Source organism: Choristoneura fumiferana, chromosome Z (genome assembly GCF_025370935.1).
Source record: "Choristoneura fumiferana chromosome Z, NRCan_CFum_1, whole genome shotgun sequence".
Lineage (NCBI taxonomy): Eukaryota > Metazoa > Arthropoda > Insecta > Lepidoptera > Tortricidae > Choristoneura > Choristoneura fumiferana.
Window position 1 is genome coordinate 37,998,083 of NC_133472.1, and position 244,494 is coordinate 38,242,576.

At 36.8% G+C, this 244,494-nt stretch overlaps 5 protein-coding genes across 11 annotated transcripts in view; 3 read left to right on the forward strand and 2 right to left on the reverse strand.

The window, feature by feature from the left end:
* The window catches only part of LOC141439912 (peptidoglycan recognition protein 1-like), a 5,244-nt gene extending 2,957 nt beyond the window's left edge, over positions 1-2,287 (reverse strand). Inside the window, exons 1-2 of the mRNA XM_074104372.1 lie at positions 2,005-2,287; positions 1-2 (exon numbers count right to left, since the gene is read on the reverse strand). The exon at positions 1-2 is cut by the window's left edge and continues 157 nt beyond it. Of these exons, the coding sequence (XP_073960473.1) occupies positions 1-2; positions 2,005-2,218 (216 nt within the window). The 5' untranslated portion in view covers positions 2,219-2,287. The remainder of the gene's footprint in view (positions 3-2,004) is intronic.
* A 2,569-nt stretch (positions 2,288-4,856) lies between these two features.
* On the forward strand, positions 4,857-28,896 carry Sugb (Sugar baby transporter). Of its 2 annotated transcripts, none has more exons than XM_074099278.1 (14): positions 4,857-5,026; positions 5,263-5,340; positions 7,625-7,763; positions 10,311-10,530; positions 12,276-12,447; positions 14,677-14,891; positions 16,023-16,236; positions 17,800-17,876; positions 18,834-18,987; positions 19,622-19,806; positions 20,546-20,801; positions 22,485-22,696; positions 23,141-23,333; positions 27,937-28,896. In XM_074099278.1, exons 2-14 carry the CDS (start codon positions 5,283-5,285, stop codon positions 28,029-28,031), a joined length of 2,190 nt encoding a protein of 729 aa, XP_073955379.1. In that variant the 5' UTR covers positions 4,857-5,026; positions 5,263-5,282; the 3' UTR covers positions 28,032-28,896. The 2 variants fall into 2 exon arrangements, with proteins under 2 accessions (XP_073955379.1, XP_073955387.1); XM_074099286.1 differs by lacking the exon at positions 4,857-5,026 and adding an exon at positions 5,033-5,134.
* Positions 28,897-38,811: 9,915 nt separating this feature from the next.
* LOC141436353 (DENN domain-containing protein 1A) lies at positions 38,812-67,795 on the forward strand. 5 transcript variants are annotated; one of them, XR_012452300.1, is made up of 15 exons: positions 38,813-39,122; positions 40,486-40,641; positions 41,355-41,492; positions 45,866-46,052; positions 47,268-47,525; positions 48,508-48,609; positions 49,137-49,249; positions 50,482-50,590; positions 50,994-51,182; positions 53,713-53,745; positions 56,246-56,352; positions 56,850-57,057; positions 59,814-60,233; positions 61,948-62,537; positions 62,666-67,795. XR_012452300.1 is itself a non-coding variant. In XM_074099297.1 (14 exons), the coding sequence occupies exons 1-14, from the start codon at positions 39,106-39,108 to the stop codon at positions 62,206-62,208; spliced, it is 2,298 nt and encodes a 765-aa protein (XP_073955398.1). In that variant the 5' UTR covers positions 38,813-39,105; the 3' UTR covers positions 62,209-67,795. The 5 variants fall into 5 exon arrangements, 3 of the variants coding, with proteins under 3 accessions (XP_073955417.1, XP_073955398.1, XP_073955405.1); XR_012452303.1 differs by lacking the exon at positions 62,666-67,795 and having other exon boundaries at positions 38,812-39,122; positions 59,814-60,731; positions 61,948-62,027; XM_074099297.1 differs by having other exon boundaries at positions 61,948-67,795.
* A 4,522-nt stretch (positions 67,796-72,317) lies between these two features.
* On the reverse strand, positions 72,318-77,674 carry LOC141439920 (uncharacterized). Its single transcript, XM_074104383.1, has 2 exons — positions 77,567-77,674; positions 72,318-72,709 (listed from the first exon to the last, which is right to left on the reverse strand). Exons 1-2 carry the CDS (start codon positions 77,621-77,623, stop codon positions 72,470-72,472), a joined length of 297 nt encoding a protein of 98 aa, XP_073960484.1. The 5' UTR covers positions 77,624-77,674; the 3' UTR covers positions 72,318-72,469.
* A 12,985-nt stretch (positions 77,675-90,659) lies between these two features.
* On the forward strand, positions 90,660-218,753 carry LOC141439928 (uncharacterized). 2 transcript variants are annotated; one of them, XM_074104394.1, is made up of 12 exons: positions 90,660-90,897; positions 139,255-139,338; positions 140,293-140,416; positions 149,709-149,794; positions 159,493-159,588; positions 162,338-162,406; positions 164,817-164,879; positions 189,201-189,284; positions 203,703-203,841; positions 204,517-204,591; positions 209,246-209,371; positions 216,528-218,753. In XM_074104394.1, exons 2-12 carry the CDS (start codon positions 139,264-139,266, stop codon positions 216,590-216,592), a joined length of 1,002 nt encoding a protein of 333 aa, XP_073960495.1. In that variant the 5' UTR covers positions 90,660-90,897; positions 139,255-139,263; the 3' UTR covers positions 216,593-218,753. The 2 variants fall into 2 exon arrangements, with proteins under 2 accessions (XP_073960495.1, XP_073960504.1); XM_074104403.1 differs by lacking the exon at positions 162,338-162,406.
* Positions 218,754-244,494: the final 25,741 nt, after the last annotated feature.

Consider the following 244,494-nt stretch of genomic DNA (forward strand, 5'->3'; position numbering starts at 1 on the left):
AGCTGAAATGAAATAAGTGAACAACATGCTAGCTTAATCCCGTGACGTATAAATGTGATGCCGTCTCTGTTTGTCTTGTTCGAATAGAAGGAGACGGCATCACATTTATCCGTCAATTAAAATTAAACAATGGGTGGTGAAACAGCCCCTAAAGGTGCTGTTAAACTTGAACATTCACTTGTAACAGAACATCGAGTATTCGTCTTTTTTAGGGTTCCGGAGCCAAAATGGCAAAAACGGAACCCTTATAGTTTCACCATGTCTGTCTGTCTGTCTGTCTGTCTGTCTGTCCGTCCGTCCGCGGCTTTGCTCAGGGACTATCAATGCTAGAAAGCAGTAATTTTGCACGGATATGTAAACTATGCCGACAAAATCGACAAAAACGTCACTAGCACTCGATGATTCCATTTTTGTAAGTTTACATTCGCACTCTCAAAAAATGTCCACGGAAAATTCGCAAGGTTCCCAGTCTGTTTGCCAATTTGTTTTTCTTTTTTTTCTTAGTTAGTAGCCAGTAGCAGATATTTTTACCCGCGATCTGTCAAATTTCGGATGGGCACCAGGTTGGCCAACCAAACACACAAAGTTTTTTTTTAATATACGGCTACTTATTGTTTTTGGTAGGATTGGTAGCAACAATTTTTTGTACGCACTCTGACAAATTTCATAAGACCGTCAGGTTGACCAACTTAACACTAGATTTTTTTATACTATGCATGCAGGCTAATTTTAAAGCAAAAATACTTGTGTTACTTCTTTGGAGGTGCAATTTAAAAAAAATCTAAAACAATGCAATAAAGCATTTTCATACATTTTTAAGTCTCGCTTTGTGCTGGGTATTAGTGCGGTTATGATGAAATTAAAGCATAGTTGGAAGAAAACTCATTTACCGACCTTGGGCTTCATGACAAGAAAATTTGAACGGACAATGACTCATTTACCGACCACGGGTTTCATGACAAGCACATTATGGTCGAGGGTTTTATTTGGGGGGTTGCAAGCAAGGTAGCCTGCATGTTAGGACACTGTTTACGAGCAAGTGTGATGAAAAGTATTTTTTGATTCATTGATTTTTTTGAAAAATATAGGGGTTTAATTTTTTCCCAGAGACCGACTCCCGCTTGGCAGGTATTTATTTGTTGATTATGCTTACAGTTTATTTATCGCTATTATCAGTCCGAGTTTGATGTATATGTACCTATGTTTAAAAACATTGTAGCGGCAATAAAAATGCAATATTATATTTAAATTTCAGCTGCCTATCTATTAGATACGGTTTATGAGATAAAACCCTGTGGCTGACAGCAGGAGAGAGTTTCGTTTGTCACTTGATGAGTAAGTACATTACGGTACCCTGAAAATAAACTAGGGTGTTAATTTTCTCATTCCACTCGAATTTGAAGTTCAACACAGTTTTTCTCCACCCTGGCTCTTTAAAACTTTTAGCAGCTTAAGGCCACGCATACACCAAAGTTGCGTGAGGAGATGGAACAATGTACCATCAGCCAAATAAGTGGTCTACCAATTTTTAAACAAGTTCCTGTCAAATAAATATGTCGCTAAAGTCGAACATACAAGTTGACAAACACGTCTATTGGCATTATTGTTTTATGATATGCAAACGATTATCAACTTTAGGGTGGTAGACCACATATTTGGCTGATGGTACATACGAGGAAAAAGTCGACCTATCAGGAGATAAATCCATGATGGATGACGCTGAAAATAGCTACCTAATCCATCTTGTGGCTAGATGGTCCATCTGCTGGGTCCCAATCTGGGGTTCCCACTCTTAGGTAACTCTAAACTTTCTTTGGTAACTCTCTTTGGTGGTTGTGGTATCTCCAGGAAGAGCGGGCAGGTATTAATATTAGTTCTAGGACTAATATCTCTAATCTCTATGTATATACCTGTGTTTTCTGTACTGCTTACTGTGTTGGTGCGCAATAAAGAGTTATTGTATTGTATTGTAATATTAGTAATAGTATAGTCAGGTAAAAATACCTCTATTTGGCTCACTACATTCGACAATCTGCGTGACAGTCACGATCTCGAACTTGGGTCCGATATGCACACCAGTGGATTGATTTATGTTCACTTGTTCTATCGTCGGCACCGTACGGGCCAACAACTCTGGTGATATTACGTCGTTCAGCACGGAAAGTTGAGGGCCTGTACTCGGACCCGCCTCAACCCTCAACTCCAAGTTTGAGCACATCACATCCCAACTCTTTATTAAGCAGACAGTGTTTTTCTGTCTCGAAATCGCAATTTCACGATAAGTACCTACTCGTATCCTTCACACTGAGTCGATGGCGATAAACGATTAGTTATTTATCTAATTATTATCATTGCGATTATTTATCGCCTAGCTGCTTTGTAGACTGCTTCTAAGGTAATTGGATACTTTATGGCTTTTTAGACATAATTCTACTTAAATATTCTGTGTTTTGATTGCTGGGTGCTGGTTATAAATCGACCGTTGATTCGAGTACCTATAAGGGCTAGCGAACACTTACAACTTTTGCATCAACTACAGTTTGCTTAATTGATTCAAAGTTGTACCTATGTAAGCGCTAGCCCTGCTTAGCAAAAATGTAACTCAATTTACTTAAGCGTTTCTTAATAATTAGATTATTCCTACCTAGATAAGTGGAAAAGACCCACAAAACTGTTTTTTTTTTTTAATATAGACAAATCCTATTAATCCTACTAATATTATAATTTATAAGTAAATGCGAAAGTTTGTGAGTGAGTGAGCGAGTATGTTTGTTACTCCTTCACGCTGAAACGGCTGGGTTAAGAGTTTTGAAATTTTGGACACTTGTTCCTAACACAGCTTCAATGAAGACCATGATTATACATTTTGGGAAATCCCAGGGGAGTTTTGTAAAATCTTGGAAATAGTAAAAGTACGAGTAACTACCAACTAACAGACCGAATAGTTTAGGTATGCCTGCGAAGCCGCGGGTAACCTCTACAATAAGTCTTGGTTAAACATTAGGTAACTTTTTAATTCAATATTATTTGGCAGTAAGTATGTATATTTTGTTAACTGTAGTTAAATTAAAATCTACACTACAATTTATTTTAAATTATTATATGGATTACTCTTAATAATGTCGAGAGCACAAAATATGAGATTGTAACTTATTCCGAAATTTTAAATTTGAGCCACATTCTGTCTGTGGCTCAGATCATTCTGAATGAGATGGAGTCATTGTAGGTTTTTTTTTATGTACAGTGTACGAATATTTGCGCGCTTGTGTGTGCCCTCTGTTACGTATTTTTATGACCGATATTTTTTTTCTGAAGTATGTTGCCAGTCCCGATTTCTTTAGTCACCATTTCATAGTGCTGCGTTTCGTTGGTCCTACTTAGTCCTACTCTACATCGTTCCTCTAATCATACATTTAAGTGGCTGTTTGGACATCCATTGATCAGTGTTAACTGACGGTTAAATGTGATGCCGTCTCCGTCTATACGAACAAAACAAATAGAGACGGCATCGCATCACATTTAACCATCAGTAAACACTATTTAATAGATGGTGGTTAAATAAATGGCTAAATCAGTAAAATTTTGTTTTTTGAAGGGCCTGATTATCACTACCAATTATTATTATCGACTAACTTTAAGTGACAAATATATGTACGTGATGCCGTAAGTATCTGTTTATTTTGTCCGAATAAACAAAGGCGGCATTACTTTTATCTGACTTTTATAGTTAGTAGACAAGTAGTGAAACCGGCCATAAGTCTATAATATTTTTCACCCTATGATGAGTATTGTGACGTTACGAGTTTGACAGTTTTAGGGATGTAGGTACCATTTATCGAGTGAACAATCGATTTTTCTAAGAGTTATTAGTGCCTATTTTTGTTTTGCAGAAGTTGCATTATATTTAAAAAATATATATTATTTATTCCAGTTTTCCGCCCACTGGCCACCGTTTTCTCGTTCTCGCTGGAAATAATCCCTCAAACGAATTACAAACTCCCGACTCTGGGAGTTCAAAACAGTCTTTTAGACCGTTTCGGCATTTTGCTAAAAAATAACAACAAACTTAACGAGAAACAGTAACAAAAGTCAACAACAATAATAACAGAAATGAACAATAACAAAATACAATGAAAAGAAAAAGCAACGGAAACGCACTTGTACTGACAGTGATACTGAGAAGCACTGCAGGGCTACTACGAAACTCGAAACTCGAAGTTCATGTCGTGCGGTCCCTCTGACACTTATACTGTTTAATACGAGAGCAAGAGGGACCGCACGACACGAACTTCGAGTTTCAAGTTTCGTAGTAGCCCTGCTGGCCACAAGAGGCACAAGATGGCTGCAATCGTGTTCCAAAATGGTTCCAAATAGCCGGGTTTACAAAATCTTGCAAATTTTGTTTAAAAATTTTAAATGTCTTAGTGTTCATTGTCATTGAATAATGAAACGCGGCAATTGCCGGTAATGTTGTGTCACGTCACTACTCTGTTCCGTTTCACACATTGCGTCATTATAAAAAATATATATTTTTCTATCGTATTCGATGGAGTCTATTTAGTGGACACTGATATTGCTATATATTTTTAAAAAGTTCAGTTTTACATTTTTTCCATTATTTTGCCACATAGAAATTATTTTTAAAAAATATAAGTATATGGAAAATTTACAAGTGTCACAGAACTAATCGTAGGTGAAAAATACATTAAAGGCATTATACTGTACTTACTAGTATGAAAACAATGTTTTAAAATGCACCTCTAGGCAGTATAGCTCTAGCTGCCTTAGCTTTTCTGTCACGGGATCAAAACAAAAAAGGTCACCTGACAATGACAGATGACAGACGTCAGTGTCAGTCAACCTGAGCCTACACGCGAGGCGAAGGCGAGGTGTAAGCACGCGTTTGTATTAATTGCATTTCACCGACGACAAGCGAGTGCAACTCGCAAATAAAACTAATTACAAAACTTTTATGTTTCTCCATACTTAGTCTCATTTGTACTTAACGCCTGCACACCTTAGTAAGGTCAGTAACGGCTAATCGTGATAGTGTTTATCTCTAAATCCCCGAGAATTATTTCGAACACGCTGTTTTTTCACTATTTCTCAGAAGCAAACCGACCTCACCGGATGAGTATGTCCTTTTACTTTGTCCTTGGTTGTTTTATACACCTCATAAAACAACTGGTGCCTTCGCGAAGTCGCTACAACTTTTTCTTCTTGTTGCAAACTTTTGTGTAATAAAATTGTGTTTGTTTTCAGTGTAAATACTGCCAGTAAACATGAAAGTTAACAAAAAGTTACTGCCTATAAAAGGGCACTTTTTCCTCTTCAATGCTGGTAAGTACATACATACTTAAATATTCGAAATAATTAAAAAACACTGGATTATTATTTACAGCCTTTAAAGTTTATATTCACTTTTAAACATAAAATAAATAGTTATGTACAAGTTGTGTTTTTATGAGTGTACTTGCATTAGATAAAATAATCACACTTATGATACAAATACACTTTTTTTTAAAGATAGCATAATTCTATTAGCATTCAAAAAAATAATGCTCAAAATTACTAAGTACTTTTAGTATTCCGAGACCAAATTAACGAAAAGGATTACCAGACTTATTAAATGGCCATCTTTTGTTAGTGAGCAAATAAAATATACCTTGCATTGCATTCATTTTATTTGATGCTTTTGGCCAGTGGTTTCTAATATTTTTTTGATCATTGACTACTTTTATTTCTTTATTGTTAGCAAAAACCAAACTAAACATAATTAATGTTTAAATTTAAATTTTGCATTTATTAACTGCTTAGGCTTTTCAGAGCAAGTTTATAATTTTAAATTTTATTTTGCTGACCTTATTTAAGCTTATGTGGACCACTGGCTGTTTTTTGTACATAAATTGTCCCATGTATTTGTTAAATTTCTACTTATGTGAAATTAGGCAGAGATAGGTGGCGCAGGCGATGTTACGGGCATGATGTTAGAGATCACATCACAAATTATTTACACAACATTGTCACTACTTTGAAAAAATCTCCTATCTAAAATCATTATATCAACAAAATTGAACCTTGACATAATATAAATGATTATAAAGTTTACTCAGAAAAATTATCGATTATGAGGTACGAGTTTTTATAAAGTAGTGGCGATATACTTAGTCGAGGTATTAACACAAACTTAATTTTTTATTTACCCATTGATGACTTAAATGCGAGTCTTTTTTGAACATTATACATCCATAAGTTTGAAACAAACTATCTAAGCCAAGCGTAGTGTGGATACTTCAAAAGTTCTTATCTTTATTGCATAATTTATTCCTAACTACATTACTTATCAGTTTGATTTGATATATGGTACAGAACTAGATTGTCCTACTTCATTATCAGAGGTTGGTATGATTAAGCTTAAAATAATAATGAAACTAAATTTTGCTTTTTTAATCATTGCGAGATTCTGTTAGCAACAGCATTGATAGAGAATAAACTTGTAGGGACACAGGAATGCATAGCTTGAGTAACGTGATACCTACGACGGTTATGCACGCCGCAGTAGCTTTCCTCCGGCTCCACTGTCAATACGTGTACTTTGAAATAAATCTAATTGTTGTGTAAAATCGTTTATTCATTTGGATACCATCAACCTCGGGCTCGAGGCGTACACTCAAGCTGCTCAGTAACTATTAGTAACTTGGACGTGATCACAGCAGCATTTCACCTATAGTTACTGGCATAGATACAAACTCCTATCCATTTTTCAGGTTAAATAAAAAAAAAACAGTCTTCAAAGTAGACATTTCTAGTAAATCAAACCTATTTCGCACCTTGAGAATGGGACTGTCATCTTTAAAAATGACACGGAAAGAATTTTAACGCATGAGTAGTTTAATTTTGCAAGCTGACATTATTTTTTTTAGTGACAGTCTTATTCTCAAGGTGCGATTTTTCTGTAAGTACTTACGTAAAATAGATCCTAAGGTGCAAATAACATTGCCAACTCTAGGGTTGTTGAGTAACGTTTTAGTTGAATGCACAAGACATGTTATCATCGAAAGCTGCGCCCCTATCAACATCGACATATCGATATATCGACAGTACAGTCGCCTGCATTAATATTTGTCACAGTGGAGCGTGCAAAAATATCTGACACATCCTACCTTAGATTTATTTTTATTTTTTATTTTTTTTATTCGACTCGATGGCAAACGAGCAAGTGGGTCTCCTGATGGTAAGAGATCACCACCGCCCATAGACACCTGCAACACTAGGGGGATTGCAGATACGTTGCCAACCTAGAGGCCCAAGATGGGATACCTCAAGTGCCAGTAATTTCACCGGCTGTCTTACTCGGTTGTCTTATAGAGTTGTATCAGATATTTATGCATACTTTATTGTATCAAATAATAGTGTTAGTGACTGTACAGTCAGCAGCAGAAGTAGATGATTGTCTGTGTTAATCAAAATGATCTGAACACTCACACTCCCTTATTGCCTTAGCAGTAGAGTAGATCATTTTGAGCACCATAACTGGTCATCCGCTTCTGCTGCAGACTGTACTAGCTACTACGCGGACTTAGGCGAGCTTCTATTACATTATACTAATGCAACTTTATTTCAGGTACTGCACCTTTGGTCCCATATCTGTCAACATATGCTCGACAGTTGGGATTCAGTTCTGCAACAGTGGGGTTAATCTACACAGTGCTTCCTATATTTGGGCTCGTAGCGAAACCTCTGTTTGGTGTGATTGCTGATAGGTTTGTTATATTGTGCTATTTTTTTCTGAACTCTCTGTTGTTTTATAAGAAATTGATATCATAAGCATCATAAGTATTGTACTAGGAATATAAATACTAGCACTAGTAATATATGTATAACTGGGTAGTTGTACTAGCGTTTCAATTCAAACAAGTGAAAACTATAACACATCTACCATGTCAACAGAAATGTGCCCACGAAAATTGATCGGAATAAATGCTCGAATAATGTAATATGTATCCTGTCGCATATATTGAAGAGCTGAGTCAGGCAGATGGAAGGATTTTAAAAAACGATACAGTGTGCGTGCAATACAATTTCAGTTTACTAATATTTCATGCCAACTGTAGCTCATTTCCTTAATATATGTGACAGGAAACTGATAGCGATTGAAACGTTGGTAGAACTACCCAATGATTTTTCCAGACCACTCTAGTGCAATAGCTATAAATACGTATAAAAAAACTTTACAAAGCCTTTAAAATAAAGCCCAGTTTAGACCTGCAAGAAAAATAATGAAAGTAGCGTTACATTGCTGCGTTCGAAGCGTACAGCGCACTGCGTTCCTGATTCGTCGTATTTCTGTTTTGTCGGATTCCTGTTTCGTCGCATTCCTGATTCGTCGTATACTTGTTTCGTCGGAATTATCTATATATAATTAAGTCTATCATGCAGTAAACCAGTATTTATCAGAAAGGAAGATTCGTTTTAAATATTAAATACAAAAGTAGTTACGGTAATTGCATAGTTTCATTTGATATTGAAAATCCGACGAATCAGGAATCGGACGAAACAGGAATCCGACGAAACAGAGGGGCTACTACGAAACTCGTCACGCGCAACTTAAACTGGCTATACCTTCGTACTTTTTTGTTTAGTTGCCAAAAGAAAGAGAACGTGTGTCCAATTTCTGATAATCTACCTGACTAATTAGATTTTTATGAAACTAGCCCAGTTACGGTTCATAGTACTTCATAGTCATATCGCCAGGGACGTAACTATACGAGTATCACGGTTTCAACTATCTTACTGCGACGCCAACATCTGCAATGCATGACGAACGCATTCAGTGTGACATATCCTTTAATCCAGGTGCCAAACTATATCGTATATTTTATCGTTATCTCTCGAATTCTGTCTGTGTCAAGAGTAGTTGCGAAACATATAGGTATGTAGGTACGTATAGAATATGGGCCATAGGTTATTTAGGTAATCTTTACTAATAGTTTTAGCTCAGAATGTAGGTATAACTTATATTATTATACCGTACTGAATAATAGAATAGCTTTTTTCCTAGCGCATCGCATTTTACAATGTATTAAAAGCTATTGAACGGTTGTTGCAGTATACAGTGGTTATATTTAAATTTCGTAGGGAATTAGTGACAAATAGCACTGCACAGTTAACGCTTAATAAGGTAGAGGCGATTTAGCTAACACTTGCATTGAGTTGGAAACTGAACCTTATTAATATCGCAATACGTCACAATTTGCATTGTCATTATTGGAAATACAACTAGCTTTAGAAATATTCTTTGTCAGGTATGTATTCGACAGCTGCTTTTGATTCTGTGGTAGTATGCTCCAATAACTAACTAACTAACTAATTTGGCTCAGGGAACCAAAGAGGGTCTTGGCCTCCGAAACGAGAGCACGCCATCTGTCCCGATCGTGCGCAGCCTCTTGCCAGTCGTCGACTTAAGGGTTAAGTTACAACTCGGAATGGGTGCCGCAAGTTTACCGAGAAAAGTAAAATAACGTTATAAAGCATTCTTATTAAAGAGAGAATTCACGCGGCGGCAGTCTATCCGTTATTGGAGTAGCTAAAATAAAAATATAAAATTGACCTAACTAACTGTATTGGGGCATTTTCACAAAAAAGTGTACCCCTTCTTTTTTTTGGAAAAAATATGGTTTTTCCTACTCAGAATCAAGAGCACAATCGATTCCGATATTTCAAAAAATGTCCCAAACAAAAATGACAGTTTTGTGACGTTTTTTTTATACACTCAGTCACAATACTGACTCATGAAATTTTGTATGAAAAAAATAAATTAATTTTGATAGAAAAAGTACCTAAACTTTTTTTTTAAAACGCCCATTGTCATAATCATTTTGTCAAGGACTCCATTCGACTCCATTTTTACTAAGAAATGGAGTCAAATAACAACGTCTATTAACATTCCAAAATATCTTGCATGAAATCATGTCAATTTTCCTTACTAAGCGATCATAAATGGCGGTTTCACCTCTGATTGGCTGATACGAAAAATCACCACGACTGTTGCTTAACGTTCTCGACGTTTCTATCTACCTACCTACTCAAGGCCATATTTTTATTGAAAAGTATGTATTTGTATTTATTTTTAATGATGTTAGACTTACAATGACCTACTTATCTGATACAGACGACGGCGACGAACTAAGCCTTTTGTTAATGTAACTAGATAGACATCTGGGATTGTGGAGAATAATAGATGAGCATACTTATCTGTGAACACAGTCATTTTAATGCCAGTCATAATTCACACGATGCTTTCTTTTCAGGTTTAAAATACAGAAATCCCTTTTCATACTTTTCCAAATAGTAACTATAGTTAGTTTCTCTGCGATATATTTAATACCGGAGTCCACTACTAGTGTCGCTGTCGAATTGGACTGTGACAACGGCTTAGCTGTCGTCAAAAGCTGCTACCAAGAAGAATACCTCATAGACCCGTGTAAAATACAGACCGTCGCTTCTACCCATGAGGTTTCAGCATGCCACGTACGTATTCGTCCTACCCTCCTGAAGCCCACCATATAAATATTTTGAAAAAAATTGACAAAGCAATTAGAACCTAATTGTTTCGAGAATAAAGTCTAACTGCCGTCAAACTGCCATGGTGCAAAACAATAGAAAAACAAAAGAATTTTTACTTTGTTACATTGTCATAGATTCCTAATTCCCTTGAACTTATTGTGTAACATTCTATTGCACATTGGGCCGCACGAGGCTACAACAATACACTGCATTACAATAAAACACAATAACAAATGAACGTCAACATCACGTATCTAATGAACTATTCATGAAATAAATAACATGAATGAATAAATGGTTTATTTGTATAACATAGGTAAGTTATAGTGATTTTTAAGATTTAAGAGATTGTCTATGTTTTGCCGTTAGGCGTACAAATATTTGTTTTTTTTAAACAATAATATAAATATACCTACTTGAATTAAATTGTTATCTCCAGTTGTTATTGTTGTTTGTAAAAAAGTAATTTAAAAAATCAAAAAACCCGACTGCCTTTAAAAACTAAAAGCAAAAAATAAGTCTAGTGGTCTATACCTAGTGCCATCCACGAAGACGCGTGATTTTGTCAAAATTAGACATTAATGACATTGCAATAAGAACCACGGCACGCGTCATCGTGAATTACTCTACCTATAGAAGAACTCTGTCAAGTAGCTAATTTAAAGTTCAACAGTCGGGACCCCTTACCAAGAATTTTTGATCTGGTTACGATTACCGTAGATTTTTTTTTATTTTACCACTTTCGGCGTGACTGATATGTATATTCATGCTAAATTACAGCTTTCTAGTACTAACGGTCCCTGAGCTTAGCCGCGGACGGACAGACATGGCTAAACTACGTTATGGTTGACTACGGAACCCTAAAAACGTAACCCTCTTTCGGGCAGTCGGGTAAATAGTGCCTTAGTTCGAAACACCTTAGTATTATAATAAATTAGTTTTTTGTTATTAGCAATACGCTTGCTCTACGAAATCTAGATTCTAAATCTAAGTTTTTTTTTTTCAAAGAAAGGTTTTCGATTCGCAAGAGGCCCAGAGGTATCATAAAATATTATAGGTATTTTAGAGAAATATTATGTATAATGGTGGCAAATTATAAAAAACAGTTTTCAATGAGGGTTTTTCGACAGCCGAAATATCGCTAGATGGCGTTAGTGTCGTGAGGTCCGTTTGACATTTCTGTCACGCTTGTGACTGGATAAATATCTAAACGAACCAATCGCAAAAATATGAGCATTTTTCGATTTTCGGATTGTGATTCGCAAGCAAGACTGAAACGTCAAACGGACCTCACGCTCACGACACTAACGCCATCTAGCGATATTTCGCTTGTCGAAAACCCTTAATTATCTTTCCACTATTTCACACTAATTGACAGCACGTATGCAATTTCCAATTATACTGTACAAATAGAGTTTCAACGATATATAACATTGTAGTAAAAATTTAATTATGCTACCAGTTCAAAAGTCAAATCTAACTTTTTTGAATAGAAGCTATGTACAGTCAAGGGCAAAGATATCGATAATGTTAAGTGCATAAAGTCGTGTACACATATTTTTGTAACTTTGGCCGTGTCGATATCTTTGCCCTTGACTGTACGACCAATAATCGCTAATATTTCGAAGTGTGCATGAATGCCTACAGGCATTTCCGTCATGTTTATTTTTTAAATATTGTATCTAATTCGATGTTCACTCAATTTGTAGATGAACTGCGACATGAACTCGCCGAAAATGTGGCAAACAGTTTGCGAGCACTGGCACATGCCCCAGTACTGTTACAGTGCGACCGACAGCATAGAGTACACAGCGTACGTCACCAACGTCACTATACGAGATGAATGCGCATACATAGCCGCCAATAATGTCACGCTGGATGGTAAGTTATTTTGTGAAATTGATTCGTCCTCGAAAAATTTCTGCGGCCAAATATGTGCTTAAAGCCAGTTGTGTTAGAATTCCAACTTGTGTTTTCTATGGTTATGTTTGAGTCATTGTACCGATCATTTGACTCCGCTTGATTAAGTGATTCTCCAATTTCTTCTGAAGCAGCACGTTACGGCCAGCTTAGCTACCTATCTGAAACCAAACAATTTTTGATCTGCTAAAATATTATTGATTATTTAATCGTTCAAAATGCGATAGGTATTTACAGTAGTATATAACATTTCACAACTAAAAAAAAGTATTTTAATCATTCAGTTTTATTGATTTTTTTTAAGGTTTACCAAAACCTTTCTCGCAAAAATATAGCAAAACTATAAATAATGACGTAGACAGGGTGTAAGATAATTAGTGGATATTTATCCTGTGAACTGCGGTTATAGGGGATTAAAAGGACGATCCAAAAAGTGTACTTAGGTTTAGTAAAAGTGCCACAATTTGGACTTGTGGACTTGTTCAAGTTTTTGACCACGGCTACCTTGTTATTACTTATTTTCCGTCTAAATATTGTTGTATGCATATACTATCTGACAAGCATCATCACGTTATTAAAAAAAAAATTGCAAACTTTAATTTTGAGTTTTTGATCGTACATTACAACTTTCGAGCTTTTGCAGTCACTCTTAAAATCCAGTTTAATAATTAATGTTTAAATCAATTTATTTCGGAATTCATGTCTTATAATTTTAACTATAATACACTTAAATCCCACTTATATTATAAATGCGAAAGTATGTGTCTGTCTGTTTGTTTTTTACTTCATCACGTCTAAACAGCTGAACCGATTTAGATGAAATTCGGTATACAGATAGTTTAAGTCCCGGAAAAGGACAAAGGATGTTTTTATCCCGGAAAAATGCATAGTTCCCGCGGGATAGCGATAACCTAAAAGCGACGGAGTCGCGAGTAAAGGCTAGTAACTAATAACTTAAATGACTTAATCATCATACAGAGTTAGTTTGTACTTGTCTTACATCTAAAGTGTTAATATGCATTACTAGAGTTTACCCGCGGCTTCGCACGCGTAAACTATTCGATCTGCGACAATTGAAATTTCGGGATTTTATAAAATTCCCCTGGGAATTCCCAAAATTTATATCGTGGTCTTTATTGTGGTTGTGTTAAGAACAACAGTCCAAAATTTCAAGGCTCTAAGCCCAGCGGTTGAAAATTCAAGATTTTATCCCTATCCCGTGGGAATATCAGAATATAAAGTAGCCTATGTGTTATGCCAGATGTCCAGCTATCTACATACCAAATTTCATCCAAATCCGTCCTGCCATTTTAGCGTGAAGGAGTAACAAACACACACACACACACACACACACACACACACACACACACACACACACACACACACACACACACAATCTTTCGCATCTGTAATATTAGTACGATTGCCTAAATAATATAAAGTGCGCTAAAATAGTCAAATGGTCATTTCAAGAACATAAACAATACTACACTTGGTAGTGTATCTTACAAGATACATAATTTTAGATTATCTTTTTGTATTTTTTTTAAGTTAATTTTGTTAGCTCTACAAAAACCCAACGAGGCTTGAATTCAGTACACTTGACTCACCTTGCCAAGTTTAGGGTTTAAAGGTATAAAATATTGTTAACAACGTGACAAAGGAGACTGTTTTGCTGACACGTTTTCATAGTGCACAATCGCATTTTGTATGGGTAAAATTATAAATTTTATAATAATGTATCAGACTGCTACATGTCGTACATGAAATCAAAAACTGACGTAACTCAAAAAGCCCCAAATTTTGAGTTACGTCAGTTTTTGATTTCATTTGTCTACCGCGTACCGTGATGCACATTTTACTAACATTGCAAGTCTTTTTTGTAACTAACATTATTATGGTGCAACCTATACTTCGTTTTTTTAGCATTAGAATAAGGGTAAACAATCTTGACGAGTCTTTTTATTGAAAAACGTTTAGAAAAATCAGTAACTATTACTAATGATGCCAAAAGGATGTAAATGATCGTATGCCCTTGCTAATTGTTACATTATTTGCTGTGACTTGGTTTTCAAAAGTATTTTTTTTAAAGACACGTCAAGATCGCTTACCTTCTTTCTAATGCTACAAAAACGAAGTATAGTCTGATATAATTTATTTATTTATACTCAGTAATAATCTTTTCTCCAGGGAATATTTACACCCCACATTGTCGCATTGGTGGCGACTATGTCGACATAAACGAGCCTTGCAGTCTAAAATGCGACAACCAAAAGCTGGCCGGTGCGATAGGCGAACGAACGGCCAACATGACGTGTTTGAACAAAACGCTTAACTATCGTCTATGCGTTAGCGATAACTCCACATTAGAGCAGATACCCAAGGACTCCAATAGTGAATGCAAGGTATGTTTAAAGAACTTGATGTTCAATGAGGGCTATCGTTTTTTTGTCTTTCTAGATGGCGCCACTGTTGCGTGAGTTTTTTAAGTGTGGCTTTCAAAGTCTGTTATCACAGGAGTGAAAACAAAGTTTATATTAAAATCATATTTAATACACCTTAAAACCGTACCATAAAATATCGAGCAACCACAGTATTGCGTAGTCCCGTTTTGTTCGGAAAAAAGGGAGGACAAAAGTTTCCGAAAGACAAAACTGTCTCAAAACACAGACATTCATTGCGCGTAACGCATAATTGCCATAATTAATTTCAGGTAATGCAAAATATTCACAAAATTATTCTAATTATAAATAAACCCGCGTAGCTCACCCTAAAACTATGAGATTTGACATTTCTGAGACCTCACGCTACACTAGCGCCTCTAGCGGCGAATTCATACGCTATAGCCCTCATTGGCTATCGGTGTCACGGCAGGACCAGGCAGCGCTGGCTCCAGTTCTTGATCAAGGCAGAGAAAACGCCCACAACGAGGCATGATTCGTTTTTTTTTTTGTCTTTCTGGAGTTTATCATGTTTTTTTGTGTATAATTTGAATTTAACACTGCATTGGTTTTTTAACCAACTTGAAAAAATGAGGTTCTCAGTTTGAAAGGATATTTTTAATAAAAAAGTAAAACCGACGCCAAAAAATTTTTTTTAACTAAAATACATAGTACCTACCGACAAAAAACTTGAAAATGATTTTCTAATTTATTGAATCAGGCGTTACTTTGCGGAGGTCCATATCAATAAGTAGTAGGTAGTAGAGGTCGCGGGTGAGCAAAGAAATTCTTTTAGTTCAATAATTTTCTACTAGCTTGAAGTCGGTGCTTCGATCAGCACGGGCCAGCAGGAGTGGAACTATAGTAGTATACCTCACCATCGTACTTCTGCTGGCTCGTTCTGAGCCACCGACTTCAAGCTAGTAGTAAATTATTTTCAACATTTTTTTTTGGAATCCGTTTTACTTTTTTACCAAAAAATCCTTTATTAATTGTAATGCTGTATTTTTTACTGCAAAATAAATAAATGATATCTCACGTTGAGAACCTGTTTTTTATTTTGATGTAACTGCAGACCTGTATCTGCTGTTTCAGGCGTCGTGTGAGCTTGACCCGAAAACGCCCTGGCGTCTTATGGAGATATGCGAGGGTTGGAACGCCGATGAAGCCGATTCCTGCCACCCTAAGACCAGAGATGGCGATGTGATACCGAGCAACCTTTCCTTTACCGGATACTTGTCGTTGGCAACCACGCAGGCGCTGAAGGAGTGCGTTTACGTTGAAATTAAAAACATCACTTTGCCGGACGGTAAGTAAAGTAGTGAGGTTTCTTACTGTTTGGTCTATTTACTGTGTAATCTTCCGAGGTAAAGGAAGGAAAGAAGAGGATTAATAAGATGCATTAACTTTTTTCTTCAAGACCGGGATCTATTTCCTTGCTGAGATTAAGGTCCCGGTTCGCTACAATCAAATCCATGCTAATAATTTAAATCTGAAAGTGTGTGTGTTTGTATTCCTTCTTTCACGCCGCAACGGAGCAACGGATCGACATGATTTTTGGCATTGAGATATTTTATGGGCCAGAGAGTGACATAGGCTACTTTTTATCCCGCAAAATACACAATTCCCGAGGGAACAGCGCGCGATAACCGAATTCCATGCGGACGAAGTCGCGGGCAAAAGATAGTATCATAATACCATGTTACTTGTATGGCGCATGTCAAAACAGATTAGTTCCGAAGTGTCTAAAATCTTAAATAGATTTATTTTCCGTATAACAAAATGTCATAATTACCTTTACCAATTCCATCGGATATCTAAAATATAAAAAATATATTATTGGTAAAAAGAAGGAGTTGTCCTTCAAATATCGAATTATTATTATGACTGAAGGTGAAAGTTTCCTAATTAACAAAATTCAAAGATACTTTTAAATGGTCTAAAGATCAAAATGACTCTGTCTCATAATACCTAAAATTTGGACTGGGTAGGTACTAAATTTTCGATCGTATTTATAATAAAAATAAGCTACAAAAATAGGGTATATGTATGATGATATATTATTGGATGAAATCCAAGATGATAATGAATTAAGTTATTCATCGCTATATTTATGAAAAACAGTGATTTCGAAATTAAGACATTTTTCCATAGCAGCCTAAGTGCAAGTTTTAGTTATTTTGAGAGTTGTACGAGTGTAGAGAGTTGTCGAGAATACGGTGTTTTAAGAAGAACGTAGGTGTAAGTAATTTCAAATTTTAGACATTTTGAAACTAATCTGTTTTGACATTGCGGCTTACTAGGAACTTGGTATTATGACATTTGGTTGTAGCGAACCAGTAACAGATAAAGTTTTTATGTTTAATCTTCGTAGATTATGCAGTTTTTCTTTTCACTAAAATCGATGACATAGTTCCTTAGAATTAGATAGAACAGATCTTTTTCTTATAGCTTTAGTTAGAGTCCCCCATACTAATACTTACCCATCTAAATGATGGGCCAGGGTGAATATTCTGCCAGTCATTAGTCTCAACATCTTTCCAAGGCCTTGTCCGCACTGCGATTTTTTTCCGCGCTATATTTTTTCACGCGAATTATATTTAGTTAGATCGCTTTACACACAATTTCTTTGCGATTTTTTTTCCGCCTTTGCGGATACCCGTATAAGATTGAATGTGTTACAGAATTGCGAGAAAAAAATCGCAGTGCAGACAGGGCCTAGCGAAATTTAGAAGGTATATGTCGCACGGGGCGGTACTAGAATTACGAACATCGACTCATTAAAGCCCTGTCTTCGACTTCGGGCTTCTAATAGACTCTCGTTCGTAATTCCTTATTTACCGGCCTTAAGACACAATGTACTATATTTCAGGTGCCGTACATTATCCTAATTGTGCGTTCAAAGAGCTGTTCCAGACTTCGTGCGAGATTAGATGTGACAATGCTGTAGTAAGTATTTTTATTTAACTTCACCAGCTATTGTCTTTTATTCCTAATGGTATGCTAAGATGTAGCACACGGGTTTTAAAGCCTAAATAATTGAATAGTCCTAATTTGTACTTACCAGGAAAAAGAGAGAGTTAGTACTCAGCTTATTTAGCCCTTGAACGTCACAAACGCATACTAAAGTGGCAACGAACGAAATTAACTTTCAGTTGGTCTAGTACTTTTAGTCAGTTCAGTAACTTTTAACAAGGTTAGTAATTTTTAACGAGGTTAATAACTTTAACTAAAGTTGACGAACTATTGGAACCTTTAATAGTTTAAAAACACTAGAAAAACACGCTTTTATAAATGCACGTAAAAAAAAAATATGGATCATCATATACATTAACACATAGAACATAGTTTACACTTCAGCCCAGAAATAGAGACAACTTGAACGATCCATAATTTATTTGTTGTTTTTACGTGCATTTATTAAAGCGTGTTTTTCTAGTGTTTTTTAAACTATTAATTTATTTTATACTTTTTGGTCTTTGATAACGCAATATTTACACTATTCAATATACAATAGGTTTGTTACAACCTTGAAACTTGACCGTGTTCAAAGTTCATTACGTGGCCTTTCTCACAAGTGCAAACACGACTATGATACGATTTTCCATCATGAAGTTCCAGTCCATATCTTCCGGCTCCATCATCAGATCAGTTCGACAGTACCATATTATTGTATTGTCATCAGAACTACATACAGCTGCCAATTTTCATTACGCTACGACCCTTGGAAGATGGTTAAATTAGTTACCTTAGATTACATTACTTAGTTAGTTACATATAGGTCAACCTAACAAAAAACCTTGTTAATAAAAAGGTTAGTATCTTGTAAGTAAGTTTACGAACTATTGTAGCTTTTAGCAGGTTCAGTCAGTAGAACTAAGTCGAGCCTCCTTTCTACCTCATCAGTTGAACGAGGTCTTCGTAGCAGCATCAGACAGCAAGGCAAACGAGACACAATACACCAGGCAGTTCTGGCTGTTCTTCCTTCTGATGATCATCAGTTGGGTCGGCATGGCGGTGGTGGTCACGTTCGCGGACGCTATATGCTTTAATATTTTGGGTAACTTTATTTTTTAAATAATATGTGCTCAGTAATTTTGCTAATTGCATCGACATCTATGATATAGACTGCATGCGCACAAAATTTGTTCACAGCGCGGATTTGTGAACCTTTCACTATAGTTTGTTGACGTCTGTGACAGGGGTTGTGTCAAAGTAATATGGATGATTGATGCGCCGCGCGTTTTATTCCAAACAGCCAGTCTAGTGCCGTTAAGTACATTGATGTCGTACTTTGAACTTAAAAAGAAAGGGATAAGTTGGATTAACGAGCGCCTGTTTTTTCTGATTTTATCATCACTCTCATAAAATATATGGCTCTAAAATCAATCAATATTCAATCAATTCATTCGTACCAGTTCTTGTGAATCGGATTCGCACATAGAGGTTGTCCTTCACTCAATCAATTTATTCGTGCCAGTTCTTGTGATCGGATTTGCACATGGACATTGTCATTCACTCAATCAATTCATTCGTGCTAGCTCCTGTGAATCGGATTTGCGCATGGACATTTTCATTAACTCAATCGATTCATTCGAATTGTACATTTCTCACGAATCAATCATCGTGTACGTACATGTACACATGTACGTATCATGTATGTATAGCCTTTATTAAACTCTTGTTATTTTCAGGTGCTAAAGTGTCTCAATACGGCAAGCAGAGGTTATGGGGCTCAGTCGGCTGGGGCATATTCTCGCTCCTCACCGGAGCTCTTATCGACGCGTTCAGTGACGGCGAATACAAGAACTATGCCGTCGCGTTCGTCCTCATGTTCGTATTTATGATGGGTGACGTCATCGTTTCGTGTTTCGTTAAGGTATTTTAATTAATGAATTTATCCAAGCTTTTTTATCCATAGGATCAAGCTGAAATTGATATCGAATACTCAAATCTGCGGTCCCTTGAAGCCCAGAAAAAATCAAACTTCTAAGTCAACGCAATCAAAAGTTACAGTCATTAAACAACGTGTTTCCATACCAATAGCAGTGAAAACCTATAGGGCACTTCCAGTTGTCCTAGAAACTTGAAATTTGGTATGAAGGTAGCTATTATAACACAACCAACTAGAAAATTCTGAAAATCTTTTTTTTATTTCTGTCTGTAAATATTATGACTAATTTAATCTGAACCCTGTCAGAGTAGGGCTCTGCATACAATGGATGTATTAAATCACTTGGAAAAATCGAGAAATATCTTCAAGACACTATTCCCGTTTACATACCTATAAATGTGCACGGAACCCTCGGTCTAAATACATCCCACTCTCAATAACTCGTCTCACGTCTCTCAGAATGAGAGGGCTTGGCCCGTAGTTCCAAGGCGAACCTTGTGTAGATTGTTAACTTCACACACGCCATTGAATTTCGTCGCAGGTATGCTGCCACACCATGTTTTCCTTCACTGTAAAGTTCATGGTGAATTCCCAATTCGCATATAAATTCCTTAAAACTGAAGTGCGAGCCTGGATTCGAATCTCATCTTTAGAGACCGTAGGTCAAACCAATAGGCCACGACGATTTCTGTTTTTTTTTTTTTATCAAAATCTTATTTTGCAGATTGAGTCTACAAAAATGTCAGTCAGTATCTTAGCTGACGTTGGGACGCTGCTTACCTCGCTGCCGACCGTGATATTTTTCCTGTGGACCATAGCCGTAGGCTTGTGCACCGGTTTGCTTTGGCAATTCCTCTTCTGGCATCTGGAAGACATAATGAAGCTCAACTGCAATGGATCGGACTACATTAAAACGTTGCAAGGGCTTGTCAGTGCAATACAGACATTTTGTGGGGAGATACCGTTCATGTTTGTGTCTGGTGAGTAATATACATAAATATACCCTTGTTTGTTCCCGTACAGTGGGGGTAGGAAAACCTTTGTCAATTATTAAATTGATTCCTTTACAAAGTCATAGACTCTTAGTACGTTTTGAAACCAAAGTACTAAGTAGACAAGTGCATATCAAATTATACTTACTTGACATGATAACAAGGGTCAAAATAGTATACACCTCTAACATATATCTAGTTTCATATCAATACAAAACCTTTTTAATAAACAACTTCGTAAAAGTTTCAATCAAATAATGGTCAGTGTTTGTCAGTGCCAAGGTGTAGTGGTAGGGTTGCTATGGTCATCTGATTATGTTTAGCAGGTTGACAGGTTGACGCAGTATGTCCTACTCAATCGGTAAAGCAGATTGGCGGTCATACTGAGCAGAGGAAAATAGATCTCAGGGTGACGAACCTTTTTTACTCCGACTGTACACTACTATCTTATACAACCAGCACTGGTAGGGGCCAAGTTATTTCCTGTAGGTTAACCGCCGTAAGCAAGACCTGCAGTACAACCTTGTCTCAGCAAGCTATCGTTATTTTCATCAAGGAAGCCACCGGGATACTATGTTTATTGTGGAAAGATTCTACTGCCGGTCGGGCTTACAGGGGTTTACCTGTAGTTCAATTATGTACTCGCGCTTTGCCGGCCGCTGCTGGGGCGCACTCACTTCGCTCGCTCGGCTCGCGCGTTGTAGTCTCAATTGTAGTACCCAACACTGTTTGCTTCGCTGGCCATCGTACCTAATTTTCCGGAACCTGCTGAAGTACGTAACATTAAAAGTCAACCAGTTTCATTACCGAAATCACTTTGCAGTAGGATGTTGTAGCCGATCATTATTATTTTCTTCGCATCAGTGTTGCTGCTATCGATAATATCGTTTAAAAAAAGGCCAATACTATTGATTGATGAAAAATAAGTAATACTATTGCTAAAGATCAATCAATAGTATTTATAGTATCGATACTATCGATAGTTTTGCTCTATCCATAGTCGAATATTAGAAAAACCATCGGTTCTATCGATACTATTGATCTTTAGCAATAGTATCGACTTTTTTGACGCGATACTATCGATAGTTTTGCTCTATCCATAGTCGAATATTAGAAAAACTATCGGTACTATCGATACTATTGATCTTTAGCAATAGTATCGACTTTTTTGACGCGATACTATCGATAGTTTTTTTTTATTCGACTGGATGGCAAACGAGCAATGATGGTAAGAGATCACCACCGCCCATAGACACTAGTATTGACCAAGTTCAATAGTATCGCCTTATTATCACTATCGATACTATGATAGTATGAATGATTTTCAAGGCCACGGTAGTATTCTCCTGAGGCCCAACATACTGTCGTATTTATATATTATATAAAAGACGAATCTATCGATTGTTTCGATATAAAGTCAAATTGACGTGGTGTCAAACAATAGAGAAACAAAAGAAATTTACTTTCTTACATTGTAATAGGTCTGTAATTCCCTTGAACTTATTGTGTACATTCTATTGCACATTGGGCCGCGCGAGGCTATCACGATACCATCGATAGACTGTCGCTATCGCAACAATACTACTTCGCATGCGTTGGTCGTCAGATTAATATCAAATTTAATTTATGCCATTTTTATTCTCATTATTTGCATTTTTTTTTTATTTCCAGGATATATACTAAAGCGTCTAGGCCACGTCAACATGATGAGTCTAGTTCTCTTCGCTTTCGGCGTGCGTTTCATCCTCTACTCGCTTCTGACCAATCCCTGGTGGGTGCTGCCCATCGAAATGTTCCAAGGAATAACCTTCGGCATGTTCTACCCAACTATGGCGTCGTACGCAAAAGTAGTATCACCACCAGGCACTGAAACTACTGTTCAGGTAATAAATAGTTTGTACCACGTAAAATACACACATGAGCTGTTTAGTATTTGCATTTCGTCTATTAAAAGATAGCGTATGTAGTCGCATAATTTTCTATAGTCATAATTTTTGTTAGTCATTTTTTTTTGTGAACAACAACCGCTCTTCTCATTAACATTTTATTGAGATAAATATTTCTCAAGGAATTTCATTTCATAATGTAGTTTGAAAATCAAAATTGAGCATTAAAAAAAACATGTGTAAAATTTAAGAACGAAAGAAAGATACATTTATTGACGTGGGACAAAATAAAAAAAAACAAGAATTTAAAAAAAATCACGAAATGTCACGGAATGGTCCCAAATCAGCAAGCTGCCGGTCTTGCGAACGTCGCTGACCCTCCTTTGCGACCAGTATGGGTATTAGCGGGATGGACTTTTCACTTGTAGTTTTGTTTGACAGGGTTTAACCGGTGCCATCTTTGAAGGCATCGGCACTTCCCTGGGAAGCTTCATCGGTGGCCGTCTATACGAGACTTACGGTGGCTGGAACACCTTCCAATGGTTCGGTATCAGCTCTCTGATCTTCTGCGTGATCCATGTTGTCGTCCAGTACTTCCTGAGGGACCGGGCCGGCCATGTCGGACTCACGCAAGGTAAAGACAACGAGGAATCGTAAGGGGTTAATCCTAGTAAGGCAAATTGAAAACGATGGACGGAATAGTTTATTATTTATCACTATATATACAATGTGCCTTCAAAATCTACGGGAATACTTCAGCAGGTTTTCGATTGACTGAACATAATTGTAAGGAACTAAAAGAATTTCCTTGCTCACCCGCGACCTTACGATAGCTAAGCTTATGCAAAATATGCGTGTTCATGCAGTTGCTCCATCTCCACACTGTAAGAACACACACAAATCACACAAACCCATCTATCACCACCACCACACTACACTGACGCGTTTCGAACTCAACCAGAGCTCATCAGAGTGACACAACCGTACACCATGCTACCAGTTGTTAGGCTACGTGTTGGTAGTTGTGTGGTGTCTATTATTATTTATAATTGTAAGGCTCCGTTTTCACCAGAGTGCGCGAGGAACTGTTGCGAGAAATATGTTTTTCATCAACCAATAGAAACGTTTCATCTACCTCGCCTCGCTCCGCTCAGCTGTTTTCCGAGAGATGCGCTGTGCGAGAATACCTATATGAAGCGCTTCTATCGGTTCAAGAAAAACACATTCCTCGCATCACATCCACGCACATTTTTATGCTATATGTTTTTTCATCACACTTGCTCGTAAGGAGTGTCGTAACTGGCAACCCTGCCTACCCAACTTGGTCGCGACCCCCTAAAGGTAAACCAAAAGTATATGGCTATTGTCAAGAGGGCGTTATTGTTCTTATTTATATGGCAATAGTTCAGTATAGTCGGAACAATGATATCTTGACTTGTCTACAACGTTTACCTGTTAGCTCTGATGTTAATTTGGAAAGGTTTTGTAGTGAAAAGTTTCATTCCCCAAGCGTTTTTTTTTTCGGTAGTTTATTATAAACATTATTTATTTTACAATGATCCTTTGAAATGTTGTTGACTAATCGTTTTGGGATTTTTTTGTTATTGTTCAAAGAAGCCGCCACGGTGACACTGACAATCATTAAAATTATTGCCAGTGTAAGAAATTAGTGCCAATGAAATTCCGCAACATGGCGAATAGTCATATATTTCTGGTCAGTCTTTAAATTAAATCCAAGAATATTTTTTGCATATACCGCTTAAGGAAGTTGTTATTTTTAGTTCGTTACATTGGCCAGGTTCAGGTTATACGTCTGAGTCTAAATAAGTACTTTGGCTTAAAAAATATTTGTACCTACGTAGAAAATTTACTGTAATCTAACTACAATTTGCATAATACGTAATTATTATTTTTAGAAATACATTTTAATACTTTTTATATGTATGTATACATTTATTGCAACTTATTTTTCAACCAATTTACCTGTATGCGCCTTTGTATTGTGCGTTTTTAATTTTTTTATTTAGTATTCTATGGAACAGTAGCCCGCCATCCGTTAAAAAACAAACACCATCGTCAATTTTTATAATAGCAATTTAAATGGGACTAATAAGTATGGTAAATAGCGCATGCTAATTGCTAATAATTCTGTTACATACTACATACATAGGTATTTCAAAGACTTAACAGAGGGACAAGAACTTACGCTTAGATTTGTCACAACTTAATACGTATGTTATTAATTACTCGTCACGTTACATGAGGTGCGGTTTATGTAAAATACGATATTCACTAAGCCTATTTCAATAGTATATAATGAGCAGCAACCACAAGTTTTTATTACTAAGCCGATTTATGCTCTGCATATATGAATTTAATTATATCAGACTGAAACACCGCCTATCGTTTTCAATTTCTACACGTTTAAATATGTCAATTGAATTTAAACTAAATATATATGGACCAACATGCAAACTGCAAAGGGTTTGCTTTTTATCCATTCAGTTTGTATTTTCGAGAATTTATATATAATATACTTACTTATTTTAATTCTGTCACTGAAAGTAATGTAGGTTAGGTTTAGTTAAGAGAAAATTGTTTAAAAAATGTTTTTTTTTTATTTCAAATATTTAGATTTCCGATGCTCTCTGATAAACAAAATTTGTGTATGGAAACTATTGTAATCAATCAATCAATCAATCAATCATTAGTTATTTCTGAGAATATGGTACAATACTAATAATGTACATGTAAATATGGTAATGTACTTTGAAATTGAATTTACATGATTTATAATTACCTATACTGATAAAATGTACTCGGAAATATTGGTATTCTGCAAGTAGGTCTGATGGTTTTTTTTATTATTATAAATATTTTGTTAATTGATCATTTTCGTAATGGCTGTAAAAATGTTATAAAAATATTAAAAAATAACTAGGTAGTTTATTCAAAATATTCCAAGATTATTGTTTACGTAGTTTCGTCTGAGAAATCATCTAATGAGTTTTCCCCTAGGTGTAATTTTTTATCATAATTTGACAATTATAATGCAATATTTTGCAAATTTTACCCTTATATTCCAATTAATTAGTAAAATATTTCTTTGGCCAGTTTCTGTATTTTTATTAGGATACTTTTTAGTTATGTATGTAGGTTATATTCAACTTGTAAACATGGTTAGTGTGTTGGATAAAGACTGATGCTAGCTATACTTCGTTTTTTTTTTGCTTTAGATAAATGGTAAACAATCTTGACGAGTCTTTTTATTGAAAAACTTAAAAAAAAACAGTAACTATTACTTATGATACCAAAACCATGTAAATGATCATAATAATATGTCCTTGCTAATTGTTACGTATTGCCGTGGCTTATTTTTCAAAAGTGTTTATCAATAAAATGACACGTCAATATAGCTTACCTTCTTTCTAATGCTAAAAAAACGAAGTATAGGTTACTACGGAACAGATCAGTCTATTCAGTCTCGAGGACCAAATCTAATAGGTGAAAAATTCTTACCTTTTCTACGCAAGATTGGTGAATTATTTATTGCTATGGAAAGTTTTTTTGGTTTCTATTCACATTTGTGCAAAGTAGGTATGAATGTTTAGTTTAAAGCTTGCCCATTTTCACTTACTTGCAGTGGTTGTATTAAGCAAGTTCTTACAAGTGAAATATCGGTAGATGGCGTCAGTATTGTGAGGTTCGTTTGACGTTACGATCTTGCTTACGATTGGCTCATTTAGGTATTTGAGCAATCACAAATGTGACGCAAATGTCAAAGTTGTCAAACGTGCCTCAAGATACTAGGCGGCAACTGGGCTATCACAGAAACCTGGTGTACAAAAATATTGTATAGCATTTAAACAATTTAAGATGCACCTTCTTGCTTCTTGCGTTCCTGGCTTGGCTGTAATGGGAAGTTTTAAAAATCAAAGGACTTTGTAAAACTGCATGTTCCGCTCATAGTTTGTCTCTATCCATGATGCGCCATAATAACTTGGTCAAACCATATTAATTTTTAATTCTAACCATGTTTTTATAAAATGATTCGCCGAATTTGTAGATAGATAGTGAAAAAAACTGTACCTTATACTCGGCATAAGTGAAAAATAAAGTGATTCGTAATATTTACTTAAATAATATTGGCTGTGGTTATTCAAATAATGATGTTACGATTTTTGTACCTATTTGTGCGTTATTTGGAATTTACTTACTTTCTGTTTTTTCCCGCAATTGGTTCGGTGATTTTTGTTTACGTTTATTCTTATCGTTTACACTTTTTTTACTTTTTCGCGCTGTGATTGTTTTAATTTGTTTAGGTTTGTTTTTGCCTTTCAAAGGCCTTCTTGTTAATTTTGCCTTTCTTGCCCCTCTTTTGTGTTGTTATATTGTTTTTTTTTATATAGGTATTTCATCAATGTATGTGCATTTGTGCATTTTCACCACAAATTTACCTCAAAGTTGTGATTTTTTTTCGATATTGTAACAATCGAATTTATTATGGTTTAATTTTTAAGGGACTATGGTAGGTACTTAAAATTGTATTATTTGCCATCAAAAACAATTCAAACCACATGCAGCTTATGTTTCAAAATTACGCTAATGCGTCTTAATAATATTGCAATAAAGTCGTACTTAGTTTACAATTTTTAAGACATAAGCAATTTAAGTATAAGTTTTGATTTTACCTTTAGGTAGGTACATTTTATTATTTTGATATTAATACGTTAGTTCGGAGTTGTGCCCGCGAGTTCCTCTTAAATCCAGTATTATATTAGTAGCTTTATTATATTTTAATAAACATTATCCATAAACAGTAGTGTTTGATTTACAACCTCCGCACAGCCGTACCACCAAATTCTCATATTGTTCACAATATTGTGTCGCTGTCCTTTCGGTTACATCGTCGACGATCACCAGTGTAAATGATGCTTAGATAATCTCCGGTAAATAACAAAAAGCAAGTACATTCCAACATATTTATTGTATTTTAATATTGTGCAAACCAACATTGTTATATTACCAATCATTTTTTTTTTCAGAATTGAACAAGAACGGTTTTCATATATTTTCGAGTAATTCTAACCTTTAAAACAAACAAGTAACTTCTTTTACTCGTATATGTGTGAAAGTTAGTCTGTTATTGTTCGAATGTGAATAAATTAATTAAACAATAGGTTTACTTTATCCTCAATATGGACGGTTTGGGTTTCATATATTTTTTTATTTTTCAGGGGGCTACACTTCAATAATTCGGTACGAGCAGCCGAGCGATATGGTATATATAATGGAAGACGGAACCGATGGCAGAGAGTTACAACTGCGATAGTTACATTAAAAACCAAAAGCTCCATACGTAACTATATGCTCTTAAACTAGTTTGCTAATGTCATTTTAAAGATCGTTTTTTTTTCTTTCTCATTTGAATCGTCAGGAAAACGAAGAAAACCGACGACTCCCGAGCGACATTAACATTCTAGTTGTACTGTAACATTTGGCAAGCTCATAATCTATGGAAGCAGCAAACACTAAAGATAAAAGATAAGTTGGATTAATGAGTTTTTAAGTAGGTAGGTATAGTCGACCAAGAAAGTGCTTTACCAATTTTAATGACAGTTCCTACTTCAGAAATAGAACAATAAGGCTGATAGACTGATTGTCACATTGACTTGTGAGTGCAAATAGGCTTTGACGTTTTAAACGCTGCAAATGACATTAAACGATAAGGTGGTAAAGAAACTTCTTGGTTGACTAAACAACAAATTAAGGGAAATAATAAGTGCAGCGACAAAAGTTTTATTTAGCATCCGCAACGGAACATCTGTTTTTATATGTAAGCAACGGGTTAATAGAACAGCTTCTATTAAACTAATATGCCATCTTTACAAATTATTATGCAAAATCGAGCGATAATTTACAAACAACAAATAATATACCGATAAATATATTATCTTCAAAACTGATTATTTGGAAAGAAAGAAAGAAAGAAAGAAAGAAAGAAAATACATTTATTTAACGCCATAAAAACAAACATAGGAACAAACAGAACAAATAAAGACATACATGACGCTAAACAGGTCCCCACTCAGCATAATGCCACGGCAAGCCGTGGCGCTGATTTTCAGTGAGGACCTTATCTAAAAACTAACTTAAAATAAAAATTTAAAATAAAATAAAACAAATTTTAAATTGTATGGCAACACCGGCTTAAACAGTTCAATCGTGTGCAGTTGAAATGTTTTAAGTCACCGCCAAAAGTATACTTTGCAAATATGAATAATGCATATTACTGTTAAAATGGTTATTTAAAAACAACATGCTACATACTTGACTCCTTAAAACAAAAACACAGGTATTTCTATTAAAAGTATCTTACTTGACTAAATAATACGCCAACCAACAGTGGATACATTTTGAGATCGTAACGTAACGTAATAAACCGAACTCATTCAGTCTACCGCCAATTGGTAAAGCGAAATCGACGTTTCTAGCTTATTAATAAGGACAACAAACATTATGAGCGCCTAAAGTGAAAAAGAAAAATAAATAAAAAAATCCAAGGTAAGATTGAGAGGTGCCTACTTATTCATTTTCTCAATTGTAAGTTTAAAAAATGGTTTTTACATTTAAATTTAAAACCAGTTGTTGATTTTAGCGCACGAATGGGTGGAGGAATGTTGTTCCAACATTTGGTGGCGGCGTAACGAAAACTACCACGAAATGCAGCTGATTTGTGTCGAGGATAAGTTAGCTGCAGGAACCTGCAGGACCTAACTTGGGGCGATCTGGCGTTACGTGCCCAGGCTAGCTTACTGTAAAGGTACGAGGGCGACTGTTGCTTCATAATGCCAAACATAAGGCAAGCTAAATGTAATTTTTGGTGGGAGTACATATTCAGAATCCTATTTTTGATTTAAATATGGTGATACATGCGCACGTGGCGGTATATGGAAGCAAAAACGCGCGCAGGCGTTTTGAACCCTCTGAACCAGCCTATGGGTCCGTGCCAGAAGGCGAGGCCCGTACACAGTGTCACAATAATTTAGTTTAGAGAGCACAAGTGCCTCACATAACCGCACTCTAAGCTCAATATCAATAAAATCACCAATTCTGTAAAGTACCTATTTTAAGCCTATAGAAGCAGTTACGAACTGTGCTAAGTATATAATCTTCAAACCGTAACTGCTCGTCCATTAAAATTCCCAGTTTCGAGCTTTTTCTACGCGTTCAAGGCAATTATGATTTATGTGTACTGTGAAATTGCTTTTTGATAATTCATCTATTTGTTTTTTTGTGCCTAGTAATAAGTATTTAGATTTAGTAGGATTTAATGCAAGAGAATTTAAAAATGACCACCTAGAAATGTTTTCAAGATCCTCATTAAGTTTTTCAACCTCTGATTTTATGCTGTTTACATCACACGAAATATATAATTGCAAGTCATCTGCATAAATATGATATTGACAATGTTTAATGACTTGCGTGATATCACAACTGTACAGAATAAAAAGAATAGGACCCAAAATTGAGCCCTGTGGAACACCTCTGGGTACGGGATGGATATCCGACTTGCAACTCCCACCATTAGGTCCCTGGATTCCCTGGATATTTGGCGACTAATATTGTAAGTCAGCTACTTTATTTATTTTTGAGTTTCAATATCTGTCTACTAATTTAATCAATATCAACCACCAATAAAGAGCATCGTAAGTAATGACTTAGCAACTAAATTAATAATTCGTCTTTTTTTTTAATGAAAATTAGCAACACATGAACACACCTCGTCGCCAATGAGCGTGCTGCATTCAGAATACCGCAACGAATCGCATGTATGTTTACAATTAGACAAGATTTACAAGTGCTCGTATTCTTTAGCAAAATACACTAATTTCGTAATAGGTTCATTCGTTACTTTTTGAACCTCAGAGTAGAAAATAGAAGCCCCGCCATAGCGGCGCTTCGTCGACTTTCTGACGGGCCGCTTTTGCCTTGATACACAATACAGAAGAAATGATAGGTTCGTTCGATGCCTTTTGTACCTCAAATCAGAAAATAGAAGCCCCGCCGTAGCGGGGCAGAGCGGAGGCAGCGGAGCGGAGGCAGTGCAGCGGAGGCAGCGGAGTAAAGCGGAGACAGCGGAGTACCAAGGAGTAGAGCATCGGAATGGAGGCAGCGGAGCAGAGGCAGTAGAGCGGAGCGGAGGTAGTGGAGCGGAGCGGAGGCAGCGGACATAAGTGGAGACAACGGAGCGGAGCGGGGTACCACGGAGCGGAGGCAGCGGCGCGGAGGCAGTGGTGCGGAGCGGTGGCTGCGGAGCGGAGGCTGCGGAGAGGAGGCAGCGGAGCGGAGGCAGTGAAGTGGAGTGGAGCGGACGCTGCGGAGTGGAGCGGAGGCAGCGGAACTCCGCTCCGTTCCGTGGCCTCCGCTTTACTCCACTGCCTCCGCTCCGTTGTCTCCTCTTTACTCCACTGCCACCGCTCCGCTGCGCAGTCTCCGCTTCGCTCCGCTGCCTCGGCTCCATGGTACTCCGCTCCGCTCTGCTGTCTCCGCTTTACTCCACTGTATCCACTCTTCTACCTCCGCTCCGCTGCCTCCACTCCATTGCCTCCGCTTTACTCCACTGCCTCCGCTCCGCTTCGCTGCCTTCGCTCCGTTGCCTCCGTCCCGCTCCGTGTTCCGCTCCACTTCGTTGCCTTTTTTTTTCGATTGGATGGCAAACGAGCCAGTGGGTCACCTGATGGTAAGAGATTACCACCGCCCATAGACACCTGCAACACCAGGGGGATTTCCTCCGCTCCGTTTCTACGCACCGCGCCGTTTTACGTTGACGACGCCGCAACGTGGACATGTGGCGGGGTCCTTAGTCGCTAATTATTTAAATTCTAACGTATAAAATAGTGAACATTATATAAAAATAAGCCCACAACTGTTAATTTCTTGATGACAATATTGTTCAATTTGATGTTCGTTTATGGTTGCTTCAGTCATAATTTCTATATACTAATGTATAAAAATAGAGGTGACAATATTAAATTAGAGTCTGTTAAAATTGTTTTCTAGATGCAATAGATACACTTATTAGAAGCTTAACATTTGTAGGCACGTTACGCTTAATGCTGATTTATTAAAACGTAGCTTGGATTACAATCGCTTGAAAAGTATTTATTAGGCGCTTAAAATTAGTCGCTGATTTATTAATTCGGAAGACCAATAATTAAATTTGAAGGCAAAAATTACAGTTTAAAGAAGCTGCGTTAATTATAACCCAATTAATAGTACCTACTTGTTCCGTTTTTCCTTTTGGGGCATGACACTGAAATGTTGTTTTTCTTTCTGATCGACTACATCGAACTGTTCTATTTCTCACTGTACAGTCGAGTTCATAAAATATCTGAACACGCTTCTACGCCCCGTTAACAATAGAGTCGTGTTCAGATATTTTCGATCAAATTTTTGCTCACAAGTTTATGAACTCGACTGTACCGTCTCATTTAAAGTAGGAAGCTAAGTTTTTACACTTTAGTATAGTCAACAACAAAAATATCGATACAGCCAAAGTTACAAAAATATGTACCTACCTATACACGATATTAGGCAATAAAATCGTGTATACATATTTTTGTAACTTTGGCCATGTCGATATATTTGAAGTTGACTGTACCTTGTCACTGTATAGCCTCTGACAATTTTGTACATACATACATTCAAATATAAAGTGACAGAAAGAGCAGTAAGACAAAATAAAAAAGATTTCATCTCGTGTTTAAGAGGTACAATAATCAAATAAATAAGTCCGAATTATTATTGTAGCTCTTAAACACAGCTTTTAAATAAGTATTTATAAAATGAATTAGCACAAGTTTTTTTTCTGATTGTACGTTTTGTAGTATTCGTTAGGTACTAGGTATAGCTATACCAAATTTAAAGACAACCCGATCAATAGAAGTGTATGAAATTAAACTTTCAATATATACCCAGCCGAATAAACTTCACAAGTTAAATAAAATTTTGCAATTTAAAGAGTTGCAGAACAGTTCCTGAGTAAAAAAAAGCAAGGCCGGTACCAAAAGGAATGGTTATATACCCGTATTAACCGGTATTAAGCTGGTAGGTATAACCATACCGGTTTCAACTCTACAAGAGTTAAATGTGTTTGAAAATTAACTATTGTTAGTTGTGAATTTTTTAGCAAATGTGGTTGCGAAATTCGGGTTTGGGTCACATAAGGCCGTTTATCCACCATAGCTGTCAACGAGTCGTCATCCCTCAAGCCCAGTTTAGCCTGCAAGACAAATCGCGATAGTTGCAGTAAAGCTAGGCCGTAAAGCGAATAAGTTTGAAATGATCAATCGAGTGCTGCAATGTAATGTACCTTAACACTTTTTTTCTTGCAACTCTAAACTAGGCCTAGGAATAACATGACCAGCGCCGAAGTACACACAAGAATACATAATACTGACTACTATTCTTGGCACTTGAGGTATCCCATCTTAGGCCTCTAGGTTGGCAACGCATCTGCAATACCCTTGGTGTTGCAGATGTTTATGGGCCGTGGTGATCTCTTACCATCAGGAGACCCACTTGCTCGTTTTCCATCCAGTCGAATAAAAATAATATTGCAACTATATAATATTGTAGTCCATAACTTGCCTAATGTATTGAGAAACTGTAAATTAGGTAAGGAAGAATATTCTAGATAAATATATAAATAAATAACACGTTTGCCATGGCCGGCGGTCTATTAACGCCTATCAACGCCCCCATCCTTGCGAAGTTTCAAGTAGTTCTGGGGGCTACTACGAAATTCGAAAATCGAAGTTCTCTCAGTCTCGTACTAATTAATATTAGCGTCAGCGGGACGGTAAGATACGAAGTTCGAATTTTGCACTTCGTAACTAGTGCCAAACTTCCGAAAAGGTCGAAACTAGTTGGACCATCCCCGACTCGAAATCGCAAGTTGTGCCGTTTAAATATTTAATTCTTTTGGTGCGAAATATTCTCGTTGTCGTTTCTATAAAAGCAGTGGTGGTCAAACGGCTTTAGAATTACATAGGTATTTATGACATTTAGTTCATAGTTTCTGTAATTTATTGTTTCTAGTTGTGAAATTTATTGGTGTACGTTTTGTTAGTTTCCATAGTCTTAAGTTCAATGTTAATGCATTAAGTAAGTATATATAAATAAGGTAATAAATAAGGTGAGTGAGAATCTAATGGCTCTTCTATAAATATATCAAAATAACCAAGACATCAGACAATGGACTATAAAGCAAAATCTCGATTCATGTAAATTGACCATTTATATTGATGAAGGTTTTGCCGCGGACTACGCAATTAGTAGCCATATTCGCGCCTGTTTAGTTGTTTCATTTGGACACAGTCCAAATCTTGTGGTCACATATATTGTAATAATAAATAACGTCTAGGTACCCTTTTACGGGTTTCGGCTCGATATAATTTTGTAGTACGATACTTAACGTAATATTTGACATTAGCGTAGACGTGTTCGGTATCTGTATACCGGGTGTGGCCTGTAATACGAGCAAAAAATTAAAACATAGTACCTTCTCGTCAAAATGAACAACATTAGTTCAGCGACTTACGAATAATGGAGTCTTTGAATTTTCCTTTTTTCATACAAATTAAATACTGCTATCAATGTACGCCATCCTAGAACCCAACTGACGTCGCCTGTCACGCTAGAAACATCAAGCATTTCGCTTTATATTGCTTCTTCGAATAAACTTAAAAGTGTAATATAAATTAAATAACTAACTATTTTTAAAATTCGCTGAACTAATATTGTTCAATTTGACGAGTATGATCTTTGTTTTAATTATTTGCTCATATCACAGGCCACACCCGGTATAACGCCCCTCGCGAAATGGCAGTAAAAATGTAGCGAGAAGACAAGAGACGGCACCTTGGGAAGCGAAAAGGGCTCGATTATAATAAAGTGGTTTATGTTGTATGAATAAATATCCCGATAAGAGACCAGTGATCTTTTTTATAATTATGTATATTAATAACATTTTTTTTTCGTTTCGCTCAAATAATTGTACTTAAACTGTCTAAAGTAGCTGATATGCATGTTTAGTGTAATAATTTTAATGAATATTGACTTGGACTCCAGGTCCAAGTTAAAAACAGGCATTAAAAAACAAAATTTGTTGTTTTATTAAGAAAATTATAAATACAAGGTGTTAATTAAATATCTCAAAAATTTGAAAGTAGTTCACGATCGTGTGTAGGTAGAATCAAATACACTATGATACTCGTAAGTACTTAAAACAGGTTAAGTGTGTTTTTTACATCCATTTTTAATGTGCCCTGTCTAAGTTACGAAAGCAGCATACCAATGAGGGCTATCGCGTATGAATTCGCCACTAGAGGCGCTAGTGTAGCGTGAGGTCTCCGAAATGTCAAATCTCATAGTTTTTGGGTGAGCTACGCGGGTTTATTTATAATTAGAATAGTTTTGTGAATATTTTGCAATATCTGAAATTAATTATGGCAAATATGCGTTCCGGGGCAATGAATGTCGGTGTTTCGAGACAGTTTTGTCTTTCGGAAACCTTTGTCCTCCCTTTTTTCCGAACAAAACGGGGACATGCAACACTGTGGCATGCTCGATATTTTTATGGTACGGTTTTAAGGTGTATTAAATATGATTTTAATCTAAACTTTGTTTTCACACCCGTAATAACAGACTTTGAAAGCCATACTTAAAAACCTCACGCAACAGTGCGCCATCTAGTGAGACAAAAAACGATAGCCCTCATTAAATGTTTTAGCGAGGTTGCTATTGCTACTCTTTAGTTCGATAATTGAATACTGTTCGTTTTTATAAATTATCGATTTTCTTCTAAAAGCGACGAAGCGCAACAGACAAGTATAAATTACGGCTATAAATAAGTTATCAAATATAATTACTGACTTAACAAAACAAATTAATATTTTTTAAATATTTAACATTTTTAAAAATAAATGCAATACACCTAACTTAAAATAAAATAAAAAGATCTTGGGATGTCTGAGGCTTTTGATATATTAATTAACACCTTGTATATTATTCTTATATATAGATAGAGTGTATAATATAGATTCATTATGAATCATTATTCCTGTAGGCATATTCGGTTGCGCCGATTATTGGTTGTTAAATTGTGACGTAATCGTAATCATTATCGTAATCAGAGGTAAGGTAAGGCGTCTTTACCTATAGTGCAGGGTGTGATTCCATTTTGACCACGCGCTTCCTAGATGGCGCTAAAGTAATAATTGCACACGGGCGCTACATGGGCTAAAGACGCCGCTGGACATAATAATATATACAGATGTAGTGAATAGTGTTTTTGCCGTCGTATTTTGTCGCAAAAGTTCGTATTTATCTTGCTTTCTCAACTAGCTTACTGAAGTTTACTGGAGCTAACTGAGAAAGCAAGGTCAAGACGATCTTATCCGGCAAAATACTATAGAAAACATTATTCAATAGATCTCTACAGTCGCCAACAGATATTACGAAGCGAAAGTACTATCAAAAATATCGAAACATTGCACTCTATTTTCAAAGGATTAAATAAAGTCCATGTTTGATATTTTTGATCACCTTGGCCGCTCCGAAATATCTGACTGTACGCCATGTTTTTAGACAGTGGCGCCCTGCTCTGCTTTACCTCGCGCTGTTGGCTATGGTTATGTACTTAATTTTGAAAATTATATATATTGTTTACTTTAGTAGGTAGTAAGCTATACCAAATTTTGAAATAAAGGCTAATTGTACCATTGTTGACAGCGGTTTTTTTTTTCAAATTCAATATGAACTATATGGAGTTAATAGGGAATGAGAAAGTTTCAAAAGTGTATACAGAATGTTGGAATTTTCGTACCGTAAACTCAGGTTTCTATAGTCCCAACGTTCATCAATAGTCCAAACGGACTTTTTAACATTTCGAACAATTACGGAACTGCTAACGTCATCTTGGAGGTTCATCGCAGCCCCTAATCCAATAGAAAATGCTCGATGAACCTCAAACGTTAGCAGTTCTGTAATTGTTCGAAATGTTAAAAAGTCCGTTTGGTTGGACTATTGATGAACGCTTGGGACTATAGAAACCTGAGTTTACGGTATTTGTTATCTAGATGGCGCTAGAAGTCGCTACACACATGGGAACACTCGATGCCGCAGGGAACGGTTGCTTAGCCTGGCTGCAGCTGCAACATAATGCCGCAAATGCCGCAATGCTAGACTGCCACAATAAAGAGTAGAAATTAAATGATAGATGGTGGTAGTATCGTTACGTCCGTTTGACGTTAGTCTTGCTTGCAATACGGTATTTGCATTTGACTATTTTGTATATGTTTTTCAGAGGGAACGCACGACACGAATTTCGAGTTTCGTGTTTCGTAGTAGCCCTGCTGCAGCTGCGTTCCACTTGGACAAATGCAAAGAGCAGGGCTTGTTAACATTACCAAATTCACACTATAAGTAACGTTAAATAACGGTATAAATCATAAAAATACCTAGTACATTATTTAACGTTACCTAATTACCGTTATTTTTACCGGTAAATTTACTTTACATTGTAGGGCTTGTTAACGTTACCCAATTCACATTATTATAACGATACCGAAGTAACATTATCGGTAATTTTTGCTATGCTACCGAGTGTTGCCAATTTAGCGCGTGCATACTCGCTCGATAAATGAGGATAATCTGCCATTTAACGTTACCCAAGCTTACCGGTAAATAGTAATATAAATACCGTTAAAATGATTTAACGATACTTTTGAACTAACGTTAATTTAATGAATAGCTGATAACGTTACCATTTTTAATACCGGTAAAAAGTTGTATAAGTAACGGTAAATCGTTTAACGTTAATTATCATTTAACGTTAAATCGGTTTGACAGTTGGTAACGTTACCACTTTTTAAAGGCTCCAGTACACAATGGCGTATACTGGCCCACTTCAGGCCATCGCCATTGTGTACAGGGGGTAAATGGTATATAGTGGCGGACAATGAGGGCTATCGTTTTTTGTCTCACTAGATGGCGCACTGTTGCGTGAGGTTTTTAAGTATGGCTTTCAAAGTCTGTTATTACGGGTGTGAAAACAAAGTTTAGATAAAATCATATTTAATACACCTTAAACCGTACAAAAAAATATCGAGCATGCCACAGTGTTACATAGTCCCCGTTTGTTCGAAAAAAAGGGAAGACAAAGGTTTTCCGAAAGACAAACCTGTCTCAAAACACAGACATTCATTGCTCCGGAACGCATATTTGCCATAATTCATTTCAGATATTGCAAAAAATTCACAAAAATATTCTAATTATAAATAAACCCGCGTAGCTCACCCAAAAACTATGAGATTTGACATTTCGCAGACCTCACGCTACACTAGCGCCTCTAGCGGCGAATTCATACGCGATAGCCCTCATTGTCAATCGTGGCGCGCAATCGGGATGTTGTCGGTTTTTTGGGCACACTTCAAAGGAATCGTGGCGTAGCGTGGCCTGTGGTGTTCACAGAATCGCCCATTGTTTAGTTCGTCACCGACCGCTGACCGGGATAGTTCATTATTTTATTAAATTTGATCGTCTCCATCGTCTTTTGCGCCATTTTTTTTTAATAAGTTTGTGGCGGTACACACTTCTGTAATACTTGTAAGCAGTATATAAATAAATAGCCGCGGCCGTAATTACTTCCACGTCCATCGCAAGTGTTTCCCAGGCAGCAATGAGCCATGCGCCATTGTGTGAACACCAAGTGATCGTGGCCTACAGTTGTGCATTGCAAAGCATGGCCCATCACAGGCTATTGTGTACTGGAGCCTTAACGGTATTTAAAGCCCTGGCAAAGAGAATGACAAATGGTACCACTTGGGCACCACAGGCCACAGGACAACCGAGGGACAACCTGTGTGACCATGTGTGTCAAGATCTTAAAACTATGTTTTGCCTGTCTGTGCTCTTCATACATTTTTTAACATGGCAATATTTTTTGCGCTATTTTTTGTCATGTAATCAGTTTTTTTTGACAGCATATCGACCAATAAACGAAAACAACGTCTGTCAAAACACGAATCTTATTGGTAGATAACACATCAATGGTTCTATATCAATAAAAACCAAAAAGTGTCAATTTCTCTTTGGCATTGGCAATCTTTTTGGTATTCAATCTGTGTGTTCCAGTGTCTATCTGCTTGAATCATGGTGACTCAATTATAATCTTTCGTAATAGAGTAGGTAAATCGTTTTAAAATGTTAGTATTCAGCAGTAAGTAGTGTTCTATGGCTTGCGATGTATCATAATCTTTGTATTCCAAAACTCGCAACCGTTTACAATGAGCGGCGCAAGGTGTAATCTGATCAAAATTTGAATACCACCACGTCGAGACATGGGTTCCAGGCTAAGGTAATCATTTAATTTCCTCTCCGCGTATCCTGTGTGTAACCGATGACATTTTGATGCTAGTGTGAACTGAAACATATTGCTAAATCACCTAACCTTGCTTAGATATTGGTTCATATTAGGCATATTTTTAATCAGTCCGTCGATGTTTCCGTTGGTATCAAGTCCGCTTATTGATATCAGATCCATAAACATAAACATGCAATACGCCTACTTCCTATATTGTATATTCAAATAGCTATGGATTAATGCAAAGTAAGACTGTATAAAACATTAGAACAGTTTTATGTCGTATTTTTGTGGTTATTTGAGTTATAATTAGTTCAAAAATCCTTTAACTGAATTTTGTGGACTCTATGAACTTGGTAGAATAATTTTATTTACAAAAGTCATGTTACAAATACTAACATTATATGAATATGTAAGAGTCACAACATTTTATTTTTACTGGCACTAATAAGAAGATATATTGTATGCGCGCGTACGCTTTTGGTCGCATTCACCGTCTCTTTCTACCCTCATCCTGTACCGTTTAATAGAATCAGAAGCAAATCGTCACTACTTTAAAAAAATCTCGTAATTTCAACTCAATATGCCAACAAAATTGCCCTTAAAAGAATCACTCAGAAGAATTATCGATTATGAGGTATGAGCTTATTTAAAAGTAGTTACGAAATGGTAAATTGTCGGTGATACTGCATTACCATGTAACCAGCATTTTCCATAAGGTCTAACTTTCACTGGCAGAACAGTACTAATATTGTACTTTATCAAAATATCAGGACATAGTAAATGTTACGTAATTATTTGTGTTTTTATTTTATAATCTGAGCAGTAGGGCAGATTTTGTTACACCAATGGGGAATGTCTGAAAAATTTAGAAACACTTGAAACTTTTTATATTAATAGGAATAACCTTTCTAATTAACAGAAAAAATATCTGATTTTTAAGTAGCATCAATTAATTTTAAAAAATGAAAGAGTTTTCTTTACGGCCAAATTACGACAGTCCAGTCGGTTACAGGTTGTTCCATATTCCAAAAAACATTAAAAAAGAATTTATGTGTCTTTGACTCCATCGTTTTGACGGGTCACACTATTTACCGGGCCGAATAATACTGACATGGAAATACCAACCCTGTTTTTCATGTACACGCCCATAGAAATTGACATGAGCTTCTATGGTTGTGTAGATGAAAAACAGGGTTGGTATTTCCATATCGGTATTATTGGACAAAGATTCCGACTAAGTATCCAATTAAGTTTTGACATACAAGCTTTTTTAAAGTGGTGATGATATCTTCCACTGTAATATTCCTGATTGAACTGGCTGATTATACTTTTAATGTCCTGTTTTTGTTTTCAGGGACACTGTTCGTGTTCTGTATGAGTTATTTTGCGAGGTGTCACCAGGCGACCACATGAGAGAACCATATATTGTTAGAAAATATCCTGAGTCATACAAAAATGAGGAGGAGTTGAGAAATGTACCAAAATTTACATTTCCATGTCAATTAGACAAGTAAGTCAACTGTAATTTTATTAGACGTAATTCAAGTTAGAAACTTAATACTTTCAAACACTGAAATCCTGAATGAGGATATTATTGGAGCTCCATAACTGAAGGCAAGACTATCAGATATCAAGAATAAATTTTTTGATCAAATCCATAGCAGAGCCAGGATGTAAGACTTAAGAATAATTCAGTCAAGGGTTTTTTTTTTAATGAAACATGTTAGGACAGAATCAAGTGGCTGTATTATGTAATATTTGGTAATATCTAACACCTGCAGCTATCCATAATACATCCGATAATCGGAAATAACTTACTAAAACATATGTAATATTATGCAAGTGGCCCTCTGTGGTGTTTCAACAACACATTATAGGCTCACATAATTATTGGGAGCCGTAATGTGTTGTTTGTAAAATAGGTAACTTTTTTTTCTAAATCCATTAATTATTCAGAATAGTTATAAAACAAACTTAACCTAACTTCTAGTTTTCTATAGGATGACCATTTAATTTCAGGAAAAATTATGACTATCAAAAATTGCTGGCTTGCGAAAATTTTGCAAACTATAGATGCGCCAGCATAACCTGATATATATAAATTTCTATCAATGACATCCCTGGTTTGGACGATACAGCAGTCTTCTGTCTAGTTGTTTAATGACCATTGTTTTATCTTGGATTTTGAAAAAAATGTGTCTAGTTAATTGTTTTTGTTTTCAGCACATTTGTTCAACACTACTCATTTGTGTTGACATCAGTTGATTCGAAGTACACATTCTGTTTCTGCCGTTATGATCCAAAGGCCAACACAACCTTAGTTCTCCTATCATACTTACCATGGCACGATACATTTTATAAGTAAGTAAACATTGTATTATGTAGATTGTTCACTCAAATGACATTGTACTGTACAACTGATTATTTTTTTAATTCTGCAAGATGGAGTTCTGCCAGTGTTTCTTTTTTGTTATGCATTGGCCTGCTGTTTTTTTTAAATTGTAAAGGTTTTAAAATATATTTGGCCATTTTATCTTAGGTATTAAAGGTTATCTTAGGTTTTTAGATTGTTAGTCCTGTCATGGAAGCTAAGTAGTTTGACCAGTTTTGCTTTAGAGCTTGAAGGGCCATAGCCCCTCATTCTCTCAAGCCGTGTCAACCCGGAACCCGGAACCCGGGTGTTTTTCGGAATTTGTGCGCAAAATTACAACAAAAATTTACGACATCCATCATCCATACTAATATTATAAATGCGAAAGTATGTGCATTTGTAGGTTTGTCCGTCTTTCACGTCGAAACGGACCGACAGATCGACGTGATTTTTAGCGTAGAGATAGTTTATGGGCCCAAGAGCGACATAGGCTACTTTTAATCCGGGTATTTCTTCACTAATTGGAAAATTTTAACAGTCCCCTGCCAACTTTCTCTTCAAATTATGATTAACAGTAAAATAAAATAAAAATGGTTTTGCATCATAAATACAGTGTTGTGTATACCTATATAAATATAAATGTATGCACACATGTCAATCTTATCAATTATTTTTATATTAATAATCTGGCAACAGGGTACTGTTTTTGTACTCTTGGGACAATGTTTGATTAAAAATAGTAGTTAAATGGCATGCATGTTAATTGAAATACTACTTTATTATGATCTATGGTGTAATCATCTTTTTAAGTTCAATAGAGAAATCATGCTAAATTGCAACACTTGGCTAATATTATCTGATACTTATTAAATTCTGGGTTGGCGACATGTCAGGGTACTGTTTTTTGGGGTGTTTGAAAAATTGTAATTTAACAGGTAGTTAAATTTTTGGTATAATATTAGACAGGATTAAAAATATGGTTGTTTTTAAACACAGAAACATTTTTCTTTGACATTTATCTCATCGCTATCGCCGTGGTGGCCTAGTGGTTTGACCTATCACCTCTCAAGCAGAGGGTCGGGTTCAAACCCCGGCTCGCACCTCTGAGTTTTTCGAAATTCATGTGCGGAATTAGATTTGAAATTTACCACGAGCTATGCGATGAAGGAAAACATCGTGAGGAAACCTGCACAAACCTGCGAAGCAATTCAATGGTGCGTGTGAAGTTCCCAATCCGCACTGGGCCCGCGTGGGAACTATGGCCCAAGCCCTCTTGTTCTGAGAGGGCTGGGATGATGATTTATCTCAACATGTTTTTCCAAAAAAAGCTAGGACAATGATTTTCCAATTAGTGGTGAAATGCCCATCACGGAAAAATGCACAGTTCCCGAGGGAACAGCGCGCGATAGCCGAATTCCACGCAGGTGAAGCCGCGGGTAAAAGCTAGTGGTGAAAAAAAAACATTGCGAGCAAACATGTACACAGTTGCAAAGAAATTCAATGGTTTAAGTAGGGTTTAAGTGAAGTTCCCGATCTGCACTGACCCATGTGGGAGAGAGAAAGAGGATAAAAATATTTACACACTATTCTCTAATAGTTTTATTTCACATTCATAGTTTGCATAATAAAAGTAACGGTTAATGTGGGAACTTTAATGAATCAGCTATCACTTTTTCATATTAAAAATCTGCTTCAGGAATTTGTTTTGATTTGCATGCCAAGCGATTTATTCTTATGTATTTTGTTAACTCTTTGCCTTGCAGATGTGATTTCATCAATATTTTATGAATGTTAAGGATCTGTAAGTGTTTTATAACTTAAATACGAGGGTGGAGCTGGTTTTTACACCAAGTATACCTAATTCATTCAGTTATACTATGCATGTTTAGCAAACATTATGTTTGCGGTAGGAAATTATAAATTACCAATACTAAGGGCCTGTTTCACCACTTGTCGACTAACTTTAAGTGTCAGATAAAAGTAATGCCGTCTTTGTTTATGCGGGCAAAACAGGCCCTAAATCTAGAAGCAAAGATGATAATATCTGTGTAGATACACTAGCTAAAGTCTCGAAAACTTAAGCACCTTTTTATGATTGTGATTGAGATGAGAGAGTCATAGTATATTGTTACACAAGCTGTTGCCGGCGACTCTTGTCTGCTAATAAAAATCGTTTATCCTATCGCGCGGATACTACGAAACTATTCCTTTTTTCGGGATAAAACTATCCTATGTCCTTACCAGGATCTCAAACAATCTTTACCTTCACCAAACTTCATTTAAGTTCAGCAGCTCAAGTGTGAAGAGTTAAGAGACTGACAGAATACTTTCGCATTTATAATATTAGTGAGGGTAAGGATTATTGGGACATTAGTTTTTGTTCATGACTGTACAGTTCAATCTAAAAATATGTGTTTATCAACAAAGTTTAGCAAATAGAGACTTATTGATGAATAATGTTTAGATGTGACTGTACAGTTGACAACATTTAACTAACCATTCACAAACCTTGTCATGAATTAGTTGGTTGAACTGGTTGACTGTCTAATCTAAAACTGAACTTGCTGATGGTACCTTTGCGGCGGAATCGATACACACTTAATTCCTTTCTCGTGTCTAGTATAATATTGCAACTGTTATATGTTTTTTTTTATACGACTGGAAGGCAAACGAGCAAGTGGGTCTCCTGATGGTAAGAGATCACCACAGCGGTATTGCAGATATGGTGCCAACCTAGAGGCCTAAGATGGAATACCTCAAGTGCCTGTAATTTCATCGGCTGTCTTACTCTCCACGCCGAAACACAACAGTGCAAGCACTGCTGATGTTTTGTTGTATTTATTATAAACTAGCCTTTTAGTCGAATTGGAATTCAGGGCTTTTGCTACATTGCCATGGGAATGATCAAAAATTAATTTACGTGGTATGGACCACGTGCAAAGTTTCATGTCTCTAAATTTAGCTGTTATGATTTTGGCATTTTACATGGAACCCATGGGAATATCGGGATAAAAAATAACCTGCATGTTATTCCAGACGTGCAGCTACCAACAAACCCAATTTCATCCAAATCGTTTAAGCGTGAAGAAATAAAAAAACTCATGCACGCATGCTCGCACATATACACAATTTTTCGCATTTACCAATAATAATACAATTTATCATTTAGCTAAGCGAATTGCACCTGGTTATGATGAGATCCATGATCCATTATTGCTGCTCCTAATGTTATGCTAAAAAAAAAAACAAATTAGTTCGCCAGTTAGGTTATTAGAAAATATTGGACAAGTATATTTTCTTTTCTCAATTAAACAAAAAATTAAGAAGATGTAGCCAGTTAAAGTTCCACGTGACATCCTCCCGAACTTTGACAAATCTTTGTAATTTTTTGTTTGATTGACAGAAGAAAAAATACGCGTACAGTTTATTTTGATAACCTCACTGACGGAGAATAGAATTTTTTTTTTTATGCAGGACACTTTCAATGTGAAAATCGGCTGTAGCGATTTTTTATTAAAAATTACCACTTTCTCTGTTGACGGTACCTCATTGAAATGATTGTCTATGTATGACTATATTTTGTTGAATCGATTATATAAGTGCGATGACGAATTTTATTATTGCTATTTCAACACCTAGCTGACGATATCACATTGTCATTTCGCTGCCGTTCATTACAGTCAGTACGTCAGTACATTTCGGCAATATAAGAACGCAGTTGCTGTAGTTTTTGCTCGACGAATTATTCTACAGTCTTTATTTTCGCGCGTGGGACTGTATTCTAACCTCGTGAGTCTTTGTGTACTTTATAAAGAACAAATTTATCGTAAAAATAACAGCTGTTGCACTTTATAAAGCACAAATACCTCGTTCAATAAAGAATTTTAAGAATGTTGAAATTATATCCAAAATAAACAAATGGCCCACGTCTAGGCCTTAAGAGCAGTTATACCTGCTGAGCTGCTTGAAAAGTAGCACTCATTACAAAGAGACACCAGATCAGGCATGCCCGAATTTTATCGGGTACACACTTTACCTATAAGACGCCTAAGTCGTTTGACAAGTTCGGCAACCGCGTTAGGTGAATGCGTTAGGAGAACGACTCAGTGTAATCGCCGCTTTAAGTACTACATCTGGTAAAAAAAGTTTGGACTGGTTAAATTTATTCATTAAACTCATGAGTTATGTTCAAAAAAAGTATTTTTTGTTTAGCAGTTTGACCAGGAAGTTTTTACCAATTTGATTCAAAATTATTATCATGGGTGCAAATCCTCTCTAATTTGGAACTTAGACATGTCAAATTACGAAACAAGCATTGCTACTTATATAACTTCTCGTGTAAGCTTAATTCTTTTGCTTTCAGGTTATTGAATAGCATATCGAACCTGTTAAACAGTCCTCAGAAAGGCGAACTGAACTCGTTCCTAGAGGCTTGCCGCATTCGGCCCCCTATGGATGGGCATACGATCAAGTTCACCAGCGATGCGGGGACCACTGTGCTCACGTGCCAAAGCCCGGACCCGAGGCGGTTGCCTAGTATCCCTGAAAATGTAAGTACTTAATTAATTTAATTAATACTTTTAAATGGGCAATTTTTGTGTATCGGAGTTCTCGGAAACGGTTATAAAGACTTTGATGTAATTTGGTAGTTTTCTAGGTAAAAAAATAGGTTATACCTGGTTTTGCCTAACAACTTTTTGCCTAATTTCGGTTTGCCTAATTTTAGATAAACTAACTTTACTTAGTATTAATGGCTCATTTTACCTAGTTTTCATTTTAGTGAAAGTAATTTTGTATACAACTTACTTTACAGAATTTTGTAGCGCCTAGTTTTAAATTACCTAATTTTTATTTTGTATAAACTTTTTTCGTATACTGTTTGACTGACATAATTATTTTTCGTCTAACATTATAAGTTCGGTTCTGGCGCTTCGCCAGTCGCTACCGCGGCACGCTCGCTACGCTCGCTCGGCTCGCGCGCTGTTGTGTTCGCAGTTCTAACCTAACCTACTTTACTGGTCGCAGTTCTTATCTTGGTAAAAACATTATTCGGCTAAGTAATGATTAGTTAAAGTAAGAATCGACAAAGTGAATTTTAAATAAAGAGTAAGTAATGAAAATGATCATTTAGGAAAAATGAAAATTCGACAAAATAATAATTATGAATAGTGAAATTACACAAATTGACTTTAAACAAACAATTCATTATATGTAGCTACCTATACAAGCTAGGCCTTATAGCAAGGGAATACGACAACTGTTTAAAGCCGAGTGCGCATCATGTGATTAAATTTCTATCTTTGTCACTCTTTGCTATTAAGCAGGACAGCAACATTTCAAACTGTCAATTTGCTTTAGAGTGTAGACCTGCTTTATAATTGCCTTTTTGACGGGATACTGCAGGGGTCAAAAGAGAGTCATTACTTAAATTTTATTTATTTAATTCAGTTTATCACATTTTTGGAATTTGATTTCTGAAAACTCTTCACAAAGCCAATTTCTCCAAATGGTTTTCGATTATTATATGTTGTAAAAAATTGGGACATCCCAATTATAATGAATGACAGCAGGTGGTCGAGACTTATTTATTTGTAGCTAGGTACCTATGAAAGTAGTTGCCGGGCGCTGCCTCAAATTTAAAAAAAATTGCCCACCAGAAAATCTATTGGCCAGCCTTGGTTTCAGTGATTGTCAAAAATATATTCTGTGTTAACGTTACGCTGCGTACATGTTAGCATGTCAACTTTTTTTTGATTTCCCTCTAGTGCAATCTAACAGAATACTTCAGCGCCGTCGACACAAAATGCATGGCGGGGCTGTGGGCGGCGTTGCTACACGAGAGACGCGTGGCCATAGTAGCGTCGAAACCCTCCCGCCTATCAGCTTGCGTGCAGGCGGCGAACGCAACCCTGTTCCCTATGTCTTGGCAGCACATTTTCATACCGATACTGCCGAAACATCTGGTGGATTACCTACTCGCGCCTATGCCGTTCCTGATAGGAGTTCCTGCTAGCGTTATGGAGGTTGGTATACTGCTAATATACTATTGTACCGAAGAAAACTGTGCGTCGATGCGATTTGTCGATCCCATTTGTGTTCCGTACCAAAAAAAGTACCAACGAATGCCTCGCTGTCTATCCACCACTCTGTTACAGTCTATCTGTCTATTAAGCTGTGAAACACACAGAGAGCGGTGTCGGGGCGGTGCGGCGCGGCGCGGAGGCGGTACCGGTTGTAATATTCAAGCTAACACGCGGGAAATAAGCGTGGCGCGGTATTCTGTGTGGGCACTTTAACGTTAGCTCAAATATTACACCGCTCTCTGTATGTTTCAAGCTTTAGGGAGTTGCATCTTTTTAACCGTAAGAAACGTGTAAGGCGTTTTTTGCTTAATAAATCGAATGATTTTTCTAGATATGCAGGAATTTATTTAGTAATCTGAGCTTTGTCGAATTGAGTTAGGCAGCTATAGAGGGACTGCTTTTCGACCGCAATATGACCGCAACTGCTAACCACCCGCATTTCAATTGCAGTTAAAGTGTTAGCTACATATTCCATTGTATTTCTTTGTTTGTATACCCAGAGTGTGATACAAACATGTCCGGTAGAAAAATAAACAATGCGCCATTGTCAGATAGAAACTTCAATTCAATTAATAGCGTTTATATCTGCTGAGCTGGCAACGTTGCATTTTTGTTAGTTTTTCTCGATTATTCCATAAAAAAGAAAATTAAAAATGTTGTCTGATAGAACACTTTTTAATCGTTATACTTTTTTTTAAACCGTTTATAAACATTAATTCATTTTTAAAGAATATAAAAGTCTATCACGAATAATTATTGGAGTAGACACATTAACTTTTATATTAACAAGTGTTCTATCAAACAACATTTTTAATTTTCATTCAATTTTTATGGAATAATCGAGAAAAACTAACAAACATGCAACGTTGCCAGCTCAGCAGGTATAAACTCTCTTAAAACTTTGATTTGTTTTTGTTTTCAGACAGTAAGAATGTCGGAGATAGGTGATGTTGTAATATTAGATGTGGATGCGAATGAACTAAGATCTCCCTTTCAAGACTTGGAAAGTCTTCCGCCTGATTTGGTAAGCATTTGTAATTAATGCGAACGTTTCAGAACAAATACGATGAGATATAATTTTTCGTTATCTGTACGTTTGATACTGCGGTAAAAATTAAATTTACAATCCCGCCTATACAGGATGTGTCTCTGACTATGCGGCTTTAAATTTAAGGTTCGATTCTACTCGCATACAACAAGCTACTTTTGTTTTTTAATATTTTCAAATATCGTGTATTCAGGTAATTTATTTATCCTCAAAGTTTAATCGCTAAATCAGTGTATTGGGCATGGCAATGTTATCGCTGTCTCTTGGTACGGTGGCCTTTGAATATTTTTTGACATATATTTGTCATCTCTTCGATAAACATTTATCAATGTGCTGTCAAATTTATATTGTATCGCATACATTGAAAATTACATTTTAATTTGTATGAAAAAAAACAATGATATTTTTAAAAAGTAGCTCAGTTATAAAATGTAGAATCGACCCTTGGATTTAAAGCCCCAATGGAAGCTCTCATTTTATTACATAAAATTGTTACATTTTAGATAACGAGTTTGAAGAAGGCTTTAAGTGATAAGAATGCCCTAGGAGATGCAGTGTCGCGAGCCTTTCTCCGCGCGCTTGTGTGTTTGATAGGCGGCTATCGGGATGCTATACGGTAAGACATTTTCAGCTTACTTCTCCCATACATTTATAAATTAAAGCTTGACAATGCATGTTTACCAACATAAAATCTATTTTTAAACTACTTTTACGTATTTATAAAGGTTTGACAGAGACTTTAGATTAGACGGAGAAATACACATACTTATATGTGACGTCACATGCAAGTAGCGCCATGCTTGCTGCATACTTTATGTATTGTAATTGTTACCATTTAATCTTTGGAACTACTAAATCGATTCTTAAAACTCTCGCAATTTTTTTGATTCCCGTTGACTTTAAGAAAACATTCGTGCATTCAGCAGATCAAATGAAGTTAATTTCTCCAAGACACTAGTGGCTTAAGAGGAAGAATTAAGATAATTAATTTATGCGCATTAGAACAATGTAAAACGTTTTTAAATTATGACGCTTTTTAAAGTCCTTAATTGATATATATTTAGCAAAACGAAGTTTAAAAAAAGTGTTTTTTTTTATCATGTCTCTTATGTTACTCGTCAAGTTTGACATTTTACAGTGACTGCGAGCTTATATTATGATTGCAATATCGCGTGAAGGCTATCGTAGATTGATGTCAATGAATGTCGTTTGCCGTCCAGTGGAGTTAAATAAATATTATTTTTTTTGTACAGAAAAGGCAATTAGAAACACACTACTTTTTTTATTATTACTAATTTGTTATTGAATTGAAACTATTCTTTTGAGCACCAGCATTATTTTATTTTTTATCTGTGGTGAATGGTTAAACTGTCCAGAATGACACTCAATTTAAGGATTATACTTTGGATTACACGTACTACCATTGTCACTGTCATATGTCAGATTGTGGGTCCAAATCAAGTTCCGTAGTGTACCATGCTTAAATTGTCAAGAAATTTAATCTTACAACATAACTACAATCGTACAACTTGGACCGTCTACGTCATAGTTATCAAAGTCAAATGATGGTCGCTGCTTATTTTTGTCTAAATTCAATGCACAATGATAATTATTTCCATTACAAAAAGTAGATGTTATAATGCTTCAATGGCTCCACTGTGTCCGTTACGGAGTCCTTCCGTTACGGAGCTGTATCTTTTGAACTATAAATTTCACAGTTACTATGGCAGCTTAAACAAAGTTAAAAATAAATTGTACCCTACTGTGGTGCCCACCAATTCGTGTGCGAGTCCGACTTGCTCTTGGCCGGTTTTTAACGTTACACAACTTTATTTTTTCTTTTAACAGAATTGAAAAAGGTCAACAGATCACATTCAATCCGGAGGCGTTTGTGAGAACTAGAAAAAATATGCAACCATTCCTTAGAAAAATACTACAATCACAAATATTTCAACAGGTACGTAAAGGGTTTAACAGGGTAAGGAAGGACATGTGGCCCCCGTGAGGAATACTTGAATTAGTAAATGTAAATTTTTTGTCGGCTCATAACTGGTAATCCAATCTTCAGCCCTCTATCTTGATTAGGTGAAACAAGAGTTTGCAAAAAAAATGTTATGAAAATAAAATTTTGACATTTATCACTGTGATGGTTCCAAATAGAGGGCTGAAGTTGGAGTGATTACCAGGCGACAAAAAATGTACATTTACTAATTCAACTATTATTATACACGAAGTCCGTACGAATTTACTACTTATGTTTTTACCCGTCAGTATATAAAGAAATACTATGCATAAAGACGATGTGTTCAATTATTACCTCTTTATCTTTGGACATAAAATAACCTCTATTTTTTGCCCAGTTTATAGACGAAAGACTGGACTTGCTCAATTCTGGTAGAGGCTTTATCGACGAGTTCGAGGTGGAATGCAACCATTACGCGGAAAAACTAGGCACGGGAAGTGGACAGCGACTCAAACAGCAATACAGGGACTGGGCCAAGACTGTGAAGAAAGAAGGCGGTGCTTTCTTTAAAAATTTCAAAGATAAGGTAATTTATATCAAACGGAAACGCTTTTAATAACCTTTGTTATTTATTGTTACTATTGATGAAGGGTTACCGCGCCTTTCAATCTAGCTTACCGTCCCAGACACAATTGTGAATTTTAAAACCTGCTGTAAACATTAGTACGCGAGGGTGACAGGACTTTACAGCTTTGTTTTAACATGCCTCTTAATTTATGTTGAAGCTTTTTTGGGGAATACTTGTAAACCCTTGCTGTCTTTGCGCTTGTTATTCACCTCTTTTTCACAATGATGATGTTAAAAAGTTCACGTAATAACTAATTTGTATGTCATTTTGGCGTGAAGCTTTGGTCTATCATTTGGAATTACGTTCAAGTGCAGATTCTGCACTCAAATATTTCTTATATGCGGCTGCTACAAGGGCACAGTCGGATCTTTCCACAGAGTAGAAAACCAAGAAGAAACCGCGTGGCACTGAAACAAGTTGACCATAAATAAGTTCAACTGATCATAGGTAGTTATGTTAAATTATAATTTGACTATTCGAGCACCATCCGATAATTCTGTAGTTATTTATTCACCGTCATGAATTCAAAAGCTTTTGTATAGAGGTCATTTTACAATGCAATATTTTGGAGAGTTCAATCAGGAAATGGCTGCATTCTTTTTATAAACAGCTGTCAATTTTATTATCTTTCCACTATTCCACGATAGGTGGCAGCACATACATGTACAATAGACTGAAAGATATACCGTCGTTGTAGTTTTAATTATGTTACCGTTTCAGAAGTTATTAAGTACTTTCAAATCTCTGCATGAGAGCTTTTCCGGCAATGGTTTCGTTCAAAACGGGACTTTTTGACATTTCTTATTGTTCTTTCTATTCCGTGGCTCTTTTCACACTTTGGTGTGAGACTGCTGTATTTCTGTGCTGGTCGCCCATTCCTTGTTCAGAATCTTCTTGTGCCAATTTAAAAGCAAATGTGGTATTGCGTAGTAAGCGAATTATCACTAAAACCCTGCGCGAGTGTGTCTTTTTACAGAACTGCCCAAAGGAGGGTTATGTTTTTTTTTGTATAAATGCACTAATGCTTATCGTTATGGCTACTACTGTTTATGTAATGTCAAATTTTGGAAGCTCTCCAATGATATCTGATTGTTTTTTATTCAGAATAAATAATTATTTAGTAAATACTCTACAAAAAATCAGAGCCGAAAAGCTCCTGATCAATTGTGTTATGAATTTATGATGGCTAAATTGTTTTTTATCATCGACACGTTAGAGAGTTCTGCAATCAACCTAATACGCAAAAACCTATATTTCAAAACACATCTGAGAGAATAAATCTGCTTTCACTCCTTTCCGTTCGAAGCATCATTTATTACTTTTAGTAATTTTGTATTTTTAAGACTTCATTTGGTACTCGTGATACAGACCCAGAGTCTAGTGCGAAGGCCGTTGAAAAGTCAGATGATGTTATTTGTATTTTATTCAAAATGTGTATTTCTGTAAATTTTTGTGCACTGTTGTGTAAATTTATTGCTAAATAAAATTATTCTTATTATAACAATTATTACACCATAATTCCACATTCTTTATTTTACATTTCTTAACAATCTGATTAGTTTTAAATATCTAATTTACCCGTACATCTGTGTATGTAACCTGGGATATTATATTACTTTTCATACGGAACAGATAAGTATTTGGATATTACCAGAACCGGTTCTCTTAAGACAAGACATTATTAACTGTTTCCCTGCCCTCATTTAAATATCTTTTAATTATTTGTATTGCGTCCCGCTGCTTTAAGAGTTAAATATCGTTCAAGAATCATAAGTGATCATGGGACTGGCAACGTGTTCGATCGTCTTAAATTTGAATGTTCTGGAAAATTATTCAAAAACGAAACTATAAATTATCGCTCTTTATTCTTGTTATATATAGCTCTGATACTGGCTGTAGTTTACTTCGCTAATTATTTAGCAACGCATTTAAAGCTTCAGTCAGAACTAGAAACAATAACTGTACTATTCCAAGCTAGAGCAGTGCAAAATTATGAGGCTGGAAAATAGACTAATTACTGTTTGATGTCATTCAGCGTCATGTCATGAGGTCGGTTTGACGTATGTCACGTTTGGGTCGGCCCTGCAATGCGGCTGTGTATCCACCCGACTTTTGCATAAAGTACGCTATGCGCGAGGAAAAAATCATTAGGATTACTTGATTTTCTAACCTAGCGTAGTGCAGCTGGTGGACACTGGCGAGCGAGATTTTTTATAAAAGAAGCGAGAGATCCGTAGTTTCTGTACCAATGGTGTGTCATAGCAGCCGGATACGTTAGAACGTAAAATCGGTCACTTATTTTCGGCATAGGTGTTTAGACGCTTAAGCCAATCATATATTGTCTGTGTTTCACCCTTATTGTTTCTAGTTCAATTGATACGAACTTCCGCAGTAACACCTGATTAGGATGTCCATTGTCCATTTAGTGTTACCCTATGCATGCATGCTTTAACTACGAGAGTTTTCCGTTATGTTTTAATATTTACAGGCCAATCCAGCGGTACAGTCTGCTGTCAAAACGGTGAGTCCCAGATGAATATTGCTGTCAGTCGAATAACTATCGTTTTGTTACATTTTCTATTTTTATTCACCACTCTGTGGAGCGTACTTTGAAATTTTTGTTTTGGTTTTACGTTTTTTATTTGCTGTAGAGGTGGCGGTAGTTGTGTAAAATGCTGAAGCCTTAAAACTCACGAATTATTTATATTTATTTTAGTAAAAAAATATATATATTTAACTATTTGTTTCTTCTGTATCAATTAACCGTGTTTATAATACACTTTTTAATGACTAGCTCAATTCATTAAATTAAAATTATGTTTTGAAAATGTGACCCTGTAAACACATTTTTCCAGTAAAATCGTTCCTGTAGCATGACACTGCGGTGGTGCACGATTTTACTGGATTAGGCTCCGTTTCCATCAGAGATGTGCGAGGATGTGTTGCGAGAAATATGTTTTATATGAACCAGGAGAAACGCTTCATCTACCTCGCCTCGCTCCGCTCAGCTGTTTCCACTAAAGATGTTCTGTGAGCGGATAGGTTAATGAAGTGTTTCTATTGGTTCATGGAAAAACACATTCCTCGCAATACATCCTCGCACATTGGTGTAAACTCAGCCTTAGTGTACAGTTTTACTGTTTACAGGGTCTGAAAGCAGTTTCGTAGTCCCTGAGTATATTACTAATACAACTTATTTATTTATTCACCACAGTATCTAGGCGATATACATATATGTATATTACTCTAAAACCTATTTGATAAAGTACCAAATGCGTATAGTATTAGTTAATTATTATTTTTATTTTGTTTAATTTTTTGTCGTTTAATCTTGCAAGCACAGTGTATTCGTATTTAATTATCAATTTAGATGTATTTATGGAGATTTAGATGTAGCATGTTAAATACCTAATTAAATATTAAAGATAAACTATTTATTGAGATATAACTTTTTAGTAGATATTACTGTAGTTATTTACGTAAATTATTTATTAACTTAAGTATGTAAGTGATTGCATAGTTCACAATTACCTAAATGCAAAGTAGTTATAGCAAAGTGTATGTCTCCACAAAGTAGCGAATACGAAATAAAATTATTAAATTTTTATTATCTGCACTGGGTCTCTTCAGACAAGCTGTATTTACTGCATGTCATAGCATATAGTCACGTGGTTGCAATACGTAGTAGAATGATAAAACTTTAGAGAGAAAAATGTCTAATGCCTCTGTTTCACCGATAACCATCGCGCATTCGTAATCTTCACGTAAAGATTCATCGTGTATCGTCTAAAACACTTTGACGGACAAAACCATAAAGCACGACTGGAGTTGCCCTTAGCTTAAAAGTGCACTCTGTAGTTTATTTCTAGAGAGAAGCGAGCGACGCATGTTCAAGGATATTAATAGGGTATTTGACTCAAGATTTTAATTCTCAGTACTCAGATTTTGTATGGCAATAGTGACCTGTGATTTCTGATGTATAATATGCACTATCAAAAAATATACAGTCAGCAAAAAGGCTTGTAATATAAATAAAAATAAAAATAAAACTTATTAATGGAGCGTCAACTTTCTTCTATTATTATTGAGCCACTGCGGAACGGTGTCGTTATAACATTGTCAATTCCTAGCAACGGTAACAAGAAAATATGACAACAACTATATACTATGACAACGTTCCAAGTATGATTAACCATTATATCCTTGGTGGTACGCAACCTAATGCCAAAATATCTTACTTTCTTGGAAATACATACTGAAAAAGAAGGTATCCTATGACCTAGAATTACCTAGATGGTCATGCACTTTGGCAACGGAGAAAGCTCATTTTGCCTGCTCCAATCGTAAGTGTTTTGCGCAAATACGAGAATTCTGATGGTTATCGATAAAATACACATTTGTAATATAAAACTACTAAATGCCTTTTTATATTTTTTTGACTCATAAGCAAGGATCATTTATATAATCTATTTCATCCTTGCTCATAAGTTACCTATTTTTTACTGGTTTGATAAGTCAAACTGATTGAAAGAGACAGACAACTAAGTAAGGGTGACTTTCTCCATTTTGAGATAAGAAACCCTAAAATGCTCGTGTCTCAAATCATTAGACAAACTAAACAACCTTGACGTACAGTCAGCAAAGTTCGGTTAGCCATTTTTGTCAAAATAGTGACGTTATTCTTGAACAGTCAGCAGCAAATGAGGATGAGCAGTTACGGTGATCAAAATGATCTACACCAGGGGTGGCCAACCGGTCGATCAGGATCTGCTAGGAGATAGCACATTTTATAACAGTTTTTTTTGTTGTCTCTTGGACAACGGGACAGAATAACACACCACGAAAAGTTGATTACCCACACACACGCCCAAAGCCTCACTTTGTTGTTGTTAGCAGACGTCTTTACTTTTTATTTAGTCTGAGTTTGAAACTGATTTAAAAAGGACATTCACATAGCTTTAAAATTTTAATTATAATAGAGTCTAAAGAATAGAATAACAAACATGATTAATTCACCGTAGGTCCGGCAAGGAGGGAAGAATATGAAGTCGGCTGTGAGAGGTTTGAAGAGCAAAATGCCGAAGACTGGATCGCGTCCGTCGTCGATAAATACCACCGATGACAGCAGGTTCGTCACCCTAAGATCTATTTTCCTTTGCTCAGTATGAGCGCTAATCTGCTTTACCGATTGAGTAGGACATACTGCGTCAACCTGTCAACCTGCTAAACATAATCAGGTGACCATAGCAACCCTACCACTACACATTGGCACTGACAAACACTGACAATCAAAAAGAACATTCTTTGATTGAAACTTTTACGAAGTTGTTTATCAAAAAGGTTTTGTATTGATATGAAACTAGATATATGTTAGAGGTGTATACTATTTCGATCCTTGTTATCATGTCAAGTAAGTATAATTTGATATGCACTTGTCTTCTTAGTACTTTGGTTTCAAAACGTACTAAGAGTCTATGACTTTGTAAAGGAATCAATTTAATAACTGACGAAGGTTTTCCTAGGCCAAGAAGTTATGTAGGGAGCCATAAATGAGAAACTTCATGTCCCCATTTGAGCATGTTTGAGAAAACACGTTTATTTACCTTTCGGCTTTAATCCTTATAGGTTTTCCTGTGGCTCAGCGACCCCAGTATCATCAGACTCGTCAGACTCCTCGCCGTCGCGGGACACCCCCCGCGACCCCCGCGACCCTCCGCAAGACCTTCGCATCGACCTGGTGTCGGAGATGGAGCAGCTGTTCAAGAACAAGTCCAGGAGAGACAGTCTCCCCAACAGTTCACATAACTCGGAGCTCAGCCTCGCTGATAAAGCGGTAAGTGTGTGGAGTGAAGATACTATAATTTACTCACCGGGGCGCGTGTGGTGTCGATTACCTTAACATGGCGTTATAATGAATAAAGGACGTGTTTTCATATAGCTGCTTTATTGAAGGTTTGATGCCACTTGGAGTTGTAAGCTTACCGTGTTGTTGCTTTGCCGGGGGTCGCAAGATCGTAGCGTCGGATTAAATTTTTAAAATTTCCTAATTACCGTCGTATGTAGGCAAATTGGATTAAATACCACTTTTTATTTCGTATTTAAATATTTTATAAGAATGTTACCCCGGAGCCTTGAGACCACGCGTTTGAACATGAAAAAGAAACAAGCTATGTATTTCATGAGTACCTATTGTCTATATCGAAAATACAAACTGAAACGTGGATGCACCGAAAAACCAGAAAAAGAGACCAGCGCTGGGAATCGAACCCAGGTTCTCAGCATTCCGTGCTGCGTGCCATACCCCTACACTACCACTGGACAGGAGTACAGACACGAATTTTTCCTTTGCACCACATATCTCAGCTTGTTTGTTTGATTGCTTAATAGCGACATCTCTTGTCCGGGTGAGCGGTTAGTTCCGATGGAGTGTTTGAAAGTTTCTTGATGAGGGCTAAAAACATAGACGTCGCTGTGGTGCATAGGAGAAATTCGTTTCTGTACTCCTGTCCAGTGGTAGTGTAGGGGTATGACCTGGGTTAGATTCCCAGCGATGGTCTCTTTTTCTGGTTTTTCTGTACATCTATGTTTCTTTTTGTATTTTCGATATGGATTTTACGGGATGACCGTAAAAATAACAAAATTTGGAGTTGAATTAAAAAATACAAAAAGACTCCAAAACCAATCTTAAATTAACCTATTGTCTACCCGGCTTTTTTTTTGCTAACTCACTGTACTTGTTTGTGGTGTACAAGAATATTTATATTGTATTCGGCACCAACAACACGCGCCCTGTCGAAGGAATAGCTATTTTTAAAACTTTACTCGTACTCGTTAAACGACACTTAGACATAGATTTTAAAGTGAAATAGGGTGATCCGACAACGTAAACATTGTAGTATTTACATTTACTCTTAAAACACTGTGCACCGCGTACATTTTGACTGAACGGTTCCAATAAAGCAAACATTGCGAAACGAACGGAAAAACGGGTCATTTAGTTAATGAAAGATTCCGAAAAATGTTATGTTAATAGAGTAGGGATTGTTTTAGTCTACATTTTTGACGCTCCTGTTGCTTTAGGTCAGCAAGGTCAAAGGTACAGTGTTTATGAATTAAAGCTTTTTTTTTAAGTCCTAGTGTATAATAACTGCAGTATTCAAGTGACGGTTCCCTCGCACGCCGCCCGACGTATCGTGGCCTTTTACCTACTTCTATGTGCCACTGTGTTCACAATGTGTATGACAGTTGTTTAGCCCACCGTACCGTTCTATACCGGTGACTTGGTTGTTGAATCTTTCGTATGTTAATCAGAACCGGTATGGAACTGTAGAATTAAATTCGGTAAGCAAACTATTGGTGCAGTTACAATTTTTTTTGTATATCGTGGGGTTTCCGACCATAGGATTGCAACCCGGGGGGTCGACGTGTGTCAACAATAGTCCTTGTGTTCTGCTAGTAAGATCTAGTTTTTGTGTGAATAATATAATTTAATATGAAAACTTAATTTCACAGAGTGAACTTAAACTTTTGACGGGTATTGTTGTTGTGTAGGAATCTATTTTAATGCCTACACACAATAACTTAGCTAATCTTTATTACCAATAGGAAAACAAACTTTCCAGTGGCAATACTATTTGATTATAGTCGGCTTTATGGTGGAGGATCATATTACATTACAGAACACGATTCTTTAGGCTGACAATTATATTGAGATGATCGAATTTATTAGAAGTATGTCGCGTGAGCTCGGAATCGAATATCACAATCTCGATTTTTTCACAGACAGTGACCCCGGGGGTTGCACACTGCAGTTGCGAAAAAACTCAAATACATTGCAATAATCACTCTGTATAAAAAATTACATCATTTTTATGTCATCCGCACCAAAAGTTCACTAACTGATTTTATTATAGCATTAGACGCTTGTGTTCTGCTTGTTTAGTCATCTTAGCTTTAGTTATATTTGTTATTCGCACTTGGCCGTTAACCAGATTAGTAGTCGAAAGATTTATTGAAAAAAGAAAAAACTAGAGACCTAACTGCCAGTAAATTCAATTGATTTCTTTTTATTAGATGGTCTGGTTAAGAATAGATTTGTATGTTATTGAAATGACGTAAAACAGTGCTGGTTTTGTATGTAGTGCGAATATACCTAACAAAAGCTACGATAGAACAAATTTTCGTTGTTACTTTTTTACTTCTATTTGGTACCTTATCGAAATGAAAGTCATGTGAAACTATATTTGAATATGGTGGCTGTATTGTCTAACACTGGCGCTCGCGATTCATGCTATACCGTTCGACAGAAAGAAGTGGTCAAAATGACCGTGATGCCAAGTGCATTAGACAATATAATACCTATTGGTCTTTCTCTTCGCGGGCACATAGATGGCTTTGATTTCGATAAGCATTTTTTGTGGTCTATGTATAGACTGTAGCTGTCTCCGCTTGTTTTCATCCATGTCGTGTTTCCATCCGGCCGTGCGCGCTTAAGTCATGCCTCATAGTGATTGTGGTACGTGAGATGCGAATGCGCCAGCATGCCGTTCCCAGGGGCACCGTGGCACATTATTCAATTTTATTTTGCAGAAAACCCTGGCTCCAAGCCTCCCACCCCGGTTACCGGATCGCCCCCCACCCATTCTCCGTTACCCAATAATTTCCACGAGGAAGTTGATAGACGTTTCGGACGCGCCCGCGCCGCCGCCTCGCGCGCAGCCGAGCGTCCAGCATTCGCATTTCGTCACTAACATCACCAAAAACAGCGACCACATGAGCGATTTCCACACGAGCACCATTCAGTTTATGGAGGGGAAAGATAAAGCCAAGCTCAAACTGACCATGTCGACGAGCCAGCGGAAACTGTCTGACGCGCCCGCGCCGCTCCAGCCCAACGGCTCCGCCAAACACCAGCCGCTCTCCTCGCCCAGTAGGCCCTCGGAACCCAATAGCTTACCCCGGCCCCTAGCCCGAACCGTCCACATACCGAATAGAGGACAAATTCAAGAGGTAATTGTGATATGCGCATTTGTAATTATATCGGTTTTGTATCTTACTGTAAGACAGAAAGTGATCGAATACCTACACTGAACAGCAAGAGTGAAATTTGTTTGCACTAACACGGTTTTAACTTGAAACAGTATAGATACAGATAATTTATTTATTTAAACATTAGCTAGAAACTTATTGTTAATTAATCTGAATTAATACATATATTCCTAACATATGCAAGATGGCTCTTTTTTACCAACTGTTGAGATGCGCGCTGTTTACGGAAGAGCGAGTCGCGGTTATGTCGAGAGCAAACAGTTCTCCGTCCCTTTTCTGGCTACAGCCTTACATGATATGACCCATATAACCTGTATAACGCGGCGTGGTTGGCCGACACAAAATAGCATTTCAGGGTATTCATTCATGCTGCAATGTTCTAATCTGGGACAGCAAAAAGTGCCCAGATGAGAAACATACTGCAAAGACAAAGGAGATCGTTCTCTTACTTTAAAGAAGGTAAATATCTGATCATTTGTAAACAAAATAATTTTTAATCTAAAGCGGTAATAGACAATCGTTGATGATAATTATGTATGCTGCAAAGTGTAGACGAACATGTAACAATGTTTTAAGGTTGCGTTGTGATATTGGTGATCGCGGCCCAATAAATACGAAGGCAAAATGTTGACCATCGCGCGACCACTTGCCATTGCTAGCCAGCAGTTGGTGTTTGCATGCGCGCCTCGCACCACGCTCAAGGAGCGCCATTTTGGAACTAGTTATAGTATACATGGTGGAAAAAATTATGGGCTCAGGAAGGAAACTGGCTTAAATCCTTTATTTAGCTCATTTTACTTATAGAAAAAATTCTTTAATTTTTAAAAAGAAACAAAACTGCATGCAAAGATTTTCTAAAATTCGCTTGTCCCAGGAATCGAACTAGTTTAAAAATCAAAATATATAAAACTGGCTGTTTTAAGATAGGATATTTACGATAGGATTGTTGTTCAGGATAAGATTTGTCTAATGATTTTTAATTTTAGAAATTAGCTAAGTATGTATTAGAAAACAGTACTGTTTCTTTTTTTAAATAAGCGAATGTTTCCCTTTATTAAATTGAAGTAAGTAAAGATTTTAAGGCAGTTTTTTTCCGGGGCCCATTTTTTTTTTCACCTTACCAGGCCGCGGTCGCCATGTTCTTAATGCTCCTGAAATGCTCAACTAATGCTAGATTATTGACTGGATAGTGATTATAAAATAAGGATTTGGTCTACTCGTGACGCGCTTTTGTTTCATTTATTGTAACAGTTTTTAAAACAGTGTTCCAATTTTACCGCATTTGGTAAAATACAGCAACGGGGGTATGATTTGAAAATGTACTTCACAAGTAAAACGTATTGTCTTCATTGCTCCTTGTTCAGGATTTGCTCATTATATATATCATAGATGACGTCATTCTTAGTTTGTGTATCTAACGTATGACCATGTAAATAACTTATTTATGTTATGTTATACACTTCTATTGTCATGCTTCCTTAGAGCACGCACTTGCATGTCACTAATTAATGGACTAGTAGTTAATTCATTATTATTTTAGTTGTTGTTTGTAGAAGTAGTACAGAACACTTACGATATGAACAGTATGCCGACATATCAAGGAATGGATTACTAAAGCGTGAGACATGTAAGCGCGACGGGCAGGCGTATGTTAAACAGGAATTTTCTTTTGCAGTCGTGTGGATCAACAGATCTCATAAAACTGGACGATTCGCCGACGAATCTAGAAGATTTCGATCCTCTCAAGTGCCGTGATAAAAATGAGAAAGTAGAGACGATCAAAGCAACGGATAGTGCTCTCTTACACGAGTATGGTCTGGACTTTAGTCAGTTTGGTTTCGGGCTGCTGGATTATTCACCCGGGCAGAGCGCGCGGCCCGACCCCGCTTCCGCGTCCGCTTCCAGTGTGCCCCGAGGTTGGACTACCTTCAACTAAGTGATCCAGTTACACTTCTCTACTGTCAATATGTATATTTTGTTTTTCGTAGGTACAGCTAACGACATGTTTAACTGAGCGATTGATCATGATAAGCTTCTAGAAGACCTGTGACCACTATCATGCTGAGTTTTGTAAAAGTTTGAACGCTCTTAAAGACAGACCACACAGCTAAAGAAATAAATAAAACGCCCCTCTTTTTGATGATTTTCGAACAATTCAGTATGGAATTGTTTCTCGCTAGTATGTATGTGATATAAAGCACCTATCACTGCTTTGAAAAAAACCACGTATCTCAAATCAATACATCCATAAAATTTACCCTTGAAGTAATGTTCATAACGTTCAATTTTGGTTTGAGCAATTTTTAAAGTAGTGATGTTTTGGCGATTCGAAGGACATTTATGTTTGTCAGATGATGAACTCAGAGCGCGAGGTGTTTAAATTATTTCTCGAGCCTTAGTGGTTTTTCTTTGTTTTTAATACTCGCTGTACTTATACTTAGTAGAGTCGTGTTATGCTAACCCTGTATAAATATTTATTTTACAACTACTACGCCAGTAGTAATGATTAAGATGTTACATACTCAGTTTTAATTGATATTATTGTACATATTGTGACATATCAATGAAATTGTAATATAATTGTGTTGTTATAAATATAATCAGTATAAATAATGTCTGTATATGTGGTTTTACTTAGGTATGTCATATTTATAATTAGTGGAGATAGATCAATTTCATTATTTTGTGCAAGATAGTCAATATTTTTCCTAGATCTTCCGCATTGTTATTTGTGTTAAACTTTATTACCAGTTTGTTTAGTATCGTGATATTTTACTAATTATTGTAAAAGGTTCGACTGAGTGTAAATATTGGATATAAGCATCGAATTAGATTGTGAAAGTATCTTTTTGTAGTAATAAAAAAAACATGAAATTCTATCAATCTGTGATGATCTGATGGATGTTAATTCGCTCGCAGCCACAGTTTTCCAATTTTAAATAATATTATAATAGCTAGCGTAATAAATTAATGTTCAAAGAATACGTTACACAAGACCTGAACATAATACTAAGCTTCAAATTATCTTGTTTCGTTTTTATAATTTATACAAATTAGTGCGAAGGGCACACATTTTACCAGATTTGTTTTATGCTTTGAAGTCGAAGTTTTATTTCCTGTCATTAATAAATTAATATGTTGTCAAAAAGTACAATTAGACTTTTATAATAAGATAATGTAATTAATAACGTAGTGACGGCTGGATCTAATACTATTGTTATGTAAGTATTATTTTCTTCATAAGGTGCTTTAACAATACCGATTTATTAAAGCTTAGGTACGCCTAATTTGTCCTTATAAAAAAGTATTCCAACTTGGGCCTAAACCGACGATTTTAAAGTAGGTAATGATCAAATTGTATTCAATAAGCGAACGTTTCTTGTGCAATATATATATTTTTGTTTACTTACTTACCTTCGTATTTTGTTTCAAATTTTATAAACTTACTTTCGAAGCCAAAATTATTCATTTTACGACATTTAATAGATATACCTCAATAGAATGTACATATATATTAATTTGGACATTATCGGATCGTCTGAATTTAGTTATAGCAAATTATACTTGATCGACAGAAGTTTTTAATCAATCCCTGACATCGATATTATTTTGTGTGGCAACAAAAACAAATGATTAACAACTTATGTCACAAACAGTAGCACAAATATTAATGTTTTGATGAAATAACAAATAATCAGTTCCGCTGCCTGCAACCAGGGCTGAACCTAAGGTCTAAACTAAACCTTTGATTTTAAACCTTTTTCGAAATTACGATTGCATTCAATATCGTTTTAAAACGTGGGAAGCAGATTAAGGCACATTTTTTTTTTGTTAAAAGTAATTAAAATCCTTAACTTTTTTATGTCTACTAGAAATATGAAAACAGCATTCTGTGTAAGACTCAGTTATGTACCTATGACCAAGAGGTTTGCTCCGTATTGTCTGAAAAATTACTATGTGCGTTCCTGGTTTCGCCCCACTATAAAGCTCCGGCCTTACCACTCTCTATTGTATAACGCACTCGGAATCACGTTCTGTCACATGGTATGGTATGAGAGCAGAAAGGGATGGTGAATGCGATTGCAAGCTCCCAGGTACTAGGCAATTGGTTTAAAAAAAAATTAGTTCATCAAAAATTGCATTGCATTTCAGTGGCGTGGCGTCAGATTTTGACCGCGCCCTTCCTAGATGGCGCTAAAGTAATAATTGCACTCGGGCGCTACATGGGCTAAAGACGCCGCTGGTGCTAAAGCCGAACAAAGATCGCTAACATCTTTCAGGAATCCTGTACCTATGTCCCTTTTGTCCTATTTTGTAAACATTGGGCAAGCCCATGTGAAAAGGCGTTATATTAACGCTTGTTTCTCGCCACTGCCGCGTGTAGGTCTATGTTCACAATTGTCAAAAAATAAATATGTACTCTTTAGTTCAATTTATCGACGCATATTAAAGTAATCTAAATTTGTACCAAATTGGTATCGTGTGATCGTGTGTTACGTAAACACAGAAATCTCAAAGTAGAGCACTAATTTTCTAAGACTTAGGCTAGTTTAATATGCATCGACACAATGAACACTAAGCTGCATTGTATTTTTTGCTGAAACGCTCAAAAATGTTACTCTTTTCTATCTTACGGTCAGCCTTTAGCTGTGAGCTTGATTAAGATTAGATTAGGAATTCATAATTTTATGACAGAGCGTCAATTAAGAATATATTTATTTCCTTTATTTGTATTCGAAAGCAATAGGGAATGTTACTGAATTTTTCTCCCGTCAGAGTGCAGCACTATCACAAAACCGTAAACAGGTTTTTGAGTATCTAAATGCCATAATGTCTTATTAATTCAATTAATTTTATGTAAATATAGGTCTATCGTTACTATCGATGTAAAATATCATGTTATTTTGTTACTACATGATCTGTCATGGCGACAAAATATAATGAAAACTGACGTTGTCATGGAGGTTTGCGCTAGTGCCGCCCCCTGCGCAGAGCTTTGCCAAATATGCCCTATTAGGTCGTCCGCTTTAAAATCAATAGCAATAAGGATATCATATCAAGTATTTAAATGGCAACGGATGTGTCAAATTAATCATGACTGGTAATTCTGGTAAAGTTATTATCTGGAATGTAAAGAGAATATAATAAGTGAACACAACTCTTGTTATTAAGGTCTTAAGTGTTACGGCGGCACTACACTTCATCATTCGTATTTGCGTACGAGTTCGGCAGCATGACGCATTGATCGAAGCGTGAAGGGGAGTGCAGTTAAAGCTGCTGATAAGCTAGCTGCTAGAGTATTCACTTGTAACAGAACATTGATCATTTGCTGTTTTTAAATATGTCGAACTGAAGTGAACAGAGGAATACATGGTGCCAAACACTGCTACGAACATTTTATACAACCATTCTAGGGAACGCTCTAGTATATGCTCGTCAACAATTTTATTAAGGTCGCTGCTCATTAGAGCCACCCGGCACCCGACCAGCACCGCCTCGACTTTCGGCGTCCACTCATTGTCGACAGGTGGTCCACGGGTGGACGCCGCGTTGTCAACGAGTGGAACTCGCGTGGCCACGAATTTCCTTGTAGTCACTATGGCGGCGAGCAGCGGGCTGTCACCGATTGCTCCACTTGCCGTCCGCGCGTGGCAACCTCGCAAGTGAGGCGATCCGGTGACGCTACGGAGTTGATGTAGTAAGCGCATGCCTATACAAATCCATATGAAGAATAATAACCGCTCGAAGCGAGGCGGTGCTGGTCGGGTGCCGGGTGGCTGTAATGAGCTGTGACCTTTATTCGCGTCAAATTTACCGTCGTTTCGCTTGAATGCTCGTTAGTACGCTCCTGTTTAGTTTGTGAGCGTTTTTTACCTCTAATGCAACATTCGCTAGAATGCTCATTACTAGTGAATGCTCAAGTTTATCAGCACTTTTAGGATGTGTCAATCAGCGTCGGCCTTAGCCTTTCATCAGGGTAGAGTGAGGATGTCTTTTGTCCCACGGTTTGTACAGTCAAGTGTAAAAATATGTATTTAGTCAAAGTTTCAAAAATATGTACTATAGACTCTTATTCCGAGGCAATAAGGCCGTAGTAACATTTTTGAGTGGTTCGAATAGATACTTATTTTGCACTTGACTGTACCTGCAACGCCTCTCGAGAACCAGCATCAAAGTTGCTATTCACGCCCCTTGCCACAAGAATTGTGTAGTTGGCTCGGTAAAAATAATGTTATTCTATTGTCCATGAGTTAGATTATCAGAAAATAATGGACAATTTGGGACACATATTTTTTCTTTTGTCAATCAAAAAGATGAAGAGTGTCAACGTTAGGAAGTAGAGGCCCGTGACGTTACGCGGAACTTTAACTGGCTATATCTTCATAATGTTTTGTGTAACCGACGAAAAAAAATAGATATAAGAGCATAAAACGAGCCATTTTACCCGAGACGTTCATATCGCCACCCGAACCGTTCATATCGCCACCCGAGCCGATACGGCGAGGATGGATAGACACGTCGAGGGGAAAATGGGTTAAATGCTCGAGTTTTATAATCTGCTTTTCACTTCGATATAAATACGAACTTTACGAGCGTGACAAGTGAAAAAATGTGTCCAATATTTTGTGATAATCTAACTGATGGAATAATTCGATTTTTTGGGACACTATACTCCGTTTACTTTAAGGTTTGAACTAACGGTCGAATTGTAACACACGTTTCTCGCTATTTCGAACACAAATGGACTAAAAATACCTACATGTACATACATTTGCTAGCGGTATTTATTATGTTTTATTATAGAGATTAACACAATTTGAAATACTTTCGTTGTTTCATTTAAAAACGTGTGCAATGTTAAAATAAATGGAGTATAGCCTAATTTGGCGTCTCGCAAGTTGGGGCCCGGAGCGGCCATTACTCGCCCTACCCCCGAGTCGCCTCTGGCCCTACGAAGTGCAAAATTCGAACTTCGTCTCTTGCCGTCCTGCTGACGCTAATTTTATTTAACACGAGAGTGAGAGGTATGGCACGATACGAACGTCGATTCGAATTTCGTAGTTAGCCCCCCTGGTGTTCTGAGGAACGAAATGCAAAGGCAAAAATAGATGGCGCCACAAATGCTTAGCCCAGACAGACAAGATAAAAAGCGGGACTACGGAGTCCGTGGTTGCAAGTGATCGAGCAACGTACATAATCCAATTTGTAATTTTTATCTTGTTCGTGAAAGCTGGGCTTTGAATAAAATATTTTGCTACTATTTAATTGTGAAATACTTCGATGTTTTTAATTAGTAAATTAACTGTCATACTTGGACATTTTTACAAAACCAACAATATGAGTATGATAAAAGAAGACAACGTATAGAGGACAAAATGAATGAAAGAAGAACTAAAATTTAACTTACCATGAATGTTGTAACCAGACTATGAGTCCTACAATACGTCACTACTTTGAAAAAATCTCGTATGTCAAATCAATACGTCAACAAAATCGACCCTTCAAATAAGGCGCATAAAGTTCACTTAGAAAAATTAAAAAAATTAAGTTACGAGCTTTTTTTACAGTAGTGACGATTTCTGCTATTTATTGTGTTTTAAATGTAGAAATCATAATTTTATTCCTCTGTTTTCTTCTTTTATTTATTTTAAGGTCGACTCGCTATTGCCCAATAGATGTCACCGTGCTGCCACCTCTATTGCTAATAACCTAATATTACAGGTGACAAAAATTGAGACAGTGACGAGTTGACACGTTAGGTGCCTTAGAGCTTGTTCGAGATGGCCAGTTAGTTTCTGATGCTTTAAAAAAAAAGAAGTTAGTCATTATCAAAATTATAAATTTATATTGTCCAACTATTCTATTATATATTCTTAAACTTGTTGTGGTTGCTGCCTTATGAAATTGAATTGCAATGGTTCCTTTCGCAAACAGCTACCAGTAAATGCTCAGCGATTCAAAACGCTAGTCTATGTATCCGTAAAATTAAAAATATTTTGTGATCTACATAATATATTATTTTACTACAAACTTGTTGAAATCAATAATTTGTTTTATTTTCCTTCGAACTAAAGACCTATCTATTGTCTAACCCGCGAATACCTCACAATAGGCATTATAGGTATAGTCTAGTTCATAAACTTGTGAGCAAAAATTTGATCAAAAATATCTTAACACGCTTCTAAGCCGTTGACAATTAGTCGTATTCAGATATTTTTAATCAAATTTTTGCTCAGAAACTCGACTGTATTCATTACAAGCGGCCAAAGTAGCGGGAGAGCATTTTGTAGGTATGCACCGTTCGGATCGTTACCACCATCTTATTTTAGCTGGTAATCTTTAGATACACTACTTATTCAGTAGTGCCGTGCTAAAGCTATAAAGCCGAGTTTAGACTAGCAAGAAAAACCGTGCAAGTTGCATTACATTGTGAGGCCGTGAAGCCAACAAGTTTGTAATGGTCAATCGAGCGCCGCTATGTAATGCAACTTGCACGATTTTTCTTGCAAATCTAAACTCTGCTTTAGGTTCTGGCGTGGAGTCAGGGTTTCCCCACACCTAACGACGCAGAATCGGCTTAAGCCGATCAAAAATGCTTTATGTACCTGTAATAAGAGCGAAAAAGACGAGCGACACGGCCACGCAATGGACAAAGAAAATTCACGTTGCACCACCGTTCGCGCGTAGGTACCTAGTTAGTCGTGGCTGAACCATGACAGTTTGTTAAGCTCGAACATAATATCTAATCACGAACGGTTAGCAGATAATAAACAGATAGGACCCTATCATAAGCTTCACCGACCAAATCAATTTGTTGCTCAAACAATATCATGGGCGATACAATTCTCCATTTTATTACGAATCAAGAGATCCCTATAAAACTGTAACAAAATATCTTAAATTGATTTTAACTAAATTTGATGATTATAATATGTAATATGTAATATATATAACTCATATAACATGGGACACACTTGACACCAACATCCAAGACCCAAGAACAAACATTCGTTTTTTTCATACAAATATCTGCCCCGGCCGGGAATCGAACCCGGGACCTCAAGCTTCGTAGTCAGGCTCTCTAACCACTTGGCCATCCGGTCGTCGAACTTACTACTCACTTGTTACTTAGGTACCTACTTTGTTTCTTCCAGAGATATTTAATACCGAGGCAACAAATTAAAAATATACCTATGACTAAAATAGATTCAGCACGAGTTTATCAATAATAGGCTTTAGAGTCGTTTCACTCTAATTTCGCTTCTTAGGCGCTACTAGGGTAACCATATCTCAGGATTTGTCCTGAAATCTCAGGATTTTTGGATTTTTTAACAAAATTGAGGTTTTTTTACGTATTTTTATAAAAAATAACAAAATCATGAAGAACATGACCATGACCCCCCGGGTTTCCAATAATATCAATACTTCAAATAATAATTGTATTCTTTAATTGTAAATTACGTTTCAGAAAAAATCTGAAATTGTGACTAATTCTTAGGATTTTTTGACGGAAATCACGCTTTTTTGTGGTTTTTTGTATTTTTCATCTGGTAACCCTATGCGCGTCTGAAGGAATGCTTTTAAATACATATTAGAGTACTACAGTACCTAAATCAGATTTTTGACGTAATTTAAAGCTTTGAATATACTGCCTCAATTTTGTAGGTACCTACGGAATATTATTTTTTATCCCAATTATTCCGTAAAATTAGATAGTTCCCGTGGGCTAGCCCTAAACGAATTATGCGCTGACGGAGTCGCTGGCAACATCTAGTAGGTAAGTAATAATCAATAAAATAGCAGCGAGAAAAACTTGGAAAAACCCCTTAATTTCACAAAAACGCGAAGTACTTGCAAACAAATTTGAAACAACTGCAGAGTTCTGGGACTATCACCCTGTTAGAGCCTGTTACCACTTGCCGGGTGTCGGATCCGTTTCGTGTCGGATGTCGGTCATTTCTATAGAAAATCGTGTCGGGCAAGTATGAATAAGCTTCATATAAAATGTTCTGCCACTAGAAAATCCGGGCCCGAGATCCGACATATAGCTTACCCCACTTCTTTACATTTAATTGATGGAAGCCACTGCAATGACTAATCGTATTTGAAATTGGGAATCTTTTTCTGGTTTTAATCTCGTCGGCACCTCGCCTAAGCCAAAGGCCTGAAACTGGCGCTGACAAGTGATTAATAGTAGGCTTTATTAAATATCGTTAAAAATAAACTTTAGTGGAACGGTTTCGTGGTAAATAACAGCCAAGTTGTCGTCATATTTTATTCACTACTCAAAACTAGAGATCAAACGCGTTGCGGCCAGGGACCATTAGGCTGGAAACAGTGCTCGACCGTCGGTCAGCGTAGCTATATCTATGCAAGTCTATGAATGTGCACAGCTACGCTGACGGTACGCACGTCATTTGGTGCGCGCGTACGGTCGGTCGAGCCGTCGGTCCGGCTCGTCGGTCGCGCGGCATCGGTCGACCGACGAGCTATAAGATTGTATGGATGCGTTCAGTGCTTCGCTGACGAAGCGACCGACCTGTGAACTGTACACACGCGTCGCAGTTCGCCGTCAGCGTAGCACTGAATGAATTTTCGCAACCGACGGTCAGCGCTGACGGTCAGGACGTACGGTCGGGACGTACCGTCGGTCGAGCGCTGTTTCCAGCCTTAATAAAAAAAAAAAACTGAAAATACCGCACAACTTTTTTCATGAACTGGCATTATTCTAAGCACTTGTTCAACGGTGGTGTGCTGTTAAGACCCCTCATTTGCACAAGAGGCTCCTCTGAACCTTGCGGGAGGATCCCCTGAAAAACAAGGGCTTCGGCAAAGACATCCTTTCCTGACCCCAGACATTCTGACTGTTTTTGACCGTACTTACACACATTTCACACCTACTGTTCTTGCGATCCATACATATTAGTACATTGTGTCTTAAGGGCGGTAAATAAGGAATTACGAACGAGAGTCTATTACAGTAGAAGCCCGAAGTAGAAGACTGAGGGCTTTAATGAGTCGATGTTCGTAATTCTAGTAAAATTGTATAAGTATTTGTAAAAGAAAAACTAATATTTTTTTCATAAATTCCCGATACCGCTGACTGCGCTCTTGGCTTTCAAGTTAGGTTAGGTTAGGTCGAAATTTAAAAATGTTTTTTAGGGTTCCGTATCTCAAAAGAAAAAAATGGAACCCTTATAGGATCACTTTGCTGTCCGTCCGTCCGTCTGTCTGTCAAGACCCTTTATCTCGAAAACGCGCGGAGTATCGCGGTATCGATTTGAAATTAAAACCCTTAACTCAGGTCAATACCTAGTCCCGAAAGCTGTGAAAAAAAAAACTTCTAAGTCAAGGCAATCAAAAGGTACAGTCATTAAAAATGTGTTTCCTTACAAATCGCCTTAACAGAAAAAGTTATAGGGTACTTCCGGCTGTCCTAGAAACTTGGAATTTTGCATGAAGGTAGCTCTTATAGCACAATAAATAAGAAAAATCTGAATATCTATTTATTTCTTATAAGTACCCAAATGCCAAGTTTCATAAAGAACCATCGATTTATCTTCGCCAATGATGATCTTCCATATAAACTTTCATCCCCTATTTCACCCCCTCACAGGAGGAATTTTAAAAAACCCGCGAACAAAATATATCTATTTATCTCTTATCACGTGCCCACATGCCAAGTTTCCTAAAGAACCATCGATTTATCTTCGACAATGACGACCTTTCATATAAACTTACATCCCTTAAGCTGTTTCATTTCCTCACAGGTTTAATTTTCAAAAACCTCAAATAAATATGGGCTTATTTCTTATTAAGTGCCGCAATGTCAGGTTTCATGGTTTTATTTTCGACAGCGACGAACTTCCACCATATAAACTTTCATCCCCTATTTCAATCCTTTAAAGCCTCTTTTTCGCGATAAAAGATAACCTATGTTCTTTCCCAATGTCTATTCTATCTCTGTACCAAATTTCATCAAAATCGGTTCAGAGTTACTTTCGCATTTATAATAGTATGGATAATACAAAAGAAAACTCGTCATCATATTAGGAATAATTATAATTTAACTCTTATACTAAAATACTTAATTGCTAAGTACATTTTGAGATTTATATACACAATACTATCTAATAGCAAACTTAATTTGTATTTACGGCTATCGTAAACGTCTTACATTTAGAATTTGAACTCCGCTACTTGAAATTGGGAACTCGTCGGTTGTAGATGCTGTTAAAGGAGTAGGAGGGGGGGCTGTTGTAGTTTTTGTCTTCCGCCTGATATTTGGCCAGGAGAGAGGGCCAATCCTTGTCGCTCTCTTGAATATTAGGGTTGGCTTCCATCCGCTGACGGATCCTGGCAGCCTTTGCCACCACCTCGGAGTTCAACATGTTCTCTAGATACCTCAGCTTGTGCGGCAAAACTATTTTGCATTCCTGAAAATATACAAACGTTAGTAAATATATGCCACAAATTCTGACTATGCCCGTCTCGCGGCAGCACTGCCAGTCCCAAGCCCGGATAAACGAGGAGGGTTCATCGAAGTTCTAACCACTGATTGACTATGGTAAAAAAGAGAATTGGTTGAATAGCCCACAAAGAATAAAACCAGATTGCCTATCTCACGACGACCTCTGCCATGGATTAAAAGGATAAACAATTGAGAATATGATATCGAACTTGGAATGTACACACAATGCTGCAAACAGAAAGCCCAGGGGGAGACCCAGGGAAAGACCCAGGAAGCGGTAGAAATAATGGTAGAGTAAGATCTCAGGCGTATAGGCAAGACAACATGGCCTGGTGAAGAACAGAGACCAGGGATAGAACAAAATGGAGAAAAATGGAGGTCAATACCCACAAAGGGCTGTAGGCAGGAGAGAGAAAGAGTAGATTATGCCATAAGGTTAGAAAATGAGGCTACAGGTACTTAGTGATCTTTATGATATATTTGGGCAATAAAAATTTGCTAGGAACTTGGCGTGCGTTATTAAATGTTTAGTTAAAGCGGGAATTGGCCCGGAATAACCCCAGGAACAGGCCACGCGTATAGCTTTTTACTTGACGAGAAAAGTTTGCACCGAGATTCTTATATATATCACTCGCTCTAAATATATCCACTTAGCTCAAGCCAAGGTAATGCATGTATGTATTTAGTTTTCTCTGGGAAGTTGACCGTGAATATTGTTGACACGTCCTTTACTAGGCATCGGACCGTTGCTTATCTGAAGCTCGAAATAGCTTACCTATTCTATTTCGAAAACTCATTGAACCGTACAAACAGGCGTGACGTTTTAGTGACATAATACTATATTATATGCCTGGTTAGCACTAGTCTATGATACAGGAACGAAATATCGATCAAAAGCTCAGAGTGCAACATTGTGCATTTATTAGGCAAGCGTGCTCCATCTTATTCCATCTTCGCTTGCCATCAGCTGTTTGTTTGTGATTGAACATGAAACTACCGTGAGACTCACTCTTATTAAATGATATTGTAACGGATAACTCACGTCTTAAACCGAGTTTAGCTCGACATGTTTCGGGCTATTTCGTAGCCCTTCTTCTCAGCCAGCCCCCGCTCAGAGAGGGAGAGAGCGGTGGCGCGGAGTGTGCCTGTTGCGGCAGTCGCCGATTTGCGTGCTCCTGAGAAGAAGGGCTACGAAATAGCCCGAAACATGTCGAGCTGAACTCGGCTTAAGACGTGAGTTATCCGTTACAATATCATTTAATATGTTTGTTTGTGGCCAAGCGCAAGCCTACTTCAGTATTAAAATTAAATTTTAAACCTTCCTATTTACGACGTATCCTACTAAAGCGAAAGTTCGTCAACGTCCTCTTGGTGCTCTTCATACAAACTAGATAAATGAAGACCACGATGTACTTATCAACTTATTAATCTGCATTGCAATTCACTGCCGTATAAAGATCACGCGAGCGAAGCCGCGGGTAAAAGCTAGCAAGTAGGTATAGATACACATAAAAAAGTGAGCCTTGAAAATTGTAAGTAGGTAAGAATGAAGCCTCATCTAGTAAGACACAAAATTTTAACGGCCTTATCAAAAAAACGTAACAAGCCTAAAAATGACAGATAGATGTCTAAGTTTTTCTAGCAACCCGACAAAGGTTTGGGCCAACAGTGGTGCCTATGTACCTACCTACCTACGGCGTTTATACCTAATGTTTACTCGTTGGATCATACACTTGGCTATAAATCTACAAACTCAACAGATGGTTTAATAAGAAGTTCAATTTGGTAACCGAGGACGTTTTTATTGCCTATATTATGTTTTGAGAATTTGTTTGGGACGACGTCTGAATTTAAAGGATGACGTTCGTACACATTGCGTGTTAAAACATAAACTAAAGTACATTGTGCATTAAGGGGCGTAAGAAGGGGATTACATAATTAAAATATAAATAAAACGTTGGCTGACTGGAAACCTCTTTAGTCAGAAATAACATACCTACCTAACATGTTTGCAAATTTTAAAACGCCCTTTCCCTTGAGAGGAAACTATACGTAAATCCATTATTGCAAGCAGGTGTGATAAGATGAAAATGTATTTTGTGTACCTACCTACTATTAGGTATAAACACAGCATAATATGTGGTGTAGGTACCTAACTTCGTTTTGTAGCAGAAAGCTGTCTTAATGTTAGTAAATACCTAATAATGATGCTACTTTTTATGACGAAGCATGTTGCGGATGATGGTTTATAATACGAGTTTAATTTATTGACGAGGCCTGATGCTGATATTAATATCCTGTATTATAATCGTGTAGGTACCTACCGGTGTGTTGACGAAGCTTGTTCTGGATTATGATTTGTACTAGCCGTTGCTCGCGGCTTCGCCCGCGTGGAACTGGATATCGCACGCTATTCCCTCGAGAATGGTGCATTTTTCCGAGATAAAAACTAGCCTATGTCACTCTCTGACCCATAAACTATCTCTATGCTAAAAATCACGTCGATCCGTCGCTCCGTTTCGACGTGAAAGACGGACAAACACACACTTTCGCATTTTATATTAGTATGGATTTTACATTGACGGTTTAGCTAACCTATCTAGTTAAGAGAAGACACTGCATAAAGTTGGGCAAACAGTTAAAATTAACTAATAAAAGGTAGGTACATAATACGGTATTTGACAACTCCTGATTTTGCCATATCTTAATATTGTTATGAAAATATAGATAAACAGATACCCCCTTATTCATAAACGACAATCAAACCTATTTTAGTTAAAATGCCGCTAAAATTCGTTTGTCCTTATCTGTCACTTCGACATTTGTATTTGTTAGAAAGGGACAAAGCATTTGTTAGTTAACATAGGCTTGTTAAGTTTTATGAATAAGGGGGATAGTGTTTAGCGAAGAGAAAATTTAAATCGGTTGAAAATTGGATTTATAGTGATTTTTTGAAAAATCTATATACCTGTCTCTTTCTCAAACGCTTTTCTCTATGCAGCAAGTATGGCGGTACTGGCGTGTGACGTCACATGCCAGTATGTCTTTCTCTGTCTAATCTTGAATTTCAAACTTTTATAACTTTGTTATTTGTAAAGGTAGCTTAAAATGTTTTTCTATTCGATAACAGGCATTGTGTAGTTTTAATTTATAAAATGCAGTATACAAAATAGCAAATACCGTATTATACAACTGGCAATGTTTAACAAATTACAACCTCATTTTACTTTGAGAAACACTACACCTCTAATTATGTTTTCGTCATTATTACTTTTATTTTATCTTGTCGGATCCCTTGAAGAGGGTTTTATGAACCCTTAGGGTACGCGTACTCCTTTCTTTGGGTAACAGGGTGCCCAACGATGCAAGCTAATTGATTTTTCACTTCTCATGCTCGTAAAGTTCGTGTTTATGTTGGATCTAGGCGACATAAAATTACTTTTTAATGCTCTAGTGCATAAAGTAAAATCTTCGTCTAAGACCAAGGTAATCAGGTGTCAAATTAAATACTGCTATCAATGTACGCCATCCTAGAACATTACAGACATCACCTGTCACGCTGTGAACATCAAGCATTCTTCTTCGAATAAACTTAAAAGTGTAACTAAAATTTAAAAACTAACTATTTTTAAAAATCGCTGAAATAATGTTGTTCAGTTTTTGCGACTATGATCTATGTTTTAATTGTTTGCTCATATACAGGCCACAGCCGGTATATAAAAATAAAAATCAATTAAAATAAATCAATAAAACTAAAAAAATATAATCATATAGCTACTAATGCGTGCAAAATAAAAAGTAAAGTAAGTGAAAAATTGTTTCCACTGTTGCTATTTAATTTCCTCGCAATCGAAGTGAAAAGCAGAGTGTAAAACTCGAGCATTAAACCCAATTTCCCCTCGACGTGTCTAACCACCCTCGCCGTGCTGGCTCGGGTGGCTATATGAACGTCTTGGGTAAAATGGCTCGTTTTATGCTATCGTTGTACAATCTACTACGTATTGATCACTTTTTCTTCTGATTGGGGGGTAAATATTCAGCGTTTTTGCGGCGTTTTTATTCGGCATTACAGTTTTGGCAAGTATTAAAAAAGATGACGCACACGGTTATCTCTAATTATATAAAATTCTCGTGTCACAATGTTTGTGACCAAACTCCTCCGAAACGACTTGACCGACATTAATGAAATTTTTTGTGTATTTTCGGGAGATCTGAGAATGGAACGTAACCTATTTTTCATACTTCTACGCGGACGAAGTCTCGGGCAATAGCTAGTTTTTTTTAATGAAAACTAAACACAATACCGATGCTAAATTATACCCAAATGGGTGGACTTCAAATTTTCACAGTAAAAGTATCTTACTAACCCAAAGCCAAATAAAATTGCCAATTTTTTTAAATGTTTATAAGGGGGCTGCAAACAGTAATAGGTAAGAGAAAACTATTTAGTCACTCCATTAAGAAGAAGACGATTTATCACGTATATCGATATGTATTACCAACTAATACCAATATACATACCTACTGACAAATCAGAAATTTTCTTTGAAGCTATCCTTTTTCAATCAACTTAATATATCGGTCAAAATGCGTAGCTCAGAACAGCCATTCGGATGACTTAAGTATACTACATTTTGATACCTACAGAACCCTAAATTCAATGTAAAAACTCCGACACGCACTTGGTCGGTTATATTTTATTATCTATGTTAATTAGAGTAAAGCTGTTCTCAAGTTGTTAAACGGCTATTAGATTTACACGTAGTTCGAGGCTTTTTCATCCTAAGACAAACGTTAGAAATTATATAATTAATTCACTTACTAAAACTGCAGCACAGCACACAACGACGAGGGTAACGAGGATTTTTTTATTTGCCATTACGTCGGTTGAGCGATCGATGTTGGGTCGAACTATGCTCTAACTATTCCCACTATCGTAAGGAAAGAAACACAACTGTTTACAAAACTAACACTTGTTTAACAAATGGTGCAATAACTAACGCGTGTGCCATAACTCCTGAATATTTATGCTACCTATTCTTAATTCTAGGGTTCCCATAACGCAGATTTTTAAAGGGATTTAAATAATTGGTTCAATCTTGTTCCACACACTTAAATAACTAAACGGTTTCATAATCTACATATTAGTAGTTCTTATTTCGTAAGTACCGCTACACATTTTCGAGCAGCGTAGATCCAAATTTATCTCGATTTTGCTTAGACAAATACTTATATAATATTAATATTTCAATACTTAACTGTAACTGTGTGTTTTATTTGAAACTGGCGGGCCGACCCGGCTTTGCCCGGGTGCAATTTTGAAAAAAAGGAAAAAATAAAGGTCTATATAGCACACTATCCCACTTTTATGGTATACCTTTACTTACCCGAATTTCATGTGCTATAATATTCAACCGCCATAATATTGTTTCTTATAAATTCATTTGCACTACTCATTGCTTGCCTAACATATTAATCAAATGACAGAATCTTTGTTTCCCATAATATGAATTTCTATAATTAATTTCATTTTTCATAATAATCATTGTAATCCATAAGTATCACATGCCATAATGTAATTTGCCATCCATGTTAATGCAAACAAGCCTTTGAATTAGGTAAATTTTACCCACATAAGCTACGCTCTGCTTCGTATTCGCTTAGGTATTTCTTTTATAGCAGCCCAGATAATAAAAAGATTAGTAATAGAAAAAAACAATTTTAATCAATAATCGTAATGTAAGTTGTTAATAACACTATTTAGTATGGCGTTTGAATATTCTATTAAATAATATTATTGCACTTAATAATAGGAAAACAATACGTATTGCATTCGGATAATTATGGCATCTAATTTTCGGGAAAATAAGAATATATCAAATAATTTTTCTAGTAAACGACACATTCGGGCAAATCAAGTTTCGGGCGTATGAACTTCGGGCAAATGAAATTATAGCATATAACTTTCGGACAAATAATAGATAACCCACTTTTATATTTCTCACCTCCCTTTCCCCAAAACCCACGAAACCGGAACATATTGCTAGTTATACTCTATGTATTACTTGTTGTCTGATATCTACCTACTTACCTTCCGTGAAGCGTTATCTTATGGTGATAAACTGCATTAAATCCGTTGTGCAGGTAACTAGTTTAAGGACGTCTTGTAGGCTGTTTTAAATCTCGATTTAAGGGTTAAACTGACAGTTCTTGTATTGATCTGACAGGATTTAAGACCACTTAAACTTAGATTAAAAAAAAAATAAGCAGGTCTGTAGGTAGCTGGTCCCTACTCATGTCGTGCGAACTTGACAACTTACCAATGTGGAATTGCAGTTTTTTTGGATTTGGCTTGAACACGTATTGAACCTAGCACCGATTACACCTAGCCTCAGATATTATGGTACTATGAGTATTAGAGCTCAGACAAAAATACTTACTATCCTATCCTACTACTACTAGAAATAAAAGCGAAAGTTTGTGAGTGAGTGAGTGAGTGTGTATGTTTGTTACTCCTTTACGCTGAAACGGCTGGACGGATTTGGATGATATTTGGTATGTAGATAGCTGGACATCTGGAATAAAATATAGGCTACTTTTTATTCCGATATTCTCACGGGATAGGGATAAAAGCTCGAAATAACAACCTCTGGGCTTAGGGTCATGAAATTTGACATAAGTAATTGTTTTTAATGTAGGTAACGTCAATGAAAAGTACGATTCAATTTTCGGGGATTTCCCACTGGATTTTTTTAAAACCCGAAATTTAATTTCAGCTGCTGGATCTAATGATTTACGTGTGCCGCGGGTAAACACTGGATATAAATAAACATACACGATTATTTATGCATACAATAAACATGGCTCAAATACAAATATACCTACAAGTTCACACATAAACGATTGCCCCTACCGAGATATGAACTCGGGACCTTTAGCCTCATTCTCAGGGTCTTAAGCACAAGCTAAATCATGATTGTTTTTTTTTGGAGTCTTTTTGTATTTTTTTATTTCAACTCCAAATTTGTTACTTTTACGGATCATAATTTGATTGCTTAGTAGCGACATCTCTTGTCTGGGTGAGCGGTTGGTTCCGAAAGAGTGTGACGTCTCTCGATGAGAGCGGAACATAGATGTCGCTAGTGCTGCTGCATAAGTAGCGTAGTAGAAATAAGCAACCTGAGATATGTATGCATAGGAATAATTCGTGTCTAGATTCCTGTCCAGCGGTGGTGTAGGGGTTAAAGCACGCAGCACGGATTGCTGAGGACCTGGGTTCGATTCCCAGCGCTGGTCCCTTTTTCTGGTTTTACTGTGCAGCCATGTCTCAGTTTGTATTTTCGATACTAGCTAAATCATCCGCTGGTCTAGATAGTTAATAGGTTATTACAGGTTAGCCCTTTCCTACTTCACAAAGTATCGACAGATGTTAGTTATGGTTACCTACAATTACATAAACATCTACCTCTACCTGGAATGTCTTCTACTTGATATTTATGTTTTTGTATGATGTATTATCTGTTGGTGATCCTTAATAAATAAATAAATAAATAAAAAAAATACTTAGACTAGTTCATTTAGTGCACCTAAATACATTTTTTAACCCGCACAAATGACATCGAACCTTAGAATTGTTAAATAAAAAGTTCTAGGTAGTTTGCAATTTTCTATATACTAATATAATACATGACCTTATAATCTGTAAAGGTATACCTTCAACTTTAACAAAGTAAAACATTATTTAAGACGAGAACTCTAAACTAATCTAAGTAAACTAAAACTTTGTAATTGCGAGCAGTTGCCCGCAGCGAAGTACGTGGGTACCTACCTATCTACCTACCTCTTACTTGCAGAAAGCGGAACTCGAAACCGAGACCTGTGTAGATATATGTTTATAAATACAATCAAGACACTTCAGAGGTAGGGGAAGATGGGGGAATGGCGGTTACTTAAGCAGTAATCCACTTTTTGTTATATCAGGGACTTAAGGTATAGGTTGTATATATAGCTTATACAGTGGATTAAAGATATATATGACATGAGACACATTATCAAGCTACCGAGGGTTTCTTATTTTGACATGATCGCTATTCCCCCACCCATCTTAACCTACCATTTATGTATTACGCACCGCAATGATGGGCAAAGTGGCGTAAGTTATTGAAACGTCTTCATTTATACTCATAACTAAGTACTTATTGTTAAGAAAGAAGAAAGAAAGTAAATACAACAACAACATAATATTATTACAAATACATAGGTAGTCAGCACGAAGGTCATTAAGTTACGGTGTGTCATTGTGGTTTTGAATCGGATACTGGCTCAGCATAATGCTGAAGTGATTATTAACCGACTTCAAAAAAGGAGGAGTTTATCAATTCGGTAGTATTTTTTATGTTTGTTACCTCAGAACTCCGTCATTTATGAACCGATTTTTTAAAAACACCGTAGCGCTAATATTCAGCCAGCAACATGGTGATACTTGGGTCGCTATTCACATATACTACTAGCATGTTGCCCGCGACTCCGTCCGCGTAGTATTCGTTTATCACTATCCCGCGGGAACTATGATATTTTCCGGGATAAAAACTATCTTATGTCCTTCCCCGGGACTCAAACTCTATATACCAAATTTCATCTAAATCGCTTCAGCGGTTCACTTTCACAATTAAGTATAATAGTAGGATACTACAAACTAATATCTACATAATCTACGCGCGTGACTTTAAACTCATTAAATAAATAACGTTGTTCTTCAATTATTTATATTTTATTTTAGAACTTGGTAGCACTTATAAATAGATTTACATAAATGGTTCCAGCCGCTTAGGCTGTCGGGAGCAATCTGCGCTCCCCGGCATGTATACCGCTGTCAATCGTTTTTAAAGTCAAATTCTAGAAACATACAATATAAAAAATCCTATCCTTATACAAAACAACGTCAATCTAACCTGCCAGGTGGTCAGTTTTACCACCTGCCAGCGGTATACAGCCTAGTTCCTACAGTACACAAGAAGCATATTACTTAAGTTAGGTACGAGTAAGTACTAGCAGGAGACAATGACTTACTTTTGACACACATCGAATCGACCCTGAAGGTTGCAGCTTGCAACCCTATGATTGGGAAACCTCAAAAAAAAAAACATCCGGTATACAAAATTACGCCATTTTATATTGCCAACCTCACCAAAAGTTCGCCCCCGATTACGCAATCTAACGGTTCTGCTAAGACTAGACTATGTCTGACAGGCGGCGATGCGAAGCGATTCGAATTGAAAAAGTTAGCATATTACATACAAAAAGTAGATCGTGAAAAGACTGTCTAAACGCTGAATTTACTTGACAAAACTTAAGAAACGATTTCTTTGTTGTACTCGTACATTGATTATTTAAGTACCTAACCTACTAACCTGAGGAAGAGAGACCATTGACTTACGAACGTGAAAATAATTATTAAAGTAAAATGAATTTTGGAATATTTCCACGATGCAAACTAATTATAACAAAATAGCTTTAAGAAATCCATTGTAATCTTAATACGAGCTCAAATGTCCTGTATTTTTGATAAAATCGTTTTACTAATCTCAGTGCGTGGGAGGTTAAGCGTAAATCGATGAATCATTCTTTTTTGTTCCCGGCAGTCTCATCCCAGCCTATATACGTCCCACTGCTGGGCACAGGCCTCCTCTCAGAACAAGAGGGCTTGGGCCGTAGTTCCCACGCGGGCCCAGTGCGGAGTGCGGCAAACCTGCGAAGCAATTCAATGGTGCGTGTGAAGTTCCCAATCCCGGCAGTCTGTAATCAACTAATTATTATTGAAGTCGGGCAATGTTGTGAATTTTCTACAGAAACCCACTTGAAATGAGATTTTTTAAGTGTGGCAGCTTGATAGCGTTTCTAATGTAGCTTTAAAAACTTAATAAAAATGTTTGTTGACTTTAATGGATGGACTAGGATGTATCTGGGCGACCGAGCTTCGCTCGTAGTTTATTTTCACGTGCTTAAATCTATCCCTTACTTCTGTCTATTGTTGTAAACGTTGGCTCAAAGAAATCACTCTGAAGGGATAAGGCCGCCTATTGCTTGCCTTGGAAAATCTTTATGTACCTGTGCTTTCTGTACCTTACTATGCGTTGGTGTTCAAAAAAGAGTTATCGTAATGTGTGTTATGTAGGTATATGACGGTAATGCAAGTACAATAAGCTAGTTTTAAAAATGAAATTTCAACTAACAACTTTTTTAGTGCCGGGCCCTCTATTCATCACACTCCAGAATCTCGGGAAAGAAGTGTTGGCATTCCAAATCGTATTTATCGCTACAAAGCTAACATCACGATTTATGAGGCATTAGCTGTTTTCCTAAACAACTCCTAAACACGATCACACTTTGATGGCAATCTTGTGATCTTCAGCAGGAACTCTAAGATTGCCAAAACACTGTCTGAATTAACATCTTTTAATTTCTAACTAGGTAGGTACAGTCACCAGCATCAATACAGCACCAAGACACAGCAAAGCGTGCATAAATATCTACACGACTCTATTTCTCGGGCCGGTAGGACGTGTCAGATATTTTTGCACGCTGCTGTGGCAGATATTATTTTGCACATTTTTTAACCCCAAAAAGAGAGGTGTTATAAGTTTGACTCTAATGTCTGCCTGTCTGTGGCAACGTAGCTCTCAAATGCATTGCGGAAAACAAACATGATGGTAGTAAGTAGATACCTATACCAAATTTACAAGGAAAACTATAATGATTAAGTTTGCTTGAGAATTATTAGTATAGTTTAAGAGTAAATAGCAGCTTAAGGTATAAACTACACCTAAAATTGGAAAATTCTATGTATACAAAATGCAAAAATATTTTTTCGTAACGGCTACGGAACCTTATCTTGGGCGTGACCGACACGTTCTTGGCCGGTTTTTGTAACAACTATCCGAAGAATTTTAAAACGCTCTTTCCGCACTATAACAAATTCTATTGTAAGTATAACACAGAGCGTACTAAAACCTTTACTTAGTCATAACGCTAAATACATTCAGCATTCCTTTAACAATATCTCGATTTTTTCGCTCGCATAATTCAGCATTTATGCAAAATATCATTTCCACATAGCTGGTAGCGGGAACGCTGCGGATTACGAGTATTAAAACGAATTCGCGAAATATTCCTCCATTCTGATTGAGGTTTGCGCAAATGCGGATTTATCTGTAAATCAAAGATGCCGCAAAAAATTGGTTTTATAAGTAGATTCATCTACTAGATTCCGCAACGTGTTGATTAAATCATTCCGGGAACGGGTAGGGGAGACCGAGGAGAGTTAAATTGTGACAGAGGAGAGTAGTGACAACGTCGATTTTTGGAAACTTATTAACTGCTAGCGAGCTCGCTACAGCACGCGTTTGATAGTTCGAGACTTGAGTGCTAGTGCGAGCTCGCTAGCAGTTCATAAGCTCCAATAAATCGACGTTGTCACTACCCACCTCTGTCACAACTTTCCTCGGTCTCCCCTGTCAACATTAAAAAATGTTCAACGGTTGAAGTGTGCAGGGGTCAAAATCCTACTTTTATTATAAATGTCAAAGATTGTGAAGATGTTTGGAGGTTTGGTTGTTTGTTACTTAATCACGTCTAAGCCGCTGATTCGTTTTAGGTGAAATTCGGTTTACAGATAGTTTGAGTATAGGATAGTTTTTATCCCAGAAAATTGCATAGTTCCCGCGGGATAGCGATAAACGAATACTACCCGGCCGAAGTCGCGGGCAACAGCTAGTATTAAAAATGCGAAAGTTTGCACGTCTGTCTATTTGTTTTGTTCGTTACCTCTTCACGTCTAGACCGCTGAACCAATTGAGATCAAATTCGGTATACATATATTTTTAGTCCCGGGGAAGAACATAGAATAGTTTTTATCCCGGAAAATTGCAGTTCCCACGGAATAGCGATAAATGAATTCTACGCAGACGGAGTAGCGGGGTCGTGTTTTTTTTGCCCTACTACCCGAAGGATGGTATGTTCTAAGAGCGGATGTATGTGGGTATGTAAGTATATAGGTACGCTCATTAAATAAGTCCTTAGGAATATTTTTATCCTTAGACGGTTTTGAACATTTCAATAAAGGTATATTCATTGTCAAAACTTCAAATTTGTCTAGGGGTAACGAGAAAGTATCCCAAGACATTTGATTTGTGTATGCTGTCGGTAGGCCTCCAACAAGATGGAGCGGTGACCTGGTTAAGATTGCGGGATCGCGGTGGATGCGGAGAGCACAAGACCGGTTTGAGTGGAAGGCCTTGGGGGAGGGCTATGTCCAGCAGTGGAAGTCTTTCGGCTGACATGATGATGATGATGAGGAGGATGATGATGCAGACATAGGAATCCATGGGGCAACATTTTATGACAGGTAGTGAGTTCCTTTATCGATAATCTCAATTATCGATGCTTGTTCCATATACTAGTAATCGGCCCGCATATTGTGTGTATTTTTTCAAGTATTGTTCTGATGACGAGTATGAAGTTCACACATAGTATATTTTAAATTATTTATTTATTTATTTGCCATTCAGCCACCTGAAATGGATTCATCAGTCAAGACGGAGACGTTTAACGCCCGAAAATTTGGAACAAATTCTAATCGTTTATTTTAACAACAGTAGATGGGGCAGTAATTAAGAAAAACAATTATGATGAGTATCAAAAATCGATACAAAAAAAAGAACAAAAACATATTTTTACAAACAAAACTTGGAGTGATCACTAGTATATGGAACAAGCATCGATAATTGAGATTATCGATATAGGAACTCACTACCTGTCACAAAACTTTTCCCCGTGGATTCCTATATATGTCTGATTGATGCATGTCCATTTCTTTGGTCCTTTCCGCAGCCTATAAGGCTGAGCGGATTTTAACATATAAGGTACCATTTGTCATAACTGTCGGAGTGGCAAAGGGCATATAATATCTGAATGTAGCATCCTTGTTGCTTAGTTGCTTAGCTGTTTGTGCTAGAGCTGCGCCGAACGAGGATAGTTAAATGGAGCGTTTCTATTGGTTCATGGCACATTCCTCGCAGCGCAACCTCGCACATCTCAGCCTCACGACAGCATGATCACATGAATCTCAAACTGATGGAATCACGGATGGGCCGACAATACGGAATATTACTGCAATTTTCTGCCGTCAGTACTAGCACAAAACTGTAAACAGTTTTTTAAGTATCTTAAATGCCATAATACCATCTTATTTCAATTTTTTTCTGGAAATAGCTCTATCGTTACAGTCGATGTAAATATCACGTTATTTTGTTACTAATAAATATATCATGATTTGTATAGGTAGTAATACTGGTCATGATCTGTTATGGCGACCAAATACCGGGTGTGGCCTGTAATACGAGCAAATAATTAAAACATAGATCATACTCCTCAAACTGAATAACATTAGTTCAGCGACTTTTAAAAATAATTAGTTTTTTAATTTTTATTACACTTTTCAGTTTATTCGAAGAAGCAATGTAAAGCAAAATGCTTGATGTTTGTAGCGTGACAGGCGCTGTCAGTTGTGTTCTAGGATGGCGTACATTGATAGCAGTATTTAATTTGAATGAAAAAAGGAAAATTCAAAAACTATTTTTAAAATTCTCTGAACTGTTGTTGTTTAGATTGACGAGGACGATCTATGTTTTAATTTTTTGCTCGTATTACAGGGCACACCCGGTATAAAGAGAACTGACGTTGTCATGGAGGTTTGACACGCTGTGGGGACTCGTTAAAGAAGCGCGGAAAGAGTAGGTTCACACATGAATAGCTTTTCCCATCACATTAGGGATACCAAATAAATTTTTGGGCGTAAATATTTGCTTCGCTACACGGCGCGTATTAATCAACACATTTGGTGCTTCGTCCAGGATATAAATAGATGTACGAAAACTTACAGTCACACGAAGTACCTAACTACATGTAGTATGTATTTATGGTACAGTAACTACAGTTAGTCAAACATTTTTGCCAGACACAGTTAAATCATATAATCAAAATATTTTTTGGAAACTTGGATATTTTTAAGACTATGTAAATTTATCTATTTTTTTACAAGTTTTTATTCAACTTGCTACAAGTATGTATGCATGTATGTACGTGCGGGTCAAATCTTGCAATTTCCAGTAGTAAATTTTACTTAAAATTTGGCATAGGTACTTATAATAAGTAGTCTGGTAGTGACATCGGTAGGCAGAGTAAAGACAAGGTTAATGCGGCATCGACTTGAAATTTGGTAGGTACGGAAATTTAGTTTGGATGACAATGCAAGTACCTACAGTCTACGAAAAGTACAAGTCAGCAAATAGTTTGTATTGAAAATGTTATTAGGGTTCCGGAGCCAAAATGGCAAAAACGGAACGGAACCCCTATAGTTTCGCCATGTCTGTCGGTCTGTCCGTCCGTCCGCGCCTTTGCTCAGGGACTATCAATGCTAGAAAGCTGTAATTTTGTACGGATATATATGAAAACTATGCCGACAAAATGGTACAATAAAAAACAAAAAAATATATTTTTTAAGGTACCTCCCATAGGCGTAAGGTGGGGGTGTTTTTTTTTCTCATCCAAGCCATACACCCTACTACCTACTACTACTACCCAACATCCATAGTGTGGGGTATCGTTGGATAGGTCTTTTAAAACCATTAGGGGTTAGCTAACATGATTTTTTGATTCATTGATTTTTTTGCGAAATATTTAACTTTAAAGTGCAAATTTGCATTAAAATCGAGTGTCCCCCCTCTAAAATCTAAACCGGTGGGTGGAAAAATTAAAAAAAAATCAGGATAGTAGTAAGTATATCAAAATTTTCAAGGAAAACTATAACGGCTAAGTTTGCTTGAGAATTACGAGTATTAGTAGGTTTCCATATAAAACACGAAATCCTTAGAAAAATATTACTTAATTTTTTCGTAATGGCTACGGAACCCTATTTTGGGCGTGTTCAACACGCTCTTCGCCGGTTTTTTTAACAAAACTTATTGATGCACTATTATGAAGTATATACGTATGAACATTGTTTGTATGCAGGGGGTTATGTTTGAAATTCTAATAGGTAATTCTTATAAGTACCTACTACTAATTATAGACAGTTAATTATACTGTCTTAGATAAACACAGGTTTTTTTATCCAGGAAAGTGTAAAATTCTTGTGGGACATAGATGAAGTCACGGGCAACAGCGCATCAAATCGCGTGCAAATCCATCCAGCCATTGCAGTGATAAACATACATTATAATAGCACTTACGAACTTTCGCATTTATTTATTTAATTCTTTTATTTAATCGCAGCTTCGTACAGTCGAGTTTATAAACTTGTGAGCAAAAATTTGATTTAAATATCTGAACACGACTCTATTGTTAACGGCGTAGAAGCGTGTTCATTTATAAGATCAAATATTTGCTCAGAAAATTATATATGCACTCGACTGTACGCGTAGACCATTAGAACCGGAAATTAGATTGAAATTCCTGAATTTTACTGAATTCTCACGGGAATTCCCAAAAACCAATTGCCTATAATTACATCGTGATCATAATTTTTTTTTATTCTTATCTTTTTTAATTTACATGTACTGTAGCCATGATAATATGGGCTATACAGCCAACTAATATTTTAGTCTCGTAGCTGTTTTGTGTTAGTTTTGTGTGACTTTCCGTAATTTCACTCTCCTGTGGCCCGGCGGAAGACCAGTGCTGGTTTTCAACCAGCGATATCCTGAGCCGGGACCTTTTTAGAGCGGCAACACTGCTTCTTACTGTTATTTTTTCTAACCTGTGTAATGTGTCACTGCTGTTATAAATGATTTTCTTTCTTTCTTTGTCATTGACGTTACATTAAAACAACCGTGCCGAAATTTATGACTCTGAACCCAGCGGATCAGATTTTAAGATTTGGTCCCGATCCCAAGAGAATATCGGGATAAAACGGAGCCTAGGTATGTCATACTCGAGACGTCCAGCTTACATATACGAATTTTCACCAAATCCGTCCAGCCACTTTAGCGTGACGTAACAGAAATGCACATATTACTCGTAGGTACTCACAAATATACACATCTTTATAATATTAGTAGGAGGGTCAAAATACGGTATTTGACAACTCCTGAATTTGCCATGTCTTAATATTATTATGAAAATATAGATAATAATATACAGACAGTTTTTAGCGAGGATAAAACTCAAATTGGTTGAAAATTAGATTTATAGTGATTTTCTGAAAAATCTATAAACGAGTACCTGTCTCTTTCTCAAACGCTTTTTTCTATGCAGCAAGTATGGCGCTATATACTTGCGTGTGATGTCATATGCAAACGTATGTCTTTCTATGTCTAATCTTGAATTTCAAACTTTTATAACTTTGTTATTTGTGCACACATTGTGTCTCAACTCGATAACAGGCATTGTGTAGTTTTAGTTTATAAAACATATACTTTCAAAATAGTCTAATACCGTATTCTTTTCCGTATACATACCGTTTTATTTGTCTTATTCGGTGTAACTAATATTTAACTAGAGAACAATTAAAAATGTCTCTGTCACTATATGTCCCATACAAAAAATTCTACTCCATCACTATTTTTCGAGAACAAAAACAACACAACGAATAAAATTTTGACCCAGGATTTGTGGATAATTTGTTAATTGTCACATGATCGTTGTAAGAAAGATCTAGAGGTAGCTATAGCTTAGGCAGATATGTGCAGGGGGTGGCGCCGGGCGGCTTTGGATGAGAGAGATGGGCTAAGGCTCATCGGCATGCCGGCCACGATATCCAAAATAAAGAAGCAAGACAAAAGTTTCACTCATAATAAGTACCAATTGTGCGCCCTGAATATAAATATTAAATCAATAAACCTATTATTCATAAAAGCTTTAGTCTAAATATTAAATCAATTTATTAAATCACTTTATTTTTTATCTTTAACTGTAACCTGGAAATTTGCCTTTTGTAAAACAGACAAAACATAATTTAACTTAAACAGGTCGGGAACTATACAATGAACAATGTTTTTTTATTACAATATCTTTATACCTACTTATCATTTATCATTGAGTCAGTGGTAGTAGCTTAGGTTTGAGTAAGGGCTCGCAGTTTTTCTGAACTTATGTGCGAACTTTGAGGTGAAGGAAAATATTTCGAGGACTGCACATAGCGTTAAAGAAATTAAATTATATGTGTGAAGCTCCAAATCCACACTGAGCCTGTTTGGGAACTATGGCCCAAGCCTTCTCATTCTGAGAGGAAGTCCAACCCTGCAGCAAAGATGACATGTATATTTATCCGAATAGCAAAAAATAAAGTCGGTAATTCGGATTTTGGAAGTAGAATGAGCAAAATTCCAAACTCGAAAAACATTTTAACAACAACTGCTGGGGAACAATATGAAATAAAAATAAATAACCCAGCCCCAAACTAAGCAAAGCTTGTGCTATTAGGATACTAGGCAACGGATAAACATACTTATATAACATATTAAACATCCAAGACCCGAGAGCAAACATTCGTATTATTCATACAAATATCTGCCCCGGCCGGGAATCGAACCCGGAACATCAAGCTTCGTAGTCAGGCTCTCTAACCACCTAGCCATCCGGTCGTCAAGAAAACATTCCGTTGTGCCAAAAACAATAGATCTCTGCCATAATATTGTACTGGTGATCTCTGTCACACTGTTTTTTTTTTCACTCAGTTATTATCATTTCATGTGTTCTAAATTTGTAACCCTTGCTTAAATATTGTGATGGTATACTGGAACGTCTGCAAAAGCCTAATAATTAACGTGTTATGGGCACATCACTAGCGAGGGCTGCCAGTGGAGTATTTGGCGGTCTTGCCCGCCCAGAGCTGTCGGCTACGTCGGCGAGGGCGGACGCGCCCAAACCCGAACAAAACGCGATCGCGACTCGTAACTCGTCAAACTCAAAGTGCGTTAAACTCGATAAACTTAAAAAAAAAACAACGTCGCGCGCGGTTGTGCTTGTAAATTAGTCCACGCATGAAACTATAACTTTACACAGCTTGCTACATAAATTTCGCAACTACCAAAGATTTCGAGCGGTAATGGTCTATAAAAGCTGAGTCAGTGCGTTAATAGGATTCGGTAAAATAAGGTAAGACAATTTAATACTTTCTTTTTTTAATGCGAATTGTTAACGTGTTCAGACACTACTGACATCGTGTGAAATTTTGTGAGTGAAAATCATGCGTTGTCTTTGCATCCAATTTGATAATGTACCGCGCGTTTGATTGTCATATATAGCTTAGCCTGGGGTGACAGTCAATTTATTAAAGTATCCATAAAAGAGGGCTAAAAAGCACAACAATGATAAGTCCTATTTATCATGTTGAAATATATAATAGAACTGTTGCTCCTCGGTTTGCCAGCCCGCTTTCGTCTTTACGTTACAAGCTTTCTCGTAACTAATTTGTAATAAAACGAACTTGTTAACTGTAAGTTAATTATAATATGTATACAACTGCCAAGCGAAGGAAAGAGTCGTTTAGAAACTTTTTACATTTCCCATGGGTGTAACAGGTGGTGGGATCAGGCTGGGTTTGGAGAAGGAGACACGCATTCGAGGTTATTACATTATCATACGTAATGCGAGCTGTGATGCGAGTAAACTGTGACTATCATAAAACCACTTACCTACTTAGTCATGCGTTGTATGTTGTGATTTATCATTGACTATCTTTCCGCCCGCGACTTTATTCACGTTGAATTATATTCGCGTGAAACACAATACTTTCACTTGCATGCCAATTTGAAGTCTCTAAATTATTGTAGTTATGGAAATAGGGGTACTTTGGAGCGCGCAAATATAAATCTCATTTATACTCTATCCCTTGACAATTTTGGAAAGTCCCTCCTTAGTGAACCTCTGTGCCACTCAAGGTGCCAATTATCAAGTCTTTATAGCTTCAGTGGTTTGGGTTGTGCATTGACATATCAGTCAGCCGTAAGGATCGGGACTTTCAATTTTAATATAGATTGAATCGGTGTTACAAAGTTTGTTATTTTTAGTACCGTCAAAAGACTACCTATAAATTCAAATTATATTTTAATTTTGAATGTGATTAATGCCGGCTGGCGTTAGAGGTTTGTTTAACGAGAACATGAAACAGAAAAAACGAACGTGAACGATGATATCTTTATTCTAAAAATACTTGTTTCCAGAAAGGCCTGACGCGAAATCTTTAGATGTGTGCTCTAAAATTGTTTAGTTAAAAGATTTGATCATATAAGTAGACATATTTCCATGAATTATTTACTTCAAACGGAAGTAAGTGTGAGTAATAATTATACATAAAATATTTATTTACATTATATTTCTCCTACCATACTTACTAAGAGCACCACATTGTTTATACATAGGTACCTATAAAGTTTTAAAAAGATTTTTTTTTATATTATAGTTATATAATGAATTATTCAAACTGCATCCTCGTCAATGAGTATTAAATTCAGTCTAAATTGGCTTATGAACTCATACACTTGACGCTTCTGGATAAATAATAACTTTTTAAAAATATGATCACTGTCTATTTCACTTTTTAAAGTTCATAAGTGCTTGTTATAGCCTAAATTTAATAAAGATATTTTAACTTTGACTTTGATTTTAAATTAAAAAAAAATGGAAGTTTCAATGTATGCGATACACTACAAAATTGACAGCACGTTGATAAACGTTTATCTAAGAGATGTCAAATAAATTTCAAAAATTATTTTAAGGCCCTCGTTCCAAGAGACAGCGATAACACCGCCATATCCGATACACTGATTTAACGTTTAAACTTTGAGGATCAATACATAAATTATCTAAATTCCAGTTTTTTTTAATATTACAAAACAATAGTAGCATAAAGTTATGCAAGTAAAACCGAACCTTCAATTTAAAGCCATGGCCCGGGCCGGTACGAGTATAACGGAGACTCCTTCACAACGGGGCTAAATGGAAGTAAATAGAAAAAGCTACGTTTGGGATACCTTTTCGAGATCAAATAAGAATTTGGCCCGCTTTGACCAGACAGTGTTTGTGTACCTATATTCAATTAATACATTTACTCAAAGCAAATCTTCGTTAAGCTGTTTGCGAATTCTAGTTTTATGTAGTGTAAACTCAGGCATAGTTGCCGCTCTCGCAACTGTACCTATCAACAATTATCCAACATCTTGCAACAAGCTCAGTAACGAACTTCATAGTATTAGAAACCGTGGGGTTGTAGAATGGACTTAGATTTAAAATTGCAATTTTATTTTACTTATATACCTACCTAATTTAATTTGAAACCTAAGATTATATTCAGGCAAATACATTCGTACATTTTTATTTTGTATTTTTTAACCGACTTCAAAAAAAGGAGGTGGTTATCAATTCAGTTGTATTTTTTTTAAATGTTCGTTACCTCAGAACTATCATTATGAAATGATTTACGTTCGTCTAGGAATGCTTTCAATTAGGTTCCATTCCATAAGCACCAAATCAGGATCTAATGGTTGAATCCTAAGGAAATCGAGGGAACTCTTCAAATATTGTAGGAACACCTTTGGTAATTTCGATATATTTAGTAGTAACGTGCATTTGCTCTTGAAAATCATCATTTGGTGAAGTGGAACTGATGATGAAGGCCACATTTGACCAACGGAGCGACTATTCAATAACAAGTAGGTACCTCACGGGTTGAATTTCAATTACTTAACTATTCAATTACTTCAATTAAGTAATTTGCATCAGAAACCCTTGGGCAACGCCAAGCTAGGTTTGGGAAACATGACTATTAACTCACGACTGCAGAAAGCAGGTGGTAGGACCTTGTGCAAGGTTCGCCCGGATTGCTACCACCATCTTGCTCGCTAATCGTGTGTTGAAGCAGTGCTTGCACTGTTGTGTTTCGGCGTGGAGAGTAAGACAGCCGGTGAAATTACTGGCACTTGAGGTATCCCATCTTAGGCCTCTAGGTTGGCAACGCATCTGAAATACCCCTGGTGCTGCAGATGTTTATGGGCGGTGGTGATCTCTCACCATCAGGAGACCCACTTGCTCGTTTGTCATCCAGTCGAATAAAAAAAAAGCAACTGTTGAATATGTATCAGCACAGTAACAGTGAAGGACGGTATAATGGAGAATTTTCAATCTACGACCGTATCCAAACTCTAAGGTGGCTTTGGTCACTGCTACAAGTTCAGAGGGGCTTTGAAAGTTAAGTATAACGCTTAAAGTTTATAAAGTTAAGCTCTACTACAGCCCAGCGAACACGGACGCCTGCAGGTACTTAATAGCGGATTTGTAAAACACGACCAAATGCAATAAATAAAAACATCTAGGATTTTTCTGGTTCAGCAAGCTGGTTCTATTGATTTCGAAAAGAGAAGGAATGTGTATTAATTTTTACGAGTTTCTACAAGGTATAATTTTGCCTTAATATTGGTTATAAATCATTTTAATTCAAGAAATTAGCTCAGAAACTTAATGAAACGTTGTTTAAAATCAGGCGTTCAATTTATGAGATAAAACTAATACGTTTATTATTTAGTCAACGTCATAAATAAGTGATCATTTCTGTACCTTGTCGCTTTCAGTCGTTACACAATTTCGTATGGCTTTTCAAACATGACGTTAAAGTGACAAGGTACAAAAGTGATCACTTATTTATGACGTTGACTGTACATCTATAGTCCTTATCCCTACTCCCTTACCCATATTACAAATGCGACAGTAACTCTGTCTGTCGATTTGTCTGTTACCACGTCATTTTTATATGGAGTTAGTTTGAGACCCTGGAAAGTTCATTAAACAGTTTATATCACGAAACGTTCCGCAGGATAACAATAAACAACTGGTTTTAAATAAGACTTCAACAATAATAGATTGATAACCAAGGGTGGAAAGTGACCCATTTCACCCGAGATATTTCTGGCGCTTGAACGAAGTGAGAGCGCCAATAGTTCGAGGGGAAATGGGTAATTCCACCCGAGTTAGACACTCTACTTCTCATTTCGACTGTGAGGAAAGTAAAATACTATAAAAAAATTAGAATAATAATAAATTGAATTTACTTATATCCAACCTCCAACGGTACCTTTTCGACTGGCCACTTGCCACGGCCAATTTAAAAAAAAATCGAGTTGGTCACAACCAAGGAGCTTATATACAAAACTGGAGGTTGAACGCCGAACGAAGAAGTTTGACCTTTGTTACTTATTTATGTATTCCATCTCTTTCTTTCACATTTCACGAATGACTTCCACCTCTTTCTTCACCTAATTAAAGAAAGAGATGGAATATGTTCGTGACGTAATAAAGACCAAATTTCTTGTTTAAAAAAAATGTTTATTAAAGGTAACCTTCAAACGGTTGTTCGGCGTTCAACCGCCAGTGTTGTATAAAAGCTCCTTGGTCACGACGTGCATCTAGATGGCCATGCCGAAACGTGAAAAAAAGTATTATTGACGTAACTCAATTATCTTCGACTCCAAGGCTAACCGAAAAATTAAAAAATAATTACTTTCCACCCTAAAGATGTAAACGCAATTTTCCACCCGGTTATCTACCCATGAAAATTAAACTTTCCGAACAGGAGAGATGAAAATAATATTACAGGTCGGTGTTCATGCTCTCTTCGTCTTTGCCATTCCCAAGCATGGAATTTATTTTACTTCCTTGTTGGTCATCTAGTGGTGCCAGTTGCGTATGATAGTTTCCATTTTTCAATGCAATCAATATAACATTTTGAATACCTAGATAAAGGTGAAAAACTTAGACTATAAGTACAATATGATCGGTTGGAGATCTGTTGTACAGTCCTGGGCATAAATATATATATACATTCCCAAGACGTCAAAAATATCTATACTTTCACTTTTATGCTACTAACAATAAGGTCGATGTCTACATATATTTGATGCTATAGCTATATAGATATTTATGCCCTCGACTGTATGTCATCGTATCCTACGATAAGAGCCACTATCACCATAGGGGCTTTTAGTTTTTATTGTAAAATTGAATTCTACACGTCAAGATACATGTTTATAACTTAAAATTATAATTTTAATATTTTTTTATTAAATAGTAAAAAAATAATTTTAAAAAGCCACAATTACGTATGTCTCACTTCTAACGCGGAGTAAAGCCAGAAATACGCTGCTGTCCTTATTCGCCGTGCAAAAAGGAGATACGCGGGCGCGACGAGGGGGCGCAAGCGCCGTTTCTGCGGTACTCGGCGGACAGCGCCGGGAGGAGAGTGGCGTGCATTCGTAATGGCTATTTCATTTGTAAGATCATCTATTTTTTCGTTAATTGACAATGAAAACCATAAAACGAATCGTCGAGGACTTACACTAGTGAAAATAGTTACAAAGGATGGCGCTGAACAAAAGAAGTAAACACCAAGTAAATTTAGCGAAATTGATTTATAAAGTTTTTTCATTATTCAGATTTTATTTATTACTTATTTTAGGTTTACTTTTGTATTGTTTATTTTTTTAGGTTACTTATTTATATATTTACAAAGTTTAATGAAGAAATTCACACAATTTAATGAAGTGGTTACTATTACCTAGAATAAAGCCCGAACGGCTACTGCGGTCTTCTATCGCGTAATAGCTCAATTTTATTTGTACAGCAAATGTGTGGCCACAATTTCGGTAGTGTCCTTTTTCTATGTACGAATTATGTTTTGTTGAATTATTGCTTAAATATTCGCTTTTTAAAGATATATTTGGGTAGTTTACTAACATTGCGGCTTCATAGAATGAACATAATTGCTTTTTGATAACAATAATTATTTTGAAGGTGTGATTTTGCATGTCTGATTTTTGGGGTTCTTATGGCACTTGAGGCCTTTTTCGCTGTATATATTGGCATGCTTATATCTATTTACCTTCTAATTTCTTGTCAGTCGGCCAATAGGCTGGAATATTATTCTCTTATGGTTTCTTATAAAATTCGGCATGGTTTCTGTGACTGTTTTATTATTAATAATGTTTTGCCTGTGCTTTTTAATTTCTATTTACAGAAAAAATAAAACGAGAAGTCTCACGTAGAACCTGAAAAGAACAAGATCGAGATTATTTGTTTAAAATATTTTAGACAGTGTTCCTAAGTTAAGAAAATAAAGATTACCTAAGCATATTTTTTTTAAAGACATCGTTTCAGTATTTCTTATTATTTACATACTGTTACCGACAACAACAGCGGGTTTGATGTTGAAACAAACCAAATTAATCGCAGATGTTTTTCAAAGCACACATATATAGAACACATACATAAATAGAAGACAAATTGATGAAGACCTAATTTTAAATAAAACGAAAAAAAGTATTGGTGATATAATTTTGAAAATTTTCCAGGAGCAACACCGAAGTTTTTTCAATTTGAAAACGTTTAACTTCCTGCTACTGCTGAATTGTTTTCGCCTGATGACATTACCGAAGAAAAAACTGGCTAAAATGTCGAATGTGCAATGATTAAAAGACAATTTTAAAGTTTAGCTCAATTCCGTGTCAGATTGAAAATTTTATCCTTGTAGAAAAACAAAAAGAAACCGATGAAGTTCTAGATGATATAGTTATGCAGAGAGAAGAAATTATTCGTAATTTTTTCTTCGACGATGACATTATGCAAAAATAATTCAGTAGGTATAGGTAGTAGCGAGAAGTTGAAGGTTTTCAAGTTGACAAAAACTTCGGTGTGACTCCGGGAAAGTTTCCAAAATTATATCACCAACATTTTATTTTTTCGTTTAATTTGTACAATGACGGCTACTGCTTTTTAATGCATCTGAGTTTTATTTAAAATTCAGTCTTCATCAATTTGTCTTCTATTTATGTGTTGTAGCTCTGACAAAAATCTGCGCTGCGATTAACTTGGTTTGCTTAAACATCAAGCCCGCTATTGTTGTCGGTAACAGTCTGTAAATATTCAAAGTCAAAGTCAAAATATCTTTATTCAATTTAGGCTATAACAAGCACTTATGAATGTCAAAAAAAATCTTCCACCACATTAAGAAATAATGAATCGTTGTCTTTAAAGAAATGTAGTTAATCTTAAAAAATAAAAATAAAATATTTTTCTTATTTATAGTCAAAATACCACAAACGGGACTTATCACGCTATTATTACGCTATTATTATTATTATTATGTCGAGGTAAATATTACTTTGTGTAATAATAGCGTGATAAGTCCCGTTTGTGGTATTTTGACTATGAGTGAGAATCACGAAAGTTTAAAACGTTATATTTTTCTTATTTGCCACTTCTTTCTGTATTACAAGAAAAATACTAGAATTAAAAAAAGTTTGAAACGCAAATATTTTAACAACTACAATTTGGTCCTAATGGTAGTTGTGGCCTCGAATTTTTCGACGATAAAAGGCACAATGTAGCTTATGGCCCTTTAAAACTCATTTAGTCCGACGAAAAAGGATTTAAAGGACAAAATCTATCTATAATGTATCATTAAAAACATTAATTTTGTTTTAACAGAACCCTAGAACCCTAAATACATTATTTAATTGCAAAATTATCAATTCGCTACTTATATTTTGAAAGAAACAACAAAAATGCTTCTCATTTTTTGATGTTGCTATTATGGTCTTATACGACGATGTGTAGTAATTACCTCTACTACTTATAGATAAGTCGACATTCAATTTTTGAAAAGTGACTTAAGTCTCATATCAATTGCATGCACTATACTACATATAACAGGTCATTTACTCAAGTTTCTCACCTGAGTATACGTACTCAGGGCACAGAATAAATAATAGTACTACGTACTTAGGGAACCAACCGATCATGTGGATGAAATCTTGTGTAATAAGTGTGTTAACATTTATTAGATGATTGTTGAATGAAACACCATCGTCTCGACAAGTCATCTTTAATTTAATGAAATACCAATGTAAAGCCTATCGTACATGCACCTTATTTTAAATAGCTTATAGTAAAACCTATTCTCATGGCATCTTGTTATTCGAATTGCACCACTTTCAGGTTCAGGAAACTTAAACCGCTTATTGTAAATTCAATGCGAATTAAAGTACAATCAGCCAAAATTAGTCTTCTATAGAGATTAATCTGATACCAATTAGTGCGGCTTTTCATGAGCGGTGAGGGAAGTTTCTTGTATTGTATTGTATGTCAGGTGCGCAATTTGCCAATCAAAGAGTACTTATAATAACGCTCCAGCACGGCCACGACTACAGAAACCTTGTAAATCTGATGACATTGACACTAAAAAAACTCATCGGGAAGACGCGTCGTGAATGAGATAGACATTAACATTGCCTTAGGTAGGTATATGTATACACGACTTTATTGACTTAACATTAAGATCGTCTATAATATAATTTTACTTTCTGCAACTCGACGACTTAGTGCGCCTATTTTGCGTGTTTGGCAGTAGGCTAGGCACTATTCATGCCAGCCTAGCTCCTGCAGGATGCCTAGCAGACACGTCACGTTGCTGACGATTTCTTGGACTGACCCCGGTGACCCGCGGTGTAGGGCCCTGTAGTTCCAGCGGGATGTGGGTAGCTGTCTCTTTGGCCCCATGCATGTTCTGGACAGGATCTGTCTGTAACATCTAGATCAGGCGTTTTCAACCTTTTCGTTTTAACGGCATACTTTTCGTTCGTCAAAGTTTCACGGCACATCAGTGAAAAATAGGCAAGTGCTAGTCGGACTGTGGAGCGTAGACGGTTCCGTACTATACCCATAATAATGCATAACGGAGAGCGGAGGCTTTTTAATAATGACTAGTTGACACCTTTAGGTCACGAACCCCAAAAAGCTAAGTGTATATTAAAATAGCTTCATCATTTCAATGGGACATACACTTCACGGCAATCGCGGCACACCTGAAAATATACGCGGCACACTGATTGATATCCAGTCAGAGATACTAGCAGTCGAAGTTGAGACCTATATGGCTGGGATGATGATGATGATATTTTAAATTACTCTCCGCTTTTAATCATTGTTTTCTGATTTGACCAATAAAAAATGGGTAGGTAAGTGTATATGAATAAATAGTTAGCTCACGAAGCCGTCAAGTCTTGTTGCCCATTTTAAAATATGCTACAGCGATGACATCCCCTGATCCCCTCGAGCCCTCAATAGATTTATGCCTCAAGTATCGTTTAACAAGGTAATGGAAATAAACCCAACGACAACACACTTTTTAATTAGAACAACAATTTGAAACGTGTTTCATAAAAAGTGTGTCTACGCAATCTGCAAATAATTTCCAAAAAATAAAGCCATAAAATGCCTTTCATCGTTTTATCCAGGATACAATCTATTTATAGTAGCTAAGGCAAGACTTTGTTATTCAAATTCAAATTAATTGTATTAATTTCAATTTTAAGTAATACGATAAGCTTTGTGAACAGAAAAGATTATGAAATTATAAGCTAAACGCCGTTATGTCTCGTCAAGTTTCCGTGAAAATTTACGAGTGGTCCTGTTATAAATTTCGTACCGAAACTGTGTGTCATTTGGCATTAATTTTGATTATAATGATTGCCACGAACACGACAACTTTTACGGAAACGCTGTCAGACAGCCCGGGGGATTTAAAACCGAACAAAGTTGAAACAGCGCTTGCTGTCAGGCCCCAGCCGTTTACGAACTTTTTGTACTTAAAAAATAGGAAGGCTCTTTGTTTTGATAGGTACCTACGTATAATTTAGAAATTACTAATCTTTACCCGCGGCTTCGGACGCGCATGCGTAAACCATTAGATTCAGCAGTCGAATTTGAATTAGGGGATTTCACTAAATTCAAGTGGGAATTTCCATAAATCATATTGTAGTCTTCATTGACGTAGCATTAAAAACAATTGTGATACAAAAATCATGACTTTCCAGGGGTTAAAATTTCGATATTTTATCCAGAACTCGTGGGTATATCGGGATAAGAAGAAGCTTATTTGTTTTTACAGACATCCAGGTACCTATACTTATAACAAATTTCGTCCCAATCCGTCCACCTGCACACACACATGCACACACAAATACTCACTAACATTCGTACTATAATATTAGTAGGACTTTGGTGTAGTATACACCTACATCAAACTACCACTAAACAAACGGGTATTTAATAAAACCAAAAACAATTTACTAGCACGCATCTTCAACGAAAAAAAAGCAAAACATGTAAAAGTCATTACCTTATAGTATAGCCGACATTGGCCTTCGTATTGAATATTTATTAAAACTTTCAAAAACTTCCTCATATACCGTCGTTCTGAGATTTCCCAAGCATAATGAGATTCAAAGCCGAAAAGCGCGTACGCAATAATTTCACGTGTTTTTGAAGTATGGAACTCCTCGGTTTGTTTGTAGGACGCGGCTGGTCGTATATTTCCCCCTATAATTTCACTGTCCGAAATATTTATAGTGGCTATTACAGGCGAGGAATGCCCGCATACAATAACATTTTCCTTATCCTACAAAATCTTTGTGTTTGGATGAAAAGTGTGATACATTCGTTTACAAATGGCTGCTTATATTTCAAGCATAGGTCTGATGACATTATGCATCCATCCTTATCCCACTTATATGCAAAAGTTTGTAAGTCTATTTGTTTGTTACCTTTTCACGTCTAAACCGCTGAATCTATTTACATGAAATTCGGTATACAGATGTTTGAATCCCGAGGAAGGACACAGGACAGTTTTTATCCCGGAAAATTGCATGGTTCGCCAAATATAAAATGGAATTGGAATGCCCGCGACTCCGACCGCGAAGAAATCGATTATCGCACTATGCGATTTTCCCGAAAAAAACTATCAATATGTCCTTCCCCGGGACTCAACTGTTTCAACCGTTAGATGTGATTAGGTAATACAGAGTTACAAACGTTCGCATTTAATTTATAATACTTTTGTTAATTATTTATGAAAAATTAAAATTAATAATTTTATTGGTTTTTTTTTTATTATTCGACTGGATGGCAAACGAGCAAGTGGGTCTCCTGATGGTAAGAGATCACCACCGCCCATAAACATCTGCAACACTAGGGGTATTGCAGATGCGTTGCCAACCTAGAGGCCTAAGATGGGATACCTCAAGTGCCAGTAATTTCACCGGCTGTCTTACTCTCCACGCCGAAACACGACAGTGTAAGCACTACTGCTTCACGGCAGGATTACCGAGCAAGATGGTGGTAGCAATCCGGGCGGACCTTGCACAAGGTCCTAGCATCTGCAGAAAGAGTAGGTAACATAAATACAATGTCAGCGGGCCCCAACCTACCTAATAATATTTCGTTTTTGTTAACAAACCAACAGCTCAATTTAAATTCCCTGGTAGATAGTTGACAAGATTAATGAAAGCTTTCAAATTCTTCACAGTTTTTCACCAGTTGAGAATGTCATTTTCGAGTGACGTGATTTTTAAAAACAGTCCCCATGGGTCCGCGCGGGAATTGCAGCCCAAACTCTTTCATTCTGATGAAAGGTCTAAAAGAACTGAAGTTGTGATAGGTTTATGATTATGAATACTATTTTACATACCTATTGTACAGCCTTGGCCAAAAGTATAAAAGCACCCTATAAAAATATAAATCCACAAAATATGCATCCAAATTGTACCTATATAACATTACAAATTATTAGTAAATACATATACGTAGTTTTATACACAATAAATGGCATGCTAGTTCGCAATAAAACAAAACCTGTAATAAAAAAAACCGGCCAAGAGCGTGCCGGACACACCCAGGATAGGGTTCCGTAGCCATAACGAAAAAATCAAGTAATGTTTTTCTAAGGATTTTGTATTGTGTACGGAATCTTCCAATTTTAGGTATGTTTTGTACCTTAGGCTGCTATTTACTCTTAAACTACTAATAATTCTCAAGCAATCTTAGCCGCTTTCATCCAACTTGAATACCTACATAATATTCCAGTAAAAAATATTTGCTTTTCTTTTGCATTATTATCTTTTTGTTATCCGACTGGACGGAAAACAAGAAAGTGGGTCTCCTGATGGTAAGAGATCACCGCCGCCCATATTATAATATAATTATATAAAATTATAATTGGGCATATTATGCCCAAAAAATAGAACTTACAAAAAATATCTTTATTGATGGTTATTAAATAATTTATTAGAAGTTAGGGCATTTTAAAAACGGTGTTTAAATAGTTCCACCAGAGTTGAGGCCACGCACACAAGAACATGTCGTGTATCGTGTAATGAAAATGAAACGTGTAACAAAAAATATTAGGTGATCAATACTTTTGGCCATGGCTGTATGTATTAACAGCTTGGGAAAATATCTGCGCGGAGGAATCAAAGTCACTTCAGACGTCGAAAAAAAGGTCGCCAATGGAAAAGTTCGAGTAATTAACGTCACTGATCGACGAACTTATGTACCAAACCAATTAAAAGTTCAGCATGCCTTTAAACTTGGACCTTATTAGGTAGTAATTTCGTTAATAAAAATGTATTAAAAAATTATAACAACAATAATAATAATCACAAGTATAATAAACTAGATAAACATTAATGAAATCATATCAATAAAAGATACTAAGTATTATCGACTCAGTACAAATAAAGCTACCTGCAGCAATAGGTACTCCTAATTCGAGAAACAGAATCATCATTGTATCTAACACAGTTTTCCAAAGCATATCTACATTGTTTCCGTGTATTTAAGAGCTTACAGTTATGTTTTGATGTAGTAATACAACCTAAAAACGTAAAAATAAGACAGAACTCTGGGATACAGGTTTGTGAATTCACCGCAAAAAAGACCACATTCACCGGAGCTCTTAGTCTCGTGAACTCTCCCCTTGGCCTCTCGGAGAACCTCTGGTGTCTTGGTGATGTTTTTATTTGTGCAATGTCCAATTTGGTGATTATTAAGGATAGCAAAGCCAAAATGTGAAAAGTTTTTGAACATCATAATATTCCACCTAAAATTTAAAGAAAAAAAAGGCGCATTATTTATGCCGTACTCGTGTACTTACTAATAGAATTAGTTAATTAATAACATTTTCAATCAACTGAAATTTTATAATTATTGAATCATACAGGATTCCCTTTCAAATTATAACCTTTAGAAGCTATTGGCGGCTGTACCTAAGCCCCTTAAAGTTTAAGTATGTTCGTAAAGTAAACATACACTGTAGACTGTGCAAGTGTGCACTGTGCACCGTGGACGACCGGATAGCTAAGTTGTTAGTGACCCTTGTTTTGGACGATGTTTACTTTATTGACCGATAGGTGTCGCTGTACTTAAAAAGAGCTTAGATAACGTTTGATTGCTGTGTGTTGATAATAAACGGATTGGCATAGCAACGATGTTTGGTGTTAACGAAGCTAGCTGGCTAGCGGTTGCGGGTTTGATCCCCGTGACAGACAAATATTTGTATGATGAATACGAATGTTTGTACTTGAGTCTTGGATGTTTGTATGTTGTCTAGCACCCATAGTTTAAGCTTTGCTTGCTTAGTTCGGGGCTAGGCCAATTGGTGTAATTTGTCCCAATCCTTACATTTTGTTATACATTAAAACAATCGAAGCAGATTTATTGCCGACGAAGTGTTTGATCCAATTATACAGAGTGGTCGGTTATACGAAGTGGCTATACAGCTTAATTATATGCGATCCGTATGAAATTATACAATCCGGCATCCCTGCAAGTAACAGTCTCTTAATTAAATTCTATCTAGACGTTTATGTTCACCGTTAACTGCTGGACGAATGTGACGTGTCAGAATAACTATACTTATACATTGCATTGGTAACAGTGCTTAATTCCCTATCCCTTGCAAAGTACAATATATCCGTATATATTCTAAACATTTGGCGTATGTCATATTTGGCGTAAACAGTTCCGTAACTGTTTACGCTTTGCACCTAGTTGATTTGTCGCGGACAAATATATAAAAAGAATGGAAAAAATAAAACATTTATCTGTGACCAATACAGTAAAAAATAACTTTATTTTTCAATGAAATACTATGGTATTTTGTTGAAAATAATAAGTACTTTGCTGCCAAGGCCCGGAATACAAGATTGGCTGACAAGGATGGTTGCAATGCAAGCCAAGCATTGCGAGGCTTGTAAAGGTACGAGTAATTCAATTCTCGTTACCGTCAAAAAATGTATAGTGCTTTTCTCAAATAATGGCAGTATAAAAAAAAACAAGTTATTTAATAGATAAGTTAATATTAGACGTTACATGTGATGTTGACATAATAATATATTATTAAATGTTGTGGCTAAGGTACCCAACATAACACACATAACGAACTGGAACAAACACACGCGAAAATTATGACTTCAACTACGAATACTTACCAACCAGAAATTTACTTCGATTTCAATTTAAACCACGTGTTTATTCAGTTAATTGCCTGTATTTTCATAATTCGGGGTGCAATAAACAATATTTTCGTAACTACCTTGTACAAATCACAAAGCAAATGCCAGAAACATGCGCACTAAAACCAGAAATTCACGACCATCGCGACCACAAAATGAATACCTAGTAATTTAATGTGAAAAGTGATATTTAGACAGTTTACGTAAAGTTTTGCCACACCTAAAATTGGTCAAATATGTTGCCTAGTTCAGTAAACAAAAAATGTGCCTTAATAATAAAATTCAAATAACACACCGGAAACATTTTGGAGACATGTTCCAAGATTACCTATGACTTTCGTCCACTAGGATTGCTTTCTTTAAATAATATGAAATATTATTAATACACGAATTTTTTATCGCAATAAACTGGAAATTTAAAACTCCTACATTTTTTTTATATGCAAAGGAGACAAATGTTTTTTGTATGGAGGTTGTATTTTGTTGAGTACCTAACATTTTTTTTTATTGAAAACTCTAGAATAAATCTGATTATTGCTACATTAAGTTTAGGATATAATTACGACATTCCAATAAAAAAAATGACTTTTCATTGATTAAGCACATTTTATTCGAATGAAAATGTGGGCTCACTTCAAAATGTGTATTAACACCGCAATATCCGCAACAGGCTTGTGCAAATAGTATTTTTTACGATCTTACACATGTGAATGGAATACATAATATTATATTACATCATACGCGTTAGTGATAAACGCAAAGAAGTGTGCTTTATTATGAAGCACTTCAGCAGTTACTTCACGGGTACGTGTGGTATAAGTACCAACTAAGGTTGTTTATTTCCGACACACTTTTCCTTGGCCATTTACATACCTCGTGCACTTTTGCCACAAATCTTGAAGGTATTTCCGGATTGGTTATTTACTGCTGTAACACTCAAGCAGGCCGTTACATTTCGAAAGGAAGAAACCTTTACATTGCACTTACCTACCCCACTTTAATCAAGGCCTTATAGTTATGGTTTAATCTTGGATTCATTAATAATGAAACAAAATCTAAGGCAATGATATTGCGAGCCGAGCTGGGGCAGAAATTGGTTCAGTATTTCAGCGACGAGACGGTAACTAATGTCTGACTGAAAGTACGGTATCGGTTTCGGCGAATTTCAGCGTTAAATTGGGAAATCACACACCGAAACTTCGTTTAGTTTAGGCTTCAGCGGAAAATTTGCTGAAATTACGACTGAAATGTAATCTGGAATGCGACGTTCGGAAGGAATAAGCGTATCTGCTACTATGTCGTGACTTTGCTCTGTGTTTTGCGATTCAGCGCAATACGGTGTGCGATTGCGATATATGTATCATTGCGCGATATATTTATACGTGGTGTTAAAAAAAACCTGTACGATAACCCAAATTAAGGCTATTGATTACTAATACGACACAAGAGGATATAGGTTCATTGAAATTCTAAAACTTGAAAAAAATGTTTTGTAAAATTAAAAAAAAATTAGGTACTTATATAAATATTTTCGAATTAAAATGTTATTGTATCATATTAGTAATTATCAATTTATCGAATAACTGCTTCCATGAACACACATACAAAACTTAAAATAAATGCAACGTACACTAGAGTCAGCTTCAAATTACATTTCGGTTTTGGTTTCGACTGAAACAGAAACCAAAATTAGGTTTCGGCTGCATATAGTAATATCGGTAAGACCCTACCAGTAACTAATGGCACAAAGCCGAGCGAGACAGATCGCTACACAAGACAAGACTTGACTTGTCAGAGGAATAATTACAGAAGGTGTGTAAGGTTGTAGCGCGTTTTAAATGAGTTCATGACTTCACCGTAACACAGTGTAAGAAAATTTCTTAGACTTTGACCGTAACATGCAAGCGCGGAGCTGCAACTTTCGTCCATCCAATTGGCATTAAACGTCACGAAACTTATCTTTACCTACTCTATTTTAATAATATGAGACGGTAACTTTGTTTGTGAGCGCCTGTCAAACCTACTGCTACGTATGGGGCTAGAGTATTTTTTTTACTATTACGTAGGCAGTAATTTTCTAGTAATACTACTGCTACCACCAGGCGCGGTGCACTCCGCGATATAGGTACGATTCTGTAAGTATCAAAACACCCCACGCCGGCGTGGGTTAACTCACTAGGGCTATGAGCACCGCCCGGCATGCACGCTCGCAGTTTCGCTCGCACTAGTCGCGCCGCATAACGCTTACGTGTAGCTGTGTGATTTTCGTGAGGATATTAGAATCCCCTGGAGTGGCAAGCGTCCGGGTCCCGGCACACCCTTGTTTGGCACGCGACCGGCTCCCGGCAGCCTGTCAAAAACCCTTGAGTGGCAAGCGACCGGCTCCCGGTCGTTGGCGGGTGTCGTATTTCACTAATAAATATAAACCGTTAGACCTATATCTGGCTTGCTTATTCTTGCAAAATGCAAAGAGAGAACCTTCTGCACTTGTACTATTACTTATTCTGTGCTACTACTACGAGTACGTAGTACCTAACTACGTAGGGAGTATTTAATTAAACTTTGTTAGGCAGTTACAAAAATTAAAAAAGACTGAAATAAATATTTTGTTGGTTTAAAAATTTACATGCCTCATGTGATTGAACGTATTGAGGGACTGTCATATTATATTAATGTGAGTACAAATGTTCCTGTGAATAAATGTTTGATTGATTGATTAATTACGCATTTCGGATCTAGATGAATAGGCTATTTTTTTTGTAACGAGAAAGCACAAAACAACCACAGAACACAAACAAGGTTGTACACAATACTCCACAGATCATATTAAGTCTTTAATCTAATCCATACGCTCCAGTAGCTCTACGTAATATTAAACAGCCATCACATGACACAAATAGTGCGCCAGTGACCAGCCTCAATTTCATGGCCGAATTTGTCAATCTCTGGAGATTCTAATTTTAATGCCGGGTGTAATGAATGAGCCCGTCTTTATTGTAGGCTTTATTTACCGAAAAACAGCATGACATTAATATAGTGACAGTATGCAATAGACACTGTAGGTATTTAGTTTTAATACTACATTCTTCCCGGCGTATAAAAGTCTTGCAGATAAGTAGGAGGCCTTCGGGCCCGCTCAGAACGTCGCGGGGGGGTCGCCGGGTCGCTAGGCGGCGGTGCAGGGACATCCGAAGCTGGTAGTTCTTGCGGTAGCTCGTCCTGCCCTTCAGGCTCTGCCTGTTGTTCCGCCTGATCTACTTCTATTATGTCGCTTTCCCCTGTGGGTGCGAGATGACGGTTTGAAACTGTTAACTCTCTACCATTTGGTAATCGTACAGAAGTATAGAATGGGTTCGCTTCCAAGATATCCACTTCTTCCACCAGAGGATCGTATTTACTAGTACGATTGAATTTTTTTAGCAATCCTTTTCTAGAATGTTGCAGCCAAGATGGCATGGACTGCCCGAAAGATGAGCGACGTGGATGATTAAATATACGTTCATGGGGTGTGGTGTTTGTTGCTGTGCAGAGCAACGATCGAATGCTATGAAGTGCTTGTGTCATTACTTCTTCCCACATAGATAAAGGTAGATTTTTGGTTTTCAGAGCCAGGCGAATGGTTTGCCAAAGAATGCCATTTTGTCTCTCAACTTGACCATTACCCTGAGGGTTATAGGGTGAAGATCGACTGGTAGTGACGCCTTTTGAGTGTAGAAAGTCTTTAAATTCTTTGGACATAAATGCAGCACCTTGATCTGTGTGCACCATTGCGGGCATGCCAAAAACTGAAAATAGTTCAGTAAGATGCTTTATTACTGTCTGTGTACTGGCGTCAGGGCATGCATATGCAAAGGGAAATCTGGAGAATTCGTCAACTATGGTAAGAATATATTTGTTGTTAGTAGATGAAGGTAAAGGTCCCTTGAAATCCATTGCCAAACGCTCTAGTGGCATTGTTGCTTTAATTAATGTTCCTATGTTCTTATTGAATTTTGGTTTGATTTCTGCACATACTGGACAAGAAGAGATCACCCGTCTGACATCATCGCTCGAGTACGGTAGATTCTTGGTTCTTATCCAGTGGGTGAGTCGCGCTACTCCGGGGTGGCAAAGGGATTGGTGCAGATCCTTGAGTTTGTCGTCAATATTCGCAGCGCAAGTTAATTGCCTTGTCAGGGCATCGGCAACAGTATTTTCTCTACCAGGTCGATATTTGATATCAAATTTATAATTTGACAATTCAATGTGCCATCTTTGTATCTTATCATTTTTAATTTTACTTGCATGTCCTTGCAACATATACGCTACAGATTTTTGATCTGTGATTAAGATGAATGGGCGGCCAATCAGATAGTGCCGCCACTTCTTTAGACTTTCAATTATTGCGCATGCCTCCTTTTCAATAATTGGATACCTCCTTTCGCTGTCGTTTAGAGATTTCGAAAAAAATGCCACGGGTCGACCGTTCTGAGTGAGTGAAGCAGCTATTGAATAATCTGAGGCATCCGTTTCTACTGTAAACGTGCCTTTGGGATCGATTGCCGACAGTGATGCCTTTACTATTATATTCTTTAGCTCTTCGAAACAATTGATTTCAACGTTGTTCATTGGGAAAGATTCAACTAGTGTAAGAGAATGAAGTTTACTTGAAAAGTTGGGCACCCATTTCGAATAATGCGAAAATAATCCAATTGCTCGTTTCAGAGAGGCAGAGTCTTGGGGTACTGGTAATTCACGTAGTGGGCGTAAACGGTCAGGATCAGGTTTGACAATTCCATTGTTAATATTGTAACCGAGTATACTGAGGTCCTGAAGTGAGAATTCACTTTTATCTCTGTTGATAGTTAGATTGTATTTTTGTGCGATTTCCACAAACTTCTGTAGTTTTTCATCGTGATCTTTCTGATCTATCCCGCAGACAGTAATGTCGTCGAGGTATGGGAATACACCTTCAATATCAGATTTGCGAATAATCGAATCAATCGCTCTTTGGAAACACGCTACACCGTTGGTCACTCCAAAAGGAATTCGACAAAATTGGTAAAGGTTACCAGCTGCCTCGAAGGCTGTGAGCGGTCTATTAGCGGGAATAATTGGGATTTATGATATGCTGATTTTAAATCAATTTTGCTAAACACTCTATAATTGGATACCTTTGAGATTACTTCTTCAATATTAGGTAGCGGGTAAGCATCTAAGTATGTATATTTGTTGACAGTTTGAGAATAGTCAACGCACATCCTTTTTTTGTGGTGCGTGGCTGATGTGACAAGGACTTGTGCTCGCCAAGGTGAAAAGCTCTCTTCAATTATACCATCCGATAATAGTTTCTGAATCTCACTATCTATAAATTTACAATACAATACAATACAATAACTCTTTATTGCACACCAATACAGTAAACAGTACAGAGAAAACAAGTATATACATAGAGATTTTCTAAGGTAGAATAGGCGGCTTATCGCTTCAGAGCGATCTCTTCCAGGCAACCTTTACAATGGACAGAAATAAGGAATACATTTTTAAGGAATAAATTTTTGATCGTCTGGCGAGAATCTTCGCGATTTGATTGCAATCGGTTTGCACTCAGGAGCCATATTCGGAAACAGATCTACAGGATCAATGTTGGCTTGATTTAATGCGAATAACTTCAACGGGGGCATGTGTCCACCAAATCCAACTTCAAGACTGGAGTATTTTTCGAGGACGTCATGGCCTATTATGACGTTACAGCAAAGATTTTTCATTACTTTCAATAAGATTTGTGGAATTTCTTGTCCATTCAAAAGAACTGAAGCAGGGCATACTTGAGATATCTGAGATTTATGGCTAGATGACGCCATTGATACATCTTGATTCCACGGTTTAGTTTCCAATCCATATTGCGCCATGACCTCTTCGTCAATAAAGCTTGCAGTGCTCCCGGTATCTATAAGAGCTGTCACAGGGATTCCATTTACTTTGATAGGTATAGTGCATTTCTTGAGCCCAGTTGTAGCTAATATAACACATGATGACGCGTCCTCGGAAGCTACTGCGGAGGTGTTGATTGGGACACTTCGGCATAGTTTTGCAAAGTGGCCTTGTTTGCCGCATTTCAGGCACGTGAGGTTTGCTGCTGGGCACAATCGTCGAGGATGACGAGGATTACCACAAAAGTAGCATGTATCTTGACGGGAATTGGCGTAAGATTGTGTTTTACGATTGGATTGGTTAGTAGCTGCTACTGATGATTGCGGTGAATTGAAGGTTTCAGATTGAATTTGTGCGGATTCCATGGCACGTGCTTTAGTATGAGCTTCGTCTAAGGTAAGTGTCATATTTTCAATAGTCTTTGCCGAATGGTGGAAGAAGCGAGGCCAGAAATAAAGGAATCTCTAATAAAATCCTTTTCGTATTGGTCTGCCGTGACCGCTTTAAATGTGCATTCTTTTGAAAGGAGTTTTAGCGATTGAATGTACTGATCAATGGTTTCTCCTGGTTTTTGGGTTCTGGTTGATAACTGATGGCGTGAAAATATTTCACTTTTTGGTTTAATAAAAATTCCGTCTAAAATATCAATGGCCGCTTCATACGTTTCAGCTTGCGCAATATGTTCATAGATAATGGGTGACACATGGTTTATAAGTAATTTTAATTGTACCTCGTCTGATGATTTATCCTTCGTTTTACCACCATCCGATGCGTCATGATATGAATCTTCCAGAAAATTTTCGAAAGTTTTTTTCCAATGAAGCCATTGAGCGGTTGAGTTATGGCCGCTCAACGGATCCGCTTCAAATCTATCTGGCTTGAGATATCTATTCATCTTGATACATAGTATTTTATTTTCTCTACTTTCTTGATTGAATATTTGATTTCGGTAAATAAATTGTACACAATACTCCCAGATCATATTAATCTTTAATCTTTACGCTCCAGTACCGAATTAAACAGCCATGACATTAAAATAGTGCCAGTGATGCAATAGACATTTGTCAATCTCTGGAGATTCTAATTTTAATGCCGGGTATGTTATTTGACCTGGCAATTTAATAGCGGCGTTGAATGCGTTGAAAGTGGCTCGAATCCATTTAAACTTAAAGGAATGGGCAGCCTCTATTATTTATGAGGTAGGTATAGAGGGATTAAAGGAATTTGTTTATATTATGTGTTATCTGGCTCTGGCAGGTATCAGTTGTTCTACGGTGGGCATATAACTAAACTACAGTCTATTCAATATAGGAATGGACAGAAGGAAAATAGGTTCTTTATAATGCAAGCTTTAGGAAGTCATTTAAAAAATTGTTTTTTTTTTTGTATACGGTCTAAACTTAATTCTAATTAAAATATCGAAGACGTCAATATTACTTTCAATTATTCATTAACTAACTGTTGCCCGCGACTTCGTTCACGTTGAATCCGTTTATTGCTATCCCGTGGGAACCATGCAATTTTTCGGGATAAAAACTATTCTATGTGCTTTCCCAGGACTTGTACTATCTGTATACCTACCCAGTTTCACCTTAATCGGTTCAGCGGTTAAGACGTGAAGCAGGTAACAAAAAAGCATACAGACTTACAAACTTTCGCAATTATAATTAATATTAGTGAGATTAACTTTGCTAATTTTCATATCATAATTTTAAAACAAAAAAAATACTTATTTCATTAAAAACAGAAACGTCTTCTTATAAAATACCTAAAGAGGCAGAGGTAAGGAACATTCTGCATGAAACGGAACGTTTATAATAATATTATTTACTCATGAAAATTTTTTTTAATCGCCAGTTTGGATCAAAATGTAATGACCTTTAATCATATACGAATAGTTAACTTTTCACAACTAAAGCACTGCACCAAATTTAATGAAATTTGGAATTGAAAAAAGCTTGAGCTTTATAGCAGTAAATACGAGTAGAATATTTTTAAACAGGGAAGACCGGATGAGTCCACGAAACACAGTTGTTAAATTATGTTAATGTATGTACATATAAATCGAATTAATATTATGTAGCAAATTATTTACGTATTAATATTGTGTTATTTTGTAAGTACATTACGTATCAATTAATCTACTTATAAACTAAACAAAATTACGACTTCATCTTATAACTTCTTCATCATCATCATCATCATCATTATTAGGACTTCACAAAAAATGTTTAGAACCCCTTCTTCTGTGACCTTCTAGAGTCCAATGTTATCCTGAATGGACTATAGTAGCGTGGCGCCGTAACACATACATAGGTACTACTAAATGTAAAATTGACGCCACGTTTCTTACGAACAGGATATTTACCTATCTGACCCGTTTGGATTGATTGGTATTTTACTCAGTTGGATTTATTTGATGCCCATCTACAAAACCCCATCTACGTCAACAAAAGTAAATAATTTAATGGCACCCTGCACGTGACAGTTACAAAGAAATCGGCGCTCATATTTAATTTGTACTCTTCTTTGTTGGGCTTTAATTATTTCACAGTTAAGGCTATCTACCTACCCACTAAAACGGTATCAAACCATGACCGTAACAGAAAAGTATTAGGGACAGAATCTAACGCGACGCTGACTACAACATGTCAACGGCGTGACATACCCATAAGAAGCGTATCGGCACCGTTTTTGACGCTCCATGCATGGCACGCGACGGCTTGGGTTGGGTTTTCATCGATTTTTGACAAGTTTTAAATCGTATCTCCTACTTTTGAACTACAGATAGAATTATAAGTCAAACGGTTATCGGTTCTCCAATCTTTAATCTCCATTTCTGTCTAGCGGATTTTGAAAAAAAAATATACATCATTTTGTATAATATTTTAAAACATTGTCTAAAAAAACACTTATTTCGTTTTTCTATTGAAGTGAAAGATCTAACATATATACGAAATCTACATATTTGGGTTCGTCTTTGACGTCTCTTAAAACGTGTTGAGAGTTTTAATTTGAAACTAATTAACACAAAAGTTATGGACAGAAAACCAGTTTTTTTGGCCTAAAATTGTTCAACTTTGATGCCAAATATCTCGAAGACAATGAACTTTGAAGTAAATATGGGATACTATATTGCTTAAAGCCGTTATTGTTAATATAATAAGCTACAAAAAACATTGGAAACCTGAGGAATTCAGATCGAAGGTCATTGGCGCATGGGATCCCCTTATGAGACGTGCTATTGGGCATAAATGCGAAAGTTTGTAAGTAAGTCTATTTGTTTGTTTATGTGTTACTTCATCACGTCTAAACCGCTGAACCGATTTAGATGAAATTCGGTACACAGATAGTTTTTATCCCGGAAAATTGCATAGTTTCGTGGGAATTCCTGAAAATGTAATCGTGGTTTTAATTGTCGTTACATTAAAAACAATCATGTCAAATAACATGAATCAGTGGTTGTCGTTTCGAGATTTTATCCCTATCCCGTGGGAGTATCGGAGTAAAAAGTAACCTATATATTATTCCCGATGTCCAGCTATCTACATACCAAATTTCATCCAAATCCGTCCAGCCGTTTCAGCATGAAGGAGTAACCAACATTCTCATTCACTTGCCACAAACTTTCGCATTTATAAAAGGTATTACAAGATTTTATGAGCATAAGCTAACCAAAAAAGTTGGAAAACCGCCGACTTTGTCATTTCAAAGTTCAATATCTCAAAAACGGCGGAACCGATTTTGATGAAACATATCTAAGAACCATCGCTAGAAAACCTGCTTTCAAATAAAAAAAAACTCATTTAAATCGGTCCACTTGTTTAAGAGCTACGGTGCCACAGACAGACACGCATAGCGGTCAAACTTATAACACCCCTCTTTTTGCGTCGGGGGTTAAAAATAAACTGTATCATGTCGTGTCGTCGGCATAAATCGCGGTCGTGCCGCGTTAGTCCGCGGTTAATACGGGCTTACTCAAACCTCGGCGGGCGTGGACCTTTGTCAAAGCACGCCACTGCCAGTGTTGCCATGTTAGCCAGTTTCAACTAAACCTGGCCACTTTTTGGTAACGATTAGCTACAAAGTTAACGGTGGCTATTTTCTTTCAACTTTTCAATTTCATAACTATTCGTCATCTTCATCATCCGAGCATATACACCGTGTTTTTTTGATATCCGTTAACTTCGGCAGACGACTCAGTTCATTGATATGAACTACCTGATAATTAACTTTTTCACGAAATTGTAAAAAAAAAAATTTTCCAATATAATATTTTTTTCTTGCTTTACATTCATTGTTAATTGTTAAATTGAAACTTAAACAAACTTGAGTGACATTGGCATGACACATAAGAGAGGCATCAAAAAATCCACATTATTTAACTTTATGTGTAAATTAAACACGGATTAGTTATGGATTTTGAAAAAATATGATAAATGATGGACTTTTATGCTGTTCTATTGCTAATAATTAATTATCTTAACTCTTGATTATCTTTTAAATGATAGGTAAGAGTTAGACCACTGGTGTTTTAGAAAAATTAACTTCATTTGACCTGTAGATTGTCCCCTTAAAGTTAACGGATATCAAAAATAACAAGGTGTATACCTACGTCCCACAGCTGGGCACAGGCCTCCTATCAAATGAGAGGGCATCATAACTATTGTACCTGACTACGGGGTTCGATTCCCGGCCGGGGCAGATATTCATTTGTATGAACGAATGTTTGTTCTCGGGTCTTGGACGTTAAATAATATATTTAAGTATGTATTTATCTACAAAAGTGTATTTATCCGTTGCCTAGTATCCATAACACAAGCTTCGTTTAGTATTTAGTATGGAACTAGGTCAATTGTCCCATTATATTTATTTTTTATCTAAATCAGTAATGGAATATTCGTTACATCAGTACCTAATAAAGTATTCCTTACATCAGTAATATTTTTATTAATTTCAACATTATATCAATTAGGTAGGTATATTAATGTTACATAAATTTATTTAAGAATATAAACTTATAGAAAATACAATCATATACCTAAGAGCTAAATACTACTAAATAATAAATCTACTAGCTAACTTAAACAATATTTTTATATTATAAAAAAAGACCGCCTCGAATCGTTCCTGGCGCAAAGGTGCCCAACACGCTTGCCGCGTTCCCGCGTTGAACGGCGATAGATAGCCTTTGAATCAGTAATAGAATATTAGTGATATGAGTATCACTAGTAATATTATAGCTATCGGCTGTTCCTTCCGCGCCACTTATCGTTCGCAGCAAAATCACTCATAAGGAAAGGGGCAAACTCGGATTACACGCATTTAGGACCTAATGAAGGCATTAAAACGTTTTCCAGCTTGCTGGAAATTGATTCCTCAAAACGCTTTTTAAGAATTTATTGGCCTATCACCTAAGACGACGCTTTACTTTTTACACTTTTTTTACACTTTCAAACACATCATTCCTTAATTAATGATGTATGAAAGAGACATACAAACAGCATTGCCACTAGCCGCCGTCACAGTATAACAAGTTTCCCTACAGTTATCCGACAGAGCAATCGTGCGGGGCGTGAGGGGTGAGACGCGGGAGGGAGGAGCCCCAGCTGCATACTTCGCCGCTCTTAGTGTAGCTTGGGACAAGTCTTCTAGGGCTATCGCTTTTTTTAACATGTACTGTGAGTGCGTGCAAATCATCATCTCGCATAGATATAAGAACTAAGATTTCATCTATTTATATAATTATACTTATTTATTTTTTATATAATTAAATTCAATAACAGGAACTTTAAGTCCGTTAAGTCTAGAAACCGAAAGTATTTCTCGGTTACTAATCTATGAAAGTATATTTTGTAGAAAAAAAAGTTTTTTATTTCAAAAATTGTATAATTTTGATCCACTATCCAGCATGTCACGTCAATACCCTCTGTTCGACTTCGTATCTTGCCGTCCTGCTTACGCTAAAATTACCTATTTAATACTAGACTGAGTGAGACGGTACGACACGAACTTCGAATTTCGAATTTTGTAGTAGCGCCCCATCTTGTTTGGTCGTGAGTGACGCAACCAAGCACAGACTGGGCACTAAACGTTCTGGCGTCTAGACATTCTGCATACAAGACTACAATAAAGTTTACGGAGTTAACGGTGGCATTTGACTTTATTGCAAATAAATGGTTAGTTCTTGGTGTCTATAATAAGAAAAGAAACATTTAGAATTAATAGCGCATCTGAGGCTGAGGCTTCAATACAACTTAAATATGATTTTGATGTCCTCCATGTCGTGTCCGACAAAGGCGAACCTTTAGGCTTGTTTATTATGTGCCCGAATATGGCTGGCAAAGCCAAACTTAGTTAAATATACTTAGGTATCAATATCATAATTTGTAAAAAAACAAGTCTCGCAACTCAGTTCTTCTACCGTAAAAAGTTGTGAGATCCATGTAATACGGACTCCAATGTAAAAGAGTTCGTCTACTAGTAAAACTGAAATTAACTTTTTTTTTAAATTGAATTATAGATTAGTAATACTAAGGGGCTGTTTCACCATCCATTGATTAGTGTTAACTGGCGGTTGGGTGTGATGCCGTCTCTATTTGTTTTGTTCGAATAGATGGAGACGGCATCACATTTAACCGTCGGTTAACGCTAATCAATGGATGGTGAAACAGCCCCTTAGAGTGTAATAAAAAACAGTAGGTACATTATTATTTCATAATCTTTATTTCCAATACAGTATTAAATGATAAAAAACTTATTTTATTATTATAAAAATAATTCTTCCACCGATGTCCACGCATGAAAGTTCGGCTACCGTAGTATGTCCCACAAAATAGTTCATCTACCACTTAGTTGAATCTCTTTTACTGCCATTAACTACCTTAATTTTTAGCGGCATAGTAGCTATCAATTCTTCACAAAATATTCTTCTGACAAAATTGTCTCTTTTAAATCTGCTTTTAATCTTGATGGAAACTTGCGTAATTTTTTCTTCATTTTTCACCACAGGGTTTCAATAGGGAAAAAAGTCTGGACTGTTCCGTCGAATGGCCGTCGCCTCTCCATCGCAGGGATTTTTTTAGAGTTAGAGCCAGACCATCGTCGCCTTCGCTGTGAGACAGGAAGCACCATCTTGTTGAAAAGTGAAAGCATTTTGATGTTTACCTAGGTAGTCCTACCGGTAGCATTACCTATTCTGTGACGAAAGAGAAGCGGATCTGTGACGTGCAAAACAAATAAAAGTATTAATTATCCATTGCATGCTAATTTATTTTATAAGGATTCTATAGTCGATTTTTTATAAAATATATGAAAGTACGTTTATTAGTGCCTTTAGTACCTTTAGGACCGCTAAGGTTAATACTTTAAAAAATACAACATATGTACCTACTTTAGTTTCCTGTTAACCTTAGCGGTCCCCCGACTCCGACGACGCTTAGATAAAAAAAGATTACTAGGTACTTATACTAAATTAACTTAGGTTAATTTTGCGGGAAATCAGCATAGCCCCCGCGGGAAAGGGATAAACGAATTATTTGCAGATGAAGCAGCGGGCCACAGCTAGATAGTGCATAATTATTTTTTACTTTTTAGTTGTCTCGTTTGGCGGCGTTTTTTTTCGGGCGTTTATTTAATATTTTTGCTGGCGTTTTATTAAATACATTAAACAGATTTGCATGAAATTTGGCATACAGGTAATATATACCCTGGCTGAATTAACATAATATGCTACTTTTTATCCCGATATTCTTATGGGATATGGATAAAATCTCGAAATAACAACCGCCCGCTGGGCTTAGAGTCATGAAATTTGGTATGTAGGTAGCTGGACGTCTGGAATAACACATAGGCTACTTTTTATTTCTATATTCCCACAAGATAGTGATAAAATTTTGAAATAACAACCGCTGGGCTTAGCGAGTCTTTAAATTTGGTATATAGGTTGCTGGATTTCTGGAATAACACATAGGTTACTTTTTGCCCCGTTATTCCTACGGGAGAGGGATAAATAAAATCTTGAAATTTCAACCGCTGGGCTTAGTCTTGAAATTTTAGACAGTTGTACTTAACACAACCTCAATAAAGGTCACGATATAAATTTTGGGATTTCCCAGGGGAATTTTGTAAAATCCCAGAATTTCAATTGTAACTACCAGATCGAACAGTTTACGCGTGCGAAGCCGTGGGTACACTCTAGTAACAATATTACTGCAAAATTTCTTAGAAACAACAATAAGGAAAACAAAGTTAATACTCCGTGCGACTTGACGCGATCTTTTCATTTCGTACAGCCATTTTGGTTTAATCCGCCTTTTTACATAACAATATATTTTATGGCGGCACACAGAGCGCGCGTTATTAAATTTACATACATTTTCATTTAGACAAGTATTTGCGTTTTAAAAGAAAGCATGCTGAATGTTTGCAATGCGTTCGCGGATCAGCTTGATGTGCTGCCGTCTAATAATTTATAATTTCAACACATAATTATGTTGTGTGTATTTTTTTTCGTTACTATTTTTTGTGGAAATGACACCTCTCCATTTCTTCCGTGGATGTCGTAAGAGGCGACTGAGTATATAGGTTAAGGTATACCGTAGGCGACACGCTAGCAACCTGTCACTATTGTACCGTTTTTGTCAAACTTAAAACGTAAAATTGCTAAAAGTGGCTCCGAGGCGGTAACGTTTCCTTTGCTCTGCCTACCCTATTTGGGAATATAGGCGTCATGTTTGTGTGTGTTAGTTTTTTTTGTATAGTTTTACTGTAATGCTGTAATTTTTTATTGGCAAATAAATAAGTAAATGTGTGGCAATAGGCTAGCTTCCTAAAAAACCTTATTAGTCAGTTAATTTGTTTCAGTTTGTTTTTGATTTTTTGTTAGGTTTTTTATTAAGACTTGTTAATTTCGTTTTTATTTCAAAAAGTAGATAGATAAGAAGAGATTGTTTTAATTTATAACAATAAACAATAAAACACAATACATTAAACATTTAAAAATATGACTATGTACAAAAAGTATATAACCTAGCCTAACCTATAAATAAAAAAATCCCTCCTGGTCACCGTCGCTGAAGAAATTGTTAAATTTAAATAATATGTTAATTTTGAATACTGCTATAACAATTTGTAATGTTTTAGGGGCTGTTTCATGTGATGCCGTCTCCGTCTATTCGAACAAAACAAATAGAGACAGCATCACATTTAACCGTCAGTTAACACTAATCAATGGATGGTGAAACAGCCCCTTAACGTAAGCACCTAATTTATGTGATTTAATTCGAATAAATATATTTACACTGTGTTAATACTTAAAAAAAATCTAAATTAAATCTATTAGTCAGTCAGTTTGAAAATATTGGCCACGTATTTTTTCTTTTTGCAGAGACATAAGAATCTGATAGACAGTTCAACATTTTTTAGCACGGATTGACGTACGAATTTCCACTCCTGAACTGCGCCGCGCTTCCTTTTTGTCATTTTTTATTTGTATACCTATAATATTCTCTAATAATTTTAACTTCATTACTTAAACTTTATGAAAATTCTTATATTTTTAAATCAACAAGGTAACCATCAAATATAAAACGTCAATAATTCAAGTTTATCCAAGCAGAGACGATAATAGTTGCTCTACATTCACTGTTCTGTATTTTCATCAACTTTTAGTAAAAATATTTTTAACTCTTACTTTAAATTTAATTTCCGAAAAATTCAATTTATGATAATTACTAGCTTTTGCCCGCGGCTTCGCCCACGTGGAATTCGGTTATCGCGCGCTGTTCCCTCGGGAACTGTGCATTTTTCCGGGGTAGAAAGTAGCCTATGTCACTCTCTGGCCCATAAACTATATCTATGCAAAAAATCACGTCGATCCGTCGCTCCGTTTCGACGTGTAAGACGAACAAACAAACACACAAACACCCACATTTTCGCATTTATAATATTAGTACTTATGGATTTTAGTACGCGATTTCTTGTTAATTCGGAGCAGAAAACTAATCATGCTAAAATATGTCCGCAAGTAAATGAAAAACGACCTAAAACGTAAATAAAGACTTTCTTAACATTATCATAACCCATAAAATTGTAGTTCAGTTCGTAAATTCAACTCATTTTTTTCTCTATTCCCTTGTCCTTTTCCTCAATTGGGCTTTGTTCCGATCAATAACGAAACACGATGAGCGGAGTTTTGATTTCATCTTTGCGGGCTCAGTGGGCGTGAATATGGAATCATATAAAACGTGATTTGCTTGTTTTGTCGTGTAAAATGATAACAAAAACTAAGTTTATCATGTAACGTGTAATTTTCTGTTGAACAAAATTACATTGTCTTTAACCCCCGACGCAAAAAGAGGGGTGTTATAAGTTTGACCGCTGTGTGTCTGTGTGTCTGTGGCAGCGTAGCTCTTAAAGGGGTGGACCGATTTGAACGCGGTTTTTTTTATTTAAAAGCAGGTTTTCTAGCGATGTTTCTTAGATTTTCATCAAAATCGGTTTAGCCGTTTTTGAGACATTGAACTTTGAAGTGACAAAGTTAGGTTATTGGTAGGTATTATTAGTCAGTGGTGAGCTGGGAATGAAATCGATAGATTATTTCGTATTATTTCGTCGAAATGTATACAGCGTGTTACCGACAGGGCAGCCAGGCTGTTTTTAAGGGAGGTTAAAGTAACGTATTTCTGTAATTAAACCATGACATTAATTTAATTAATTCACTAAAATTCAGACTTTATTAACTTTCTAACAAAACTATAATTTCCAGCAATATACAGCAAAGTACTTCGATTATTACTTGTCAATTTACTTTGCTGTACATTACTGGCAATTATAATTTGTTAGAAAGTTGAAAAATTCTGAATTTTAGTTTATTAATTAAATTAATGTCATGGTTAATTTAAAGAAATACTTAGGTAACTTTAACCTCCCTTTAAAAGAGCCTGTCTGCCGATAACACACTTTATGAAATGTTTCAATCTTATGCATATCGCGGTCGAATACCTAATAAATATCTTAAAGCTTAAAGAATGCTTTATGATTAAAAATAGCTGGAAAATAGTGGCAAATATTGAACTTACTGCGACATACTCGTTTAATAAGACAGCCTTATTTGTGTAAAACTATTTGCACTATTACTTATTCCGTGGTAAAACTCATTTTGCGTCGCCGAGTGGCATAAACTGGACTTTTTGTACACAAGGGTTCCGTACAAATTTGTATGTAAATAGATCGTCGATGGAGTCTCGAGTATTTTTCCCATTTTATCCGAATGTTTTTTTCTTCGAAAATATAAAATAATTAACACAATGGAAGGTGAAAAATAAATAAACAATTAAAAATACTATTCTAGAATTCTAACTCGGGGCCTATTGCACGGTAGTCCAAGCGTGTTCCACTACGCCACATTGATCTACGCAGAGAGTGTACAAATAAACCATCGCTTTCGAATGAAATGCTTGTACTTAATAAAATATTTTTTTTTACTTTTATTTAACAACAAATTAGCAATTTTCGGATGTTTTCCTTTACTTGTGCTGTAAGACCTTCCTTCTTGCCAAATTTTTCATGATTTTATGTCTACGAGAAGTACCCTATTATAGGTTTTGATTCCACTGCGTAGTGTATGAAAAATAAGGTTAAAATGACCGTATCTTTTGATTGCGTTACTGTAAAAGCTTTATTTTTTTACAGCTTCAAGGGGCCGCAGACATAAGTTTTCAGTGTTAATTTCAACTTAATACCACTACGCGTTCCCGAGCAAAAGGTCTTGTTGACAGACATACGGACAGACGGATAACAAACTTTTTTAGGTACGGAACCCTTAAAAAATTATGTTGGCCCCACTCAAACATGTCACGAGTCGCTACAACATAAGCTCCAGTTGTTATTATTACTTTCGTATATTTTTTTTGTGAAAGAGTATTGCAGTCGAGTATCGAAAGGTTCAAATCTGTGTTTAATGGCTCTTCGGGTGCGTATGTCGAGAGCGTTTGCACGAAACTTCGACGTCGAGGAGCTTAAAAGCGAATTTGAAGATATAATCGCTTTTCAGTAAACAAGGAATCAAAATATAAATATGTTTTCTGATATTAAACTCACAAATCTTTGGTTAATGTGTCTGAGAGTGCCTTTGAAATTCTTTTGAAGTTTTACAATACAATACACAATATTCTTTATAGCACTTTATTGTATCCTTTAGATAAGTTATACTAAAGAAAAATACTGCGATAGATAGCTACTAACTATTATACGAGATGGCGCGGGCAACAGCTAGCACGTAGTGCATTAAAAAAAAGTTTATTCATAAAAACAGTTGATTGTTTTTAGTGTTTATGGACTATGCTAATTTACCTTACTTTTCTGCTTAAATCGCACACCACAGCTACGTCTGTGCGCCATATTTATTTAGATAAGTTATACTAAAGAAAAATACTGCGATAGATAGCTACTAACTATTATACGAGATGGCGCGGGCAACAGCTAGCACGTAGTGCATTAAAAAAAAGTTTATTCATAAAAACAGTTGATTGTTTTTAGTGTTTATGGACTATGCTAATTTGCCTTACTTTTCTGCTTAAATCGCACACCACAGCTACGTCTGTGCGCCATATTTATTTAGATAAGTTATACTAAAGAAAAATACTGCGATAGATAGCTACTAACTATTATACGAGATGGCGCGGGCAACAGCTAGCACGTAGTGCATTAAAAAAAAGTTTATTCATAAAAACAGTTGATTGTTTTTAGTGTTTATGGACTATGCTAATTTACCTTACTTTTCTGCTTAAATCGCACACCACAGCTACGTCTGTGCGCCATATTTATTTAGATAAGTTATACTAAAGAAAAATACTGCGATAGATAGCTACTAACTATTATACGAGATGGCGCGGGCAACAGCTAGCACGTAGTGCATTAAAAAAAGTTTATTCATAAAAACAGTTGATTGTTTTTAGTGTTTATGGACTATGCTAATTTACCTTACTTTTCTGCTTAAATCGCACACCACAGCTACGTCTGTGCGCCATATTTATGTTGTAGCAGAGCCCTCTGCCTGTTGCTCATCAAACAATACATGTCCCACAGGTCCTACCTACTGCCACAATGCGGATGACTGTTAACTATAACCAAACAATGAGAATGAGCTAGTAAATAGCTCGAAACGCGTCAGCGTTTTATGTGGCTGCTTTACCCCGGGAAAGTGCAAAGTTCCCACGAAACGCAGAAGGAGTTGGGTCAATCATGTAGCGTACGCATACGTTAAGCGTCCCAATGCACGAGAGTTGTGTACAATCTCCCAGTACTAATATCTTCTTTGATTTTGCATAAAATGTATAAAATCTGAAAGTGATTTTCTCAAGGAAATGAGATTTTTGTATCCGCTGGCAAATAGCTTTTATAGTTCCGTTCCGACTTGAGAAATACGAAACAACGCTCTCTTTGGTCGTTAATTAAAATTCTGAAATTCGCCTTTATTTGCCTTTGCATTACTTGAGAAAATAGTTGCGTTATATTTTATAATAGCAGTAACAGGAGCTGGTACCTTACACTCTGAGTAAGTGAAATTTAGTTTTGCTGTTATAATTATCTATTCCTGTGGTCTTTCAGATTTTCATATAAATGTGTAATCTCAGAATCACAGGTGCTCAAAAGTCGACAAAAAAGTGTCAAGTCTTAATACGGTACATGATAACTTTCAAATTTGCTATTCAAGATAATCCTAAGATGCATTTATACCGGGTGTGGCCTGTAATATGAACAAATAATTAAAACATAGATCATACTCGTGAAACTGAACAAAATTAGTTCAGCGACTTTTAAAAATAATTACTTACTTTAATTTTTATTACACTTAAGTTTATTCGAAGAAGCAATGTAATGCAAAATGCTTGATGTTTGTAGCGGGACAGGCGACGTCAGTTGTGTTCTAGGATGGCGTACATTGATAGCAGTATTTAATTTGTATGAAAAAGAGAAAATTCAAAGACTCCATTGTTGTTCAGTTTCACGAGGACGATCTATGTTTTAAAATTTTTTGCTCGTAACACAGGCCACACCCGGTATAAAACCATAGATATTTAGTCAATGTTCAGCATAAAAAAATATTCGGTATAAGATTATAGTGATTTAGGAAAAATAGTCGTATCTGTCTCTTTCTAAAATGCTTTTCTCATTGCAGTAAATATGGCACTACTTGCAAGGGACATCACACGCTAATACTGCTCTCTCTGTCTTATATTGAATTTCAAGGCTCTATATCTCTGTTATACGTAAAAGTAGCTTAAATATGAAGGCAATTTTAATAACACAATGCGTGGTTACAGTTTATTTACAGAGCGGTGTAGTGAATATTATAAAATACCATTCATCATCATCATCCAACCAGGTCATCCGTCCATCTCGCTGGTGGACGTCCTACGCTGCGCTTGCCGATCCGCGGCCTCCACTCGAGAACTTTTGGGCCCCAACGGCCATCTGTTCTCCGTGCTATATGGCCTGCCCATTGCCACTTCAACGAGCTAATTCGCTTGGCTATGTCGGTGACCTTTGTTCTTCTACGTATATCCTAATTTCTGATTCGATCCCGTACAGAAACCCCAAGCATATCTCTCTCCATAGCTTGCTGAGCAACTCTGACGCTACTTATACGTACAATACAATTGGAAAACTAAAACAAAATACAAGATACTTAAACTAAAATGACAAAGTAAAAATGTCATCAATAAATATAAATAAATATTGTTTTCCCGTTCGATAACACGCATTGTCGAGCTTTGACTTATAAAATAAATAAAAAATAAAGTTGTTCTCCGTGTGTAATGAAATAGAACGATAACTCACGTTTTAAATCGATTCTATTTCGGTTCTATTTCATTAAATATGAGTGAGCCTCAACTCTCACGGTAGTTTCATGTTCATAGTGTTTTCCGTGTCCTAAATATCACAATTACAGATTTTGTACTTATTTTATTTACGCCGGTTGTTGGCGACTGGCTGCGGTATGACCTTTTTTATAACTATACTTTTTGACACTTGCTTTTTTAATATGTTTTTACGTTCATTGTCAGTTGTGATTTGTTTGCCCGATCTGTCGGTTTCAATACATAAAATTGTGCTTTTATTATTAAATAACCTATTATTTAACCCGTGTTTCCATCAATCTTTCCATTACTACCCATACAGTCCACCACTAGCTATCACCGGTAATTTAAATATCGGGTAGTAGGTATAAGTAATTAGTCTTTTTCCCATACTTTTTCGTAAGTACTGAAATAAACATAATCATTGATAATACATCGGAGAACTCACGTCTGAAATCGAATTTAGCTCGACATGTTTCGGGCTAATCCGTAGCCCTTCATCTAGGAGCGAAGCGACTCGGCGGCTGCTGCAACACGCGCACTGCGTGCCACCGCTCTGCTCGCGCGACTACCTATGTCGATTTATCTGCACACTCTGCCATTGACAATGTCATTTCGGGTTCGTATCATTTCGTCTACGTAGCAAATTAGCAATTGGTCTAAGTAGCAAGTGTTCTAAGAAGCAACTGGTCTAAGTAGCAACTTGTCTAAGTATCAAGTGGTCTAAAATTCTTTGACTCAAAGTCGATTCGCGGAGCTCCTACTACGCGTGGATGAGGCGCTTCGCGCCTTGACGCAACTAACCTAACATAACCTACCTATGATTTTGAAGTTTTTGACAAAAACAGATTAGGACCAGTTGCTTTTTAGACCACTTGCTACTTAGACCAGCTGCTTTTTAGACGAAATGATACTAATGTGGATAAATGGGGGAAGCCTAAGTCTAACAGTTAACGTCTTACGTTACTGATATGATGGTGTATGTGTGCTCAACCTTATTTTAATTTAAATCCCTTTGAAAATATATTTTGCTACTTAGCTGTAACAAAGGTTTACCTTACACTTAAAGAGAAGTTACGTAAACATATCCCTTTAGAATAAACATAGTTCCATGTAAGGGAACAGATTTGACGAGGGGCGGGCACGAAATATAGTTAGGGAAACTGACAAAATATGACGTTCAAATTACGCTTTTGACTGATTGTAGACAGGCTTACTTAGGTATGTACTTATTACAAATCATAAATACGCATTTTCTGTAAAGCAAGCGAAAAGCATTCTTAAAGCATTATGCCTTTTTGTAGTAAAAAGCACTTTTGGAAAGACCGCACGCACACACACACACACACACACCGGACGAGATGCTCGTAAATTTCGTATTTATGCTGGGTCTAGGCGACATAAAATGACTTTTTATGCTCTAGTGCATAAAATAAAATCTTCTATTATCCATATATATGTACTTAACTATCAAGGCAAAAAACGAATTTCTAACGCCAATTCTGAGTTTAATACCTTAAAAATATATCTACGCTACGCGTGAATCGATGTCGGCCGTACAGATTTGTTGTGGTCCTGGCCTTCAATTAATAGAAACTCTGGCCTCAAAGTAACACAACTCTGGTTCCATTTGATTTGAGCGGTTTATATGTAGTATATACTCGTAGCGTGTTCTATTCAGCTGGGGCAGGAGTCTTTTGAAAGGGCGTACGTACCTATACAGGAAAAAATCTTTGTCCACTAGTTCACCCATTTTTCATACATTGCAATAGGTACAATGGAAGTGACGAGAAATATTTATTTTTGTCAAAAAAATAATTTTTAATACAACCTTTTCTGCTGACTGTACTTTTTGATACTAGCATTGTCATCCAAACTACATTTTCGTACCAAATTTTAAGCCGATGCCAATAACCGTTGGGGAGTTCCGGCCTGCAGAGACGATCCTGGCTGGACCACCAGGATGTCACTACCAGATTATTGTATTGTCACGTTATATTTACATAAATATGCCATATTTCAATTTCTGGCTGTAAATATATTTATGCACTCGACTGTACGACTGTACATACCTTTTGATCTGGCTGTTGACCTGAAAAACCGGGATAATACAAAATTTCCCGGATAAGGCTGCATTTCCACCATTCCAGGAATGTGTTTTTAGAAACGCTTCATTTACATAGGATAGCCTCGCACAGGACATCTCTGGTGGAAACAGCTGAGCGGATTCTATAGGCTCATGTAATCACATTCCTTGCAACACATCCTCACACATCTCTGGTGGAAACGGAGCCTTAGAACCTACAAGCATCTGCATAAGGTCAAATCACTGAGCAACCAAGGCTTTAACTTTGGTTATATTTTGATGATGGGCCCAAAAAGTGTATTTGGCTTAGAGATGTGCGTTTGAGTTGTGATTAAAATCGATACACGAATTATTCCGGGGAGGTTCGGGGCGAGTGGACAGGTGGGTGACTCTGTAAACAAATTTGTGAAAGTGGCATGACTGGGCGAAACGGCTCGGGGTAGCCGCTCGTCGACCAAATAGGGTATCTCGTTTTATATGACGAGGAAAAAAATTCAAGTATTTATTTTGAGTTCGCTGAAATCGCTTAGGATCATTGTTATTTTTTTAATCTTGTGAACAATTTTGGTGTGTTGAATAACTGGTTTCAATAGTTCTGAGCATTAGTTTAATAACGACGGTTTTCTTGCATTTTATTTTGTGCGTGTATGGTGTTTTTTTTTTCATAAATTGAAAAATCTTAGATATTAACAAAAAAGTAAAAACGACTCCAAAAAAAATTTCCAACAAAAAATGGAACCGACTACAAAAACTTTGAAAATAATTTTCTAGTTACAACCTACCTACCTAGTGGCTTGAAGTCGGTGCCTTAGCACGAGCCAGCAGGAGTGATTGAATAGTATGTAGATGAGGTAGACGACTATAGTTCCACTCCTGCTGGCTCGTGCTGAGGCACCGACTTCAAGCTAGTAGGTACCTAGAAAAATATTTTCAAGTCCACCCTCACAGAAGAATAAAAACAAGTGGAAGTGCTATGTAGGTGCAGCGTGCGTGCGTGTTACTTAAGCGGAGGTACGTTAACCTACTCGATGCCAGTCACTGTCGTGTCAACATTGCGTAGAGTATGATCACGTTTAGTAGTGTCGCGACATTCCTTGTTTTACAGTAATTATGCCGTATTGCTCAATTCTGGAATGAAAAAATGATAGCAGGAAAAAAAACTTACTAATGGAGGATTACCTACGTCATCGAGTAAGCGTACCGCCCTGCTTGTTTTTGTTTTTGTTTTCCACTTGTTTTTATTAGCCGGTAACGTCAAACTAATTTTATTGAGCAGAAAAGAGGCATTTTAAATCAATCCGTAATAAACTCAGTCACTATTTACTTTGATTTCTCATAATGTCGCTCGGTATCTTATTTGAATTTAAACTAACTCTGCCACAACCTCGCCCGGTTTATATTATGTTCCCAGTAAATCAGTCCACAAAGTTGGAGAACAGTCCAGCTAGGACATACTTTTTGAATGTTCTGGAATGCTCCGTTAGTGTTCTGGAAACGAGATCGTATGTCTGTCCCTTTCACATGCATGTTATCTTTCTCGCACACTTTCTAGATTAGATATTCCGGAAACCGGGTCACCTGTCTGTCTTTTCATATATATGTTATCTCTCTCGCACACTTTCTCGAATGTTTCGGGAACAAGATCTCTTAAGATCAAGGTCTCTCTCACATGTAGGTACTGTACTAACTCCTTGTTTACGTTCATTTAATACTGGCAGCATAGTTCCATTTTTGAATATTATAATATTGAACGGACGCAAGGGTGTTACATAAGACTTGTATCCGAGCTGCCAACGTAGCGAGTTGATTGGAAATACATATGAAAATATTATAAAGACGTGATTTTAATTTAATGAGAGTATTATTAGGATAGATAGTGGACCGTGCGTCCACTACAGTACATATATGGCGTTATCTGTAAAAGGTACCTTGTTGTCGGTTCTAGTTTCCGAATAATCGCGCTTGAAGTAAAATGTCGAAAAAATCATTTTTCTTTTTTACTCTATATTAATAAGCAGGGTCTAACTTTTAATTTGACAGAGACACAAGTTTTAAATCGATTTTTATGAGTTAAAACATCCCTTAAAGTTTAGTAAGAAAGGTACCTTATTGTCGGTGCCGCTCTTGAATGCTTTCTGTGCGCTCGGTATCGGTTTGGAAGACGTGTCGGACGTCGGTACTTTGTCGGCGCGTCATCATCATCATCATCATCATCATCCTAGCCTATACGTCCCACTGCTGGGCACAGGCCTCCTCTCAGAATGAGAAAGCTTGGGCATTAGTTCCCACGCGGGCCCATTGCGGTACTTGTCGGCGCGTAAAAAACGTCAAGAATCATCATAAAATACGTTTAATTAGAGTAAGGTAAATCATCAATAACTGGCCACCCTTAAGCGGTAGCCAGTTACGCCCTTATTACACTAGCGATTTGCGGGCGAGTTGAAAGCGAGGTGAGCGCGCAGCGAGTTCGCTTCGAGCGCGTAACGATTTCACCGCGAGCATGAAACGATATCGCCGCGAGCGCGCAACGATGTCGTTGCGAGTTCGCTGCGTTAGCGCCGAAGACGCCCTATTTATTATACGAAAGTCTACAATATGACGTTTTTGGCGCTAAAGCAGTGAACTCGCCATGCGCTCGCAGCAGCGACATCGTTGCGCGCTTGCGGCGAAATCGTTATACGCTCGCAGCGCCTCGCTTGCCTCGCTTTCAACTCTCCCGCGAATCGCTAGTGTGATAAGGCCCTTATTGACGATTTACGCCAATTTGTCTTTTTTTTTATTCGACTGGATGGCAAACGAGCAAGTGGGTCACCTGATGGTAAGAGATTACCACCGCCCTTAGACACCTGCAACACCAGGGGGATTGCAGATGCGTTGCCAACCTAGAGGCCTAAGATGGGATACCTCAAATGCCAGTAATTTCACCGGCTGTCTTACTCTCCACGCCGAAACACAACAATGCAAGCACTGCTATTCACGGCAGGATTAGCGAGCAAGATGGTGGTAGCAATCCGGGCGGACCTTGCACAAGGTCCTACCACCTGCTGGTCTTTAGAGGTTGATTTATAGTAATAATAATAACGATTAATAGTTACAACTACAAATCAAAAGCATTTTTTTAGATCTTATTCTTAACTATGTCACTAAACTTTTTACGACCGACAATAAGGTACCTTTTCAAATACGTTAATCATTTAGTGTGTTGAGACAAAATTATAGGTTTTTAGTAAGAGATTTAATACTACAGTGTTCTTAAATTAAGACTATTAAAATTAATCGTAAGTTATTAGTCGTTTTCAAATGATATCACTTCATAATCACTAAATATTTTACCACCGACGATAAGGTACCTTTTAGAAAATATATAGTGATTGTACCAACTTTTTACTAAACTTTACCTTTAATTTTGAGATTGAAAAAACTAGTTTTTTAAGATTTGTTGAGTTAATTTAGCGTACTAAATATAAAAGTTTGTTGATTTTGACTGTTTAATTACATTTGTAAACAACAAAGTTATTTTTGTTAAAGTATTTTTTTTATATAATAAACAACGTTAATTCAAAACGGAGTAGTTCTTATTTAGTGTCCAATTACGCATAATATTTATTCCTTCGATAAAATCCAATGGAAATATACTATAAATAAAAAAATAAAAAAAAACCATCAACCTTTTTTTTTTACTTTATGCACTTTGGCAAGGTAAACTATAGGAAAACCGTTGTCCAATTACAAAATTGTTTTTGAAACCTGAAAGCCCGTACAATCTACTCCTCAAATAGCATGTCATCTATGTAACTTCCAACAATAACATACTTTTATTGGGTGTATAAGTTTGAATTCAATTTTCTCATAATCACCTTTTCTGGCTTTTGAGCTTCAACATTTTAAAAAAAATATCTATTAAACCTACATGCATGTTTCTTACATGGTTCGATAGCTAAATGTATGTAGATTATGGGATATCAATAACTCAATACCGACAACAAGGTACCTTTTCCCAGATAACGCCACATATAGGCTTATTCCTGTCACAAACCTTCTAGAATGTTCCAGGAGCTGTAAATTGGCGGTCCAGACTGTAACTGTATGGTGGACTGTATGGTAATTTGGCTTGAAACGGTCGAAAATGGGTTTTCAAGAAAATGGTTTTAGCTAAAAACTAGTTTTTGCCCGCGGCTTCGCTTGCGTAGATTTCGGTTATCGCGCGCTGTTCCCTCGGGAACTGTGCATTTTTCCGGGATAAAAAGAAGCCTATGTCACTCTCTGGCTCATAAACTATCTTTATGCCAAAAATCACGTCAATCCGTCGCTCCGTTTCGACGTGAAAGACGGACAAACATACACAGAAACACACACACTTTCGCATTTATAATATTAGTATGGATTTGTGGCCTGAAACGGCCAAATGGTGCTAACTAAGTGTTTACATACATACATACCTACATATCTATTGATTGTCTTAGAATATAAGTAGATTATGTGCTCAATAAGTAGATTATTGTTATTGATAGGGGTACCGTACTGGCTACTCTGCTTTGTTTTGACTAGCGTGCTTATTAGCGTACTCCGACCGGTTAGCTTTCGGTGAAGTGTACGTTGGCTAGAAATCATCACACATGTGCCTTAGTAAGATCTGTTTAGGGAGTAAGTGCATGTTAGTTTTAGTAAGAATACTTGTATCATCTTCTGTACACTTATTTCTGTTTGTTCTCCAAATAAATAAATAAACTAGGAGAAATTTTTTATTTACCATTATGAGTTAGGCCTTCATCCAGAACGGCCTGAAAATGTCGCCATCAGATATTTCGGAGCAGCCAAGGTGATCAAAAATATCGGAACATGAACTCTAACGCCTTGAGAATAGAGTGCATGCTTCGATATTATTGACTACCTTGGCCGCTCTATAATAATTTAAATGAATTTATTTTTCTACTTTCCTCTTTAACCAGTAGCCGTAACCATTCCTAAGAACCACCGTAAGAAAACCCTTCTCGGTCCTTCCGTTTGAGAGCTACGATGCCACACAGACAAACCGACATTGGCGTCAAACCCATCTTTTTGCGTTGAGGGTTAAAAACGAAAAAGAGGATAATCTACTCCATTTTAGTTTTTTTTTAATTATTATCAAAAAGTAAAAATAAACAAATACAGATGTAGTAGGTAGGTACATAATGGTTTCCTTCGTATTTTATTAGTATAGCTCGTACTTACCATGATCGTCATCATCATCATCTTAGTCCACTGCTGGACATAGGCCTCCCCAATCGCACGCCACTGAGCAGGATCCTCGGCCCCTAAGCTACTTATCGTTATCTTTCAATTAGCATCAACGCCGATTGTGAAATTTCTGTAGCCGTTTTGACATTTAACACGAAATACTTAATAAAGTTCCTCTTCTCTTTTAAGATATGGTTTTTTGTCCTAATTAATAAGACAGTTTCGCAAGTGTCAAGGTAAACTCTCTTTGAGAGGGACGTTGTACGGTGATTGTAGTTTTTGCAACTTGATAGTAAAATTCCAGAAACCACGTGGAGACAACTTGCGCAATAAAAATGCCAGACACGAGAGCAATATAGAATTTTGTAATCACTGTTTACTGTTAAGGTTAATCGCCGCATAAAACACTATCAAAATTATACTTCAACTAGCCAAAGAAACAGAAATAGCAAAATTAGATATTGTCTACATCCGCCATGCTACAAATCGAACCCAAATATGGACAAATTAATGGATATAAAAATGTCACTCACAACAATTGATTGAAACTTCGTGTGCCGTCGTATTCCGATTATGCTCCAACTTTTCCCGATGATAGAAACACATTATGCAGTATATTTATCTGTCGTGTTGTATCGTGTTGCTCTCTGTGTCTCTCTTTCTCTATGCTTATGATGCGATACAACACAAGCCGTCACAACACACTGCATCAGATTATGTGAACGCAACCATATAAAATGTATGAAACCGATACCGTTCTGATGCGTCCCAACACAACACGACGGATAAATGTGAACCGGGCTTAACACCCGAGCGATTATTCGCCATCTCTTTCTACCCTCATCCCACACCGTGTGACAGAAAGAAACGGTGAAAACGGTATTCCAGTAGCATGACACTGCGGTGCTCGATCGATCTTGTGTAACTCGTTTGGATTGTGACCCCGCAATGTATCGCTTCTACTGCAGGGCGACTACGAAACTCGAAACTCGAAGTTCGTATCGTACCGTCCCTCTCATTCTCGTGTTAAATAGTATAATTGTCAGAGAGACCGCACGACACGAACTTCGAGTTTCGTAGTAGCCCTGATGGCACGATTTTACTGGAATAATGTGAACCGGGGCATAAGGCCTCTGAAAACAAAACGCTAGTGTTCAGTAGGCTAAGAAGATTACTTCTAGGCATACAATCGTCTAAAGAACTTTTAATTATTTGCGACACTGGAGAAGCTCCATTACCGTAAGTTACGCTTAATCTGATAATCTTTGTTTATAAATGGCGTACACTAATGTATTTCGATAAGCGGAATGGAATAAAGCGGATCACGAGCACAGTGCAAATTTATGTAAATCAAACAAACTTTCATTATGGTAGCCTTCTGAACGGTGCGTGCCTGTAATTACACCCACTCGTTTTGTTTTTCAATAGTTACTACTATAGGTAGATAAATAAATAACTCGAAAATATAGACACCCCAAGAATATACTCAACGGCACAACATTTTGGCTAACTCTTCATATTAAATTACTTATATATTTTTTAACATTTTTTTTAACACCTTGATTATTTAAAAAAATATTGGTATGTTTTGTTAAGTTAGAATTCTACTTTATTTCTAATTCTACGCTCAACATTTGTGTTTGTTAGTTGTGCTTTGACGTTTTTAAAAGAAAATCAATCGCTCATCAAACGACCAAATCAAATGACGGCAAAACGGCCAGTATTAAATTATCTACACAATGCAACATCGCAAACATTTAATTTGTGCTTGTTGCATTAGCTTTGATTAGCTTTGACTAGGGACAGTAAAAAATTGATTAAAAAACTCAAACTTAACCTCATTTAGGGCCGCCACATACAATCGGAAATCCGGGATTCCACAAATACAACCACACACATACTCGTACGTTTATTTTAATTCTGAACGCAGAATTAAAATAAACGTACGAGTATGTGTGTGGTTGTATTTGTGGACCATGCGGAATTTCGAATCAGAGAAAAGTTCGAACGGAAAACTACTGGCCGAATGTGGTAGGTCCATAGATTTGTATATATACTGCGATCGAAATCCCGAATCGGTGGCGGCCCTTAAAACATAGTGTACCTAATCGATTGTTCTCTCGATTCTGCACAAACAACTTTCTGTTTTTCAGCTATTAAATTATGTGTAACACCTTGTATAACCAATTTAAGCGATATAGAAATATCGAAAATACAAACTGAAATATAGATGCATAGAAAGACCAGAAAAATAAGACCAGCGCTGGGAATCGAACCAAGGTCCTTGGCATTCCGTGGCACGTGCTATACCACTACACCACAACTTGACAGTGATACAAACGCGAATTTCTCAAATGCACCACATATCTCAGCTTGTTTGTTTTCTTATTTTCACTTAAGCAGCGACACTAGCGATATCTATGCTGTAGCCCTATCGAGAAACTTTCAGCACCCCATTGGAACTAACCGCTCACCCGGACAAGAGATGTCGTTATTAAGCAATCAAATTAAGATTGTTTTTTTTTTAATCTTTTTGTATTTTTTATTTCAATTCCAAATTTTTTGTTACTTTTACGGTCATCCCGTAAAACCCATATCGAAAATATTGGAAATGGTTTTTCGATATGGGTTTTACGGGATGACCGTAAAAGTAACAAATCACCTAAATAAATCATGTGATTTAGTTTCATCTCACATTGAAAATACCTAATTTTATTCCACAGACTTATTCATAATAGTCATACAATTATCTACTTTAATACGTATATTAAATTCTCTTGTCACGGTGTTTAAAGTCACACTCTTCCATAACTGCCTACCCAAATACCTATTTCGTATTTTTATTTAATGTGGATACTAGGTCTAAATTTTAAATGGAATATTTAATGAGTACCATAAATTATTTGTTATTATAAAGGAAATTTGTGCTGGTTTTATAGACCTTGTTTTTGACTTGATTTCATGCTCTGCGGAACGCCATTATCATAATATTTTGATGTTATAATTTCAGCCGGGTTGCCGAGCGAAACAATCTTGCTTTGACGGTATATTTTTGTTTTGCCATCCTGGGGACCGACTTATCACATCACTTCGGGTGCCCCTTGAAATGTCGACAAACTATTAATCGAATTTCGTTTAATCGAAAACAAATCATAGAATATTCAATACTAATATTTGCTCTTGGAGTAATTTCACTTCATCGACTATTCATTACATATTAAAACATTTATTAAAATAACGGTACTAGGATTATTATTTGCTTAAAAATACACTTTATCGACACCTCCTACGTATACTGGTACAAGTGCATAATCATAAATTTACAGGAGAGCTGTTCAAAGGTTCAAAACCTGTAACTTTCTCATTTGGTGATATAACTTTTTAAAATTTTGCATTGGATCCAAAGAAAATATTGGCTTTCTACCTGTATTCATGGAACTTTGAAATTTTTATAGTTTTTGAGAAAAATGGCAGATACACTACTATAGCGTATTTTACATCTTGTAGTTGTGCGGTATACTGAGCTAATTACCACTTGCTCCAGTATACGGCGTAATGCGTAGATTACTGATCTAACGAATATTTTTATATTGTATATGAATTTTTAGATGAAATACTTATATGGCTTGCAATGAACAATAAAAAAGATGCTCTTTTACCTTCATCTATTGATTTATAAACGTTTTTATCACTTGCATCATTATACGCTAACATTAGCATGCCACTTGTACCAATATACCGCTAGTAATGTTTTAAACGTGCTATACAAAATACAGAAATATACCTTTATAAAAACCTCACTTGAAATATAAATGGTTTTATTAAGAAAAGTAATTGTATTAAGTGCTTTAAATTAATGGAAGCACATTCAATTGATTCGTATTCCTGTTCAAATGTGTACTCATATTTTATTGTGAAAGGTTCCTCATGTGATACATATATCGCATCGCACCCATTTGTATCCACATAACGGTTTAGCTTTTTGTGCCTTTTCAGGGTTCCGTACCCAAAGGGTATAAACGGAAACCCTACTACTTTATACTACTTCGCTGTCCGTCCGTCTGTCACCAGGCTGTATCTCATGAACCATGATAGTTAGACAGTTGAAATTTTCACAGATTATGTATAACTGTAGTCGATATAATATATATACAACAAATGTTTTTTTTTTTGCCATTTTTTTGCTAATCCTAATGAAGTTGTATAGATGGTACGGAACCCTTCGTGCGCGAGTCTGATTGGCACTTTGCTTAAGACAAGCTTTGACATGAAATATTGAGTCAAAGTCAAAATATCTTTATTCAATTTAGATTGTAACAAGCACTTATAAATGTCAAAAAATTTACCACCGGTTCGTAAAACCTCTGTTGAGAAGAGTCTGGCAATAAACCTAGGTATATTTTGTAAACAGATTTACAATCATATTTTAGTGATATCTATACATCACAAGTATTTAACACAACTACATATTTAAAACAGTTCTCAATTCGCTATTTGGAGTAAGCACTCGCCAATGCGGATCGGAATTATTTCCAAATTTCCCTATCCATGATATAATCATTAATTTTAATAATACGCCTTATATATTAATGTCTTCTTGACAATAGATTTAAATTTTGTGTCTGTTTCTGAGTCTTGGGAAACTTCTATAACTTCATACGGTTTACCCGTTTTCGCCATATACATAGCCAGGTACCATTTCTTAGGTGTGTATAAAAAAATGTGTATAGGTGTTATTAAAACCCTGTACTATGCTTTAAACCACATTAGGGCTACTAATTACTAATATGGTCCAAGTAGAAAAATACTGTGATTCGAAAAAAAAGTTTTGTATGGAAGTGGAGTCGCAAGAAGACTTCTAATTTCGATGTTTTCCCACTTATATCGTATTAGTAATCAGTAGCCCTAATATGGGTTACAGTATAGTACAGGATTTTTTTTATCAACCTGTAGGTATATTGAAATTTACTGTTCTCATTTTAATTTACTGTTTTTCTTTTTGGGGATGCTCAACTACCAAAATGCAATGTAATACTGCAATGTTATATTTCTAGCACGCGTACATGTAGGTATAGCCGAGGAAATTGAATCACGTACTGGTACTGGGTGGAACCGTTGTACTACCAATGTTATGTTGACATCCCATACATTTGCCAAAGAAATCATAGCGAAATAGATCACGAAAAGGTTTCACATTGGATAATACGGCTATTGTGGTCTTGCCAAACCAAAACATGTTTTTTTTATATATACTATCAAATTATGTGCTCGTAGAACAGTTTAAACGGTCCGCACGCAGCGACGGCTAGCGCGTACACTGAGGCAACTGCCAGTTACACTCGACTTCCCCGGCCCCGCGACAATATCGGTGCCGCGTATAGTGGTGCATGTCGGTTGCCTCAGTATACGTTGTACCGATTAGCAAAACGGTGTTAGATGCATTCATATACGTCACTTTATTTCCAAAACTAATAGGAATATCCGTCCAAATTTTTTGTGGTAGGTAAATAAGGAAATATAATCACAAAAATGCAAAAAACTAAAAATCAGAAATTTGTCACTTGTACCAGTATACGTAGGAGGTATCGTTATCAACTATTCATGAGACAGAATAACTAAATATCGCTGTTTATTTCTTCGACGTATTATTATAGTTAGGTTAGAACTGCGAAACCAACAAAAATAAATCGCTACAAAAATAAATAAATAAATTTAATTCAAAAAAGTATGAAATAATAAAATATGAAATGAAGTTCTGCCAAAAAAATTGTCTATTAAATAATATTTCTAGTAATTAAAAATCGGTGATTTAAAAATTTTATTGGTGATTTCGAGGTAATGAATATTGGATGAAACGAAAAAGTAGGAAACGTTGACTTTTAACTTATATTCGAAAACTTTTAAAACTGCGCGGGTAACCACAAAGTGCGTTCATTGCCGTTTATGCACTTACACCACCTTGCATATTCACGCTGAACTTCAGTAAGCTCATTGGCTAGCGGAAGTTTTAACTAGAGGGTGTGATGCTTGTTGCCAGGGGGACGGGATGGCCATCATCGAGTCCTGCTGCTGCTGGAGAAGCTTGCGGCGTGGCTGCTATGCTTCGGCTTTCTATACTATAGTAAGTACTACGTAGTCTATTACGCTAGGATTAGGTACATCAGCCAAATAAGTGGTCTATCAATTTTTAAACAAGTCCCTATCAAATAAATATGTCGCTAAAGTCGAACTTTCAAGTTAACAGAAACGTCTATTGGCGTTATTGTTTTATGACATGCAAACGATTATCAATTTTAGGGTGGTAGACCACATATTTGGCTGATGGTACGTATCGCGCGTCAAAGGAGGGTTGGCTCAGCGCGCGGTACAAGATTCTATAAAAGTATTCTTAATGTAAAAAAGTCCTTGCAGAATACCTATGTACTGCGCTATTTTTCACCTTTTTACTATGCAACTTGTATTATGCAATATTACATTCAATACTAAATTATTTTACGAGTACATGTCACTTTTTTATAGTACCAGCGCTTTCGGAAGGACCATTGCTAATAATGCGCCACAAGAAACTACGTATCTACACGATCATGCGCTGGCCACCGTGCCTAGACGCGCGTCGCGCAGTGTTCAGCAGGGCTACTACGAAACTCGAAACTCGAAGGTCGTGTCATGCGGTCTCTCTGACACTTATACAATTTAATACGAGAGCGAGAGGGACGGCACGATACGAACTTCGAGTTTCGTAGTAGCCCTGCAGAGGGCCTACGAGTACTCCGAAATTCGAAAATCGAAGTTCATAATAGTCCCGTCCTTCTCGCTTTTGTATTAATAGTATAAGTGTAAGAGGGCGGAACGACACGAACTTCGATTTTCGAATTTCTCTCTCAGCTCGCGTCTCAGCTTTGCTGAAGAAGAAAGAAAGAAAGGTTTATTTTGGCTCCATAAGTACCACCTAAAACTAAGACTAAAACTATGTTAAAACGCCCCAGCGCTAATGTTCAGCCACCACCGCCAGTGACCCTCGGACTGCTATAAGCTATAAAGATATACTAGATAATTTATCTTGTATTGTTCACAGGTTTATTTTTCGCTCACTATCGTGACCTTGGGACACTTCGTGGACGTAGAACACAGGTACCTGAGCGGAGAAATGGAAGACCCGGTGTCCGAGAGCTTTCTGGAACCAGAAAAAATAACACCGAGTGAGTACGATTTGCACATTTGTACGAATGACGAAATGTTTCCGGAGCCAAATTGGCAAAAACGGAACCCTCATAGTTTCGCCATGTCTGTCTGTCTGTCTGTCCGTCCGCGGCTTTGCTCAGGGACTATCAATGCTAAAAAGCTGTATTTTTGCACGAATATGTATGTAAACTATGCCGACAAAATGGTACAATAAAATAAAAAAAAACGTTTACGTGTAACGTTAGTGTACTTCCCATAGACGTAAAGTGGGGGTGGTTTTTTTTTTCTCATCCAACCTTGTAGTGTGGGATATCGTTGGATAGGTATTTTAAAATCATTACGGGGTTGCTAAAACGGTTTTTCGAATCAGTGATTTATTTGCAAAATATTCAACTTAAAAATGCAAATTTTCATAAAAATCGAGCGTCCCTCTAAAATCTAAACCAGTGGGCGGAAAAATTTGAAAAAAATCAGAATGGTAGTAAGTATATCAAACTTTCAAGAAAAACTATAACGGCTAAGTTTTCTTGAGAATTATTAGTAGTTTAAGAGTAAATAGCAGTCTAAGGTAAAAAAAAACCTAAACTTGGAAGATTCCGTATAAAATACGAAATCCTTAAAAAAATATTACTTATTTTTTTCGTAATGGCTACGGAACCCTATCTTGGGCGTGTCCGACACGCTCTTGGCCGGTTTTTCTAGACCACAAATCTGTGGCGCCTTTTTGAAAGATAACCGTACTTAATTATTTTATTATCATTAACAAATATTATATTTTACCATTGTTCAGTGTAAGGCGCAGTTCACTACATTTTGAAATCTGATTACAGATTACGATTACATGTAGATAGTTAACTGTAGTTACCACCACCCAACCACTTGTAAGTGGTTAAGTAACCTTAACTATAGGTACAAGTAGTTAAGTAAGGTTACATGTAACCTAACTATATTAATAAGGTTTAATAAGTTTCGCGTCTGTGCTGTAAACTATTGAGGAGTTTCCCCCTGCGGAGACGATCCTGGCTGAACCACCAGGCTGTCAATACTACATTTACAGTCACCAGATTTACATAAATGTGCCAAATTTCAAGACCACTGAAAGTGAGTCAAATGTAACTTGCAAGATACACACATACATTGCAAATAAAAGCTTGTAAACAATACCTCTCCTTGCAGTCGGGTAAAAAAGTGACACGGTTGGTTTTCATATAGATTGAGGAACTTAAGTTATAAGTTATCTGTGGTCTTTTCATTTGATATAAGCTTTTTGTAGGTACTAAGCTAAGTATGTAGTTAGCAGTGGCGAAGCGTCCATAGAACCCTATTCCCACCGGCTTGCCCAATATTTACAAAATAGAACAACAAGACATAAGCACAAATTTATGAAAGATGTAAGCGATCTTTGCTTCAGCTTTACCACACAAATATTTGACGCCACGCCACTGGTAGTTAGCAAAATGTAATCAATTAAGTAACCGTGATTGCAACTACAATTTGTAGTTAGTACCTAACCGAAATTTTTAACTACATTTTATGGTTACTTTTTATAATCTGTTGCTGAGATTACTAACTACAAAATGTAACCGCAATCAGTAATCTGTAGTTAGGTTACATATTGCCCAATACTGCCACTGTTCTCTATAAATCTAGTTTACAATTATAATCCGTCCAGCATAAATCCACTGTACCTTTTGAAAGTTCAAAATTAATTAGTCATTCAGAATTAATCAACCGTTTTATCAAAAATTTTCACTCGACAAATGATGAGTATTTTGATGATCAATATTCAGCATTTGTGCAATTAACAGAAAATATATACGATTTATCATTCATAAAAAAAAAATTAAACTCTTTGTCGGTTCCCAGCTGATTGCTCTACTACTCATCCACTCAAAGGTTTACTGGTAGAGATCCCTTAACGGGATAAGTCCGCCTTTGTACAAGGATCTGAAAGTTTGTCAATTGTATTTTGTTTCTTTTCTTTTATACAAACAATAAAGAGTTTTCATATCTACATAGATACAATAAATTAAATTACTTGTGAATGAGCCTTTGGCCAGCCAAGTGTATCATGATATTTTCAGCAACTCTTTGCCACGCTTGTAAAATGAAAGGCAATTATCCCGCCTTCCTTCAAAAGCCACGACATTTTAACTTCGGATAACCGGTTTAATTTTCATCAACCCCTTATTAACAGGGGACAAACTTAAATTCATTCTTTGAACTGAAATTAAGTAAATCGTAAAACTCTGTGGTAAAGTGTTGTGTAAATCATAGTCGAATAAAATCGACTTTTATGGACCGTGAAATAGAGTGTACGTCAAAGAAAGGGTGGGACCTGACATGTTGACAACCCAACCAGTTGTCAAAGAAAACAGCGAAATTGATTATGAAAAGGTTTCACCCTGGTGCCTACGTGATTCAGTTTCTCGACTGAACACTACTCTTAAAATAAAATGTAAAAACATCCCGTGAAAAACAGAAAGTGGTAAAAACTTCACATCTACAATTTATATTCTATATTATATAAAACTGGAAAAATATAACGAGTTTGAACCACCAATATCTGTTGAAAAATAAAGAAGATATCTACGAGCGGATGTAGTATCTAAATAGAAAGATGAAATTTTGTATCTGTGTCATAGTTCGTTTCGGATCTCTCTGTCTAAAAATAACAATTAAAAAATCCATCTTTGTATTTTTTAAACACAAAAATTCTTCCGCCACAATTTGTCAAACAATGCTCATATATATTTTTTTGTCGTATAACTTATGGAAATAAAACAAAAAACTTTTTGGATTGTAAACGTAAAGATATCATATTATTATTCTCCATCAATAGATTGCCATCTTTTCTAATTGATATGTAGCGTGTATTTTTGATACTACCTCAAACTGTAGGTAACCAGACGAAGATTTAAGTGCTGTAAACCGATATCAAAACAAATTGTTAATTTAAAATTAACTACCAGAGCGTAATTAATTTTGAAATATTTTCGAGCAGCAATGTAATGCGTACAATAATTTGATACGACAGAAACGTTCTGTGACAGCTGTCACGTCAACAAGTGCAACTTTTTGTATAAAAACAAAGTAGTAGCGCGTAGTGATACATTGCGTGCTAATTTATTTTATAAGAAAAATAACAACAATTTTTTTACTAAAACATAATAAAATGTGATTATTAGGGCCTTCATTAACTACCCTTAAATTTTTAGGTAGTACATATCAAAAATACACGCTGTATAGTGCTCTAGACCAAGATGAGTGTTACATATATCTAACTATTGTAATTTGGAAAGCTATTTAGTACACCTAAGTTCTTTAGATATTCATTGAATAATTATTTATACCTTATATAAGCTAAACTTACAATTAGTTTGTTCTTTATAAATTACCCTAGAACTCCCGAGAATATAAAACTTTACACCACCTTTCAAATAAACCTCTGCTTGGTTTTTAATTAACCAAATCCACCAAAAATCACATCATTGAAAGTCAATCTTGTCTGGAGCCAAAACCCACTCTTAACGTCTCAAAAAATACGAGAAGGTACGAAACTAAAAGCATGAACAAAAGTCGTGTCTCATTTGTTTATTTGTTCCAATTCGTCCTAATGTAATGTTCTTGGTCCCGTAGGGAACCAGACGTAAGGACATGTCATACAATATGCATGTCGCGAAATGTTGAATTTCCATGTATCGTAACCGCTGGCGCACGTTTTCAAATCAAATAAATAATAGTACCGACGTGACACGTGATTAGATGGGACGTGTGGCGCAACAGTTTCCTCAAATTCCTTGAATTTTGATACATTAAGCCACACCATATTTTATTCGAACTACATTTTTGTACTAAATTCCAAGTCGATGCCATTAACCGTGGACGAGTTCTGTCCGGCGTAGACGATCCTGACTGCACCACCAGGATGTCACTACCAGATTTACATAAGTATGCTAAAATTCAAGTCAATCCGACCACTGGAAGTGATCAAATTTAATTTGCAAGTTTTGACCCGTACATAGGTACATTTGCAAGTTAAATAAAAGCTTGTAAAATGATTAACATTGAAGGAAACCTCATCATAGACACATAGTTTGCGGCACTTTCTCTCTATAGCACATAGAAGGGGAAAACCGGTATTGGACAGGTACCTATTTTAGGCCTAATTAAGCCTCACGGCAATCCGAAATTGTTCTATCTCATGTAACGACAACCCGCGGCGACTATCTTAAGCTGTCGCAGCCGCTCGAGAAGTTTCCAGGAAGGTTAAACTATCACAGACGTGACAGTTCATTGATCCAACTCAGCCTCTCATCTCGTATAGTCAGCGGCACAAATGGTGTTGGTGTACACATGACTCTACTGCCAAAGTAATAGAGGGTAGGTTAAGGCGTCACAACCGCTCATCCACTTGTGCTGCTGATTGTACACTTGTACAGGGTTAGGACCCAGTAGTGATGTTACGTAGGTATGGTTTTTTCGTAAAGTTGGTATTTAAAGTTCAGATTTTGACACAAACTTATATAGATATAGATAGAAACCATAAAAAGTACCTTATCAGGCACTGTTGGTCCTCTCTCCATTTAAGTTTAGTTTAGGTATAAACCTAGACATTTAAGATTATTGTGTCACTTACAATGCTATTCGTAATAAGCATGAAAACAATATAACAACCGCGCGTGTCAATGAGCAAAACCTCGAGCCAAGAGAGATACGACATATCCTCCAAGCTATACCACCGGAACCCCTGACGTTCTTCTTCGTATCTTGCCGTCCCGTTGACGTTTATATTATTTAATACGAGAGTGAGAGGGTCGGTACGATACGAACTTCGATTTTCGAATTTCGTAGCAGCCCCCCTGCACACGGATTCTCTAAAAAATACTCAAAGTAATACGAGTACCTACCAAAGACATGTCTACTCACTTATCTAAAAATCCGTAAACAAATCTAGCACCCTGCGACCAGAGCTCACTGTCGTTCATATCGAATATTTTGGCATACGTACAAACATGAACGGAACCGTTGATGCTCGAGTCTGACTCGCACTTTGACGGTTTATTTACGAGCACATGACGTGCGTTTTGATTTATCACGTACCTAAGTTGACTATGTAAGGCACTTGTCCCACCGGAGTCGATGAACGAGAAGCGAGTAGAGCTAGAAACTAAAACCGGCCAAGAGCGTGTCGGACACGCCCAAGATAGGGTTCCGTAGCTATTACGAAAAAATTAAGTAATATTTTTCTAAGGATTTCGTATTTTATACGGAATCTTCCAAGTTTAGGTATATTTTATACCTTAGGCTGCTATTTACTCATAAACTACTAATAATTCTCAAGCAAACTTGGCCGCTATAGTTTTCCTTGAAAGTTTGATATACTTACTACCATCCTGAATTTTTTCAAATTTTTCCACCCACCGGTTTAGATTTTAGAGGGGGGGGGACGCTCGATTTTAATGAAAATTTGCACTTTAAAGTTGAATATTTCGCAAACACATCACTGAATCGAAAAATCTTAAAAGACCTATCCAACGATACCCCACACTATAGGGTTGGATGAGAAAAAAAATCACCCCCACTTTACGTCTATGGGAGGTACCATATTTTTTTTTTTAATTTTTAGCTGTACCATTTTGTCGGCATAGTTTACTTATTTATCCGTGCAAAATTACAGCTTTCTAGCATTGATAGTCTCTGAGCAAAGCCGCGGACGGACAGACAGACATGGCGAAACTATAAGGGTTCCGTTTTTGCCATTTTGGCTCCGGAACCCTGAAAACGAGTTGGCGAGAAACGAGTGTGTAGTTCCTATAGTTTTGTCGCTGGGCTATATCTATATAAGCGAGGGGGACCAGCGCGACGGGCCATCATTCGCACTGTACCTAGAGTAAAATGACAGCTGTTTGTATTCTCGGCGAGTGTTCTGACCAACAAGCGAGCATCGCTGAGCGAGTATTGTTGAGTGAGTAATCTTTAATAGCTCCTGTAGCTGCGACAAATTAGTGAAGAGATAGTTCTCGCCGGCAGTGTGAACAAGCGCTCAATTATTATTAATTGCGGCTCTTTTACTGACCTATATATTTTGTGTGTTTCTTGGGCGAGAAAATCGCTTCCTCGCTGTAGGTAAGACAAATGCTTAAAGCTATAAAAGAAATGTGATGATTATAAACTGGAAGGAACGGGTATTTGGGTTCGTTTATAGACTTAGATCTGTGGGCAGCCCTTGTCATAGGGTAGCAGGGCTCAGGCGAGGGCTCGTGACCTGGAAAAACTACGGGATAGCCGATTAGCTACTGAATTGGTTCATTATAATCTACATAATTGTTACCTATTTTACCTGACGCTACGGTATTTAAGTACGACGGGTTCCGTTTTTTACCTGTAATAAGTTTTTCACTTCACATAAACTTCGTATTTATGCTGGATCTAGACGGCATAAAATGGCTTTTTATGCTCTAGTCTAGTGCATAAAGTGAAATATAAGACCAAGGCTATACCTCAGGCACCAACAGCCACAAAAAAAAGTTAAAATACAAATGAGTAAATTAAATTTTTATTTTTTAAATATTTGAGCCATAATCAAGAACCAAATACAAAACTTAAAAAATTATTTAGGTATCACTATCACCATCACGGACATTGACGAAGAATGGTTCTAGGTTCTAGTTCCTTTTCTGTTACTTATTTTGACATTTTTTTGTAAGCATTTTCAATCACATATTTGTGGGACCGTGAAGGTACAATTCAATTTTGATTTATGTTACTGCTTGCTTGACTGATTTTAGGGTTGCCAGAACAAGGTTAGCTTTACATAGCTAACAGAGTATCAAGACTCACAGGTCCTACTCTGCCTAGGTACCTAGTAAATACAGTGACATCGGAGACGTAATCAGAAACTACTTTTTTAGGCTCGTTAATTGCAGTCCTTACACGAAACAAAAACAGTTTATTTTTGTTAATTTTCATTTTTACCATGATTTACTGCATTGGTAATTTAATTAAGGGCAAGTTAACAAAAAATAAACGGTTTTTGTTTCGTGTAAGAACTAGTACATGTAAATAGCTATCAATTAACGAGCCTAAAAAAGTAGTTTCTGATTACGTCTCCGATGTCACCCTGTATACATTTGTTCCTCCTATTGCTGTAAAGTTTTTTTTTTCGCAATCGAAGTGAAAAGCAGTGTACTCGTTGGTATTAGTTGTTCATAAAGCTCATTTTGTCCTCGACTTAACTACGAGTATCAACCCTGTGGAGACAAATGTCACGGGTAAAATGGCATGTTTTATGCACTTATTGTGCAATCTTCTACTTTGTTAAAACATTTTATTTTTAATACTCTTACAAGCTTTTTTGTACTTTATACGTATTATTTGATTTGATTTACATATCCTTATCAAATTTCAAAACTAATGATTTGTAGATAATTTACTCACGTTCTTAGATACGACATGCCAAGTTGAATAAGTCGTTGTAAATATAGATTACAGCACAGAATAGGGCGAAAAACGACAATTTACGAATTTAGATATCAGGTTAAGTTAAACAAACGCTTGTGAAAACAGATTATTTATTAGAAGAGTTCCCATTATTTATTTTTCTTGGAATTCTAGCATGTCATAAAGTTTGTTATTAAATAATAAAGTTGAGCAGAGACGGAAAATAAAATGGATACTTATCCCACTAAAGCCACAACCGCTCGTATCACAAATGCTAGTTCGTCTGGGCCTGGCTGTTTGTGTTGTGTTGTACTGACGTATAAAACATTTATTTTTACATACGAGGTAGAATGGTGAACGGATAGCAAGTGTATATTTATGGGAATATCGAACTGGTATTCTTGGAGGGAATACTTTAAGTGCACTTTATAAGCTACCTAAATATATTTTCGTTTAAGACGGAAAGACGCAGGCGGCAAGGTTTAAGTTTAAGATTTCTATGTGCCTGGCATCTACCTGCAGTGCAAAGGCTATTATTATGTATGACGATAATTCTAAAATCGTTCCAATTTCAAAATTTAGTTAGGTATACGTTACATTGTATCCTTACGACGCTCTCATAGCCGATTTTCGGAAATAAGTAATGAAAACCATATCGAAAATACAAACTGAGACATGGATGCACAGAAAAACCAGAAAAAGAGACCAGCGCTGGGAATCGAACCCAGGTCATCAGCATTCCGTGCTGCGTGCCATACCCCTACACCACCACTGGACGTACAGGCACGAATATCTCAGGCTGTGTCTCAGGTTGCTTTTTTCTATTACGCTACTTAAACTTGGTCTCTTTTTCTGGTTTTTCAGTGCATCCATGTCTCAGTTTGTATTTTCGATATGGTTTTACGGGATGACCGTAAAAGTAAAAAATTTGGAGTTGAAATAAAAAATACAAAAAGACTCCCAATAACCAATCATAATGAATGAAAATGTCATTGGTAAAATCTACAGCTCAATTTTTTTTAATCCTACCAAGGACTATAGTCCTTGATCGTATCCACCCATTTCAAAGGAATATCTTTAGAAAGGTGTTTTTGAGTGATGCCATTTTGTACTTAGCTTACTTTACTCGTACGTAGGACTAGTTGGCGCTAATATGTGATGTCAGTTTGACAACTTTGATATAATTTGTTTCATGTTTGTTATTGATTTAATAATTAAATGGGTCAATCGCCAGGATGACTGTAACGTCAAACGGACCTCTCGACTCTAACGCCATCTAGCGGTAGGTATTTCACCTGTCAAGAAACCAGATATTAAGATCAGAAGTTATTTTACGGAGGTCCATACATGAACTATTTTACTTATTTAACTTAAAAATTCAAAGTACATTGTCTCAAAAGTGGCTCAACTGATTTTAATGAAAATTAGCTAAGAACCATCTCGGTTAAACCAGGTTTCGATTAAAAAAAATTGCATTGAAATCGATCCATCCGTTTGAGGGCTGCAGTGCCACAGGCAGACATAAAGACAGATTGAAATTGGCGTCAAACGAAACCCACACCTCTCTTTTTGCATCGGGGGTAAAAAAATGGCTGCTTATAAAAATAACACTATCATTGGAACACAAAGGCCAGTCGGGTTTCCATAGTAAGTCGAATGGGCTCGGGTTTCTTTGTGAGTAACTCTTATAGTGAAGAACATTTATGCTGAGTATGATCATCCTACTTGTGACATTTCTTGACTGATGATTTTATTAAAGATTTTTAAGTATTGTTTTTCGACGTGTATTCAAGCGATTCAAGCAAACCCGACTATGGCCTTTTTTCTTGTTAATTTTAATTTGTTATAAAAGTTGTATTGTTTCAGTCACAGTGTCTCTGAACATCACGCTGCTGGCATGCAGTTCTATGGGTCTCGTCTCATGCGGTATGCTCATTCTAGGCGTTTATAAGGTTAGTACTCCAATATTATGGCCACTGTGGCTTATAGATTATTCGAAGTTCCTTTGGCAGTACAAAAAAAGAGAATTATTGGTATGAAAAGAAAGGAACTACTGCGAATAATCTCGGCTTATAGCGTCGTAGTGGCGTAATGACCTATAGCCCATCAAGCAGACGGTCACGGGTTTGTGCCCAGGCTTTTTAATTTGATGAATTCAGCTTTTCCGTGAAGGAGAACAACATCGTAAGCAAACCTATGTAGGAATAGTCGAAGAAACTGAATCACGTACCTACCAGGGTGGAACCCTTGTGACTAATGTCATGTACCTCTATATTCCATACATTATAGCCAAAGAAATCATAGCGAAATTCATTATCAAAAGGTTCCAACCTGCTACGTGTTAGGTTACCGCGACTGTACTGTACGCCTGTGAAATAGTTCAATGATGTAGACATGACATCTAAGTCGAAGTCCTGTCTCATCAAAATTCCTGGGCACACGTGAGAACCACAAGGTCATCCCATTTTGAATGGAGGCCTGAGACCAGCAGTCGGACGTATAGCGTATACAGGATAGAGAGAGCGTGCTTAATCCTACAAGGAACCCGTATAATTTCGCAATGTCCGACCGTTCGTCCATAGCTTAGCTTAGAGACTGTATTGTTAGTGGTAGGAAGGTGTAATACATATGTTTTGTCGTCGCCTGATCGTAAATTCCGCCAAATCAATAAATAAATAAGCATTTCATGTAACGCCGCCATTTCATTATTTAGCCAGCAAACACCGCCATATCGTTTAAAAATCATCGTTCTACGATTGGCCTAGTCTTTTCTAACCATATCGATTAAGTAGAACAAAAGCTTTAGTATAAACCCAAAGAATATAATCCCGCAGGTTAATATGCTTACATTTGATCGAACAATAGCGTAGATCAATAACTTAGTTTGGTCCTGGCGCTTCGCCGATTATACCGCGGTACATTTATGATATAACTTATAACTTAACGAGAAAATATCATATCAAAATATAATATTAAATAATTGCCCCATCTTCAGAACATTTCGCGCGGCCGACACACATTCGGCCGGTTTTTAGGGTTCCGTAGCCAAATGGCAAAAACAGAACCCTTATGGATTCATCATGTCTGTCTGTCTGTCCGTCCGTATGTCACAGCCATTTTTTTCCGAAACTATAAGAACTATACTGTTGAAACTTGGTAAGTAGATATATTCTGTGAACCGCATTAAGATTTTCACACAAAAATAGAAAAAAAACAATACATTTTTGGGGTTCCCCATACCTAGAACTGAAACTCAACATTTTTTTTTTCATCGAACCCATGCGTGTGGGGTATCTATGGATAGGTCTTCAAAAATGATATTGAGGTTTCTAATATCCTATTTTTTTAAGCTGAATAGTTTGCGCGAGAGACACTTCCAAAGTGGTAAAATGTGTGCCCCCTCCCCCCCTGTAACTTCTAAAATAATAGAATGATAAATCTATCAAAAATACCATGCAAACTTTCACCGAAAATTGGTTTGAACGAGATCAAGTACTTAAGTAGTTTTTTTAATACGTCATAAATACTGTAAAGGAAACTTTTATATTATGTTACTTGCTGCTACGGAACCCTTCATAGGCGAGACCAACTTGCACTTGGCCGCTTTTGTTTAAAACATTGCGTGTTGCTAGTTTGTCTCTGTACGGTTAGATTACAGATCGCGCAGTAAATTCGCTTGCCGCTCCGCCGGTCGCGCATCGTTGTTAAGTAGGTATATATATGTATGTATATATATAAGTAACCTAAGATCCTGTACATTCTAAGTCCTATAGTGGATCGCGTGCCAAGGAGAAACCAATGCATACGTCTTGTTGATATCCCATACATTTGTCAAAGAAGTTGTAGTCTTTATTATGAATGACCCTTATACGCGATTAAAGTTTGCTTGACTGCACGTACGTATTCGTCTATCTGAACATCAGCTCGTATCGTACCGTCCCTCTGACACTTATACTATTTATTACGAGAGCGAGTGGGACCGCACGACACGAACTTCGAGTTACGAGTTTCGTAGTAGCCCTGCTGAGCTGCTCGAAAATATCGAATATTGATTTGATTGGCTGGATGCGTCTAGCCGAGGACAGGGCCCAATGGCGCTCTTTGGGAGAGGCCTATGCATGTCCAGCAGTGGACTGCTATTATAGGCTGATGATCATGATCATTGATAATTTTTATTATCTGTGGAAACCTTTAATTGGCTCTATTGTTACATGTTCTGTATTCCACCTGTATTAGTTAATTTAAGCTGTTGGTTTCCCGAATAAAATAAAATAATACGGTCGTGTTTAGATATTTTTGAGCACCTAGACAGCTCCGTAATTTGTGATGGCAACTGGCAAATTTTCGAGCAAAAGCAGTATTTGATTTAGTTTTCCTATTGAAACCATCCCATCCAATTAAAAGGTATAAAAGGAAAATTTATTTAAGAATATAAACTTATAGAAAATACAATCATATACCTAAGAGCTAAATACTACTAAATAATAAATCTACTAGCTAACTTAAATAATATTTTTATATTATAAAAAAAGACCGCCTCGAATCGTTCCTGGCGCAAAGGTGCCCAACACGCTTGCCGCGTTCCCGCGTTGAACGGCGATAGATAGCCTTTGCATCAAGAACGACTCAGAGCGAGAGTGTAATCCCCGGTCCCGCAGCCGGCGTCCTACTTCTTTAAAAAACAACTTAGCCTCCGAGCACCAACAAAGCAACAAATATGTAATTGGAGAGGGCTGAATATTTCTCGCGCTTCCTAAGGGCCGCTGATTCCGCAGCAGCTCCCGCGGTCCTCGTGGTTCGACCCAGGTGCGAGGCTGCAAAAGTGCTGACGCAGGTAGCGTCCCAGAGAAGGCACTTTCCCTTTTGCCATGGCACCAAGGTCATCCCATCAGGCCTTTTACCATCTGACCGACTAAGACCTGGTGGCTCCAGCACGCACGGGACGTTAGCTGAAACCAGGGCCCTTCTTATTAATTCATTGAGCGCGTGATGGCGCGGAAATCTTCCCACACAATTCTAATTAAAATACATTCCATTTAATAGTTATTAATAATGCTACACTTAAAGTAGATACTGTAGTTTTTGCTAAGTCTGTAAAAGAGGGTATTAATTAATATAAAAAATAGCTTAAGTTGGCTTATCGCTTAACTAGTCTATCGAGTTTGACGAGTTAATCTGGGATAATAAAGCGTTCTGAACTTGCCGGATTGCGAAACCTCACAGTTCTTGTTATGAACAGAAAAATAAGCTTAAACGAATATTTTCTGAGAACAGTAATATTATTAGTAAAATTGTCTCACGGATACCTTATGGTATAAGTATATACTCGTATAGGTATAGTATAAGATTACACAAGATACAATACAAGACTATATAAAAGACATATTCACATGACAATGAAAAAACCCGCCAAGTGGGAGTCGTACTCGTGCACCGAGGGTTCCGTACAAATATTTTGATTTTATGATGTAACTGAAAATTTATGCTTTTCGTAATTTTTCCTTCATCTGTGTTATAAGACGTTGCTTCGTATCAAATTTCAAGACTAAGTTCACGGGAAGTACCTTGTAGGTGGAAAACTCTTCTACGAGCCCTATATCCCTAGTGAGGGATAACGGGACCACATCATCATCATCATCACCCTGTAGGTTTTGATTCCCTTGCGAGTGTCGAAAATTTGCACCATAATCGGCGGTAGGTATCTTTTGAATGCGTTGGCTTAGAAGTTTGATGTTTTAAAAGCTCTAAGGGACAGCAGACTTAAATATGGATTTCAACTTGATACCTTCACGCGTTCCTGAGGAAAAGGGTCTTGACAGACAGACAGACGGACAACAAAGTGATCCTATAAAGGACCCTAAAAAACCCTAAAAAAGTGCTATTTTAACAACTTTATATTCTCCACCCCTCTATCTTTTCGTGTAGCTTAAACGGTTGGACGGATTTTAACAAATGAGATATTTCTGCTAGTATTACCCGCGCCAAATATCATGCCTCTATCACCTGGGACATTATAAAATTTTGTGCAGAAAAAGTACTCTGTTACTGTTACCATTTCTATGTATATGTATGGAGCTACCACTCTTGTTACCATGCATCACAAATCATATTACATAAATATTAAGGATCTTTTTTCGATTCCGATGATCAATAATTACCTATCTGTGTTAGGTATATAGCTGACTGCAAAATAATAATTCATCATTGCACTCAAATAACCGCAGAAAATTGATATTGTAAACGGAAACATCTTCTTTTAGGTTGAAACAAGTCGTGCATAAAATTTGGTAATGACCTACCTAGCGATTGAAATGTCATGATTTTACATCGATCCTGTAAGAATATCGGGAAAAAAGTACCCTATTCGAGATGTCCAGCTATCTATATACCGAATTTCATCTAAATCTCTCCAGCCGTTTTATCGTGAAAGTGTACCCACGCACACTCACTCACACGCACACGCGCACACTGACAAACTTTCGCAGTTACTATAATAGGATTACTACCTACGATACCGGTACGCTTTCGTAGAATCGCTCCATAACAATCCTTTTTGGATGAAGGGACGTGAGGAATCAACACAATATGACGAATCACAATACGACATAACAAGGGAGCGCGGCAAGACGTTGATTTGAACTACAACGTGATTGCTCGAATACTACATCTGGATCCATTTTTAAGGGACCGCACTCTAACAATAGGACTAGATATTAATATGTTTTGTATCGCTGTCCCTTAGGATGTTCTACCACCGACAATGATAGGATCTGTATCAAGGCGCGTACAGACTGTGCCTGTGCTTTACGGTGAAGGGAAACATCGTGAGGAAACCTGCACACACTTGTGAAGTAATTCAATGGTATGTGTGAAGTTCCCAATCCGCACTGGGCCCGCGTGGGAACTACGGCCCAAGCCATCTCATTCTGAGAGGACGCCTGTGCCCAGCAGTGGGACGTTAATAGGCTGGAATGATGATGATGGTCCCCTGTGCCCCCCCCCCCTTTGGACAATGCCGCCTGATTCCATTAATTATTTAGAATCGATAGTCCTTATAATTAAATTTTGATCTCGTGTTGTTCTGAAGCCAGATGAATGAATATTAAAATGAATAGCAGAAAATGTATAAATATCGTAATTGGCTGCTTTTGAGCCGAACGGCTTACTTTGACGAGTTACCGAGAAATTGTTTCCGGCTTTCTGAAACAATTCAACCTCCATGAGGGTTGTTCTCGGAGTTGCCTAATGTACAGAATAACGGGATTGTCCGGGAATTTAGGGCTTTGTTCGGTGTCCAGTGACAATAATTTTTGGCATATTACGGGTTGCTATGTTGGTTGGGTATTAAGATTGCCGTATTATATTTATCTCCGTCGGTATACCTAGTGCCATCCACGAAGACGCGTGATTTTGTCAAAATTAGACATTAATGACATTGTAATAAGAACTACGGCTCGCGTCATCATGAATGACTCTACCTATATTTGTATTGTTATTTTGTGGTGAATTGGTATGCGAAATTAACAATTAAATTGGGTACTAGCTTATAAAATTTAAATACTGTTCCAACCGTTTGACTGTAAAACCTATGTGACAGACGGTCCGGCGGACAAACGGACACGAAAGTGCAATAAGGTTCTAAGCCTTTCGGTTAGTTATTTTAACAAACGTTAAAAGAATTTGTTGTGTGGATTGGGCCTTTAAGTTTGTTACTGGAGACTCCGGCGTATCTTGAATCAGCGATAATTATAAGGAGTCTTAATTTATAATGCAACGCTAAAAGGGTAAGCTCAATGAATTCAGATCTGACAACCCCAATGTTCAACGGGTGTGTAGCGCGAACATTAAACGTAGCTTTCTATCGAAATTCTTTATTTTCTTTCGAATTCTGCTTCGAACCAAATATTGCTCGCAAAGCTTTGATCTGTGTTTCTTGACAATTGGAAATCGTTGCATTATTAAATATTTTATGCTAGTGATCCTTTCTCTACGGCCTGCAAGAAAATGTTGAGACTTTGTCGTAACCGTTTTTTTTTCCTGAAGACATATTATAACTAAAGTTAAGGGTCCATACCATAGCCAATATTTTTTCGTCAAATCTGTGTTTACCTGTGGCCGTATTGTCTGCATTGACGTTCGCGATCGCATTCACCATCTCTTTCTATTACTGTTTCGTGTCATACCGTGTGGCAGTGTAAAGTGGTGAAAACGATTGTGATTCCAAGTGCGTTAAACTATAAGGTCTAAGGCCTCTGATGTACATTTCGCTAATTTTGAGCCCCTTGAAAACTGCAATGTAGAGGATTTACATTTTGCATGGTGGGTTTAATGTAACGTAGATGAAATGATTTGTAAAATCCCGGAATAGGGAAAATTACTGCAATTTTCTCGCGCCCGAGTGCAGCACTAGCACAAACCCGGAAACAGTTTTTTGAGTATCTTAAATGCCATAAATATCATATTATTTATAATTTTTTTAGAAATATAGCTCTATCGTTACTACCGTAAACTGCTTCAACTTTGCCCTCTGGCCCCAACATTGCCTGATTCGATTTAGATTCGATAACTCAGCACACTTTAGGTTTTCAAACTTTTATCCCCTCGTAATAATAATTCCCGTGTAGATAAAAATTTAAAACCTATAAGAGTGCTAAGTTATCGACTCTAAATCAAATCATGCAATGTTGGGGCCAGAGGGCAAAGTTGAAGCAGTTTACGGTATCGATGTAAATAAATATCATGTTGTCATGATTTCTATAGGTATATCTATAGGCTTTGGCTATGATTTGTCATGGCGACAAAATACGAGTATAAAGATAACACGTTGTCATGGAGGTTTGCGCTAGTGTCGCCCCCTGCGCAGAACTTTGCCTAATTGCCCTATTGCAATTGAACTGTTAAACATTAGAGTTATGCAAACAAAGCCGCGGAGTGAGTGTCGTGCGTGTGTTTGTCACTATTTCACGCATAAACGGCTGGATAGATAAGGATGATTTATGGTATGTAGATAAGCCTGGAATAAGCCTGGAATAGCATATTGTCTACTTTTTATCGCGATAATCCCACGGGATCGGGATAAAATCTCAATATTTCAACCGCTCGAAGTGACATGAAATTCAGTGCGGTTGTTTTTATGCAAATTTAATGAAATCCACGACGTAATTTTGAGTAAATCCCGCGGAAATGTAGTAAATCCCGGAATTTCAGTTGAACTGCAAGCGATGCCGGATTACAGCTTATCTAATTCAGTACCTATATTGCCAAAACAATAAAATATAATGTATATTTATGGACGAGGGTTTGATTAATGGAAGTTAACCCGGCGCGTAGGGATTCTGCTCAGGAGACAGATGGGCTCTGTACTGCATGAGTTATTGGCTATTAGCGAAACTTTGCTTACTAGGGTTCGATTGGACGTCAGAGTGAAAAGTTAAATGAATTTGGTGAGTTTGTGGGACTTGGCTGACTTAGGTACTGTCGAACAAACTGAATCATGTAGCAGGGTGGAATCATAATAAAATTGATTATTAAAAGGTTCCGCCCTGCTACATGAATCAGTTTGTTTGATTGTACAGTTGCCATCAGATATTTCGGAGCGGTCAAGGTGGTCAAAAATATCGGTACATGCACTCTATTGTAAAGGTATTAGAGTACATAAATATAAAATAAATACCAAGGACAATTCTCACCAATTGACCTAGTCCCAAAGTAAGCTTAGCAAAGATTGTGTTATGGGTACTAAGCAACGGATAAATATAATTATATAGATAGATACATACTTAAATACACATTAAACATCCAAGATCCGAGAACAATCATTCGTATTTTGCATGCAAATATCTGCCCCGACACGGGAATCGAACCCAGGACCTCAAGCTATGTAGTCAGGATCTCTAACCACTAGGCCATCTTCTGGTCGTCAAAAGTACATGTATATCGATATTTTTAATCACCATAGCCGCTCCAAAATATTTGACGGCGGCCGTACATAACTAGAGTTTAGCCGCGGGTTTTTTCGCGTCACTCATTGGAATTTAAATTCTGGAATTTTACTAAAATGTTACGAGAATTCCCGAAGCTTACAAGGTCGTATTTAGTCTGTCGGAGACCTTGGGTGGGGAGCGCCAAAGGTCGCATACTCTTCGCTAGTCATACCGTAATTTTTGTCCGAATCATCGTATGTCATAATTTTTCAAACGACTTCAAAAAAGGAGGAGGTTCTCAATTCGAGTGTCTCAAGGTTTTGAAGTCGGTTCAATTTTTTGTTAATTTCCAACTTCAGTCAACCTTAAATTTTTCTGAAATTTTTAAATGGTCATCCTATACAAAACTATAGGTTAGGTTTGTTTTATAACAATTCTGAACAATTATTAGATTCAGGGAAAAAAGAGATATGATTAACGAACATTCTGACAAACATTATACATTCGGACTTTCAATAAGTATGCGAGACATGGACCTACCTGGGTGCTTTAGAGTAATGGAGCCGAGATTTGCAAAATGGCATCCCCCTTTCCCCATAATACCTAAACATAAAGTAGATCACAACACTGCACAACAACTGTACTTTCGAAAGTATTTTGTAAGACTCATTCTGCCCAGTAAAGAAAGGGGCCTGCATACACAGAATGAATGTAGGACACCTGCCAATTTACATGTCTTTAGACTTAGCGGTTACTATGACCCAAGCCTTTGCCCAACAGAGGACGTATATACGTTGGGATGACAATGATTCGTGACTGTCTGATAACCGGACGCAGGTTGGTCAAATTCGACAAACAAACAAGAAAGACGGGCATAAATAAAAGTCACTTCGATTATTCTCCGCGCCTTTTTTGCCGGAATAAAGTATCGTATGAACCTGTCTCATCAAATTTTCATAACAATCGCTAGAATAGTTGATCCGTGAAAGTGGAGCCAACATAAAAGTTCACTCTCGCTTTGTGAAAATTGAGAAGGAGCATTCCAAATATTTATTTAAACATATAAATAAGGCGTTAAAAGAACTAACCTTTAACCTAATTATTCCGCAACCACACGTGCAAGACAATTAACTCTCTCAAACAATTTACTCTGTGCGACAAATTTGTTTTTCTACCATAAACTTAAGCTAGATCAATTTTGCAGCCCCGAAAACCAACATAGCAAATATCATTGAATATTTTAAAATCGTTTGCGTGGTACCCGAAATAACAATAATTAATCATAATTTCAACAAATAATGTTACGCGTCCGAGTGCTGGTCACCCAACCAAGAGCCCACTGTAATTTTATGTGATTAGCAATAGAGGTGACAGGGTGTCGTGTAGTGGGCATGACCATGTAAAATGTAAGGCGCAAGCCACACAGAGGAAACGTGGGACGGGGGCGCGTCGCGGACGGGGCGGACACGGGGCGAGGGCGTCTCCGCCACGTCTCTTCTGTCTGCTTTGGATCGCGACGTTTCTATATTATTTTGTATGAAATTCAAGGGGTTTCGCGACGGTGTGTTCCCACTAGTTCTATTGACAGTACTAGAATAGAGTTGTATAATAATACTGTCAATAGAACTAGTGGGAACACACCCGACGCGCCCCCGTCCCACTTCTCTTCTGTGTGGCTTTCGCCTAGGACCCTGCTCACTCAATTTTAAGAAGTCTCTATGTTTCAGGATATGAAGTACTTGCTTCTGCCGTGGATCGTTTCTATGGTGCTGATAACCCTGGTGGAGATCATAAACTTGGTGTACCTCTTCTATTTACAAACCGTAAGTAAAGTCCATTCACACGAGTTAACTTAAACGTGTAAATGAGCCACTCTCGTCGAGAGTTCGAACCGCTTCTCCGTCATATAATTAATTAATTACTGTAATTAAGTGAACGAGTCCGGGTTCACGGGTAGGTATAAATCTATACAAGAGCGTTCCGTTACGGCTTCTCTTTGTTTAACTTTTATATTTTACTAACTTAAAATGAATTTACTCCTGTAAAAATGAATAGGATTGTTCCCTTTTTCGTGGTACTACGATAAATCACTTCCAACGACGTCTACCGAGCACTTCTGGCCAGGCAAGACATGGTTGATTTTTTTAACTCTATTGACCAGTGGCTAGTAGTAGGGGAGCCCAAGAGGAGATTTTGCGTTTTATCAACCGCGTCAGAAAACCATATAGGGAGAATCCTTGCACCCTGTAATTATGTACCCCAGCCATTTATGAACCCTTAATATAGGGGCGTGCGTTGAGGGTAGCCAATCAGTTAAGTATAAAAAAATGAACCCTTAGAAAAACTTGAGCGCGTCAGATTACGACAAGGTAAGTTAATTACATGGACAAAAGTGTAAATTTCAATAATATGACGATTTGATCGTGACAAAAAAATGGGAGTCACCCACAAACTTGTAAAAAAACGTCTCCTCGAAATATTGAAGGGCGATTATTATTATTTTTATTTTGAAGGAAATCCTTTAATTATTATGGAAAGATATAATCTGATGATTTTCTCAAAACAATGTAGCTAAAACCATCAATAAAGCTAAGAGCGTACAGCTGTTGAGAACTGTGTATTTCCCACTCCGCTTCTCTCATTATTTTTATATATCTTACTCTCTCGCACCGTCCCCACACTACCGCCATAAGCCCGTCTCAGCTGATCACAATATCGTATTCATTCTTAATATATTATTATATCCTTTTATATGTCATATTATCTACTAGTCTATACTGTTGTTTCCTTGTTTACGTTTTGATGTTTGTGTCATCTGCCAGATAATAAATTACTTTTTTCATTACGAGTTATAAATTTAACACTGGCGACGAAAAGAAACCATTTGACGTGGAAAAAACCCACCGCCCCAATCCAAATATCATTTTCAATCAAGAAACATTCAATAACAATGAAATCGAAATACGTATTCAATCTTTAAAAAAAAACAAAGAAACAACCAAAACACTTTTTAACTTGATAGATCAACGCATTCCCTTCATTATAATTGTTAGATTTTAATTTAAGACGACTTGGACCCCAACCAGAACCGTCTGTATAAAAATCTGACGCGCTTGAGTATTTCAAGGTCACGTTTTTTTAACATTTGAAAAAATAGGTCATGACTTTAGGTCGCGTCGAAATTGTCAGTCATTTGAGTAGGACATTTTTTTGGGCCCACTTAACATTCCTTCTGAATATCTGACATGCTCGAATAACTTTTCTTTTATTTATTTTTTCTACCTCTTTACGGCCACTCCGATCAACTAACCCGTCAGATTAATACCTCTCGGTTATCAGATAGGAGTAAGTAGTAGTAGTAGATGCGCTGGAGTATTTCCATGTGACTATTTTTTACATTTTTGAAAATTGCTCTCCCCCAACAAAAAGGGCATACTTAACAAACTTTTTTTCGTTTTTCCACCTTATCTTCACAACCCAATAGGTCCCCATTACGCTTTAGTAACTACCGATTTATTTAGCATACCGGCCTCCCCCACTATAGCTGCTGAGACCATTTTCGTCCAGGTACTCTGACATACGAGTACAAGTAATTTTGACCGACAAACTCCGGATGGCTGCACCTATCAACCCGATCAAAATAACGTTGGTTTTTTTACGTAACTTTGAGGTGGTTAATATGGCCTATAATTATCTAGGTAAACTTGCAGTCAGATCCCGTACTATAAATATAACGTTCTTGTCACTAAGTAAAGTATGTACATTGCTTTCTTTCTCTAAGCGATTTATACAATTTTTTCTCCCTTTGATTTTTAAATTACATTTTTAATTAAAAACTTCATGTTCTGCTGTGTCAAAGGATTTCCGTAGCTTTGACTAAGAGTTTAATATTAATTTTAATCAACAAACACAACAAGTTCAAATAAATAACTCGAAACAATATTAAAATCTTTTTATAAAGGCACATAATTTCTCCGCAAAATTGCCATTGAGGAAGAGCCTGCTATTATACAGTGCAGTTGGTGTTAAGTAAATATTATTATTTAAGTAGGTTCTTATTGGTAGAAACATTCATGATAACGCGTGTCATGGCTCTTATTAAGATGTCATTAATGTCTAATTTTGTCAAAATTACGCGTCTTCGTGAATGGCACTAGGCAAAAACATTGGCAGTGAAATTCACACTCGTGGCACGTGCTAACATTGTTAAATGGTATTTTAAAGCATCAGTAAATTGAAAATGAAAATATTCTCCGGTATACCGCTACACGAGTTTAAAATCAAACGGCAAACCGCGTTTCGTTTTCATTTAAATAAAAACTGAAATTTGAACTACCCACAGTGACAAATAAAAAAGGAAGTATGGAAATGTTTACAGATTTAAGTTTTTCAATTGGTATATTTCTGTTCCTAGTTTGGAATTATTAACTATAGGTTAGGTACCTACTTTTATTTCCATACTCGTGGGAAGAACATCACTAAGTGAACCATCGGACTTGACGGTGGCACTCTATGTGTAGGGAACGATGGAAGAATATATTTATTTTTATTTTCATTTTAATAACCTGCCAGGAGGGAGGAGAGTGCAAGAATACAACAGTAGATGGCGCACGCGCACCAAGCAAATGTGCAGAACAAACGGTAATTTGTGTTCACAATCTGTATAGCTAGCTATCCGTCCTATCCTATCGTTGTTGATTGTGGATAAAAGTTCCTGCAACAAGATCAGGCAGTCAATAGCATATCCCGCATAACCCATGTGAGTATAAGCTCTCCCTACGGAACCGTGCATAAGATTTAAGGACACAGCTCATTAGAGCCACCCAGCACCCGACCAGCACCGCCTCGCCTCGAGCGGTTAGTATTCTTCATAAGGATTTGTATGGGTATGCGATCACTACATCAACTCCGTAGCGTCACCGGATCGCCTCACTCGCAAGATCGCCACGCGCGGACGCAGAGTGGACCACTCGGTGATAGCCCACTGCTCGCCGCTATAGTGACTACAAGGAAATTTGTGGACCACGCGAGGCTCACTCGTTGTCAATGCGGCGTCCACCCGTGGACCACCTGTCGACAACGAGTGGGCGCCGAAAGTCGAGGCGGTGCTGGTCGGATGCCGGGTGGCTCTAATGAGCTGTGACCTTTATTATAATTCTACTTACGCACGTTACACTAACACAAAACCATCACTCGATAATACTGCACTTGTACCTCAGAATCTTTCCCATGCGTTTGATCATATGCCATGTTAAGATAAACTACCATATTGGGTAGTCTCCTGGGTAAAAAAAATGGTTGTATGTCCATCGGTAAGATTATTAGTAGAGAGCGGATTTGAAATAGCGGTTACAAGTTTAACATGGATATGACTAGTGCAATTGGTTAGATCGATAGATTTATTTATTAGATATCATGTTGCTTATTGGTCTTACAGTTATCTTATTACTTACTTACCTACTTACCGCAATTCAATCTTATATATAATTATATTCAAAAAATGTTATTCTTGCAACAAACTAATATATAAAGAAAAATATTTAATTCTAATTAAAGTAGTTTTATACAGCTCAACATTTGATTAGATTAGAAGCAACTTTTTGTAGAGTTGATATGAAAAATAAATACTTACTAGTGCTAGTCTTATCCATAATATTAAACTTGTAATCGCTACTTCAAATCCGCTGTCTAATTATCAGAAATAAAAAAATCTGCAGAACGTAGATTTACTTTTTGTAATTTTGTTTTACAACGTACAGATTAACTTTACACTTTAGAAGCCTGTGCCCTGTAAGTACAGAATAAGTGAATATTAGTTTTTCTTTCCTTTTTTTATTTCTTTATTTGTGTATAAAATGTTTTAAAAATAGATGTAATGATTATTGTCCATACTTTATATTAGCTTTGTGTGTATATTTAAGCAGTTAATTATTTATTTATTTTCTGCCAAATTTTTCGCACCTAAAGGTGAAATGTGTGAAAATGTCTCAAATTCCACAAACATGATTGTTACTTAAACTCTTGTGAGACGTGTTAATAAAATTACTAAAACTTTGTTTAACTTAAAATTATAAACCAGGAACAAATGTTGAAAACAGGTGAAAAGGAGCCTCCGAAAAGATCTAAACTAGTCGGACCGTTCCTAGCTTAAGCTCACAGCTCATAATAGCCACCTGACACCCAACTAGCACCGCCTCGACTTTTGGCGTCCACTCGTTGTTGACAGGTGGTCCACGGGTGGACGCCGCGTTGACAACGAGTGGACCTCGCGTGGTCCACGAATTTCATAGTAGTCACTATAGCGGCGAGCAGCGGGTTGTTACCGAGTGGTCCACTCGCTGTCCGCGCGTGGCAATCTCGCGAGTGAGGCGATCCGGTGGCGCTACGAAGTTGATGTAGTGAGCGCATACCCATACAAATCCATGTGAAGAATACTAATCGCTCGAGGCGAGGCGTGACTGGTCGGGTGCGCGGTGGTTTTAATGAGCTGTGACCTTTAATAAAATTGAACTGTTTATTTTAGTAATTTATCAACATAATTGTTTGTACCCCGATACATTTAACGACAATATCTCCGTTGTAAATAATTACATATGCATGTACCAAAGCGCAAAGGGTCGACTAATCGACCGGCTCACATTCGTTTTCATTCTCACTTTATGGTAGTCGTTTTTTTTTCTTCTTAATCTTTTTGATTAGAAGCATAGAAGCCTTAACATACATTGAAACTCAGTTACGTATGAAGGTGACAATACAATAATCTAGTAGTGACATCCTGGTACTCCAGCCAGGATCGACTCCGCAGGACGGAACTATTCAACGGTTAATAACATCGACTTGAAATTTGGTATGGAAATGTAGTTTGGGTGACAATGCAATTACAGTGAACAAAAAGTACAGTCAGCAAAAAAGCTTGTATTACAAATGAAAATTTTATGGTTGGGTTATTTGTAAATGACAATATGTACTAATTTAGGCTGTGGTGTAACGATCGTAAAAGGCCACCGTTTTAGTGTTTGAAATCGCTCTTTAAATTGCTACTTTGTTACAGATCAACTTCAACCCTGTGACATCGTTCCTGTTCACATTGGACTTCTTTCTAATAATGCTGAACGTGAGTTGAACGGCTTTTGCTTTTGCTTTTGCTTGCGTTCGTATGTAAATAGATACCTACACCTATATTTAATCAAAATATAATAGTTATGATACAATGTGTATGATGTGGCGTAGGTAGTAGATACACCGTATAAGTAGTGTCCGCCTTTATAATGATACCATATAGCCTTTACCGGCCAGCTTTGCTCGCGCGAACCGTTAGGAATTCCGAAAGATTACTTAATTCACAAGGGAATTCCCGAAGATTACATTGTGATCTTCATCAACCTTGCACGATGATCATCCGCAGCAAATTTGATGATTCCAGACTTAGCGAGTGAAGTTTTGGAAGTTAACATGCGTACGTCCCGTCATGGGGATACATACATCTCGGGATAAAAAGTACCTGATTGTAGACTATGCTATTTGATCCGAAATAGAATTCATTAACACACTTAGAGTAAAAGATACATTATTAATGAAAGCAAGATATTTTCCACATTAAACTTATAACTAAGTGTGATAAATGGATTGGTCTCAGGGTATGCTGTGGATGCACACAATAGCGCGCATTGCACATAGCGCTGATTTTCAGCCCTACCCTTTACACTTGCTGCTAATCTTTTTTTTACTTTGGGTAAATTCGAATAGGTAGGTAGGTACCATCAGCCAAATAAGTGGTCTATCAATTTTTAAACAAGTTCCTATCAAATGAATATGTCGCTGAAGTCGAACTTTCAAGTTGACAGACACGTCTATTGGCATTATTGTTTTATGACATGCAAACGATCATCAACTTTAAGGTAGACCACATATTTGGCTGATGGTACATTAATAAATCGGATGGTAAAAGAAATAAAAAAAGAAAAAGATGATAAAAAATTGAGGCATTACAGCTAATAACTGCAAGAAACATGGACGACACGACGCCGAACCCAACGCGCTAACGAGGACCGAGGACAAGTGTTCTTAATTAATTTGTCTGTTTTAATCTACCTATAATATAGGTACCATCAGCCAAATATGTGGTCTAACACCCTAAAGTTGATAATCGTTTTCATGTCATTAAACAATAATGCCAACATACGTGTCTGTCAACTTGAAAGTTCGACTTTAGCGACATATTTATTAGATAGGAACTTGTTCAAAAATAGATAGACCACATATATAGCTGATGGTACATAGCAAATTCTATACGAATCCATTCAGCCGTTAAGCTTTAACGCAAAAAGTATCAAACAAAACGCACAATCATTTGCATTTATTACTGCCTCTTGAATTACGACGGTTGATATTAATGAACTTTCAAAACAAAGGCTAATGCAAGCTATACACTGACGAGCACAAATAACGGGTAGCATTTCATGAAACTTTGTACGGGAAGTGATCCGTTATTTTTGCTCATCAGTGTGTTTTCTTAATTAATTACTTTATATACGTAGCTACAGAGAATAAGGAGGAATAAGAAGGCAACTGCATGGTCCAGTGGACAAACCACTTTCGTCACACAAATAAGAGGAAAGCGCTGTCTTCTGGAACTCTCTTTAAGGAAAATTAAACAACTGAGAAAATGAGGCTACCGTAGTGTAGCCCTGTTTTGTACCTATGAGAATAGTTACCATTTTTTAACCGACGAAAAAAACGGAGGAGGTTCTCAAGTCGACGCGTATATATATTTTATGTATGACCACGCATAACTTTTCACAGAGTAGTTCGATTTTGGTAATTATTTTTTTAATGGAAAGGGTATACCCCGACGGGTGGTCCCATTTAAATTTGGGAAAAATATTCCTACCCTAAGAGCAGGAAAACAGGGGATGATTGATTGTTCAATCACTGATTGTAATGTATGACCAGGCATAACTTTTTACAGAGTAGACCGATTTTCATAATTCTTTTTTATTAGATAGGGTATAACTTGAAGTTGGTATTATATATATTTGGAAAAAAAATACCCCAAGGGTGAGAAAAAAGTATAAAATAAAACTTTTGAACAAAAAAATTGAACCGCCGATAAAACAGAAAAGCAAATAATAATAAACCTTTTTCTCCTATTTAACTTTAATCTAGGCACTAGTATGAAGTCGGTGCCTTAGTACTAGCCATCAGGAGTGGACCTATAGTCGTCTGCCTAATGGGCTTCTATCACTCCTGATGGCTCGTGATGAGGCACCGACTTCAAACTAGTACCTAGATTAAAGTTAAATTGGAGAAAAAGGTTTATTATTTTTTGCTTTTCTGTTTTTTCGGCGGTTCAATTTTTTTGTTAAAAAGTTTTTTGTTTATAAAATTGACCCATGATTGACCCTTACCTCACCTGATGAAAAGTGCAGATGGGGACAAAGGTGGTGGTTCAGTAATAGCATCACATATAACACTGACACGTTTCGAACTCAACCAGAGCTCATCGTCAGAGCAACACAACCGGTCACCATGCTACCAGATGTTAGACTAATATTTAACTGGTAGCATCTGTCAGAGTAGTGTGGTTGGGTTTGTGTAATTTGTGTCTGTTCTTACAGTGTGGAGGTGGAGGAACTGCATAAACTCACATTTCTTGCATAAACGTAACTATCGCGGGTGAGCAAAGTAGTTGTTTCAGTTCATTGATATGGGCCTCCGCAAAGTAACACCTGATTCATTAAATTAGGTACTTCCTCTCGGTGGGGTTAAAAAGTTCGCTTTGCAGAAAGTGGCCCTTTACTTTTGCTCGTCAGTGTAAGCCGCCAAGCCCAAAGTGTCTGGCGGACAAAAAACATTGAACAAAGTTATAATTACATGTTTTCCACCAGAACAATCTACATTCGCCCCCACCAAAATAGTACAGCCATCTCTCTCCGCCGTCCTCCTCGGAGCGGGACATTAATAAATAGCTTTGAGGGGCGTCTTTTATTATTGTCATACATAAACAAGTCCCGGAATAACTCTTAGCGCCTTACTAAGAGAGCATTAACGAGAAAATTATTAACCGAACACATAATACTCCTCCCTTTAATTAGAATAGAGAATGGTTCGACAAGGGTCGGTTGGTCCTGCAAGCTATACAGCCTACTTAGTAGGATCTATTCATATATTAGAAGTAATTAATTGCTACGTGACGCTTACGTAAACCGCACGTGGCTTCGACGTAGTACTGTGCAACAACCACTATATATTGACCTCTCCAGGCAAGCAAATGTGTCTCCCGAATATCTCAACATTAAGAAGAGATACGCGCCTCGTATCCCTGATGGGTTCTTGTGGCTAAATATATTCCATCCGGGCTCTTAGGGTAAAATAAAGACCACAATTCAATTATGCATTTCACTCGCGCTTACCTATAAATAAAACGTAAGAAGGGGATAAAAGTAAATCACTTTGAAACCTTATGAAATATTGATATTGTGGCGTGCGCTTCAAGAGTGTACTACTAATCTTTGCGGATTTATTAGCTGAATATAATTAGCTAGATTTATGAATATTCAAATTTAATACCTAAAAAGAAAACTAACGCGGTTAAGTGGTATTACTTTTAAATGCCTACTATAAGGCATCTTGTACACACACGGTTTATCGCCGTGAAAATCTACGGTTAATTCGCCGCGTGTAGGCACGGTCGTCAGTGTTGTATGGATCACTATGAAAGCTTGTAGACGTGCACGGTGGCGCCACGGCAGGGCGCCGCGGTCGTGTGCGCCGTGCACGTCTACAAGCTTTCATAGTGATCCATACAACACTGACGACCGTGCCTACACGCGGCGAATTAACCGTAGATTTTCACGGCGATAAACCGTGTGTGTACAAGAGGCCTAAAAGAATATAACAACCACCGGCTGAAAACGGGCAAAAATTCGATAGACAAGAGATACGACATGTTCTGTAATACCACCGGGACCCCTGCTGAAGACTGCCAGCTCTGCACACGTTACGGATTCTCCATACCACAAACCAGTCTACTTACCCAGTTATCCAAAAATCCCTACACAAATCTAGCAGCCTGTGGCTCGGACAATATGGTTTGTAAACATCAACATTTTAGAAACCCGTTATACTTAATGTTTTTAGGGTTCCGTAGCCAAAATGGCAAAAACGGAACCCTTATAGTTTCGCCATGTCTGTCTGTCTGTCTGCCGTCCGCGGATTTGCTCAGGGACTATCAATGCTAGAAAGCTGTAATTTTGCACGAATATATATGTAAACTATGCCGACAAAATGGTATAATAAATTTTTTTTTAGAGTACCTCCCATAGACTTAAAGTGGGGGTGATTTTTATTTCTCATCCAATCTTGTAGTGTGGGGTATCGTTGGATAGGCTAAAAGGCTTTTAAAACCATGAGGGGGTTGCTAAGACAATTTTTCGATTCAGTGATTTGTTTGCAAAATATTCAACTTTAAAGTGCAAGGATCACATCATCATCATCATCATCATCAAAGTGCAAATTTTCATTAAAATAGCCCCCCCCCCCTCTTAAATCTAAACCGGTGGATGGAAATTTTTTAAGAAATTCAGGATGGTAGTAAGTATATCAAACTTACAAGGAAAACTATAGCGGTTAAGTTTTCTTGAGAATTATTAGTAGTTTAAGAATAAATACCAGCCTAAGGTATAAAATATACCTAAACTTGGAATATTCCGTACAAAATATAAAATCCTTAGAAAAATATTACTTATTTTTTTCGTAATGGCTACGTTACCATATTTCGGGCGTGTCCGACACGCTCTTGGCCGGTTTTCATTTATTTCATTCATTTTTTCAGTCTAATCACGGGATTATTCGTACCGCAGTTCGATGCTGTTAAGCAATAGTGTGTTAACCCTGATTAATTCTGCAAGACATTATTAATCCTTAGAAAAGGCTTTTTACAGTTGACATTGTATTGCCAATTGACAGTGGATTGACTCAGTATTGCCAAACAGTATCTCACGAGCGTGGGAAAAACAATTGATTACGTTCCCTCCAAGCCATGTTGTGGCGTCTCGTAATAAGACAGCTGTCAACGAGAATAAAAGTGATAAAAGCGCGCATTTTACGCGACAATATATGAAAAGGGACCATTGTTGCGAATCACCCAATTCCGGGGTGACCCTAGCTTAGATCGGATGTCGGGCAGGACTGGAGTGGCGGGAGCAAGATTTGCGAAACACCGATTTGCGTTGCTGTTGTTTTATGTACACGAATTATTAAGACGAGTATAATTTTTTGAGTTGTGAATCGTGTAGGTATTATACATACGCTCGCGTAAATTCATTGAGCACAGGCCTCCACTTAAATTGAGGTAGCTTCGATCATATTTTTTCACAAGGACTAATTGCCGATTGTGAATTTCACACACATCATTACATTGCTTCACATGTGTCCGTTTGTATTGTCGTAAGTACGATGTGTCGGCTGGTCAGTTTGGCCAATGGAAACCTGCCTCTCGCCCTTGGTTTTTAACCCATATTTTCCTTATCTCCGAAAGTACCTACACGAGTCAAACATCTAAATAAGTCAACACTCCTTTGTAACCCCTGTTGAGTGAAGTCAAAGTCAAAGTCAAAATATCTTTATTCAATTTAGGCTATAACAAGCACTTATGAATGTCAAAAAATCACCACCGGTTCGGAAAAACCTCTGTTGAGAAAGAATCCGGCAAGAAACTCAACGAGGTATATTTTTTTTTAAACAGATTTACAATATTATTAAATGATATCTATACGAGTACATCACAATTATTTAACACAACTTTATTTTTAACACAGTAGGTTCGCTATTTAAAGGGATCGCTAATGCGGATCGGAATTATTTCCAAATATCCCTGTCCATGATATAATCATTAACTTTATAATACGCCTTTGATATTAATGTCTTCTTGACAATAGACCTGAAAATACATAATAAATGATGATGATGATGAAAACCCCTCAGTTCTGAAGACGCACAAATCCCCTCATTATGTTACATACATCGTTAATGACCACGCTCAAGTTGGCCAAGTTTATGATTTTGGCGATTCGTATGCATTATGACGTGACAGCGTGACTTTATTTACACTACACTAGCGCCCGCGCCGATTTTGCCCGGGTGTAATAATGATATAAGTAGAATATCACCAAATAAAAGGCGTTGGTATTGTGACGTCCGTTTGACGTTACATCCTCTATCGCATAAAGGGGAGTGCTCCGAGGAGTTGTTCGGGTTGATCCCGGCCGCATCCTTCCTCCACCGTCCTATCGACTACACTTCCATCCTCACCATTTAGATGGTTGACAGACTGCAGTATTCCTGGACCGATATGACCTTCAAGCTTTCAAGAAAAGAGCGTACTCCTACCTTAAGGCCGGCAACGCATTTGTGACTCTTCTGGTGTTGCAGGTGTCCATGGGCGACGATAATCGCTTACCATCAGGCGACTCGTTTGCTCGTTTTCCCCCCATACCATAAAAAAGTCCTGCTTGCGACTGGCTCATTCACTCTCATCCGCTGGATGTGGAATCATGAAATTTGTCAGGTTTATTTTTAATGCAACGTCAATAAAGACCAGACGTCATTTTTGGGAATTCTCACGGGATTATTGTGAATTTGCGGAATTATAATTAAACTGCTAGATGTGCTACAAACGGGGTGAGAAGGGATTGCGGGGGAGTAGGGATAGAACTAATATTTTGTGTTTCAGACTTGCTGCTTGAAATTTCTGGCTTAGCTTGGTCTAAAAGTAGTTTAGTTATATTTTTAGACATATTACATCTCCCTTTTTTAATGGCTCCGAAGTGGTAACGTTTCGTGTGTCTGCCTATCCCATTTGGGAATACAGGCGTGATGTTTGTGTGTGTGAATATCTTCTTATTTCTAGTAATTTGTTATCGTAATTTTTATTATTTGTTCCTATCCCTTCTGATCCCACTACGGGGTGAGCTGGGATTTGCCCTTATTTTAGTGTTTATTGTTTAAACTATGAAACTAAACGACAAATAATCATTATCAAACTAAAATTCATACCACCGGACATTTTTTATCTATAAAAATCAACTTACCACACATGAGAAAATATTATTGACATTTGAACCTCAATTTTGTCCCTTTTCACTAGTTACCTATATATAAAAAGCTTTTCTCAAATATAATGAACGTAATTAGCTAACAGCATAAAAGCTGTGGCAAAGGTTCATTCATAGCGGTCGCGGGTAACGTCAAATTAATCACCTTTTGACGGGTTTAACATGACGTACTTCTGATGACTGACGAATCTTTTTTACTGGCCAGGCTCTAAAACTTATAAGGTAAATTGGTAAATTATACAGCGTTTTTTTTTAGTTTTAAATGTTAGGTTTTTTACCAAGAATATTAAGTTCATAAATTAATTAATCCTTCGTCAACACTGGTGCAGGTATTATTATTTAAATGATGGCATAACTAGTACCTGTATTGCAGTTAACTAAATGGATTATTTAACTTTTATTTTTCATTGGTGATTGTTAATTTATTTAAAGCCTCCAGTTTAGCTCTTCCAGCCCGAAACACAGGATCTCCTAGTTCGGGCTCATGAGTTGCTTACTTTTATCTATAAGGAAATTATGTATTTATTAAGTTATTTCCTAAAAACGAACTTTTTGAATAAATTATCATCATCATTGTATAGGCATACAGGCTGTATTACATTTTTTTTTTCATAATATTTCAGCAGGTTATCCATTTTAGATTCAAAGTGTAGTAGTCACGTCTTTATTGCTGTGTGAACGTTGGTTAATGTGTGGAATAAATTGACTACCACAACAAAAAAAGATACTCTTTTCATTTTAATTCTGCCAAGTTTCTTGCGGTGCATTCTTCTTGGCACTGATGGTCTTTCTGAAAGCGCTGGTAGTAACTATATAAAAAATACACGTAGGTATAATGCTATTTGCGGCCTTTTGCAAAACAAACATTTGATTTTGATTGTGCCCGATATCTGGTTTTAATTACATACATACATAATTATAACTATAGTACTACTAACATTTTGGTATTTAAAAGCCCAACAAATTTATCTAGATAAGACAATTAACCGTAAATTCAAAATAGCGAATGGATAATTTACTTATCTTCCCGGTTGTTCATTAATAGATCGATAAATACTCAACTCTGCCGATCTATCAGTTCTATAGACACATCTAAAAGTTCACCAAAAAAACTAGCAACAACACAAACTGTTAATCAACAGTTAGTCGAATGTTTAAAATACCGGCGAGCATAAAAGGAACAATTTAAGTAATTTTCTCAAACACCAGCCAGTTTAAAAAGTTTTACAACTTTGTAACACAAAAAGCTTTTGTCTTTAATTAAACGGAATTTAAGTTTTTAAAGTTTATTAACGTAGCAGAGTTTGTTTCTGTGGTACAGTCAGCGCCGATTAATCATTACGAAGTTTACGTCGGATCCAGTATACAGCGTGTAATTTTGATACTACCTCAAACTGTAACCAGACGAAGATTTAAGTGCTGAGAACCGATATCAAAACAAATTGTTAATTCAGAATTAACTACCAGAGCGTAATTAATTTTTGAAATATTTTCGAGCAGCATTGTAATGCGCACAATAATTTGATACGAGAGAGAAGCGTTCTGTGACAGCTGTCACGTCAACAAGTGCGACGTTTTGAATAAAAACGAAGTGGATTCGATTTGTAGCATTCGAACATGGCGGATGTAGACGATATCTAATTTTGGTATTTCTGCTTCTTTGGCTAGTTGAAGTATAATTTTGATAGTGTTTTATGCGGCGATTAACCGTAACAGTGAACAGTGATCACGAAGATGAAGTTGCAAAAACTACAATCACCGTACAACGTAAGGAAGAAGAATATATTTATCTTTAATTTAACTGATATTGGCCCAAGCCTTAAGGCCACCATTGAGGGGAATAATAATAATAATATATTGCGTGCTAATTAATTTTGTAAGGAAAATAATAAGTCTAAATTTTTTACTAAAACATAATAAAATGTGATTATTAGGGCCATCACTAACTGCCCTTAAAGGTAGGTATTATCAAAAAAACACGCTGTATAATGGACGGAACGGTAAGTACGTAAATACAGGAGATATAAATGCGTGCATAGTCAGGCCAAAAACATGTCAACCAATAACCACAATGGCGTGGGATACAGTTTTTGGAATCCGTACCAGAAGGACCCTATTAATGAAAACGTCCGTCTGTCCGTCACCGGGCTATATTTTTATTATTAATTTTATATATACAATTAAAAATTAAGGGGTTGGCTGTTTTTCTGTTTCGTTTTCATTTGAAGTTTTATTTTTAATTGCCCTGTGAAAATGGTAGCTTAAAAGTGTTATAAATATAATTTATATATTTGGAATCGGGTAAGTAATAGCTTTCATTAGATACCCAAAACACCCATGATATTGCAACAAGTAAAAAAACCCCTATTTTTTACGGACGCCATTTTTAAATATTAAAGTTACTTAAGCCTACCTAGTTTTGTCGAATATAATGATACCTATAGTATGTTGAAAACTGTCCAGTGTTCCAGACATTTGGGCTACGTTTGCACTTAATACAATATGCATATGCTCGAAAAGCATAGCTCTCCTTCGGGCAGTCGGGTAAAAAGTGTTTTTGTTAGTTGTCTTTAAATCTCACATCACAAGCCGAATTACAGCCACTTCTAGTGATCAAATTGAATTACAATTAAAATGTAGACAGGAAAACAATGCAGGTAAATAAATAAAATAAATAAATATCACGGGACAATTCACAATAATTGGCCCTGTCTCAAAGTAAGCTTAGCAAAGCTTTTGCTATGGGTACTAAGCAACGGATAAATATAATTATATAGATAGATACATACTTAAATACATATTAAGCACCCAAGACCCAAGAACAAACATTCGTATTTTTCATACAAATATCTGCCCCGACACGGGAATCGAACCCGGGACCTCAACCTTCGTAGTCAGGTTCTCTAACGACTAGGCCATCTGGTAGAGTCAACAAATAGAACGGTCGGCAAAAAAGCCCGTGTTAAATATAAAAAATTAAAGATTTTACTTACTATAATACGCTATGACATCTCAAATAAAATAACTCTTTACTAAGTATTTCACTTACACGTTGACGTTTGATCTATTTATATCGTACTAGCTTTTGCCCGCGGCTCCGCCCGCGTGGTATTCGGTTATCGCGCGCTGTTCCCTTGGGAACTGTGCATTTTTCCGGGATAAAAAGTAACCTATGTCACTCTCGGGCCCATTAACTATCTCTATGCCAAAAATCACGTTGATCCGTCGCTCCGTTACGGCGTGAAAGACGGACAAACATACACACAAACACACTTTCGCATTTATAATATTAGTATGGATTAAGTAAAGAATTAATGAAAATGCGCTGCCTTCGCAGTAACGTCATTTTTACGATGTAATCTAGAAGCAGATTTTGCCGATGAGTAATTTAATTTGCCGCCGAAAGTACCTTTCATTAGTCATAAAAATAAATTGGGGATTTTCAGTGAAGCCAAAAGTTAATTGGATTTTAAAATTGGTCTAGTCTAGTTTAGAATATAATAGGAATGAAGCGAAAGTGCGCTCCCAAGATAACTAAGCGTTGAAAATACCTTTTTTTTTAAGGTTTGAGGTTTAAGTTACTTAACAGAGTTGTAAACTACTACTTATTCCTATTTTAGGTTATAAGTACCTAATTAATTTAAAGATATCTTTAGGCTGTTTTTTTTTCATTACTTTTTATTATCTCACGATTCCCACGGGATCGGGTGTATACGCATGTAAAATCTCAAAATCTCAACCGGTAGGTCTAGAAATATTAAAATTTGCTCGGGTGTAAGTAGGTATGTACATAAATCTTCTTCTTCGTCGTTTCACTCTTGACAGAGTGGTTGTTGTCATCATTTTCTAGGTGCTGGTAGCAAGCTTAACAATACGCCTCCATTCCTCCCTGACAGCCGCCTTCCTTATGCTTGCGTGTAGTGGTCCTTCTATTGCTGCTTTGACCTGGTCTGTCCATCTCATAGGCGATCTACCTCGTGGCCTAGTGCCTTCGACTTTCCCCTGGATCAGAAGTCGCTCCATAGCTGCGTCTCCTTTACGACATATGTGTCCGAAAAAATTAAGGATGCGAGACTGCACTATGGACGATAGACGCTGTTTAATGTGTACATAAATACCGCGGCGTAATTTTTGTTAAATTAGGAAACCCTGGAATTACAACTCTACTGCCAGACCTAAGTATCCTACTATGTGGTATTAAAAATGTGAAATTTTGTGAAGATGTTTGGATGTTTGTTACTCAAGTACGCAATTTAATAACAGCCGAGCGGATTTACGTGAAACTTGGCGTACAGATAGACAAAGATCTGCATTGAGACATAAGATACTTACTTGACATTCCGGTAATGCTTTCCCGTGGGATAATATTTTAAATTTAAACAATAACAGACAATAACAATAACAAGAACGTGTATACCGTACCCCGGCTCTCAAGTTGACGACCTGAGGCCGTATTGCCTAACGTTTCTGTCTGACGCTCGCGGTCGCAATCAAATGACAGATTTCGCATACAAAAACTGTCATTTGATTGCGATCACGAGTGCCAGAAGCTTTACGCAATAGGCCATTAGGCAATTGATGGCGTTGTGCTAGCGAACGTTGTCCTTTCAAATTGTTACCGTAATCTTTTTTAAAGCCAAACTCTTTATTTAGCATTGCCATGGTGACACGAATCGTGTAAGAAAACGGTTATCGTTGTATATTTCAACAACATATTATACAACATTTGAGTTAAGACGGCATTTCAATTTCAAATGCAGGCGAAGCCGCGGGTTAAGGCTAGTATGTAAATATAAACAAAGGGAACACTCGGGCGCACAGCATAAAGGTCTATTACATTACATATATTACCGGAGCAGCCAGGAATTCCTTCATTCCCATTGTCAAGTCAAACTTAATTATAATTTGTGTACTCTTACCTACGAATCCTTTTGGTCCCGAGACAACAATTAACATAATTTTAGTAGAGGTTCATTTTCAACCGTAAAATTATTGCTACCTACGTGTTAAGACGTGGGCTAAATTACCGGGTTTTTGGTTCCCTTTCTGTGCCATTGAAGTACAGCGCCTATATTTTTGTATAAGTAATAAATAAATAACAATAAAGCAAAATGATCAGATCAGGTCAGTATGCAAAGATTTAGCAATCAGAAATAGTACATTGTGTCTTAAGGGCGGTAAATAAGGAATTACGAACGAGAGTCTATTAGAAGCCCGAAGTCGAAGACTGAGGGCTTTAATGAGTCGATGTTAGTAATTCTAGTACCGCCCGTGCGACATACAATGTTTTTCATCACATTTGCGAGTAAATTTTTATATTTCTAACAGAAAAACAATATAATTATTCCAAATATTGGCGATACCTTAGGCTGCGCTCTTGGCAGCGCCGCCCTCCCCCTCTCCCTCCTGCAGCAGCGCGCGCAGCAGCATCAGTACGGGCACGGACTCATTTACCGACCTTGGGCTTCATGACAGCAAAATTTGTACGCGCAATGACTCATTTACCGACCACGGGTTTCATGACAAGCACATTAAGGTCGAGGGTTTTATTTGGGGGGTTGCAACCAAGGTAGCCTGCATGTTACGACACTGTTTACGAGCAAGTGTGATGAAAAGTAACAAACGCAATCAGAAACAGAAACGCACGCACATATTTATATCAAAAGTGACTAAGTACATTGCTAGTCAAATTTTTGTCAGAGAGGCAAGCGTAAGTTACCAACTCCGGTCATAATCATAAGAGGTTTGTATATTAGTCATGGTCACGAGCTTTTCCCATTAAAACTGACTTCCCCAATGATATTTTCGGTGTTTTTTCGTGCTTCCATTCGTGGATCTTGGTAGAAGCGAATAAAAACATGTTTCAAATTTAATTAAAGTACTAAATAGTTGATAAAGTAAAATATAAAACTCTATTTAGAAAGTGACTTGATTCGTGTGTAGGTCAACATAATAAAGCGTATAGTCTACAGTGTTAAGACACGAGACGCGAATCAATTTTATAGCCTACTAGCTTATGCCCGCGACTACGTCTGCGCGGATCTAGGTTATCGCGCGGTGGCGCCCTCTACCGGAATAAAAGGTATTCTATGTTGATCCTTGGGGTTCAAACTACCTATATACCAAATTTCATCAAAATCGGTTCAGTGGTTTCGACGTGAAAGGGTAACAGACAGACAGACAGACAGACAGACAGACAGACAGAGTTACTTTCGCATTTATAATATTATATAGTAGGGATATAGCGAAACACAATTTTCCACTATAGCGTGAAAAATAATAGAATTCAATTTACTGTACATTTCTAATAAGTTTTTTTATTCGAAAGAAAAAGTTAGGGTTCATGCAGATTTTGAAAGAGAAAGACAACCTTTTGGCGCTAGCCAGGTAAAAATAACTTAATTTACCAAATTTTCAAAAGTTGTGTCCAAACCACACGGCGGCCACGCCGTACAAAATACGCGTTCTTGAATCTACATAGGCGCGACGATGTCTGCACACGCGTCAATGTGTGCGTAAGATACACAGGGCTGACTATCACAAAACCCTAATAAGTGCTACCAATAACATTTAGAGGTACTTATATGTAGGTATGGCTTAGATAGTGCAAATAAATGTAATCGTTAAAGTTACTTATTTATTTAAACCTACTTAAAATGTGTCTGTCTGTGTATTTAAGCATTATTATTTTCAATTACAATAGATATACGACTACAAACTTAAACGAATTATTCGGTAGGTAGTTATTTCATATATTAATCGCGATAATTTCAGAAATAATTATTTTTTTAGAAAAAGGAAGTAGGTAGGTAGGGTACCGTTACCATTTTGCAAAATTTTTGCTCCCGAACTTAGTACCGAGCGGCCGATATACTCGTACATCGCGTTGCGCATCCGACTGCTTTCCTGCAGTTTTCCTGCAATCTGCGCTTGAGGGGTGGGGTAACTCGAACCGGTGCGGGGCGGAGCGGTGGCCATTCTGTACGTTAGTACTATTATATATTCTGTGGTACAAACTGAAATGGGACTCTACCTTTGACTAATGAGGCGTGTTTAAATAATTCAATTTTAAAAGAAAGAAAGAAAGAAAGAAAAATGATTTATTAACGGTCCCAACAGTACCACCACCAAACACAAAAAACAATAATATATTACTATACAAGCAAAATCACAATAAATTGTATGGTGATGACACCAATTGTCACCGAAAAAGGGTCTCCACTCAGCATGATTCTCTGCAGCTCTGATTTTCTGCAGAGCCCAAATTTGAGCTAAACGACAGCTCCACTTTGTAGAAATAATAAAATATTTCACGTGACGAAGTCAATTTTGCTGATGTTATTGACGTGTATAAACCAGTACCTACATTAGTAAATTATCGGAAGCAAATGTAACGGCAAAATCGCAAATTATAACTCAAGGTAAAATTACATTCATTATGATTAAAATAGCTGTATTTATGTTTCTGCCATAAAATAGCTACCTGCCGCCTATGTAATTTGGTAATATACGTCCGAAATAGGTACGAATTTCCAAAACGAGGCAAAACAAAATAGGAGCTGCTGGCTTTACTTGCATTGTATGTAATTCAAATTATCAAACCAATCCCCAGCCAATCTGATCATAGGATGTAAAGAAAATTCGACTTTTCAACATTTCGACTTTTTGCAGTTGCTTAAGTAAAATATTGTATTACACATAAGGCAGTTTCGTTCAGCGACTTATGAACAATGTAGGCTGTGGTTGATTTTTATGTTCAAACCTTTCAGACTAGTTTCGCTCGAGAATACACAACTTCTATTCCGGCAACTTGAATTTTTACTGCCTTAATTCAAGCCCAAATTAAGTTAAAGACTAACCCAGGTCAACGATTTAATTTTTCAAATTTAGAACTTAGGGCAATTCGAGCATTTTGACCGCCTAATTTTCGTAGTCATATTTATTTATGAACTTGATCGATTATTTTTTAGACATCCTGTACTTCTTCGACACAAGCAGTTTTTAGCGTGTTATTTTAAAGTGAATTCAGAACGCTAGAAAAACCTTAGTTAAAACTGTGATCTTCATAAGAAAACTAATATTTTAAGCTTGGTAAATTTGATCACCCTGTCATTTGAAGTGTTTTGAAGCCAGCATAAATTTATAATATAAGTAATAGGTACAAGTCGGCAATCAGTAGTTTCCATGGAGTCGTGTTCCACGAGTGGCGGAAATTGCTTAACATCAGATGACTTGCGTGCTCGTTTATCTGATAGGTTATCTATAATAAGAAATGAAAAATAATTTTCACTTCTCATGCTCATAAACTTTATATTTATGCTGGATCTAGGTGACATAAAATGACTTTTTATGCTCTAGTCTAGTGCATCTTCGTCTAAGACCAAGGCAATCAGGTGTCAACAGCCACAAACAAAGTAGTTTCTAATAATTTTTAATTTATATAAAACTAAAAATAAATCAAAATAAATCAATGAAACTAAAAATGTATAGGTAGTATTAGAGCAATCCATGAAAAATAAAAGGTACATAGTAAGTGAACAATTGTTTCCACTGTTACTATTTCATTTCCTTGCCATCGAAGTGAAAAGCAGATTGTAAAACTCGAGCATTAAGCCCATTTTCCCCTCGACGTGTCTATCGAAGTGGCTATATGAACGTCTTGGGTAAAACGGCTCGTTTTATGCTCTTGTTGTACGTACAACCAACTATTATTGCTAGAAAAAGCACTACACAAAAAACAAGTATACATCTAAGCAGATGCCAATGGGCTCAGGCTTAGCATACTCGTACACACAAAAAACTTTTAGCGCTGCTTTTCAGCCTGCGCCCGTCCCACAGCGTGAAATGTAAAAAAAAACTTCGTGTTATCTCATTGCGCCGTACAAATGCCAAACTTTGAAACACCAATTTAATTTTCAATACAAACCACACTTACGTTGTTACGAGCGTCCTTACACGAAACACACAACACGGAACTTTCCCGGCAACGTTAGATACATTTTTAATTCAGTTTTTAGCACGTTAATTATTCAGGAGGGCCTTAGCTGTTTCGCGAGAGGCTCACGCGCGTTCGCGGCGGTAAAGAATAAAACACTAAGTTAACATAGTAAAAGCAAACGCAACCCTTTGTAAGTCGAAGTCTCTGTCCTTGATAAAAATTCTATCTTACTATCCATGTTGACCAGGAAATTGGTTTACCACCCTAGGGTTTAATGTAATTTGTAGCGCTTAAAACGTCAATGTCTATTTTTACTCACAAGTCAATATTACAATCAGCCATTATTGTTTTATTTCTGAAGTAGGAACTATCATTAAAATTGGTAAAGCACTTTCTTGGTCGACAATACTTCCACACACCTGCCCACCCATGACCCATGTACTTGTTTTTTCCGTATTGCTTATTATGTGTTGGTATTCAATAAATCGTTATTGTATTGTACCATCTGCCAAATAATTCGTCTACCACCCTAAAGTTGATAATGATCGTTTGCATGTCATAAAACAATAATGCCAATAGACGTGTCTGTCAACTTGAAAGTCCTACTTTAGCGACATATTCATTTGATAGGAACTTGTCTAAAAATTTATAGACCACTTATTTGGCTGATGGTACATTAAATCTAAATCCTCGCAGTCGTTTCAGAGTGAAGGAATAAAAACACATGCACGCACACCACAAACTTTCATATTTTGTGATATTTGTACAATAAATTAAAAAAAATCTTTGATGAACTATAAACAATCACTTTGCTCATTTGCGACTACACGACAGCTACTTTGTAAGAACACACACACATCACAAAACCCTATCACCACCACCACAATACGCTGATCTCCAAACTGTACACCATGCTACCAGATGTTAGACTGTAAAGTAATCTCACTTATAGTATAAATGCGAAAGTTTATAAGTCCGTTTGTTTGTTTGTTTATTACTTCATCACGTCTCAACCGCTAAACCGATTTAGATAAAATTCGGTACATAGATAGTTTGAGTCCCAGGGAACGACATAAATAGGATAGTTTGTACAGTCAACTACAAAGAGATGTATCCATGTTAATCTTACAAAACGATGTAACTTTTCGCATGCCATAATTAATTAGCCTTGGTAGGTGATATTTCTAGTAGCAACAAAACCTTACATTATTATCGACTCAATTATTATCGACTAATATATCGGTAGATAGTAAAAGAGGCTTGTTAGGAAACATTTGGAGGAAGCGTTGCGAGATACACGTTTCGATGATAATATAAGATTTTGTTGTTACTACAAATGTCACCGACCAAGGGTAATTAATTAATTAATCATGGCATGCGAAAAGTTAGCGGCTAGTGTTTCAATAAATTATTTAGAATCCTTGAGTTGCGCCAGATTCTGCGATTTGCATATAATTCAAATAAGTCACAGATAATGAGAGCTACCTTCATTTGCACTATACGACCAACCCCCGGTGTTCGCGCTGGGCGTGGCTCTACATGAATTATGCCGCGAATACGAAATAAGGGCCGAGATTAGCCCTAAAAACCTCGAAAGGTCAAACACAATAAAAAACCAAAACTATTTTTGTATGAATGAAAGGGGAAGTGGTAGATTTTTACAAATATAATGCCGGTTGGAATGCTTCGTTTGAAATTACCTAGACTTGCCTGTTAAACACATACCAAGGATAGGTGAAAAAGTTAAGTACAATAGTTTGCGAAATGTCGGTCGGAACTCGAAACAAAAGATCAGTGCTTTTTTGTTTTTTCTCATTTGAATGTTCAGGAAAACGAAGAGTACCTACTGACGAGTCCCGTGCGAAAACATTCTGGTTGTACTGTAATGAATGATCTATTGAAGAGTATTGTCCCGCTAAGTATGTGCCGGGGCACATTGGTGAACCGTGATTATTAGTTTGTGTGCCTCGGAAAAATAAGGTTATCTCATGGAGAATGATACCTACACAAATGTAAATCATTCATGGTGTCCCTCCAAAGATTTTCGTTATCCCTAGATGTATTGTGCAAGGTCCGCCAGGATTGCTACCACCATCTTGCTCGCTAATCCTGCCGTGAAGCAGCAGTGCTTGCACTGTTGTGTTTCGGCGTGGAGAGTAAGACAGCCGGTGAAATTTTGAGGTCTCTAGGTTGGCAACGCATCTGCAATACCCCTGGTGTAGCAGATGCTCATGGGCGGTGGTGACCTCTTATCATCAGGAGACCCACTTGCTCGTTTTCCATGCAGTCGAATAAAAAAAAAGAGCACAGAATTGATATCTATAGGATTTTTCATTTTTCGAAAATGGAACGTCGAATATGCAACACCACTCTATACTGACGCGTTTCGAACTCGACCAGAGATCATCTTCAGAGAATCATAACTGTCCACCATGCTACGAGATGTTAGATGTTTAGTCTAACATATAGTAATGACACAGAATAAATAATATGTAGTACAAATAGTGGTCGCGAGTGAGCAAAATAATTATTGTTTGTAAATCATTGGGTTTACTAATGTTTCGGCGAATAACGTTTGGCAACCTGTTTTATTTTGCAACTTTTCATTTTCCAACACGATGGCCCTGAAATAAATCCTGAAATATTTATAGTTTTAGAGTTTGCGAAATGAAAAGTTGCGAAATGAAACAGGTTGCCAAACGTTACGTTGCGAAAAGGCAGTACTTGAAATCATTGATATGGACCTCCGCAAAGTAACGCCTGATTTAATTAATTATTCCGGATTCGTTTCAAGATACCTACTTGTATTTTGGTTAATTATTTTTAATTTCCTCGTTTTTTAGAGATGGTTAAAAACTATTTTACTTCCTAAATCAAAGTATTTCCAAAGCCAAAATCGAAAGTGCGGCAGTAAAAGCAAGGCAAGTGCCTTTTTAGGAGCCACCCACCATCCCGCCCCCATGCAGGCAATTTAAAGATAGACCCGGCAGGGGGGATTTTGGGCCGGCCAAAAAGGTAAATATTTAATTTCGTTAATTTTGTCAGTGAACTTTTAACGGGAACACGCAAACAATCTTAAAGGTAGACGGGTCTAACGTGGAAACCATTACATAATCGCTAGGGACTTCGTTACTTGGCGATTAGTAGGTCGTAGATAGTGCCACGAGAGTTAAAGCGAATGATGACACAAAAAGAACTGATCGCACAAAAGGAGAATGAAAAAAATGAATGAGTAAATGTCAAAAATGTTGTAGCTGTGTGTGTAATCATTCACTTCAACTCTCGTGGCACTACCTACAATAAACCTTAAGTACACTAAGGGGCTGTTTCACCATCCATTGATTAGTGCTAACTGACGGTTAAATGTGATGCCGTCTCTATTTGTTTTGTTCGAATAGGGAGGACGAAATCACGTTTAACCGTCAGTTAACATTAATCAATGGATTGTGAAACAGCCCCTAAGTGTTCTACGTTTATCAAAACTAACTTAAAAAAGGTGAAAAACATTATCATTTGAAAATTTAATATCCCAAAAATGATTAAACCGACTCTAATGAAACATATACCTAAGAACCATCGCAACGAAACTCGCTTTCGTATAAAAAGACCGCATCTAAATTGGTCTAGCCGTTTGAGAGTTACGATGCCGCAGCCAGACATATATTTGCGTCAAACTTAAATTATAAAACAACCCTCATACCACCCCATTCCATATGTAATAAACTGCCTTCTTCTTTAACCGAGTCTGCTGTGGCTCTTGTATTCCGTTGCTTTTATTATACTACGGACATAAATCATAATGATTTGTACCTATATTTTTAAAACAAGTTTTGTTTTATAGTCATTAGTTACCATGCGTGTGAAACAAAACAGACAAAACAAATTCCTTTACGTTGTAAAATCTAAAAGAATGACTCCTGACTAACAAACTATTGGGAGGATGCGAAGTACTAGGTGGGGGTGATGAAATCTATCGCAGCGCTCATGGTGGCCAAAAGTAGAAATAGTTCTGGCGCTGTCATCTGTCATTCTCATATGAATCTGTCATTAACAAAGCAATTTGTATAGACTTTAACTACCTAATTTTAGTAATAGATGTTTGTGTTATGATGCGCACTTGAATTATTGAACACTGTGTTTTGTTCTTAATTCCTCTACATCTCGGACATGTCCAGCAACAATTTTCCTTATAAAACGGTTTGTGATTGAAATTTTATATTGAGTGATACTCACATAACCGGTCTTCAAAATGATACTCATTTTGATCTGAAAACGATATTCAATTTATTACTGGCGATAAAAGAACAATTATATAATTTTACTTTTATTCAAAGAAACCAATAAGATAGCTTTATCTTTTCGTTTTACAGTAAAAGCACAACTAAATATGAAGTAAACAAACCCTGACATAACGAAAATAAAACACACTTTTTTAATAAGTTTTACTTACCTCACTTAATTTTAATGACCAAAAATGAATTCACATCCTTTTGTCCACCCAAATCACGGTATCACAGTAATTTTGTAGGTATTATAAACGTTATAGGTTTGATTTTTGTCACAATGTCGCGATGCAATTTCAAAACGTCAGAGCATCAGAGCCATAAAAGTTGCGGACGCTAGGTGGCGCTGATGTCGTGCACAGAGCCAATATGATTTTTATAGAAATCTACCGTGGCACTGCACTAATATTTATTAAAATAATCAGGCAAAAATTAAACGGTTACTAAGAAAGCGGCCTCATTAAATTCCTTCCGTGTATATGCATGTAAGTGCAGTATTATCAAACTTCATCATTCATTCATCATCCCAGCCTATTATACGCCCCACTGCTGGGCACAGGCCCCCTCTCAGAATGAGAGGGCTTGGGCCGTAGTTCGCTTCGCAGTAGTAATTGCTTCGCAGGTTTGTGCAGGTTTCCTCACGATGTATTTATTTGATAAAAAACGTCACTTAGTAAATACGATGATTGATGGAAATGGCCAGTGTGCGAAAATCGTCGTGAACAGCCAATTGTCTTTTTCCGAAGACCGATGTGCAATCTTTATCGCCGGGTACTGTATGTTCGACCTTTTCATGAAAATGTTGATACATCATATCAAAATATAAAACTAGGTACGGTCAGCTAAATAAGTGGTCTATCAATTTTTAAACAATTTCCTATAAAATTAATAAGTCTTTAAAGTCGAACTTTCAAGTTGACAGCCACATTTTATCGTCATAATTGTTTTAGAACAATGCAAACGTTGATCAACGGCAGAATGGTGCAGTGTACAGTCAACTGCAAAGTTACAAAAATATGTATACACGACTTTATGCACATAGGTACATATTTTTGTAACTTTGGCCGTGTCGATATCTTTGCAGTTGACGTACCTACCACATATTTGACTGCCTACATCATGAGCGTCAATTTACCTTTCCTGGCCTGACGAATGCTGGATGGATTCCTTTTTCACAACATTAAGGGGCTGTTTCACCATCCATTGATTAGTGTTAACTGGCGGTTAGGTGTGATGCCGTCTCTATTTGTTTTGTTCAAATAGACGGAGACGGAATCACATTTAACCGTCGGTTAACGCTAATTAATGGATGGTGAAACAGCTAAGTATATTTAGATAATTATTTTGAATTATTCACTAACTATTGACTTTGATAAAATTTTAAACCAGACAGTCATTAAAAATGAATTATTCGATATTTAACTATTGATTATTTTAGTTATGAATATTACCTACACTAACCCCCTGTTTCACCATCCATTGATCAAATTTATTATTCGAATCATCATATAATCATATATATTCGAATAGATTCTTCGAATAGTTATAAAAGTAAAAGATTTTTTATTTTTAACAACTAGCTATAAATAACCATAGCAATCTGGAGCATAGCTTAGTATCGATCAACCATCTTCGATTTCAAGACTGTCTGTCTGACTGTATGATTTCAAATAAAAGAAAACCCTTTTCATATCGGTCCACCCGTTTAAGAGCTACGGTGCCACAGACAGACAGACAGACAGACACATATAGCGGTCAAACTTATAACCCCCTCTTTTTCTTAAGCGGTGTAATAGGTGAGTGATTCTAAAGCAAAAAGATTTTACTACCTACATAACCACTATTGTGGATTAGATTGATCCAAATAAAACCAACTAAGAATTAATTAATACTATAAGATCACATTATAATTAATGATCACTGCAAATTGAATATTGCGAGAATAACACGAGCTCGATTCTATAATTAATACGGCCTAATACTTAGCTTTGATCACAGCACAAAGACCGTAGTTGGATAAGGGAACCACATCTATCTGCCCTTGTGCTATTTTGACTTTTTTATATAGTTTACTCACAACTGTACACCTAACACACAAAATATTAAAATAAAAAAAATTATAACAAAAAATTTAACCGACTACAAAAAACCATGAAAATAATTTTGTACCAGTCTGAAGTCGGTTAATTTTTTTTTCACGCTTTTTGTGTACTTAAAAGATCTATGATACAATAGCTTAATGTCAACTGCTCATCACCTTTTACGAAAAATTGCTTTTTCCGATGCAAAGACGTTCATTATTGAGGAGTCCTGGTGCTTCATCACCCGTTCCATTTCACCATATGCATTACGATGAGCATAAATTGCTTATCAGTGTCAAAGTAATTGAAATTAACCCCGGGAAGTACTTGTCATTGAGTAGTCACTCCGTTGATCAAATGTGGTCTTCATCATCAGCTCCACTTCACCAAATAATGATTTTCTAGAGCAAATGCACGAGTTACTACTAAATATATTGAAATTACCATAGGTGTCCATACAATATTTGAAGAGTTCCCTCGATTTCCTTAGGATCCAATCATCAGATCCTAAATTGGACCTAATTTAAAGCATTCCTGGACGAAAAAAAAACAATTTTTCAAATCGTTTCATAATTGACGGAGTTCTGAGGTAACAAACATAAAAAAAATACAACCGAATTGATAACCTCTAGTAAAATGGGAATAACCCAATAAACCCAAAAAAAATGTTTTCTTATGTATTTTTTTTTACTCTAAAATATCTTTATTAAATTTTACATGTCAAGTTATTAAAATTAAAACAAATACACAAAGGTCAGACAAATACATAATCAGTCAAATAAACCGCCCGCGTCATATTCTTATGTATATGTATATAATATAGTTCTACCGATGTACATGTATAAATGGACGAATATTCAGCGTTTTTGCAGCGGTTTTTTTTGTCATTGGTGTCTTCGAAGGTGTTGTTAAAAGAGGTAATGCCCAGGGTTGTTTTTTATATAAAAATTGAAGACAATACCGATGCTGAATTTAGCGTGATAAAAATTCTTGAGACTTATCTTTCCGTTGTGGGACGTTATTGTCGTTTGATCGCGCGGTCAAAACGCTCGAATATTTGCCCAAATAACTAAAGAAAATACCACCGACCATAGACTTTTATGACATAAATTACTAAGTCAAATTTTCGCAACAAGATAAAAATTGAATTGAGAATTTGAAAACAACCGCTCTATTAAATGATTTTCATACCTTTATTAATATTATTATCTTACAATTATTTAAAAATATATATTGGAATGCAACTTGGTCAAAATTTAAAAATAAGTACCTAAGTCTGAACCTCAGAAGTATGGTCATTGTAGGTAGGTAAATACTGTTTGTTTATTTGTTTGTTTATACTTTTTATTGTACAAAAAGGAAAAACCAAAAGGTTAAATAAAAAGTGAAGTGTTAAGTACAAAGGCGGACTTATCCCTGCAAGGATCTCAGCCAGTCAACCTTTGAGTGGTAGAGGAGCAATCAAAAAACAAGGATCGACAAATAGAGCAAAACATTTGAATAAATATAAATGCATATGTAAACCTCAAATACCTAACTATATACAATAAATATATAACACATATATAAAACATTAATATATCTAAAACAAAATATAAAATAAAATACATAAATACACACGTTTACATACAATACATAAGTAACACAAGTATAAAGGATAATTACTTACTAAATAATCAAGGAACTATAATGTGAGCCACATCTTCTTAAATGTCTCCCTGAACGAGTATACCTACGGAGGAAGATTGTCGGACACTAACTAACCATTCAAACTCCTATATAATGATAAACCAATTTATTTCGAGGTCCCCTTTTCAGTTTTTTGGTAGAGACAGATGAGCCTATTATTTGTTTAATTAAGATGTTCTGATTTACTTCAATATTTTTCAATTTTGACATTACGACGCTTAATTGGCCACTTTAAACTCGTTCACTCGTTCGTTTACTGTACGGTTTCTCAATGTAAATGTAAACTAGGCTTTACGATTCCCTTATTGAAAAGTTGTATGTTGTTCACAGATCTACGCGATAGTATGCGTCATCTCGCAGTTCCAAGAGTACTGCGATGGCCGAGGAACCGCCTCCTTCGACTTCAATGACCGAGTAAGTGTGACTAGAGGCTCAATTCACGGTGCCATCGAGATCCATCTCGAATGCGAGATTTCAAAGAGCGGTACTGAATCTTTTGGCCGGCTCTCAAACATGCGATGAACTCGATGGTACCGTGTAAGTCAGCTTCAAAACTTGCTGGTCACTTATGTACCTACCTTGTCCTTTTACAGACATGCATATGTGTAACGTCGTGAAAGAATGATCCTCCCATATCCAGGCATCATTTCAGAATGAGAGCTCGAAGTCGTATAAACCTTTATTTTGGCATTTTAGAAATTGTTTCATAACGTCATAAAATGCCATGTCCACGTCTTAAGAAATATTCAAGGCTACAATTAACGTTTGTTTTTTCATTTCGCTGTAATGACGTTTGCGTCCATTACAAAATTGTAGAGTAAAATTATCTATTTTTGTCTTTTTTTAGATAGACTCTATAGAGCATAAAGAGTGTTTTGTTTTCCTCCTAAACACATGGAGTGGATTATTGATGCTTAAAGTATAAACAAACTATGAGCCATAAGTAGTTATATTACCTGTCGTGTATGTTACTCACATGAATGATACAGCTGGATAATACCGTGAAACGTTACCACCGCCAAATCGACAATCGATGAATATATCTACGAATTCAAACCTTCGCTTCAGGTGTGAGGGGCCATCTTCGTAGCAAGGTCACATTGATTTAATAGTTCTGGGCATAAACGTTGAATTTTGGTCGTCGGTTGAGAAAGAGTTTTTTTAATCACGAGACTACCCAATTTCGTACATTAACTCCGTAAAATTCAGAAACTGTGCGAGCTTAGGTTCGATTCTCTGCCTGAGACTCATGAAAGGCATAGGTCAAATCACTAGACTACCATGACTATTATAACAGTAAAATAGTAAATACGTAGCAATAGTATGCCCGAGCCGAGCGCCATGTCAACTCCATTCAGCGGAATTATCGAGAGCGTAACCAATTTCATAACAAAATCATCCCCGGAGACCCGCCTGTATTATAGCAGTTTATGCTTTGAAACTTTGTAATCACAAATAACAACCATGTTTATGTTTATACTAGCTAGCTAATGATGCGGGTTTGCCTTCGTAGAGGAATTACATAACATACCTTATTCGCGGTGTAGTTTTTGGGTATTTGGTTCTATCAAGGAATTTCAATTGAACAGTCATTGTTTTTAATGGTAATGATGGCAAATGCTATTAAATAATACAAATTTGAAATTTTCAGTGATAGAAGGTAACTTTTGGAAGTTAAGGATGTTGGTTGACAGGTTAGACAAATAGAACAACAATTTTTTAATTGTAGTGTATTGTATCCCATCAAAAACATAAATGTGAAATGACAGCCAAGTCATCATTATGATATACTCGTACGCCTTGGTTGTTGACTTCAACGACTAAAGAAGTGAGATCTAAATGGGTGCCAAGTTCAATGGTCAGTCCTAAAATTTATTTATAACAACATAAAATATTTTATAACAACTTAAAATATCTAGTTTTCATATACGAATTAAATTACAGGTTCGCAAGTTCAAAAGCTGTAAGTTCTTATTTTATTCTTCCTAAAATTTGGCTTGCTGATAGAAACTAGCCATCGAACGAATGTTTTAGTAGGCGCTTAATAATAATTTGTGTATGAGAACTAGCCAAGTCAGACCTTAGGCACAGATTATATACCAGCTACGTAAGTGATACACCACTTGTATGGACGGATTAATTCCTTTGTATTCACCCAACTACCTATCTCGATGCTAAATTAGAACTTTCTAGGTCATCTAGAACTAGGTTAGAGTTTTGATCTATTATAGGCTTTGATGAACGGTACGTATTGATGATCGAAGTCTATAGGTCATAGTCAGTGATAAAAATGACAATTTTTGGACGTTACTGTCTAAATAACCGCTAGAGGCGTGTTTATGAAATTGGAAGCACATCATATATCTCGCAAGTCACAATATATGAGTTAAATTCGACATGTTTATATGGAAAAGTTTATGAGTTATGAGGGGGTCAAACGTGGCTCCAAATTGTTCGTGTAATATACCACACGGTGCTGCTCGCCAGTTCTGTTAGCTTGAACTTGGCTTGAGACACTACCGCGTGTCTGAATAACTGTTTCAATAAACAGGAAAAAGAGCAGAGTTCAAAAACACTTAAAATTAATATTTACCTACGAGAGAAAGAGATGTAAAAGATAAAAAAATGTCTTTTTTTTTGTATTTCTTTTGGAGTTGGTCAACATAGTACAGCGTAATACTTCTTTGTTGAAGTTTGAATCAATATTTTCCTAGTGTTTAATTAACTGACAACAGCTTAAATATTTAAACTAATCGTGTATCCAATATGTTTATTTATGAAGAGCAATGAGTGAGAATTCCGATCCGAGGGAGGCGTCAAGGTTTTCCGAAGTCAATTTGGAGGCTCTCGTTGATGTTACAATTTGCATACTAATCTAAAAATCTCGGGTTTGGCGTGGGGGAATATCGGAATCTGCCGGTATCGTTACAATCCCTTCAAGGCTTCGCCGTTTAGCCGTCTAGTAACCGATTGTCGTGCAGGGAGACTTGACTTAAACAGTTACGGTTCCGTAACGTTTTTGTTTCTTGTATCTATCTAGGTTTATTTGTGGCCGGGAAAGTTTTGCTAGCAGCAGAAGGACGCCTTAAATAACTATTAAACTTAAGGCAGACAGGCAGGCAAGAGTCTAAGTTCGAAGTTTGCATTCGTAGCAAATGCCCAGCCCTTTTCCGCTGGTGTATGACTTGTTTTATATAAAAAAATAAGGTTACCATTTTGCCTAGCTGATTCTGAAGCACATAAGCCTAAAAATGAGGAGTATTTCAAATGAATCGGTATGGGGAAATGTAAAAGTATACAGATAAATTTATTGAATGGAACAATGTAGTCGATTTTCGAAGCACAGCATTCGAAAGTTAAATAAATTATTCCGTTACGACAATCTATTCTTTAGAGCTGTAATTTTCTACTACGTACAGTCACCAGCACCAAAATCTGACTCCACTGAGCGTGCATAAATATCTGATACGACTAAGTCTAGAGCCGGTAGGACGTGTCAGATATTTTTTCATGCTTCGCTGTGACAGATATTATTAATGCAGGTGATTGTACATATTCGTATTTCAAATTCAGGACTTTCGGTTGGTATTCAAAATACCGAATTAATACTATCTATTGAATTGCCATTTTCTATCACTGAACGCGTCCATTCTTAATTGTTTCTTCCCTTCGTTCCCGTTTTTAATTCTACTTCTGTGTATGTTTAATTCAATGTACGCAAATAAACATTATAAAATTACATTGAATCTGTCTAAAAAATTAAATAAGCGAATGAGATCGATATTTTAGAATTTAAATTATATTTGTCGTAAACTTATCATGTTATGTAGAACATTCTTTTTTAGCATACAAATGAATACAGAATACAAATAATAGAATAGAATTTAGCACTACAACAGACTTTGAACATAAAATAACACTGAACTGAAAATTATTAAATTAGAAATTGTTAACTACTCATTGTTTTTACTGCTCAAAAGTTAACTGGAAGAGATTGCACTTTAACTATAAGGCAGCTTGTTGTTTACCTCTATCGATATCGTAATAAAATGTATATCGGAAGCCGATAAGTGAGAAGTTACTATGACAGGTCAAAAGTGCCACTAACATTCCGGGCTCTGCTTATCACTAACTATGAGGAGCTAAGTAGCTCTACTGATGAGCAAGCTGTGGAAAATTTCCATAAAGTTGGAAAAATTCTAGGAAATGTCTCAAAGTTTTCACACAATATAAAGGAAATTTAAACTAAAGAACTGAAAGTTTCAAGCCCCATACAAAATTGTGAGAAGTTACAAAAAAAATCCTATATGAAAAATTCCGCAATTTTAGAAACTTGCCTTTGGCACATCAGTAATTCAAACACATGTGTAGATATCTAATTTTTCTCTCACTCTTCTCTTTGTTCAAAGTACCTATTGCTCATTCTTTTTCTTCTACAATAAAGTTAACGAATAGCCGTCACCTAATCAAAATTAATGGTTTCGATCCACCTGTATTTCAAGAACGAACGCGCTGCAACCAAGTAGGGTGATGGCATCAGCCATGGACAAGAACTACTATATTTTTTTCTGTTAACCCAAATTTTAAGAAACGGACCCTACCTACTTTTTTTAAAACATAACACTAATGTTCAGACTGATGATTATCATTAGTAAAGTCCAAGAATGGTGAGCTATAGGCATTGAATCCTTTTTATGGTGCCGTCACCCTAGGTAGCTATGGTTCGTTTTAGTTTCAATCAGGGTAGCTCAAACGTTTTAGGTAGTTTAAGATGTTCGTCGTGTACGTCAGTAGCAGTTCCCAGAGCCAACCGTAGATATACATAAATATAGACCCGCGTACTATGAGAAAGAACGACATGAAACGAAACGAACGAAACGATATATATTAGAGGGTTTCTAGGGCTCATTCTCAAAGGAAAAAACCGGCCAAGAGCGTGTCGTACACGCCCAAAATAGGGTTCCGTAGCCATTACAAAAAAAACAAGTATCTTCACGGCACTTACATCCTTTTGTTGAGAAGCTCAGTTTTTCAGCAATGACTCAAAAACAGTATACCCGATCATATTGAAACCAATTTTCGTTGCAAGTATTTTGCATATTTTTTGGACAAACGGTTTACAAGATAGAGGGGGGGGGGCACAACTTTTGCTACTTTGGGAGCGATTATTTCCGGAAATCTTCACTTAATCGAAAAAGTTTTTGAGAAACCTTACTATCTTTTCAAAAGAGCTGTCGAACTACGTGCCACGCGTTGATGCGAGTTAAAAAACATTTTTTTTTTCAATTTCTTATACGTGTGCCCCTATAAATATTTATTTTTTATTATAACTACAAAACTAAACAGCTGCTTTTACAAGACATCTGTACTCCAAATTTCATTGATATACATCTTGTAGTTTTCGAGTAAAATGCCTGTGACATACGGACGGACGGACAAACAGACAGACAGACGTACTTGACGAAACTATAAGGGTTCCGTTTTTGCCATTTTGGCTCCGGAACCCTAAAAAGGATAAGTAAATAGGTTGGTAAATTTTAAAAGCTTGTCTGCCGAGACCCTTGCCCTCAAGAACATGTGTTGAAGTATCAAGTTGAAATTAATATCAAATAGATACTCAAAAAAATAAAGAAAGTCTAAACTCACGCGGTCAAACTGCAGTCTTTTATTTAAAAGTGTTATAGTTAAAGTGAGACAAGTTTTCCCACGGCAAAGTCTGTATGAGATTGACTTAAGATTGATTTTTACTCAGCCTGTGTAAAAACTTTTTTCACTACATCTATATCTATTATTTATTTTCTTTTCAACCCGTGGAAATCAAGACGTATAGAATACTTTACGTTATCATAGAATTGTGTTTGGCAAAAGCAAGGCTTTTGACAGCACAGAAAAGGAAAAACCACAGGTTTGCAAAAAAATAATATTTTTCTTTATTATATTATAAAATGTAAATTTATTTATTGCTCGTTTTTACATAAATTTACGACCTCCTAAAAGGGCGATGCATAAGACACAAAGCTATTTTGTTTTTAAGAATTTTTTTTTTTCATAAAATCGAGAATTTTTATTGACTAACCACGAAATGACGAAACATTTGCTATCGATATCGATTAAAGTTTGTTTGCCATCCAGTTTTCCGCTTGACCTTGACCTTGTCAATCAGAGTGAAGCAATCACCGAAGTAGTTGAACGATTTTTTACACAAATTATTTTGACCGGATCCTCGCTGTTCGCCAAAAATATTTTACGAAAATTAAATCGTGGTTTTCATTGCCGTTACATTAAAGACAATCATGTCAAATTTGATGACTCTAAGCCCAGCGGTTGTTGTTTCGAGATTTTATCCCTATCCCGTGATCGGATAAAAAGTAGCCTACTATGTTTTATTCCAGATATCCAGCTATCTACATACCAAATTTCATGACTCTAATCCCAGCGATTATTAGTTCGAGTTTTTATCCCTATCCCGTGGGAACATCGGGACAAAAGTAGCCTATGTGTTATTCCAGACGTCCAGCTACCTACATACTAAATTTCATGATTCTAAGCCCAGCTATTGTTATTTAGAGATTTTATCCCTATCCCGTGGGAATATCGGGATAAAAAGTATCCTATGTTTTAATCCAGGTTATAAACTAATCTGTATAACCGTTTTAGCGTGAAGAAGTAACAAACAGACTCACTCACTCACTCACTCACAAACTTTCACATTTATAATATTAAGTAGGATAGGATTATCACTCTATTAGAAAATTCATCTACATAGCCTACGCAAAACGATATCGCAAACATTTTAGCATTTACCTGGAAATTTATCAGCTCTCTCATTACCGGCAGGTATTTCACGTGTCAGGTGCGATCAAAGGTCTGGCGATTCAGATTCTGTACCGGCAACCGACAAACCGGTACAAGGCGGCTTTGTTCGTACCGGTATTGTATTACGGATCAAGCCCGGAGATTTCGCTCACTGCTTTCTAATATTTAATGTCGTATTGAAATGTTTTCTATGAAAAATGTCGCGTCGAACTCGTGGTAAACCGACCAAGTGCGAGTCGGACGGTTAGTACATCTCTGTAAAATCCTTAGATATGTAGATAATTTAAGACGGGATCAGCCTATACACCTATTTCCCCTCTGCGCTACCTGGGCACTTTGCCCGTCATCCTACTATATATTGTTTGCAATAATGTTAACGAAGTGTTAACAAATGAAAAAAGAAAATGTATTATAAATTATAAAATAAACATCCATCCATCCATCCATCCCAGCCTATATACGTCCCACTGCAGGGCACAGGCCTCCCCTCAGAATGAGGGCCGAGTGGTTTGACCTATGGCCTCTCAAGCGGAGGATCGTGGGTACAAACTCCGGCTCGCACCTCTGAGTTTTTCGAAATTCATGTGCGGAATTACATTTGAAATTTACCACGAGCTTTACGGTGAAGGAAAACACCGTGAGGAAACCTGCACAACCTGCGAAGCAATTCAATGGTGTGTGTGAAGTTCCCAATCCGCACTGGGCCCGCGTGGGAAATACTGCCCAAAATAAACATGTTGTGGAAAATTATGTTTGTAATTATTATTTTGTAATTACGTTTTAATCTACTGATAGTGTACAGTCGCCTTCATAAATCTATCTATAAATCTATGGAGATCGATCGATACCGCCCACTGTAGAGCATAGGCCTCCTCTCAGAACTTCATCATCAGAACGTAACTCAATTGTAGCGCTTCCGCCTATTTCATAAAAATTTGTGCGACATTTGAAAGATTACTTTATGGCCGCTAGCACCTAATAGCACTTTTTGACACTGCGCATGAAATTCCTAGCTTTGCAGACTTAATTATTGGTAGCGCAGTTACAGTTCACTTGTTACCAGATTTTGAATGAAGTGGTACTTGCTCATTCAATTGAATCGGTCTTTACACATGCCACAACACTAGGGCAAGTGCAAGTGTTCGTTTAAAAATCAGTGTGATTACGACAAAACGTCTCGTACGCTGTCTCCACTACATTCAGCAACCTTGTTATTTAGCTTTATAGGTGTATTGATCTATAATTAATCATATTTCTACAAGTTCCTGAAATAAAATTACGAGTAGGTGAATCCGCAGTGAATAACTACTTATTACAATTCGTGAAAAATTATTAACTGAATTTCAGTCATTCATTCTTTTTGATGCCCATTCAATGAGGGCTATCGCGTATGAATTCGTGTAGCATGAGGTCTCCGAAATGTCAAATCTCATAGTTTTTGGGTGAGCTACGCGGGTTTATTTATAATTAGAATAATTTTGTGAATATTTTGCAATATCTGAAATTAATTATGGCAAATATGCGTTCCGGGGCAATGAATGTCTGTGTTTTGAGACAGTTTTGTCTTTCGGAAACCTTTGTCCTCCCTTTTTTCCGAACTTAACTGGGACTATGCAACACTGTGGCATGCTCGATATTTTTATGGTACGGTTTTAATATGTATTAAATATGATTTTAACCTAAACTTTGTTTTCACTTAAAAACCTCACGCAACAGTGCGCCATCTAGTGAGACAAAAAACGATAGCCCTCATTGAATCAGTCTTTACACATGTCACATCACTAGGGCAAGTGTAAGTGTTCGTTTAAAAATCAGTGTGATTACGACAAAACGCTTATTGGTGTGCGTTTTTTAACATTTGTGTCACGATTTTGTTTTGGTAGGCATTGTAGGAACGCAAATTTTTTGACATGAGTGTGCGGCAATGCGTAGAAGTGTGCTATACGTGTTTTCTCGCCCTCCGGACGATTTAGCAGCAAAAGTTGCAGGTAAAGGTACGTCAAAGCCTCATCCGGTCTTTAATTATCTAAGGTAAAATCAAACTGACTATAGTCGTTCCAATCGTTTATTTAACTTTTGACAGATCATGCACGTGAAGTTTTACAATAATTTTCGGTACAGTGTACTATACAGAATACCGTACTTCATGGACGGGTACCGCCCACTTAGTGATTTCCCATTCGTAATGAATGACCAAAGACTATAAAAACCATTTTGAAGTAAATCGATTTTATAAATAAAACATACATTTAAAATTATTGTGATTATATTTTATATCAAAATCATTTAAAAATAATAAATACATTAATATGCCTTTAGGGATTAAAAAGTTAAAACAACTAAAATAGGCACTGTAATACTATTTTTAATTATACCTACCACGAGCGTCTGGTGGTGAGTGACAAACTGGCGTCGCTACCGCGTCCAGTTTTTCCGCTTCATAACTGACAAAATTACTAAATTACCGTCGGAAGTGATAAACATATTAACTTAACATAAATGGTTTATTTTAGTATGTAAGATAAAGTAACTTAAACACCTGTGAATGTTTATAAAACAATGCAAAATGTTGAGCAATAACAAAATATGAATGTGTTAAATCGATTAAAACTTCTTCATGAATAAAATCGATTGTTAAAATAAACCGAATCAGTAACGCATCAGGGTATCACTATTTTAATTAGTACTCGAGCTGTCAAAAGTTAAATAAACGATTGGAACAATTATATAGTCCGTTCGCAAATACAATAATGCACTGAACCATCAATGTCCGCCGGCTTAGCCACGCCCATTAACCAATCAAATATCGTTCCTAATTAGAAAGTCAAGTTCATAGTGACCAGTTGAACGCATTCTTTCAAACGCAACGGTTGTGTCCTATCCGTTACGTGCTTACTGAATTAAGTTGCACTGATGACTCACTGCATTTTTAACGCGAACGAACTAGGTCTAGGTACAGTCGAGGTCAAAGATATCTTTTTTTATATTTTCAGATAGCATACAGTGAAAAGGTATTATACTAAAGTGTAAAGATATAGCTGTACCAATAGGGTTTTTGTAAGGGTCCTTCTAATTTTTTGTTTTCGTTCTATCTCTGCAGCGGTTACGCATACAAACCTCAAACTCAGAATAATAATAGAGTCAAGCGTGAGTCGGTCTTAGGGAAGACAATGAAACTTTGTGGATAAAATTAAACTTAAAACGTTTGTGATATGGGGAACCCCCTTAATTTTTAGTTTAATTTATTTTTTATTGATAGTTGTTGTAGTGGGAATAAAAGGTTCTCAAGATACAGCCATGTGACAGATGGACACCGAAGCGACAGTTAAGGTTCCGTCTTTTACACATTAGGACACGGTAAGTACCCTAAAAAGGACAATAAGTAATAAAAAAATTACTCATTTCCTTTAATTACCTACTGATTTGATATTTCAGTTTTTATTTTCAAAATATCCCTTAATCCTTTCTTTCATTCTTTCTTTGAAAAAAAAATACAAGTACAAGACAAGCTATGAGTACTAAATTAAATTTCGAGTCACTATTCGTTTTATCCGATTTGTTGAGCGCCTACGGTTTGGGCAGATAATTTTATTAAAAATATTAATGTTATTTTCATGCGTGCCTGTATTAATTTGAATCCGTGTTTGCGGACGGCGCTACGCCGTAGCTGGTAATTTCGTAGCACTGCTACGCATTCAGACGCGAATAAGTAGAGTAGGTTTTTGACCGAATTTTTATTTTATACATTTATAGGGGTGTTCAAACTTAACCCAACCTGCTAAAACTTATCGGATTTTTTTTACCTTTACAAATACCTTTTGGTGTTTTAATAAACTATGCCGAAGTTACGCGCCCGAAGTTCCGTGGCTCGTTTTAAGTACCGACATTTCGGCCAATATTTAGCTTCAGCTTGATTACGCGTACTATTTCAAATACTAGCGCTGCATACGCCGAAATTACGGCCGTGACCAGCCGCGGAACTACGGTATAACGCGCGACCAAAGTTTCATGTGTAATTACGCTAAAATTCGGTCGTATAATTTCGGCAGTGTTCGCTTGCGCGGTCTGGCACTTAAAATGTGCAACAGTTTATTTGTAAGTGTTCAATGGGTTGCTTCAAAGCGATGGCGCACAAAACACTGCAAACAAACGTTAATAGGTACCCAATTCAAAGTTCGGAACTCATTTGTCGCGACTCGCGAACTCGTTTGTAAGGAGCTGAGAGGCTACTACGAAATTCGAAAATCGAAGTTCGTATCGTACCATCCCGCTAACGCTAATATTATTTAATACGAGAGTGAGAGGGATAGTACGTACGATATGAAATTCGATTTTCGAATTTCGTAGTAGCTTCTCTGGGCCGTGGCTGCCGGCATCACATTGCCACGCAAAACCGTTACAGGGTTCGATCCCCGGGTCGGGGCAGATATTTCTGTATAAAACAAATGTTTGTTCTTGAATCTGGGATTGATATTTTTAAATGCGAGAAAGAGAGAGATATGCGTGTAACAAGGCAATGGCTTTAATCCTGCGTACGTTTGTTACCTACTTATATTTAATATTGCAGTGACACTCTTGTCCTGGCCTTAACATTATGGCAAATAAAGTTATTAGGTATGCTAAATGTGTGTTATGTAAACGTAATGCTTTCAAAAGTCATTCACCTTGTTGTTATGCTTAACTTTCATACGAAGTGTTTATACTGGTTGAATGGAACTCGTTATCGTTAATTTTACTAGGTACATGCGCGAACGAAATTGTAGGCAAAAACTAGTCGATAAAATAATAATGCCCATGAAATAGAATAGTAGAAATTACGTCACACATCCAGGGGGGGGGGGGGAGGTCAGGCGGTTGTGACACAGGAACAAAAAAATGCAAATTTCATAGCAATACGAGTACGTGTGGTGTGACAAGGGAGAGGGTGCTAATACCAACCAAACCCCCGACTTTGTCACTTCAAAGTACAGTATCTAATAAACGGCTGAACTGATTTTGATAAAATATGTCTAAAAACCATTGCTAGAAAACCAGCTTTCAAATAAAAAAAAAACAATCAAATCGGTCCACCCGTTTAAGACCTACGGTGCCACAGACATACAGACAGACACAAAGACATACATAGTGGTCAAACTTATAACACCCCTCTTTTTCGTCGAGGGTTAATGATCTTAATTGGTGTGACGTACAGTCGAACAAACAGAATCATGACGTGACTCAGGGTGGAACCGTAGTGGACCTTTGCTCTACTAATGTTATATTGACATCTCATACTTTTGTCAAGGAAATCATAGTGAAATTGATTGTTAAAAGGTTCCACCCCGGGTCATGGTTCAGTTTCTTTGTCTGTACTTATGGATGGCCCGTAATGAAAATGCCAAATATTTAACTCCGATTTACGTCCGTAGCCTTGTTTGCCTTTATCTTCCGCTTGTTGCGTGATGAGCGAGAATACCCGCCCTATTTTACGATAACCCTATACCTGTGCGTGTGTGCGTGCACCTGCACGCGTCCGTGTGCGTGACGAAGTAAATGTTCGAACGCGGGCCCGCTGCAGACCCATTTAAAACTAATAAGCAATAACTCGGAATTATCACATGCTGTTTTGAACTTTGCTAAAACGTGTCAAGATACGAATTAGGATGTGTTTCCGTTTGTAGTTATGGCTTTCTGTGTTATGTGGGCGTGCGACGTTTTAGCTAACGATCGATATAAGCGAAGCGACCCTCCGTGACCATTACCGCTATTTTTTGTCATAAAGGCTTAAATTTAGACACGGTAATTAGCAAACACTGCTAAGAGCGTTTATACCTGCTCAGCTGGCAACGTTGCATTTTTGTTAGTTTTCTCGATAATTCCATAAAAATTTAATGAGAATTAATCAGACCGCATTGTTAATTTTCATTAATTTTTTATGGATAAATCGAGAAAAACTAGCTCAGCGGGTATAAACGCTCTTAAAAGAGATTGTTTTCCCAAAAACCATTGGCAATAAGTTCGTACTCGTACCTATTTAAATTCTCTTTGCCTTATCCTAATTCCGGACTTGAACAAAGGTATGTAAGACGGCCTAAAAGGGCTTTGGGCGGTTCTTTTTAACCCCCGACGCAAAAAAGCTGTCTGTCTGTAGCTCTTAAACGGGTGGACCGAATTTAAAGAGGTTGTTTATATTTGAAAGCAGGTTTTCTAACGATGGCTCTTAGGCATGTTTTATCAAAATCGATTCAGCCGGTTTTGAGATATTGAACTTTGAAGTGACAAAATCGGGGGGGGGGGTTTCCAACTTATTGTTGGTGAGGTTAGGTTATTGTTAAAGCGTTTTAAATCTAGATCTTTCATTCGATCGCATGACTACGAGGGTAATCTTACTAATATTTATTTATTATACCTGTATGGTGACAGTTTGAGAGTGTTTATTACTCCTTTACGCTATAACCTAACCAACAAAAGTCGGGAAACCCTAATTATGCACTACCTAGCTGTTGCCCGCGACTTCATCTGCGAAGAATTCGTTTATCCCTAACCCGCGGGGACTATGCTGATTTCCCGCAAAATAAGAGTAAGTTAATTTAGTATAAGTACCTACTAATATTTTTTTATCTAAGTGTCGTCGGTATCGGGAGACCGCTAAGGTTAACAGGAAACTAAAGTACATATGTTGTATTTTTTAAATTATTAACCTTAGCGGTTCAACCTCGACGTTGTTGAGAAAGGAAGAATTAGAAGCACGAAATTTTACGCCGTTGTTTTGTATTCAACGTAAATGAAATCCTCGATCTAATTTCCCGGGATTTCCATTCAACTGCTAAACCTAAGATACAAATAGTTTATATCCAAAAATATTAAAGACGCAGAATACATTTGTACTGACCCCCACACTAGGCAGGCCTGTCCCGTGGGGTAAAAAATACGATTTACAAGGAACAATGGTTAGCGGCAAATGGCAACTATGTTTAAGGAACAGAAACAATAAAGAAAAATATTTAATTTGCCTCTAAACAAGAATACATAACCCAAAACTAAAAACGTAATCCAAAACGGTTTTTTACTGTGTTTTAGGTTTGCGCATTTAATAATTATGTTGTAGGAACTCTTAATCATATTATAATTAAATTTTAAACTTTTAATAACATTACCAGCCATTCGCTAACGCTAACAATGGCGCATAATTATATGCCAAACTCATCACAATCGGACAAATTTTTGTATCTGCTCATTAATAAATTCAAATTGAATTTAATGAAAATTCCGCAGCAAAATTTTCGTGACGTTGACGTGTAATTATTTTTTAACCCAAAGAGATAGATCTTTAAAGGGTTTTGGAGAATAGAGATAATAATAGGGTAGATCTCGCCATAAAACAATAACGACAGGATTATTAAATAGTAGATTGTACAACAAGAGCATAAAACGAGCCATTCCACCCGAAACGTTCATAGCCACCCGAGCCGGTACGGCGAGGGTGGATAGACACGTCGATGGGAAAACGGGTTTAATGCTCGTGTTTTACACTCTGCTTTTCACTTCGATGGTGAGGAAATTAAATAACACCAGTGGAAACATTGTTCACTTACTATCTACCTTTTATTGTCCTTGCATTACTATATAATAATTATATATTTTTTGTTTTATTGATTTATTTTGATTGATTTAATTGATTTTTAGTTTTATATAAATTAAAAAATATATCCAAATGCTTCTTTGTTTGTGGCTGTTTACATCTGATTGCCTTGGTTTTAGACGAAGATTTCACTTTATGCACTAGAGCATAAAAGTCATTTTATGTCGCCTAGATCCAGCATAAATACGAAGTTTACAAGCATGGAAAGTTAAAAACTTTCATGTATTTATTAAAATATGTATTCATCTATATTAGTATGTTTATCCGTTACCTAGTACCCATAATACAAGCTTTGCTTAGTTTGAGACTAGGTTAATTGATGTCAATTGTCCTTAAATACTTATTTATTATTATTTGAAAGGTATTTTTATTAAAAACTTTTTTATTTTACGTAGGACCTGGCGGCAGTGCAGTATACTGCGGCCGCGCAACACACTGCAACGACGACGTCGGGCGGACGACGGCGCTCGGCCGGCAGGCCCATGCCTAGTCGCTGCGACCCCGACGAGTTCTCTGAGGCGCCTAAGTCTATAGGTGAGGGAGTCGCTCGTGCATACTTTAAATATGTGTAAGTGCTTGAACTAGTGGTAGAGTAGGGGCTACGACGACGACGTCGAGACGACGATGACCTTGGGGCGACGACGCTAAGCTGGCTGACCCGTTTTGAGTTGCTGTTTTGACGCCCAAGTCCATAACCAAGTGATTTGTTATATGCAAGAGTGTGAGGGCTTGAACTAGCGCTACAGTTATCAAGTCACGTTATCCTACTAAAATTATAAATGCGAAAGTCTGTGAGTGAGTGAGTGAGTGAGTATGTTGGTTACTCCTTCACGCTGAAACGGCTGGACGGATTTAAATGAAATTTGGTATGTAGATAGCTGAATATCTGGTATAAAACACAGGCTACTTTTTATTCCGATATTTCCACGGGATAGAGATAAAATCTCGGAACAACAACCGCTAGGCTTAGAGTCATGAAATGTGATATGAGTTTTAATGGAACGTCAATGAAAACCACTATTTAATTTTCGAGAATTCTCACGGGAACTTCAGCTGCTAGATCTAATGATTTACGTGTGCGAAGCAGCGGGTACACACTAGTTCTTTTATAAATATAAATTGGTCGAGCGCTTCTAGACAATGACACTTGCACGATCTTTCAATGATTTACAAACGGGGCTTAACAATAATTAGTGTTTTTGTTAATAGCTCGGTCGACAGGCCGCCCCATGCCGAGCAGGCATGACCCTGAAGAGTTCTCTGAAGCACCTACGAAAGCTATAAGTAAGTACCTATGAAAGCTATACTTAAATAAGTACGGTCAAGGGCATAAATATATGTACGTTACCAAGACATCAAAAATAATCTAAACACCTTTATGCCACTAATCATAAGGTCGATGTATACATATATTTGACGCTATGGCTGTATATATATTTATGCCCTTGACTGTACCTAATTGATTATTTATTACTAGGGATGTAATGGAACGTAACAAATTAGTGCAGAAATTGAAAAACGCAACCTACCTCTGCCTCCGCATTCAACTCCGGCATATTTTTTTTATTAGTTTATACAGGATGTCCCGTAAGTAGTACGACAAACTAACAAGGGAAATGGATGTATGAATGGACGGATGTATGTCATCTATCCAAATATATAAAAAATACTATAGTAGGTACAGATAGGTAGGTATAGTAGGTAAGTTTTGATTTTTTTTCAAATGAGTACCTACATTTTTACACTAAGATTTTGAGTTGTGACATTCGTAATTGATTATATTTTGCATTTAATTTTGTTGGAAAATAATTAAGGATAGTTCTACAGATGCAAAAAAACTTTTTTTTTTATTTGAAGGTAAATTTTTCCTGTAAACTTTGGTCAAGTTTTGACCTATTTCAGTGTAAAAAAAATACAAGACTACTGTTTAGCTTACGTACTAGCTTAAAAACATGTCCATTCTATGGACATTCAAAAATGATAGAATAGAATTTAACAGAATTCAGCAGCTATGCAAAACTAAGTAAAAAAAATGAACTCACGTTTTATAAAAAAAAGTGCTTTTTGTGTTTCAATCCAATTTATAAAAAGTGTACACAAAGACACCATTAACCCGACCACAGACATTTAGTGATGTGAAAACCTATAGCCTATTGCAAAATAATTAATCTGTTCAGTATATCGATTAATTTAATATTGAATAGATCAAAGTATTTTTTTCTATTTTATTATTTACAATAGGTACTTGATTTTAAGACCAAGTAAATCAGACCAACAGCCACAAAACAAAACATTTTTAATTTATATAAATCTAAAATATCAATCCAATCAAGCAAAATAAATGAATAGAACTAAAAATGTATAATTATATAGAAATGCATGAAAAATAAAAGGTAGTTACATAGTAAGTAAGTACGAGTTAACAATTGTTTCCACTGTTGCTATTTAATTTCCTCTCAATCGAAGTGAAAAGCAGTGTAAAACTCGGGCATTAAACCCATTTCCCCCTCGAGGTGTCTTTCCTGCCTTTTCGTACCAGCTCGGGTGGCTATGGGCCTGCACAGACGGACTGCATTCCAACCGCAACTGCCGACTGCCCATACATTTGTCGCTGCAGTTCGATTGCAGTCGGCACAACTGCACTCTGACTGAAATTGAAATGTATGGGCAGTCCGCAGTTACGTTGCGGTTGTAATGCAGTCCGTCTGTACTGGCCCTATATGAACGTCTTGGGTAAAATGGCTCATTGTTTGCTCTTGTTGTATAATCTACTATTGTTTATGTATAGGCGTATATAGAGGGGGCCCGGGTCTAGTGCCCACCCCAGGATGTTGGGCTACCGATTCAAAATTCTATAATACTGATATTCTGATATCTTCACACAACAATCCAGGCCAGCCCCCCCCCGTACGCATTTTAAAAAATGCTACGTATTTAAAAAAATGGAACAAAAACTTAACCGGCTAAATCCGGATTATTCTTTGACCCATTTTCAACGTAAATCCATTGGTGGAATTCGGTTCTCGGATTTTACTTACTCAACTGCCTCCAGCGCGTGGTTTAAATAGCCGTGTTTGCTTAATTACTTGTATTCATGCATTGAATATGGATTTGACGACCGGGTAGCCTAGCGCCGACACAAGGTCGGAGAGAAACCTACCTTTACAGAAAACAAATTAGTAGCGTTTTGTTTCGAAAAGAGGGTCTATATTGCGTGTTGTGATCGCGAGTATTAGAAACGTTAGGCAATGCGACCTCAGGTTTAAACTGCTTCGAGTGGCGTACTTTTGCAAATGTGTCGTAAGTTATTATTTTTGCCTAAACGTGCCTTGCCATTTTACCTATTCAGTGAACACTTAAAAATTTTCTCAAAATAAACTCAAAGCCGAGAACAGGAAATGTATTATCACCCAATGAGCTTGCAGCTTTTCACTCTTTGCCTTAACGCGGAAAAATGACTCGGAGTAAATTGAATGAATGATTTAAAATATTTTGGTATCGACATAACAACATTTTATTTTTACTCATATGAGTATAATATAATAATAACTGTAGCATTAGGTATTTTCAGTTACTTATACATATATTGTGTATCTACTGTGTGGGTGTGGCAAAGTACCAGAACAAAAACAAAATCAAGTGCGGGTAGTTTAGTTTGGAAAACAGCTGGAGTAACAGTTTTTTTATTCTGAACTAGACTCTAGGCCTATATCGCAGAAGAACCCATAGCAGTTTTATTTATGCCGCAGTACTTTCGGCTACTATGTATATTGCCGAGAGTGGCTCCAGTAAACAATTTAGAGAGTTAAGCATTCCAGTTCTAAAGGTCGATATCAAGGCAGGTAGCATTTGAAAGAGCGGAATTTGAGCTAGTTTCCGAACTAAGCATTCGCCGATAAACTACGTACCTATACTAAACTTCCTTTATCGGAAGCTCGCTAAGTTTCCGTATGCTAATATTGAACCGGTTCAAAACGTATGTGGATTCCGAGCAAATTGGCTGTGATAGACGAACGAGTGAACGTATAAGGGGTTCTGTTTATACGTATATCATTTTGAGGTATCAAACCCTATAAAAGCTTGGATTCTTTTTTCTTTTCTGCAACGCGTTTTCACTAGCGTCGCCTATCTATCAACGAATCGTGTCAACTCAATTTTAAAATCAAGGAGACATCACAAAGCACTCTAGCTCGACCAATGATGGTACCACGCGTTTTCCCTTCCGCAAATAATACGACATGCAATCGCCACATTGGTCGTGGAGAAAGTATTATTGTGTGCGTGTTTTGCATTTATAGGGTCACGGCGCCAATGACGGACATGTTAAGCACAGTAATACCCAGTAATGGACAACAAGGATTCAATGCCTTATATTCACTATCATGAACTTCACTAGTTAAAATCATCAGTTTGAACATCAGTGTTATTAGTTTAAAAAAAGTAGGGTCCGTTTCTTAAAATTTGGGTTAGCGGAAAAAAACGGTATTGGTTCTTGTCCATGACTGGTGCTATTACTTTGTGATGGTTTTGTTTTTTGGTATAAATTACAAACGTAAGGAACCTTGCATAATAGAACAGCATGTCGTCAATGTGTAATTCAAAATCTCTTTATTTCGGAACAGAAAATCATCCTTAAAACATTAGTAAGTACTTAGAAACTAGGTTAGGTTAGGATGAAGTTATAAAACTTAACTTAGGTAGGTACAGGAAAAAATTACAATAAGTACATTAAGATAATATTAAATTCAAATGAGTAATACTTCCACAAAAAATAGCAAAACAATCCATCCATCCATCCATCTATATAAGACACTACTTATTATAAACATCTTAACATGTACACATATATACATCTATACATATAACCAATTGGTTGACGTGTATAAAGTATTATTATTTATTTGTTATGTGTATAGAATTCTCTAGTTAGTAGTAGTTACTAAACACTGTTCAAACTGGTTAATGCAAAGTGAGTTTCGATAACATCATAAGCTTAAGTGAAATCACATATTGTTTAGTATAAAAATGTAAACAAAGCTGCAAACGGATAGCAAATGGAATCAAAGCAAGGCAATATATTTTAATTATTCATTAGCGAGGTCCTGAATACTTTGAGTGCCGCTATTTAATCCCTTTAAAGGTAGAGGAATTTCTCGCAACATCTGCGAGCCATTTACAAATCGAAAATGAATTAAAAAATATAATCCTACTTATAATAGATTGAAAGAACATCGCAGGCTTCTATTGTTCATGGTCGAGCATCGACTCACGAATCGAAAATTTAAGCTGCAGGGCTACTACGTATCGTACCGTCCCTCTCACTTTCATATTATATAATATAAGTGTCGGCGGGACGGTAGATAAGAACTTTGATTTTCAAATTTCGTAGTAGCCTTGCAGGCTCCTATTTCAGCAACGTGACTATTGTCAGTGAGAATATATCGAGTGACAATGAATTATTTGTATCCGAATTTAATGATACCTTTATACTCGTATTTTGTGGAACAAGAATTGTTTTACTTAGTCGACATTTATATGTGTTGTCGGTAAATCTTGTCGTGAGATGAAGCTGTATGAGGTAACTGACAGGAAACTGATAGCGGGTAAAACGCTCGTAGAACTACCTTTATGCTTTCATGTGTGTTGGACAATAAGGACCTGGATCCATGTGAATTTGTTAGATGTTCTCCAAACTCGCGAACTGTTTTAGGGCGAGACCGAGGAGAGTTGTGACAGAGTAGAGTAGTGACAACGTCTATTTTTTGGATATGAACTGCTAGCAAGCTCGCAATAGTGCGTGTTTTTTAAAATCTTGAAGTATCAAACGCGTGCTGTTGCAAGCTTGCTAGCAGTTAATAAGTTTCCGGAAATTGACGTTGTCACTACTCCCCTCTGTCACAACTCTCCTCGGTGTCCCCTGACGTTCGCATTGTTCCAGCATCGGTGCTATCGAAACCGAGCCGCTCGACAGTGAAGAAGCACGTCCAGTTCCCGGACGAGCAAAGCTGTATCGAAGAAGCGCCGGAGTTAGCTGCCGAACTCACCGAGGAAGCAGAAAAACCAGGTGCGTTTCTTTTTGACAACAGTTCGGTAACCCAGTGGTCGAGTGGTTGGAGGGAAAACCTGACTACAAAGCTAAGTTTGAATTCGATCACCGCTCGGAGCGGATACTTGTATATGTTTGTTCACGAATCTTGGTTACGCAATATGATTTTTTAAGAGAAGGAGGAAAACGAGCAAGGGGGTCATCTGATGGGAATTGATCGTCACTGCCAATGAGTACTTTTTAAGAAAGTATAAGCCCTTTCCTTGAAAGCCCCGGTCTCATAGTTGTCCGGAACACTGCTGACGGAAGTTTATTCCACAATTTAAGTATGTATCTATCTATTTAAGTATGTGCACAAGCATTGCTTAACTTGGGACTAAGTAAATTATTGGTGTTACTTCTCCCGTGATAATTATCAATTAAGTATTTATTTTATTTTTCATCACACTTGCTCGTAAAATCCAAATTTTAATGAAATATGATTTTCTCATTCGCAAACGTACTGATCTTACTACATGGACCACCACATTTCATAAGGTAACGATTAGCCTAAGGTACAATATTTAAAAGTTGTCTTTTACAAATATAAAATTTTACTTAATGTGATTTGTATGTGTACTAGATTACAACATCGACTCGTCTCGGTAGACTCTCGTTCGCCTTATTTACTTACATTGCTTCGAATCCTGAGTTCAACTTGCAATCCGAAAATCCGCTATAGTGTCTGAACTAATGTTAGATACCACTAAATTTCAGTTAACTTTTACAAACTGGGTATCAATTGATGTCAATTTGGGTCGGGTAGTTGGTAAAGTTACGTTTTTTGCTATTTAGTGTCTGGGCTTTTACTTGTAATACGGTAGAAAAAGTCACTCAATCCGCGGCCCAAATCACTTATTGGTAATGAAGCCAGCCCGAAAGGAACGAGATGAAATCTTTTAGATAGCGACCTTTTATAGTCCGCTGAAAACGAACCACTCGGCGTTATTATTACTAACCATATTACATTGAATATAATAATTCTATTACCCTTTCTTAGAAAGGAGTACTCGTGTATAGAAAAAATATATATATTTTAAATTACAATAGTATTATTATAAGAAAATGTATAGTGAATATATAGTGAACTATTACTGCAAGATAGAATATGTTGCGTGATTAGATTTTGTATAAACATTCCACTTGTACAGTCGAGTTTTTTTTATTATTTAGCAAAAATTTGATCAAAATATGTGAACACGACTCTATTTTTATCGGCGTAGAAGGTAAATAATAAACGTTTCTTATTTCTTACTTTTATCTCACCTGATGATAAGTTAGTTTACGAAAATTTGATCAAACACAATTTAGGTCAAATGTGATTTCGGACTGATAATACTAAGGTTGGGTGTCGGTATGTATGTATGTACACATTCCTCAGCTTAGTTGGCCCGGGAAGGCAAATAATAACGTCCTCGACTTTGCTGGAATCTTCAATCAAATCGACTACAGCAGGATCAGGGTTCCGTCACGCAATCGACCCTTTCTATCGCAAACCTTCGAGTAAAATGCTCAAGATAATTCTCAATACCTACTTTCTTTCCATATTATAAAACGAGAAGGGTAAGTATGGAGTAAATAATAAATATTAACCCGATCCATTTACTGCACTAATTTTCAAACAGAGCTGCAAGTAGGTACATAATGTGTGTAAAGCTAAAAGTGAAATTATAAATATCATAAAAATAAGCACTTCCGAAACACTAACAAACAGTAATAAAATTTATTATAATTAATTCGCGATCATTTATTTTTTTATATTTTAGTTCGTAGGTAGGTAAATATAACATTGCAAATCTTTGTAAGTTGGATTAACCCTGTTTCAGAAACAGAAATATCACATTTCGACATATAACATTATATCGATGAAAATAATGCTGGCAATGTTTCAGTACCGACATAGGCCATCACATAATTCCCATTACTCAGTTAATTTCATGTCATAACATAGCATAGCATAGTGGCTGCAATGTTTCAGTACCGACATAGGCCATCACATACATTCCCATATTACTCATGTTGATATTTATTGTACCTATTTCTTGAAATCTGATAAAAAAGTGTTGAGAACAATGACGGCGGTACAAACTCCTGAATATTCACCGCACCGTTGCAATGTTTGCATACAACACATAAATTATTACCTATGCTATGTTATCACATGAAATTAACTGAGTAATGAGAATTATGTGATGGCCTATGTCGGTACTGAAACATTGCCAGCATTATTTTCATCGCCTTCATTACGCTGAAGTTTGAAAGAGAACGAGAGCCTAGCGAGTGGGCGAAACGATAGTTGACACCTACGTATCACACCCAACTGAAGCGATAGCGAGTGATGTTCACAGTGATGCTTGTTTTATCCGTGTAATGTATACCTGGCCTTGACGAGTTCCGTTGGCCATCTACGGTCTTCATCATCAGGTTCAGTTCACCAAATAATACTTTCTGAATGTAAATGCTCGGTTGCTCTCGATTTCCCTAGAATCCCATCATCAGATCCTGCCTTGGTGACAATAGGACAACTTCGGAAGTTTGTTCTTTAGAGGAATTGTGGAATTATCGCAACAAACGCACACAAAAAAAGATATACAAGTGAATCCGCCTCCTTTTTTTGAAGTCTAGCATTAAGCGGCAGTGTTATATTACACTTGTGATGTTACTCGCATTTCACATGTCTATTAAAAAGTCTCGCTTGATATTCCACGGTAGCCTTTGAAGTGCTCTCATATGCCTCTTGCTTTACCTACCCAGCATACCCCCCTATATGTATTATATTCAGAGGTCGGACAAATGTGCGCCATTACTCGCAATATTATGGACATGACTCCAAAGATTAATTAATTGATTTATTACCTGTAATTTAATATTTATAGGTACTTCAAGCAAGACAAATAAACACAAGATAAATAAATTAAACACAGATTCCTTATTGTGTAGAGTTATCAAAGTACTTAAATAAAAAGTATTTTTTCTAAATTTTCCGTGGTTACTTTATTCCATTCCACATTTACCTTAATAAATCTACACAATAACTTCTTATTTTAATTGATTTATTACTGTCTTGCGAAGTACCTATACAAATTAATTTACAGGTAAGAAATCAATACGGAATATTATACAAAACTCTGCGCAGGGGGCGACAATAAAGTAGCACAAACCGTAAGTAAATCGCCATGACAACGTCAATTCTCTTTATAGTTGGTCGCCATGACGGACTATGACATATTTATTATTAAAAAAATAAATAGTAGATCATTGTCGTGGCCTGGAAGTAGGCAATTGCTGACTGAGTATGAGTATTAAACGGACGAGCTTGCGAGTCCGTTTAACTAATACGAAGCCAGCAATTGCTTTTCCAGCCGAGACTAATATAAAGCTTTTCTCAAAAGTGGTGAATAATTCTGAAATAGAATAAACTTTTTTTTTTAATTTTATTCCAAAATTTTTCTTATGCTTTCCCGCCTTTTTTCATTAAAAATAAACTGCAGGTGTATTTTTCCACCGAAAACACCACAAGCTATTTCAGACCAAATAGAAAAAGTCCGGAGTTCCAACAAAATATCTGATACCGGCCATTAGACTTGGCTGTATACGACTTGTGCCAACATTTCCATGGCCTTTTTAACTTTAAAAAAAATGTGACTGATTGCAGGCGCGCTAATTCATTATTGTCGAGCTAGCGCGCCTGCAATATTTTTAACTTTTTAATTTTTCGCTGACCATAAACTATGCACTTCACCTTCTGATATGTAAAGAATAATGTCAACTTTTACGGACATTTTTGAGAAAATGATATTTACATCGATACTTAGTAATGACAGAGCTATATTTCCAAAATAATAATTGAAATAATATGATATTAAAGCATCCTAAACACATTTAACAGACATTTAAGACATTCAAAAAACTGTTTACGGTTTGTACTACTGCTGCATTCTGATGGCTGAACATTGCAGTAATATTCCCAATTAATGTATCCGTTGGATTACTTACACTTTATGCTCGCAGATATATCGCAGAAATATCCCTGAATTACGATTCAACTTCCGTTACTATACTTAATGGTTTACGTGTGCGAAGCCGCAAGAAAAGTCTAGTAACATAATAATGTACATTATGTGCCCACGACAAATGCTCGCACGGCATCCTCAGGCGAAGGGCCACTAAACTTTGATTGAAGTATGGGCTTACACTAAGCCGTATTCTATTTGGCAGGTACAGCACGTACACAAGTTGTTTACGGTTTAGAAGTTTACTTAGTATTAAGGTACGCAAAAGACAGGTCGCCAGGTCGTTGGCCCCAGCTATTTAAATAAATAAGCTTAAAAAGTTGTTAAATAAATAAATAAAAATCATTTAATTCGGAAAACAGGTTCCATATTCTATTTCGATCCAATTTATGAAAAGTGTAAACAAAGACGCCATGTATCCGACCACAGACATTGGAATTTGGAATACAAATTAAAACAGTTCTGAGACCAATAATAGATACATTTTTTGTCAACTCCAGCCTGTTCAATGAGTGTGGCGATGATTTTCTGGAAATCGAATTTTACTGCAAGCTATTTTTCCATTCGCAAAATGTTCCAATCTAAACTAACAGAAAAATAAAAATTGGAAAATTTTGCTAATGGAAATATCGCTTGCAGTAAAATTCGATTTTCAGAAAATCAACCCTCCGGGAAACAAACAAACAGAAATATATAAATTGGGAAATTTTGCGAATGGAAAAATCGCTTGCAGTAAAATTCGATTTTCAGAAAATCAACCCTCCAGAAAAAAAAACTAACAGAAAAATAAAGATTGCCTGTTGAGATTAACTGTTGCCCGTGACTCCGTTCACGTCTAATTCGTTTATTGTTGTGTCGCGGGAGCTGCGCAATTTTCACGGATAAAAACTATGCTATGTCCTCCCCTGGGACTTTTACTATCTGTATACCGAACTTCACCTAAATCGGTTCAGCGGTTAAGACGTGAATAGGTGCATGACAAACAAACATAAGTACAGACTTACCAACTTTCACAATTATAATTAATATTAGTGAGATTAACTTTGCTATTTTTCATATCATAATTTAAAAACAGTAATAAAACTTTTCGATTTTGTTAAAAACGGAAACGTCTTCCTATAAAATACCTAAAGAGGCCGAGGTAAAGAACATTATGCAAGAAACGGAACGTTTATATATAATATTGTTACCTCAAGAAATATTCTATATATTATTCATAGTTTTTAATCGCCAGTTTGGATCAAAATGTCATGACCTTTAATCATATACGATTTTCAGAACTAAAGCACTGCACCAAATTTGATGAAATTTGGAATTGAAAAAAGCTTGAACTTCATAGCAGTAACTACGAGTAGAATATTTTTAAACAGGGAATGAAAGCGGATGATACGAGTCCTCAAAACACAGTTATTAAATTATGTATAAATATGAATCGAATTAAAATTACGTAGCAAATTAGGTACGTATTAATATTGCGTTATTTTGTAAAAAAAATATGGCTTCATCTTATTACTTCTTTTATTCATCATCATCATCATCATCATTATTACGACTTCCCAAAAAATGTTTAGAACCCCTTCTTCTGTGACCTTCTAGAGTCCAATGTTATCCTGAATGGACTATCGACGACGACGATAGGTACAATGCCAAGAGATCTATATGGAAAGCGATAAACGCGCTTGCGCAACAAATCCAAACTTTATTTAATTAAAGCTCTATTCGTTTATACTCTAGCTTTAGCTATTTTGAAAAAAAAAACAAATAAATTTCAGTGAATTCGGAAATCTTCTGATTTTAGTTGTTTTTTTTTTCGTATCTCAACCTCTCAGACCACCAGTGGCCTCTTGTGTCTCTCCTAGACAAAGACCTGAGTCCGCTCGCTCCTGGTGGAATTAATTTTAGCGACTTTCTAGCGACTTTTGATTTTGAGTTTAGCGACTCGAGTTTCTAGGAGTTGGCAACACTGGCCCACTCTCGAACTTGACGCACTTCATCTTTGTTATTTATTGTTTAATTGACAAGAAAAAATACGAGAAAGTACAAGAAAAAATACTATATTTTCTGATAATCTTACTGGCGATCTAAGGCCACGTTCACACTATGCGGCTAATCGCGCTATTTTAGCGCGCCGTCCCTCTTATCCCTTTAACAGCCATTGTCTGAATTATAAGAGCTCATTTCGCCGCAGTCTTATAATTACGACAAAACACAAAAAACACACACACACATCACGCCTGTATTCCCAAATGGGGTAAGCAGAGCACACGAAACGTTACCGTTTCGAAGCGACTTATAGCAATTCTAAATAGGTTTAAAGTTTGACAAAAACGATGCAATAGTGACAGGTTGCTAGCCTGCCGCCTAAGACAAAATGTCATATAATTTCGGTGTAGGTAGCGATACGGGCGCGTAGGAATGAAAACGTATTGGCGGTTTAAAGGTTTTTCGCTTGAGAAAGAGACGGCGCGCTAAAATCACGCGGTTAGCCGCATAGTGCTGACGTGGCCTAAATATAATAATACTTTTTTTACCCTGGAAACTACCCGATTTTTCCCATGTTCCCCATACATAACCATAACCACCCTACATAACCAGCACTGGCAAGGGCTTATTACAGGATTTTATTAAGTTTCACCTGTCCCGATGTTTGTCATCAAATCTAGCAAATTAAATTTGATCCACATCCCGGTTACCCATTGAGCTGAAATTTTGCATGCCTACATGTGTAAATTGCGTGACAATACAATAATCTGGTAGCGACATCCTGGTAGTTCGGCCAGGATCGTTTCCGCAGGACGGAACTCTTCAACGGTTAATGCTGGCATCGACTTGAAATTTGGTATGCAAATGTAGTTTGGGTGGCAATGCAAGTACAGTCAGCAAAAAAGCTAGTATTAAAAAATATTTTTTTACCAAAAACTTATTTTCCGGTCGCAATTCTACGGTATCTAACACTTACTAAACACTAAATTGACGATAAAAGTGACCAATTGAATTATTAAAATTTGTTTAAAATATGAGATATTTGGCCCTTTCCAGTTCTGGTTACGTAAGATACTTATGTACCGGGAAAAAGGTGATTGTAGTACTATTTTGATCTAACAAAGATGTCTCTCCCGCAGAGAGCCGCGTCATAAGCTCCCTCTGGATGGAGTTGGAGTCAGACGCGCCGGCGCCGGAGCGCTGACGGCGGCGCAGCGAGCAGTTCCACCGGCCGGTGTCGCGCGCGCGCCTCGAGCGACGCAAGATGTCTGCCGCCGGGGTGCCGCCCGCCGACGACGACGCCTTCTTGTAAATAACACTAACCGCAGGGCTACTATGAAATTTGAAAATCGAAGTTCGAATCGTACCATCCCTCTCACTCTCGTGTTAAATAACGTAAGCGTCAGCGGGACAGCAAGATACGAAGTTCGAATTTTGCACTTCGTAGTATAAGGCCAGGGATTAGAGTGCGCCACAGAACGGTAGATCTCTTATATGTAGTGCGAACAGACCTTTCTGTACCAATGAGTCGCCAGATTGGACATGTTCTAAAATATGGTAGACTACACCGGTTACATTTAATGAGTTTGAGTTTGAACATGTCGAGCTAAACTAATTTAAGACGTTTGTTATCAAGATTTATTTCATGAAAAATGAGTGAGGCTCGTGGTAGTTTTATGTACCCGGTTTTATTGACGACACACTTTCTTGTTAATTTATTGGATTGATTACTGCTGTGAGCGATTTTTAGAGTACCCGCGCCTTAAGGGCGGTCTCAGATTAACGTTTTTTTCTGCGCGTATACGGTTGTGTTTTGCATACAGGCTTAGACGCACGGTAGATTAAACCAAAAGCGCGTTAAAAATAAAGCAATACCGCACCTGTACGCATGTACACGTGCTTCCAAAAACGAGCTTATATTAATTAAATAAAACGCTAGTCTGAAGCCCGTTAATCAGATAAATGAAACTTTTCTGACTATACTGATGACACTGACTGCAGAGACTACACTGACTACACGGACACTACTGCGGACAGTACAAAACGACGATGCTTTCTTAATTTACATGGACCACAAGTACTAAGTAGAGTTCTAAAAGTTTTACCTTTCTGTATCAATCGCTGGCGCCCTACAGGCCTGTGCTAATTATATTTGTCTGGCAACACTGATAACTACTTAAAATGTACTGTGTAATGTGTGTACTAAATTACTCATTATTCGAGCGTTTGAACTGCCTCATTTTCATGGTCACACTTTTTCCGTGGGCTGTAGAATTATATGAAATTTTCGATTAGGTACTTTTTATACGTCCTGTACTCCTCCTAGATTACCTGGAAACTGTAACAGTTCTACCATCATGTCAACAAAAATGTATCCACGAAAATCAAACGAAATACTGGAGTGGGTCTGACAACACTGGGGTGGCACTGACTAATACGAGCAGTATAAAATCTGGACGATTTTTCGGAAATAAACTTACCTACATTGACCACTGGCACTAGAACCAGCAATAGGGATGTTGACACCATTAAAAAATAATTCTAATACACAACTCCAGTAAAGAACGCTTTATTTTAGCCCTGAAAACCAGATTAATTTTCGATTAACTGCAAAATTAGATTTTTTGTTGCTTTAAAACAAATAAATAGTTAGTTGATTGAGTTGGCGAACAAGTGACGTCATATGTTGCTTGCTATTTCCATTCAAAGTCTATGGGAGAATTGTGTTTTGGCAGCTCATAAAAAGTACGTCAGTTGATTGGTGGAGTCAACATCCCTATTCTGTATCAGTCAAAGTATCAGTGGATCACCCGGCCCTACAAGTAGGTATACGCTGAAATATCTGTCTATTTTATCAACACGACCTCCGCAAAGTACCTACCGCCTGATTAATTAATATTGTTTTTGGTAATAATCAATTTCTACAATGATAAATAGTTACTTACTCATCATCATCATCATCAGTCGGAAGACGTCCACTGCTGGACAATGGCCTCCCTCTTTGAAGGCCACAATGAACCATAACTCGCTACTTGCACCCACTCGCCACTGTGCGGCTCACTGCACTATGCAACACGTTCGTGAGAGAAATGAGAATACTTGGTAAACTGTGAACAACAAACGAGCTAATAGGGTCCAGCGTTCAGAACACCGGAATTAAATAAGGTAAGGTAGCAAACACAAAGTCGTTAACGCGGGATATAATGTCACAATTTATCAATTAAGAGATCATTAGTCAATTTGAAATAAGACCCTAATCTCCGTTAGTAAAATGAAAAGCAAAATTTAAGCAATTGAAGCCCAAAGCTTCATTTAGATGGCGAGAGAAATATCATGCGAGTTTTATGCCGTCGGTCGACTGCGTGACTGTGAAATTTTATGTGATCCACTGTCAACGTCAATGTACAGTGAACCAATTTGATTCCAGGGCCACCATGGAAACTTATCATAGTAAATCATTTTGTTTTTCTACAACATTATTTATCGAATGACGTCGAATGTCATTACGACACGGTTCTGTAGTGACTGTCTGACCGAAAGATCTGTTTTGATTTTTTGGCCAAGAAATCCAGTTTCTGTCACGGCTTTGCCAAAACTCAGGCAGCTAAGATTAAATGGTATTTTAACAAAAACAATACTTTTTTGTCCCGAATTCGTTATAATTTTGAACAATGCTGACAAAATACCCACAATACTACTAATGTAAATAAGTGATGCCAATAAAATACCTACACTACTACTAATGTAAATAAAGTGATGCCAATAAAATATACCTATTTGAAGCGTTATGAAATAATGTTAAGAGTAGGTAGGCCAATGGCAGCAGTGGGAATTACACATATCTATAGGCTGAGATGATGAAACCTTTTAACAAAAAATGTTGGTAATTGTGTGTACTAAAAATACACTTACTTAATAAAGAGTCAGATATTTCACCAAATCACGCCCTAGCCCACGCCACGTGTCGTGTCATGTCGAACGTGCTATCTCGGAAAATGTATTTTTACGGGAACATTTTTTTTATTACCACATTTGAGTTTCGTTAGCAAACAACGTAATTTGAGACGAATGAGCCCCTTGAAAATCTGGAGCATGTGTTTTAGGTTTTTTTTTTACGACAAAACTGGGCTATAATCTATGCCTCTCACATTTGCTTTTAGGGAATTCTTTGTCAACTACACCAAAAATAAAACTGTTGTGTACAGTCACCAGCATTAATATCTGCCACAGCGGAGCGTGCAAAAATATCTGACACGTCCTTCCGGCCCTAGAAATAGAGGCGTATCAGATATTTATGCACGCATTTTGTGTCAGATATTGGTGCTGGTGACTGTACAATGTGATTACAGATGTGCCAAAGGAAACTATCCAAAATAGCGGAGTTTTTCGTATAAGTACCTAGGAAAATTTCGAAATATTTCTACCAGTTTTTTACTACCCACAATATCTTGTGAAAATTTTCAGCACATTTCCAACATTTTTGGAAATATTCCGCAACTTACTCATCTGTAGGTAACTGTGAGGTTTTTTTTAATACCACGTCGGTGGAAAACAGGCATGCGGTCCGCCTGATGTTAAGCAATTACCGCCGCCTAGGAACGCTTGACATCCGAAGTATCACTGATTGCGGTCATTGTGGTTCCACTGTAACCTGTACCTTTTACGTGGCGGCCATACCTACTAACCACTCGTATAACAGCAAAACAACCAACTACAGGGCACAGGCCTCCTCTTGGAATGAGAGGGCTTGGGCCGTAGTTCCCACGAGGGCCCAGTGCGGATTGGGAATTATACACTCCATTGAATTTCTTCACGTATGTGTGCAAGTTTCCTCACGCTATTTTCCTTCACCTTAAAGCTGCGATGTAATTAATTAGCATTTATACCGAAAAACTTAGTTCAAAAGCATCAAATGCACGGCCCTCTGCTTGAAAACCACTGGTCAAACCCCTAACCTACTACGACTTCAAAGACATGAATTGCCTAACAGGGATAAATTATTTAATTTTATTAATTATAAGTTGTAACTGTAACAAACTAAAAAGCAAGCTTTAGAAAGAAAAGCAAGAAAGAACATTTCAGTATTTGACAAAATTTGGCACAACAAGAAAAATAATAAATAGGTACCTACATCATATACACCTAAGAGTGTTAAAAATGAAACATCTCGCATTTATATTTAGTGCACCTGAATAGCGCAAATGTATATAAAAACGTAAATACATAGGAACCAACAACCCGCGTTTAAAATATTACTGATATGACCCAGATACTAACACATCCAGGTATTGGTAATCATTATGCATAATGTTAAGTACCTACCGGAGCGACCGAGCTTTGCTCGGGCTAAAACTTTATAATAAGCGTTTTCCCAGAAATATGACCTAGCCAAATCGATTTGTCATCCCCGAAAACCCCCACATACCAAATTTCAACGAAAGCGTTGGAGCCGTTTCCGAGATTCTGATTATATACTGAGCGGCAAAAGATCTGGCCCTCAAATGTATGCAGTAGGTTATAGGTGATTTTGTATGTGCATAGAGTGGGCCACATTCTATGCCGCTGAGTATATTATACAAGAATTGCTCGTTTAAAGGTATTAGAAGATTAAATAGATGAATGGCACGCACGCGGACCGTAATATATCAAAAATAGATACAAAGCATCGCATCCTTGGCCCGTACCCGCATATATTTTCATATAGTCCGCCAAAACATTCCCATGATTTAAGGAAGGCTGTCGACAACTTGTTTGGCAAGATTTACGGCCGGGGATTCGATTTGGAACTTGTTACTTTGAATCAGGTTAATACTTACCTATCGTAATATAAGGGCGGCGATTTTTCGAACAAACAATTATGGGCTTAAGAACGACCACGCAAGGATTATAATTATTAATCCCTCGGAGATATGGCTTTATTAATTAAATAGACACCTTCACAAACAACGATTACTCAGCACAGAGACAAACATCGTAAAATTAATAATCCCTAATATTTTACTCAGCGGAGACTTCAGGCGCTTCGGTAATAAAAATAAGGATGACTAATATTTATTGCTCATCGCACTCGTACTGAATTCTGATAAGATTTCATTTTTATTTTCTTATTCACCAATTAGTGCCTGGGCGGAATAATAATTTCTCGCTTATTATCTCGTTATTGTGCTTTAACTTGAATTATGCCGAATCCTGTTAAGAGCCTTTATGTAGATTTGTAGAAGGAAATTCAACTTCAACAAATGTTGTGGGTCTTAACATAAATTATTGCAATCTTTGATCATAATAATGATATTCACCGTGAAAACGGAATGCTTTAAAAATTCTTTGACGTTTAAGTTAAGTAGTCTGAATTCATATCGAAGAAGTATTTCTCGTCAAGGATATTAAATATGCAAACCTAAGCCAGTGAAGATAATTGAATGTGACGAAGAAATGTTTAGTTTTTGGTGGAACGTTGAAAGATTCCTTTTCCTGATTTTTGTACAAATAATTTTAATTAGGAACTGAAACGTTTTCTATTTAGTTGTGAACAAAATGCAGCAAAACCGGAATTTCCCCCCGACCTTCGCTAGAACTTTTAGTAGGTACTTTTGAACACCCAGTTTTAAAACTCAAAGAACAATTGTACCCATTGTCAAAATTTCAATTGGTTTTTTTCGAATGATCTTCCATTTTCAACTCAATTGTAACAGACAACTTCCAAGCTTTGGAAAAAATATACCAAAAAATTCCGTAGTAGAGATGGATGCTGAGATTGTACATGTAGGAATTTGCCAATTGGAAATTCGATTAACGTACTTAGACAGTCATTGATCTAGACTTTTAGCGACATTGTCATGGAATTCGATGGATTTCGATTTGTGATCTGTTACAGACTGATGGGACCTAGATGATGACAAAAAATATCTGATTATTCATTCTGTACCGAATAAGACATTTTTAATGCTCAATTCAGTCTCTCTTGCACAAAATAGATTTGATTGGTCTAGTTACGAACATTTTTATAGTACGCTCAGAAATATAATTCGCCCTCCTGACCCAATTTATATTTTCTCTGCCTACATTGATACAAGAAATACCGGTAGGCGAGGAGTATTCCAACCCCCGCGGCCGACTTCGTTCACCCATAAAATTAGAGTAACTTTCGCGATGATTTTTCTGAGGCAGAAACGTTTTTGCACCTGTACAATTGGACGAATTTGCATGAGACGTTTTAACTCCTCATGCGAGGATAGTGGTATCCAATTTCGTCATTTGGCAAAACCACGTTTGTCAAATCAACGTTTGGCAAAAAAACATTTAATAAAATGCATTATTTGTCAAACACTTGGTCAAGAAATACGAGTAGGTTAGTGTGGGTTGGAACTGAGACCGTAAGAAAAACTAACTTCTGCCTGAACAGTTGGTTTGGTTAGGTTAGAACTGCGATCCTAAGAAAAAACTAACTGTTGCCAGTACAGTAGGTTAGGTTAGAACTGCGACCATAAAGAATGCGAAACGAGAACAAGCCACGAGAACCAAATTCTACTAATTTAAACATGTTATGTAAATAGTTTATCAAATAATCATTTATAAATTGACATTTATCGAAAATACAAACTGAAATATAGATGCACAGAAAAACCAGAAAAATAAATAAAGGTAGTTATTTTTATTTTTCTGGTTTTTCTGTGCATCTATATTTCAGTTTGTATTTTCGATATAGGTTTTACGGGATGACCGTAAAAGTAACAAAAAATTTGGAATTGAAATAAAAAATACAAAAACATTCCAAAAAACCAATCTTAAATTGACATTTTGTAAAATAACTAGTTTGAAAAATTAGTTGTTTGGGTAATGGATATTTTTTAAATGATGATTTATTATAATATGATGTATTTGTAAAGTGACAAGTTTGTGAAAAGTATATTTATCAAATTAATGATCATTTGTGATTAGTATGAGCATTTTGTGATAAGTATGAAGTGGTTGTGAAATAATAACACTACACTAACACATACATGTCAGATAGCCTGGGCCCGATTGCATAACAAAATACAAGTTGATTATATTGATTTCGAGAGATTTTGTATCCAAATTCACTAATATTAGCTTAGCTTTATATATATATTAGCTTGCACCTATTTTATTATGCAATTGGGCCCTGATGACCATAACTAATAAAGTTCAGGAATGGTGAACTATATTACTGGGTCCTCCCACCTTGTGTCGTGTCGTAATCCTCATTACTGAAGGTCGTGACCTCCACGAATCATTTTCCGGACAATCGCTCTCCATTTGGCACGATCTTCGAGCGTGTATGATTTCGCGGACGTTTGTACAGGCGCAGCCAAGGTGGTCAATAATATCGGCACATGCACTATTATTAAGGTTATTATATAGGTTAATTCGAAGTGAAAGTCAAATTATAGAATTGGCTCCAGGGTCTATCTTACTATGATACAGAAAATTTGTTTGTAAAGATAGCTTGAGTTTGGGCAACAATATCTACTCGTACACTTAAAATCACAATCTACCTCAACTATTACGTAAAGTATCCCAACGTTCATCCCATTGAAACCTATCACTACTGAACCAAAATTCTTGTCACCGAGGGATGACGTCCTATTATTATTTTTGTCATATATTTCATTTCTGCTACTGATTCATGTGCTGTTACATTGTCCAAGAACATGTTTGTTTAAGACATTAATTTCGGACGAACTCAAGCCCCTAAGGCACAGGTTTAAACCTAGTTTAGGGGTCGAAAGCTCGACCACTTACTTAAGATCTTTTTGTACAAACTTAAGTTTATGTTACTTGTAACACTTGTTTTTGAGTACAATAAACATTTTTATTTATTTATTTAAGGTATTATGAGTTCTATATCGATATTTTTGACCAATTTGGCCGCTTAGAAATATCTGATTACAACTGTACCCATGTTGTCGCGGATCTGATCTGTCCATCGCATGGAGATCCTTCCCTTTGATCGCTTGCTTTGAACCTTACCTGTATTAGGAGTACTGGGTACTACTGTATTTAACATGTCCATGATTGGTGCCGTCAACCTACTACTAAGACAGAGATGATACTAAGCTGGTTTTAATCGTGCTGACTTGGCGGAGGCAGTCCCTTCAAGTCCCATGCCTCCAGATACATTTTCATTACTGAATTATAAATTAACATAGACTCAAATAAAAGTTGTTTTTTTAGGAGCCGGAACTCACGAGGTACTCGCAAATACTTGTTATAATAAGCATCTGTACAAGTAAAGGTGTGAAACTTACTTGCCATGCCGACGGTAAGTGCGTACTGTCGCTGAGTGCTTATCATAATTTTCCGCCAACTGTATTTTTATTTACAGCCTCGATAAAATTGGGGAAAATGGGATAAGTGGAAATTGCTCTTTATTTATGAGCAACTTGTGAAAGTAATGAACTGTTCTTTGCTCGATTTTTATGCACGAGTATACATTTTGGGTTTTGGCTAGTTTGTTTTCATTACTGCTTTGCCTGTAGTCAGACAACGGTGTTAGGCTGCGTTTAAAGGAGTGTGTTTTTCATGAACCAATAGAAACCCTTCATTTACCTATCCTCGCACAGCACAGCTCTACTGGAAACAGCTGAGCGGAGCGAGGTTAAGTAAACGAAAATGTTTCTATTGCTGGTTCATAAAAAAACAAGGAATCACAGCCTTACATTCTACGGTAGGAGTTAAGTGTCGTGGAGACTTTAGATTGTGTCATGACAACAATAACTAAGAAACTCATTATATCTGACAACAATAATAAATGGGAGCCGTGGTGGCCTAGTGGTTTGACCTATCGCCTCTCAAGCTGAGGGTCGTGGGTTCAAACCCCGGCTCGCACCTCTGAGTTTTTCGAAATTCATGTGCGGAATTACATTTGAAATTTACCACGAGCTTTGCGGTGAAGGAAAACATCGTGAGGAAACCTGCACAAACCTGCGAAGCAATTCAATGGTGCGTGTGAAGTTCCCAATCCGCACTGGGCCCGCGTGGGAACTACGGCCTAAGCCCTCTTGTTCTGAGAGGAGGCCTGTGCCCAGCAGTGGGACGTATATAGGCTGGGATGATGAACAATAATAAATGATTTGTAATAGACGGCTTAAAAAATAATGGTTATACATCGGAATAAAGAAGACTTCTGCTTATTGCATATACTAGCTACAATACAAAATATATTTTTTATTCCTCCATTTTTAATATCCACGCCATATTGAATTATTAAATACCTATCCTATGTCACTTCGACGGTTATGACGAATCCAATGATATTTCAAATGTTAAAATCTGTCAAATGTAAAAACAGATCATCTCCAATCTCTGCACTCTTAATCAGCTCATAGAAAAATACAATGAATATAATAAAGCTCTACCTGGCATTCATAGATTACACAAAATGTATATATTATTATTCCATCATGTATATATTATTCTATCATGAACATCAATACCACATTATTATATGTACATTAGTCTACTTAAATCTATTTACAATAACAGCGCAGCCAATACTAAACTTGATAATTTGTCTGGCCAGTCTTTCAAAATAGAAAAGGGCGTAAAACAAGGCGACTCGCTATCACTCCAGTTAGGTATTTTAAGGATTTCTAAGAGCCTGGCGTTGGTTTTGGAGGCTAAGAGTGTCGCCGACAAATGATTAACAAATCTTCACTTCGCCAACAACATAGTCATGTTTTGTTCCTCAGCCTCAGAACTTGAACTGATGCTCCAAGATTTCAGCTCCGCAAGCCTTCAGGTTGTACTTCAGATGAACCGAATGAAAACGCAAGTTCTGACCAATAGCATGAAACGTAGGAAACAGGACAAAAAGGTCTAAAGACGCATCGACAACGCCTGGAAAAGCTTCTGGTTCATGAAGGAACTGTTGTAGGGCAGCCTTCCATTGACACTAAGCGGAAACTCATCGACATGTATATACTGCCCATCCTAACCTACGGTGTTCAGACATGGTCCTTAACGGAAATTCAGAATTCCAAGCTGAAGGTTTGCCAAAGAGTTGTGGAACGCAGCATTTTAGGTGTCGGACCGACTCCAAAACACCACACTGCTCTTCAAGATATGCAATGGACATTACAATACAATACAACACAAAGACTCTTTATTGTACACCAGACATAGTAAGCGATACAGAAAACAGATACACAGAGAAAAAAATACAAGGTAAGCAATAGGCGGCCTTATCGCTTAAGAGCGATTTCTTCCAGGCAACCTTAGGTAAAACCATAGGTAAAATCACCGCGAGGCTCAAATGGGACTGTGCTGGCCACGTTTGCCGCATGCACCCTAAAAGGTGGGCACAGGCACCACACAGTGGAAGCCCCACGATGCCTATCAGCGCCGCGGCAGGCCAAGGCGGAGATGGCAGGACGACCTAGACGCGTTTTCCAGCGCCTGGCCAGACATAAGTACCAACAGGGTGAGTTGGAAATCCAGGGAAGAGGCCTTTGCCCAGCAGTGTGACATTACTTATAGGCTAATAAAAAAACGCTTCTATCGTTTAGAATGTTGTAAGACTGCAAAGTTACGCAAATTGATACTGACTGACCGATTAATGATTATCAAATTTTAATGTGAACTACTGCGAGTACTTCCACAATATCTACGTAGAGAGCTGAAATTTGGTAGGTGTACAGATAGTGTTTAGTGCGCACGTACTGATGGCCTTAGTGTAATACGTAGAAATATAAGAGATATCCAAGTGCCGTGATGGTAAAAATTGCTAAATCTGACGAGCGTTCTCTGATTGATGGTACACAAAAATCAATCTTAAGCTTAACTGCTATTAAAATGCATTAGTTTGACCGTGACCTTAAGTTTAGTGATGGAAAGTGAACTACTATGAAAATGTTTAACTTTGACCTTGACCTTCAGTTTAGTGGCGGGAACTTAACTTCTTGGAAAATGTATTACTTTGACCTTGACCCTCCAGTTCAGTGATGGTAACTTAACTGTTGTAAAAATGTACTAATCTGACCTTCACCTTTAGTTTAATGACGGAGACTTATCTTTTCTTTAACTGTACAATACGTTTAGAATTCATCCATTAGTCATACATAAGAAGTCAAAAATGTAAGGGCCCTTGCACACCGTGTTTTTTAATCGCACTATTGACGTGCGTTTGTAATTTGTATGGCTGATCTATGAAATAAAAACCGGTCAAGGGCGTATCGGACACGCCCGAAATAAGGTTCCGTAGCCATTACGAAAAAATTAAGTAATACTTTTCTAAGGATTTCGTATTTTATACGGAATCTTCCAAGTTTAGGTATATTTTACTCTTAAACTACTAATAATTCTCAAGCAAACTTAGCCGTTATAGTTTTCCTTGAAAGTTTGATATAACCATCCTGTTTTTTTTTTCAAATTTTTCTACCCCACTGGTTTAGATTTTAATGAAAATTTGCACTTTAAAGTTGAATATTTTGCAAACAAATTACTGAATCGAAAAATCGTCTTAGCAAACCCCTAATGGTAAAAATATTTTTTATTGTACCATTTTGTCGGCATAGTTTACATATATATCCGTGCAAAATTATAGATTTCTATCATTGATAGTCCCTGTACAAAGCCGCGGATGGACAGACAGACAGACAGAAAGACAGATATGGCGAAACTATAAGAGTTCCGTTTTTGCCATTTTGGCTCCGGAACCCTAAAAACGCGCTGTCAACACGCGTTTCAAAAACACGAGTCGACGGTGCGTTTAAAAAAAGCGATGTGCAAAGGCTCTAATAACCATAAGTTTTGTATCACTAGTTTAAGATCGGCTTCTATAATCTATTAATAGATTATAATAGTTTAATGTTAGGTACATATGTATGCCCCAGGCGGCGTGCTTATAGAAGTCGGCGGCCGCTCGTAAAATCCGCAAATCACGAAATTACTAGGCATATCGTGAAATGGCGCCATTTCATGATATACCTAAAAGTTGGCCAGGCATATCACGATGTGCCTGAGAAATAATACTGCAGATCGATTAGAGCAACGCATTCGCCGATATTCCTAGCTCTACTATACCGGGCACATCGAGATACGCTGAAAAAAAGAAAAATTTGGGTACAAAGAAACGTGAATTCGTTATAATTTGGAAACAACGCATCTATTGTAATAAAACTTTTCCAATACCTAGAATAGGAGCAATCATAAATTTATCATTTCACAACTATAAAATTAGGATGGCTGACACGGGTCTCCGCTAACTCGCGCGGGTGCACAGCTTGGCGCCCGCGCTGCGTGCTTGTTTCATGTCATCATAGAGCAGCGCTGTGTGAGGCGGGTTTTGTTCTATTACCTAAAACCTATTGCAACAGCACGCCGCGCGGGCGCCTAAGCCGTGCGTGCACCCGCGCGAGTTAGCGGAGGTCCTAGGGTAGACGGTTACGGGAACGAAAGGACAGACATTTTTTCTACAGGAACTCATCACAGTTAGACACGGTTACTTACCTACCCGTAAAAATTAACGTCTAATGATGAACTAGTCCTAAACAATTGCAATGAAAACGAATTACTGGCGCTCGTTGAACGTAGTTCACGTTTGTTTGGAATACTGGGAACTCCTTGTTTAGACTACTTGAACGGTGACTTGATATAAGAACGTAATATACAAAATATATATAATATAATTACCTATTAAATAATTTATGGCCAAGCATTTTCTGACGAACAGGGTAAAGCAAAGCTAGTCAAATTCGTGTAAATTTAAACAATTAATTAAGTGAATTGAAATGAATTTATGGCGTATTGAAATAAAATATTGTTGCTTCTAAAATATACTTGTTACTTATCAATAGTTTGTTATTCATAGAATTAAAGTGTTTTATTACAACAAAAACAAACTTAAAAAGTGTTTACCTTTATAAATAAATGAATAAGTAGAATTGTGTTTGTCCTACTTTAATACAAAATTGCGGTCAAATATGTTAAAATTGTTTTGAACTATACCAATAATTCCAGGGGCGTATCCCAAACAATTATTAAGTTGCCCTTGCACACCGCGTTTTTTAAACGCGCTGTCAACACGCGTTTCCATCGATACAAATGCAATACACAGGAAATTGTATAGTTGCTCTATGGAAAGAGAAACGCGCTTTCATCGCGCGTTTCTAAGACGAGCGTAGACGACGCCTTTAAAAACCGCGATGTGCAAAAGGCTCTAAAACAATCTGTCATGTAGGGGTTCTTTCCAACTAAATATTTGGCGGAACCCATTAGTTATCTAACATAAATCAAAAAGTTAAAATATTACGGCTATGGATTTCAGGAAGACATTGGTTTCGTGGAAACCGCAAAAAAAAACACTAGGGTCCACGGTGCTGGCGTGGGTAGGTACACTAAGCGGGCGCACGCCTGCGGGGGGCGGGTACATGTAAAATCCGTCGCACGCAACGCGTGCAGTTAGCGCTGCTTATAATATTTTTCATCACACTTGCTCGTAATTTAGTGTCGAAACATTCAGGCTACCTTGGTTGCAACCCCCCTAATAAAACCCTCGACCTAATGTGCTTGTCATAACCCGTGGTCGGTAAATGAGTCATTGCGCATACAAATTTTGTTGTCATGAAGCCCAAGGTCGGTAAATGAGTCCGTGCCCGTACTGATGCTGCTGCGCATGGCGTAGCAGCAGGACCACATGCACACGCACGCTGCGGCGCATGCTGCGGGAGAGGGAGGGGGAGGGCAGCGCTGCCAAGAGCGCAGCCTAAGGTATCGCCAATATTTGGAACAGTTATATTTTTTTATTTTAGAAATATAAAACTTTACTCGCAAATGTGATGAAAAAAATTGTATGTCGCACGGGCGGTACTAAAATTACGAACATCGACTCATTAAAGTCTTTGACTTCGGGCTTCTAATAGACTCTCGTTCGTAATTCTTTATTTACCGCCCTTAAGACACAATGTACTATTTCAACAGGCGTCTGCCCGCTCTGTGCAACCGCGTCATCTAGCGTAGGCTCTAAAGCCGAGTTTAGACTTGCAAGAAAAATCGCGCAAGTTGCATTGCATTGCGGCGCTCGATTGTCCACTACATACTCGTTGGCTTAACGGCCTCGCAATGTAATGCAACTTGCACAATTTTTCTTGCAAGTCTATACTCGGCTTAATACTCGAAACGATTATTTAATTCACTCCTGTTTTTCCATAAACACACGAGTATAAGTAGTAGAATTGTACTTTTATCATATCAGAAATACGATCTGTAGCTTATATAATATTCAATCTACAAAAGGAAGAATCTCAGGTTTCGATCAACACGTACGTAATTGCTGATCGAAGATCTCGGTGACTCAATTGTTTTGAGAGCTTAATCATTGGGTTGTATAAATATTGTAACTAGTGAAAATTTGGCATAATTTTTCATGCTTAAATATGGAATAATGAAGTTAAAATATTTCATTTCACAAATCACTTTTGCTATTGCACTCGACGAACTGAAATTATCCTAAAAGTTTCTATGTTTTATGGAACCACTTAAGTAGGTACCTACTTTTACGGTTACTCATAAGTATATTTTTATTTAGCATTTCATTTAGCAATAGGTACGATGGAAACTTGATGGACTGGATGGGATACAAAAGCACAAAACAAGTTCAGGAAATTAAGGCTACAATTCGTTGTATACTTTTTTGTATATCTTGTGCTGTCTGATTAAAACCTATGGTTTCTATTCCATTTCTAAAATCCTAGTTGCTAGCGATGTATGCATACACATAAAACAACTGTATAAATTTATTTAATCTAGATAATGTGAGACCAATGTTTCTAATAATGTAAATAGATATATCCTTATGTAATGTATTATAATATTTTGTAACATAATAGCTAAAGGAAGGAGGCAAAAAGGGAATCATGGTGACTAAAATGACTGGCTCTTTTGTGAAAACACTAAATTATAAAAACAAGGTTTTAAAGAAATTTTAAGATAGGTAATACGTGCTAAAGCGATTCATAGAAACTAACAACACATTACGACCGAAATGAATGAATTATTTGAAAGTCCATTCGTTTTGTTACAATTGTTACCTTTACCTAGTAATATTATGTGTAGATACTTCATTTATGAAATTTTACTTAATGCTTAGCTATTTTAAAACGGAATTTGTATAATTGTACTAAATTTCAAAATGCTGCTTTCCAAAACATATCGTCAAATTAAATAAGACCGCAGGTATAGTCGTGGTTTATTGCCTAGCAATCTAAATGAATATTATGTATTGCAAGAAAATGGATAAAACAGATCCTTGGAAAAATCTCGAAGGGATATGACCAAATGACGCAGGATGTTAAATGGCGAAGCCATTTTATCATTTGCCTAGATAAAATCAGTCATGAAATCCCGGAAACTGAAAAGATGAAATCAGCCAAAAAAAAGGCAACTCTTTTTCATTTCACCAGATTTATTTAGTGATTTGATAAAATCCCTGAAATAGGTCAATAAGTTAACGACATAAACTGCTAAAATCATAAATAATAACCCTTCATTTTGGCTTTGCCGTAGTCGGAAAATTCGAATATATTGAATACATCCACTCTTCAAAGTTACCTAGTTCTTTATGTGATTGTTTTCACTTATCTTCACAAAAATAATATAATAAAAAGAACATACCATAATTACAATAATAATAGGTATAATATATACGTTGTTATCACTAAAGGTAAACGTCCACTTGTAGGTATCGTACGCATCGGACGCATCGCACGCAACGGATCGTAGTATTCTTTGTATAGAAACTCATATAAGTGCGTCTACCTTTCCGCATCGTAAGCATCGCACATTTCTATACAAAGCAACAAATCCGATACGTCCGAAGCGTACGATGCGGATAAGTGGACGCCTACCTTAACAGCGCCTACCTACCGCCTTTGCGCTGATCGACGTTTAAAATTCAATAACATTAGGCGCAGCTTCGGTGATGGGATACATACTTACATTCTTAATAAATGTTAGTAAAATAGACACAATTCAAGTTGAAATTGAAGTTACATTATAGGCAGTTGCTGTTCGTTACATTTGTCATGGCATGGATATTTATTAGTTAATTTAATGTTAAGTCTACTGAATGTCAGTTGAACCGATATAAATGCATGATTTGCGTAGATGCTTTTAACTGTCCATAGTTCAACAATCTTAATCTGAGTGTTCACGCGCAATGTAACAAAAATTTAATTAGGCTTAACCCTAACAGGGCGCTGTTTTGCAATAGTGTGTTAACCCTGATTAATTCTGCAATACAATGTCAACCCTTAGAAAATAATTTTAACAGTTGACATTGTATTGCAAAATGACAGTGAGTTGACTCAGTATTGCAAAATAGCGTCCCGTAGTAGATGTAGATACGCTCGGAACTCGTCGGTTTTCTTCTTTTCCCTGAAGATTCAAATGAGAAAGGAAAAGAAAGCCGATGTTTTGTTTCGAGTTCCGAATGACATTACATTACCAACTAGTTTAACACGTTCACTGTCCCCATACAAAATGATTTGACAAAGTCACACATCCAAGTGTAGGTAGGTACTTACACTTTGGGAACAGTTCGCACATGACATATGTACTCGTAATACTGTCATAACTTAAATTATGCGGTTGTATATAAATATTTATAACACAGTATTCAACAGCCCCAAATTTTGTGTTATGTCATGTGCGAGTTTAAAGTTGTAAACCCCATGGAGGAAGCACGGACTCGTGAAAAAAAGTTTCATGACCCCACATTGGGGGCACCCGGACAGGGAAAGTGTTAAGTGTAGTACCTACATTGCGCGTGGTTAGACGTCCCTGGCTTATCAGAAAATATTTCACGCTTCTTTACAATCGTAACTGAAAACTATAATATTGTATGTATAGCTACGAATAAATAATAAGTCAGGAATTGTAACTGCGTCATAAAAATGGGAACTGTGTCCTAACTGTGTCCTGTGCTAAAGTGCGCATGCGCGTCATTTAATTTTGACTGACATTTATTTGCAAGTTTAGTACCTGGCTCACGTCAAGTTTTCGCATTTTTGATTGTGAACAATTCTAAATTATCATGCCAACGTGTGTTAAGTATAAAGTGGTGCAGGAACAATGCAAAATTAAAATGACCAGGGATCACTTTCCACTAGTAAGTAGTCGTAAAATTAGATTTATATTCAAAAATGTTCAAATACATTATCAGTTGGAGATGGTCAGTATTATGCAAAATCAAGTCTGTGGTCTATGGCTCACATAATGTAAATGACAGTTTCCTCACCCCTCTTCATACTTTCTTCTTTCCTGTATCGCTCAAACAATAGGTACAAACAGTCTTTATATTTTTCACGATTTTTAGTGTGAATAATATAAGATACAATAGTTTAATGTCAACTGCTCATCACCTTTTACGAAGGATTGCCTTTTCCGATGCAGAGACGTTCATTATTCAAGAGTCCCGGTGCTTCACCCCCCGTTCCATTTCACCTTATGCATTACGAGGAGCATAAATTGCTTAACAACTGTGTTAAAATAATTTAAATTAAACCCGTGTAATGCTTGTTATTGAATAGTACCTAACTCCGGTGGTCAACTGTAGTCTTCACTTGTCTTTATCATTAGTTCCACATCATCAAATGATGATTTTCAAGAGCAAATGCACGAGTTACTACTAAATATATCCAAATTACCATAGGTGTCCCTACAATATTTGAAGTGTTCCCTCGATTTCCTTAGGATCCAATCATCAGATCCTGATTTTGTGCCTATGGGACTTAATTAGAGGTATTTATAGACAAACGATTTTTTTTTTCAATTTGGTTCATAAATGACGGAGTTCTGAGGTAACAGCCAAAAAAATACAACTGAATTGATAATCCTTTTCCTTCAAGTTGTTAAAAAACAGGCTGTTTTATCAATATATGACACGTCATTGAAACGTTACATGTAAGAAGTGATCCATCTGAACGCCAGTTATCTATGCAGTATCCCTACTTTGTTTCTGAATTTTAACTAATCAACATGCACGTCTATTTGCAACCTTGAAATTGATTCGTATTTGAATCATAAGTCCTTTTGGTTTTAGGTATGGCCACTTTTTGCGTGGAATTTGGTCTGAGTTACGCTTCCTGACTTATTATTTGTTCATAATTACACAAAAAAAATCAAAATCAAAATCTTCGTGGATGTGCTATTGTATTTTTTACCTATGACGAGTTCTGTGACACATGAAAATTTTCCGAATTACGCGTACCTAGGTACTGTTCGCAAAATATTTTTTAAAAAGAATTTAATTTTGAAGCAAAATAATCAAAAAAATGTAACACATTACTTTTTAAAAATATATAGCAATATCAGTGTCCATTAAATAGACTCCATCGAATACGATAGAAAAATATTTTTTTTTAAATGACGCAATGTGTGAAACGGAACAGAGTAGTGACGTGACACAACATTATCGGCAATCGGCATGGATCCATTCAACCGCATAATTTTTTGTTCACTAAACTGTTTTAATTGTTCGTTTAACTAAACTTGTAAAAGATTTGTGGATTCGAACACTCCGGAACTTGCTTGTGCTTAGTAGTGCTTGTCAGTATCACTGTCAGTACGAGTGCCTTGTATACAAGTTGAGTTTCCGTTGCATTTTCATTTCTTTCGTTATTGTTCATTTCTGTTATTATTGTTGTTGACTTTTGTTACTGTTTCTCGTTAAGTTTGTTGTTATTTTTTGGCAAAATGCCGAAACGGTCTAAAAAGACTGTTTTGAACTCCCAGAGTCGGGAATTTGTAATTCGTTTGAGGGATTACTTCGAGCGAGACCGAGAAAACAGTGGCCTGGCGGGCGGAAAACTGGAAAAATATTATTTTTTTAAATATACCTAATGCAACTTCTCCAAAAATAGGCACTAATAAATCTTAGCAAAAACGATAGTTCACTTGATAAATGGTACATCTCTAAAACTGTTAAACTCGAAACGTCACAGAACTCATCATAGGTGAAATTAAAAATACTATACCTACCTCGGTATAGTTACCAAACAGAATGTGTTAGTAGGTATCTCTTGTTTATTATTTTTGCGATTACAGAAATATAATAGGAACTTAGCACTTACCTTTTACGTGTCTGATATTTCGTTTTCCTCGTACAGAGCGAAGGAGATGCAAAAGTCGAAATAAAACTAAAATTCGAAATATAAACTTAAGTCACAACTTTAAGCTAATAGGTTAATAATAATTGCCTGGGTAGGTACTTATGGAAAATTATTTATGAATATTATGTGTTTCTAATAAATAAAACTCTTTAGTTACATAATTTATGTTATAAAGACGACTATTACATTACCTATTGTTGCGGTTCCATTTCAATAAATTGTCTATAGAGGATCTCATTGTTTTACTTGCGAAAACATACTTACCTACTTACATAGTTATAGCTACGTGCATTAATATATATGTAAACGTCCAAATGTACCTATAGAACCTTCAAAACGACATCAGTATTTCTTTCCATTTTTAAATAGGTAGGTAGGTACAATAAATGTTTACATTTGCGTGGGAACTTATGGACCAAGCCTTCTTGTTCTGAGAGGAGGCCTGTGCCCAGCAGTGGGACGTATATAGGCTGGGATGGAAATGTTTACATAAATTATATACCTATAATAATTCACGGCAAAAAAAACATAATCACAGCACAGATCTGAATGCTTTGGGGGAACGAAGAAATGGAGGCCCCAAAGGCGAAAAATTACTGTTTGAAAAAAACAAATAGTTGTTAAACGTCGAAATTTGGATATATTTTTTAACTCTGTTGTGGGGTGTGTGTGAGCTACATCTGGAAGCCCCAAGGCTGTATAGCCTTGGATGCTGTCCCCTAAATATGCCGTTGCAGCGCCATATCATCATCATTATCATCATGTCAGCAAAAGACGTCCACAGCTGGACATAGGCCTCCCCCAAGGCTCTCCACTCAGACCGGTCACCGACATAGTCCGAAGAATTGCGAAACTGAAGTGGCAGTGGGCAGGGCACATTGCTCGCAGGACTGATGGCCGATGGGGTCAGAAGGTTCTAAAATGGCGTCCGCAGCGCCATATAATTGGGAGGTAATTTGTTAATGTCGCTTACGTCATTAATTGACGGTTATCATTTCCAGTTATCTACACTGTTGTTTAATTGGCGATTTGTGTGGGAAGTGGAAGCAACTGGATACAAAAAGTGTTGTCTTAACAGGGAGATGATTGATTTCATACTGAATATAGGAAAATACAATATTCAGTGGTCTAGCTACCACTGGATATTGAATCTATTAGCCTGCAGACTGTAGCTATTGTTCTGCTTGGCCTTTCGAGTGCAGAGGGTAGTGGGTACGAGCCTGTGCATCTTTTGAGTTTTTTTTTTTTTTCAATTTATGTGCGAAATTACATTCGATTATAGCTCGCGTATCATTCCTTTGTCTCTTATTATTGGTTCTATAATTTATAAATTGATAAATAAAATAATTGGCGCGGGATAGCAATAAATTCCGCGCATATTGTGTCGTTAAGACGAAATTGCGAAAAAATGTGCAATGAATTCTTTAATGAATTTTTTTTCCCTCAAAACAGCGTTACTTGGTTTCATAGCAACAAGTTACCGATAAGAATCTGACCTTTTTTACATGCGTAGAAGTATCGTATTGACAACCTTCGTGAAAGGGCATTTCTTGAGTTTTTTAATACCCGACGCAAAAAAGGGGTGTTATAAGTTTGACAGCTATATGTGTGTCTGTGTGTGGCACCGTAGCTCTTAAACGGCTGGACCGATTTGAATATGGCTTTTTTATTTGAAAGCAGGTTTTCTAGCGATGGTACTTAGACATGTTTTATCAAAATCGGTTCAGTCGTTTTTGAGATGTTGAACTTTGAAGTGAGAATGTCGGGGGTTTACCAACTTTTTGTTGGTTAGGTTATTACCTTATATCTTTTTGACACGCTACTTCTTCGTGAAACTGGACCATTTTGCTTGAAAGCCTAACGCTGGGGGTCGAATACTGACAAAAAGGGTGGAGACCCCGCCTACTTCATCGAAGGAATCGTGCAATTAAGCACATTCTCTTTATAGCATAGACCGAAAGGGAACACTCTTATGCGATGATAGCTCGAAAGAAAATGGTGCTGTGCTGTCCAGTAGTGGTCACTCACTATAGCAGTATTCATTTTGATCAGTATTTGATTCTTGCAAAACAGGATGAGCTGATGCTGCAGCCAGGATATCCAGCACAATAGTACAATCTATAAAAAATAATAGCACATATGTCGTGTTATTCGTTTTGATCAGTAATTGATTCTACATACAATGCAGTGGTGGCAACACGACGAGCTGATGCTGTTCCTCAGCACACCAGTATACTCTTGAAAAAATAATAGCAGATATGTCGTGTTTAATTCCTTTTGATCAGTATTTGATTCTTCATACAATGCAATGGTGGCAACACGATGAGCTGATGCTCAGGATATCCAGTCTTGAAAAATAATGATATGTCGTATTTGATTCCTTTTGATCAGTATTTGATTCTACATACAATGCAATGGTGGCAATTTGATGTGGGATGTGAAGCCAGGATACAAAAAGTGTTGTTTAAAAATATATACTTATATCAACTAAAAAACATGAAATAAAAACTCGATTTTGCAAAATTGCTGTTGAAAAGGTTATGCGCTACCTAGCTGTTCGACTTCATCTGCGAAGAATTCGTTTTCTCTATTATGCTGATTTCCGCAAAATTAGCCTAAGTTAATTTAGTATAAGTATCTAGTAATATTTTTTTATCTAGCGTTGTCGGTGTTAAGGTTAATACTTTAAATAATCATTTTTTTCATGAAACCTTAGCGGTGACAAGTTAGATAAAAATATTACCTAGATACATGCGTAGAAGTATCGTATTGACAATTCGTGAAAGGGCATTTCAGCATAATACCCGACGCGGGTGATAGAGACAGCTATATGTGTTCTCTCTTAAACGGCTGGACCGATTTGAATATGGCTTTTTTATTTGAAAGCAGGTTTTCTAGCGATGGCAGACGTTTTATCAAAATCGGTTCAGTTTTTTTTTGATGTTGAACTTTGAAGTGAGAATGTCGGGGGTTTACCAACTTTTTGTTGGTTAGGTTATTACCTTATATCTTTTTTTATATACAGTATAGGCCTGCGTTTGGCCACAATCACGCCTGATGGAAAGCGAGGATGAGGCCTACCCTGGACTTGAAAGCGGCCAAATTGTAGTGTTCAGGAAACACAGTCGCAGGCAGGGAATTCCACTCTTTTGCTGTGCGGTTGATGAAGGAAGAGCGAAAACGCTGGGGGTTTTGGGAATACTGACAACGAAAGGGTGGAGACCCCGCCTACTTCTGGTCGACCTGTGGAAGAAAGGAGCAGGTGGAATAAGGTCGTGCAATTCCGAAGCACATTCTCCGAAATGTAGCATGTAGAATACCGACAGGGAAGCCACTCTTCTGCGATGACGAAGGCTCTGAAAGAAAAAGAAAAACACACGTTGCAGCTGCTGGCAGAGACAGCGCTGGCCCTGGGGTAGAGCAAGAGCAGTCACTCTAGCCGCCAGATGGCAAGGGACGCCATTTTCCAGTTTCCATTGAAAAATAAAAATTTGATGGCACCTTTTGAGAGGCGCGGAAGCGGTGTAGACAATCTCCTGCCTTGATCAAGGGCTAGAGCCGGCGCTGGGACACGCTTTTCATAAAATCTTGTCAATCTGAATTCACCACACAAGTAAGTAGTTATATTGTTTTTGACAGTATTAGACCGCGGACTAGACGCCAGAAGGCAGCGGGGCGAGCAGCGGAGCGGGTAGCATGTTCTTTGTTCCTTACGCGGTCGAAACGATCGCCGCTCAGGGGTTAACTGGCAATACACGCAATGAACAGAGAAAACGGACACTGTGCCACTGCCCGCCTGATTTCCAGTTCGCGGGCTTAGGCCTGTGTGATTGATTTCAAAGTGGAAAAATGCAAACGTGAAACGGAAAACAGGTACAGGTTGTGTTAAATAAGTTTCTTTTTTTTAATTGCATTTTTTTGTTTGCTCTACGGGTAACTGGCATTTAATTTAGAAAGTACAGGTTGATTAATTCGAGTTAACACTTGACAGATGGGCGTGCCTTCATTCATTTTTCAACTTTGACGTCATACAAATAAAGCCATTTTTAGTATACCGCTACCCACGTTTACAGATTATGTAAAAACGATTTTATTTGTATGACATGAAAGTTTAAAATTGACTGAAGGCACGACCATCTGTCAAGTGTTAACTCCAAGTCATCGTACTGTATGTAGTTTGGAAGGTTGTTGTAAAACTTCAGCTTCGCCAACATCAGGTCAAAATATGCTTTAGGCGAGTAATGTCTATATTGAAAAATGACGAGGTATAAAAATGTAGATATCTTATATAATGTCGAAAAATAACAAAGACTAGAATTATTTTGGTCGATGTATAAAAATGTCGACATATAACAATGACCATCAGATTTTTGTCGATGTATAAGAATGGCGACACATAACAATGACCATAGGCAGGTCTGGTTAGGTACAACGACGAGCGAAGCGGAGTGTTAGGTAGAACTGCGACCCTCAGTGCGCGAGCCGAGCGAACGAAGCGAGCGTGCCGCGGTAGCGGCCGGCGAAGTGCCAGAACCGAACATTTTTTGCTAATACTTGTATGATGATGTTGAGTACATTTAAGTAGGTATACGTATGCATTAATATACTTTGACTTTTTTATGTTTAAAAATCGGCATTATTATACCTCCTCGTCTTAATTCCTTTTCGACATTATTATTCCTCGTCATTTTTTTATGTCGTGGTTATTATACTCGACATTTTTATACTTCGACTTTTTTATGTTTGGAAAATCGTCATTATTACCTCGTCATGTTTCAATATAGACATTAGTCGCCTAACTCCAAAATATATCGTCGATGATACTGCCGCAAACTAACAATGGCATTTTTTAAGGGGAGCGTTAATTTAAAATTTCATTAATATTGTAAATATGTTTAAAAGATATATATACCTCGTTAGACTTTCTTGCGGGATTCTTCTCAACGGAGGTTTTTCCGAACCGGTGATAGATTTTTTTTTACATTCATAAGTGCTTGATATAGCCTAAATTGAATAAAGATATTTTGACTTTGACTTATGTAAAAAGAAAAAAATAATAGAAGCTTTTTTGCGGAGTGTAATTCTGTTAACTGTCATTCAAATTATATATTATTATATATTACATATTTCCAAAAATTTGTGTGAATTTAGTCACCAGAAGTGGCAAAGGTTCAACATGCTAAATTTGACCTCCACTAACATTACTTTTATTTTAATTACGCAAATCGAGCACTAAAATTAGAATACAAAAGGTATATGAAATAAATCAAACAACAATTCTATAAATAATGTGATTATATTCTTAAATAATTACCGGATACATTTTGTTAACGAATTTCAGTTTGACAATGTTTTCGTAATGTCTGACGTAAACATATTCTCGCACAGTTGGGTGAGAGTTAATTTTTAAATACTAAAGCGTGAATTATCATTATGTTAATATTAAAACTTTATCAATACACCATTTTTCATACATAAAATATATAATTATAAACGCAATAACATCGTTTGCATTGTGTGACTTGGCACAAACGTAATAATTTGATAAAACATTGATTTATTTATAATCCATGTATATTAAGCCAAACACTACTTAATATAAGTACTTGTTTGACGACAATTTATTTAAAAAAAAACACGCGAAATAATAATGCAATACGTGCACTTTAATTATTAGATTTGTGCAAAGTCTTTGACAATTAGATTGCAAGATACATTCTCATTAATAATTTAAGTAACATTAAAATCTTTAAGATCGTCATTAATACATTTTATTAATATTTAATTACTAACGCCACTGGTACCCCTACACCTGTAGGTACTGAAACTGGTCGTCCGCCATAAATAAATTGTTGGCTTTAAGATAAGACTACAGAGGAAGCTCAAGCCTTTCGAAACGTGTATAGAAAAACGTGACATCACTGTGTTCAAGCTACGCCAGATAACACACTATGTATTATACGCAGACGTCTAGAATACAAATCCAATAAGCAAGCTCAGGATCAAAGATGGATCAATGACAAAATGTAAATTACGAATGAAATTTCATTACAATACCATTATTAGTATTACAATACTAATCAGGTTTAAGCTGATTTAAAGTTTTTGCTTGAGTGCATTGAGTTTTATAGTCTGCTCTGTTGATGAAAATATACAGCGTGTATTTTTGATACAACCTCGAACTTTAAGGGTAGTTAGTGAAGGCTCTACTAATCACACTTTATTAAGTTTTAGTAAAAAATTTAGACTTATTATTTTCTTTATAAAATAAATTAGCACGCAATGTATCACTACGTGATACTACTTTGTTTTTATTCAAAACGTAACGTTGTTGACGTGACAGCTGTCATAGAATGCTTCTCTCTCGTATCCAATTATTGTACGTATTAGGTACATTGCTGCTCGAAAAAATTACAAAAATGTATTACGCTCTGGTAGTTAATTGTAAATTGACAATTTGTTTTAATATCGTTTCACAGCATTTAAATCTACGTCTGGTTACAGTTTGAATCCCAGCCTATATATGTCCCACTGCTGGGCACAGGCGTCCTTTCAGAACAAGAGGGCTTGGGCCATAGTTCCCACGCGGGCCCAGTGCGGATTGGGAACTTCACACGCAAAATTAAATTGCTTTGCAGGTTTGTGCAGGTTTCCTCACGATGTTTTCCTTCACCGCAAAGCTCGTGGTAAATATCAATGTAATTCCGCACATGAATTTCGAAAAACTCAGAGGTGCGAGCCGGGGTTTGAACCCACGACCCTCTGCTTGAGAGGCGATAGGTCAAACCACTAGGCCACTTCTATCAACAATACATGCTGTATAAATCATAATATATAATATAAATCATTTTACAAGAAATTAATTTACCATAGCGGTTGAAAGACCTCCGCGAGCCATAAAACGCCGATCTATTTTCACATTAAAATTATGCCTCAAGAAAGCAGAGCAAAGTTTTTCAGTTGATTCGATTGGCTCACAGTCTTACACCGGTTTTTTTTTTTAATAATAGACAGAGCAAACGAGCAAGTGTCTCACCTGATGTCAAGCGATCACGAGCGCTCATTAGAACCAACGACCCCAAGAGCGACGAAGAAGAGGGACCGATCCGTTGGCGTCCTTCAAAAGAACGACTTGAACTTTTGTTTTCATGAAAGCCCCCCGATGACAAATATTATGAAGTTAGGAACACCGCTGACGGGGGTTGTGTCCACAATACATTTGAATAATGCTATGTTTATCAATGAAATTAACAAAATGAAATATGACATAATAACGTCCACACGTACTGCATACGATATGTTGAATCTAACTCGTTAAATTCCCAGAGGACGTAAAGCGCGGCTCCTCGGAATGAAAACTAGACCTTAGTTCAGGGTGATTACGGTGCAGAATTGATAAATACCAGAACAGTAATAAAGTACATGAGGGATTGAATTTTTATTAGTACCGAAGCTAATAAAATGAACTGGAAAAAATCTTTGATTAAATTCCGTTATAAGACTTGACTCTGGATTCACATCGATGCGTATTGCATGAAATATAATGCTATGGAAAAAAAACTTTTTTCTGAGATTCAATACGAGTATACTTACAAATAGGCGCTGCGAATAAACCGCATCAAATTTCACTCTAGAAATTAAGAATATGGATTTAGCTTTATTTCATAAATTCTATTATTTTGTGACAGTATTATCACTATACAAGTTTGTTCAGTACATACTTTTAAAAATATTTTTTTTTGTGTTTAAAGCTTTTTTTCTATAACGTGTATGAAATGTAATAAAGCTACAAGCATTTTACAGCACATCACAACAAATCACATTTCAACTTAAAAAAGCAAGTAAGTAAGTATAGATAAGAAGACGCTATAAAATAGTAGTACAGTCAAGTTCAAAAGTAGCTGTACGCCTTAGTATTTATCGCAGTCACTAATTTGAGACATTTCAAATAGTCCCTGTACCGTTGATATGACATAGTACAAGGGGTTAAGGGTTCAGCTACGTCAACTTGACCGTACTGAGCTACAAACTACCCTAGTCTACGCAGCTTCGAACATAAGGGTCAAGATTATAATTCAAAACAAATAAAATATTGTCATAAAATCAAACCTTTTTTATACATCATCACCTATATTACAACGATAATAAAAATAAACAAGGTGTTTTAAACAAAATAAATTTCCCTTATTTAAAAAGTTACCGATAATGATTGTGCTTTTTATTTCTTTATATTTTTACACTTTTATGTCTTCTAGAGTGCCATATATCGTCACTACTTTGAAAAAATCTCGTATCTCAAATCAATACGTCAATAAAATTGAACCTTGACTCACACTGACTTGGTTATAAAGTGCACTCAGAAAAGTTATCCATTTTGAGATACGAGTTTTTTTTAAAGTTGTGACGATATCTGTTCATAAAAAAAATGTTTTTATTTTCAAATACAGATTGCTTTTGTTGAAATATATATAAAAATATTAAAAGTGTGTAAATTGATGTACAGTCACCAGAATTAATATCTGCCACAGCGGAGCATGCAAAAATATCTGACACGTCCTTCTGGCCCTAGAAATAGAGTCGTATCAGATATTTATGCACACTTGTTGTGTCAGATATTGGTTCTGGTGACTGTACCAAGTGTACCGCGTCAAAGGCTTGATTTAATATTGAATAATACTCGTATTTTCAATGAAAATTCTTTACAGGATTTAAACCGTTGCTCAAAATTAAATCTTCGCTTAATCGGAGTTACTTAGATAAGTACTTATAATAATACAGCACCTTTTATAATACAGTAACAAGTAAAAGATTTACACTTTGTTTAATTCATCTTCAAATTTTGCTATTTATAAGTTATAATTATAACACAATCGTGATGTGAATGGATAAGATTGCAGATCTCTCAAAACTTGCAAAAGCGGGATCGTTAAAATACTTAAAGCTTCAGGGAAGGTTCGTGCAGCTGAATTCATTAAAA

Excerpts from the sequence above, each read along its gene's own strand:
- LOC141439928 (XM_074104394.1), top strand. The coding sequence starts at position 139,264 with ATGGCCATCATCGAGTCCTGCTGCTGCTGGAGAAGCTTGCGGCGTGGC. Across the intron at positions 164,880-189,200 it reads TCTTTCTAATAATGCTGAAC|ATCTACGCGATAGTATGCGT; the intron begins GTGAGTTGAACG and ends TGTTGTTCACAG. Across the intron at positions 203,842-204,516 it reads TGAGGCGCCTAAGTCTATAG|CTCGGTCGACAGGCCGCCCC; the intron begins GTGAGGGAGTCG and ends TTTTGTTAATAG.
- Sugb (XM_074099278.1), top strand. The coding sequence starts at position 5,283 with ATGAAAGTTAACAAAAAGTTACTGCCTATAAAAGGGCACTTTTTCCTC. Across the intron at positions 7,764-10,310 it reads TTTGGTGTGATTGCTGATAG|GTTTAAAATACAGAAATCCC; the intron begins GTTTGTTATATT and ends CTTTCTTTTCAG. Across the intron at positions 10,531-12,275 it reads ATGAGGTTTCAGCATGCCAC|ATGAACTGCGACATGAACTC; the intron begins GTACGTATTCGT and ends CTCAATTTGTAG.
- LOC141436353 (XM_074099297.1), top strand. Across the intron at positions 46,053-47,267 it reads TGCCTAGTATCCCTGAAAAT|TGCAATCTAACAGAATACTT; the intron begins GTAAGTACTTAA and ends ATTTCCCTCTAG. Across the intron at positions 48,610-49,136 it reads AAAGTCTTCCGCCTGATTTG|ATAACGAGTTTGAAGAAGGC; the intron begins GTAAGCATTTGT and ends GTTACATTTTAG.
- LOC141439920 (XM_074104383.1), bottom strand. The coding sequence starts at position 77,623 with ATGGCAAATAAAAAAATCCTCGTTACCCTCGTCGTTGTGTGCTGTGCT. Across the intron at positions 72,710-77,566 it reads TGTGCTGTGCTGCAGTTTTA|GAATGCAAAATAGTTTTGCC; the intron begins GTAAGTGAATTA and ends GTATATTTTCAG.